Here is a 274,546-nt window from a genome sequence, read left to right as displayed (position 1 = left end):
CTGCGCGCCACCAAAATGTCCTTGAAAAATGTCTCGTTTTCTCTAAGTCTCTCAATTTCGCACACAATTTTCTTCGGTTTCGGTAGAGAGCGGTTGCAAGAAGCGTGCCGTGCTAATATCAGTCTGTCTGTCCATCCCCCCCATGTCTATCCAGATGTCCTCCCATTTCACTAATTATTTTCCAGGCCTCCTACTGCGAATTCGCCGCTAAATACTGTCGTTCCCGTCGTCTCATGTGTGACGTCACGTGCTCGTTCGTCGACCACGTCCTCTCGCAAGCTCGTCCCACCCTCTCACCAATTCCACAAAATTAAAAGACGAAAATTGACTTTTTTTTCTCATTTGCTCCTCAATTCATTTTTTATTTCTCGTAAAAGAGAAACATTTTAGAGAGATAATAAAAAAAGTTGGTGTGATGCTCCTCTGACACTATCGTCTCATTCTTTTCACTCTGCGTATCTTTTCTTTTTTCTTATCTTTTTCTTACTAAAGTTTCTGCCAAACCATCCCTCTTATTTTCTGTCTTCTTCCATTCTTTTCCCCGTCTCCCTGGCCTATATTTGCATGGTGTGATGACCGATAGGGTCGTGTACCTTGGGGGGCCTATTCTTTGCACTTTTTGGGCGGAAGTTTTTGGTTTTCAGGGGTTTTCAATATTAAGTTTTGCCTTTTTCAGTTGAAAACGCCAAAAAAAGGTCCGACTTTGAGACTATGTCATGGTAATACTTATTGTCCCATCAAGTAGAGTTTTAATGGATCGTACAGATCAAAAGTAGAGCTTCTTTTTTGTAGTTGACAGCTTTTTTGTACGGACACTCCCCAGAGAGTTACATTTCGTCGAAGTAATTTCTCCCTCAAATCGACTCTTTTCAGTGCAAAATAGTGCGATTTTTGAGCTGTCCTCTTAAAATGACCATAACTCTCTGGGGAGTGTTCGTACAAAAAAGTTGTCAACTACAAAAATGGAGCTCTACTTTTGATCTGTATGATCCATTAAAAATCTACTTGATGGGACAATAAGTATTACCATGACACAATCTCAAAATCGGACTTTTTCAACTGAAAAAACCAAAATTTAATATACTTTAGAGCGGTACTGTAACTACCTACTGTAGTTAGTTTATGTGCGTTTTGAGAATATTACGGTGTTTTTTGTTGTAATTCTTAAAGTTATTTTGTTTGTTCGGATTTTTGTCCGTTTACAGACTGCGCACAGTCTCCCACACTGCGAAAAAGGACTGCAAGAAACGTGAACCCGATTTTTTCAGGTTTTAACTCGATTATTTTATTTTTTTCGCTGAAAATGCAATATTTTTAGGTTTTCAGACGTTGTAATAGATGAAAAATGTCCAGAATTATACCAAGCTACATTTTGGGCCAGAAAACGTGAATTTTGGTCGGAAAACAACTATTTTGATAGAGAAATATATGATTTTCAACAATTTCAGCCAATAACTAGCGTCCTCGAGGATATTTCCTGCAATTTTTGTTTAAAAATGTTTTCTGCTTAAAAATCTATTCCGACTTTTTCAAAAAGCGGGTTTTCTGTATCAAAAAAGTTCATTTTTGACCAAAATTTACGTTTTTTGGCTTATAAGATAGAGAATTTAATTTTCTACCTAAATCTGACACTTGGGATCTTTTTTCATCCATTGCTACGTCTGAAAACCTGAAAATACGGCAATTAAATTAAAACGTGAAAAAACCGGCAAAAAATCGGCAGTTCTTCTTCGCAGTTTTTTTAAAAACAGTTTTATAGTTCTATTGTTACTTGTGCTAAATGCTCCCTGATGTCTGTCTGTGTGTCCGGGTACCCATATGTCCGTTTGCAAATTTCTTTCATTTTTTCACAGTCAGACATTTTCAGATTGTCTAATTTTTCATTCCTATAATTTTCCCCTTAATTCCAGTGAAAATGTCTATACCTCAAACGGGTCGTCAAATCAACTATCCCGAGTACGAGAACTTCTTGGATCACCTTGAAAAGAAGGGCGGCCCATTCAAGTTCGTCACCGCACACAAACATTTTCCAGTCGGTTCGAAAGTCGGGACAGCTCCGAAAGCAAGATCGTTGGCGGAAATTCGAAAATCTGTGTTGGAATCGCCGAGGGTTAAGGTGAGTGGTACTTTGTGAACCTATTATAAAAACGCGTCTCAGGCGCCCCAGTTTTTTCCTTTGTTAGTTCGTAAGTTACTGCCAATCTTAACATTTCGCATTTTCCTGGAAAAATTTCTGATTTTCCTTATCTTATCATTTTTGTCATTTTGACACGTACTAACTTACATTGTCGGTGTCTTTGTTCAGGTGGTTGGAGAGGGGAGTTAGTTCCAAGACTACAACCGGACGGTCAGTTCTAACACTAGTGTGTGGTCTAGTCGGAACTTTTTTTCCGGGGGAGGGTAGATCAAAGACTTTAATTTTGAATTGTATGATAGTGGAGGTCAAAAATTAGAGGGAAACTGGAAGAATGATGGAGAAATGACTTCACACATCGGGAAATGTGAACTAAGGTGTTGTAGTAACTTTACAAAAATTGTTGTTCAAATCTAGAGCTACATTTTTTTAGTTGACAGTTTTTTTATACCGGCGCTACATAATAAATAGAGCAATTAGAAAAAGAGTTTATATTTTTTGAGATTCTAGTGAAAATTAGTAGATATTGAGAGCCCGTCACAGCTTTCCTAATTATTCCCATTATCTCATTTTATTGAATAGATAAAATCTAGATCTCTATTTTTGTAGTTGACCACTTTTTTGTACGGGCGGTTCCTGGAGAGATATATCAGGCTGGTGCATAAGTTTCTTTCTTTTTTTGGATAATTTTTGTCATGAAATTTCTAGGAGGGTAATAACTCACATAATGAGAAATATAGTTATTTAGTACCTATAACTTATTGTGATTATACCTGTGACATGACGTCTGCCATCTGCTTAATCTCAGCCGTAGACAAGTCAACATACTTGAGGAACCCTTTTTTGGTACCATTCTTCGTCTCCATTTTTTTCTCAGAAAATGTTGACGAAAATGGGTGATCTATTCAAAATTAAAACAAGCTAGAAAAATTATGATAGTCGCTGAAGAACGGCGAGGATCAGCAATTTACGGATGTGTGAGTTTTTTCGATTTTTCTTAAACGTTAGATAAGTAAATTGGTAGAAATGTTTATTATTGAGTAGAGTAGGCATTGACGTTTCTGAATTTATATTGTTTCAGATGATTAAGCAATATGCTTTTTTTCACAGGAAGCACGAACTCAACATCATCAAAATCACGTGATTTTTAAGTTTGATGAAGCCTGCTACTCGTGCTTCTGAATCAATCCACTAGATCTTTTGCACATTTTTAGAGCAATGTATCTACTGTTGATTACTTGTAAAGAGATGGTTCTGACTTGCTTGAAAGCGTTGAGAAGAGACCTAGACTCCACTCAGGTCTACTACACAAAATTTCTCAACAGCGCAAAAATCATAGCAAGAACGCGACCCACGTTTTGTCACTTAATTAAATGGATTTCTTATCATTTTTTTCTGGAATTACTTACTCATGTTGCCTTCTAACTTTTACACATAGTTTAACATAAATGCTCTCTCAGATGTTTCTGTAATATGCTTGAACGTAGCTGAATAATGATTTCTAGTTGCTCTCAGTCGTCTGATCATAATTTTTTCGCCTTTAACGTTCTGACCGAAAACTAAAATGTGACAACAAGATAAAGTATTTTTCTATAATTTTCATTTAGTTTCCCATTAAGATCGTCAAATTTTAATACCAATGCGACTAGAACCAAAAAACTTTCCAAAATAGGCGTTTGGTTGACCACAGAAAAAACCATCGTTTTAACGAGCGGAATGTCTAGACACCAACTTAAAACTTTATTTTTTAGTCACTGAGAAGGTCATTAGAATGCAAAAAAGTTTGGGTCGATAAACAATCACAGTATCTAGAAACCGTGAGTCAAAGTTCAACCTCAAAAAAAGAAAGAAACTTATGCACCAGCCTAATAACATTCCTAACCTCCAGAGGCGCCAGGTGGTCTGTAACTTCGGTGAGCTACAACTCTCTAGTGACTATAACTCTGCAAGGAGTGTCCGTACAAAAAAGTTGTCAACTACAAAAATGGAGATCTAGGTTTGTTCTACACAATAAATATAAAATTCCAAAAGTTTTGAGGTACTAGCAAACCCAAGACGGGATCTCAAATCAACTAGTTTTCACTAGAATTTCAAAAAATGAAAATCCTTTGTTCTTTCAAATGTCTGTAACTCTTTAAGGACCGCCCGTACAAAAAAATGGTCAACTAAAAAATGGAAATCTAGATTTAATCTACACATTGAATATAAATAGAGATAATTGGAAGAATTAGGAAAGCAGTGACGGGCTCTCAAATTTGATAAAAATTTTGAAATTAACAAAACATATTATATACCTTTGGAAAGTGGAAAATTTGCTGATTCCAAGTTCAAGTTAGATGAGATAATTGGAGTAATTAGGGCTCCCAAATTAAGGTGTTTTTTCTAGAGCGTGATCAGCGAAGAGACGCTCCGTCGAAAATGTGCTCCAGAAGACGTCCGGAAAGAAGCCGAGGAGATTCTAGACGAAATGTCGCACACCTTCAACCTCTACAATGTCAGATCCTTTGGCTATGCTGTCTGCAAAGCCATGGAAAAATTGTACGACGGAATTTATGTCAACGAGCAGAAGCTTCTGGAAATTCGAGAGAGGAGTAAGAGGGATTGTGTCATTTTTATGCCGTCTCACAAGACTTATTTCGATTTTTTGCTGTTGTCATTGATTTGTTTTCAATATGTAAGTTTTTGGCAAAAAATGAAATAAAAAAAGGAAAATTAAGTTTTACAGGACATTCAGCTACCAGCAATTGCAGCTGGACAGGATTTCATGAGTATGAAGTTTATGGCGGGGGTGCTGAGACGGTCGGGCGCGTTTTTTATGAGAAGGTCGTTTGGAACGGTGAGTGGACATCGGGATAGACAGACTGACATCCGGACACTGGGACACACAGACAGAGAGGCAGACAAATAGGAGACACTAACTCAACATTCAAAAGTTCTTTGTAACACCGCCCTAAGCTTAGATATTGTCCAAAATTGAAAATTCTACAATTTTTCTGTAGATCAAAAACAGGGCTACATTTTTGTAGTTGACAACTTTTTGATAGCTCCGCCCATTTTAGAGATACGCGTCTTGAAAGATGGGTAGGTTAGGGGAGAGTAGGAAGAGACGCAGAGAAGCGAGTGGCTGTTGGGGTGACAATCTTTAAAAGCGCATATCTCAAAAGTGGGCGGGGCTATCAAAAAATTGTCAACTACAAAAATGTAGAGCTAGAATTGATCTACACGACAGTTGAAAAAATTTTCAATTTTGGTCAAAATCGGAGCCCAAGACGAACGGTCAAAGTTGGTAGATTTTAACCTTTTTTTTTATCTACAACATTTTTCTTCAGACGACAAACTCGTGAAATGGAAGTTCGTTTTGTACGGCACCAACCGGGAAACCGGAGATTCCTGACATATTGATACACAGACAAACCATATTTTTTCAGGACCAACTCTACTGGGCGGTCTTCTCCGAGTACGTGCAAACGCACGTTGTCAATAATGACCGTACCGTGGAGTTTTTCGTCGAGGCGACACGTTCCCGAGTCGGAAAATCACTTCACCCCAAGTACGGAATGCTCCAGATGATCCTGGAACCCTACCTGCGTGGATCTGTTTATGACATCGTCATCGTTCCGGTTTCCATGAATTACGACAAGATTTTGGAAGAGAAATTGTACGCCTACGAGCTTCTGGGCTTCCCGAAACCCAAAGAATCGACTGGCGGGCTTCTGAAGGCTCGCGAGATTCTGAATAACACGCATGGAAGTTGCTTTTTGACGTTTGGTGACCCGATTTCCGTTCGAGACCATTTCGGGGTCAGCTTGCACCGAAATACGTTTGTATGCCAGCCAGATTCTCAATTCGTGTTGGATAACCAGGCGAAGGTGGAGATCAAAAAGTTCGCGCATCACGTTGTGGAGATTCACAATAAGAATGCAGTGATTACGGTGTGGAGTGTGGCGTGTATGGTTATTTTGCAGGTGAGGGGGGCCAAAGTATCCATAGTACCCTATGTACTCATAACACCCATTGTTCCCATAACGCCCATAGTGCCCCAGTCCCAATAATACCTATGTACCCATTGTACCCATTGTACTCGTAATACCCATTTTACCCATTGTACTCATTGTACCCATTGTACCCATAGTACCCATAGTACCCTTAGTCCCCAAAAACCCATAGTACCCAAGTACCATTAGTACCCAGGTACCCTATGTGCCCATTTTACCCATTTTACCCATTTTACCCATTGTACCCATTTTACCCATATTACCCATTTTACCTATTTTACCCATTTTACCCATTTTACCCATTTTCCAGACTTTCGACCGTGACGACCAGGCGACCCTCACCTACTCTACCGTCTACTCTGGCGTAGAGGACTTAATTACCCTACTTAACCAATTAGGCACTGTCGTCAACATTCAAGGGAACCTCGATAAGAACTTAAGGTAACCAAGAGACGTTTCGAAACCGTTGCGAAACGTCTCAGCTCTTTTCAGATACTATCTCTCGATGCATGCCGACCTATTCGAGCCATTTGACGGGACCGCCCAAGATTTCCAACTCAAATTTATCGATTTTCCGGTTGCACATCAGAAACAAGGCGTACCCATTAAAGTGATGGAACGGGCGGTTAGCAGGCTGATACTCACCACCTATTCGAATGGGGTACGGTAGTTTTGTAGATCAAAATGTTTTTCCAACAAAAAATTATGGTTCCAGATGATCCATGCGGTTGACAGTGAAGGAATAATCTGTGCCATTTTAAGGAATAATGGGGTAACCAGTCTAGCGAAGGTTCGAGAAGAATTCTGGTATGTCGTGGTGGACATCCGGACACCACAGACACACAGACAGACATTCTATTCATTTTCATTTCCAGCTGGCTCCACAACCTAATGAAACGAGAATTCGTCACCGTCCCCGGCGAGCTTCCGCAGTTGTTCGAAAAAACGTTGAGAATCCTGACGTCTTCTGAGATTCTAGTCACAGATTCTGATGACGTCATCAGAATCCTTGACGAGAAAAATGTGGAGATTCTGAGCAAGTTGGTGCTCCCATACTTTTATAATATCGAGATGGCGTTCGCCGTTTTTTCACCCAAGAAACCAATGGTGTCGGATTTGGGCGAGATGGTGGGAACTGTGCAGAAGGTTAGTCGTGGCCGTGGAAAAGCTAGGCCACGTTCTTGTTTTTGCAGAACATAAGCGACGCTTACCAAAACCGTCTACCCAACACTCGACTATCCTTTTTGTCAACGGAGCCTATCAAAAATGCATTCGCAGCTCTGTCGGATTTAGGGATTTTTGAGAAATCGGTGAGTTTTTTGTCTTTTTTCCAACAAAAAAGTCTTTCTTTTGAGACAAACTGCAAAAAAAGTAGGAAAACAATAAAAAAGTCGTAAAAACGACGGAAACCGCAAAACCCTGACTTGGTTGAAATGGAGTTACAGGTCAAAATACAGTACTGGCCATAAAGAATGCAACACTTGCAGTTTTTAGTTGAAAATGGTTTGTGAGTGTGACACGGCCTTCCTGATAGTCTTACAATATTGATTGTTTTTGGAGTGTGTAGATCACAAATAGAGCTTCATTTTTGTAGTTGACAACTTTTTTGTACGGACACATCCGAAGAAGTTATGTATCATTAAAGAAATTTCTCGCAATTGTTGCCATTTTTCAGTGCTAAAAAGAGAGATTTTTGAGCTGTTTACTTTTAACGATTGATAACTTCTTAGGATGTGCCTGTACAAAAAAGTTGTCAACTACAAAAATGAAGTTCTACTTGTGATCTACACACACCATAAATCATCAATATTGTGAGACTATCAGGGAGGCCGTGTCACAGTCACAAAGTTGACCATTTTCTACTAAAAACTGCAAGTGTCGCATTTTTTATGCCCAGTACTGTAATATAAAAGAAACGTTAATATTGTGGGACTTGAAAATGACCATTTTTGCAATAACTTTTTTCATGAGATCGTTCTGCAAAAACAGAATATAGATTTGAAATCAGCGCCAAGTTTTCGTTCTAGTGCTATATAACTTCACTTTCCCTAGTGAGTAAAGCGCCAAAAACCGATAAATACGCCAAAAAACGGTAAAACCCCGAAAAAACTCACTAAAATTAGCCAAAAACCTTCATTTTCAAAATTACACTAATTTCATTTCTTTCAGAGCTCCGGAATGCGTACCAACTTTGCCAAACTCCACGAAATCAAGGCTCGTCTAGCAAACTTTACAAAATCTACAATTTCTTCTAAATTGTAGAAGAATCCAGCTTTATTTTAGTATTTTTTGAAATTAAGATATGAGGCTTAATGAATTTGAATAAACAAAAAAAAATTAGTCACTATCCGGATATTGAACATTTGGTTGGTGTGGCTCGAAGACAGCGTCCTCATCATCAGAATCCGAAGGCTCCTGAGCCGCTCCCTCAGCACCGTCGTCGTCGTCAGAATCAGAATCTTTAGAATCATCTGAGGAATCCTCAGAAGATGAGGACACATCAGAAGAATCTGAAGCAATGGATGAGCTACTGGAGTCATCAGATGAACTATCGGAGACGTCAGAGGAGTCACTGACATCAGAAGAATCATCAGAGACGTCAGATGAGTCGTCATCGTCGGAATCAGAATCAGAATCAGAATCCTCAGAATTCTCAGAAGCATCAGAAACTTCCTCCACCACTCCTTCTTCCTCGACTTCTCCATTATGACCAAGTATCTCCAGAATCGCAAAGTTTTTAGTGAGATTCTCGACGCCATCTGCAAAAAAAAAGGAAAAAAGTACAAGACGCGTCAAACGTACGCCAGATTTTACTCACCTGACAAATCAGTAATCCTCCTGTCGAATGGACAACGTATTTTCCTATGTTTGGCCAGTTTCCCAACACATTCCTGACACATTGTATGCCCACAGGTGGTTAGAAGACGTGGAGTGAGTCTGACGGAGTCTGGGTTGTACCGACGGAGGCAGATCTTGCAGTCCATCTGGAAAAACAAGTGGAATTGAGGATTTTGGAAAAATTGAAAAGTTAAAACCGCCCGTTTTGAAACTCGGAACCGGTTTCAAAACGGGAAATTTCAAAATGAAAATTTTCAAGTTGGGCGGTATTAACCAAAAACAAAACTATAGCAATAATGGTTATAAGAGTGAGCAATGAATTGGAGGGTCAAGAAATTGCTATTTGTAAAAATGACTTGTTTGAACCGGTGTATCTCAAAAACTAGAAAAGACACAAATAAAAATTTAACTTTGAAAATGTAGGAAATTTGAAAATAAATAAATTGTTGTTAAAAAATTTTCAAATAAATTTGAATTAGGTACTACAATTTTTCAAGATAATAAAATGTAGAAAATTTTGAAGAAACTCATTAGGAAAATAGAGAGAATTAGTCCCGATGTCTTTATCTGTCCCATGAAAACTTTTGTATGGTGTTTAGATCACATGTAGGACTTTCATGATAGAATAAACCGACTCTTGGAGTCTTTTCTAAATTAAAATCCATTATTGATCATTAATGTACCTGAAAACTTAAGAAAACAAGATTAACTTCTGAAATTTACAAAAAATTCCAAAAAAATTCAGTCTCAAAAGCAAAAACTGAAGGAGGGACGCCTATTAAGGAAACTACGGTAATATTATGTACGCATAGACAACAGTGTACCTACAGTACCGTGCAACAAGATATACAATTTTGGTATTTCCAGTTGAAATCATCCAACTTTGAGAGGGTTTTACGATAATCAGTGATTGTTCCACCAAGAAAATTTTAAATGGATCATACAGAACAAAAGTAATGCTTCATTTTTGTAGTTGACAACTTTTTTGTACGGACGATCTCTAGAGAGTTATGGTCATTTTAAGACGGCAGCTCAAAAATCGTACTGAATTTGGTAATTTGCGAGAATAATTACTTTGTCGATATGTAACTCTCTAGGGTGTGACCGTATAAATAAATTGTCAATTACAAAAATGGAGTTCTATTTTTGAACTGTATAATCCATTAAAAACTTACTTTGATGGACAATCAGGGATACCATGATACACTCTTATACATTTTCAACTGAAAATACCAAAATGGTACTGCAACAGTATACCTACAAGAAAACTGTGAAACTATGAAGTTTAAACTCTAACGAAAAAGAAAAGAAATGAAAATGACATTTTCTTATCATTCACCCCTTTCTCACTTTCTGAACCCCTGGTAAACAACCTCTCCCCTTTTTTCTTGCTAATTCTTAGTCATTGTGTACATACTCTCTCGTTTTGCAGTGAGAAATTATTTTATTGCGAAACAAAGAAACAATCAGAGAAAAAAGAATAAGAGTGAGCGATAAAATGTCAATTATCGTTTAATTATTATTTATCGAGTATAGACAGGGCGATCGCTGTTTGTAAAAGCTCAGCATCGGCGTCGGAGTCGTGCTCTGTGAGAGCAGGATATAGATTCAAGCGAGTTGGAGTCTCTGCTGCTAGATTTTCATTAGGGACATCTGACACCAAATCATCTCGAGTCCAGTATAATAGAACTGTTGGATCTTGGTAAGCTTCCTGATCTGAGACATCTGAAACCACCTCATCTCTGAGCTCATCTTCTTCAACAAAATCATAATCAGAATCTCCATCACGATAACTATTTTGATTAAAGACTTCTATAACTGCTTCTGGGACACTTGGAGCCTCCTCGTCTGTGACATCTTCATGAGAATCTTGATCACAATAACGACTTGCTCCATTTTCATCATCCACGCCACCTTCCAGACTATTCTCCCCGGTTGAAACGTTGTCCATTATCTCCAAAACGGCAAAGTTCTTGGGCAGCGATTCGACAAGATCTAAAAACAAGATATGTGGACATCCGGACAAACTGGAACACTTGCTTCCAACAACGGTCACTTTCCGATCGAATGGACATACTATTTTCCCATTTCTCATCTGCTGAACAATACAGTATTGGCACATGGTATGCCCGCATTTTGTTAATACTCGAGGGATTAGAGTTGGAATTGAAGAATTGTATTTTTGGAAGCAGATATTGCAAGTCATTTGGCTTGGGGAGATTTTGAAAAATAGATGTGAACTAAACGCCCTTTTCAATTAAGTTCGGATGTTTGCATCTGAGAAACATCTTTGGAATTGTTTGCTTGTCGGTTGACAACTTAGAAAAGAGATAGTGTAAATAGAAAAAATGAGGTACAATAATGATAGGCGGACTTCAAGATTTGTCTGCAAAATGGACCGATGCCGCATAACTCGCTTAAAACTCAATGTTATGAGTTGAAAAATACACCAAAATGTAGATCTCGGAGAGTTCTATGTCTTTGACCTATTGCGGTTTCTGTTTCTGAACCCCTGGTTCTTGCTAACTCTTAGTCACTGTGTACATACTTTTTTATTGATGATACAAATTGCAAAAAAAGAAGAAAGAAAATGAATAAAGATGAGCAATAAAACATCAATTATTAATCTGGTTGGTTTTGTTCATGTCAAGGATAGACAGGGTGATCGCTATTTCTAGAAGCTCAGCATCGACGTCGGTTGGTCTGCGAACAGTTGGCCTGCGGACTGCTCGGTCCACTCTGTCCGTGTTAGCGGGATCGACATCTGTGCTAGCTGATGGAACTTCCTCCGGGAGAGCTGCAACTATTTCTGGGAGAGCTGGAACCTGATTCACACCAGTTGGATTCCGTGCCGCTAGATTTCGGTTGGTGACATTTGAAACCAAATCATTGTGGATCTCCTCTGATCTAGCTGCTAGGGCTCCGTGATCTGGAACCCGATTTGAAGGGGCTGGAGATTCTTCTGGGAGAGCTGGAACTTCCTCTGGGAGAGCTGGAACTTCCACTGGCATTGTTGGAGAGTCGTCTGACGCAGCGGTTTCCTGATTTGAGACACCTGTAGTTTCTTCTGTGACAGCTGAAGCCTCCTCGTCTGTGACAACATCATGAGAATCTTGATCAGAAGAATCACTTGATCCATCTTCATCATCCACGTCACCTTTCTGACCATCCTCCACGGCTGAAGAGTTTTCCAGAATATCCAAAACGGCAAAGTTCTTGGGCAGTAACTCGACACTAGCTAAAACAAATGCGTGCCACATTCGGACAAACTGGAAACACTTACTTCCAACAACTGTCACTTTCCGATCGAATGGACATACTATTTTTCTATTTTTCGTTTGCTGACCAATACAGTATTGGCACATGGTATGACCGCATTTTCTTAACATTCGGGGGATAAGGGTTGGAATAGAAGAATTGTATTTTCGGAGACAGATATTGCAATTCATTTAGGGAGATTTTGAAAAATAGATGTGAACTAAACGCTCTTTTCAATTAAGCTCGGATGTTTACATCTAAGGAACGTCTTTGGAATTGTTTGCTTGTCGGTTGACTTAGAAAAGAGATAATGTAAATAGAGAAAATGAGGTACAATAATGATAGGCGGACTTTTTGCCGCATAACTCGCTTAAAACTCAATGAGTTGAAAAATACACCAAAATGTAGATCTCGGCGAGTTTTATGTCTTTGACCTATTGCGGTTTCTGTTTCTGAACCCCTGGTTTTTGCTAACTCTTAGTCACTGTGTACATACTTTTTTATTGATGATACAAATTGCGGAACAAAGAAAGAAAATGAATGAAGATGAGCAACAAAATTTCAATTATTAATCTGGTTGGTTTTGTTCATGTCAAGGATAGACAGGGTGATCGCTATTTCTAGAAGCTCAGCATCGGCGTCGGAGTCGGAGGATTCTTCGTCATCCGAACCTTCATCTGAATATTCGGATTCTGTACCAACCGGAAATTCAAGTGATTCCACCTCAGTTGGATTTCGGACTGCTCGGTCCACACCAACCGTGTGAGAGGGAGCCGTATCTGTGCTAGCCACTGGGACATCCTCTGAAGGAGCTGGAGTTTCCTCTGGGAGAGCTGGAACCTGATTCAAGACAGTTGTAGTCCCTGCTGCTAGATTTTCATTGAGGGGAACACCATCAGAATGACTAACCAGAGTCTCTTCTGATGTGCTTGTTTGAGCTTCGTGAGCTGGGACCCTATTTGAGGGAGCTGAAGTTTCTTCTGGAAGAGCTGGAGCTGGAACTTCCACTGGGAGATCTGGAGCATCTTCTGGCAAAGACTGAGCTTCTTCTCGCATACTTGGAGCATCATCTGTGCGAGTCACTGGAACATCCGCTGGGAGAGCTCGAGCTTCCACTGGAAGAGCTGGAACTTGATTTCGGACTGTTCGGTCCAAACCATCTGTGTTAGCGGGAGCCTCATCTGTGTTAGCTTCTGGAACTGCTTCTGGCATAGCTGGAGCCTCCTCTGGTAGAGCTGGAACATCAACAGGCATAGATGAAGCTTCCTCGTCTAACACAGCGGTTTCCTGATTTGAGACACCTGTACCTTCTTCTGGAACAGCTGGAACCTCCCCGCCAGTGACATCTAAATCTTCAACGGAAGAACTAGTTGGCCCATGCTTATTGTCCACGACGCCACTTTTCTGACTATTCTCCCAGGTTGAAACGTTTTCCATAATCTCCAAAACGGCATAGTTCTTGGGCAGCAAATCGGCTCTATCTAAAAACCAACATGTGTGAAGATCCGGAAAAAAAGAACACTTACTTCCAACAACAGTCACTTTTCGATCGAATGGGCAAACAATTGTTCGATTTCTCATCAGCTGACTAATACAGTATTGGCAAATGGTATGCCCGCAATTTGTTAATATTCGGGGGATGAGAGTTGGATTAGAGTAACTGTATTTTCCGTAACAGATATTGCAACTCATTTGGGTGAGATTTGAAGAATAGATGTGAACTAAACGTCCCTTTTCAATTAAGCTCGGATGTTTACATATGAGGAATATCTTAGGAATTGTTTGCTTGTCGGTAGGCTGAGAAAAGAGATAATCTAAATAGAAAAGTGAGGGATAATAACGAAGAGTTTGTTGGTCAAACTTTCTGGTACAGATAAATCGGTTTAAAACTCAATATTATGAGCTGAAAAATATACCAAAATGTAGATCTCGACGAGTTCTATGTTTGTGACTCATTACAAGATGACTATTTGCTAATATGCCGTGGGTCCGGAAAAAAATGTAGAAATGATTGGGAGACTAACTTCCCAAGATTTGAGTTCCTAGGCTACTAGTAAGAGCGCATGGCCTAGGAAACACATGGCTGGCTACTCAAGAAAAAGTGTTTGAGCAATTTTCAAAAATTAAGAGTGGTAGCAGGTTATTTAATAAAACGAGTGGCTTGAATTTCCGAGCCGTTAATTTGGAGAAAAGCCTAAAACTTGAAATCCGCATTTTCAGCTCTTCAAAATTGTCAAATGGCTTAAGATTGAGAGGACACAGACATAGAACTCGTCGAGATCTACATTTTGGTATATTTTTCACCTCATATTGTTGAGTTTTACGCGTCGGTACGGTTTGCAAGTCTGAAAGTAAGTCAAATGTGTAAAAAAATGTGGACATATCATGTATGCTTGTCGAGACGTCCACAATTTCCTTTTTAAACTGATTGAATAGTTTTAAGATGCTGAATTGAAGTTCAGATATCAATGATTTACATTCGAACAACACAAAACCAGAAATAACCAAATATTAAACAAATCCCTTGAAGTACTACTATCAGAAATCCCTTCAATTCTCCCTGAAATTTAAAAATTGTTCTTTCTTCAAATTTCTCTTGCAAAATCCCTACTGCAATTCCCTCCATTATACGTCACATTTGTTCTCGTAGTATACTGAAAAAGCATACATTCCTTGGTTGACTTGAACACATTGTTTCCTTCAATTATAGCAGTTGGGAAGCCTTTCGAAATTGTTCCCTGTGAATTAATAGTAGTAATTGCGCTCTACCGTACACCCTAGCTCACCTTAATTTTCAAGTGCTCTATTGTCTTTAAGTTCCGATTATTGATTAGTTGAATCACTGGAATTTGATCTTGAAAATTTCTCAATTAAGATTCGCAATTAATTAATTAACCTACCATTCAAGTTAGCGATCTTTCTTAACTTTCCCAAAAACTTAAAATCCACCAAATTAGTATTCTGTATCGTCAATGACCCGAAAATAACTGTCAGGTTTTTCAACTTTTCTACATATCCCTCATCACCACTATCAATCAGTAAATCACCGATAATATATACACAATCAGACTCCAAACTGCTCAATTCGTGGAATTGACACGTTTTCGGAGTATCTGATTGGCTGATATCGCATAATTTGGCATCTAGATATCGGAATATGACAAAAGAGTTGAGGAATACAACCATCTCAGGGATAGAAATACAGAAATCTGGGTGAAGAGATTCCAAATTCATTGTGAAGGTGTTGTAGGTGGTGAGTTTCTGAAATTGGCCATAGGGACGTTTGGTAACTAGGACACTTTAAAACTGAGACATTTCAAAACCGTTTGATTGAAATTTCAGTCGTATTTAAGCAAAAAACAGCGCCCGTCATGAATTTAAATTAATTTTTGAAAGTAGGTCTGTTAGAGGGAATACGGTAGTCTAGTAACTAGTTACAGAGCATTTTATATTAGTTTTCCATGTTCGTTTTCAAAAAATGTGAATTCTGACTGGTTTCGAGACGTCCCGGTTTCAAAATTTTCAAATTTAAACGTGTTTTCGTTTCAAAACTGCCCGACTTTGCAACAGGACGTTTTGGAACCGGAGAAAAAGTGTCAGTTTCAAAACCGTCCCAGTTTCTGAGAGTCCCATTTCCTTAGTGCCTCAGTTTCAAAGTGCCCCATTTCTAGGTGTCTTGGTTTGGTGTCGAAATATCCTTATTTTAAAGTTCAACAGTTTTAAAGTGTCCCAGTTTTAAAACGTCCTGGTTTCAAAGTGCCTCACCTTAACCGCTTTTAATCCCAAATATTTCATCTCCGGATTATGATGAATATTAACATTAATCCCTGTCTTATCCATAATATCTTCAAACTTCACTTCCTTCACACTCCTCAAAAATTCCAAATTATCCAGATTAGTATACGATATCTCAATTCCTCCGATAATGGTTTTGACATTTGATAAATTATTAATTTCAGCAGACACCGATGTGTTCACAAGTCTCAAACCACCTGTCAATATAGTGCAGGTGTTATAAAATTGTAATCCAAGCGCGTTCATTTTGAAACTGGGGCATCCTTTTATTGTAATTAATTTAATAATTAATTAATTGGTCAGTACATACCCCATCCGCCTCCATAAAATTCCACTAGGGTGAAAAACGCATCGAATAACGAAAGATAGTTATCGCGTACTAATTTAGGATGGTTGTCATGGACAACAACGTATAATTGGCTTCTGGTGATGATGTGCTGAAAATTTTAAATACATTTTTACATGGTTAAAAAGCTGAAGTCACGAGGATTCTGAATCTGTGTTCAGATTTTTCCTAGCGTCAATGAGCTGAGATACAAACGAGGTTGTCAATGCCCGCGATCAGAAGGAGGGAACAACGGTGCGCACGCTTGGATGGTCGTGAAAGCTTACGTTCTCTAATTAAATTAGTTTTACATGGTTATAAAGCAGACACCGTGGGGATTCTGAATCTCTGCTTAAAATTTTTCTAGGGTTAAAGGGAGCCGAGATAACCCACGCTACAAATATCGTATACCTGTATCCCCGGAAAATAAGCATTTGTTAAATTTTTGTTAGAAATCAGTTGAATTATTGGAGCGTCTTCTGAAACATGATATATTTACTTAATTACCTTATTAATTACCTTGTAAATCCGCCATATAACTTAAGTCCGATAAAAAGTTCAAATTCTTGAGGTTAGTCCCTCTTATAACCAGTGTACCAAATATATGAGTCACTGTTCTCAACTTGATAAGATATTCTTCATCACCACCTTTAATTATAACATTTCCGAATATATGGATACAATTTTGACTCAAATTTTCCATAGTTTCGAAATGGCATAATTTTGTTGTGTTATAGTTGCAAAATGATGCGTGAAGATTTACGAATGATAGTTTAAACTTCAAAAAGATAATGACTTCTTCGAAAGTTAGACAAAACTCTGGATTTAAATTTTCCAGATTCCCATATATCATGTCACTCTCCCAGATGTTTGATATAGTCTGGAATCCTCCTACAATTTAATAAAAATTAGAAATGTCGCTTACCTTCACCGATGAAATACCAAGCCTTGTCATCTCATAGTTATTCTTGATATTTATCGCAATATGATTCGTGTAACCATCGTCACTGATTTTCAAAATTTCCCAATTTTTCATGAAGGATAAATTCTGCAAGTTTGTGTCTTGAATCAAAATGTCTCCTCTGGTTTCTCTGATACTGGCTAATGATGGGGAGGCTGCAGTGGTGTTAACGAGTGTAAGTCCGCCAAGAAGAACTTGACAGGAATGTTCAGCACAGCCTGGAAAACGTGTAGTTTGTAGTTGACAACTTTTCTGTACGAGTAGTTCTTTGAGAGTCTTGACACGAGATTACGGTATGCAACTTTGAGATTTTTTCAGACTACTGTAGTGTAGTGGTTTGAAAGACATACGGGCGGTCTCTTATAGACAAGAGATGTGAATGCAGCGTTGGTTACGGTATGCGCCTTTGAGCTCTGAACAGACTGAGCTTGTATTCCAAGCTACTGTAGTTCACGTGGTGCGACCCAACTTAGTTTCGTAACAAGATTACGGTAAGCAGGATGCTGTAGTATACGTGGTGGGACCTAACGTGAAGTACGGGACGTTTTGAAACAAGACATTTCAAAACCATAACCTTGCACCACTAAACGTTATAAAATAAAAAAATACGCGGTTTCGAAACGTCACTTCTCCAAACGAAATTGACGGGACTACGGTTTGCGTCTTTAAATGGGCTACGGTAGTTTACGTAACGAGACCCAACGTGTTCAAAATGTCGCTATGATTTTACTTGTTTGAACAGGTCCGAGGCCCAATTAACAAGATTACGGTACGCGTTTTTCCGTAAGCTACTGTAACTCTAGTGGTGGGACCTTTAGTTCAGAATTCAACTAGAACACGTTGGGTCTCATCACGTATTCTACAGTACCCAGGCTACTGTAATCTCATTCTCTGATATTTCTGACCTACCACAATCCCTCCAATTCCCATTCACTTGTATCCCAAATATACTCCACATAAATCCAAAATCACAAAGCAAACTTGCGTCCAATTTCACATTATTCTCAATTCTCATCTCACACTCATCACTACTACTTTGAAAATAAAAGAATTTCCAAAGCATCCGAACATCGGTTAGCAGTGAGTTGTTTCTGATAAGCAGTTTTCCTGAAAACTCTTCAATTTTCAGATTTTTTAAATCACTAACCTGTATAACAATCCAGCCCAAACAACTGTTGCTCCTTATTCACTGTGAAAAAATTCAAATTTTTCAGCTTCGTATTCTCAATCCGAACGCCTCCATTCAACACATGCATCTTCTTGAACGCCACTTTCAGCTGCTCCTCTGACAAATCTAAATTCGAATTGAAATTCAAAATCCCACAAATCTCTTCGCATTCTGGAAAAAAACCGATAGTTTTCGATGTGACCTCAGCGTGTTTGAATATACATTCAGGTGCTGAAAATGTAGATTTAATTAGATATTTAATTATTGATTGGTACCGCATCGATAAAATTTAATAGTTTTCCTCAAATCGGCCATAAAATCTGACTGGGAATATGGGAAGAGCAGGAATAGTGAAAATAAAAGTGCCAACATTGTTCTTATCTGAAAAACTATTTCACTGAGTATCGACGCAATGACGATACGCAGCTAAATCAAAATTTCGTAAAGCTTCGTATCTCATAATACTGGTTTGAGTCGCTACGCAGTAAATTTGTTATTTTTGAAATTTTCACAGCCATGATCAAAAAACTTCTAAGAGTCGATACGCAGCTAATATTTCAAGCGAAGCTTATCTGGATTTCTAGATTCGCTGCGTAGCGACTCACAATCAGCGTAATACGGAGTGCAATAAGAATTTTGTATGTAAAACCAAAGACATTTGACAGTTTTTCTTGAGAATCTATAGATGCAAATTGGCTTCGTGCGCTCTACCGATAAAGAATGGGACAATCAGGGTTACTGTATAGTTTATTGGCTGCGTAGCGACTCAGCGAGATGTTTTGAGATACGAAGCCACCGTCACCAGCTACGCGAGAGTGAGCTCTACTGATAAACGCGATTACGAGGGTTTGGCTGCGTTGGCTGCGTAGCGACTCAGATTACTGTTCAAAGATACTGAGCGAACGTCAGTCACCTAATGTACACTGAACAGTGCGTTTACACCGGATTCAGAAAATGTTGATAACTCAAAATGACGCAGTTGTGAAACTACAACAGATATGAAACATAGCGGTTTCAAAATGTCCGTCTTACCTGCTCGAAGATTTAAATACATACATATGCTTACACCATGTGCCGTTATTCGAATCATCAAAAAACTAGACGAAATTTTATAAACCAGAGCAAGGACTAATTGCTAGTTTCCCTGCTCTTTGAATTGTTGACTATTTACTCAAGTGCGTACATTACACAGCATACATCATATTCTTTATATTGCCAACATGAAATGTATGAAATATATTCTAGTTTTGATATGTTTAACATTTTGTTCCGCGGACTTCCATGAAGACTTACAGAGAGTTATAAATCATTTCTCTTGTGACCCTGAATGCACCTTCAGTCACCCTGAGATCTCTTCGAAAACTATCGATTCTTTCCCGATTTGTTCTGAAATTTGTGGAATTCTTGTGCTGAATTCCAACACTGATTTGTCTTCATGGCAACTGAAGGTTTTATTCGAACATGTGCAAACGTTATACGGTGGAATTGTGATAGAGAACACCCGGTTGACTGATTTATCCTTCTTTACCACGGACACCACCGTATTTCGGGAATTTGATTTCTTTTGTGAGATGTGTAAGTTTAAATTTTTGATTTACAAAATCACCGTCTTTTTTCAGACGGATTCTACATTCGAAACAACTCACTGCTAACCGATATTTCTACTCTCTACAAATTCTATCTATGGGGAGACGAAAATTATAAAGAGTGCGATTTTCGTGTGGAGAATAACGCGAAACTGGACGTACAAAAGTTATACGAGGATAATGTTGGCCTTCATTATTTGGAAATGAGAAGTTCCGGGAATCTAAGAGATTTTGGTGAGTCAAGTGAGACGGGAAGTTATGAAACCAGTAAAGTATCTCCGAGCAATGCTTTGAGTCGCTACGCAGCCGATGCAGCCAAACCTTTAGGATCGCGTTTATCGGTAATGCGCACTATCTCAACAGCGTGACTTGTGACGGTTGCTTCGTATTTCAAAGCAGCGGGCGCTGAGTCGCTACGCAACTAAAAAGACTGTGGCGACACAGTAACCCTGATAGTCCCGTTCATCAGTAGAGCGCACCCAATTCGCATCTATAGATCCTTAATGAAATCCATCAATTTTTGTTTTTACTTTCGAAAAAATAAAGTTTCGACAAGGATTTTCAAAAAAAAAAGTTCGCGGGCTGGAACACGCAAGCGCATGAAGTTGTGGGCGGAGCTTAAACTGCAAGCGGCGTGGTTCCTAATTTGGAAAAAAACAACTGGAATTAGAACCGCGCCGCTAATTTTGACGTGAATATACATACAGTCATCATCTTTTTGCTGCAAAGTTGTGGGCGGAGCTTCCTGGTATTTCCCCGAGACGTTTCAAAACCATGGCAGTTTCGTCAATGTTGCATAATGGCTCAGTTTCCAACTGTCTGGTTTCAAAACGCCCCAAAGCCTTCAGAAATACAACGAGAGCAAGCTCCGCCAACTATTTCATCCTAGACAATTGTTCTGTCTCATTTCCAGATTAGCTGCGTAGCGACTCAATGCGCGGATCTAAGATTTGACACAAAAAATCGTTTCGAAACGACTCAGTTGCTAAACGTCCTATGTTCTAAATTTCCAGGTTGTCGAGGCGATGAAATCACATCTTCCAATCTCCCATTTTATCAAAACTGCACATTTTTCTTCGGTGGCCTCAAACTTCACAATCTCACCGACCAATTCGATATCTCTTATCTCTCAAACGTCCGGACAATTATAGGATCAATCGATATTCAAAACACTTCTCTCAAAGATTTATCTTTCATGAAAAACATAGAATTAGTGCAGATCAATAATGTTGGATTAGAGGAGCGGGTTGCTTTCAATATCCAGAATAACGCCCGGATGACTCGGTTTGCCCTATTCAATCTAGACATTGCTCATGTCTGGCCAGGCAGCACAATTGCAAATATCGAGAATCTTCACCCAGATTTCTGTTTTACTATTGAAGAGATTCTCAAAATTTCATATTTGAAGTTTGTCAACCTCCATGCAAAGTTCTGTGAGGAAACCGGAAATTTAGCAGGCTCGATATTATGTCGCTTTGATAAATTAAGCAATTTAGACGATAATTGCAACAAAATACTGGGGGATGTGTTAATTGAAGGTGGTGATGAGGAATATGTTTCAAAATTAGGCGATGTGTGGAATATATTTGGTTCAGTGACTATTCGGAATACCAAGTTGAAGAATTTCGACTTTTTTCATTATTTGAGTTATATCATTTCGCTGGATGAGGATCAACCGTTGATTGAAATTAGTGGCAATGGAGAACTGGAGAAAGCGTATTTTCCTGCTATTGTGGTAAGTGCAACTTTATTGTATGGGCGGTTGCTTGAGATTACTGTAGGGAGAAGCATACTGTGGTATTGGTGACGAGACCCAATGTAGCTACTAAATTCATAGTAAATTACCGTAACCCATTTAAAGGCGCACACTGAAGTCTTGCCAAGTTTGAGTTTAGAGTTTAGAAAAGTAACGCGGGAAAATTCGAAACCGCACATTTGGGATCTTTGCCATTTAACGTCTAGTTTGGGCCCCATCACGTATACTACAGTACCCATCTTGCCGTAATCTTTTTTCAAGACCAGATAAAAACATGATTATAATTGTTTTTCTAAATTGGCTGTTCGGAGGTCAAAAGCGCATACTGTAACCAACACTGTTTCACAGATATCAATAGACCGCCCGTACGTCTTTCAGACCATTTCACTACAGTAGTCACATACCGTAATCTTGTATCTATAAGATACCATCCATATGTCTTTCAGACCACTGTATCCCGCAGCCCAACCCCAATTATCATTGAGAACAACCACCCAAAAATGTTCAATTCTTCCAAATTTTATCTCCTGTTTCCTCAAGTTCCAGCTAAATCAATATATCCGACAACTGAATATAAGACTCCGCCCAAGTGATTTCATATTTAATATAAAGTTTGTTTTCAAAAAAGAGCACCTGACCAAAATTACTGGTTACTCGCACATAGAATTTCAACGACTAAAGATCCCCCATTTCCAAATGTACATTTTCGAAACTACCACCGCTACTCCGGGCGCCACTACCCTAAGGTGGTTTGGCAAGGAGCCCGGGGACTACTACTATTACGAGGGTGGTCCGGACGTTAATTGGAAAACCCGTCCCGATTATTTCTTCAATCAAGATACAGAGACAGCAGTGATAACGAAGTCCGAGGTGGTGGATCATGCTGTGTCGTTTGTTGGTTTATTTTTAAATCTGTTTCATTTTATCGTTTTGATTAGAAAAGAATTAAGAACAAGTGTCGTGTTTATAATTATCCTTGGAATATGCTTCTGTGATATTCTAGTATTCTTATCAAGCATCACTCAAAGATACTTTAGCAATAGTGAAGAACGAGGAATGTACGGTGGTTACTGTGGAACTGATAAACAGTATTGGATGGTTTTTCTGGAGACGTTATCTAGAGCGATTCAGAAGTTTGGGAGACTCTCTTCAACTTTGTTGGCTTTTCTGGTTGCGTTGATTCGAGCGGTTACTGTAGTTTTTCCGATGAGTTCTATAGTGGATCGATTGATGAAAGTGAGAACTGGAATATTTATTGTGTTGATTTCACTGGCTCTGTGTGGAGCTCGATATGTACAATATTATTGGGAGTATAGTATTTTCAAGGCTGGCACGTTTGCATCGTGAGTTTTTTTTTACTTGCACAGAGATATGAGGACATACCGACCATTCAGTATACATACAGACATCTAAAAAATTGAGACAACGATTCAGACACTTCGATGAACGTACAGCAGATCTGTGCGGAAGTAAAATGATCAAATAAGGAAGTCGAAAGTAGAAAGTAGGAAGTAAAACCTTTGAAGAGGACGTCGGAAGACGGAAGTGGAAGGAAGGAATTCCGCACACCTCTGACGTCCAGATATCCCAATTTCCAAACTGCCAGACCTGAGCGGGATTCAGCCTTCCGCTTTCCGCCGAACTGTTTTTATTCACCCTTCCGCCATTCCAAAACCGCTTTCCGCTCAACACTGATTCTGATATCAAAAAAGTTGTTCTTTAAAACCAGTTCCGCATTCTTGAGTCGCTGCACAGCCACACCTTTTTCTAGAAGCTGCTACGTATCGTCCGAAAGTGCGAATGAAGACTCTCTCCGCAACCAAGAAGGCTATATAGTTTTGGTGTCTACAGTACTCTATCTAATTGTTACGTGTATTCTGTTGATTGCTTTATTTTTGGTAAGAAAGAAACGGAAGCAGTTGAAAAGTGACAAGTAAGACTTTGCTAAGTTTTTTGAGACGCAAACTATTTCATCAGGTCTGACGGAACATCATTGTTAATTGTGATGATGGCCGTTTCATTTTTACTATCTGAAATTATTTACAGCTTTGTATTTTTGATGGATAACCGGAAGTCATTCACCTCCAATCGAGTTATTATGTGAGTTGAGTCGCTACGCAGCCAATACAGGTTTTGACATATTTTCAGACAACTAGTGGACATTTTCACTTATATCTCTAGAATATCCCTCTCGTTCAACTCAATATTTCATGTATTTTTTTGCTTTTTCTTATCATCTCAGTATCGAGCGGTTGTTTGGCGGATGTTACGCATGGATAAGCAAAAATCGGTGAGTTTGAAGTGTGGAAGGAATATTTACATAATTGTTATTCAGACAAGAGTCGTGGAGCAATCTATAATTTCATCTGCTGCTCGAAAAACCGAAACATCGCATCAGTTTGGTTACTAACATTTATCGTTTTTCTTATTATAATAAACATCAAGTGTTAGATTTTAATTTTGAAAAAAGTTTTTATTTGTCACTTGACATATGCACATTGAGATTAACAGAAGAACATTTTTGGCGCGCTCTTACCAATTATAAGTAGCAGAAACCCATACTTGTCAACCGGGCCGGCTCGTAACTCGCTTCAAACTCAATATTATAATCTGAAAAATATACCGAAATGTAGATCTCGACGAGTTCCATGACCGGGACCTACTACGGGCCGGATGTTTATTCGTTAATATGCTGCGAGCCCGGCTAGAATGGCTTTTTCGGCACTTTTTCCCGGCCCGCGGCACATTTGTTGACAAGTATGCAGAAACCATAGAAAAATTCATTTATTTACGATAATTACTTAATAATTTTTATCCATAAACGTTGTTCCATTACCTACGACGATTTCGGTGACCATTTGCTCGACGGAAAAACCTAGAATGTGCATAGACGCCATCGGATTCCGAACTATCCGATTCCGAACTATCCGATTCTGATGAGGTTTCCCAAGAGCTTGATGATTCTGCATCTGGAGCATTCTCCTCCTCTTCTACGTTGTCTACGACGTTGCCTGGGTTCTCCTCCACCATCTCCTCTACGACATTGTCTAAGGGGTCTTCCACGTCATCCTCTTCATTTCCAAACATTTCTATTACTTCAAGAAGTGCATAGTTTTTGGGAAGATTTCTGGCAGCACCGTCTGAAAATGGATCTGTGGGGTGGAATCCTTTTTTCGAAAACTTTGTACCAAAAAAATCAAAAAAATTCTAGAAATTTGTCTGAAAAAAGAGTTTTTCGAAGGCACCAAGTTATTTGAGGAAAGTCTCCGAAAACTTGTTTTTGAGTACAAAATTAGAAAAAACTTCAAGAAAAAATCGTAGAAACACTATTTTTGTTATTAGCAGAGATTTTTCACAAGTTTTAATTAAAAATTTGCCAATTTCCGAGAGAAAATTATGCAAAAATAGATCAAAAATGGTGAAATTCTGTTTCGCGCCAGAAAAAAACTCTGCGTCTCTCGCCGATACTCTCTCGTTTGCGGTGGGGCGCAGTTGTAAGAAGGCGTGGGCTGCTAATACTTAATTTTTTTAATTTCGGAAGAAATTTGCTAATTTTTTCGCCGTAAAATTTTTCGAAAACCATCGAAAACCCCGAAAAACTCTTATTATCGAGAAACCTGTTCAAAAAATTTTTTTTTTTTCGATTTTTCTGAATTTTTTTCTAATTTTGTGCTCAAAAACATGTTTCCGGAGTCTTCACTTGAAAATATTTACAGTTTTCATAAAATTTCGGGATTTTCGCCTCCGAAAAACTTTTTTTCAAACAATTTTCATGAAATTTTTTTTCTCGAATTTTTCGGTTTTTTTCGGTCAAATCCGGACAAACAGACACAAAAACTCACTTGTAACTTCGGTCACTTCTCTGTCGAATGGACAAACTATTTTCTCATCGTCAGCTTGCTGTTGGATACAGTAATGGCACATGGTATGACCGCATTTTGTTAGAATTCGAGGCGTACGATTTGGGACGGTGACATTGTATTTTCGGAGGCATATTTTGCAATCCATAGCTGGAAAACAGCGGAATTTTCAAGTGATCGGTACTTAAAAAACGGAGAAGTAGCGAAAAAGTAATAATCAATTTTTTGAAGCTCAAAACGGTCGCCGAAACGTAAAAACTGAGATAAACTCCATTCCAAAAAAGAGAAAGTGGAAAAAAAAAGTGAAAGAATGCAAAAAAAGGTCAAATTTGAGCGATTTTTATTACATTTTAACGAAAATTCTCAAAAAATAAAACAAATTTGAATGTCCGCATTTTTGCGTAACGGTGTTTGCGTCGTGACGTCACAATGTCTTATATCCGACGACAATTTTTCTTTTTTTGTCAGTTTTTCACGCTTTTTCGGGTAATATGCGATATTATAGGTTCAAAATAGTTTTAAGAAAAAAATTCAGTTTAGAAAACACTATTTCCACGAAATTTTTTCATTTTTTTAATTTCGTAACAACTGCGCCCCATCGCAAACGAGATAGTATCGGCGAGAGACGTAGAGTTTTTTCTGACGCGAAACAGATTTTCACCATTTTTGATCTATTTTCACAAGTTTTAATTCAAAACTTGCCAATTTCCGAGAGAACATTATGCAAAAATAGGTCAAAAATGATGAAAATGTGCTTCGCGCCAGAAAAAACTCTGCGTCTCTCACCCATACTCTCTCGTTTGCGGTGGGGCGCAGTTGTAAGAAAGCGTGGGCCGCTAATAGAAAAACGTGAATAACTTTTTTCAGAGACTCTCTTGGCAAAAACTAGTTACAGATTCGGAATCACCGCAAAAATTGAAATCAGATAGTTCTAGAAAGGGATAGTTCTGGAACGGCTCACCACGTGGAAACTAATGGAAAAAGGGTAAAAAGTAGAAAAAAAACAACAACATGCTATCCGTGTCATGACAAATAAACATGTTTCGTAATACATATAACGGTCAGTTTTGTGTACACATTTTGAGAGATAGAGAGAAATAGAACGCGACACACACATTTTCTCCAGCACAGATATCAATCTATGAGAAGAGAGAGAAGGAGACACAGGTGGAGAAAGCGAAAAAATATAAGAGTGAGGAATGGAGTTTCGTAACATGCCAAAAAAACGTCCTAGCACCTGCATCAGAAATTGAATAAAAAATACAATTTCTCAACTCTTCATTCAATTAAAACGAATATTAACATTCCCCCCGCAATTGATTGTCATACTAAACCCAGGTGTACGAACGTTGTGCTGTGTCACCGAATCGTCGGAATCTGAAGATTCGTCTGGATAGATGTCGGAATCTTCTGAATCTTCAGAAAAATCCTCTGAATCGTCAGAATCTTCTTCAATATCCTCGGAATCTTCTGAGTCTTCTTCCTCATCATCTTCCAAATCATCGTCTCCCGAATCCTCCACATCTTCCTCCACTCCTCCATTTTCAGTTTTCGACTCCTCCATCATTTCCAGAACCGCATAATTCTTAGGTAGCTGATCCACGCCATCTGAACAACTGGGCTTGTGGACATTCGGACAAACAGACACACTCACTTCTAACCTCCGTCACTTTTCGATCATACGGACACACGATTCTTTGATTCCTTGTCTGCTTTCGAATACAGCTTTGACACATGGTATGACCGCATTTGGTCAGCATTCGAGGAGTAAGCTTTCGGATGTTACCATTGTATTTTTGGAGACAGATCTTGCAATCCATGTTCGAATAGAATTAGAAATGAACTGTTGTTGGTAGATCCTTGTTTTGAAAAAAAGATGAGATATATTCAAGTACACGTAAGAAGATTAATTATAGGGAAGTACATAAAAAATGATTTATTTTTATTCTAACTCCTTCAATAAATTATTGTATCTTAAAGGGGGACTGCGCTATTCGAATTGACAATTTTTTTTTACATGAATCGACGCAGAATTTCGGCTGGACAATAAAATTCTCTTGAAGGTAGGTCATGAAATTTGATTCAAAAAAGTTATGAGCTGTCAATGTTGTAAAATCGCACCTTTATGGTACACTTTTTCGTTGAATTTTTCATTGAAATTTCCCATGGTGCACGTGAAAGTATAATAAATTTCTAAAAAAAAACGTCATTCTTTTTTATAAAAATTGTTTTATTGGCGAAACTGAGAAATCTAAATAAGTTTACTCGATATTTGACCTGAATGTCACCTTCTGAAAAACGCTTATCAGTTTGATAGTAAATAATTTATTCATATTCTAGCTCGTTCAATAAATTATTGCATTTTTAGGAACATCGCTAACCTCTGACCGAAAAAAAGAAAAGTAAGTACAATTATAATCATGTGCATGACCGATATCAAGTACTTGTTTTGTGTCCGGAATTCGGTAATACCAATGTTTCTCTCGATATCCGTCAATTACAAATCGTCCAAGGACTGCGATTAACCGGTCTATGTTGTCTTGCAAATCGTCATAACAAATTGTGTAATTCTCGAAAACTGGAGAAGTGAGTAGTCTCTGGAACTAACAAAAATTAAACTTCGAATAACACTTTACTCCTTACCATCTTCAGGAATAGGACATCTTCCATGGAAATTGTTGGAATTCGAATATTCAATTGTGATTTGTGTAGAAATCTTTCCAGGGGAATAGTGACATTGAAATTTGTAATTGTCAATTCTTGAATGCACTCCCAGCCATCCAACTCTACGATTTCATCGAGACACTGCTTCTTATCATCGCAACAAAATACACGATTTATATACAGGCATTTCATGTGTTTTATATCAATGAAACGAGCGATATCCATAAAATGGTAGGCTTCCATAACTTGAATATCCAATTCTTTTATTTGAATGGGGCTGCCTCTTGATTTCAGAATTGTTTTAAGACAATCATAGAACTGGTCGACAGATGGTTTCATGAAAGGTATCCCGTTGACATCACGCCAATGTTCCGCAAATTCACATGGAGATTTCAATCTATTCCGACAGCAACACAACCACCCATATTTCTTATTGCTGATAGATGTGAAGTTTCTGTTCAAAAATTCCTTGTAAAACAGAAAACCAACAACGTCAAAGTCGTTTTCCTTTATTTCCAATTTCATTGAAGACAGTCTTTGGTTTCTCAAGATTGCTCTGAGATCTCTCGAAAACACATCCAAAAAATGTTCCTTTTCCAGAATCTTTACGTTATCCCATCCATTTACTTTCACCAAACTGCTCGTCACGTATTTAGCATAATTTAATACGATGAGATCGGCTGAGGACCAAAAAATTATCGCACTGATTAAAGATGGTCGAACAACGATACATACTTGAGTCAACCCATAATTCAGTTTTGTATTGTCAATGAAGTTTCGGAATGGGTGACACACTTTTCGGAGTTTCATACTGTAAATATTACAGACAATAAGCAGTCAGCTATAGAAGACACTCACATGGATAAGAAACCGACATAGCCCAAAATCTTTCTCATGACTAAATCTGGCATATCCATTATTGATACTTTGTTATCTGACGTGGAGACTTCTTCCAGTGGTGGTGATTTGAACCATTTCAAGCACAACATTTGAGAGCAAATCGATTGATACATTACTTTGAAATAGAAATAATGGAATTGATCTTGGAGATATTTTTCTTGGTAAAATGACACGCGTAAGGCCAAAATGTGTTTTTTTAAACAACACTAACTAGGGAAGGTCACGGAGTGGAGTTAGGAGATGTGAAACGTGAAACGTATCATTGGTAAGCTGAGAAAACGATTTTGCAGTTTTTTTTTGTTTTTTTCCTCGAGCTCTGGTGTTCGAGAAAAACAAGGTCAAAATTGGTGAAAATATAGAATTATTACCGTTTTAAAACACAATAATTTCAAAAAATTTCAAAAAAGTTTAGCGTGTCAGAAAAGTTATAATTTCTCATTTTTCAGAACTTTGACCTTGTTTCTCTCAAATACCAGGCCTCGAGGGCACAAACTGAATATATATTTGGAATCAAACATTTTTCAGATTTTCAATTTTATAAGTCAGGTTTCATATCTCCAAACAAACTCCGTGACCTTCCCTAGTTAGTGTTATTAAAAAAAAACACGTTATGGCAATACGCGTGGCATTTTACCAAGAAAAATATCTCCAAGGTCAATTCCATTATTTCCATTTCTGAGTAATGTATCGATCGATTTGCTCTCAAATGTTGTGCTTGAAATGGTTCAAATCACCACCGGAAGAAGTTTCGATAATGGATATGCCAGATTTAGTGATGAGAAAGATTTTGGGCAATGTCGACTTTTTAACCATGTAAGTGTCTTCTTTAGCTGACTGCTTATTGTCTGTAATATTTACAGCATGAAACTCCGAAAAGTGTGTCACGCATTCCGAAACTTTATCGACGATACAAAACTGGATTATGGGTTTAATCGAGTGTGTTTCGTGTTTCGACCATCTTTAATCCGTGTGGTAATTTATCGGTCCAATCCAATGGTATCAAGTAATACCGATCCCATCACATTAAACTATGCCAATCGCATCATTTTAAATTACGCGAAATACGCGACGAGTAGTTTGGTGAATATAACTGGATGGGATAGAGTAAAGTTTCTAGAAGAGGAAGATTTTTTGGATGTGTTTTCAAGAGATTTCAAAGTAATCTTGAGAAACCAACGACTGGGTTCGATGAAATTGGAAATAGAGGAGAACCAAGACTACGACCTTCTTGATTCACTGTTTTACAAGGAGTTTTTGAAAGGAAACTTCACATTTATCAGTAATAAGAAATATGGGTGGTGGTCTTGTCGTCGGAACAGATTAAAATCTCAATGGGAATTTGTGGATCATTTGCGTGATGTCAACGGCGAACCTCTTTTGAAACCATCTGTCGACCAGTTCTATGATTGTTTCAAAACTGTTCTGAAATCAAGAGGCAACCTCATTCGAATAGAAGAATTGTATATAGAAATTATGGAATCCTATCATTTTATGGATATCGCTCGTTTCATTGATATGAAACACATGAAATGCCTAGATATAGTCCGTCTGGATCAATCTGGTTTCAAAAAAGAACAGCAGTTTCTCGACGAAATTGTAGAATTGGATGGCTGGGAGTGCATTCAAGAATTGACAATCAGTAATTTCCATGTCACTATACCGCTTGAAAGATTTCTACACAAATCACACTTGAACATTCAAATTCCAACAATTTCCATGGAAGATGTCCTTCTCCTGAAGATGGTAAGGAATAAAGTGTTTTTTACAGTTTTAGTTGTGTTTTTTTTTGTTTCAGAGACTACTCACTTCTCCAGTTTTCGAGGATTACACAATTTATTCTGACGATCTGAAAGACATGGACCGGTTAATCTCTGTTCTAGGACGTTTTCAAGTTGACGACGATCAAGAGAAACATTGGTATTACCGTATTCCGGACACAAAACAAGTACTCGATATCGGCCATGCACATGATTATAATCATACTTACTTTTCTTTTTTCCGGTCGGAAATTAGCGATGTTCCTAAAAATGCAATAATTTATTGAATGAGCTAGAATAAAAATAAACCGGTCAATTTTCACATTCAGTGTACATATTTTGAGAGATAGAGAGAAATAGACCGACATACACACATTTTCTCCACTACAGATATCAATCTATAAAGAGGAAGACGAAAACACAGTCGGCAAAGGTTTTATTTGTTTATTTATTGAGTACGATCACAAGTATTGTGAGAAAAAGAAAAAAATTCCAGCTGAAATTCATCATCTGAATCTCGAATGCTAACGTAGGTGTTGACATCAGCTGGGTCATCTGAATCGCGATGGCCATAACGAGATAGACGAATCCTAACGCGGGTACTGCCAGGAGGCTCATAACTGTTACTGGCGTAATTATCACCATTATCGGCTGGGTCATACGAATTTTCTTGGTTGTATATTCCACGAGAAGGTTCTTCATTTCTGTTTCATCATCATTTTCTTCTAAATCAGGTTCATTATTAGTAACAGGAGCGATTCGATTCTCATCGGCATCATCGGAATCCTCTTGGTTACCATTATCTTCTCCACCCCCTCTCATCAGATCCCTCGTCACTGCTTTCATTCTCATCTTCTGAATCCAAACAATTAGTATTGGAAATTCGAGCAGTGTAACCTTTACCTGGATTTGAATCCTCCTGGTTATTGCCGTGGTGCCCTTCTCCATCACTGTCATCTGAATGCTATTGACGATGGTGGCTAGAATCCTCCTCTTCTTCCTCTGACCCAACACGACGCGGATGAACAATGCGGTGCTCATCTGAATCATTCGAATTCTCTGGATTGTCACCGTTATCTCCAACCCACCTTCGTTATCATCATCATCATTTTCCGATTCATTCCTGCGGTCTTGCCAATCTATATCCACATGTCTTTGATAATCATTCTCATCATCATCATCATCATCATCATCCGAAGACTCTTCCCCGAGCTCTAACTCTTCGTCGCTATCTGGGTCATCCGGAACCTCTGGTATATTTATATTGAAGTTACCATTCATCTCTTGCACACGTTGGTTCATTTTCTGACGTTCAGCAATAGGAATTTTGCGAGGAAATCTGAATAGATTTGGCGGGATAGGTAACATAGGTTGCTGAGAAGAAGTCACTCTCTCTTCCTCATCTGATGTTTCATCTCCGGAATCTGAATCTCTCGGGTATTTAAACATCGCATACTGTTTATTCCAAGCTATCTAACTCACCACTAACAACTGTCACCACTCTATCAAATGGACACACAACCTGCCGATTCTGTAATTGTTTTCGAATACACGCCTGACATACTGTTTGTCCGCACTTTGTCAAAACTCTTGGTGCTAATTTTTTCAAGTGGCAATTGTATTCACGTAGACATATTTTGCACTCTATTCTGCTGAAAACCCGGGATACGGGTATCTCCCTGTCACCTCGTTTTCTGGTCCTCCACTATTTCGAGAAGCGCGAAATTTTTTCTCAAGACATCGATCCCTTCTGAAAAATTCAATTATATCAAATAATTAATCAAAAACTCGCCATTAGCGAACGTGGGTGGGAGATAACGATGACAGTCCAGAGAATTCAAATGATTCATATGAGCATCATATTGTTGATTCACATACTGATGGATCAGAAGAAAAATATGAGTATGACCGTGATGAAGAGGAGAATAATAACTGCCATCGTCAAGATGATTCAGATAACAATGACGATGATGAAGATCAGCACACCGATGACCAGCAGGACTTTAATGACCCTGGTAAGAATCACAATGTTCTGGTTTTTCTTATATCAGATACGTTTCAGAAGATGAGAATGAAAGCAGTGACGAGGTATTTAGTGGCAATCCATGTGAAAGGTCTCGAAATTTCCGATGCTCCAGAGTCGAAATTCGAACTGCGCTCTCTTTGGCGCAGTCTTTGAATCATCTCTCAGTTTCTATCCGAAAATTTCTCGAGAAATCTCTCGAGAGATTTTCGGGAAAAAAATCGAAGAAGTAAACAGTACATCGAGTACAACGCAATTGTGAAGTTTTGCAATCGCTTGATTTTTTGTAAATTTTTTGGACCAAGCAAATTAAAAAACACGTTTAGCCCTTGCGCGTGGAATTTTACCAAGAAAATATCTCCAAGGTCGTTCCCATTATTTCTATTTCAAAGTAATGTATCGAATTTGTTCTCAAATGCTGTGTCTGAAATGGTTCAAATCACCCTTTATGTCAGATAACAAAGTATCAATAATGGATATGCCAGATTTAGTAATGAGGAAGATTATGGGCCATGTCGGCTTTATAACCATGTGAGTGTTTTCTATAGCTGACAAGAGAAGTCTTTGAAGACGCGGATTTCAGACGATCTATAAATTTGGTTGGTCGCAAGTAGTTTCGACTACGGGGAGTCCATTTCTGCAGCCAAAACCTGCTAAATGTCTCTCCGAGCCGAGCTATGAGCTTTCAATCTTTTCGTATATTTTAGATTTTTCACATATAATTCCAAATCGGCCGCATATATATATACGCCACCGCGCGGCTCCATTTGTTTTCTCTAGTGGTTCACCTATTTACGTTGAAAAAATAAGAACGTATACTTTTTGCCGATTCGGGATTCAATGTGAAATGCTTAACCATAGTAGAAAGTTTCCATAACCAAATTTATAGATCGTTTGAAAGCGGCGTCTCCAAAAACTTCCCTTGTGAGACGCTGCTTATCGCCGGTAATAAATTCAGTATGAAACTCCGAAAAGTGTGTCACGCATTCCGAAACTTCATCGACGATTCAAAAGTGAATTATGGGTTGACTCGAGTGAATTTCATAGTTCGACCATCGTTAATCAGTGTGATGATTTATTGGTCCTCTGCCGATCGCATCCTATTACATTATGTTAAATACGTGACGAGCAGTTTGGTGAAAGTGAATGGATCGGCTAGAGTAACGATTCTAAAAAACGAAGATTTTTTGGATGTGTTTTCAAGAGATCTCAGAGCAATCTTGAGAAACCAAAGACTGCCTTCAATGATCTTGGAAATAAAAGAAGAAAACTTCGAAATTGTTGGTGCAATGTTTTACAAGAAGTCTTTGAACAAAATCTTCACATCTATCAGTAATAAGAATAATGGGTGGTGTTGTCGTCGGAATCTATTCAACTCCCCATGTGAATTTGCGGATCATTTACGTGATGTCAACGGCGAACCTTTTTTGAAACCATTTGTCGATAAGTTCTATGATTGTTTCAAGAATGTTCTGAAATCAAGAGGCAGCCCTATTCAAATAGAAGAATTGGATATTGAAGTTATGGAATCTTCCCATTTTATGGATATTCCTTGTTTTATTGATATAAAATACATGAAAAGCCTAGAAATATATCGTTACAAAGATGAAGAGCAGTCTCTCGATGAAATCGTAGAATTGGATGGCTGGGAGTGCATTCAGGAACTGTCAATTAAAAATTTCAAAGTCACTATTCCCCTTGAAAGATTTCTACACAAATCACAATTGAACATTCGGATTCCAACGATTTCCATGGAAGATGTCCTATTCTTAAAGATGGTAAGGAAGAAAGTGTTTTTCACAGTTTTAATTGTGTTTTTTTCTTTCAGAGACTACTCACTTCTCCAGTTTTCGAGGATTACACAATTTTTTATGACAATCTGAAAGACATGGACCGGTTAATCTCAGTTCTAGGACGTTTTCAAGTTGACGACGATCAAGAGAAACATTGGTATTACCGAATTCCGGACACAAAACAAGTACTCGATATCGGGCATGCACATTATAATAGTTATACTTACTTTTCTTTTTGGCGGTCGGAGATTAGCGATGTTCCTAAAAATGCAATAATTTATTGAATGAAAGTTAATCATTTTTTGATCTATTTTCTCGTATTAGTTATTGCGTTATGGGCCTATATACCAGCAGACAGCTCCCAGCTCCCACACGCTTTTTATATATAATGATGGACTGACCTCCTTAATACGTGGTATGCCCGCAATTAGTCAACATTCAAAGGGTAAGCTTCCGGATGTTACCATTGTATTTTTGAAGACATGTTTTGCAATCAGAAAGGTTATAATTTCTCATTTTTCAGAACTTTGACCTAATTCATCTTAAATAGCTGGCCTCTAGGGCAAAAACTGAATATATATATATTTTCAACGATTTTTCAGCTTTTCAATTTTATAAGTCACGTTTCATATCTCCAAACTAACTCCGTGACCTTCCCTAGTTAGTGTTATTAGAAAAACACGTTTTGGTCTTACTCGTGGCATTTTACCACAAATAATATCACCAAGGTCAATTCCATTATTTCCATTTTTAAGTATAATGTATCGATCGATTTGCTCTCAAATATTGTGCTTGAAATGGTTCAAATCGCCACCGGAAGAAGTCACAGATAACGAAGTATCAATAATGGATATGCCAGATTTAGTGATGAGGAAGATTATGGGCCATGCCGGCTTTTTATCCATGTGAGTGTCTTCTATAGCTGACAAGAGAAGTCTTTGAAGACGCGGCGTCAAACAGTGTTTAAGATAGATAATTTGACTACGGGGAGTCCATTTCTGCAGTCAAAACCTGCCTTATCTCTCTGCGAGCCGAGTGAGGAGATCTCAAACTTTTCATATCGTTAACATGTTTCACATGAAATTCCGCATCGATGAATAGTATACGCAAGGATGTTTTCATTACACATACATTTAGCCGATTTTGATGGCAAAAATGGACTCCCCGTAATTAAAAGTATCCATAACCGAATTTATAGATCATTGAAAGCCAAAGAGTTGTCTTGTGAGCTTATTGTCTGTAATAATTACAGTATACAACTCCGAAAAGTGTGTCACGCATTCCGAAACTTCATCGACGATACAAAACTGGATTATGGATTTACTCGAGTGAATGTTGTGGTTCGACCATTTTTAATCCGTGTGATAATTGTTCTTTCCTCTTCCGATCTCATCGATTTAATTTATGCTAAATACGGAACGGACAGTTTGGTAAATTGGAAAGTGAATGGATTGGATAGGGTACAGTTTTTGAAAGAAGAAGGTTCTTTGGATGTGTTTTCAAGAGATCTCAGAGTAATCTTGAGAAACCAACGACTGTCTTCGATGAAATTGGAAATAGAGGGAAACAACTCCTATTTTGTTGGCTCCCTGTTTTACAAGGAGTTTTTGAACACCAACTTTACATCTATCACCAATAAGAAATATGGGTGGTGGTGTTGTTGTAGGAATCAATTCAAATCGTTTTCTGAATTTGTGGATCATTTGCGTGATGTCAACGGCGCTCCTCCTTTGAAACCATTTGTCCACCAGTTCTATGATAGTTTAAAAAATGTTCTCAATTCCAAAGGCTACCCCATTCAAATACAGGAGTTGTATATTGAAGTTATGGAATCCCGCCATTTCATGGATATCGCTCGTTTCATTGATATAAAACACATGAAATGCCTAGATGTAGTTTGTCTGAATCAACCTGGTTTCAAAAAAGAACAGCAGTTTCTTGATGAAATCGTAGAATTGGATGACTGGGAGTGCATTCAAGAATTGACAATTAGAAATTTCAATATCAATATACCACTTGAAAGATTTCTACACAAATCACACTTGAATATTCGAATTCCAACAATTTCCATGGAAGATGTCCTATTCCTGAAGATGGTAAGGAAGAAAGCGTTATTCAAAATTTAATTTTCTTTCATTTCAGAGACTTCTCACTTCTCCAGTTTTCGAGGATTACACAATTTATTATGACGATCTGAAAGACATGGACCGGTTAAGCTCAGTTCTTGGACGTTTTGAAATTGACGCAGTGAAAACGAAACATTGGTATTTTCGAATTCCGGGCACAAAACAAGTACTCGATATCGGCCATCAACGTTGTTATGATTATTTTAGATTTTTTTTCTTGCGTAAGGAGATTAGCTATGTTCCTAAATATGCAATTGTTTAATGAATTAGCGGAATAAAAAAGTAAACAATTTGTCGATCAATTTTCACGTTTTTAAAATTTTGTTATGAACCTATTCAGAAGGTAGCGAAAAAAAAGCTGTAAAACATACAAAAAAAAGCACTTTTGGAAAATAAGAATTTCAGTCCTGCTTCCACTTCTGTTGCAAAACACACAAACTCTCTTCTAAATGACTTGATAAAACCATTTTGAAACTAAACTGCCTTGGTGGCAAAACTTGGAGTTCTATAGCCAACGCACTTCTAAATAATGTTCACGTGTTTTATGTAAATTTGACTTTTGTTCAGTACCACAAAACCCACAGCAGACTCAGCCATCAATATTCATAAACAAAAAAATCAACTAAATCTGTAAAAAGAAAATAACAAAAACAAAGTATGAATACAACAGCATAGGATAATGAATGGAAAAATATTCATACAGCAAGTACCGACTTATCTATAGCAACGTTCCATTAATTTTTCTCCTTCTCGATTCTCAATTATTCTCATTTGAGAAACAGATTGACGTTTTTATTCTGCTTGTTATATTTTTTCACGCGCACCATTAGAATTTTCCCCCTTGAACTGGGTAGAATTGAGCACCACGAAACCCTTCCTTTTCATCCCTTTTTTGCGAATAACTTCTTTTAGACCGATTTTGGACCTACCTCCAAGAGGATTTTCGATTGGCCCATCCATGCTGCGTCGAACCATATAAAAAGTCAAACATTTTGGAAACAGTTTCATCCCCCTTTAAGGAGCTTGAGTATCAATCGGTTAACTCTGGTTCGATTCTCACCGGCAGCTTCTCTGGATTTTGTCTAACAAGTCCTAAGACAGCTATGCTGCTTTGAGTTGGCGAAAGCATGGGACCTTGTGCATCTTGCCAGGGACCTAATGCAACATACTCGGGAAATACGAGGACCCTTACATATCCAAGTTCGACCCGGGGAGTGAGTCTTGTTGTGGAATTTTGATGTGCGCCGGCTCTCTACCGTAATTTTGAAACTTTTTTTAAATGGATTATAATAAACATTTATTGATGCTATTAATACAATTTTCCAAAAATACATCAGGATAATGGGAGAGACGTTCAGAAAAACCGGCACACTGTCCGGACTATGGACTTTGAGATTCACATAAAAAACTGTGTTAGCGGTTAAAGAGGTGTGTATTTTGAAGTGACGGTGTATGCACACAATGCACAACAAATGACGACAGAAACGACACAGTGATGCCTGAAGTAAAGTTATATCTAGAAATCAGTCTTTACATAGAGACAACTTGCAACTAATCATTACGCAACTTTGACGTTTAGCAACCGCGGGATTTTATGTGTTGATTTTTCAGACCAAGCAAATAAAACACAACTTGAGTGTTTTTTCAACACGTTTTGACCTTGCGCGTGAAATTTTACAAATAAAACTATCACCAAGGTCAATTCCATTATTTCTATTTCAAAGTAATGCATCAATCGATTTGTTCTCAAATGCTGTGTCTGAAATGGTTCAAATCACTACCGGAAGAAGTCTCCACGATAGAAAACGAAGTATCAATAATGGATATGCCAGATTTAGTGATGAGGGAGATTATGGGCAATGTCGGCTGTATAACCATGTGAGTGTCTTATATAGCTGACTGTTTATCGTCCGTAATAATTACAGTATGAAACTCCGAAAAGTGTGTCACGCAATCCGAAACTTTATCGACGATTCAAAACTGAATTATGTGGAGAAGGCAAGTAAGAGCGGTCGGAGACTATTGCCTAATCCGTTATTATCACGCACTCTAATATGAATAATGGCTATTTTTGTGTAAGATAAGCTATGCAACCGGAAATAACAGTACACATGTATTCAATGACCCATTTATTACGCTCTCTATCACGGAATCCCTTGATAAAGCACCAAAAAAGGTAAAAGGAAGATAAAAATGATAAAGTTGACGGTATGACGAGCAGGTGACTGCGAGGAGTGCGTGCGGGTGTTGTCATTGATGGCGAAGGTAAAAAGAGTGACAATGCACCCAAAAACCTTCGGAAAAGATGGAAATTCCATTCAATGCACTCACAACAAATACGCGCGCTCCTCCTTGCACCCGTTCGCATATACGAAACTATTCGCAACTGAATGAGTGGGTGTGGGAATCTCTCAGTGAGAGAGTGGAGGATTAGAGAAGTGCAGGGGAGCGCGTTTGCATATTTACTTTGCGAGGGTATTTGAATTATAATTAATTGTTAATCAATATAAAATAAGCCTGATAACAGGAAATAAAGGAGAATAATAACAAGGTGAGTAGAACAGAGAGTAACGAAGGTTCTGAAGGTCCTAGTTTTGTGGGCAAAACCTTAGGGGGCCTTCAGATGACCTTCAAGTTGGCAACTGAGAACATTCTCTGGTAAAGTTGACAACACTCCCGGGGGGGAGGGGGCGACGGATTCTTAGCGTCTGCGCTAGCGTCAGTGATATGCACGTAGTTGATGGGCATGCTCTTGGCTTTGCGAGAGAGGTATTCTCTGACGCGTCCCGTCGGCAACTCGGCAAAATCATCTTCTGCAGCTTCAGCTGGTATGATCCTTTGGGGATCTTGGTAGATACTCTCGTCTTCTACTCCATTCCCGAGGAGTTCGAAGTCCTCGTAGTCTGGCTCACCAGGTTCTCCGATACTTTCAAGTTTATCGGTTATTGGGTTCAGTGGTAGATTTGATTCTGGTAAGTTGTACTCAGCTTCAGCAATATTTGGCAAGTCGTTTTTAGGGAATAGCACGGGGGCGTATCTCATGTCGGGATCTTCGAGAATTGCGGGTGTTGGCAGCTCAAATGAGTTGTTGTCCTCTGCTAGATCAGCTTGCTTAACCGCCTGTGTAGATAGATGGTTCAGTGGATTTAGTTCAAGCGGGATCAGCTGACAGACTGCACGTGAGTACAACTTGCCTTTCACCTTGACAATCGCTGAGCGAATTTGTCCATCTCTTTCAGATCTTTCGACTTTAGTGATAATGCCTAGTGGCCATTTATGCCTTTTAACCAACTTGGTAACAACGATGACCACCTGACCCACTTCAGGTTTGATGAGCGAACAACGCTTCTTTTTGTGCATGTTTTCTCTCAGATGGAGCAAGTATCCTGTCGACCATAATTTCCACATTCGTTCCGTAGCTGCTTCCATCTTATCTAGATGTGCTCGAACTGTTGCCTCAGTACTTCTTGGAAGTACATTTGGGTCTTCAGATTCGGCTGGAATTTCAGTTAGGACTCCTGGGTTTATGAAATCGAAGGGTCTCAGTGCGACCATGTCTCCTGGAGATCTGGCGTGTGGGATCAGAGGGCGGTTATTGACCATTGACTGAGCTCTTGACACGACATATTGAAGCGAATAGTAGTCATACATTCGTGCCCCACACTCTTTGGTGATCTGGGTTTTCACGAGTTTCACCACTCTTTCGTAGATACCTCCTTGCCATGGAGCGAGAGGTGTGATGAACTTAAAGTTGATCAGTTCTCTGGCGAGGTACTCGACAAGTGATTGACTATAATCTGCATTCTTAATGTCTTTGTTGATGATCTCACCGCTCAACTTAAACGTGGATGCGTTGTCCGAATAGATACTCTTTGGCACTCCGACTTCTCCGAAGATCATTTTGAGTGTTTGGATGTATCTGAAGGCTGTTCCATCTGGAACGACTTTGAGGACTGCTCCGCGGGTGTTGAGACAAGTGTAGATGAGGACGTACGCTTTTTTGGCTGATCTGCCATCGTCTGCTCGGTACATGATTGGTCCTAGGTAGTCTAGTGCTACATTTGAGAACGGTTTAGATGGAGTAGTACGGCATTTAGGGAGATTTTTAGTGTATGGATAGTCGAAAGGGAAATTGTTCACTTTCTGACACTCGACACATTCTCTGATGATATTTTTTAGGATGCCTCCAAGTTTGGGAATCCAATACTTGGTCCGGATTGCGGATACTGTATACGTCTCTGGTAGATGACCATTTATTTCATGTGTCTCTCGAGCGATTAGCTGAGCAAGCGGATGTCGATTGTGGATGAAGATTGGCTCGCTGGCTTCCTGTGGAAGTACTGGAGATTCAATTCTTCTGTGCACTCGACGTATTCCTTGTGTGTCAATGTTGAACTCAATGTCGGTTGGGTATTTGTAGTCAAGAGCTTCACAGTCCTTGTAATGCTCGGTGATAATGAGCAATCGAGCTACCTTTGCTCTGTGGAGCGGGCAGTCCGATTTGGTGAACTCTTTCATCACTTGACTTTCCCATGACTTGTTTTTGAGCGAGATGCTTAATGAGTACAGAATCTGTACGACTATTCTAGTCAATTTGGTTAGAGATTTTGTTGCGTAGAACGGAATGAACGATCCTTTTCGAGTGACTCTGATGTCAGTAGTCATCACTGTATCGGATGGAGTCTGAGCTTCATTGTTGGCCGCGGGTGTTGTCACTTTCTTTTTTCTTTCCATAAGCGGCTTTCTTGCCTTTTTGGTCTCTGGATCAATGATCTCTGAGTAGACCAATTCTCTGAATTCAGCTGGGCAAGTGACTGTCCCTTGGATCATACATGGCCAATCTCCCGGATCCTGTTTGAGGAAATCCGGGCCTTCGAACCACATCTTGCTGTTCTGGAGTTCAGTGGTGCTCATTCCCCTTGTGGCAAAGTCAGCCGGGTTCTCTTTGGTTGGACAATGATGAATTGTGGTATCAATGCCACATTCCTTCATCTTGTTCCGATTCTCTTGGATAGTTTTTATCCGATTTCCGACCCATGGGCGGGTGTTCTTTTCTGAGAGAATCCAATAGAGAGCACAAGCACTGTCTGTGAACAGCTTGATGGACGCGATGTTTACACGGAGCTCTGCGATAATTGCACAGGCTAGATTTGACGCACATTGAATGCCAAGAAGCTCAAGTTTCGGAATAGTCCAATTCTCGTTCTTTGACGGTCGGATTTTGTTCTTACTGGCGAGTAATGACACAATTGGTGGTCTCCCATCCACGATGTAGTAGGCGTAACAGACTGAAGCATAGATGTCATGCGAGGCATCGCTAAACATAAGCAGGTGGATATCAGAATGTCCCGATTCTGCCGTAAGCTGTCTAGGTAAGCTGATCGCTCTGTCTATGTAGTTGTTACATAGAGCTCCCCATTCATGGAGTAGCTCTTTTGGAATGGGATCCTTCCAATTCGTGTCATCATTCCAGATACGTTGCATCAACCTTTTAAAAGGTACTAGAATCGGTGAAACTAGACCTAAGGGGTCGAACGTCTCCGCCATTTTGGACGCAACATCTCTTTTAGTTGGATGATCAATATTCAGCTGGGCTATTTTTACAGAGAGTGTATCCTCAATCGAATTCCACGTATATCCGAGCAGCTTGATGGTGGACTGTTGAGCTCTATCTGCTGGTGATAGTGACTGCATGGTCTCCGGATGATTTACAATATATTCTCTCAAGTTCATTCCCATTTTTTGGAAAATTTCTTTCGAGTCTTTGATTATTGCGGAGATTTCCGATGCGTCATTCACGCAGAAGAGACAGTTGTCAACGTAAATGTTGTCCTTGATCTCTTTGTTGAGATCATGCGGATTGTTGTCCAGATTGAAGGTGATATATGCTGCAAGTTGGAAGGGGCTGCTAGCAACTCCGAATGGAATACGTGTGAATCGATATACTTGGATATTGTCGGCTGTTGCGGGTGCTGTTACGTCTTTCAGCCAAAGAAACATTGTCACATTACGGAATTCAGGTTGAAGTCTGACTTGATGAAAAGCCTTTTCGATATCAGCTACCACGATGATTGGTGGGAACCTTACTCTGACTAGAATTCCGAATATAGGAGTGATCATGTTAGTCCCGGCGTATAAGCATTCATTCAATGAGAGTTCGCCGGCAGCGTGGCTGGAGGCGTCCAAGACAATGCGTAGCTTGGTTGTCATTGAATCTTCTTTTACTACGCAACGATGCGGGATGTTGTACTTTGGACCTTTGACTTTCAGCATCTCCGGTGTAACCTTCTCAATATAGCCAGCGATTTCTTGATCTATGATAATCTTCGCGTACTTTTCGAGAAGATCTTTGCCTCTCTTCAAAGTCAGAAGAAGACTTACTAATCTTTTGAACGCTACTGCATAATTGTCAGCTAGACGTACTTGGTTGCCATTGTAGGGAAGTGCTACTTCCAGTTGTCCGTCTTTGTTGAATTTGACGGTTTTGTTGAATTCAACAAGTAGATCGAGAGTGGTCTTCTTGAGATCATCGGATACCGTTATGTTCTCGATTCCCAGATTCTCAACTCTGTACATTTGGGCAACAAGATACGTTAGCTTTGTCATGGCGTCTTCAGGTTCACAGCTGTTCAGAATTGTGTTGGCCATGTTGATTGTTGATTGATACTCGTCAGACGGTAGCGGATGGTGTCCAGGTGACCATAGGTCTAGCCTCGGCACAGGGTGGATCAACATTCCGAGCTGAGTTTGCTCCAGTGCTCTTCCGGATGGAAGAATGTGTTTGCGGTATTGGCGTTGAGCTGAGATCCAGGATAACAGATCGTTTCCCAGAATCATGTCAATTTTTCGACCGTTGTATTTTGCACTGGTTCTGACTCTTTGAGTATCAATTCTATGGCTTTTAATATACTGTGAATCTTCTGACGAACATTTTGGAGCAGCGAACTTTGTATTAGGAAGTGTTGGGGTACCTACAATCATAATAGAAAGTGGTTTATCGGTACCATATAAGGATAAGTTTAGAGCAAAAATCTTCGTTCTGGCGAAAGTGGTGGAACTGAATCCTTGAACTGTAAGTTGTGTTTCTTTCAAGATTGGTAGTGACAATGCTTTGGCTTTAGCCTCGTGTATGAGAGACAACGATGCGCCCGAATCCGACAGAGCCAGCAGATGTTGACCATCCGAGGTCTCCAGACATAGAAACGTTAAGCGGTTGTTGTCACAATCGGCAATCGCCGCAGTCACTTGATGAGGTGGTGATCTTGCCAGAAATCTGGTAAACAACAACATAGCCAGTTCGTTAGGATCTTTGTCCTCCGAACAATCTTCAGAAACGAGATTTTTGAAATAGGTGATATTGGTAGGGTCAGCAACAAAGTACCTCGGTGGTACTGCAGAGAAAGAAACATTATTATTAGAAACAAGGTTAGTAGAACAAACAGGTGAAATCTCAGAACAATAGTTATTGTAATATGCTGTTGGCAAGTCAGCGTGTGACACGGGATTCGGTACTTTTGACCCCGTGTCTGCCGGAATGCCTTTATTGAGACTTGTTGGTGTTACGGGCACGAAAAAATGTTTCGACCTTCTTGGCACCTTTTGGATAGTTCTTTGGGTTTCTGTAATGTTCTTTCCTGGGACAACCACCCATGTTGTGGAGCCCATCGCAGTAACCGCAGCGGTACGCCGCGACGCATTTGGTGATCTCATGTTTACGAGCACAGATTGTGCAAAGCCCTTTCTGTTTGATCTTGTTGCGGAATTCTGTACTTGGCAGTGGGCATCTGATGATATGATGTTTTCCACCGCAGACAGCGCATTTCGAGTCTTCCTCGTTGGTGTATGGAAACGTCCGATGAATCAATTTCAGATTAACGCCTTTAGCTCCTGGGGCATAATAGCCTTCCAGTTTGGCGTTGGTGGCAGGATCTGTGTATTCATGCGGATGTTGTGATGCAACGTAAACTGGATCCCTATTATTTGCGTTTGCGGTCTTGTAGCTTTGTTGACCTGCGGATGCTGTCCGACTCTGATTGGAATTCGTATAGTGTATAGCAGCGTATGACTCTGGTAGTTCATTCATTGGAGGCTGATTCATCTGGCTAGTGAATGTATGTTCGATAGTTATGACTTCGATTTCACTGTGGATGTGATCGAGGATTTGATCGTGAGTGATGTTGTCCTCTCCGATCTCCACCGTATATCTGGCTAGACTTTTCTTGAAGTCTGCTGGAAGTTTTGCTCCAATGGCTCCGCTGACCATGTGGTCGGTTGCTGGAACACCTTTGTCTTTTAGCTGTTGAAGAATTCCGGCTATTTTCACGACGTCCAAACGCATTGCATCTGGGTCTGTTTGATGGAAGGGCATTTTCTGCAGCTTCGAAATGAGGCTGTGTCGATTGTTGATCTTTCCATAGACCTTCTTCAATGAGCAGAATGTTGTCATGATAGCGATTTGCGAGTCTTTGGCAAGCGAGATGCAATTCTTTGCTGGACCAGTAATATGATTCAGAAGAATGGCATACTTCGCCTCCGCGTTGAAGTGACTGTTCGATAGAACGAACTTTGAATATACATGTTCGAAAAAGTCCAAATCCGTTGTACCATCAAATTTCGGCAAGTATTTCAGCATAAAGTCTGCTGGTACCCCGGTGTTTTGCGGGCCAGCAGCTGAGGGCTCAGTGATTTTGGGTTTCGGAACTTCCTTTTTGCGATTTCTTGTAGTCTGGGGACGTGGCGCCTGCGCTTCTTGTGGGCGATCTGTTTCATCGCCGGAGTCTGCGGAAGCTAGTCCTTGTTCGTATCTGCTCGCATAGTCAGACTCGGAACCCTCTGAGTTCTGTTGCTGTTGTCTCTTGCTTCTCTTTGAGATGATAGATTCGGCTCTTTCTTGGAAACGGGCATCCATTCGCTGCTCCAGTTCATGAATCATGCTGGTATTATGATGCACTATCTGCTTTTGATGCTCAGCAACTGAATGTATCGCTTGCATGATATCATGCATGTTTGGAGTATTGTTTGCGATTGGTGTCTCGTTATGTTGTGGCACAACTAGAGGGCTTCTGAAGGGTACTGGTGCGCTCAAGATTGGCGTTTCAATGTGTTTTTCAACATTAGTGATGACTGAGGCTCGTGTGCCCGCCGACGTCGAAACCATTTGCATCGTGGCTAGGGCTCTTGTTGCCATAGTGGCTGGAGCCGTGGCTACATTATTATTCGGAGTCGACGCTGCTATTGGCGATGGTTGAGCAGTGATACGTTGGGGTCTATCTGCGTGGAGAGCAAGCGCCTGATTCGGCATTGGTGAATGTTCAACATGTGGTTGAGCCAATGTCATAATGTCTCGCGGCTGTTGTGCAAGCTCATTCTGCAGAGAGTAGACACGATCAATGTTTTCAGTCTCTTGAGCAGTTCTCCTTCTGACGTCCTCATCGTGGGCTCGACGATGTTTATCTGCATTGATCCTTAGGATACGGTTCTCTTCTTGGAGTCTCAAGTTCATGAACTTGTGACCGTTGGCCAGCTGGTCAAACGCTTCGTAGTCGTAGTCCATTTGAGAGATGTTTCGTGCTGCGGATGATGTGATTGGTCCGGAGCTAGATTGAGACTCAGTGCGGATAGCTGATGGTTGTTCTACCGTTGTAGACTGCATGTTGTTCTCGCGGACAGTGTCCGAGATGCCGCTACCGACTTCGTTAGCTTCTACCAATCTGTCATCGTCCTGAGCACCCGTTCCATAAGGATCGAATTCAGTTGGGCGACGACCACAAGATGCCAGGACATACTCCAAATTGTTGACGCCGTTGTTGAGGTCCAGTAAGACTTCGTTGGCACCACTGTCATGGAGAGCGTCCGTGACTTCCTTGAGGAATGCGTCTCTTTCCGGGGATGCACGCATCTCCGGTTTGTTGAATTGTCTCTCAATAAAGTCACTGAGTTCCGTGATCTTTTGGATCGCAGTCTTCATTTTGAGGACTAGCTTATCCGTGGATTCGAGTGTCTCAGCGTCAATATTTTCGAGGGTCTTGTTCTGTGGATCATCGAAAAACGTCAGCTTCGCTTTCGAGGCTGCAATGAGCTCCTTGGCTTTGCCGATGGATTTTTTGATCACAGTTTTGGTTGGACCTACGATCGACTGTGTGAGAGTCGGTCGAGATCGTGAGCGGGACTTGGCTCCTGTACGTGGCACCTCACGCTCTGGGAGCGAAAGAGCCTTGCGGCTTCTTGGTACCGGGGATTGTGAGCGGCTAGTGAGGCTAGACATCCTGTTGGGCGATCGATTGTCGATGACAATGAAGAATCCAGTTAACTGAAAAAAGATGTTGTATACCTAGAAGTTGCAAATGCAACCATCATCGGTGGATACTGGAGCCTTGAAGATGATAACTAGCTAAGATCTTGTGAGAGATAGCTGCTCTTTTGAACACATTTGGGCTACATGATGTTGTGTATGTGTAAACTGTGTGTATGGATGTTACAGATTATTTCCAGACAGCGGTAAAAACTGCTGGATGTTTGTATATTGTACAGCAGTGCAATATACTGAATGACTGGGGTGGGATTGACACTCTACAGTAACCGAGAGCTGCGCAACTCTTGGTGGAAAGTCACCGCGCACCCGTCCGATTCCAGTAAAACGTCGGAATCATCTGGGCAACATAGCTTCATAGGACCCGCCCATTCCGGCTCCGACAGACTGTCGAAGCGTCGAGCATTGTAACCGTAGGTTCGCAAATGCTAGGGTGCCTACTTATAGTGGTTTCCTCAGCCTCCTTTCAGAAACTGATACTGACGACGAGCAGCTCTTACAATCACCGGATTCAGCGCGACCACAGGTCCGCAATATATGCTCCTCATGCAGTGGCTGTTCAGAGTAAAACCTTAATGTCGGTGTCCGATACATAAATGTGTCTTCCGCCTAATTTCAGGTAATATTTTAAATACCCGGTCCGGTTAGGAATATTGATTCTATTAGACCTAGTTGCAGCAGTCAGCGCTAAAGCGCGAAGTTATGTCTATATTAGATCTTTTGTGAGTCGAATATTATCGATTGTATAGCTTTTGTCTTCTTTATTTAAGAACAGGAACACGGATTTAATCTCAATTCAAATTTATTTGATTGGATTCAAGAAGACAAGTAAGACGAGTAAAAACATATGGTACAGGATCGGTTTGCGGGTTGTTGTATGAAAGAATGGAAAGATTAGCGGATGTTGTTGACTTCGAGCTATAGCTCTTGAGGAATCTCCTCGAAGTTGGTCGACTGACATCCGCAATCCTCCGTATCCTCCTCCAGTTGAGTCATGAGCTGTTCCCAAGTATACTGGAGCCAAACTCTCCAACGTCGTGCTGGAAATTTGGAGAACAGCTCTATCGTGGGCATGACCAAACGATGTCCAAATGCTCCAGCTGCGGCCAATTCGTCCGGGCAGTCGTAGAGAGTAACTTCGACTGTGTTGACCGGATTCTGCCGGACTTCGACCATCACCTGCATGGCAGCTCTGACTAATGGGTAGTAGTGAATCATCGCGAAGTTGTCACTTTCGATGTCTGGTTGGATCTTCTGAGTCAGAAAGCTGAGCATCCACTGGGTGTGTACGGCGAGTGTTGGCATTGACCTGGGTACTGCGGAGTTGAGGGCTTGCTCGAGGTCCTGGGATCTTAAGACGCCGAACCACATATCTTCAGCGAAGAGTTGTGCGGCCAGTTGTTCTTCCGCCATTTCCTCTTGCTCGTTTCCGTCCCTGAACCGTGGGATTTCGTCGCGGAACCAGCGGTTGTTGTCCTGGTTTTCGAAGCGATCGAAATCTCGTACAGGTCCGAACTGATCGTCACCGAGCATTGATTGGAATGCATTTTGTACCGTCTCCTGCTGCCATAAATCGATCGTTGGGACCAAGACGAAGTCAGCTCCGATTGTTGCTTTGGCACACACATTGATGGCGTTGTTCTTCTCCAGCATCACGATCAGAATACGTTCGTGAGACAGCGCATGTCCCAGCTTGACTAACCAACGATAGTATTTGCGGATGTTGGCCAAATCGTACTGATTCCACACGTCCATACGTTGGTCCTCTTGAGCTGTGAGGATGTGAGTCAACGCTTGAGAACGGCAGATGTATGCTGGTTTCCCGTCTGGAGGTGGGATACGCATCAGCTTATTGAAGGCGCGATGTTGGAACGCATGTCTCGCTGGTTGGTCCAAGATTCTGAGTGGTTCGTGGCACCAGGGAAGAACTTTCGAGCTCATCTCTCTATCAAGGTTGGCTTCGCGAATGTCTCTTTGCTCAGAACCATTGCTGGCCTGTGAACCTTGAGAGGGACTTGATGTGTGTGTTGAAGCGGCGGATGTTGGTCTTTCAGCAGTCTGAAACAAGAATGTCTTCCAGTTATGTCTTGATTTATTTCGAGACAAACCGTGTCGGAAGTGATTCCATTCTGTTGTGGAGACTGTGACTGTGACGCTTGCTGGCTCGCCTGAGGTTCAGGAGTTTCCTGAATATTTACGATTTGATTAGTTACTCTATCTTAATCTTGTTTACCTCGCGGGTGTTGGCTTCCGATGAGAGTTGACTATGATTGTCGAGAGTTTCGACAACTTGCATAGCGGATTGTGCTCGAATCTCCATCTCAAGTTTTCTTTCCATATGTAAAGCCCAGTCGCTGATAGATTCGGATGGTCTTACACACAGATTTGGTTGATTGGATGTCGATTCTGATGCACTCGGAGTCTGCAAAAAGCATATTTATCCTCCGTATTGTCTCAAAAGTAGCTTACCGTTGAGTTCTGATGAACCGCGGATGTTGGCCTTGCACTTGTGCTCGGCTGTGAATCCGAGTGATCGTATGTCGGCAATTGAGGAGTGCCATACTGTGGTCTTTCCACAAATCTCGGCGGTTGTCTCAATCCTGGAGGGTCTGCTCTCAAGATTGGAGTTTCCACGAGATTCCGATCAACTGGTCTTTGGACGGCTGGACGTTCAAGTGGACGTTGAACAGGTGGCGAATATTGTCTCTGGACCTGATGCGGATGGTGTCGTGGATAGACTAGACGTCTATTGGCAGTTGGCGGTGGTGGCATTTGCATCTGTAAATACAAATGTCTTTTGGAATTCCTCGATGAGTTTTTATCATTAGAATAGATTAAAACTCTTACCGATTGTATGCGATCTGGATACATTCTGGCCTCTGTGACCATTTGTCCGATTCTCTCCAAGTATGCGATGGATTCTTCGTCGAAGAGTGGAATCGGAGCCTGCGCCTGATTGAAGAATTCCGGTGGAACCATGGATCGATAGTCGGCTCTCCGGTTTTCCCTGGCGCGGATGTAGGCACGGATTTCCGGAAAGGGAAACTCGTTGTTCCAATCTTCGAAGAAGTGAAGTCCTCGATGTACCTGTTGTCGATTGGCTGGCATTCGACGCAAGAGTAGGTGATATGGGTTGTCCACATGTGAACGATACAATAGCATATGTTGTCCGGATTGCAGCATCTGACGCATTCTAGTATAGTGTTGGCGGCGGATGTTGTTGACGAAAGCTCGGAGCTCGTTCACATTTTCGGGATGTCCAAATCGATGATGACAGAGGTCAGTTGCGGTTGTGTGTCCAGGTCTTCTGCACAGTTGGCACAGCAGTGGGGTACAGTTGATGTGGGTTGCCGACCTCGAATTGCACCAGTTGCAGTATGACACGAGATTGATGCTCATGAACTCGATGCGGGTGGTGTCTCTGAGGTCCGCGAATGGACATTCGGTCGCCGCGTGGTCCCACATCGGGAATCCCAACAATTGGCTGGCACAGATAGGACAGCGTCTCGAAACTCCGTTGACCATTGGCTCATGCACTGATCTTGCGTAGCGTAAGAAGAATTGTTGTGCTCTCGGGGCCTGCTGGATGACGGGGAGTCGAATCACCGATTGTTCCCAGTGCACTGCGGGTGTTGGTCTCTCTTGTCTCCAAACGAATAGACGTAACGATTCACCGTCGAAGATTGAGTTGGGCAACAGGTTGATTGTCCAAGTCTCCTCGAATCTCGCGAAAAGACGAATATCTGTCAACGTGAAAGGTGTTCTTCTATCGAAGAACTGCTCGAATGTCATTTGCATTGTGACGACGTCTTCTTCTCTAGGCTGTGGATGTCTTGGCGGATGTTGTACGTATGGTCCGCGGATGTTGGGCGGACGCTCGTGACCTTCCGGCGGGACGTGTTCCAGCGGGAGAAGATTCGGACGTTGGTTGGCCATCTGAATTATGGAATTGTTTTCTCTTTCAGGGCTTTTGGTTTCATCACGACAAGTTTGGAGAGGAGACTTACAACAAGGCGCAGATTTTTGAAGACTGCTATCAGAATTGTTCTGGTTATGTACAATCTTTTGTTTTCGATCTCTTATATAATGCGCGAATCTAGAGCAATAGGTTAACGTGTCAGTGCAACGTGTCGCTATGTCTGTAGTTCACGTAAAATATTTAACTTTTTGCTGCTTACAGTTCAGACTAATGTCCTCAATATCAATCGATATAGATTTGATGCAAGAATATCATAAAAACAGCCTCCCTGACTGAGTCTTGTCTGCATTATATCTCTTTTATAGTACGATCTTTCTTGTAATCTTTTGTTCAAATTCCTGGGTGCCAGCCCAGTCTTTTGATGTGTGAAATCTCGCTACCAACATCATTACTCATGCAATCCTTTGCGTACCGGGTTATAACTCCGATACAGACAACATTCTTTCTGCTACAATCTGTAACTGCCACTTATAGACCTTATTCAGTCGACAAAGTCATATGCATTGGCTTTATGAGTATTCTGTTGGGTCCTCAGGAGTTGGCGACTCCTTTGGATACTACAATGTCCTGGATACTACGCAGATTTAACTATCGTCAGTGCCATAGTTTATGGATTCTAGTAACATCTCCATACTTCAATTATAGCCGAAACTATAACCTAACTTTCGGAATAACAATCCCAAATGGGTGAAGTTTCCCTGAACCTAGCCGAAGCTTATGGTCACGTGGGGGATACCTCGATTGAAGTGGGTGAGTTCAATGCAAGTCGCATCTTACTCGAGATGTTTTGACTTCTAGTTCTGGAAAGATATTTCACTTCCTTTACTGTCTGTCGTTGTTGTTTTGGCTCTGGATACAAAGCAGTAGCTTTGAAGAACCGAGGTGGATGTTGCCTATACTCGTTTGTGTAGGTCTTCTTATGTAGACGTTTGTCCGAGGACTAACGTTTGAAGTGTTGATGATGTGTCATCTGTAGTGTTGTGCAAAATATGTCTTGCATTGTTGAAAATTTATGTGGGTTTGTCATCCCCCTGTATCTGATACTCTTTGAGTAATCAGTGAATGTGTACCTATACGGTGTTGTTGTAGCTAAATGTGTTGCTTTAAAGTTTGTGTTCAAAAGAGCACCTTGTTGCTAGTCATCATCTCATTCTCTCCAAAATCTCCGTGATGTCGCCTATAAATAGATATTCGACAGAGTATGTGTACTCAAGAGTTACAGAAGAGGAGATAAGAAATATGATTGATAACTTTTAATGCTTTATTCAATGAGCAAATGCTCCAAAGCTTTTTATGCAACAATTGTCCATAAATGGAACAAAAACAAGGGTGTCTCCAGTGAGATAACAAGGTTAACAACAACAAAAATAATAGAAAAAAGCAACAATTTGATTGAGGATCAGCGGATGTTGTAGTTCGACAGCAGATGTTGGCGACTTCTGTGACCGGCTCAATGTCCACGTCTCGAAGTGCCGCGTGCTAGCGGATGTTGCTGAAAATATCAACGATTGCTTACTATCAGGCTGTGTTATAGGTTATACCTTGATGACCGGAGTTTTTGGCTTGTTTGGTGGCTCGTGACTCGCTCCCGAACCGTTGTTCTGCGCTTTGAAGACGCAGAAGACCGGGTGATGATACGAGGCCTCTTCGTAGTCGACGTAGCGGAAGCATTTGCGGCACTTAACGCCGACTCTCGTGCATTCCTCATGCAATCCTTTGTCGTTGGCTCGGAAAGGCTCCAGACATTGGATGCAGACGTTCAACTTGTGTGCCTGTTGAATCCTGTCGATCGATTTTGGATACGAACGACAGTTTTCGGTGTTGTGGGCGTCGGAGTCACAGAGAATGCAACCTCGCTGAAATATATCAGTTATGGTTCTCTTTCAAATGAATCAAAAGATAACTCACGTTGACTTTTGCAGATGTTGTCCCTGGTTTTTCACTTTTAGTGTTCTCCAGTTTGTAAGGATTGCGAGTGACTGACGTGACGACGGGTGTTGTCGCTGTCAAGAGACCTTCGATGCGTCCGGTGGCCGCTGCTAGCGAGCCCACTAGTTTGCGAGTCTCATCAGTGCGTCCGACGACATCAGCCATGCCTTTGAGCCAGTCCTCTTGGTGATGCGTGTTGATGAGTGATGCGACAAGGTCTTGGAGACCGCGGATGATGTCACATGCATTCTGTAGAGTGTCAACGGTCTTGTTGTTTGACTTCACAAGTTCTTTCATGTTCTTATCAATGCAGGACATCATTGTGGCTATCTGATCGGTTGATCTGATCCACGTTGGAGCCACGTCATCTGCTGATTTGAACGTTTCCAACTTGTTCTTGACAAACTTGATCGCTTCACGCAGTTCCTTGTACTCTGGAAAAACGGGACGTTAAAGGTTATAGGCTTATAGAAGCGTATTGTTACCCTTTGACGCTACGAAGGCGGATGTTGGCTCCATTGGTTTGGAGGCGATCGAGCGAACTTCAAGATCTTCTTTTCGAGTTTCAGCGGATGTTGGCTCCGAGATTCTTCCCTTCTTGGGAATGACCTGCGGCTCCGAAGCATGAATCCCAGAAGTCTTGGCTCCCCTCTTCTTCGCCGAAGACGATGGCCCGTTGTCCTGGTCCTCCTCTTGGCGTCTCGGGCTTGCCGAACGACGAGAAGTACGTTTGGATGTCGCGGGTGTTGTCTTCAACTCCTCGTTGATCGCTCTCACGACTCTTGAAGTGTCGTCGTCGCTTTGAATTTCCTCAATGTCACTCATTCTGCAATAAATATTACATGGAGACACTATGAGAGTATAGCGAAAGATAACAATAGTCGTATAATACGAGAAGTGATCTGAAATATCAGTAAGAAAGTGAATTTTATTCAACTTTTTATTCTTTTTTCCTGATAAAAACAGAGAAGGTAAAACAATGGTTTCAACAAAACAAAGGTTAACAATGCCTCAAAGGCGTTCTTCGGCTATCAGCCATTTTCACACGACTTCAGTGTCTGCGGGTGTTGGCGCCATTATCCAATGGGTTCCATCCGAGTTTGAGAGACTTCAGCTCGCTAAGCGAGTGAGAGGTCATCTGGTGATGTACTTCGAGAATTGCCTCTTGGAGGACTCTTCTGGCTTCGCATTGAATGTTGGCGTCGTGTGCTGCATAGTGGTGCATCATCGTTTTGATGCATGGACACTTTCTGCGACCGAAGGTGTGTGGCCTGAAGGTGTGGACGGGCGGATGTTGTACCAACTCCGTCACTACAAGTGCGGAAGTTGTCTCCTTGGCCCAGTCCTCCTCCTTCTTGTCGGCGATACGCTTCTTCTCCTTGAATTGCGGGTGTTGGTCATCCAAGTACAGCAGCTGCTTAGCATACGCTCCATGAACGGAGTAGTATGCAATTTGGGTGGAGCTCTTCGTGTGGATGCGGATGTTGAAGCGAGTTCCAAGGAACTCGCGGGCCTCCGACCATTTTGAGAGTCCATTGATGATTGTCTTCGCGTCCCTTGGCATCGGCTTCAACGAAACTCTTTGCAGAATTTCAGTGAGCTTTTGCTCGTTGTCACTGCAGCTTCGGACGAGTTGACGAATGCCTTCCGAGATCCCCGCACAGCATACGGCTCTTTGGACTAACCCTGCAAGGAAGAATTTCGTTATATTTTCGACGTTTTGCTATAATTGTACCTCCGATTCTGTCCATGATTGGAGCAGATGCGGTTGGTGGCGTTGGACGCGGGTTGTTGGCCTGAGGTGGAGTTGTGCGGCTGTTGTAAACAGATGTGTCCGCAGAGAGTCTTGGTGGGAACGGATGCGGGATTATAGAGCTTGTCCCGTCAGCGTTGATGACTCGGCACTGGTTGAAGTGTCCTCCTCCCAAGTTGACCCATCCTTTGGCCATAGAGGCTTTGACTCGCTCGTTGAATGCTGTAACTATATAGTTATACAACAATTCTTCTCTCAATTACTCTATACCCTTGTGGAGATCGGCTTCTAGCAGATGTTGATGACGTGGAGCACCCGATGCTCGAGGTGGCATGCGGGTGTTGTTGTCGGTGTCGGAATCACCAGACTCCTTGTCGACGTCGTTGTCTGAAGCGCCGGAAGCCTTGTTGACGTCGTTGTCCGATTGATTGCTGCGGCTGTCGACATCGTGCTGTAATAAAAACAGTACAATTGTGGGTTATTATAGGTAAAGAGAGTTGAGTTTGAGTTCATTTGCCTTAAATTAGCAATTTTTTAGCTGTAAATCAGTGTTTTTCAGTATATTTCTGTTAAATTTCAATGAAATAGTGACCGAAATTGTGAGCTAATGAGCAATAATCAATTTTTATTGGTGGGAATTCGGAATATTTTCGAAAGTAGCGCTGTAACCGCTGCGCGGCCGCGTCGCCTCCATCGGAATTCAAAAATTGCATCATTAAGTGAGGTTTTGGCTGAAAATCTCTCGGAAGTCCTTAAAATCAAATAGAAACTGGGCGGAAATGGTGTTAGCTTTGATGCTTTTACCGAATTTCAGCAGTTTGACTACTAGTTCGTCGGCGTTCACTGAGTTTTAGCTTAAACATGCTCAAAATCACTGATTTTTAGCGTTTTTTGTCGAAATTTCACGAAATTTTAGCGAATGCGACTAAAATTTTGCCGAAAGCCTGGCCTTTGGCCTTTTTATCCACAAAAGAGTGAATTTTATCTGGATTTGACACAAAATTTTAAGCTTTTAGCTACTTTTCGATGATTTTCAGTCGAAAATTATCGATTTTTTGCGTTTTTGGTCGAAAATTCTCAGATATTTTCAGATTTTTTGGGTATTTTTTCTATTCATGACAAGAAAATACCAACCTCACTCTTATTAGAGCTTGAGTCCGCGGACGTTGGCGTTGGAATTGCGGCGGAAGTTGTCACAGACTTTTCCTCCACATTTTCGTTGGCCTGTTGGGCGGATGGTGGTGATTTGTCGTCGAGTGCCATCGATAAGTCTGAAATAAACCCTTTAATTAATTATTATCACGGAAAATACGGATAAAATCAACGGAAATTGCGGAGAAACGGCAAGAGAGACGATAAAAATTTTAGGAGAAGAAAAATTTTTCGTTCGCGCTCGTTAGGTCCGCAGTCGTACGCAATGTCGGTGAACATTAGACAGTACGACTTTTTGGCGGGAAATTCAAACTTGTGTCGATTTACGGCATTGTTGCTCATGTTAAAAGCAAAATTGCTCATAATGACGCAAATTTGTGCGAAATTCATAGAATTTCGACTTGGGTGAATAGAAAAAATCGAACAGAGTTTCGCCATGACTTGACACAGAGTTTTTCGGCATTCTAATGAGAACGACAATCGAAAAAGGGTCTCTAGTGCGGGTCTGAGGCTAGTTCCGTCGTTTTTCAGAAGATGTCAGCTTCAACGGCGATTTTCGAGCGGATGTTGGCCAACGTAGACTTCGTAGAATAATGCAGACTTCGTAGAGTGACCGTGACATCGTAGAAAAACGCAGACATCGTAGAAAACTTGACGTAGACCTCGTAGAATAACGCAGACTTCGTAGACTGAATTGTGCTTCTTTCTTCAACGATTTTCGAGCGGAATGTTGGCCAACCACGACTTCTTCGATCCATTTGGCCTTCTTTCTTCTGCCTACACACTGTGGTGTAGGACTTTTCAGCTCGATTCGCGTCGTTGTCTGCCAAAATTCTTCTTTTGACCAGGAATGGACTCGCGGACAATGCCGGGAGCCGTCGACTGGTGACGTTGACTGCCAAAAATTCTCCTTTGACCAGGAATGGACTAGCGGACTATGCCCTGAGCCGTCGACTGGTGACAAAGGAAAAATCTGAAAAGGAGAGAACGGAAAAACGACGAAAGCGCGGAAAATCAAAGAAAAACGAAACAAAGAGGGTAAAGGGTAACATGTTGCTATTTTTTAGCTACAATTGCTCACTTTTACACGTTTTTAGCCAAATATTCAGAAAATCAGAATTGTGCGAGCCGACTCGGTTCATATACAGCGGGAAAGAAGTCCTCGATAAATTAACGATTTGTGTAGAGACATAAGAGCCGTTTTCGAGTGGGAAATAATGTCGAAATCGATGAATTTACGATTTATGTAGAGACATCAGAGCCACTATACAACGGAAATGCCGAAATCGATAAATTAACGATTCGCCGCTGGCCATCAATTAAAAAATTGAACGGTCGTTATGCACCATGTGGAGAAGGCAAGTAAGAGCGGTCGGAGACTATTGCCTAATCCGTTATTATCACGCACTCTAATATGAATAATGGCTATTTTTGTGTAAGATAAGCTATGCAACCGGAAATAACAGTACACATGTATTCAATGACCCATTTATTACGCTCTCTATCACGGAATCCCTTGATAAAGCACCAAAAAAGGTAAAAGGAAGATAAAAATGATAAAGTTGACGGTATGACGAGCAGGTGACTGCGAGGAGTGCGTGCGGGTGTTGTCATTGATGGCGAAGGTAAAAAGAGTGACAATGCACCCAAAAACCTTCGGAAAAGATGGAAATTCCATTCAATGCACTCACAACAAATACGCGCGCTCCTCCTTGCACCCGTTCGCATATACGAAACTATTCGCAACTGAATGAGTGGGTGTGGGAATCTCTCAGTGAGAGAGTGGAGGATTAGAGAAGTGCAGGGGAGCGCGTTTGCATATTTACTTTGCGAGGGTATTTGAATTATAATTAATTGTTAATCAATATAAAATAAGCCTGATAACAGGAAATAAAGGAGAATAATAACAAGGTGAGTAGAACAGAGAGTAACGAAGGTTCTGAAGGTCCTAGTTTTGTGGGCAAAACCTTAGGGGGCCTTCAGATGACCTTCAAGTTGGCAACTGAGAACATTCTCTGGTAAAGTTGACAACAAATTATGGGTTGACTCGAGTGGTTTTTTTTGTTAGTTCTTCTTTAATCCGTATGATGATTTATCGGTCCTCTGCCGATCCCATCATATTAAATTATGCTAAATACGCGACGAGCAGTTTGGTGAATATAACTGGATCGGATAGAGTAACATTTCTAAAAGAGGAAGATTTTTTGGATGTGTTTTCAAGAGATCTCAGAGCAATCTTGAGAAACCAACGACTGTCTTCGATGAAATTGAAAATTAAGGAATCCGGCTTCGAAACTGCTGGTTCACTGTTTTACAATGAGTTTTTGAACAGAAACTTTACAACTATCAGTAATAAAGATAATGGATGGTGGTGTTGTCGTCAGAATAGATTCAAATCTCGATGGGAATTTGTGGATCATTTGCGTGATGTCAACGGGGAACCTTTGTTGAAATCATTTGTCGACCAGTTCTATGATTGTTTCAAAAATGTTCTGAATTCAAGAGGCAGCCTCATTCGAATAAAAGAATTGGATATTGAAGTTACGGAGTCCTATCATTTTATGGATATCGCTCGTTTCATTGATATGAAGCACATGAAATGCTTAGATATATCTCGTGTATATCGTTACGAGGAGCAATTTCACGATGAAATCGTAGATACGAGGACCCTTACATATCCAAGTTCGACCCGGGGAGTGAGTCTTGTTGTGGAATTTTGATGTGCGCCGGCTCTCTACCGTAATTTTGAAACTTTTTTTAAATGGATTATAATAAACATTTATTGATGCTATTAATACAATTTTCCAAAAATACATCAGGATAATGGGAGAGACGTTCAGAAAAACCGGCACACTGTCCGGACTATGGACTTTGAGATTCACATAAAAAACTGTGTTAGCGGTTAAAGAGGTGTGTATTTTGAAGTGACGGTGTATGCACACAATGCACAACAAATGACGACAGAAACGACACAGTGATGCCTGAAGTAAAGTTATATCTAGAAATCAGTCTTTACATAGAGACAACTTGCAACTAATCATTACGCAACTTTGACGTTTAGCAACCGCGGGATTTTATGTGTTGATTTTTCAGACCAAGCAAATAAAACACAACTTGAGTGTTTTTTCAACACGTTTTGACCTTGCGCGTGAAATTTTACAAATAAAACTATCACCAAGGTCAATTCCATTATTTCTATTTCAAAGTAATGCATCAATCGATTTGTTCTCAAATGCTGTGTCTGAAATGGTTCAAATCACTACCGGAAGAAGTCTCCACGATAGAAAACGAAGTATCAATAATGGATATGCCAGATTTAGTGATGAGGGAGATTATGGGCAATGTCGGCTGTATAACCATGTGAGTGTCTTATATAGCTGACTGTTTATCGTCCGTAATAATTACAGTATGAAACTCCGAAAAGTGTGTCACGCAATCCGAAACTTTATCGACGATTCAAAACTGAATTATGGGTTGACTCGAGTGGTTTTTTTTGTTAGTTCTTCTTTAATCCGTATGATGATTTATCGGTCCTCTGCCGATCCCATCATATTAAATTATGCTAAATACGCGACGAGCAGTTTGGTGAATATAACTGGATCGGATAGAGTAACATTTCTAAAAGAGGAAGATTTTTTGGATGTGTTTTCAAGAGATCTCAGAGCAATCTTGAGAAACCAACGACTGTCTTCGATGAAATTGAAAATTAAGGAATCCGGCTTCGAAACTGCTGGTGCACTGTTTTACAATGAGTTTTTGAACAGAAACTTTACAACTATCAGTAATAAAGATAATGGATGGTGGTGTTGTCGTCAGAATAGATTCAAATCTCGATGGGAATTTGTGGATCATTTGCGTGATGTCAACGGGGAACCTTTGTTGAAATCATTTGTCGACCAGTTCTATGATTGTTTGAAAACTGTTCTGAATTCAAGAGGCAACCTCATTCGAATAGAAGAATTGGATATTGAAGTTATGGAGTCCTACCATTTAATGAACATCGCTCGTTTCATTGATATGAAGCACATGAAATGCTTAGATATATCTCGTGTATATCGTTACGAGGAGCAATTTCACGATGAAATCGTAGAATTGGATGGCTGTGAGTGTATTCAACAATTGGCAATTAGAAATTTCAAAGTCACTATACCGCTTGAAAGATTTCTACACAAATCACAATTGCACATTCGGATTCCAACAATTTCCATGGAAGATGTCCTACTCTTAAAGATGGTAAGGAATAAAACGTGATTCAATGTTTTAGTTGTGTTTCGTTTATTTCAGAGACTACTCACTTCTCCAGTTTTCCAGTATTACACAATTTTTTATGACAATCTGAAAGACATGGACCGGTTAATCTCAGTTCTCGGACGATTTGAAATCAACGCAAATAGAGTGAAACATTGGTATTACCGAATTCCGGACACAAAACAAGTACTCGATATCGGTCATGCACATTATAATTATTATCCTTACTTTTCGTTTTTGCGGTCAGAGACTAGCAATGTACCTAAAAATGCAATAATTTATTGAATGGGCTAGAATAAAAATAAATTAATTTTTGATCGATTTTCACATATTATTTATTGTGTTATGAGGCTGTTCACAAAATAGCGTAATGAAACAAAAACTGTTTTTCGGTGGTCGTATTCAGCAAACTTATTTGAAAGTCTACCTCTCTAAAAAGAATTTTTATAGCTGTAAGCACATTTGTTTTCTTTTCTAGTGAATGAGGAATAAACATGCTTATGATGACATAAACAAACATTCATAACGACTGATAACAGTCTGTCAACCTTCTCACTTTTGTCTTATTTTCTTCATTTTCATACCAATGGATTGCAAAATATGCCAACAAAAGTATCAACCTGACTTGGAACCCCGCACACCCAGAATCCTCGCAGCATGCGGGCATACAATGTGTCAAGAATGTCTACAAAAGAAACTGGAGAATGGGAAAGTGGTGTGTCCGGTAGATGGAACAGTTACGGATGTTAATGGTGAGTGTTCAATTGACTATTTCTTATAATTGAATCTTTCCACACTTGTCAACCGGGCCGGCGCGTAACTCGCTTCAAACTCAATATTATGAACTGAAAAATAAACCACATTGTAGATGTCGACGAGATCTGTCTCTGACCCACTACAGGGCAGATGACTAATAGTTAATGTGCCGGACTAGAATTGCTTTCTGGTCATTTTTCTGTTTTTCGCTACTTTATCCCTGATTGCGGTACACTTACACCCCGTAATTGGTCAGAGACATAGATCTCGCTGAGATTTACAGTATATTTGGTATATTTTTAGCTCATAAAACTTAGTTTGAAGCAAGTTATGCACCGGCCCGTCCCCAAGTATGTATTTTTCAGGCGGGATCAATGACTTGGTGAAAAACTTTGCGCTTTTTGAAATACTGGAGGAGCAGAAAACTCAAGGAGGGAAAACGAGGTGAAAGGGAGATACCGATGCATACCTTCATGTATTCTTGGTTTTCAGCAAAATAGAGTGCAAAATATGTCTACGTGAATACAATTGCCACTTGAAAAAATTGACACCAAGAGTTTTGACAAAGTGTGGGCATACAGTATGCCAGGCGTGTATTCGGAAACAAGTGCAGAATCGACAGATTGTGTGTCCATTCGATAGAGTTGTCACTTTAGTTAGTGGTGAGTTAGATAGTAGCGTTCGATGTTTTGTTTTGTTTTTATTCAGGTGGTGTCAAAGAGCTCGCTAAGAATCATTCGGTTCTAGAACTAGTTGGTGACCGTCCCCCGAGAGATTCAGATTCCGGAGATGAATCATCTGATGTGGAGGAGAGAGTGGTTCCTCCTCAGCAAAATTTGTTACCTATCCCACCAAATCTATTTGGATTTCCTCAGGAAATTCCTGAAATTCCAGAAATTTGGATGGAAGACAATGTTTTCCGCAACGATCAAGTAGAGTTTGGTGCAATTTTCCGTCATATCCCTATTCCTGAACATCGTAACCCAATCCAACGTCCTGTTCCTGAATATCGTAACCAGATCGAACGTGTGGACGTTCCTATTCCTGAACGTCAGAACGTGAACCAACGTGCGCAAGAGATACAGTACCTCATAATTAAAATATAAATATTACAGCGGTTCCGGACGACTTTCCAGATGACTTTCCAGATGACATCCCTGATGGTGACAACGAATTGGATATTGAGGAAGAGTCTTCGGATGACGATGATGATTATGATTATAATGACAATGATAATCAAAGAGAGGAGGATATAGATTGGCAGGAGCGGAGGAATGAGGAATATGTTGAGGAGGCAGCTTGGCTAGAGCGTAACTTAGAATTGGAAGATGACGAAGATGATGATGATAATAACGAAAATGATAGCGACGGTGGGGGAGAAAACGGTGACGATCCAGAGAATTCAAATGATTCAGATTCAGATTCACGTCGTGATGGGTCAGAGGAAGAAGAAGATGATAATGACAGTAATGAAGAGGAGGATGCTAACCACCATCGCCAAGAGGATTCAGATGTCAATGATGACGATGATGATGACAACGATGAAGAGCATCTCTACAATGACAACCAGGAGGACTTGAATGATCCAGGTAAAGGTTAAATTTACCGAATTTTTGATACTAATTGTTTTGATTCAGAAGAAGACAATGAAAGCAGTGACGAGGGATCTGATGGCAATCGACGTGAAAGCTGGAACCGAGATGATTCGGAGAATGAAGAAGATGATGATCACCAAGAGGATTCAGATGACTCTGATGAGAATCACGTCTCGCCTTTTCTTTATAATGGATCTGATTCGGAAGAAGAAGATGATGAAAGCAGTGATGAGGAACCGACGCATAACCAAAGAGATTCTGATGACCAAGACGGTGATAGCTCAGTTAGCGATCGTCACGAACCTCCTGGGTATCAAGGGGATTCAGATGACCCAGACGATGATAACTACGTCAGCAATCGTTTTGTGCCGCATGGTTATGAAGGAGATTCGGATGACGACGACAACAGTTCAGACCAGCAACAAAATTATAGCTATAACCAAGAGGATTCTGATGACCCAGCTGATCATGATCATGATGATTATAGCTACGCCAACAATAGTTACGACTCTCGTGGGAATCAAGGTGATTCAGATGCCGATGATGACGATAACTACGTTAGCAATCGTATCATGTCTTATAGTTATGAAGGGGATTCAGATGACGATGAGGACGACGACGATTCAGACCAGGAACAAGATTATGGAGCTGATTCTGACTAAGATTCATTTTCACGTTTATTCTAATAAAAAATGAAGAGTATATACAAAACAAGCAGAATAAAAAATAGTTAAAACAGAAAAAAAGTAGATTTTTAGAACAAGCAAATAAAAACACATTCGATAAAACCAAGATCAAAGTTCGGTAGAAATATTACCTTTTGTAACAAGCGAAAGTGGCAAAAAAATTTTGGGTCAGAGGGCAAAAGCTGTACAAAAATAGTCACGCAATAAACTGACTCCGTGACCTTCCCTAGTTAGTGTTGTTTGAAAAAACACGTTTTGGTCTTACTCGTGGCATTTTACCAAAAATAATATCACCAAGGTCAATTCCATTATTTCCATTTCTAAGTATAATGCATCGATCGATCTGCTCACAAATATTGTGCTTGAAATGGTTCAAATCACCGCAGGAAGAAGTCTTCACGTCAGATAGCAAAGTATCAATAATGGATATGCCAGATTTAGTGATGAGAAAGATTTTGGGCAATGTCGGCTTTACAACCATGTGAGTGTTTTCTATAGCTGACTGTTTATTGTCTGTAATATTTACAGTATGAAACTCCGAAAAGTGTGTCACGCATTCCGAAACTTCATTGACGATTCAAAACTGAATTATGGGTTGACTCAAGTGAATGTCTGGGTTCAACCATCTTTAATCCGTGTGGTAATGTTTCGGTCATCTGCCAATACCATCATATTGAATTACGCGAAATACGCGACGAGCAGTTTGGTGAATATAACTGAATCGGATAGAGTAACGTTTCTAAAAAACGAAAATTTATTGGATGTGTTTTCAAGAGATCTCAGAGCAATCTTGAGACACCAACGACTGATTTCGATGAGAGTGGAACTAGAGAGAGTCAACTGGAAAGTCTTATCTTCACTGCTTTACACTGAGTTTTTGAACAGAAACTTCACGTCTATCAGTAATAAGATATATGGATGGTGGCGTTGTCGTCGAAATAGATTCAAATCTTTTTCTGAATTTGTGGATCATTTGCGTGATGTCAACAGGATACCTTTTATGAAACCATTTGTCGATCAGTTCTTTGATTGCTTCAAAAATGTTCTGAAATCAAGAGGCAGCCCTATTCAAATAGAAGAATTGTATATAGAAGTTATGGAATCCTACCATTTTATGAATATCGCTTGTTTCATTGACATAAAGCACATGAAACGTCTCGATATATATCCTGGATATTATTACGAAGGTGAAGACCAGTTTCTTGATGAAATCGTAGAATCGGATGGCTGGGAGTGCATTCAAGAATTGTCAATTAGACATTTTAATATCAGTATACCGCTTGAAAGATTTCTACACAAATCAAAATTGAACATTCAAATTCCAACAATTTCCATGGAAAATGTCCTATTCCTGAAGATGGTAAGGAAGAAAAAGTTATTCAAAGTTTAATTTTTGTTTGTTCCAGAGACTTCTCACTTCTCCAGTTTTCGAGGATTACACAATTTATTATGACAATCTGAAAGACATGGACCGGTTATGCTCAGTTCTTGGACGTTTCGAAATTGACGATGATCAAGAGAAACATTGGTATTACCGAATTCCGGACACAAATCAAGTACTCGATATCGGTCATGGACATTTTTATGGTCATCTTAAGTTTTCTTTTTTGCGGACGGAGATTAGCGATGTTCCTAAAAATGCAATAATTTATTGAATGAGCAAGAATAAAACTAAATTATTTTTTGATCGATTTTCACTTATTTTTATTGTGTCATGAGCCTATTCAAAAGGTAATGAAAAAAACAAAAGCTGTTCTTTAATTGCGTTAAGGTACGTTCTGATTTTTTCTATTGTATTGTATTACATATCCGAGTTCGGCCTGGGGAGTGAGTCTCGTTGTGGAATTTTGATGTGCGCCGGCTCTCTACCGTACTTTGGAAAGTTTTTAAGGATTATAATAGAAACATATCGATGTTATTAATACAATTTTCCACAAGTACATCAGGATACTGGGAGAGACCTCGGCAGTCACCGGCAACTTTAGCGCGGAAGTTGGTCGGCTTCAGCTCGGAGGTTGGTCGGATTCTGGACAAGACCGCTGCTAAAGCCGACCAAGATACGACCAACTTCCGACCAACTTCTGACACGGACCGCATGGAACCCCTCGATCGCTTCATTGATTTATTTTTCGCGCACAAAAACAGCTGAAATATCATATATTACAATTTATTCACTAAAAGGACTATACATAAAAAAGTATAAGTTTTAAAAAATACAAAAAAAAAACAACTAAATACAATTATTTTTCGAAGTATTCCTGGTGTGCTCGATTTGTTGTCAACGTGTAGACTTCGTCAGAAAATTTCTGTAAAACACATTATTTAATTATGTTTTTTCACTTTCATATGATTTATTTATTTATTTGAAGGACTTTCACCACTTATACAAATAAGAAAAAAAGAAACAGTTATAATTTAAAAATTAGAGTGTTTAAGTATTAAAAAGGGTTCCACAAAATTAAAAGAAATATTACATCGAAATACATCGGATCATATGTTACCTTCTGTCGATATATTCAAGCTGGGAAGTTCGTATTGTTTGCTGTTTAGTGAGAACCTGAAAAAAACTTGGAGATTTTCGGTTATGAGATAAAAAATCACTTACAATAACTTTTCCACTGAACTTGAGCACCTCAACTAACGAAATTCGTTTATCTCTATGAAATTTCGGAATCTGAATGAAAAATAATTTAAGTTTTGATAAAAATAAGCTAAATTGAATCAAAAAACGTTCATCAGTAAGACGAAATGATAAGTAAAACTTTGAAAAATTATTGAAAAAAGCAAAAAGCACGCGTTGCGAGACACGCGACGCTCTTAAAATCCGACCAAGGTTCGATCAACTTCCGACGGCGGACAGTCAGATCGAAACTTGTGATCAGAAGCCGACCAATGTCCGAGCTAAAGCCGACATTCTCTTAACTTCTGACCAGAAGGTGAGCAAGATCCGATCTAAAGCCGACGTTCCTTTAACTTGCGGGTGAAAGTACCGAAATTGCTTCAACTTCCGCCCAAAAGCTGACCAAGATCCGACCTAAATTCTGAAATCGTTAAACTTCCGGCCAGAAGGTGAGCAAGATCCGATCTAAAGCCGCCGTTCCTTTAACTTGCGTGTGAAAGTACCGAAATTGCTTCAACTTCCGCCCAAAAGCTGACCAAGATCCGACCTAAATTCTGAAATCGTTAAACTTCTGACCAGAAGGCGACCAAGATCCGATCTAAAGCCGCCGTTCCTTTAACTTGCGGGTGAAAGTACCGAAATTGCTTCAACTTCCGCCCAAAAGCTGACCAAGATCCGACCTAAATTCTGAAATCGTTAAACTTCCGGCCAGAAGGTGAGCAAGATCCGATCTAAAGCCGAATCGACCTCAACTTCCGCCCAAAAGTTGCCACACGACTGCCGAGACGTTCGGACAAACCGGCGCACTGTCAGGACTATGGACTTTGAGATTCACAGAAAAACAGTGTTTGCGCTTAAAGAGGTGTGTATTCTGACGTGACGGTGTTTGTACACAATGCATCACAAATGACGACAGAAACGACGCTGTGAAGTTATGTCTACAAATCAATCTCTAGAGACAACTCGCAACTAATCATCACGCAACTGTGACGTTTTGCAACCGCGAGATTTTGTGGGGGTTCTTAATTTTAGAACTCGGAAAAATAGAACTGTGACAAAATAAAACTGTGAAATTATAGAACAGACAAAAATAGAACTGCTACAAAATAGAACTGCTACAAAATAGAACTGCTACAAAATAGAACTCTTGTTTGAATGGAGCGCGTTTGCATTCGTGATAAACAAAAAACACACAACTTGAGGGATTTTTTAACACGTTTAGACCTTGCACGTGGCATTTTTCCATGAAAAATATCTCTGAGGTCAGTTCCATTATTTCTATTTCGAAGTAATGTATCGATCGATTTGCTCACAAATTTTGTGCTTGAAATGGTTCAAATCACCAGCGGAAGAAGTCTCCACGACAGATAACGAAGTATCAATAATGGATATGCCAGATTTAGTAATGAGGAAGATTTTAGGCTATGTCGACTTCATAACCATGTGAGTGTCTTTTATAGCAGCCTGTTTATTGTCTATAATAATTTCAGTATGAATCTTCGAAAAGTGTGTCACGCATTCCGAAACTTCATCGACGATACAAAACTGGACTATGGGTTGACTCGAGTGTGTTTCGTGGTTCGACCATCTTTAATCCGTGTGATAATTTATCGGTCCAATCCCATGGTATCAAGTTATACCGATCTCATCACATTAAATCATGTCGATCCCATCATATTAAATTACGCGAAATACGCGACGAGCAGTTTGGTGAATATAAATGGATCGGATAGAGTAACATTTCTAAAAGAGGAAGATTTTTTGGATGTGTTTTCAAGAGATCTCAGAGTAATCTTGAGAAACCAACGACTGTCTTCGATGAGATTAGAAATAAAGGAAAAAGACTACGACCTTGTTGGTTCAATGTTTTACAAGGAGTTTTTGAACAGAAACTTTACATCTATCACCAATAAGAAATATGGGTGGTGGTCTTGTTGTCGAAATAGATTCAAATCTCAATGGGAATTTGTGAACCATTTGCATGCTGTCAACGATGTACATTTTTTGAAACCATCTGTCGACCAGTTCTATGATTGTTTCAAAACTGTCCTAAAATCAAGAAGCAGCACCCCCATTCAAATAAAAAAATTGGAGATTCAAGTTATGGAATCCTACCATTTAATGGATATCGCTCGTTTCATTGATATAAAACACATGAAATGCCTAGATATAGATCGTTTAAGACTTGACGAAGATAAAGAGCAGTTTCTTGATGAAATTGTAGAATTGAATGGCTGGGAGTGCATTCAAGAATTGACAATCAGAAATTTCAATATCAATATACCACTTGAAAGATTTCTACACAAATCACAATTGAACATTCAAATTCCAGCAATTTCCATGGAAGATGTCCTATTTCTGAAGATGGTAAGGAAGGAAAAGTTATTCAAAATTTTAGTTGTGTATTCGTTCGTTTCAGAAACTACTCACTTCTCCAGTTTTCGAGAATTACACAATTTATTATGACGATCCGAAAGACAACATGGACCAGTTATTCTCAATTCTTGGACGTTCCGAAACTGAGAGAGTGAAACATTGGTATTTCCGAATCGCGGACACAAAACAAGTACTCAATATCGGTCATAGACCTTATAATGATTATTTTAAATTTTCCTTTTTGCGGGCTGTAATTTGCGATGTACCTAAAAATGCAATTATTTATTGAATAATAGTAAATCATTTTTCAAAATCAATTTTCACATATGGGGGTGGGGGCACGATGATTCAATCGTAACCTATGCAAACGCGCTTTGTTGAGACTACATTTTGGTAATATTATTTGACGCCTAAATTGGAATTTTTAAATATTTTTTGTTCTTTCAAAAAATTGGCCTTTCTCGATTATATTTCCCCTTAAAACTATTTTTTGTCAAAGTTTTTCAGTTATCGTGGGGGGGGGGGTCTCGTTGCGGAATTCCGATTTACGGATATCACGGGAATTCAGATGACGACGACGACCAGGAACAAGATTATGGAGATGATTCCGATTAAGATTAATTGTGACTTTTCTCTAGTAAAAAATGTCTAATATAGACAAACTCAGAAAAAAAATTAGTTTACCAAGGGGACTATGATCAACATTGGAGATTCCATTGATGTCTCCTGAAAATTCAGCACTTCAGAATGCAAAATGAAACCATGAATCTTACTACAACTCCCTCCGTTATACGTCACATTAGTCTTGGTATTATATTGAAAAATCATGCAGTCTTTAGTGGTCTCAAAAGTATCATCCCCTTCTATTATAGCTCTTGGGAAGCCTTTAGAGATGGTGCCCTGGAAATCTAGTAGTAAGTAATTCCGCTCTAGCAAAACTTACTTGAACAATAGGAAAATTAAGATGTAGATTCTTCAGATCTTTGTTATTGACTATTTTTATAATAGGAATTGACTCTGAAACTATAAACTACAAACTGGACATCACATCTGACATACATACCATTAAAGTTGGCAATTTTCCTTAGCCTCTCTAGAAACTCTAAATTGTCTAGATCCGTATCTTGAATAGCCAAAGACCCGAAAATAATTGCGACACTTTTCAATTGTTCCGTATAATCTTCATCTCCTTGACTTATCACCAAGTCCCCAATAATATAGTTGCATTTGGGCTCCAAACTGAGCATATCCTTGAATAGACACACTGCTTTCGAGTTTTTAGTTTCGGAATCCATATTACAAATTCTCGCGTCAATATTCAAAAAATCCACTTGAAAATCTAGGAACACTATCATCTCTTGAATTGTAAGGCAGAAATCCGGGTGTAACTTTTCGAGGTTAATGGTGAAGGTTACGATGGAGAAGAGTTTCTGAAACGAATGCGCTACAATAATGATAAGACTAAATTTGCTTCAAACTTGATGTTACAGTACCGGACAAAATGCTATCAATTTTGGCCGTTTTCAGTTAAAAATGACCAACTTTGACAGTGTACTTTGGTGTCACCTGATTGTCCGATAAACTCAATTTTGTACGGGCTGAATAGAGCAAAAATAGCACATCATTTTTTTAGTTGACCATTGTTTTGTAGGGACACTACCATGAAAGTTATAGGTTGTCAAAGTCAAAATCTCCAAAGTTTCGCTAATTTGCATTGAAAATAGTCGATTTCCGGGAGTAATGGCTTTCTTTACCTGTAACTTTCATGGTAGTGTTCATACAAAAAAACGGTCAACCACAAAAATGATGTACTATTTTTGCTCTGTCCAACACATATAAACTACAGTTTGTCGAACAATCAGGTAACACCGAAATACACTCTCAAAGTTGGTCATTTTCCACTGAAAACAGCCAAAATTGATACCTTTTTGTCCGGTACTGTATGAGCTGAAAAATATACAAATGTGGATGCGGAAGGTAAGAGGCCGTGCGCTGCTGTGACATACGAAACCACCGTTACGCTGTTGAGATATTGCACTTTACTGATAACATCACGTTCTGCTGGAAGATTGGAAAAATTCTTACATCATGTGTCGTTATTTGAATCATCAAAAAACTAGACAAAGTATCAGAGACTAATTGCTTGTTGTACTGATCTTTGAATTGTTGACTACTCAAGTGCATACATTACAATTTTTTTCCAAACATTGGTCTGGCTCGCGAACTATTAATTATTTTTTAGCTGGGTTTTGTCAGCGACGTAGAACTCGCCGAGATCTACATTTTGGTATATTTTTCAGCTCATAATATTCCGTTTTAAGCAAGCTAGAATTATTTAACCTACTTTCAAAGACCTCAATCCAAGACGCTTCATATTCGGGTTATGATGAATATTGATCATAATATCCCCGTAATTTAGATAATCCATAACTTCAATATTCTTCACATTCTCCAAAAATGACAAGTCTTCCAAATCGGTATAAGCGATTTCAATTTGTCCAATTATAGTTTTAATATTGTTCAAACTATTGATGTCCTCCGGGGGAACCGTGACATTAACTAAATTAAGCCCACGACTGAGTACGGTACATGTCTCATAGATCTTCCAGCCAAGAGAACTTATCTTATCACTCGGGCAACCTGTAAGAAAAACATTTTTGATGGGGTGAGAAAAGTAAGTTACAGTACCTAGTCGCCCGCCAAAATATTCTGGAGAAGAGGTATAAATTGAGTGGTACAACTCAAAGCCTTCGTAAATAAGAGATGGGTGGTTGTTGTGGATGATCGCGTAGTTTTCCGTCTTCGTAATGATGTTCTGAATAGGAAGGATCAGGAATTTGTTGTCAGATTCTGGCTAGTGTCAAAGTAAGCCTTGTTACTTAATTCCCACAGTGGTCAAATATTAGCGTTTCACGTCTCAGCAACCGCGACAAGTTGGTCCCCTCCCTCTGACCGCGGACATTGGCAAAATCGTTCGTATCTCGCTTCATTTGGACACTAGCCAAGTTTTAAAAACAGATTCTGAATCCTCTCGATTTCAGCTTTAATTCACCTTCATTGACGGAAGATATGCAGTCTTCAAGTTCTTATTGGAAATTAGTTGTATGATAGGTGCGGATTCTGAAAGATTAGTATTTTTGGTTAGTTAGTTAAGGGGCGGAGCCGGAAATTTCAAACTCAATTCTATATAACGAAAAATATACCGAAATGTAGATCTCGATAAGTTCTGTGTCCCTGACATACTCGGGTTACAACTTGTTAATGTACATTAAGCACAAGGTTGAGCGAAGTTCCGTTTTCCGCCTTCCACCTTCCTCCAAATTTTCCGGCGGAAGGCAGAAGACGGAACTAAAAATTTTTAGGTGGAAAGCGGCAGGCGGAAGGCGGGATTCCGCTTAACCCTGATCTTCAATTCGGTTTAAATTATGTCAGGAACATAGAATTCGCCGAGATCTACATTTTGGTATATTTTTCAGCTCATAACGTTAATTTTGAACCGATTTGCAGGACCAATTAGCTTTATTACGACTTACCACTCATTGATGCCATATAACTCAACCCTGCCAGAAAATCCAAATCCTTCAAAGTCGTATTCGTTATCTCCAACGTCCCCAATATCACTGTGACGTCACTCAGCTTCTCCACATGCTTCTCATCACCGGATTCTATTTTCACGTCACCAACAATATAATTACAGTGCTTCTCTAGGGCTTTCATAGTAGAGAACTTGCATAACTTGGCTCCGTTAATATTTCCTGGGTTGGCACAATACTTAGCGTGGAGATTCACAAATAACACCTCAGATTTTAGAAACAGTGTCATTTCTTCTATTGTTAGACAGAAATCCGGGTGTAAGTTCTCCAGATTCATGAATAGATAGCCTTGCCAGATGTTTGGGAACTCCTTCAATAACGGGATTCCAAATCTTGTCATTTGTGGGTTATCTTTTATATCTATGGCTATAGTCTCGTGGAGTCCCGGTGTGCTAATTTTCAGCGTTTCCAGATTTTTGAAAAACGATAAATTCTGGAAATTGGTATGTTGAATTAGGAGGTTTCCTCGGATTTGGGTGATGTTGGATAGCGGCGAGGTGTCGGAGATATTGATTAGTTTTAGACCAGATAGGATAAGATCGCAGCCAGCTACAGTAGTAAAGTTACCACCACGACATCCTAAAAACTAAAAAAGTTACAGTATCCTCTCTGTCCTACATACCACAATCCTTAAGGTTCCCTGTGACTTTCATATTAATAGAAATATAAAAATAACCGTAGTAGCATAGCTTCCCAGCATCCAACATAATGTTATCCTTAATTTCCATCTTACATTCCCGATGGTCATGGTCTAGCCAATACTGGAATTTCCATAGGATAGTAACATCGGTTAGCTTTGAGTTGTTTTGTATGGTTAGGCCATCTGGAAGGTCCTAGGGGTGACAGTGGATTTTCAGAGTTGGAGCACACTTACATGTCAAACAATCAAACTGGAAATACTTCTCCTCTACACCAATTGTAAAAAACGAGAGATTTGTCAAGTGGGAATTCTCCACTCGAACACCGCCATTCAGTTTATACATAGTTTTGAATACATCTTTTAACTGAGCTTCAGATACATCCGTGTTCTCATCGAATATGAGTAGTCCACACACTTCTCCACATTTCGGGAAGAATGGGATGGTTTTTGAAGAGATTGAGGAGTGGTTGAAGGTGCAGAGAGGGTCTGGAAGGTGGACACTGGAGGAAAATGGTGTTGGAATCACAATGTGAATATGCACCTGTCTGCTCAAGGAATTACTGCTATAGTGACGCACGCGACGCAGCCGCAGCGCTTCCTAGCGCAAAACATCGGATGTAAGATCCTGTAGAGCACAGTTGCATTAACATTTTTCGTGGAAAATGGGCGGAGCCTGTTTTGCAACCCTGTCAGGCAAAGAAATTTTGCTATAATTATTCTAAGATTCCAGCAAAATTATGAAAAGCATACGCATTTCATGAGAACTAGCTAACGTCTCGGAATAAACTGTGCGGCGATGTTGCAAAACAGACTCCGCCCATTTTCCACGGGAAATTTCTTCCATAGAGTTTACAGGGCCTCATTGTGTTTACCTAACGATGCATTCAGTTAAAATGTCTATAATACGGCTAATTCCAAAGTTACCAAAAACTTGAAAACTAATTCAGAATCTTCAGAGTTTAACTTTCTAGGTAGCGACGTTTTGAAACCGGACGTTTCGAAACCGATACATTTCGAAACAATGGCATTTTGACAGGTTTAGTGTCTAAATGTCATGATTTAATAAAACAAAACACTCACCACACTGATGATACTTAATTATCTTTTTCAAATCCCCTAAGAAACTTGCTGAGCAATATGAAATAGTGATAATGAATAGAAGAATCGAGAGCTTCATCATATATGAAATCATGTGAAAGTTTGAAAATGAAAGTTTATTGACAAGAATTTTGGGCTCCTACAACATAGCAATTTAAAATTTATTGAAATTTCAAAGTCTCTCAGCAACCCTGCAATTATAGTTGTTTTCTCCCTCGAATTTTTCTTATTTCACTCTATTTACCATGTACGTCTTCTCCACTACCACCCTTATCCCGCTATCGACCACCAAACGCTGGCATGGCCGGGACCCCACCGATTACTATTTCTATGAGGGGGGACCGGAAGAAGGTTGGCAATATAAGGACCAATATTTATTTGACGACGAAACAGAGGGTAAAACTATGGATATAACGAATTCTGTTGATCTTGTTATGTCGGTTATTGGTTTGGTACTCAATCTGATACATTTTTTGATTTTAACCAGGAAAGAGATGAGATCAAATGTTGTGTTTATAATTATGACTGGAATTTGTGTATCTGATATCTTAATGTGCTCTGCTAGCATAACAGAAAGATATTTTGGAAATAGCTTTGGTATGAGGAAGATTTGTGGGACTAGAAAGCAGTGGTGGATGACTTTCATAGAAGTTTTATCCGCGGCTATACAAAAGTTTGGAAAGCTGTCTGCAGCGGTTTTAGCACTGTTCATGGCTTGTATCCGAACGGTGTCTGTTATTTTTCCGATGAGTGGAATAGTGGGGACCCTTATGAAGGTACGGACTGGCCTAATTATCATAAGTGGTACATTCCTTATATGTATCTTTTGGTATCTGGATTATTATAAAAATTTTGAGATTTATAAACCGGAAAAGGATGAGGAGTGAGTGGCGGCGGCTCGTGCATTTACAAATTTTTATATGAATTCCAGAGCCTGCTACGCATTTGAAGACATTCTTAACAATGAAACAATGCATATATTTTTGGAGGGATGCGTTGTTATCCTGCTAACTATTTGCTATCTTTTGGTGACCCTCACATTACTGATCGCCTTGCATATGGTACGGAGGAAACGGAAGACTTTGGCGGCTGGGAAGTGAGTTTTTATAAATGTTTTTAAGATGGGATTAGTATGACTGGAAAGCTCAAATAATCGGGATTTTTGGTACGTTTTTAGATTTTGAATATCTTTGAAACTAACGGAGGTACATGGGGGGGGGGGGTGTTTAGTCAGAAGAGTTGAGGCCTTAAATCGTTTTATGCTCGTATCTCGTTTTATTTTGACGCTAGGAAAATTTTGAATGCAGATTCAAAATTCTTGTGACTTCAGCTATTTAACAATATGCAACATTTCATTTAAAATATAGACACTCCTCGTCTAGGCACCCATCTAAGCACCCACAACAAGTCAACCACGCGCCCCGTAGTCCCACTCCCTCTGACCGAGAATATTCACAAACTCGCTCGTATTTCGGTTCATTTTGACGCTAGGAAAAATCTGAACTCAGATTCAGAATCCTCGGGATTTCCGCTTTCCAGCAGTATGCAACACTTTATTTAAAATATAAGCGCTTCCCATCTAAGCGCCCTTAACCAGTCAACCGCGCGCCCTGCTGTTCCCATCCTTCTGATCGCGGACATTGACAAACTCGTTAGTATCTCGGTTCATTTTGATCGTGTCAAAGTTTTAAAAACAGATTCCAAATCCTCGTAACATCAGCTTTCCAGCCATATAGAACACGCCTACAGTAATCCACAAACCTATTTAGATCCGACAACACCTCATTTCTAGTTATCATGATGGCTGTCTCTTTCTTCATCTCCGAACTCCTATACTCCACACTTTTTATTCTTGGCAACCGTGACGACCCGATTTCGAGTTCTAAGTTATTGTAAGACACTTCCCATAACCTTTGGGAACGAAATTTATAATTTCAGCCAACTAGGAATCATGCTGGAATACGTGGCAAAAATACTGTTGACATTCAACTCAATATTTCATTGTTTCATCTGTTTCTTCTTATCCACTCAGTATCGAACAGTGGTTCAGAGGATGTTGTGTTTGGAGAAGAAGAATAAGGTTAGAGAAATTAAAATTTGAAAAAAAGGAAAAATTTTCAGACGACGGAAATGGTGGAGCCCGTTACGCATACGCATTCAGCGGCTGGAAGAACTACTAAGAGGGATTCTGGATATTGATATAAATATAGATGCAATAAAGAAAAAACTTGAATGAATACTTTTCAATCTTTTATTTTCTGCCCGATTGCTTGTGCGCGTAGCGGTTGCGTCGCGTGTGGTTTTTGTATGTTTATTCATTGTAAATTGTTTTTTGTTTTCTGATTAAACAGATTACTTGTGTTCCAAAATTAGTAATGTTGCTTATGAGCCGCCGCGCTTTTCCAAGTTCATTCTGTGGTCGATGTGGTTAACTTTAACATTTCTTCATTTTCTAATCAACTCAGATCTCTTGTTGATATCTTTTCTCCTTCCATTCTCTCATTCCAATCGGTGATTCCACGACTCCACGGATTTTCAAACTGGTCGTGATCAAACTTGAATTTTCACTGTGAAGGGAGAGAATAAAGTTAAATTTGAAAAGAACTGGAATAGTTCTATATTTCTAAAGGTTCTCCAAAGAGACAAGTCTCAACGCCGGAGTTAGTAAGGAAATGATAATTCCCCTCTGACCACTGTAAAAACCTCGTCCTACTCTCGCTAGTTTCAAATGTAATTTTTCAGGACTTTTCTCATTAGGGCGCATTTGCAAATTACACAAATGATAAAATTATTTTTTGCACTGAAAATTCTGTTGTGCTTTTGTTTCCAATTTTTCTCAATTTCTGTTACAACAGGCTCTATTGAGTGGCTGAATACCTATCATTTGAGCACAAAATGAAACATTTATGTCGTCGCAATGATTTTATCGGGCTCTTTTTATGGTTTGGACAAAAATCAGGGTTTTCATTTAAAAAATCGCAAATTTATAGTTTCCCTTGATAAAACTAGATTACTGAGCACTGAAAATTTAGGAATAGTTCGGCTTTTGCTCTGAAAACACATTCTGAGCCCTGCCGGCATTTTCAGACTACCAAAATTAACATATGATAGTTCAAAATGAAGCAAACAGCATTTCCTATCAGATGGTCGTTTTGGATTTTCGGTGAAAACTTTTTTTTTATCCATAAAAGCTCAAAACGTGCTTCACGTTAAAAACAAGCGGTCCCACCAGAATTTTAGATCAAAAGTTTTTTGAGATCATAATAATTATTGAGGCGGGAAAATTCGCCGGCTATCCTCCTCTCTCTCTCTCTCCCCATTAATGCGAGGCCAGTCATTCTATTCAGTCCTTTCCTCCCTCATAATCCAATCTGTTTTTCTCCCTGATCCCATCTCAATTCATCTGCTATCCCAACTATTTTCAGATGAGCTTCGACAATTCTGTCACAATCTCCGGCTACCTACTCGAGTACAATCGTACTCAATTCGTGGTATTCGACACGGAACAACATCGATTGAAGCGAGGCCGTATCTCCTATGATGGGGATATTCAATTGACACTTGGAAAGTTCTACTCATTCAATCATGGAAAGGTGAGCACTTTTTCAATTAGTTTTTTTTTCTTTTTAACTGAATTTCAGACTCCCGAGACATGTCAAAGAGCGTCTGACACAAATATTGAGTTCTGGTCTAGCCGCCGCAATCAGGGGCAAATGTGTGCGCGGACATGGGCGGTGGCTCCTGGAGATGACGTGCCACTAGAGACTCGAGATGAGTATAAGGGAAAGGTGTGGTCCCCGTGGCTAGGACTTCTTAACGATCCAAATGGAATGTTCGAGAAGAAATTCGGAAAAGGAGGATATGGAACGGTAAGATACAAAACTCAGGAGCATATTTCAGTTAAAGTTGCATTTCAGATCTTTGTCCGTTACGTAAATCGAGAGAATGAAGTTTTTGAGATTGATCACGTCAATGACAGGAAATACGATTTTGTTTTTGAAAAACCAGCGGTAAGGAATGATAAAGTAATTTCAACAACAAAAAGTGTTTCAGCCTTGGAGCAAATCGAGTGGTACAGAAATGGAAACAATCATCCCATCAGGTCGCAATGTAAGTTTTTCAATCTCTCTTTTTTTCTTACTTTCTTTTTTTTTCTCATTCCTTTTCATTTGAAACTTATTAGTTTTCCAGATGTACATCGACGCTCCAGGACATCTTTCTGGCTTTTTAATGGAGTATAATGCCACTCACGCCATGGTAGTGCTCTTTTTCTTTTCTAGAACTAGAAAATCTTTTTTCAGGTATTCAGTACAAAAGACCGACTTTTAAAACGCGGTCTTATTACTCATGACCCGACGATTCGTCTGGAACTTGCAGCTCGTTATTATTTCGACCATCTTAAGGTTTGTGTAATCTTTTAACATTTATTTTAGTTTGATTCCTCTAATTTCAGCCGCCCAACAGAAGGGAACTACCGTACAATGCACGTTTCCAGTTTTTCGCAGCAGGGCGCCCAAACCCAACAGTGTACGCACGCTCATGGGCTGTTAGTCCGGGGGAGAATCTTCCAGTGGAGGTCCGTGAGAAGTACAAAGGAAAAGTGTGGGCTCCTTACCTTGGACTGATCAACGACAAAAATGGAATGTTCGAAAGGAGATTCGGAAAAGGTGGAAGGGGTTCGGTAAGTTGTTAATCAGAATTAAGATTATTTGTACCGAACTTTTTCCAGATCCGGGTACTCTATGTCAACCGCCCTGATGAAGTATTTGAGCTCGACCACGTCGACAACGTTGAATACGATTACTGGGCGCCTGACCGACCAGCGGTAATAATAATTCAGAACTAAGCTCATGTTACCTACATATATACTAATTTTCAGCCATGGAACCAACCCAATGTCTCTATGTATTACGATGAGTTTCCAAGTCGAGATACTTTAGCTAGCAATGGCGATTGTGCCAGATTCGCCCTTTGCGTCCGTGAAGTGGCAGACAACTTGGCCTACGATGGGAGCACAGATGGCTCCACAGCGACATGTTCCCTATTGGTCAGCTCACGATATGGAGTGATTCGGAGTCTGTATGTTGCAGAGGTTTGTCTTGAATAGGGAGTTGAAATAATTATATTATTATTCAGATGGGATGTTGGTACCAGCACTCAATTCGAAAACGCACACGTCGCAGTAACGACCCAGATGAGAATCCGAATTATAATGTTCATATGAACTTTACTGCTTCCAAAATAATGAAAATCCAACCTCCGCTACCCACTGAAGTGGTTGATGGTGGGAAAGATGTGGAGGTCACCACGAAGTTTGTCTTTGAACATGATCACTTCGAAAAAGAATGGAGTCGTGGACTCAGTGATTGGAAGGAAAGAATGGAAGGTGTCCCACCCAAGGTGTTCTTTTATAATGTCTACTTGGAAAAAGTCAGAATTTCACACTACTCGGCTATTCATATCATTAAGGTCAGACTTTTTATTTAAATCTACTTCCATACCTTAAAAAGCTCATTTTCAGCTTGTGGAGAACCTGCGAAAGGATTGTTATGAAAGAATGAAGACGGACCCGATCAATGTAATTGTCAAGGTTCGACTCCTCAAAAACTTCTTGGAGATGTGCATGAAGCATCCAGACAACGAGCTCTATGTGGTTAAAACGGTGGTCGATGTGGAGTACGTGGATTGACGGGAATAACAAATTGGTTCTGATGTTTTTCGTTGTGGAGAATGTGTATTTATGATGTTTTATGAAATTGTCGAATATGTAAACTATTTTTATTGAAGCATATTTCCGAAATCTCTTTTAACAATCAAAACAACAAAAATTTAACAAAAAAATATTTGTCAAATGACGGGCCGGCCCGTCAGGCCCGTCTTGTCAGGGATTTTGGATTTTTGAGAAACATTTTCAGTTTTTTTTTCAATTTTTATTTTTTCATGCGGAAAAATTGACAAAAAGACACTCATATTATTATATGAGAAAATTCAGAGTTCATCTTAATCAAATTTGGAAAAAAATTGAAAAAAATTGAAAAAAAAATCCCTTCAAAAAGGCCTCACGGGAGGGCGGAAGTTTTGAAAAAAAAAGCCCAGCCCTTGACAAGTCTGAGACAAACACAAATCGAAAACAAACGAATAATTATTAAGAATTTGCTTGAACATGGGCCAAACATTTTTGCAAAAATTTTCTATCATAGCTATTCAGGTTTTCTCACAAAACATAAGCTAAATAGAACCAGTAATTTTGCCCAATAATTCACTAAACCTTAACATTTTTTCAATCTTTCTTTATATTTCTTCTCTTTTCATTCTATCCTCACCTAATTATTGCCGTTCCTTCTATCACAAGTCGTTGCCGCTCTATTCCTCTCTCTTAATTGCATCCGCTTATTCATTTTTCACATTTTCGACCTTTAGCGGTGTTTTAGGGATAAAGCCCCTTTGTACCAATGTTTAGCCTCATTTTGTTGTAAAAAGCTCCTAAAAATGGTTATATTTTAGTTAAATTTCGTTTTTATTCGGTAAAAACGGATTGCGCTACTGCGAAAAACCTCAAAAATACTAGTAAATTCGAGTAGACGAAACAAATTTTTCAAGCTGATATCATCTAACTTAGCAATCCTAAAATCTCCAAATCTGTAATTACCTAAAATCTTCTAAGACCTACACCGTTTATACCCCTTATTAGTGACAGCCAGGTGTCCCCCTCTCTCCCAGATTCATAAGCTTCCCCTTTCCGGAAAACAAAAATAATCCCCTTCTCATTATCTTATACCCTCCGCCCTTTTCGCTTCTCTGCACCATCTGCCCTTGTTACCTATGAGCTTTTGATTTCTAATCTTTTCCTCTATTTCGTCTCCCGTCGGTCGCTAATTCTAGAAGATATCATTTTGATGAAATGTGAGTTGTTCTTATAGAATATTTAATTTTTGCGCTAAAAACATGCAATTTTTGCAATTAGTGAAATTTTCTCCAACTATTTTAGAAATAGACAGTGAAAATATCATAAAACAAAGAAAAAAACGTAGATAGAAGTTGAAAAACCGCGAAAAAATCCGAGGTTCACTTTTGATGCGGCCTAAAAAGTGAAAAAAAACTTTTATTGTCACCAAGAGCAGTAAAAAGAACAAAAAAACAGTAAATCAATTTTAAAATACGTAGAAATCCAAAAAAAAAAAAAAAACTATTTTTGCAAAATTTTCCGCCATGAACGACTTTCTTTATCATAAATTTGTCATAAGGTTTCAAATTATTTGAAAAATGTTTGGTCAAATAATTTGCTTGAAGCAATTTATTTGACTTTTACCCCAAATTTCAAATGCTTCAAATAATCAAACAAATAATTTGCCCAGTCCTGGTTTTGAACCAAGTTAAAGGGGGACTGCATTCCAAAAATCGAGATTTTGATATGGAACGATTCAGAATTTTGTAGAAAAAAGAAAAGTCTCTTGGAGTCAGGTCGAAAATTCGTCTGAAACGAGTTATGAGGCCTCAAAGTGTCAAAACAGAGACCTCTCGCTGTGAAGATTTGCCTTATATTTCAAAATGTTTTCATGTTCACAGGAAGAGAATTTAACTTTGAAATATAAGGCAAATCTTCACGGCGAGAGGTCCCTTTTTTGACACTTTGAGGCCTCATAACTCGTTTTAGAGGAATTTTCGGACCTGGCTCCAAGAGACTTTTCTCTTTTCTACAAAATTCTGAGTCGATCCATATCAAAAAATGTTAATTTTTGGAACACCGCAGTCCCCCTTTAATAAGGAAATGATAATTCCAATGACTGTTCTTGTCTTTTTTTTATTCTTACCACTGTATTAACGTCACTCTCCTTCACTTTCTCTCCCCTCCTCTTTATCCTCCACTCCTTACACCCTCCTAGCACCAATCGGCTTTATACATAGTTGTCAAGGCCCGGCTTCAAAAAAAAGACCCTTTTTTCCAAATTTTCATCGAAAATGTGACCATTTTTGACTTTTTTTCAGAATTTCTTCTAATTCTGAATGGTAGTCAAAAATTTAACTTTTACGCAAAAAAAATTCAAAAAATTTGAATATTTGACTTTCGCGCCAATTTGCCAGGGCCGGGCCTTGACAACTATGGGAATTATCATTTCCATATTAACTTTATTCCAAACCAAGGCTGGACAAATTATTTGTTTGATTATTTGAATAATTTGAAAAAAAGTAAAATAAAGTAAAATAACTGTTTCTATCTTGAGAGGTTCTTGTCTTTTTTTAAACTCTTACCACTGTATTAACGTCATTCTCCTTCACTTTCTCTCCCTTCCTCTTTATCCTCTACCCTTTACACCCTCCTAGCACCTATCGGTTTCATATACAGTACCGCCCAAAAGGTTATCAACTTTGGCTGTTTTCAGTAGAAATTGACCCACTTTGAGAGTGTGTCATAGTAATTCTGATTGTCACACCAAGTAGATTTTTAATGAACTATACAGAACAAAGGTAGATCTTCATTTTTGTAGTTGACAACTTTTTTGTACGAGCACTCCCTAGAGAGTTATGGTCATTTTAAGACGACATCAAATCGCACTATTTTGCACTGAAATGGGTCGATTTGAGGGAGAAATTACTTTGTCGATATGTAACTTGCTAGGGAGTGTCCGTACAAAAAAGTTATCAACTACAAAAATGAGGCTCTACCTTTGTTCTGTATAGTTCATTGAAAATCTATTTTTTGGAACAATCAATATTACCATGACACACTCTCAAAGTTGGTCATTTTCAACTGAAAACAGCCAAAGTTAATAACCTTTTGGGCGGTACAGTATGCTTGCATAACAGTGTGTCTCATTAATTTTTGTTCCTCTATGCTTTTACTTCCTTTCTCAATTTTGATTTGCCCTTTGCCATTGTTTTTTTTAAACTTATTAATTATTACTTTTCCAGATGTACATCGACACTCCTGATAGACTTACTGGTTACCTAATGGAGTATAACAATACTCACGTTATGGTAAGCACTCTTTTTTGTTTTTCTAAAACTAGAAAATCTTTTTTTCAGGTATTCAATTCAAAAGACCGACTTTTAAAACGAGGTCTAATTACTCACGACACAAGTTTACCTTTGGAACTTGCAGCTCGTTATCACTTCTACCATTTCAAAGTTTGTATAACCTTTTTAATTTATTTTAGTTCATTTTATCTAATTTCAGCCGCCCAAAAGAGTCGAACTACCGAACACAGCACATTTCCAGTGTTTTGCAGCAGGGCGTCCAAACCGAAGAGTGTTCGCCCGGTCATGGGCGGTTAGTCCGGGGGAGGATCTTCCAGTGGAGGTCCGTGAGAAGTACAAAGGAAAAGTGTGGGCTCCTTACCTAGGACTGCTCAACGACACAGATGGAATGTTCGAAAGGAGATTCGGAAAAGGTGGAAGGGGCTCGGTAAGTTTTTAATCATAATTAAGATTATTTGTACCAAACTTTTTCCAGATCCGGGTACTCTATGTCAACCGCCCTGATGAAGTATTTGAGCTCGATCACGTCGACAACGTTGAATACGATTTCTGGGCGCCTGACCGACCAGCGGTAATAATAAAACAAAACTAAGCTCTTGTTACCTTTATACTAATTTTCAGCCATGGAACCATCCCACCGTCTCTATGTATTACGATGAGTTTCCAAGTCGTGAAATTAAAGTTCACAATAGCGCATGTGCGCGATTCGCCCTTTGCGTCCGGGACGTGGTAGACAACGTGGTCTACGATGAGAAAAGACATGGCTCCACCAAGACATGTTCCCTATTGGTCAGCTCACCATATGGAGTGATTCGGAGTCTCTATCGTGTAGAGGTTTGTCATGATTAGAAGCTTTAAAAAAGTGAAATTCTTATTCAGATGGGATGCTGGTACCAGCACGCAATAAGAAGTGCCCAGCGTAGCAGGAAGCTGCTCATTGAGAATCCGGGTTCTACACTTTACACAAAGTTCACAGCGTCTGACGTTGTGCCAATCGAAGCACCGCTACCCACTGAAGTCGTGGATGATGGACATGATGTGGAGGTCACTACGAAGTTCGTCTTTGAACATGATCACTTCGAAAAAGAATGGAGTCGTGGACTCAGTGATTGGGAGGAAAGGATGGAAGGAGTACAAACTAATGTTTTCTTTTATAATGTCTACTTGGGAAAAGTGAGAATTCCCAGTGACTTGGTTATTGTTATCATAAAGGTGAGACTTTTTATTTACCTCAGTAACTCAAACTGGTTATTTTCAGCTCGTGGAGAACCTGCGAATGGATTGTTATGAAAGAATGAAGACGGACCCGATCAGCGTAATTGTCAAGGTTCGCCAACTGAAAAACTTCGTGGAGATGTGCATGAAGCATCCGGACAACGAGCTCTATGTTGTTCAATCGATAGTGGACGTAGAGTATGTGGAGTGAAAATAATTTATTTTTTTGGCTCTAATGATTTTTTGATAATGTAAACTATTCTTATTAAAATAAACTATTCTTATTAAATCCCGTCGATTTTCTGATTTTCGGATACACATGGTGGGGTTATTAAGATAGAGCTCTAGGTATTCTTGATGGCTGCCAAGTCCAAGTAAGTCAAAAGGGCATAACGGGTATCGACGCCAGAGACAAACGTGCAAGTGGCGGAGGTATCAGTCCCTCCACCCATCTGAGTGTCTTCAAGTCGGGTAGACACATAGCCTGAAGGTGTTCAGAAATGCACATGTAGACTCTACATCATTGATGGAAACAATTCTCTGATCAGAGTGACTATATGTCTGTCAGACACACATCCTCAAGGTCACTCTCTCTTTCTCTAACCTCTCGTCAGAAGTACCTCTCCCTCTTCATAGTCCACTCATTTGACCTTTGCTTCTTTTCCCTCTCTCTAACTGTCTGGACAGTTAGTCGTGACATTTATACACCCCATGCACACGACGCCCCCTTCTCTCAAATTTCATTGATTGTTACTATTAGCACCCTGCTTCTTTTCACAACTTCGATAGAGACGCAGAATTAGAAAAAACAGTATTTTGTTAATTTTCGGTGTTTTGTTGTATCACTGCATGTCATTCCACTAATCCTCTAATCTTCTCTGCCACTTACTGATTGAGAAACGCGTCAGTGCGTGGCTTGGCACACTTCACGTTTTTTCATATCTCCTTTTGAGGTAGTGGGGTTTGAAAAATGATTTTTCAACGTTCATTTTTTAAAGCGTAACATGTGGCTTCATTTCAAGTACAAAACCCTTAGGGGAGGAGAAAGTGTGGTCAGAGAAGAACGTGCTCATATGGGCGATGGGAACGGGGGTATTTTATGTTTTTGATTTTATGGGGATGGGAATTGGGGAAAAAAAATGAATGATCAACACCATAAACTGATCAGGAATCATATAAAAGATCAAGAGATGAAATCCATGATTTGACAGATTTGACGTTTTCAGTATGACGGGATTTTTAAATATAAGTTAGCTTGAGGAAATGTCTATTTCTCTGATGCCATTTTTCTGCCACTAGAGTTTTTTGTCTATAGTTGCTCCTCTCGGTGTACCTTTCTCTCTCTCTCTCTCTCTCTCTCTCTCTCTTTTTTTTTTTCTTTTGTTTCTCAACCCTCTGCATTCGAAACTTATTAGTTTTCCAGATGTACATCGACGCTCCTGGTGAACTTTCTGGCTTTTTAATGGAGCATACTGCTACTCATGTCGTGGTAAGCACTCTCTCTTTTTGTAATTCTAGAACAGCTTTTTTTTTAAATTTCAGGTATTCGATACAAGAGACCGACTTTTAAAACGTGGTCTTATAACTCATGACGAAAGGATTCGTTTGGAACTTGCAACTTGGTATCAGTTCATGCATGTGCAGGTCTGTATACAACCTTTTAAATGTATTTAAATACATTCTTTCCAATTTCAGCCACCCAAGCAGAGAAGAGAACAAGGACAGAATAGAAATTTCGAGTTTTTCACAGCAGGGCGCCGGAACCCACAAGTGTTCGCCCGCACATGGGCGGTTAGTCCGGGGGAGGATCTTCCAGTGGAGATGCGGGAGAAATACAAGGGCAAAGTGTGGGCTCCTTACCTAGGACTGCTCAACGACACAGATGGAATGTTCGAAAGGACATTCGCAAAAGGTGAAATGGGCTCGGTGAGTTGTGAAAAATAATTAAGATCCTTTTTATCAAATCTTTTCTTGATCCTGGTACGCTATGTCAACCGTCCTGAAGAAGTTTTTGAGCTCGAACAAGTCGCCGAACGTGGAAACGATTTCCTGTTGCCTGACAGACCAGCGGTAATAGTAACATACACTTGTAACCTATATATTAATTTTCAGCCATGGAACCAACCCACCTTTTCAATTTACTATGACGCGTTTCCAAGTAGAAAGATTACAGTCAACGGACAAGCATGTGCCCGATTTTCCCTATGCGTCCGTGACGTGGCAGACAACTTGGCTTACAATGAAAAGCATCACGGCTCCACAGCGACATGCTCCCAACTGGTTAGCTCAATATATGGTGTGGTTCGGAGTTTGTATCTTGCAGAGGTTTGTTTTTGATAGGGAATTAAAAATAGTTATATTCTTATTCAGATGGGATGTTGGTACCAGCACTCGATAAAAATCAACAACATGCCTAGCAGTGAAGACACAAAGCAAGAGGATTCTAGCACTAAGCATCTGGATTTTATTCATGCGTACTGCACTGCCTCCAAAATAATGAAAATCCCACCTCCGCTACCCACTGAAGTCGTGGATGATGGACATGATGTGGAGGTCACTACGAAGTTTGTCTTTGAACATGATCACTTCGAAAAAGAATGGAGTCGTGGACTCAGTAATTGGAAGGAAAGGAAAGAAGGTGTTCAAACAAATATCTTCTTTTATGATGTTTATTTGGGAAAGGTCAGAATTCCAATAGACTCGGCTATTGATATCATAAAGGTGAGATTTTTTTATTTACTTCAGTAACTTGTGGTTAAACAGTGGTTATTTTCAGCTGGCCGAGAACCTTCAAAAAGATTGCTATGAAAGGATGATGACAGACAAAATCTCTGTAACTGTGAAAGTTCAACTACTCAAAGACTTCTTGAGGAGAAACAACCGCCACCCTGATAATCAGCTATATGTTGTTAAATCTGTCGTCGACGTAGAACATTCAGAATGAACAACTTTCTATTGGTACTGATTATCAATTTTAAAATGATTGTTTTGTTTGAATAAACTATTCCTATGTTAAGAGAGTATGGGTTTGTTTAGGAAATATCCTCATTTTCACTGTTTGTGAAGTCAGTTGTGTTTTTTTGCTTTCAGATGATAAAAACTGTAAAAGAGTATTGGGTGAACATATCCGCGTATTGCCGTGAGGGAGTTCAAGAAGCTTACAAGTATTTGAGCTCCAAATTTTTCGGAAATCGAATCCACTTTGTCACTCTCAACAAAATGAGTTTTGAACCAACTATTATTCGTTTTCCACCAAACTTGAGAATCAGAATTCAAGAATTATATACTTGCGCCGACATGAATATATTTTCTGTTTGAATTAATAATTGCTTGTGATTCTCATAATCAGATAAATAAAATTATATTTGAACAGTCTCGATGTTGATTCACAGTCAATGTGATTTGGAGTTAACCGAATGTACCGGAGAAGATCACAAACTTCAAAACGGTTTTTAATCAATTATTGAAATTAAAAGCTGAATCTTCATATTATTCTTTTCTGTTGTTTTCCGTAAACATTTTGAAAATTCATTCATTTCAACCCATAATCCCGGAAGGACTTTGAAATCGTCCCTCTGATAGTCAGAGGTACCATCTCAAAGTTCATTATAAATTGAATAACTTCCGGACACGAGGCTATGAGTTGAGATGAATGGTAAACTTCAAATCACATTGATTGTGGTTCAACTTCGACACTGTTCAAATAAAAATTTTTATTCTGACTAGTGACAACCAATTATTAATTCAAACAGAAAAAACAAAGATAAGCAAAAACATGAAAAAATGTGTTCACTGGGGTTCCAGCTCTGGTGAAACGATTGTTAGCTGAAACTTCCATCCATATTCATCCTCGCTATCAAACAGTTCCACTTTCAGTTGGTTTTCAAACTTTGTTGGAATAGTTAATCTTCTAAAAACAGTATAATGCAGTAGTTCTTGAGCTATTTAGAAATGTTACCTGTCTCCTGTCAGCTCGTCTGTAAACTTTCCCGTAATTTAACAATAAATCCTCTCGTAGTAGCTAGGCAAGTGATACTTGTGATCGATGGAAAAGCTCAAGCAAGTTCCCACTGGTTTCTCGTCCACAATCCATTTTTTGATGAGTTCATTGCACTCTGTCGTTGTTATATCCCTATGAGATAGACAGTTGTGAATTTTCTGGTTCTCGAGGTTGATATACACTTGAGCCCAATCCACTTGCTCACCGCATCCATAAATTTTTAAATACTTCGCGCTTTTGATATGCTTGTGATAGAAATTTTTCTCTTTTTTCGGGTATAATCCAACAATTTTTTCAAGTGGATAACTCGCCAGGTCAGCACATGCTTCCATTGCATCCAATACAACATTCATGTCGGCGCAAGTATATAATCCTCGAATTCTGATTTTCAATTCTGGTGGAAAACGAATAATCGTTGGTTCAAAACTCATTTTCTTGAATGTGACAGGGTGGAGACGATTTCCGAAAAATTTGCAGCTCAAATACTTATAAGCTTCTTGAATTTTCTTACGGTACAAGACAAATTCCACTCGTTTTTCTTCCTTCTGCTCATGTTTAACTGTTAACATAAGGAAACACTCAAACGGGACTTTGAGACCATTCCTGAATCAGCAAGGCGTGCTTGCAGATCTTTCAACTTATTTTCTTCTTGCTCCACAAAACCATCAGGTTTCTCCGGGTACTCTTCTTCTTGTTCTTCAGGGTTCCTTACATCGACGTCTCCCTCTGTCACTGCATTTGCATCTCCCCAATAATCGAATCCAAACTCATCAACATCCCTCGATGAGCCGTCCGTGTTGTTTGCCACGAGGACTCTTGAAGGACATTCACCCTCCGGATATTTCTTATAAACTCCGAAATGATAGATTGTGTCATCAATGAACATACAGTTTCTTATTGGTTGGAAGAATTTGATTTTCAGGGGAGCCGCTTTTTCCGCTGAACGAATAGAAGGGCACTGTGTGGCAAGGCGAAGTCTAGAAATAACTATTGTGAATAATTAATTTTTAAAAGATTCTCACCTCAAGTTTGCGTTCATGTAGATCAACACTTTTTTGAAACTGTCATAGGAAAGAGGTCGATTGGAATTCATTCTGAAATCAATAAGAATCAAGGAAACGTTGCAATAAAAGGAAAAAGGGAATGAGAAAAATGGAGATGGCAGGGACTAGGACTCCTCTCTTAATTACACAATCTCAACGAGGCTCATCTCATATAATTATCCATTCACCTGTCTATTCTCATTAGCACTCGCACCATCTGCTCATGTTGTAGAGCAGTCCCCAGTATTATAAGAAAAAAATGAAAAAGATGGAGAAAACTTGAGAATGAATGACAAATAACAATTCATCAGGCATAGCCGGTATAAAATGTCTCTTTTAGAAGACGATTTTGCCCTTATTTTGTTGTAAAAAGTTATTTTATGTTAAATTTGGTTTTTTGGTAAAAAATGATAGCTTTGCTGCAAAAAAACCTTGAAAAATATCCGTAATTTCGAGTAGACAAACAAATTTTTAAAGTTGATCCTCTAGGCAAAAGGAGTGAAAAATCTTGAAATGGCGGAAAGAAGATCCGAAACAGTGAAAGCCGAATTCCGCTCAACCCTGGTTCTCGCTAAGCTATCCAGTGGTGATAGAGAAGAAATCGTTGGTTGGATATCATTGAAAAGTGTTGGCTGAAACAGAACAGTTCTGCTTGACGGGAAACTGAATAAGACAATAGCTGAAGGGCAATGACTTTGCACGATATGTTAATAGGATTGAAAGGAGGAAAGGTTTTCTGACTAATGATGTGGCAACGGACTATGTGTGTCTTTCCCACGGATATCTTACGTTGCATCAGTGAACGTCTCTCTTTTGCGAGAATAGACAGGATGCGGGGTTAGTCATCCTTATTCTCAATCTGTGTGTGCCTTGTCACAATTGGCAGGATAATTGTTGTTCACACTCATCTCGTCAGAAATTATGTTACATGTGACATGTGAAGTGTCGTATAGCGAGAATGGGGTTTTGGAATTTGTGAAAATCTTCTGAAATATGTATCATTCCACAAAACTAAAAACTTTGTATTTAAAAAAAAGTTTATTGGGTTTATCACACAAAGACATCCTACAAGTGTAGCCTTATCCTATCGATAAATGCAATGCACGGCATCTTCCAGTCCTCATCTCCAGTTGTTAATTCAAGGACACGTAATGCAATTGGATAGAATTGTTTGAAGCTTGTTGGAAGTGTGGCATCCATCAGTAATTGTTGATCTCCAATTGCTTCAAAAATATACTCGAATTTTGGGAAGAACTTGTCAAAGTAATTGTTGTCCAAAAAGAAGTTGCAGATATAATGGAGGCAATTAAGGATTTTGGTTTTGTTGGAGCAACGGTTTCTGAAAATTAATTAGATATAGTTATAATTAAATTATTACCGATGGGAAACTTACTTTAAGAGAAAAGAGAGTGTTGGGGCAGACTTATGATGTATCGGGTAGTCCGATTGGTAGATATCATTGATTCTGCAGACGATCTCGCTGCACGATTGTAAGTCTTCTATAGTCAATGGAATTTCGTCTTCAAATGCATCCTCCAAAATCTCCGTTGCCATATCGAGTAGTTCCAAGATCATGGGTCGATTATCCGTAGCCATATAGTGTTTCAACGCCTGGTTGACAGCTTTTAAGTTGTGTGCACTGATAACTTCGATTCCTTGGATCCATACTGGAATTCCACCGATAATGGCTACCTGCTTGATCTTCGGACATCTTTCCATAACTTTTGAAAACCAGTGATTTGGCAAAATGTTGAATGAGACATCAAGGGACAGCAGCTCAGGCATCAGACGGTTGCACTCCAAGAATTGTAGTAATTGCACACGATTGCAGCAGTTTTCCCGGCGACAGCTCGTTTCACAGGACATGTTGAGCACCTTCAGCTTTGGTAGATTGAAGATATCAATAAGATCCATAGACGACTGGAATTTCAGATTCCCGATGGAGAGTACTTCCAGATCTTGAAGTTGGGAGATTCCCGACAGGTTGTTGAGTCGAGTGCCACTGATGTTGAGGCTTCGGAGATTTGGAAAGCCGGTGCAAATACTTTGGAAATCCTCCGCTGTCAGAATCCTGTTGTAGATGCTCAATGATTGGAGTTGAGGGAGCATATTGATGATCGGTGTAACCCATTTCCGGCAGAACATCCTTCTTGTCTCATAAACCTCCGTATCGATGTTGAGGAGCATCAATTCCTTCTGCGAATCGTCATTCAAGACGTGCTCTAACACTTTCACGATATTTGTTGGTCGTTGCATGACTGAAAATAATTAAGTTTGATATGTTAAGCCGAAATCTTGATTCTACTTACTCATCTCCTTATGATAAAGATCTTCAAACTTCGTCTCCCCATAAGTGTTCCGTCCCATGTGACTCTCCAACCAATCGAATCGGCCGAGCGTCAGCGATCTCAGGTTTTGGGCACGGAAGAGTCGGATCGAGTTGTCGCACAGCCAGAATCCTTTGTGATCTACTTTGGACACTTTGATCATGGCGCAGAGTCGAGTGTAGAGTTCAGGGGAATAGTTGGTGAAGGTTAGTCTGAAGAGATCTTTCAAAATCTTTGAACTAGAAGACTCGGAGAGTGGGAAGTTGGTTGGATGGATGGACCCTGAAAATAAGGTAAGTATGGTACGGGAATGGCATGGAATTGATAGATTTTGGTCGGTCTTATTGTATGCGTGACTATCTTATTGTATGCGACTGTCCTACTGTAGGCTACTGAGAGATTGCATGTGAAGTATGTGTCTACTGTTTTTGAAATGTAACCCACTTTTTAAGCGCACACCCATTAACAACCCTTAACATACCTTCGGCTAATCCATTGGCAACTGAAGCAGCAGCGATGACTTGAAGAGTTGGAACTTCCATTTCGGCTGGTTGACTAGGCGGTGAGTACGTAGAGATTTGATCTGGAATACAATGAATTGGGGATCTATGTAGAGAAGGGAAAGGAGAAAGGGGGACAAGGAAGAAGGAAAGACTGCTCACAGATTACTGTGACTACTACAGTAAGAACGTTGCGTATTGATTCTTGTAAAGTCTGCAGTGCACACTTGTTGGCGTCCTGCGTCCTGGCTTGTGGGAAGTCTACATTATGCTCTTATATGTACAGTAACTTCAAGAAGGGCTCACAGATTACTGTGACTTCTACAGTTTGAACGCTGACTCCGCACTGCGTCTTGATTGATTCCTGGAAAGTCTCCAGTAACAAAAAATCAATATTAATAAGATAAGGACAGTATTTCTTACAATAAGGAACCACTACGTATCCTAGATACGGGAATCCTAAAGGAAGAATGAGAATGAGATGACTGCTCGCAGGTTACTGTGACTACTATGTATATAGCCCGCCCATATTAGGACGCACTGCGTCCTGCGTAAATGCTCCTGGCAATTCTGGAGGACTATATCTAGTCAGCTCCCTGCGTCAGTTATCCCGATGAACCCCCCTACCACCACCTTCCAAGGAGCACCAGTGCCTGAGGGTACCCTCTTGTTTCCTATTGATTTTGCCAGAAAATACATAGAAGGACTGAAGGCGGACAAAAAAGTCGGCCAGATTCCAGGCGGATACCTTCCTGTTACCACTTCATATGCATAAGGACTTTCTGGATTCGTAGAAGAGATGGGAGTATCAGTTGAAGAAGGTAATTATAGTTATTGTATGACTTATTCAGTTGGATGAAGCTGAAAACCGGCTAGCCGAGCTCAAAGAGCAGCGGAAGAGAAGGAGATGGTGCGTCTGGAATTCAATAAGAAAGATTTGAAAGTTTTCTAAGCAGCACAGCAGACAAAGAAGACTGTTAGTAGAAAACGCAAGGCACTTGGATCAAGAAATAGTTAATTGTATTTTGTAATTATTTATTCAATCAATAAATCGTATTACAAAAAATTATTCTGCACAAATCTCATCATTGGCCTCGCCGCGTTCCTGTACGCTGTCAAACATCTCTTACTCTTCCCGAATTTTCTGAGGCTCCCAACAACTGTTCTCCAATCGATACCTTGCCTTTCCGCCTCCGTCGTCTCCACGGCATTCAGAATATTGTGCAAGAATCCAATGCATGGAACCTTCCAGGACTCCTCCTCAATCGATAATCCAATGACTCGGAAGGCAACTAGATAGAATTTCTGGATGTTGAAATCCAAGTTTTTGGTTATGCTCGGGTTATCCACAACTTGAAAAATCGATTCGAATTTTGGATAGAAGGCGTTGAAGTAGGAGTTGTCGAGGAAGAAATTGCAGGTGTAGAATAGGCAATTAAGGATATCGATTTTGTGTGGAGGCTCGAGAAGTTGGTGGTGTCTGAAGATGAAATCATGTTTAAGAGGCCAAAAAATAGATCTCACATCATCAGCATCACAAGAATTGGGGCACTTTCATCTAGTATCGTGTAGTCCCCTTGATACTTTTGGTGGATTTCGCAGAGGACTTCTGAGCAGTCTTGGAGCTCTCTCTTAGCAGTCAAATCCATTACATTATCCAAAACTTCCATCAAAATCTTGAAGAGCTCCATGAGCATTGGGCGGTTGTGGAGGAGCATGTAGTGGCGAAGAGCTTTGGTGATAGATGGCAAGTTGTGGCTAGAGATTATCTCGATGGCACTGGTCAGGTCCGTCTCGGTGATTGGACCTAGATCAACATCTTTTGGAACTCGGACAATATTGACGCCGCAGTTTCCCAGTTATATCAAATTTAGTTAAACTTATTATGATTTAAAAACTGAAGACGTGGGGATTCTAAAACTCCGTTTTCAGAATATTTATTGCGTCAAATTGAGCCGAGATATGACGCATTGAAACGGGAAATTTCGAAACCAAGTTTTTTGAAACCATCACATTTTGACTGTGCAAAAAAAGACATACTTGCAAACCGGGCCTAAACGGGCCGACACGGGCCGGCTCGTAACTCGCGTCAAACTCAATATTATGGGATGAAAAATATACCAAAATGTAGATCTCGACGAGTTCTATGTCCGTGACCTACTAAGGGCCGGATGGCTATTTGTTTATGGCCGTGAAAATAGGCCAAAAAAGCCATTCTAGCCCGGCCCGCGGCACATTAACGAATAGCCATCCGGCACGGAGTAGGTCACGGACAGAGAACTCGTCGAGATCTACATTTTGGTATATTTTTCATCCCATAATATTCAAGACATTTTTTCGCTAATAAAGTTAATTCACGGTTTCCGAATGTCTGGTTTTGAAACGTCCCTGAAAGCAGATTTTGAATCCCCCCGCATCCCCTCTAAAACTCCAAATCTACTCACCAATAACCGACAAAACCTCCAACTTTGGACATCTATTCATCACTTTTCCCATCCAGTGAGTCGGCAATCCATTGAAGGAGACATCCAAGTACACCAGCTCCGGCATAACCCTGTCACATTCCAAAAATTGGAATAGTAGGTCTCTAGGGCAACACGGCTCGCGACAGCTCCTGAAAAGCCATGACACAACATTGAAGGCTTTATGTATAACTTACCCCTCACACGACAAACTCAAAACTTTCAAGTTCGGAAGGTTGAAAATGTTCACCAAATCGTGAGCCGAGCCGAGTTTCAGATTACCAATCGACAAGACCTCTAGATTTCGGAGGTGAGAAATTCCAGACAAATTTTTAATTCGAGTCCCACTGATGTTCAGCTTCTGGAGGTGTGGAAATCCGGAGCAGAGAGCTTGGAAGTCGTTTTGCTCAAGAACTCGACCAGAGATGCTAAGGGATTGGAGTTTCGGAAGCATTTCGGCGAGCGGCGCGATCCAATTGGGAAGGAACATCTTAGTGGTCTCGTGGACCTCAGTGTCGATCGATAAGCTTAGGAGATCCTTCTGCGAGTCATTATTCAGACAGTCCCCCACAATGGCTACGATGTTGATGGGGTTAGAGAGGTCTGAACAATTTTTTATCTGGGGATCTTCTAGAATGTCCAAACTTACCCATAGCCTTATGCTCCAAGTCTTCAAATACTGCAGCGCAATTGCTACGAGAGCGTTTCCTCATATAAGCCTGACACCAGCTGAACCTTCCCAACGCCAGGGATGTCAAATTTTGGTTTTGAAAGAGTTGAATCATGTTTCGACAGATCCAAAAACCCTGGTGGTTAGCAGTGGAGAAGTTGAAGGTGTGGAGGAGCTTCGTGTAGATCTCAGGCTCGTAGGTGGGCAGGGTGAGACGGTTGAGCTCAGTGAGCACGTGGCAATTTGGATTGAAAGGGAAGCGGGTGGGGTGAAGAGTTCCTGGAAATAGAATATAAGTCAGGATCTTGGGCTTCCACGTTTGGAGTTTTGAAAGTACTCACCATCGATAATTCCCTTGGCAATAGACTTTGAGACAAGGACGTGGAGAGGCAGAATTTGCATATTTTGGTACTTTGGTATCGATTGATAATTATCCTGTAATAAAACCATGCTTATAGGGAAACTTTAATATCGCGTTAGTATGCAGTTATTATGGTAAGAAAAAAAGGAGTCGATAAGTTTAGACGATTCAAAAATAGTTCGGTTGCAGAACCTCCCACTTACAGTACCCTCATAAAACTACAGTACCCCTACAAGGGAAGTCTTTGGAGATGTAGCTTTCAAACTATCTATAAATTTGGTCTTAGGAACTTTCGACACCGTGGGGCCCATTTCTACAATTGGAACCGGGTAAATGTCTCTGCAAGCGGAGTTATGAGCTCTCAAACTTTTCATATGGATAAAAAGAAGGATTCGCCGATTTGACCATGTGAAAAGTTTGAGAGCTTATTACTCTGCTCACAGAGACATTTAGCAAGTTTTGAGTGCAGAAATGGATTTCCCGTAGTCGAAAGTACCTATAACCAAATTTATAGATTGTTTGAAAGCCGTATCTTCAATGACCCCCCTCTTCAAATCCTATGTTTCGAATTCCCTACCCAAAAGTTGAGTAATCCGACAAAAATGTGTCATACAGAAAGTTAAGAGTGGCGCGCGGCGGTTCATTATAAAGGCGGTGATCTTTTCAACTTTTATGATGTAAGACTTACGACACACGAAGAAAGGAGAGAGAGAGAGAGGAGAACAGGAATTCAAAAAAAAACTATGGCGCCAACATTTTCTATTTCCGTTTTTTTTTTCAATTCCTAATGCAGAAATTAAAAACTTTAAATCATATTTAGCGCCTATCATGACTAGGTTGAGAATTGAATACAAAATACTGTACTTATGGAGGAAACGCGCTCTACTGATAACCTAAATAACTAGGAGATGAATGCAAAAATTTCTAATACTCATCCTCCGTCAACTGCGGGTTACCAAATCGATACTGCTATAAAAAGAGACCTGATGGGAAAACAAACAAACAATCCACGTAGTCAATTAGAATAGACGTATTCTCATTAGGCGGTTACCCCCCTCCTATATGTAGTTTGCTCATCCCTCCTGGGATATTTAGTGACAATATGCAGGACTATATGGCTCTGGGAATTTAGATATTAGAGATCTGAGATTTTTGGGCGTCAGGGTACTAACACTCTGAGGAAGTTGAATATTTTGAATATCGCTGAATTACAAGGACGTCCTATGTTTAGCTTCCCGCCTTCCTCGTCCCTGGGCCGCAGCGGGGCAGGTGGTGTATGTTATGAAAACATATTTGTGTATAAGGTGACCTTTAGCAGTAAGTCGCTTGTCCCTCCACAGAGTAAGGGGTAGACTTACTGGCCTAGATGGGTACCAGATATAAATAAGAAGCATTTGCTTTTTCTTTACTGTTTTGTATGTTCACCTAACGAAAACTTGGCAGGACCAAATAAGGGGAAACAAAAAAGTTGGTTGGCGAGGATTTCTAGGTCAGCACCTTCAAAGTCACTAGGGATTTTTAAGCGATGATTTTCCATTTTCGTAGTTGACGACTTCTTGTGGTCCCCCGGGGTAAAAAAAAGTTCTCAATTAAAAAAATAGAGCTCTAGGTGTGATTTATCTACTAGATCTTATCCAATTGTTACCCTTCTCCTGCTTATACTCCCTTTGAGCCCGTCTAACTTGGGAAGGCCTCCAGGTGACCGTGGAGTTATGGGTCGTGACCTATATCATTGGAAAGCTGAGAAAAAGGCAACCTTATGACTTGTCAGGGGTCCAAACTTTGACCTCGTTTTTCTCGAATACCAGACCTCGAGGGCAAAAACTGAATATATATTTGGAATCAGCGTTTTCTCAGCTTTCCAATGATATAGATCACGTCCCGTAACTCCACGGTCATCTGGAAGCCTTCCCTAGTAAGTGTAAGTACTTAATAACCCGCTCGGTCTCCTCTTGACACTCCGCCTCATGACTGATAAAACTAAGCTGATATACGTATTAATGCCACTGTTACATCTTTCATGTTATAAAGTTAATCTTTATCTTTTTTCAGAAAACTTTCAAAGATGAGTCAGTCTTCTGGAAACCGCATCCCCCGTCATACCGCTACCAGGAAGCCACCAGCACCTGTAAGCTTTGTACGTTTTTTTTTCAAAAAATTTTCATTATTTTTAAGGTACTGATGCGGGAGGACGCTGTGAAGCAGTACATCAATGGGAAGCTAGGACGTGGAGCTCCTGTCAAGATTCCAGGGATGCCGGAGAACACGGTATGAGTACTCCATGGATAATCTAATTCTGAAATTATTTTTTCAGCTATACGTGCCAATCGACCAGCTCGGTCGACTTCAGGAAGTTTTAAGAGGAAATAAGGAGTATCAAGAGAAGATGGTAAGTTGGTCAACGTAACAATTAATTAGTAGCAATTAATTAATTTTAGAAGATTCTGACATCCCAGCTGGCTCTCCTCGAAGCGATGAGGATGGAAAAGAAGAGATTGGATGAGCTCAACCTGAGAGAAAAAGCGAAGCTGATTGCGGACACTGTAAGTTTAGAGAAATTTCTGAAATTTGAGATTTCTAATATGATATATGTACTTTCAGATTGCTTACAACCATCGCAAGCGAGTTTTTGAGAGTGTTGTGGAGGATGAGAAGAAAAAGGAAGCAAAAGTTGTCAACGTGGACAACAGAAAACCGTTTGCCAGCAGAAACAAGAAATATTGTTAAATTTTTGATTTTGACTCTGTTTTGAAACTTTTCTTAATAAACCGTGTGCTTTGATTTTGAGGCTAGCTGAGAATGGAAATGCGCTCCATTGAGAAATTGTGTTTCGGGAGAAAGCAAGTGCGCTCTACTGATAATTTGAACTTGATTATGGTAATCTCCTGGGGGTATTCCTACGGACCTTCATATTCTCCTGTGACCGTATCCCAAGTAGTCCTTTCCTATTTCTTAAGTACTCCCCATTTCTATCCTACAGTACGTTCACCTGAACCTACAGTACTCCGTTTCTACCGTACTCTTTTCCAACGCCTACAGTAGTCTCTCCCTATTCCTACAGTACCCTCAGCCCTACTGCCCATACTTGTCAACCGGGCCGAAACGGGCCGACACGGGCCGGCGCGTAACTCGCGTCAAACTCAATATTATGGGATGAAAAATATACCAAAACGTAGATCTCGACGAGTTCTATGTCCGTGACCTACTACGGGCCGAATGACTATTCGTTAATGTGCCGCGGGCCGGGCTAGAATGGCTTTTTTAGTCATTTTCGCGTTTTTCGGCACTTTTTGCCGGCCCGCGGCACATTAACGAATAGCCATCCGGCCCGTTGTCAATCACGGGCATAGAACTCGTCGAGATCTACATTTTGGTATATTTTTCAGCTCATAATATTCATTTTGACGCAAGTTACGAGCCGGCCGTGTCGGCCCGTTTCGGCACGGTTGACAAGTATGCTACTGCCCGTTCCCGTTTCCTACAGTACCCCCTCCCTTCTGTTTCTACAGTACTCTTATTCCAATTTCTACTTTACCTTCCCTCACTCCTAATTATCTTCTATTTCCTCTCCCTTCTCCCACGTCATCACTGTCCATCTCATCCATCATTCTTTACCTTCTATTTGCTCTCCCTCTTCTCCACCTACACCTCCCTTCTTTCCACGTCATCACTGTCCAAAACCATCTGCTCTTTTATTAGCGTCCCTATTCTATTGTTCTCCACAAGGCCGTACGAGAGGATTAGAGAATTGTAGTAGATAAGATCTACTTTGTTCTAAAACACTGTGTGTATGTGAGTGTATTTACCCAGACTCTTCTTATTCTTTTAGGTCAAATCCACCTATCTTCCCTTACTAGTCAGTGACAGTGTCCAACGCTCTAGAGCCTTCAAAAAAGTTTGAAGGAATTCTGACCACTATTAGTAGATAGCTCTCAAGAACACATGATACACTTTTAGCCTTCCTTGACTTTAAAGATTGAATGCTTGAAATCAAACTTTTGCGCAACAATCATATCAGAATAACGGTTATCAGTAGAGTGCGTTTTCAACAAAAGTTCTATCGCAGTTAGTTTCTACCAATCCTACTGTAGCTCAGTTTTCACAGGTTCCACAGTAGTCAGGTGTTCATAGGAGTCTTACAGTATGCCAGTTCTTGCATTAGCCCAGATTTCACGGATCCTACAGTAGCCTAGTTTTTGTGGATTCAACAGTTGATCACTTTCCACGAATCCTACTGTAGTTTAGTTTCTACTAATCCTAAAATAGTTATTCACTCTATTTCTACAGTACCCTAACCTCCCCCACATTCCTCTTTTTCCCATGGCCGCTGGCCCTCTCCTCCTACACCTCCTCCCCATTAAGCACAGTGCACTCTGTCCATAACGCCCCTCAGCATCTGTCCAACGTGCAGATAGTTTTTCCCAAAACTCCCTCTCGGAGAGAGAGGACATCTCATTTCCACTTTCACACACTCAATACCGTTCAGTCCCTACATTCTCCCTTCTTTCTTATTACGCTTCCCTTAGGGCCTCCTTATTCAATGGAACCCTTATAAACCCTTCACCAACTAATAGTGAGCTGATTATCAGTAGAGCGGTTTAGGATTCCACAGTAACCCAGTCACTACAGTCACCCGGTTTTTACAGTCTCCAAGTCCTTACAGTAACCCGATATCTACCGTAGAACTCCTTCCCCATTTCTACAGTACCCCTCCCCCAGTTTTACAGTACTCTCAATTTCCATTCTTACAGTACTCTCTTTTCTCTTTCCTACCGTACTCCCTTTCCTCATTTCTACAGTATTGCTCAAGCGAATTCCCCAAATCGTCACCAGAGCTCATTTCCTAGACATACTTCCCTCCATTTTTTTTCTTCAAAATTCAAAAATTGTTTTTGAGTACGGTAGGTCAAACTACAAAAACTTTCCCAGAACCCGCGGCGCGCGAACTATTGATTCCTCCTCATTCTTTCCATCCACACTCCTCATTTTTTGGTCATTTCGCCTCCTGGGCTTCCCAGGACCTCGTATGTGGTGCGCGCTCCGGCGCACTCACGCCATCTGTCCGCGCGCGACTCCTCTGCTGCGTACACACACAACGTTCACCTTTCCCCTCCATTTTCATTCAGTCTTCCCCTCATCGGCCCTACCGACCACTCCTCTCCTCATTTCCTCTCTCGTCTTCTATTTCTCTTCTCTCCTCTCATCTCCTCAATCCCCCTTACCCAATCATCGCTTATTCCAGGTACCCTCAACGCAACCGACTCTCGATTCAAAGCGAGAATAATGGACGCCGATATGCCGGAAGTGGATTTGGAGCTAGTTTGGGCGAAACTTTGTCCTGGACTCGACATCATCTTTCGACGTGAGAACATGTCCGCCAAGTACTACATGGGACTGTACTCGTGAGTTATTCATTTTGATTTAGGAGGTTATTGAAGGGAAGCTAGGTCACGCATTGGTAACTTTGGTCATAAGTTGGGCCATGTATGGGGAAGTTAGGTTATGTTTTGGGAAGCTAGGCCATTTATAGAAAAACTAGGCCACGTATTGCAAAGCTAGGTCATGGATGAGGGAACTTAGGTTATGTATGGGCGAGCTAGGTCACATAGTCAACAGCTAGGCTACGTACAGAAAAACTAGGCCACGTACAGGGAAGTTAGGCCATGTAGAGAGTAGCTAGACCGTAAATGACATGGCTGAACCAATTTTTTGATTTTAAGCTTCTTTTTGGGATCCTAGGTTACCTTTTAGTATCTTAAGCCACTCTTTAGAAAACTAGGCCACCTTTTTCGTTTTCTAAATTACCATTTCGGAACCTAGTCCATCTTTCAGGATCCCAGGCCACTTTTCTCAGCTATCTCTTTCATTTCCTAGGTTACCATTTAGGATCCTAGGCCACTATCAATTTCTAACTACATCCAGAATCTCCCCTTATTTCAGAACCGTCTACAACTACTGTACCAACCTCACCGCCGCCCACGTGCCAGCCACCGCGGACGCCCAACTAAACAACAACTTCATCGGGAGTGACCTTTACTCGCATGTGGAGAACTACGTGACCGCCTACACGACGGCACTCTGCAAACGTTGTGAAAACTTGGACGGCGAGGCGCTTCTCGACTTTTACACCAAAGAATGGGACAGCTATCGATTCTCGGCGAAAGTCTTGGACGGCGTATTCTCGTACTTGAATCGTCACTGGATTCGTCGTGAGATTGATGAGGGTCGCAAGGAGAGATATATGGTTTATATGCTGAGTATGGTGCTCTGGAAGCGTGATATGTTCGATACACTCGAGCACAAGATTATTCCGGCGATGTTGGAGCTGATTCGGTTGGAGCGTACCGGTCACACAATCAATAAGCGGTTCATCTCGGCGGTCGTGGAGAATCTGGTGGAGCTTGGCATGGATGATACGGTATCCGCGAAGGAGGAGGATGCGAAGAGACTCGATATCTACAAGAACTCGTTTGAGAAGAAGTTCATCGAGGCGACACGCGACTTCTATACCAATGAGGTCAGCGTGTTCCACATGGAGAATGGGTCTTGCACGGATTACCTGATCAAGGTGGAGACGAGAATCCAACAGGAGGATAATCGAGTGACACTCTGCCTCCACTCGTCGACGGGGACACCACTATCCGGGTGTTGCAACGATGTGATGATCACGAAGCAGCTGGAATTTATTCAAGCGCATTTCGGAAGACTTCTTATGGATAAGATGGACGATCACCTCGCGAGAATGTACAGAATGTGTCTTCGTGTCGAGAATGGGTTGCCAGCTCTCCGTAAAGCGCTCAAAGAGCACGTCCAAAAAGAGGGATTGGAGGCGTTGGAACGTGTGGCTACTGAGGCGTTCAACGACCCGAAGCTCTATATGAGCACCCTGTTGGAAGTGCACGAGAGATATCAAGGACTGGTCGATCGCTCGTTTAGCAAAGAGCCCGGATTCATGAAGTCGTTGGATAGTGCGGCGATCGAGTTTGTTAATAAGAACGCGGTGACGTTGCGCGCGCCACCACAGTTGCAACCGTTGAAGTCGTCGGAGCTGTTGTCCAGATATTGTGATCAGTTGTTCAGGAAGAGTGCGAAGATGCCGGATGAGAATGAGATGGATGATATTCAGAAGAAAGTGGTGAGTTGGGTTGGGATTTGGGGTAAAGGGGAAATGCGCTCTATTGAGAATGCTGGAAGTGCGCTCTACCGAGAACGAGTGCGAGAGAATCCGCGCGTTATTGTAAAAATGCGTTCTGAGAATGTTGTAAGTGCGCTCTAGTGAAATTCTACCATCCGTTGTCTTGGTTTTGGGAGAATGCAAGTGCGCTCTACTGTAAATCCTAGCTAAACTGAAATTCGAGAGAATGAAAATGCGCTCCATTGAAAACCTGAATTTGCGACCTACCGAGAATCTAGTAAATGCGCTCTACTAAGAATTTGGCTTTATTGCGAATCGAGAAGCTCTGAAAGCGGTGTTTTTGAGAATTTTGTAAATGCGCCCCACTGAAAATGTTGCAACCGCTCCTATTAACCCTCCCCATTTCTTCCAGGTAACCATCTTCAAATATCTCGAGGACAAGGACGTCTTCCTCAAATTCTACACAAAAATGTTCTGCAAACGACTGATCGGCGAGCTTTCCGCCTCTGACGAAGCCGAGTCGACGTTCATCCAAAAGCTCACCGACACATGCGGATACGAGTTCACGACACGTCTCACAAAAATGTTCCAAGACATTCAAGTCTCGAGGGATTTGACGTCGGCATTCAAGGAGAAGTCGGCTGACGACAAGAAGTGTGCCGAGTTCCAAGCGATGGTGCTGAGCTCGGGCTCATGGCCGAACTTCCCGACGTCGGGATTGAAGCTTCCACAACAGTTGGTGGTGACGATTGAGAACTTTGCCGCACACTACCAGACCAAGTACACCGGACGCCGTCTCAATTGGCTCTACTCGCAGTGCCGTGGCGAGGTGACGACGACTGCTTTCAAGGGAAAGAAGTACGTGTTCGGAGTGACAACACCACAAATGTGTACGCTTTTGTTGTTCAACGAGCAGACGACGTTCACAGCTGAAAACATTATGGAGGCGACTGGTATGGATGGAAAGTCGACGAAGGCCGTCGTCGGATCGCTCGTCAAGAATCAGGTGCTCAAGTCGGATAAGGCGTTGGAAGGAGACGAGGTGCCACTCAATGCGACGATCACTCTGAATGATGGCTATACGAATAAGAAGGTGCGCGTCGACTTGTCGAAAATGACGATGAAGGCGGAGCCGGTGAAGGAAACGGATAATGTGCAGAAGGGTCTGGATGAGGATAGAAAGAATATGATTGCGGTGAGTTTATGGACTTTAGAGAGTGAAAGAGTTTTGAATTCATTTCAATTTTTTGAAAAAGTGGAAAAATAACCGATTTACAAGATCTGTTGTAACTCACGTCATATTGATGCTAGAAACGTTTTGAAAACGGATTCAGAATCCTCACGCCCTTTGTTTTTTAGTTATATCAAATTACTTCAAATCTGGTACTTCTCAAAACCTGAAAATGTGTGGATTCTGAATCTGGTTTGAAAATGTTGCTAGCTTCAAAATGATTCGAGATACGAGGTATCTTGTAACTCTCGTCATATTGACGCTAGAACAGTTTTGAAAATAGGTTCTGAATCCTCATGTCCTCAGCTTTTTATTTATATCAAATTTATTCAAATCTGGTATTTCTCAAAAGCTGAAAATGTGAGGATTCTGAATCCGTTTTAATTTTTTGAAAAAGTGGAAAAATAACCGGTTTACAAGATCTGTTGTAACTCACGTCATATTGATGCTAGAAACGTTTTCAAAACGGATTCAGAATTCTCACGTCTTCAGTTTCTGAGTCATACCAAATTTGTTTTTACTAAATGTACTTAGAAAGCTGAAGATTTCAGAATTCTAAATCTATTTTCAGAAATTTTCTAGCGTCAAAATGAGCCGAAATACAAGACATTTTGTAACTCGCGTCACATAGACCCTAGAAAAGTTTTGCAAATGGATTCAGAATCCTCACGTCGTCAGCTTTTCAGTTATGTTGAATTCAATTATATTTGCTACGGTTAAAAACTGAATACGTAAGGATTCTGAAACTGTTTTTGAAATTTTTGTAGCGTCAAAATGAGCCGAGATATGCAGCTTTGAGTTTGATGGTTTTTTTTTTGAAGATTTGCCGAAAATCACCAAAACTTTGAGATTATGTAACTCGGTTCATTTTCAACTTTTCAAAAAATTTAAAAACAGATTCAGAATCCCTACATTTTAAGCTTTCTAACCACATGACTTTTAATTTTGCAAAATTTCAATTCCCCTACTTTTTCAGGCCTCCATCGTGCGCATCATGAAAGCCCGCAAGTCGCTGACTCACACGAATCTGGTGACCGAAGTGATCTCTCAATTGTCGGGACGTTTCAAGCCAAAGATTGAAATGATCAAGCGGACCGTTGGATCGCTCATCGAGAAGGACTACTTGAAGCGTTCCGAGCAACAACGCGACTTGTACGAGTACGTCGCCTAAGCTGGCTGGCTACAGTACCCTCCATTTGGCTACAGTACACCTCCCAACGGATTGTTTTCTTTCTTTCTCTCTAATTTATTTTTTGTGTAACAGTCTTCTTTTTGCTTTTTTGTAAATTTTTTTGGTTCATTTTTCTCGTTTTTTTCCCACCGCCTAACTTTTGAAGTAAAAATAAAATTTTGAGAACCAATTTATTGAGTTTTAAGCAAAATCAGTAACTAGATAGGTTGCAACTGCGCTCCACTGATACTTTGAGAGTATAAAAAAGAAAGTATAAGATTGATTTTTGAGAGTATAAAAGAACAGAAAATAGCCACGTGGCGTGTACTCCTCGTGGACAACGCGATTTTTGGAGACGTTTAGCTGTATTTTGAACCAATTTTGGGACTTTTTCGCAAATATTAAATTTCTATCTGTTCTTACTGTAGCATTTGTGTACTCTTGGTGGACAATATGGGTGTTTTTTGTTTGAATAGGAGCTAAGGCAGCTGTGAATATCATAATGTTTTATTGAAAGTTTTAAGGGGCAAAAAAATATAGAAAAAAATGAGATAGAGGGAAGGGTAGGGTACCAAAAATTTAGCCTATGGGGGATAACTGTAGTCAACTTGTGTGTAATTATTGCGGTTAACTTGCGAGGGATTACTGCGGTTAACTAGTGGATGATTATTGCGGTTAACTTGCGAGGGATTACTGCGGTTAACTAGTGGGCGATTATTGTTGATTTGTGGGGGATTACTGTAGTTCATTTGTGGGGGATTATTGTAGTTCATTTGTGAGGGGATACTGTAGTTAAGTAGTGGTTGCTGACTATTGTTAACTTGTGATGGGTTCCTGTAGCTTCCTTGCGGTGCCTGACGATTGTTGATTTGCGGGGGATTACTGTAGTGAATTGGTGCGCCAACATAGAATAACGGTGGTGGATTACTGTAGTTGTTTTGTGGGCGCTGACTATCGTTAACTTGTGATGGGTTACTGTAGCTACTCAGCGGGTGACTGACAACTTGTGAAGGATTCCTGCGATTAGCTAGTGGCCGATTACTGTAGTTAACCTGTGAGGGATTACTGAGAGGGGAATTGATGTAGTTACCTCCTGGTTGCTGACTACTACTAACTTGTAATGGGTTACTGTAGTTCATTTGTGGGGCTGGAGCATAGAACACTTGTGGGGGATTACTGTAGTTGTTTTGTGATGGCTGACTATCAACGAGTCCCATGAGATTACTGTTGCCATTCGGTGGAACAAGACAATATATAATTTGCAGGGGATTACTGTAACTACCTGGTGGGGGGAGGCCGTAGTGAATTGGTGCGCCAGCATAGAATACCGGTGGTGGATTACTGTAGTTGATTGGCGGAGGCAGACTGTTGTTGACTAGTGGAGGATTACTGTAGTTAACATGTGGGTTATTCTGTGGTCTGAGAGGATATTGTTGGCTATTACGATACGGGTAATTAGTCCAACGACCGCTATACGATAGATTACTATTCTGAAGATTACGGCGTTGAGGGGTAACATCATCCACGTCATCTGGATGACCTTCAGATTGCTGATCTCCATCATCTGAAGATTCGAACACTGTAGGGTTCGAGTCTTGACCATCAGAATATTCATCTTCTGGATCAGCGTACGCATAGTCATCATAGAGACCATCATAGTAATCTTCTAAATCGTCTTCTTGATAATCCTCCTCCATGTCATCTGAATGACCTTCAGATTGCTGATCTACATTATCTGCATCTTCCTCCACATTGGCTGGTTGGTCTTCTGAATCTTGAAAAAAAAATCAAAGTACGCGAAAACCTTTTCAGATATGTAGAACTTACCATCAGAATCCAATTGATCGCCAGCAACTGCTTTCTGTACCACAGCAGATTCCTCATCTGACTCCACAATTAAGAACTTTTTCAATTCTTCCATAATCTCCAGAACGGCAAAGTTTTTGGCTAGCTGTTCGACATCACCTAGAAAATAGTTATGATCGGGGGAAGTGGAAATGCGCTCTACTGATCTAAAATATGTGTACGTGCACAACTACTTTAGAGCAAGTGCGCCCTACCTCTCTACAGTGAATGCGTTTTAATAACGCTGTAGTGTACCAAAGCTGTCGTATTGTGAATTCCAGCGTGCACAGGGGGCAAACGTGCTCAACGGCTCTGCAGTAAACACCGCTGTACAGCAATTGTGCTCTACCGCTCTAAACCAAATTGCGCCCTAAACTAACCTCTAACAGTTGTAACCTTCCTATCGAACGGACACATAATTTTTCCATCCGCCATTTGCCGTCCAACACAATCCTCACACATTGTATGCCCACAATTTGTCAAAATTCTCGGGGTCAGCTTCTTCATAATTGAGCTATATCTATGGAAGCATATCTTGCAGTCCATAATTTGAAAAAAGGGTAGAAATCGTATAGAGAGAAGAAGACAGTGGTAATGAATGAATTTATGGCTAGCAATTGAAATGAGAGATAGAGCGTGCAACGAGAGTTTTAGAGAAAACAATTTTTAGGTCTGAGCAAAAGAGAGGTGATAAGAGTGATGGTTTCGAAATGTTTCAAAAAATCAGAAAATAGATTTTCCCTCCTAAAGTTTTAAAATAAAAAACTTCTAAAGCGATTTTTTTTCAAGTTTTCAAAAAAAAATTGATCAATCATAAATTATAAGTAGATTGCAACTGCGCTCCACTGATAATCAGATGTGTTCTCTTCGTGGATATAGTGGATTTTTGGGGACATATAATTTTTTTTAAAGGTTTTCAAACTATTTTTCGTAAATTTCACATTTCTATCGGATTTTAATGTAGATTTTGTGCATTCCTCGCGGGCGAGACAGTTTTCGAACGGCGAGTGTGTTTTGGGATGTTTTACCGGTTTTTTGGGGGATTTTAAGTATTTTCTGTTCTTCAAGTGAAAAAACTGTCCTAAATTCGTAAAAGCGAATTCGGTAATTTGTCAGGTGTTTTTCAGAATACGACTTCTTTACTAGAAAAAAGAAAAGAACGTTTCAAAACGTTCAAAAACCAAACAAATAATTAAAATCGTCCATTGCTTTTCGCCAGTCCTTCTGCAAAAAAAGTCGATTGAATTCCGTTTCAAAACAAATCATTTTTCTTACCAGGTCTCATTGTGACTCATTATAGTAATCCTCATCCTCATCACCATAATCGTCATTATCATTGTACAAAAAGTCTCGATCATCTTGATAATTGTCATTATCACTGTTGTGATAGTATTGATTGTAAGGATTATAACTGTCCACCGAATCCGACTGATTATCCTCGTACTGGTCCACGTCATCTGGCCAGCCTTCTGGATTCTGACGGACATTGTCCTCTTCTTCCACATTATCCGTTGAGCTTTCTGAATCATGTGCGTCATCTGGATACCCTTCTTCTGAATCCCCTTCATAATCTTCAGGATTATAATCCGGCCAATTCTGATCATCATCCACGTTCTCTGCGTCGTTATCATCTTCCAAATTTTGATTATCGTTTTCTGAATCTGAATCCCCGTCGTCTTCATCTTCATTAGGGTACCCATCATAATCATAATCATAATCATTTTCCCATGGATCTTCTCCGTTAAATTCTCCTTGCTCATCTTCTCCGAAATTGTTGACCGAGCCATCATCGTCATTGTTATCATTGTACTCATCAGATAGCTCATTCTCATCAGAATCAGCTGCATGATCTTCTTCTTCATCTTCTTCATACCGGGCGGTCCAGTCATCATCGTCATTGTTATCAGTGTACCCGTTTTCAGAAGTTCCGTTAGCTTCAGAATCCTCAAGGTCAGAATCCACAATGCTCCCGTAATATCCTGAAAAAGCAATTGGGCAAAATAAGAGTAATGATGTACAAAGAAGTGGTAAACTACAAAAATGAAGATATATTTTTGATCTTTCAAGTCACACTTACTTCCGACTTCTTGACGGACAACTTCTTGGACCACAGGCTCACTAACAGGTAACACCGGCACAGAATCCCGCTGAGTTTTCAATTCTTCCAGAATTTCCAGAATAGCAAAGTTTTTGGGGAGTTTTTCGACATTACCTGGAAAAGAGATACGTTGTGTCGGTGTAAAGGCGCTCTACTGATCCAGAACTGTTGGATTGTAGGTGCAAATGAGCTCTACCGTAGTATAGTTATCGAGCCCCATAAGTCTAGAGCAAATGCGCTACATCGCTCTATAGTAAACGCGTTTTACCGTTCTAAACCGAGTGTGCTCTTCTGCTCTACAGAAAACGCGCTCCACAGTTCCACAGCAAACGCGCTATACAGAAATTACGCTTTATCGCTTTACAGAGAACACGCTCTCCGTTCTACAGTAAATGTGCTCCGCCGCTCTACAGCAAGTGCGCTCCACCGCTTTACAGCAGATGACCCCTTATCTAACCTCCTACAAAAGTCATAACTAACCTCCTACAGCTGATGTTATCTACAGTTCCTACGTGCTCAGCTACTTTTCAGCAAATGCGCCTCATTGTTCCACAGTAAAAGATCCCTATCGCTTTGCAGTATAGTGTACCATAGCCATCGTGCTTTATTACTCAACAGCTAATGCGCTCTACCGCTCTAAACCAAAAACTAACCTCCAACAAAAGTGACCTTCCTATCAAACGGACACATAATTTCTCCATTTGCCACTTGCCGTCCAATACAATCCTCACACATTGTATGCCCACAATTGGTCAAAATCCTCGGGGTCAGCTTCTTCACATTTGCATCATACCTATGGAAGCATATCTTGCAGTCCATAGTTTGGAAAATAATAAGAAAGGTAGAAATCGTATAGGGGGAAGGAAAAAAATGTGAAAATGAATGACATTTTAGTGTTAGCAAGGGAATTGAAAGAGAGGGGAGAGAGATCGCAGAGCGATCGCGGAGTTTTAGAGAAAGAGAAAAAGTGGCGATCGAGAAGAGAGAGAAGGGGGGGGGGGTTCTTATCAGTGTCTTTCAAGAAAACAGATAGGGAAATGATAAATTGACCTTTGCGGAGAAACGGCGGGGCGATGTGGAAGGGGAACAAGGAATTCAATTAAATATATTACACATGATGAACAATTACCGTAAAAACTGTAATAGAAGCACCCCTTTATTAGAGGCGCCCCTCTAATAGAGGCGCACCCAAAATAAGTTTGAAATATTTTTCCGGTTTTCAATCATTATTTTACAAAGTTCGTGAAAAAACAAAGAAAAACCACATTTTTCGTTCAAAGTACTGAATATTTTTGGGTTTTCGTGTAATTTTGCCCGAGAAAATCTTGGTTTGGTTGAAAATTGATGACTTGAGGGCTCGAAAAATAGCCAACGGACAGGTTGAAAAATAGAGGCGCACCCTTTATTAGAGGCGCCCCTGTAATGGAGGCGCACTTTCGCAAGGGGGTTGAAAAATAGAAGCGCATGCGCCTATAATACAGTTTTTACGGTATGTTTTGATAAAGATATTGTGATGAATGAAACTGTTGGGAGCTGATCAAATTGCGAATCTGGATGATTCAGCACACGGGGAGGAGAAGGGAGGGGGAGGGATCGTGACCTAGAAAACGAAAATAAATTCGAGATCCTCCAAACAGAAGTTTGCAATCGCGCTCTACCGAACAGTTGGATAATACGTCTCAGAAGGGCCACTTGGTTTCAATTCAAATTTTGCCACCTTCCCCCAAAACAGGCCTCGGGACACATTTTCCCCGCAGGCCTAACAAAACACAGGCCTAACAAACCGTAAGCTCAATCGTCGGATAGTTTGCAGCTGCTTCTTACAACCGCGCTCTACCGAAAACGAAAAAATTGTGTGCAAAGTTGAGAGACTCAGTTGTGCGCATTTAAGTGTCTGCCTGTGTGTTCCCGCTAGATTGGCCTATTATTGAAGGTGCATATATATGACGTGGCAATCCGTAGGTCTCGCAACGATATTCCCTTTTCCCTCCTGCTCCTAGCCGTACACACACCACACACTCTAAATCAATATTCAATTTTCTTTCAGAATGACTATCCCATTCCTCAAATTACCGTATCTGATCCAACTGGAAGTGTTCAAACAACTCCGATACCAAGAAATATTCCTGCTGAGTTTATGCTCGAAAAATTTTAATTTAAGAATCCAACGACTCCAATTATCACCCCAAATAGTGTCATATGTACTGGGCACTAATGAATATCAAGTATTTGTGAGAAATAATGATATGATACCTCATTTATTGGTACATATGAAAAATGTCTCGGAGCATATTGATGTGGATCGGCATGTTTTGAGAAATTTGGGAGGGAAGTCGCTGAAATGCAGGTAAAATTTTGTGTTTCGCCAGATTTACCCAAAAAAAATTAACTTTCAGACATGACATCTCTACAAGAACATCCTACTCTTTGGATTATTTTGATTCCGATGGCGCACTTGAATCCTTACAAAATCATGTCAACATATTGTTCCGCAACAAACCAAGAGTCCAACTTGACACTCATTTCTTTCACAACTCTGTCATCAATGACGTCAGAGATGCTATCATCCAGTACGAAATGTTAGGTAGACGAGAACTAGACGCTTTCATGACCGCTCATCCAAATCTACAAAATCTGAAAATCTTGTCGACACTTCTTATGTGGGACATTCCCCCTGAAATATTAAATATCGAGGGGCTGTCAGTGGATCAACCCAATATAACAGTCCCGATGATTATAGAACGATTCAATGGGAAATATTTGATTTTAAACAATGCTCAACTTGAAAGATTAACCTTGATGACACTTGTTATGGGATGGAGAAAAAAGATGACACACCATAATCTGCGTGCAGTGATTGTGAAAACTTATGATCCTATACGCGATATTCGAGGACTCTTGAGATCACTCGGCGTCAGACGTTTTGATGGATTGAGAAGGCCGAGAACATTTCGATTCGATTCAAAGTGAGTCGCTTTTCTTAAAGTATTAGCATAGCACAGTTCTTACAACTGCGCTCCACCGAAATGCCGTTGAAAAATGTCTCTCTCAATTACGCACTCAAGGCTTCGGTAGAGCGCGGTTGTTAAATGCGTACCGTGCTAATAAAGCTGTTATGTACATATTTTCAGACTGATCACACTCGAGTCTAACCTATCCGAAGAAATCGATTGCTCCAACTATTACGATATACAACAGGATGATGGGGGAAAATGGGCATCGATCAGGCTCACGACTAACAAAGTTCGATTTTTTGTTTGGGACTAGAGAATATTCAAAAGTATATTTTTGTTGTTTTGTGTACAATTATATATATTTTCAAAGTTTGATCAAACCTAATAAATTTTGAGTTTTTCACCCAATTTTTATGCATTTTTTCCATCTGCAGACATCCGGACGCGCATATACACAGACAGACAGACAGACTGTGGGTTTCCGCAGCTTGATAACTCGGGTTTTTGGGTTTTTTGAGTTTGACTTATTGAATGGCCTAGATTTCGATGGGTGGCCTAGGTTGTTTAGAAATCGAATTTTGGCGGAGCGCAGTTGTATAAAACCTAACTAATATTCCGTCTCAGATTGTCCAATAGAGCGCAATTATAAACTGTCTTGGTTGCATCCTCACGTATGCACCTGTTTCTTCTTGTATTGAGGATTTAGAGAAGTAAGAGAAGAGGATTATCAATTTCATATATGAATAAGAATTTCATTTGTATAAAATAAAAAACAAGTACATGTATTAAACATTTGTGAATTAATTAAAAAGTAAGATTCAGATAAGAAATTTTTTAAAAAAAGGTGAAGAATCACTGAGAAGTCTGTTTCATTGGAAGAACCTCAAACTTCACAACCCATTGATTTAATCCCTGGTGCTCCTCAATTGACTGTATTCCGTGCCTTCAGTGGAGCATCCAACAACGGAGCCAATGATCTCTGCAGAAAATGAATATACGCGTCTCGATCAATCTCCTTAATCTTCAACCGCAATCCCACGGGAAGTCTCATTATCCCATTCAAGCAAGGAATAGTAGTAAGCAACTTGATATGGACTGGGTGACGCCGATTTCCAAACAAGCGAGTGCTAAGGTACTTCGCGGATTCATGAAGCTTCTTAGTGTATTGAACTCGCTCGATATGTTTCTGACGTTGCGAAGATACAGTTAATTGGATGAAGCTCTCGAATGGAACTGGTGCACCATCCCGTCTGGAGTAGAACGGTTGGAGTTTTGCCATAATATTCTTGATTTTTCCGCATAGCTTGTCATGAGCCATTTTTCGTGCTCTCTCGAATACCGGAGGGCGCTCGGTGGTGGCCTGTACAGTCCCCTCTAGAAATTCTTGAAACAGTTCTCGAAGCTCGAAGTCATCATGATCCATATCATCCTCAAGAACCTCTGAAATTGGTCCAAAGCTCTCCACAAATTCAATTTTTCTTTTCGTTTTCTTCAACCTTTTTTCTAGATCTCGCTGTTGATATGGTTCACCAGTTGGTAACCATTCCCGCAAATCCACATCTCCAGGAGTCAACATATTCCTTCCAGAATGATCTACAAACCCATGCTGATCTAGATCAGTCTGTAGCCCACCATAATTGTTGATTTCCTGGACTTTTGGAGGTGTCATGCCAGGTGGGTACTTTTTATAGATTCCAACTTGATATTCGGTATTGTTGATTTTGAATTCGTAATTGCGAGCCGAAAACGTTTGAATCCAAAGTGGAACTACTTTCTCGGTAGGGCGGATCGAGGGGATTCTGGAGAATAGGCGGAATCTAAAAATGTTTTTTTTTTGGGAAAGTTATTGGCTTCTAAATCTTACCTTGTATTCGCATCGATTTGTCCGAGAACACTTTTTAAACTCTCATAGGATAACGGAGGAGGGCGATTCATTGTTGTAGTGGAAGAGGTAGAAGAAGGAAGACGTGAGAGGGGTGAGAGGATGGCTCTGTCTGTGAATAAATAAGAATGAAGGACTGGCCTAGATGTGGGGGGACGTAGAGGAGGCGGGGAAAAGAGGCAGGTGCATAGCCCTGGGAAACCACTAAATAGGAGACAGATGGCAGGGGAAAGAGATAAGACTCCTCCCATTTATTGAGTTGCGTAACGGAACAGGAGTGACGTAAATTTTTTGACTGTGAGTGTGCAAAAAGCATCTTCAATTGCCTTCAATTGGATTTGACGGAGTGCAGTTGCCGGTTTTTGTAAATATTAGCGTTTTGATAACTCAAATAGTAACCTCCTTCAAAACTTATGAGCCGAACTAATAACACGACAAGAGTGTCCAACAGAGCACAATTACAGACACTCTTTTCCATCCTCACCACATTTGAATCCTCACCGTCCCAAAAAGCTAGGCCTACCCTTGCAAACATAGGCCACCTGTTTTTTTTTTCGTTTTTTTTTCGTTGCGCAACTCAATAAAGGAGAGGAGTCGTCTTTTTTCTGCCACCTGACACCTAATTTGTGGTTTCCCAGAGCTATGCACCTGTCCCCTTCTCCTCCTCTACGTCTCCTCCCCATATCTAGCCAGTCCTCCTTTCTCCCCCATTTCCCTCTTCACCTATTTCCCGTCCTTTTACCACTATTACGCCTCCTTTCTCATATTTACATTGACAGAGCCCCCTCCAACACCCCTTCTCACGTCTTCCTTCTTCTATCACTACTACTACTACAATGAACCGTTCTCCCCCGTTATCCTATGAAAGTTTGAAAAGTGTGCTTGGACAAATAGATGCGAATACAAGGTAAGATTTAGAAGCCAATAACTTTCTCCCAAAATAAAACATTTACAGATTCCGCCTATTCTCCAGAATACCCTCGATCCGCCCTACCGACAAGGTAGTTCCACTTCGGATTCAATCGTTTTCGGCTCAAAATAACACATTCAAAATCAACGATACGAAATATGAGGTGGAAATCTATAAGAAGCACCCAGATGTCAACAATTCTGGTTGCGCACTCACTGATCTAGATCAACATGGATTTAAAGATGATTCTGGAAAGAATGTGTTGGCTCCTGGAGATGTGGATTTGCGCGACGAATCGGTAACAGCTGGTGAGCCAAGGTTCTTTCAGCAAGATGAAAGGATTCCGGATCTAGAAAAAGACTTGGAGGAATTGAGGAGAAAAATTCAATTTGTGGAGAGCTTTGGACCAATTCCAAAGGCTCTTGAGAGGAACAAGGATTACAAACCGTTCGAGCATCAAAAACTGCTTAAAGTATTTATGAAAGGAACTGGAAATATCACCACCGAGCGCCGTCAGGAATTCGAGGGAGCACGAAGAATGGCTCACCGCAAGCTAAGCGCGGATATCAAGAATCTGTTGGCAAAACTCCAACCGTTCTACTCCCGACGGGATGGTGTACCCCTTCCATACGAGATGTTCATCCAATTAACTGTATCTTCGCGGCGTCAGGAACACATCGAGCGAGTTCGATACAGTAAGAAGCTTCATGAGTCCGTAAAATACCTTAGCACTCGTTTGTTCGGAAATCGGAGTCACCCTGTCCATATTCAGTTGCTTAAACTTTGCTGGAATAGGATAATGAGGCTCCCCGTGGGATTGCGGTTGAAGATTGAGGAGATCCAGCAGGTAACAAAGATCCATATCCTCCAGAAATCATTGGTTCCGTTGTTGGATGCTCCATTCAAGCGGCTGAATGCAATCATCAATAACGATGCAGATTTCGAATGTTCAATTCTGAAGGAAGCACGACATCTTCAGGTTTTCGAAAACCTCCCATACCAAATTCGACCACCAGTTGTCTTGAATCTTCAAAACTTGAATTTCTACAAAATATCTCGAATTGAGGACAGCTGGTCTGTTGACGACTTCTTGGTAGTCATCAAAAATTGGGTTGAATCTGGAAAAAGAGTTGGTAGCTGCTACAGTTTCGGCACTAGCGAGCATGTCAAAAACACTATTTTGGGAAAGATCACTGAGGAATATAAGGATGCGGAGACTGGTGATGCGTAAGTTTATGATTTAGGAGGTATCAATCAAAAAAAATTTGTTTTTCAGATTCATCTCGATTCCGACAAGATTCAATACTCAAGTGAAGGTGTCAATTGAGGAGGGTCAGGGATTAAATCAATGGGTTGTGAAGTTTGAGGTTCTTCCGATCGAACGGGCGTCTCAGTGATTCTATCAATGTGTTTTCTTTTTTTATTCTGAATTTGTTATTAATTTTGATACCTATAATATCTATAATGCATGCGCTTGTTTTTTAATTTTATATATGAAATTTCTTTTTAACCTAAAATATGAAATGGATAATCCTTCCTATTTCTTCTTCTCATGATTAGTCCACCAGCAGCTGAATACAATACAAAGAAGTTCATTTCCCTGTCTGTCGGTGTTTCCGAAGTGAGCTGCCTAGGCTTCCAATGGGTGGCCTAGGTTTATAGATCGAGCGCAATTACAGACTGTCACATTTTCATCCTCTCCTGTGCACCTGTTTCATCTTTTATTGATGGTTTAGAAAGGTAAAGGAAGAGGATTACCAATTTTTCATTTGAGGTAAAACAAAATAAAATTGCGAATGTAAAATTTACAACAAGCACGTGCATTATAGATGAAAGCATCAATTAGAAATTCAGATTCAGACAAAACATTTTGAAAAAGGTGAAAAATCACTGAGTTGCTCTTTCGATCGAAAGAACCTCAAACTTCACAACCCATCGATTCAATCCCTGGTGCTCCTCAATTGACACCTTCACTTGATTATTGAATCTTGACGGAATTGAGATGAATCTGAAAAACAAACTTTTTTGATTGATGCCTCTTAAATCACTAACTTACGCATCACCAGTTTCCGCATCCTTATATTCCTCAGTGATAGTTCCCAAAATAGTGTTTTTGACAAGCTCGCTAGTGCCGAAACTGTAGCAGCTACCGACTTTCTTTCCAGATTCAACCCAATTCTTGATGACTAGCAGGAAGTCTTCTACAGACCAGTTGTTCTCAATTCGAGATATCTTGTGGAAATTTAAGTTTTGAAGATTCAAGAGAACTGGTGGCCGGATTTGGTATGGCTGGTATTCGAAAACCTCGAGATACCGTGCCTCCTTGAGAATTGAACATTCGAAATCTTCATCGTTATTGACAATTGTATTCAGCCGCATCAGTGGAGCATCCAACAACGGACCCAATGATCTCTGCAGAAGATGAATATTCATACCTCGTTCAATCTCCTCAATTTTCAACCGCAATCCAACGGGAAGTCTCATTATCCTATTCCAGCAAAGATTAAGCAACTTGATATGGACTGGGTGCCGTCGATTTCCAAACAATCGAATGCTAAGGTACTTTGCAGCTTCATGAAGCTTCTTAGTGTATCGAATTTGCTCGATATGCTTCTGACGCGGTGAAGTTACAGTTAATTGGAGAAAGGTCTCATATGGAACTGGTACGCCATCCCGTCGGGAGTAGAAAGGTTGGAGTTTTGCCATCAGATTCTTGATTTCCCTGCTTAGCTGGTCATGAGTCATTTTTCGTGCTTCCTCGAATTCCGCAAAGTGCTCGGTGGTGGCTTGTCCAATGCCGTTCATAAATCCTTCTATCAGATTTCGAAACATGAACACATTGTAACTTGTGGTCTTCCTAAGAACCTCTGGAATTGGTCCAAAGCTTTCCACAAATTCAATTTTTCTCCTCAATTTCTCCAAGTTATTCTCTAGATCCGGAATCCTTTCATCCTGCTGTTGATATGGCTCACCAAGTAGTACCAGCAACCTTCCATCCCGCAAATCCACATCTCCAGGAGTCAACACATTCTTTCCAGAATCATCTACAAATCCATGCTGATCTAAATCACTGCCTAGTCCACCAGCATTGTTGACTTCCTGGACTCTTGAAGGTGTCATACCAGGTGGGTACTTCTTATAGATTCCCACTTCATATTCGGTATCGTTGATTTTGAATTTGTTGTTGTCGGCCGAAAACTTTTGGATCCGCAGTGGAACTACCTTGTCTGTAGGGCGAATCGAGGGGATTCTGGAGAATAGGCGGAATCTAAAAATGTTTTTTTGGGGGGAAAGTTATTGGCTTCTAACTCTTACCTTGTATTTGCATCTATTTGTCCGAGAACACTTTTTAAACTCTCATAAGATAACGGGGGAGAACGGTTCATTGCTGTAGTAGTCAAGGTAGAAGAAGGAAGACGTGAGAGGGGGTGTGAGGAGGTTCTGTCTGTGAATAAATATGAATGAAAGACTGGCCTAGATGTGGGGGGACGTAGAGGAGGCGGGGGAAGGAGGCCCTGGGCAACCACTAATTAGGAATCAGATGGCGGGAAGGAGATAAGACTCCTCCCCTTGTTTTTTTTTGGCTGTGCGCCTACGTCTCCTCATCCTCTACGTCCACATCTTGGCCAGTCCTTCATTCTTATTTATTCACAGACAGAGCCTTCCTCACACCCCCTCTCCCGTCTTCCTTCTTCTACCTCTACCACTACAACAATGAACCGTTCTCCCCCGTTATCCTATGAAAGTTTGAAAAGTGTGCTTGGACAAATAGATGCGAATACAAGGTAAGATTTAGAAGCCAATAACTTTCTCCCAAAATAAAACATTTACAGATTCCGCCTATTCTCCAGAATACCCTCGATCCGCCCTACCGAGAAAGTAGTTCCACTTCGGATTCAAACGTTTTCGGCTCACAACAACACATTCCAAATCTACGATACGAAATATGAGGTGGCAATCTACAAGAAGTACCCACATGGCATGACACCTCCAAGAGTCCAGGAAGTCAACAATGCTGGTGGGGCACTCAGTGATCTAGATCAGTATGGATTTGAAGATGATTCTGGAAAGAATGTGTTGACTCCTGGAGATGTGGATTTGCGGGACGTAAGGTTGGTAACAAATGGTGAGCCGGGGTTTCATCAGCAAGATGAAAGGATTCCGGATCTAGAGAAAAAGTTGAAGGAATCAAGGAGAAAAATTGAATTTGTGAAAGGCTTTGGACCAATAAGATTGGTTCTTGAGATGAACCCGGATCACAATGGGTTCCCGCTTCGAGAACTGGTTGAAAGATTTCTAGACGAGACTGTAAATGCTACCACCGAGCGCTCTCCTTACTTCGAGAAAGCACGAAAAATGGCTTACGACGAGCTAAACAGGGAAATCAAGAATTATATTGCCAAGCTACAACCGTTCTATTCCCGACGGGATGGTCTACCAGTTCCATATGAGAGCTTTATCCAACTAACTGTATCTTCGTGGCGTCAGGAACACATCGAGCGAGTTCGATACAGTAAGAAGCTTCATGAAACCGCCAAGTACCTTACCACTCGCCTGTTCGGAAATCGTCGGCACCCAGTCCATATCAAGTTGCTTAATCCTTGCTGGAATGGAATAATGAGACTCCCTGTGGGATTGCGGTTCAAGATTGAGGAGATTGCGCAGGGAATGAATATTCATCTTCTGCAGAAATCATTGGCTCCGTTGTTGGATGCTCCATTGATGCGGCTGAATACAATTGTCAATAACGATGAAGATTTCGAATGTTCAATTCTGAAGGAGGCACGGTATCTCGAGGTTATCGAGAGCGTCCCATACGATATTCGCCCACCAGTTGTTTTGAATCTTCAAAATTTGAACTTCCACAAGATAACTCGTATTGAAAACAACTGGTCTGTAGAAGACTTCCTGTTAGTCATCAAGAATTGGGTTGAATCTGGAAAGAAAGTTGGTAGCTGCTACAGTTTCGGCACTAGCGAGCATGTCAAAAACACTATTTTGGGAAAGATCGCGGAGTCATATAAGGATGCGGAGGCTGGTGATGCGTGAGTTTGTGATTCAAGTGGCACCAATCGAAAAAGTTTTTTTCAGATTCATCTCGATTCCGACAAGATTCAATAATCAAGTGAAAGTGTCAATTGGGGAGGGCAATATCTTAAATCGATGGGTTGTGAAGTTTGAGGTTCTTCCGATCGAACGGGCGTCGCAGTGATTCTTCACCTTTAAAAAATATTTTATCTGAATAAAAATTTGAATATCTGTAATCGCATTTCAAATCGTATTCCAAAATAAGTCCGGATTTCTGTGTACGTACTGACTTAGTTGCACAGTTTGGTTGATTTGCAAATGTGCTCCACAGAAACCCTTTCGAATGTTTTTTAGTTTTGGAAGAGCGCGGCTGTCATAAGTGTTCTGTGGGGCAGGGTCTCAAAATTAACGGCGGAGCATTGAATTTGAATTACATTTGGTCACGCTTAGACAATATAAACTCAACACAATCCAGAATTTTGTTCATCCAGACAGACAGACACCCCGGACGTCCGAACGTCCGGATCGAAGATCAAGTAATTTTGGTGCTTGAGGTTTTGCACTTCCGGACATTCGGACACACCGACAGACAGGAAAATGAGGGAACAGAAGCCTAATCTCCTCCTCCATTGGCCATGCACCTATTTCTTTCTCTCGTCTAGAGAAGTAAAGAAAAAAATTATCCAATCTTACACAAATTTTTTTAAAGCACAAGTACTGTTTCATTTATTTTGTTTATTTATTTTGAACAACAATTTGAAATGAGATTAAAGATATTAAAATTAATAACAAATTCAGATTCGGATAACACATTTTGAAAAAGGTGAAGAATCACTGAGAAGTCTGTTCGATCGGAAGAACCTCAAACTTCACATCCCAACGATTTAGTACCTTGCCCTTTTCAATTGACACCTTCACTTGATTATTGAATCTTGTCGGAATCGAGATAAATCTGAAAAAACAACATTTCCGATTGATGCATCATAAACCACGAACTCACGCATTCCCAGTCTCCGTGTCCTTATACACCTCCCTGATTTTTCCCAAAATATTGTTTTTGACAAGCTCGCTAGTGCCGAAAATGTAGCAGCTACCAACTTTTTTTCCAGATTCAACCCAATTCTTGATGACTAGCAGGAAGTCTTCCACAGACCAGCTGTTTTCAATACGAGATATTTTATAGAAATTCAAGTTTTGAAGATTCAAGACAACTGGTGGTCGAATTTGGTAAGGGAGGTTTTCGAAAACCCGAAGATGTCGTGCTTCCTTCAGAATTGGAGATTCAAAATCATCATCGTTATTGATGATTGCATTCAGCCGCTTGAATGGAGCATCCAACAACGAAATCAATGATTTCTGCAGGATATGGATATTCGTTACCTGCTGAATCTCCTCAATCTTCAGCTGCAATCCCACGGGAAGCCTCATTATCCCATTCCAACAAGGAAAAGTAGTAAGCAACTGAATATGGACAGGGTGACTCCGATTTCCAAACAAGCGAGTGCTAAGGTACTTTGCGGATTCATGAAGCTTCTAACTGTATTGAACTCGCTCGATATGTTCCTGACGCCGCGAAGATACAGTTAATTGGATGAAGCTCTCATATGGAACTGGTACACCATCCCGTCTGGAGTAGAACGGTTGAAGTTTTGCCATAATATTCTTGATTTTTCCGCTTAGCTTGTCATGAGCCATTTTTCGTGTTCCCTCGAATTCCTTAGGGCGCTTGGTGGTGGGCTTTAAAGTCCCGTCTCGAATTTCTTGAACCAGTCTTCGAAGCTCGAAGTCATCATGATCCATATCATCCTCAAGAACCTCTGGTATTGGTCCAAAGCTCTCCACAAATTCAATTTTTCTTCTCGTTTTCTCCAACTTTTTTTCTAGATCTTGCTGTTGATATGGCCCACCAAATAGTACCAGCAACCCTAAGTCCCGCAAATCCACATCTCCAGGAGTCAACACATTCCTTCCAGAATCATCTACAAATCCATGCTGATCTAAATCATCGATTAGTCCACCAGCATTGTTGACTTCCTGGACTTTTGGAGGTGTCATACCAGGTGGGTACTTCTTATAGATTCCCACTTCATATTCGGTATTGTTGATTTTGAATTTGTAGTTGTGAGCCGAAAACGTTTGAATCCGAAGTGGAACTACCTTGTCGGTAATGCGGATCGAAGGGATTCTAGAGAACAGGCGGAATCTGAAAATATTTTATTAAGGGAAAGTTACTGGCTTCTAAATCTTACCTTGTATTCGCATCCATTTGTCCGAGAACACTTTTTAAACTCTCATAGGATAGAGGGGGAAAGCGGTTCATTGTTGCAGTAATAGTGGTAGAAGAAGGAAGACAACAGAAGGGGTGTTGGAGGGGGCTCTGTGAGTGTATAAATGAGAAAGGAATACTGGAGGGATAGTAGTGATATAAGAACGTGAAATAGGTGAAGAGGGACGTGAGAGGAGGTGTAAGAGCGAAGGGGGACTCTGTTAGTGGATGAATGAGTAGGACTGACCTAGATGGTGGGGAACGTAGAGGAGGAGAAGGAGGAGGAGACAGGTGTATAGCCCTGGGAAACCACTAATTTGGAGTCAGATGGTAAGAAAGAGATAGGACTCCTCCCCTTGTTTTTTTAGGCTATGTGCACCTACGTCTCCTCCTTTTCTAGGTCCCCCCCCCACATCTAGGTCAATCCTACTCATTCATACACTAACAGAGGATTCTTCCCTCTTACACCTCCTCTCACGTTTTCCATCTTCTACCTCTGCTACTACAACAATGAACCGCTCTCCCCCTCTATCTTATGAGAGTTTGAAAAGTGTTCTCGGACAAATGGATGCAAATACAAGGTAAGATTTAGAAGCCAATAACTTTCCCCAAATTATATCATTTTTAGATTCCGCCTATTCTCCAGAATACCCTCGATCCGCTCTACCGACAAAGTAGTTCCACTTCGGATTCAAACGTTTTCGGCTCACAACAACAAATTCAAAATCAACGATACGAAATATGAGGTGGCAATCTACAAGAAGTACCCACATGGCATGACACCTCCAAGAGTTCAGGAAATTAATAATTCTGGTGGGACACTCAGTGATCTAGATCGATACGGATTTGAAGATGATTCTGGAAAAAATGTGTTGACTCCTGGAGATGTAGATTTGCGGGATGGAAGGTTAACTGTAACAGCTGGTGAGCCGGGGTATCATCAGCAAAATGGAAGGATTCCGGATCTGGAAAAAAACTTGGAGGAATCGAGGAGAAAAATTGAATTTGTGAAAAGCTTTGGACCGATAAGATTGGTTCTTGAGATGAACCCGGATCACAATGGGTTTCAGCTTCGAAAACTGGTTGAAAGATTTCTAGACGGGACTGTAAAGGCCACCACCGAGCGCTCTCCTTACTTTGAGAAAGCACGAAAAATGGCTTATGACGAGCTAAACAGGGAAATCAATACTTATATTGCCAAGCTACAACCGTTCTATTCCCGACGGGATGGTCTACCAGTTCCATATGAGACCTTTCTCCAACTAACTGTATCTTCGTGGCGTCAGGAATACATCGAGCGAGTTCGATACAGTAAGAAACTTCATGAATCCGTAAAGTACCTTACCACTCGCCTGTTCGGAAGTCGTCGGCACCCTGTCCATATCAAGTTGCTCAATCCTTGCTGGAATGAGATAATGAGGCTCCCTATGGGATTGAGGCTGAAGATTGAGGAGATTGCGCAGGGGATGAATATTCATCTTCTGCAGAAACCATTGGCTCTGTTGTTGGATGCCCCATTGAAGCGGCTGAATACAATTATCAATAACGATGCTGATTTCGAATGTTCAATTCTCCAGGAGGCTCGGTATCTCGAGGTTTTAGAAAGCTATCCATACCACATCCGGCCACCAGTTGTCTTGAATCTTCAAAATTTGAACTTCCACAAGATATCTCGAATTGAGAACAACTGGTCTGTAGAAGACTTCCTGCTGGTCATCAAGAATTGGGTTGAATCTGGAAAGACAGTTGGTAGCTGCTACAGTTTCGGCACTAGCGAGCATGTCAAAAACACTATTTTAGGAAAGATAACTGAGGAATATAAGGATGCGGAGGCTGGGGATGCGTGAGTTTGTGATTCAAAAGGCATCAATCAAAAAAGATTATTTCAGATTCATCTCGATTCCGACAAGATCCAATAATCAAGTGAAGGTGTCAATTGAGGAGGGCAACATATTAAACCGATGGGTTGTGAAGTTTGAGGTTCTTATAATCGAGCGGGCGCCGCATTGATTCTTCAACTTTTAAAAAATTTCTTCTCTGAATAAAAATTTTAATATCTGTAATCGCATTTCAAATCGTATTCCAAAATAAGTAAACAAGTCAGAAAGTTAGACGTGACAACGGTGTCACGCTAGCTTCTGGTAAACAGACAATAAGCGGAAAGACGAGAAAATCAATAAACACAATTGTCTAGATAGTTACGAATTTATTCTAGTAACAATCAATCGATTATCTTCTCGATAATCGATTACAAAAGAGCGAGAAAGTAATAATGAGTCTAACAGCTACCCTAAGCTAGAAAGACAAACAAAAGCTAATTAAAACAATAGAAAAAAGGTGACAAAAACCACCCAAAACTATAAACGGGCGAAACTTGACTGAAACGGGTAAAAATCACCTAACTCTAGGTGACCCCAAGCTCAAGAATGATTACCAATCTCTTTTTCTCTTCACTTTGACATGTTCGCGCCGGAGAATAGATACAATGCGCTAGAGCGCAATTGCATCGAACCCGCGAGTTATGAAGGCAAGTCTAAGACTTGGAGTGACTTTATGGACTTTTTAGAGATAAAACCGGTAGGTACCGGACATCTCGGGGTCCTTTCGAGTCCCTTCTCCCGTGGCTCTAATGAATGACACGGAACACTCGTGAAGATACCAGGAGATACAAAAGATGGAGCTTTTTGGGTTTAACTTAAACACTATAGAGATATAGAAAATGATAAAAAGTAGATAAAGAGTTATAGAAAATGATAAGGACGTGGGGGGTAGTATCGTCGGTGGACAGGGGGGAATAGAACAATATACTAAAAGTAACTATAAAATAAGATAAAAAGAATAGTATTAGTAAACTCCGGTGGTAACGAGAATCTAGCTGCTGACCGTAGACATCGGAGTCGGCAAGAACTGCGTATACTGAAGACATCCGAGCAGGTTTCTATGGCCATGTTGACAATATGGGCTCGGCGGGTCCTTTCGAGGTCGATACTCCTGCTGCATGCGTCTCCACTTGACATCCTCCATCCATGAATCCGGTGGATCCTTGAGTGGACGAGGTGACTCCTTGGCAGGTTCGAATTGGGTGTCACTCCAAGTCGATTGATTTGTAGAAACTGGTGGATCCTTCAGAGGACGAGGCACCACTTGCGATTTAAACATCTTTGGAACAGACTTCTTCCATGCTTGATAGGAATCGAGTTGATTGTCATTATCAGAATCCATTGATCCCGGTGAGGTATCACTCAACCATAGATCCGAATCAAAACAAAACACAGAATTATAGTCATAATCTGATGTTTCTGGCGAAGAAACTGGTGGATCCGTTCTCGGACGGGTTTCCTCCTTGTTACGCCGTTTGGTTTTCTTTGGAAAATCAACACCGCAGGTGTCATCTCCCGTTTTTTGTAGTCCAGGCTTTGTGAGGCACTTTTGATTGAGAAACTTTGATTTTGATGTGTTTATCTTCACAATATCCGTTACTTCGCTAGCATCCACATTATCATTTTGATTGAGACTTGAAGAATCTTCTATGGAATTCAGTGGGGGACCTTGACACATAACATTGTCGACAGCTTTCTGGTCCACTGTATTCCTCTTTTTCTTTCCATCTCCATCTTCTGAATACATGTAAGACTGTATCGAATCACAGTTCACTATATTTTTCTGAACATTATGTTCTTTCTGATCTCTCTTCAGATCTTCAAAACTTGAAATCACATCAGAAACTTTCTTCTGTTGGACACTTTGCTTCTTGGTTTTCGTCAATGAAATACTACATAATCTCTGATCCCTTTCAGATTTCTGCTCTTCATCACAATTTCCGTTTTTCTGACTATTGGCTTCTGTGAACTCCCTGTTCACACCAACATTATTGTCCTTTGTATGTGCGTGTTTTGTGCAGGAGGTCTGAAGTCCATCATCCTTTGTATCCCCACTACGCAACATCTCATCGGAACTCATAACAGAAAATTCTATGGAATTGATGCTTTTAATTGGCACTCTGTCCACACCAATAACCATATCTTTCTTGAAAACACTAGCAGCAACACTCTGCCCTTCACGCAGATCTTTCGTTTCCATTTCTTGATCAATCAGTTTCCTTTCTGATTCCTTATCACTTGAACACTTTGTATCAGACTTCATTTTGCACTTCTGATCTTCAACTTTCGACTGAACATCCGGAGCCACTCGAACTTCTTGTATCGAAGCATTCCGTATCGGACACTTCGAAGCGATATGTCCTTGCTGATCGCATCTGAAACAAACAATTGTTGAATTAATTTTCACTTTTGATGTATTTGACCCAGGCGCTTTCGAACAAGTAGGTGCATGACAACCTGTCAGACTACACTCACTACATTTGTGAAATCCCAACGCATTACTCGACGCGTTATTAGCAGAATCTGAACTGTGGACTAAATTCTTCCAACATTCCGGACTTTTCTCATTGTACATGTAACCTTTCGGAGCACATTGATTATTCAAATCATTGCTTGTACTGAAATTTTGTTGTTGATCAGTAGTTGATGTGCATTGATTGCTATTGGACTCAGATCCCGAATTAGTTTGATAACTATTCGATTGTCTGTTCGGAGTGTATCTGTTGAATCTGGAGGACTGTTGTGGTACGGATGCATTGTTCTGTGTAAAACCTGTGCGCGGCACGTTATTAGAGTATTGATCCGACTGCTCTCGGTTCATTCTCTTCTCATGTTGCTCCGCTTTCCTTTTCCCACTTCTCCATTCTTCATCAAACATTGTTGCTTCTACTCGACACAACTCATATTGTTCCTCAACAGGACAATTTCTCAGCTGAGAACCCAGAATTTGAAGCAAAACTTCAAAGACAGTGTGCTCCCTCATTTCATCAAGCAACTTTGTTGTTTTCATTGAAGAAATTTGGTATTCAGGCACTCCTTTGTAACCAATGCGAACAACTTCGTCCATAATAAGGCAAAAGTCTTGAACAGTTTGCTCTTTGTGCAATTTCAACGCTTGAAATTTGCTTTTCGCCCGGCGCGACTCTTCTGGTTCCGACTGACTCAAACGACGTTTGACAGCATCGAGAATACGCGAAACCGAATTTTTATCCGACTCCGGTAACCCTTTATACACTGTCAACGCGTTTCCCGCCAGGAATCTTGTTTCCAGAAAGTTTTTCTGAGCCTCAATATCAAAGAATCTGTACTTCATGTAGAATGCCCTCTCAAAAGTTTCCGCATTAACAGAATTTTTTCCTGCAGAGAATACTGGAGGGTCTGGCAGAGCTTGTGCCATTCTCCATTGAGCATTCATGTTTGACATTCCATGTTCATTATGAACAATAATGTTTCTTTGAGCATTTTGTTCAACGATCCTTTGATTCCAATTTCTCCCAGAATCAAGCGATTCTTGCAGAGGAATCGTATCAATGATTTCGGATGTTTCTGCATTATAGTAACGCGTACTTTCTTTTCGCTCTCCCGTTTGCTGGTTACACTCACCGGCACGAGTCGACGAATTTGCACGAAGATTAGGATACTTCACTTTCAACTCTTCCGACATCTTCTTTACTTTTTCCTCTTCGGCGAGAAGCTTCTGTTGTTGTTGATCGCACTTCAACTTCAATCGACAAAGTTCCGAGCGAAGCGAGTCCGTTTGACGTTGAGAACGCTGCAAATATTCCACTTTCACACTCAATTCATACTCCAGTTGTTCGTATTTCTCAAACAACTTGTTCAATTCTGCTTCGGTATGAATCTCATTTGCTTCTAGCAAACTCACCATCTTCGTTCTTTCCTCATTTCCTTGTATCGATTGACCAGACACCACACATGCTGTTGCTGGCTCTTCGATTGACGTCGGCGGCTGTTGTTGGCTTTTTGTCTCCAATTCGTTCTGCAATGACAAAACAGTTTTATTTAGTTTGACATTCGTATTTTCCCAGAATTCACTTTCTTTCTTTTTCCCACGGAATTGTTCTTCTACTTCTAGAATTTTACCAATGAGTGGCGATAACAACACTCTGCACTGTTTCGTGCTGAATTTTGTCTGGTTTTTGATGTCAGTGCAGGTTTCATTGATGGCCTTTTCAATTTCCGCTAATCTCACCTCCTGGACTCGTTTCTCTTCGTCTTCTTCCTCCATTGGTTCTTCTGCCAACAACTCATTTTCTTGCCGAATCCTTTCTTCTTCAGCCAATCGATTCGCTTCTTCTTCTTCGATGTCCGCCATCTTCTCGCAATGATAGAGTTTACCCTGGAAAATTATACTTGATTGTTCACTTTCGCAAGGATATATTGACGAAAAGAAGTAAAATCACGATGAAATGACGATTATTTCGAAGAAATGGAACAGCTTCTCAGAAAATTCACACACAGCTATTCTCCGCAATAATTTTAAATTTTCCGACAAGAAAATACTTGAATTTTAGAAATTCGCAATGTTTTTGCCAAATTCTAATTCAAATATTAGCCTTTTCGAAAGATTTGACAGAAATTTTGTCACTTTCCTGTGTTTTGACCCGAAAACCCTATCGGAAATTTGTTTTCCAACAGAATTAACGTAAATTTATCGAAAATTTGTAATTTTCTCGATAAATTCTGTCAAAAACTACAAAATCAACACGAAAATTTCACCGAAAATAGTTTTTCCCGATGAAAAATTCAATAATTTGCCACAAAAATCACTTTTTCGTGGAAATTATGTGCTGACTTTGCAGAAATTCACACAGCGAAAAATTGAATGTGCTTTCCGGATCACGTTTAAGCAACACACAACTTTCGAGGCAGAGAAACTGCGTTTTGCTTTCCGGATCACGTTTAAGCAATACACAATTTGAAACTAGAGGCAGCGAAAAACTGTTTGCTTTCCGGATCACGTTTAAGCAGAACAGATTTCAAATGTTAGTCTTTCTTTCCGGCTCACGTTTAAGAAAGAACTAACAACTACACAATTCTCTCTTCCGAAGAAGATTTCGGAAACGAGAGGTCAAACAACGGGGTTCGGCCCCCAAGTCAGAAAGTTAGACGTGACAACGGTGTCACGCTAGCTTCTGGTAAACAGACAATAAGCGGAAAGACGAGAAAATCAATAAACACAATTGTCTAGATAGTTACGAATTTATTCTAGTAACAATCAATCGATTATCTTCTCGATAATCGATTACAAAAGAGCGAGAAAGTAATAATGAGTCTAACAGCTACCCTAAGCTAGAAAGACAAACAAAAGCTAATTAAAACAATAGAAAAAAGGTGACAAAAACCACCCAAAACTATAAACGGGCGAAACTTGACTGAAACGGGTAAAAATCACCTAACTCTAGGTGACCCCAAGCTCAAGAATGATTACCAATCTCTTTTTCTCTTCACTTTGACATGTTCGCGCCGGAGAATAGATACAATGCGCTAGAGCGCAATTGCATCGAACCCGCGAGTTATGAAGGCAAGTCTAAGACTTGGAGTGACTTTATGGACTTTTTAGAGATAAAACCGGTAGGTACCGGACAAACAAACTAAATTAAATAATACATGTACTTGTTTTAACTTTCACACATATGAAATTCTCATTTATTTCACCTCAAGTTGAAAAGTGATAATCCTTTTCCCCTTGTTTTTCTAAATCTTCAAATAAAGAATGAAACAGTTGCATAGCCGAGAGAGGGAGGCCAGGAATTAGTATGCGTTTGGCGGAGGAGGAGATTAGTCTTTTCTTCCCCCCTTTCCCTGTCTGTCGGTGTGTCCGGATGTCCGGAAGTGCAAATTCTCAATTACTTGATTTCCAGGTGTTCTGCTGTCCCGATGTCTGTCTTTCCGGGAGTCCACAATCTCAATCTGTCTGTCTGGATGAACAGAAGTCCGGATGTCTGTCCAGATTTCCGGATGTCCAGAACCCAATTTCCGGGGGTGCCCGTCTTTTCAGATGACCTTCAATTCTAGATTTTTGTCTATTTGATGTTCTGTCTCGATAACCGAATGGAAACCTAGGCCCCACATTAGAAATCAAGGCCACGTATAGAGGATCCTAGGCCACACAAAATATTGTAGAGTGGAGGAGATTAAGCTTCTCTTGTTTACCTGAATAATCCCTACAACGGAAATTGAAAAAGTATTATTATTAGCTGTTTGGTTCAATGGAGTGGAAATTTACTTTATTTTTGTTAAATAGAGATATTCGGAAAAAAAACAAAGAACGTATTAAAAAAAACAAAAAATCATGAGAATCATCTCGGAAGAATCTCGAATTTCAGCACCCACGGCGCCATTCTGTAGCTATCCTCCACAGTAGACACCTTGATTTGAGTACCCCATTTAGTTGGGATGTAGATGCATCTGGAATGTCATATACTTGTCAAAAATTCAACCATTGCAGTTCTTACAACTGCACTCCACCGGAATGTCCTTTCTCAATTTCGCAGTTTTCTTTGGTTTCGGTAGAGTGCGGTTGTAAGACACGTGCCGTACTAATGAAACAACTCACAAATTTCTGCCGCCTTTTGTTCCCTTAAACTTCTTGCGGAATTTCTCCAGAATCGTGTCCTCCATCATGACATCAACGATACCGAAGCTCCGACACGTCCCGACTGGCTTTTTCACATCCAACCATCGCTTCACAATAAACAGGAAATCCGTCCAGTTATTTGGCTGGACTAGTGACTTATGAACATATTGGTTTTTAAGATTCAGATAAGTCTCGGTACTGACATCGTACCCAAATTGCTCCCTAAACGATAGGATTCTGGCTTCTCGAAGGATCTGGCACTGGAAGTCTGCGTCGCTACTGACCAGTAGGGTGAGACGATTGACTGGGGTGACCAAAAGCGGTGCCATGTGTTTTTGCACAACTTGAATATCGGATCCTTTTATCATTTCCTGGATTTGAAGGCGTAGCTCAGGAGGGAACCTGATAATTCCATTGAGCGAAATGTCAAACTCCTTGATGATCACAGGGTGCTCACGACCTCCAAAGAACCGGGCGCTCAAGTACTTCAAGGCTTCATGTAGCTTCTTACTGTACTTTACTCGCTCCACGTGGCTCTGCGCACCAGTGGTTACAGTAACCTGTATATAACTCTCATATGGTGGCGGCTCCCCATCCTGACGAGAATAAAACGGCTGTAGCTTAGCCTCCAGATTCTTGATGTCATTGTCCAACTTGTCATAACTGATTTGTCGAGCCATCTCGAATTCTGGACACGTGGTAGCATGGAAGGAAACAGTGTCATCGAGGAAATAAGTGATACACTTTTCAAGTCGCTTTGGATCGAGTTTTGGAGCACGGTGGTCGTGATTACGAACGATTGGGCCGAATCCTTGAGCCTGGTCCAGTAGGCGATAGAATTTTTCCAGTTTTTCCTCGTGATCAGGGATCGAGATCTGCTCACTGTTTCCCACACTCTTGGCATCATCTTCAACAACCTTAGGATCCCTCAAATCCACGTCTCCCGGTGTCAACTTATTCCTGCCTGACTTGTCTTCAAATCCATATTCATCCAGGTCATCCGGTAGTCCGCCGTCATCATTCATTTTTTGAACAATCGGAGGTAATGTATCCGGTGAGTATTTCCGATAGACGCCTAGTTTATACTCGGTATTGTTGATTTTCAAGGAGTTGTTGTTGGCAGAGAATGATTGGATTTTGAGTGGGGTTGCTTGGTCGATAGTGTGGATCGAGGGACATTTGGAGGAGAGGAGGAATCTGGAAATACGGCGAACTTTTCAAATTTCAACATTTTTGCAACTTTGAGAGCCCGTCACAGCTTTCCTAATTACCCCAATTATCCCAAATTTATAATTATTGTGTACATAAAATCTAGATCTCCATTTTTGTAGTTGACCACTTTTTTGTACGGGCGGTCCTTAGACAGTTACAGTAAGAATCAGTAATACTTAGAGGTGCATTTTGCAACCAAGACATTTTGCCACCTTGGTATTTGACTACTTTTAAAATTTTGGTTTCAAAAAAGACGGTTTTAAGACGTCCGGTTTCGAAACGTCCGTGAATAAGACAAAAATTGTAAAATTGCAACCAGATGTTTCTGGCGTTCCTTAGACGCGTTTCTCAAAAAACATCGAATTTGTTTGATTTTGAAAGTTTTTGCACTGAAAATGTGTATTTTTAAAGTTTTATTGCCTAAATCATGACATTTTCGGTTTCCAAACATTCGGTTTCAAAATTTCCAGTTTCAAAACGTCTGGTTCTAAAATTTTCGATTTTAAAACAACCAGTTTTGGAATGGTTTGACAAAGATTCAGAATTTTGAATTAATTTTGCTAATGGACGTTTCGAAACCAGACATTTTGAAACCGATAAACACGTTCAGCCAAGAGTTTCTTGTCAATGCCCGGGTAATTGGCGCCAAAATTCAATTTTTTCGAATTTTTAGAAAAATCATCAGAAATGTTCACAATTTGATGAAAAATTGAAACAAAAGGTTTCCCGACCTTCAAAATTTTCGCTTGGCCTGGCCTGAGCCTTCGGGCCATACTCTTGAGGGGGTCCCCGTGAGAATTAGAAAAGCGAAACCCTATTTTTGATCTACATACCCTACACTATAGTTAGTTTCCAGGTGTTCACCAAACCCTCACCTCTTATTCGCCTCCATATGTTTCAGGACACTTTCCACACTTTTGTTGGACATCCGTTGAGGGGAATTCATTGTGTAGGTGAGAAAGATAATAGAAACAGCAAGAAGAATGAGCAGATAGCGGTGACGGGTACTCCTCTCCTCCTCGGGCTCTCACGGCGTTGCTCAGGGCAACGTGCTCTAAGAGGACGGACTTTTGCTCTGCTTTCTCTAAGTCCATCATTTCGGTTTATTCGTGTGGAAAAGATTATCACATGTGTATGAGAATGAGTATGAGAATTTCGAAAAACACAAAAAAAATGTAGGGGATTAAGCAGGAGTGTATAAATGGGGGATGATAAAAGAAACAAATGGGGAATAATTATTAGACGACTGGCAAATCTGACTCCTTCGGCACCACTTCGAAAATTATATCATATGGCTGTTTGTTGTAATAAGACTTAACTTCTTTCTTTGACACATTGACATATGAACCATATTTTGTTGGAATAGCCATAGATCTGCAAATAAAATTTGTATATTTCGGCTGAAATCATGTATAATATACATACAATTCTCCAATCTCCTTAGCTTCCTCGTACTGCCTCTTGATACTTTCAATAAGATCCTTGATGATATTCTTGTCCCAGAAACCAACAAATTTGTAAGAGGTACCGACTTCCTTCTCGACATCTTCTACCCACCATCTTACAATTGTCATGAAATCTTCAACAGTCCAGCCCAATTTAACGATGTTTGCTTTCAAATTGGTGAGATTCAAAACCATCGGAGGGCGAATAATACCAGAACCACCACCTTGTAAACTCAAGATTTCTGCGTTCTTCAGCATTGCACATTCAAAATCTCCAGCACTTTTCACCTCGACATTTAGCTTTTTCACAGTGTTAGTCAGCAGTGGCCCCAATGATTCTTGTACAATTTGAATGTTGCTCACCGACAAACTTTGAACATCCAGTCGCAATCCAACGGGAAAACGCATAACTTCATCATAGACACGAAATCGTCCAATAACTACTGGATGGAGACGATTCCCAAAAAAATTTGCAGTCAGATACTTGACAGCTTCATGGAGTTTCTTAGTATACTCCAGCCGCTCAATATATGGTTTTCCATTGCCAGATGTAATAGTAAGTTGGATATAACTTTTAAATGGAACAGGAAGACCATCCCGTCGAGAGTAGAATGGTTGCAGTCTAGCCATCTGGCTTTTGATTTTAGTGTGCAGTCTGTCCTCCTGTTCTTTTTCATCGTAAAATGGATGTACATTTACGGAACATTTGAGCGATGTCAATCTACTTTTAGTATTCGCTAATTCGTGCTCATACTCAGCAATCCGTTCATCATCATCCATATTTTCAGGTCTCCATCCTTCATCGTTTGGTTTTCTCAAATCAACGTCTCCTGGTGTCAGTGTATTCTCACCGGACAGATCTTCGAAGCCATACTGGTCAAGATCTTTAGACATCCCGCCTAGAGCATTGTATCGTCGAGCTTCTTGTGGAGTTTCAGCATCAATCAGATAGTTTTTATAAATCCCAATTTTGTATACGGTTCTGTTCACTTCAAAGGAATTCTCGTTGTAGTGAAAGGTGTCGATAATTAGCGGAGTGGCTTTGTCGGCAGAGCGGATCGATGGACATCTGGAGGCGAGGAGGAATCTGGAAGAGACAAAAAATTATGGGATAAGATGCATGGACTTCTTACCGTTTATTTGGATCCATATATTTCAGCACAGTTTTCAAACTTTCATAAGACAGAGGACGGGAATTCATCGTGGTTTCAGAAGGAAAGCACCGGAATTCAAAAAAAAGAGCAACTGAGGGAGAGAGAGGGGACGGGCTCTCTTTTTCTTTCGCCCGGCAGCGTTGCTCAGGGCAACCATCGATAAAAAGATGGCGGAGAGTGCTCTTTTCCTCTCTGCGTCTCCAATAGACAACACGAGGAAAATTATAAAGTTGGTTGGGAATCTTTATAAAGATTGAGTATTTTGAGAAGCATAAAATGTAGAAATGACAAATTCAAGAAACGCAAAAAGAGAAAACATAATATATATTACAGGGGGAACGCTTATTCGGACAATTTTATGAATTTTGGCGCGATTGTCTTGGGAATCTAAAGAGTGTTAAAGATAAGGTAGAAATGATTAGACTGGCAAATCTGGGTCAACAGTGAACTTTATATTATATGCGTCTTTGTTGAAAGAAGACTCAAGTTCGGACATCGACACATTGATAGAAGAACCATATTTTGTTGGAATGGCCAAAGATCTGCAAGTTTATTTTAGACTAAAAACAATACTATAAATTACATACAACTCTCCAATCTCCTTAGCTTCCTCGTATTGCTCCTTGATACTTTCAATAAGATGGATGATACTCTTGTCCTGCATAGCAATGAATTTGTAAGAGGTACCGACTTCCTTCTTGACAACTTCTACCCACCATCTTACAACTGTCATGAAATCTTCAATAGTCCAACGCACTATAATAATGTTTGCTTTCAAATTTGTGAGATTCAAAACCATCGGAGGACGAATGAAACCAGAACCCGCGTCTTCTAAATTCAAGATTTCTGCATTCTTCAGCATTGCACATTCAAAATCTCCAGCACTTTTCACCTCGACATTAAGAGTTTTCACAGTTCTAGTCAGCAGTGGTGTCAGTGATTCTTGTACAATTTGAATGTTGCTCACCGACAAACTTTGAACATCCAGTCGCAATCCAACGGGAAAACGCATAACTTCATCATAGACACGAAATCGTCCAATAGCTACTGGATGGAGACGATTCCCGAGGAGCTTTCCAGTCAGATACTTGACAGCTTCATGGAGTTTCTTAGTATACTCCAGCCGCTCAATATATGGTTCTCCCTTGCCTATGATAGTCAATTGTATGTAACGTTCAAATGGAACAGGAAGACCATCCCGTCGAGAGTAGAATGGTTGCAGTCTGGCCATCTGGTTTTTGATTATAGTGTTTAGTCGGGCCTCTCCTTCAGCATCTGTCGATTTGGAACATTTGAGCAATGCCAACCTACTTCTAGTATCCGCCAATGCCTGCTCATACTCAGCAATTTGGTTATCCTCTCGCATATTTCTAGTCCTCCATGCTTCATCATTTGGTTTTCTCAAATCAACGTCTCCCGGTGTCAGTGTATTCTCCCCGGAGAGATCTTTGAAGCCATACTGGTCAAGATCATAAGATAAACCGCCTTGAGCATTGTGATTTCGAGCTTTCGGTGGAATTTCAGCACCATTCAAATATTTTTTACAAATCCCAATTTTGTATACGGTTCTGTTCACTTCAAAGCAGTTCTCGTCATAGTCGAAGGTGTCGATAATTAGCGGAGTGGCTTTGTCGGCAGAGCGGATGGATGGACATCTAGCGGAGAGGAGAAATCTGGAAAACAGAAAAGAAATTAATGAGATAAGTATTGTATAGTCTTCTTACCGTTTATTTGGATCCATATATTTCAGCACAGTTTTCAAACTATCATACGACAGAGGACGGGAATTCATCATGGTTTCAGAAAGAAAGCACTAAAATTCAAAAAATGAGCAACTGAAAAAGAGAGGGGACGGGCTCTCTTTTTCTTTCGCCCGGCAGCGTTGCTCAGGGCAACCATCGATAAAAAGATGGCGGAGAGTGCTCTTTTCCTCTCTGCGTCTCCAATAGACAACACGAGGAAAATTATAAAGTTGGTTGGGAATCTTTATAAAGATTGAGTATTTTGAGAAGCATAAAATGTAGAAATGACAAATTCAAGAAACGCAAAAAGAGAAAACATAATATGTGTTACAGGGGGAAGGCTTATTCGGACAATTTTACGAATTTTGGCGCGATTGTTTTGGGAATCTGAAGAGTGTTAAATATAAGGTAGAAATGTCAATTAGTATAAAACAATCAGCCATGAAAATGATTAGACCGGCAAATCTAACTCCTTCGGCACCACTGTGAACTTTATTTCATATGTGTATTCATTGTAAGAATAATCAAGTATGGTGATTGACACATTGATAGAAGAGCCATATTTTGTCGGAATGGTCATAGATCTGCAATTTTATATACTTTGGCTGAAAACATGCATAAAACATACAGGTCTCCAATCTCCTTTGCTTCTCCATACTGTTCATTGATACTTTCAATAAGATGTTGGGTGATATTCTCCTCCAGGATTAAAGTGAATTTGTAAGAGGTACCGACTTTTTTCTTGACAACTTCTACCCAGTTCCTGACAACTTTCATGAAATCTTCAACTGTCCAATTCACTACATCTATATTTGCTTTCAAATTTGTTAGATTTATAATCATCGGAGGACGAATAAAACCAGTACCACCGTCATGAACTTTCAAGATTTCTGCGTCCTTCAGCATTGCACATTCGAAATCTCCAGCGCTTTCCACCAAGACATGAATACGTTGCACAGTGTTAGTAAGCAGTGGTCGCAGTATTTCTTGTTCAATTTGAATGTTGCTCACCACCAGACTTTTAACATTCAGTCGCAATCCAATGGGGAAACGCATAATTCCAGGAAAACCACAAAAATGTCCGATAGCGACTTTGCAGTCAGATACTTGACAGCTTCATGGAGTTTTTCAGTATAGACGTTCAATGTAAGATTCTCCATTGCGAGATGTGATAGTCAATTGTATGAAACGTTCAAATGGAACAGGGAGACCATCCCGTCGAGAGTAGAATGGTTGCAGTCTGGCCATCTGGTTTTTGATTATAGTGTCCACATCTTCTTTTATAGCTTTTGTCGGCTCTTTGAATAATTCCAAACTACTTCTTAATTCCGCCAATTGCTCCTCAAATTCAGAAATTTGGTCATCATCTTGCATATTTATTGAGCTCCATCCTCTGTCATTTGGTCGTCTTAAATCAACGTCTCCTGGTGTCAGTGTATTTTCTCCGGACAGATCATCGAAGCCATACTGATCCAGATCATAATACGTCCCGCCTCTAGCATTGTCTCGTCGAGCTTCCCGCGGAGTTTCAGCACCATTCAGGTATTTCTTATATATCCCAATTTTGTATTCGGTGTGGTTTACTTGAAAGGCGTTTTCACTATAGTCGAATATGTCAATATTTAGTGGAGTAGCTCTGTCGGCAGTGCGGATGGATGGACATCTGGAGGCCAGGAGGAATCTGAAAATGGAAAAATAATTGAGGGATGAGATTTATAAATTCTTTACCGTTTATTCGGATCCATATGTTTTAGTACACTTTTCGAACTGTAATAAGATAGAGGACGGGAGTTCATCATGGTTGCAGTAGGAAAGCACTGAAGTTTGAAACGATGTGATAATGAGCAAAAGCATTCTTTTCAAATAGCGTTGTTGCCATGGACAACCATCGGTAAATAGGTGGCAGAGAGCAGATAGAGTGCAATTTCTGTTTTCTCTATGTCTCTAACAAATGAAGAGAGTTTTCAAAGTTGTTTGATTGAAGTTTATCACATGAGGTTGTGAATTTTGAAAAATCCGCGCTCTATTGACAACAATGGTAAATATTTCGCGTCACGGTGAACATTCGAATTTATATAGCCGGTATCAGAGTTGCGCGGAATTCCGACTTCCGACTTCCGTCATTCCATAATTGGGGGATTTCCGAAAAGTATATTTTGCAGAAATACTAGGAAAAATGGTCTAAAAGGACAGAAAATAGGCTTTTCTTCAGCCAAAAATTAATTTTCCACTGATTTTCGCGAATTTTATGAACTTTTTCTTGGAGTTTTTGAATCTTTGCGAAAAAATCAACTTCCGACTTCCGACTTCCGACTTCCAACTTCCGCCTTCCGGGCGTTTTTTTCATTTCCGACTTCCGACGTCCGTTTTCAAAATTTTACTTCCGACTTCCAACTTCCGACTTCCGTTTTTGAAAATATCACTTCCGCGCAACTCTGGCCGGTATAGTATGCACTATATTCATCGTAACGCAAGAAATGTATCATTCTTATCAATAGAGCGCGGTTGAAAAGGTAGCCCTGGCCTCATCGTGGGGGTGATGCACATCTTTAGAGAAATAGAGTATTGTAAGAAACACAATAGTATGGGGAATAAATGCAGATCAAAATAAACCCCACAAAACTACTCCTTAACCCATGAAAAAATACGAGTTTTCCGAAAGAGAATGAATTATCGTATAACAAATCAGAATCCTCCGGTACCACTTGGAACACCACCTCCCATCGTTTCTTGCCAAATACGTAAAATTCTCTAACTGATACATTGATAAACATCTCGTACTTTGTAGGAACGCTCAAGAATCTGCAATATCTTTTTTAATACTGAAAAGCATACTTGTCAACCGGGCCGAGAAAAATGTTACATCCTCACTAAACCAAGACAACCGTAAAACTTATAATTCACCAAAATCCACAGTTCCCTTATACTCCTTTTGGATTTTTCCAACAATAGTAGTCTTGATGTTTTCCTCATTCCCTCCCTGTTTTTGGGCAGGAAATTCGTGTTTTGATAAGGATTTTTGGGTATTTTCATTGAAATGCTTTCATTTTTATAACACATTCTCTATCATGTTGTCGTATTCTGTAAACTCTTCCCGTTAATTCGATTTGTTATGTTGCAGCACTCTTTTCACGCTATCATAAAACAGAGACGTGAGAATACAATCGAGTTGGTCAACAGAATTAGGCATGTGTAAAAAAGAGTGAAAACGAAATGAGAGAGTAAGAGACTCCGTTTTTCTAATCCCCTAGTCCCCATCCGAAATCAAGAAGTAGAGCCGAGGGAATGAAAAGAAAAAAAGGGGCGAATTCATTCTCCAGAGGCAGAAAGCCGAGGGGATAAGGATTATGACGTAATACACCTGGGGCAATGTGAAGCAGGACTACATTTTTTTTGCTTATTTCTAATTTCATTTTGCTAATAATAATGAATGAAATCGAAGAAGAATATACTACAAGAAGATTCAAGATGACGCATGTGATAGAAAGTATGAAGGAGATGGAAGTGGGGGATACTCATCATGGAGAGATGGAGAACCATTTTGGAGTTGATTGGTGAGTGGGGTGAAAAACTTATTTTCCAGGTAAAAACCAGGAGAGTTTGGTGAAAATTGGTTTAGGAGAACGGTTTTTTTTAACTTTCTTATAATACTACTTACTAGGTAGTTAGACAAGACACACAAGTTATTGGTCTCAAAACTTTGAGACAGTATCACGGTGTCTTCAGTTCTCCCATAATTCCAATTTTTGTAGAAAAGGTCCATCAAATATAGAGCTCCATTTTTGTAGTTGACTACTTTTTTCTACGGGCAGTTCCTAGGGAACTATGGCTTGCCGGAGTTATGCTCCTCGTCTCAAGATCACCTTACTCCAACCTACCGTAACTCCTTAAGGACCGGCCGCACAAAAAAGTAGTCAACTACAAAGATGAAGGTTGAAATGTTATCTACATACCTACATGAGATAATTAGGGCTATAGCGGCACGTTTTCAAAACTTAGTTATTTTTTTAATAGAAAATTTTATAGACCTCAGTTTTAATTATTGGTGTTTGCCTATTTTAGAACGTTATTTGCATTTAAGGCCCCGCCCCTAAAATAGAAAAAAAGTTGAACCCCGTACTTATTTTGCATGATTCACGGTGCAAGCAGTCCAGTCAAAATTTGGAGAGACGCTGAGAAGCTAGAGCGTCTGACTGTCTGCGCGCGCTCTCTCTCTTTTTTTCTCTTGGAAACACTAAAATGAAGTTATCTCCGCAATATTTGAGTTTTTTTTAATTTAAAAATTGTAAATTATAGAGCATTAAATTTTGCATATTTTTACTTCACAACTTTTTGATTACTTTGACAGATGCTGAGATACAGGCTGTCAAACTTACAGAGAGACGCAGAGAAGCTAAAGCGTCTGCCTCTCTACGCTCTCCTTCTCTCTCACCTGTATATCTCAACAAGGTTGTAAGCTAGCAATAAAGTTATAACTGAGAAAATATTCAGTTTAAATTCTTGCACATTTTTTAAGTTGGCCACACTTTTTTGTAGCGGAAGTGGTTTTGTAGTTATAAGCTTTATTTTTACTTTTCAGGACCACCTATATGCATAGAGACGAGTCTAACCTACACATCGGTCTAAAATGTCACGCTCCCCACGAATCCAAGTCGCCATGGTCTATGATCACAAACATCTCTCTGAAATCCAACCAGGTCCTTGGTTTCTCTTTTTTTGAGTTGGATCATTGTTTTCATACTGAAAACTATCAGAAATCCGAAAACTTTGATGATCTCAAGAGATATTGGGAGATATGCAAGGAGAAACCGCTGAAATTCAATTTTTTCGTAGAGGTCACTGATGTTAGTGGGGTTCCAGGATATGATGAGCCCATGGTAACGCTGATAGTCAATAAGCAGAAAATACAAGTGGCGAGGAAGGTAGGCGCCAAACTTTTTGTGAAAAAAAGTTCAATGGAGTGCACTTACAGACTCTTGTCAGAGAATCTCTCCATTTCCGTCAATTACTGGTAAGGAAACCGCCTGGAAGTTGTGAGATTCCGGTCGGGCGCCCTTTTTATAATTTGCAACTACTTTTACCAGTTCTGGAGGAAACCTCGGTTATAAATGGTAGGCGTACTTCAAATAATTACATTTTTAAATAAGAAAAACGTATTTCAGATAAAACGGTCCTTCGAATTTTGCAAACAGCATACAAATTCATGTTCCCTGTAGTTGTGAAGCGGTGCGAGTATTTTTTGATGGAGCGCTCTCGGAAGTGTGCAGAAATATTGAAGGGGATCGCAGAGAGATATGGTTTGGAGAAGTTGAAGGTGAGTCTTTAAGAATCTCGAACCACTTAGAGAGCCTCAAAGGTTAGAAGCTGGTAAGAGACGCAGAGAATTAGAGCGTCTGACTGTCTATACGCTCTCTCTCTTAGTAATACTAAAATAAGGCTATCTCTCGAACGGTTTGAGTTTTTGAAAATTTTAAAGTAGTAAGATAAAGAACACAAAGTTTTGCACATTTTGTTAGTTGGCAACTTTTTGATAGCACTGAAGGTTAGGGAGATACAGGCTGTCAAACCAACAAAGAGACGCAGAGAAGCTAGAGTGTCTGACTGTCTGCGCTCTCCTCTCTCACTGTAAAGTTTATAAAGCTCATATCTCTCCGGCTAATTGAGCGATTAAAATGATACAAACTAATAATATGTGCAAAATGTTATGCTCTGCGTTTTTGTAGTTTGTAATTTTTGATATAGTCAAAACCTGAAGAGATATGAGCTGTCAAAGTTTGGAGAGACGCAGAGAAGCTAGAGCGTCTGACTGTCCATGCGCTCTCTCATTTTGAAACACTGAAATGGAGTTATCTCAGCAACGGTTCGAATTTTTGGAAAATTAAAAAAACGGAAAATATAGAGCATGAAATTTTGCACATTTTATTAGTTCGCAACTTTTTTGGTACGGGCGGTCCTTTGCTAGTTTAGCTAAAATTGTTTCAGCTGCATCTCCTCGACTGGGAAGACTATGACAATATGGCCTACCTAACTTGTGACATCTGCAAAAAGATATTCCCTGAAATACCGGATACCCTGGACTGTGGTCACTCATTTTGCCGTCCGTGTATTCTAAACAGTAAGAGAGAACGGGAGATGAAGGGGCAGGTGAGTCAGAGGTATAAAAACCTGAAAAATGATTCAGAATCAGTTTCAGAATCTCATCTGTGCCAGATGTGGAGCAGTGGATGTGTCTGGACAAGTTATGCCGAATTTCGCGGTGGCTAATATACTGTACATGATGAAAGAAGGGGAATCTGTAATGGCAGAAAAGAAGAAGAAAAAGAAGAAGAAAAGATTTTATGGTTTAAAAAAACAGAAATCATTAGATGAAATTTAAATGAAAATGACATTTTTTAATTGCAGATTCCGCTACTTCAGAAAAAATTCAAATTTTTTTATATTATTATTGACGGATATGCCTTAAAATCGCTACAATTCCCGTTCTACTGACTCAAAAAGAGCTTTGGTGGAAGAGTTTTTCCACGAGGCCGTGTAGTCCTCTCGGACAAGATTTTTTTCAATTGCTCGTTTCCTCACTTTTTCCAACAAACTATCGAGTTTTTCTGATTCAAATCGCTGAAGGAATATAAAAAAACTAAGAAAATTTCAGACTTGTCGAAAAAAAATTTCGAAAAATTTTTGAAATTTTTCGAAATTTTAGAGTAAAAGTGCTCAAATTACCATGCATAATCACCGTTCGACTGAATTTCGAATTTTAGTCAAGAACAATTTTCACAAAAAAAAAACAAAAACTTTCGGAAAAATTCAAATTTTGGTACAAAACGGGCCGAGCCGAAAATAATTTTGATATTTTGATTTGAAATAATTCTGATTTCGGCCCGCTCCCGCCTGTGACAAGTCTGGAAGTGAATCGCCCAAAAAATCTTGTCCGAGAGGACTACACGACCGTTAGGAATAATTCTTCCACCGAAGCTCAAATTGGGTCAGAAGAACGCGGTTTTAAGTCATATGCGTCAATAATAAAAGTTTCTTAGAATTGTCTGAAGTATCAGAATCTTTAAGCATTTTTATTTTTAGAAAGTATAACATTTTTCCAGAATTAAAAATAAAGGAATTATTGTCATTATAACAGATAGTTGATAGATGAATCATTCCTCTCTAAAAACCCATACATCGTGCTCGGTTCCCTCGACGACATGATCCATAAGAATTTTGCGTCTATGCTCGACATAACGACACTTGTCCTGCACATTCTGAATCAGCGTCTTCATTTTTTCCTGTCCGGATTGTGACAACAAATCTTGCTCCAAGAACCCGGAGAGTTGCTCCGTTGCCATTTCGAGATCTCTTTGATTTGCTTCGAACATCTCTGCGTGGTTATTATGTTCCAAGTAGAAAGCAAAGATATAAGTGTTCATCATGGTGCGACGGCATGTGGAGAGAGTCTCCACTGCTTTTGGCAGGTATTGAACGTCAGCCCAGGAGATTTGAGAGTGATGTTGCAACACTTCCATTTTGGTTTCGACGGCTTTGACGAGCTGGAATTGGATTTATGGAAGTTGATTCAAAATTTTTACTTTGAAGCGATGTATCTCGGTTTATTGTGACGTTAGATAAGTGTAAAAACTAGATTCAGAATTCTCACGTCTTCAACTTTTCATTCATTCTAATTTCATCTAAATTTGGTATTGTTAGAAAGCGGAAAACGTGTTTTTGAATCAGCTCTCCGGTGATATTAATTTCATTTAAATTTCGTAAAATTGAGAAAATAAAAGCGCGTGGATTCTGAAACAGTTTTGAATTTTCAAAAGTCTTTACAATGGGTCGAAATACAAGAATTTGAAGCGAAGTATCTCGGTTCATTTTGACGCTAGACAAATATTAAAACTAGATTCTGAATTCTCACGTCTTCAGCTTTTTATTCATTCTAGTTATATCTAAATTTGGTATCGCTAAAAGGCGGAGGACGTGAGAGTTCTGAATCAGTTTCAAATTTTTGAAAATCGTTACAATGGGCCAAAATTCACGACTTTGAAGTCTGATACCGCGGCTCATTTAAATGGTTGTAACTCTGTTCAACTTGAAATTAGTCAAACATTGAAAACTGATTCAGAATCTCCATGTTTTCAGCTTTTTAGCAATACTACTTTCATTCAAATTTTAAATGACTGGAAAGCTGACGACGTAAGGATTCTGAATCTGTGTTCAGAACTTGTATGGCATCAAAAAGAGCCGAGATACGAGATTTTCAAGCAATGTATCTCGGTTCATTCTGACGCTAGAAAAGTTCTGAAACAAGAGTTTGAATTCTCATGTCTTCAGCATTAGAGTCGTATAAAATTAATTTAAATCTAACATGAATAAAAAGTTGAAAACGTGACAATTCTGGAATCTATATTGAATTTTTGAAAATATTCAAAATTAACAAAGTTACACGGTTTTAAAGCCTTATAACTCTGCTCATCTTGAAACAAATCAATGTTCTGAAACTAATTCTGAATTATCACGGCGTCAGCTTTCCTATCGTCTTTATTTTATCTAAATTCAGTATGGTTAGAAAGCTGACAACGTGAGAATTCTGAATCACCTTAAACTTTTCCAAGTTTTTTATAATGAGTCGAAATAAAAGGCTTTAAATCAGAGAGATTGAAAACCAATAGAGCGCACTAACCTTTTTCTCCAACTTCAAACTATCGCCATGTCCCTTATACCGATTATAATAGAACAGGTAGCGATCCAAGTTCGCACGATTCTTCACACGATCCTTCTCCTTCTTTGGGTCATAGCTTTATAAAAATTACAGATTCATATACGCTCTACTGACAGTTTTTTTCAACAAACCTATTACACGGCGAGTATCCATGCACATCCCAATCTCTCATACACATCCAGCAGAACTGGAACTTACAAGACGGGTTTCTGCAAAGCATCCGGTTGCATCCACTGATTTTCTCAATCGGTGCCAAGCACTTCGGACAGTCTTTGGTGTGTACACTGATCCAGTTCGCTGTCTCACTATCATCAAGACACTTTTTCTCCCACAGTTTCAGCAAACGGCAGCTGACGGGCTCGTGGCCGTCGTTACCGCAGAAGAAGCAGAATTGAGTGCCGCAGGAGCATTGGACGAGGTGCGGCTCGCTGTGGGCGGCCTGGAAAAGGAGAAAATGAAGTTGGATAATTTCAATTTCAGAAAAAAGACAGTTACCTTGATAATCTTCCCGCAGTTCTTCCCAGGGCACCATCTAAGACATTTGTTGATTTCCACGTAGCTGTTGACAATGAGTTGACGGCGTTTTTCTAGGATTATGGGGTCGGTGATGTAGAAATTGACCTGAAAGATACGTAGGTGAGTTTGAAGGCAAAATCTGAAAAACTGGTGCTTTGATAGGCCAGTTTTGGAAAGGACAGTTCAACTTCGTAATAGTTTTAATTCGCCCCAGTTCTAATACGATAGCTTCTACAACAGTTAGTTCAAATTAGGGCGGTTCTAATAGGGTAAGTTCTCAAACAGTCAGTTTTGATTCGTACCAGTTCTGATACGTCCAAAGTTTCAATACGGACAGTTCTAATACGGATGGTTTCTATATGTACCAGTTCTGAAACAATCGGTTCTTATACGTCCAAAGTTCTAATGCAGTCAGTTCTAATACACACAGTTCTAATTGGGACAGTTTTAATACGATCGTTTCTGTTTAGGGTGATTCTAATTAGGGATGCGCGGAACTGAAAATTTCGGAATTTGGCAGAAAAAGGTTCCAAAAGAAGTCGGAAGTTTCAGCATTTCCGATTTCCGTTCCGCCTGTCCTTTGTTCTAATACAGACGGTTCTGATTCGTCCGAAATTCTAATATTGACAGTTCTAATAAGTGACAGTTCTGATTTGTACCAGTTCTATTTTGTCCGAGTTCTAATACGTCGCAGTTCTGATACGGACAGCTCTAATTCGTACCAGAAACAATCGGTTCTATTGGCTCTGGGACGTTTCAAAACCATGACATTTCGAAACCAAAAAAAAATCACTGTAGTGTCAAAATGACAAGGTTACCGTCTTTGTTCAGCTGATAAACGGGCTTGCATCTAATTATCAATGGAGCGTCATCACACCTTCCTAGGAACATAATAATCCCGTCCTTATTCTGTTCTTATCCACGTGGAGTACACAGTGTCCGCTAATCATCTCCCTTACCTTCTCATCCTCCATCAACAGCATACACTCCCCAGTCATACACTCGACCTCACACTTCCCATCGTTGATCCTATCCGAGATGTAGGCCCTCCAACAATCGATACACGCCAGATGACCGCAAGCGAGGCCAGTGAGCTCTCCTGGCATACAACAAATATCGCAGTCCGTGGGAACGGGTAGCTCTGGGAAAGTTTCGGACTCCTCGGGGATCACATTAGCGGCTTTCAGGAATTCATTGGTATCGGGGTGCTCGTAGAATCGTTCCAGAAGAGAGTTCTTATCCCATTTGTGCTTCTGAAGCAGGATTCTGCACACTCCTGGTTTTACTTCTAGAATGTCTTGGATCTCTGAGATGGCATCTTTCATCTTGGTCTCCAAGTCGGCGAAGGAGAGGATCTGGAACAAAAATTGATATTAAAAAACTGAAAGTGTGTGGGGCGGGGTTTAGAAGCACTAACCTGAGTACCCTTCTCCTCGGATTCGCCATCAGAATCGGAGTCGTTCAGCTGAATATCGTCGTCAGAATCCATAACTGAAAATAATGGGATGAAGAGAGGGAGAGAGAGAGAGAGATAGAAAAACAATTGATTTTTTGGGTTCGGGAGGTAAGATGACAGTCAGATCGATGTGTATGCCTAGTCACGCACACAGAGAAAGATGGCGTGACCCTTCTAGGCCAAAGTAGCTCTGGGAAAATCGATAAATACCTACAGGGACTCGCGTAGAGTAGCTGTGGGAATCTTATTTTGTATCTCCTCCCTGCCCTTGAAACGATGGCCCCCTCTCCTGAGGGTCATAGTAGTTCTGGGAAAAAAGATTTACACCTACATGAACTTACAAAGAGTGCCTATGGGAATCTCATTGTGTACACAAGTATGGCCCACTCTCCCGAGGGTAGCTCTGGGAAGGTTTTTGTGTGACAATAAATGTGATAGCGATTCAACTTGATATCATGTTGCCTTACCTTTCAAACATGGCTTTTTTTTCGATGTCAGTGGCAGTGGCACCTAGAGTCACTTAGAGTTTAAACTGGGAGCCTAGAATTTTAGCTGGTAGCCTAGGATTCCGTCTGACTACCTAGAAGCATAACTGAAGCCCTAGAACACCTGCTGGGGACCCAGACTTCAAACCTGTCGTCTAGAATTACAAGTAGTGGCCTAGAAATCTGACTGGTGACCTAAAACCTTAACTAGTGGATAAAATCCCAATTACTAATCTGTGAATTTCGTGATCTAACCTAAGATTTAACTTGACATTGATGTTTGCTTTCAAAATGTCAATCCCCTGAAATTATGAAGTGCCAAGGTTTTGAAATGTCTCAGTTTCAGATTGTCCAAAAATCATGAATACTTGCAGAATAAACTTTTGTAATTTAAATCATCGTCTTCCGATGTCTGTCTGTATATCAGTATGTTCCGATGTCCCCTTTCTCAACAGAGCGCGTTTACCCAATGCGTTTGCGCGTAGACCCGAGGACACATTCATTATTCAGTGCGCACACTGTCATCAGGCCCTGTACCACCCCCTTGCACACTGCGGATCTATCTCAATGTGATGTGTGCACCCGTCCTTCGGGGTGGTGGACCTCATTCTTCCCCGTACCGTCCCCACACGTGCACACCGCTCTTTTCATCCTCCTACCTGTATGGCTATTGATTTGTCTCCATATCTCCTTCCCCCGTTGTAATTTCCCCTTCTCAATAGAGCGCGTTTCACATTGAAATAGAACATTTCAGAAAAATGACAACTCGTCGTCCTCAACCATTGTTCTATGATACTTTGAAGTGTGTGGGTTTGTACTTGGAGCCTAATTTGAGGTAAGCAATAGTAAACAAGCAACATTACCGTAATATGCAAATTCCAATTTTCTAGATTCCAACTATCACTACGATGCCTCGGATTCCGTTCTGTACACAAGACCCAACCTGTTAGAATCCATAACTTGAAAATGCGTCCGAACAATTTTGAAGTCAACGGCACCGTCTTCAGTGTAGGAATCATCAGGAAATACGCAAGAACGACACCGACTCCAAAACCAGTGAAAGTGTCGAATGCCGGCGGTGGAATCCAGTATGACGTGGATAGGTATGGCATAAGAAGTGATGGACGTGAGGAGGAGAATCAAGAGATGGAGGCTGCAATGCGTGACGCCACCCAAGTCACCCGTTTGGAAGAGCGGTTGCAGTGGCTGGTGAGAAGTCGTGAGAGACAGAGATGGGATGTGGTGCCTGACTTGGATCTTGCGATAGAGTCGAAAAGATTGGAGATTCTCTCCTATCGAATGCGAATGACTAACCAGGAGCCACCGTTCACTCAATATCTCCAATTGACGATTACCAATGGCACTGTGCAGAACGTGGAGCGTGTGGAGTATGACAAGAATCTCAAGTACACGAGTGACTACATTCTTGGGCGGATCTTTGGTGTGGTCAAAGTTCAAGTCGGAAGCCTACAAATCGGAGAAGACAACTTCCACCACCGTTTTAGGTTCTTCTTTCATCAATTCGCTGATGAGCAGCAGTTCGCCGAGCAACAAGAAGGACCGGGCAACGCGTTTCATGTTAACACACTCAATGGTCAAATAGAGTCATTGTTGCCAGTTCAGGATGGGAATTTGGAAGTTGCGGAGATGCGAGTCACCGGGAATTTGAAAAACGCACTGGCTAGTATCCAAACAAAACTAACCGAGACACACACTCCCTTGAAGAAGTTAACATGTGCCTATCAACCACTTCCGGATGAGCCAGTGCTTCAAAACGCTGAGTTTTTGTGTGTCGCTAGAACTGGATGTCTGAAAGTGTTCAGTGGTAACCTCAACAATCGAATCCATCTTGCGGAGTGTGTTGTCGTGGAAACGGACTTTATGAATCTTGTCAACAAATGGGCGATGGAAAAAAGCGAGGTTGGCAGATTCTACTCCATCGGATTCAGAAAAGTCAAGGAAATAGAGGAGTTCTTCACCCTGTTCATAAACATTCCAGGTGCTGAAAGGGGAGATAACGAGGAGACAAGGTAAGACTAGCCCCTTCTAAATTGACATGTCGTGCTAATTTCTACGATATCTATTTTCAGATGGTCCCAGTTTCCAGAATGTATCATCATCCCGATGAGATACGAGACCGAGTTGAATGTGTGGTTTGAGGAAACAAATGAGGAGGATAAGGTGTACTGTGACACTAAGTTCATAGTGAAGATCAAAGTGCAGAACAGCGGATATGCACAAGTTCATGGATCGTTCTAATCTGCCATTACTCTAAATGCACGGACTGTATAAGTGTTCCTACTGGAATATGAAATTGTATAACTTTAATTCTAATAAATCCTTTATTACTGTCTCTGCTTTTTTGTTAGTTTGCAGTTTAGAAATGTTTCAGACGCAGCATCCCCTTTTCTGTATGCGTTCTGTCTTTGCGCGCGGGAACGAAGCCTTCAGAGAGGACACATCCACATTGCACACCGTCAGTACACCTCGTCTCACACCCTCAGTACACACCGTCTGTATAGTGTAAACGATTTGAAAACGGTGTGACGTCATCAAGGTCTGCAGAGAGGGCACATCCATCACTCAGTATGCATAACCGTCATCAAGTCTTGTATCGCCCCCCTTGCACACTGTGGATCTCTCTCAATTTGACGTGTGCACCCGTCCTGCGGGGCGGTTGACCTAATTGCTATCCATTGGGCATTGTACCGTCCCCCTGTGCACATTGCTCCTACTCTTTCTTCCTACCCGCCCTCTCCCGGTCTCTTATACATTGAAAACAGAAATTTCAGAAGTATGACAACTGCGCGTCCCCAACCTCTGTTCTATGAAACATTGAAGTGTGTGGGTTTGTACTTGGAGCCTAATTTGAGGTAAGCAATAGAAAATCAATATCATAACCTATGTGATATGCATTTCCAGATTCCAACTATCACTACGATGTCCCGGATTCCGTTCTGTACACAAGACTCAACCGGTTAGAATCCATGACTTGAAAATGCGTCCGAACAATTTTGAAGTCAACGGCACCGTCTTCAGTGTGGGAATTATCAGGAAATACGCAAGAACGACACCGACTCCAAAACCAGTGAAAGTGTCGAATGCCGGCGGTGGAGTCCAGTATGACGTGGATAGGTATGGCATAAGAAGTGATGGACGTGAGGAGGAGAATCAAGAGATGGAGGCTGCAATGCGTGACGCCACCCGAATCTACCGCTTGAAAGAGGACATACAGGGGATGGTGAGAGATCGTGAGAGAAAGAGATGGGCTGTGGTCCCAGAATTGGACCTTCGGATTAAGGCGAAAGGATTGGAGATTCGCTCTTATAGAATGCGGATGACTAACCAGGAACCACCGTTCACTCAATATCTACAATTGACGATCACCAACGGCACTGTGCAGAACGTGGAACGTGTGGATTATGACAAGAATCTCAAGTACACCAGTGACTACATTCTTGGAAGGATCTTTGGATTGGTTAAAGTTCAAGTCGGAAGACTACAAATCGGAGAAGACAGATTCAACTCACGTTTTGAATTCTTCTTAAATCAATTCGCTGATGAGTACATGTTTGCCGAGCAACAAGACGGACCGGGCAACGCGTTTCATGTTAATACACTCAATGGTCAAATAGAGTCATTGTTGCCAGTTCAGGATGGGAATTTGGAAGTTGCGGAGATGCGAGTCACTAGGAATTTGAAAAACGCGCTGGCTAGTATCAAAACAAAACTGACTAACGCCCCCTTGAAGAAATTAACATGTGCCTATCAACTATTTCCTGATGACCCTATTGTTCAAAACGCTGAGTTTTTGTGTGTCGCGGGAATTGGAAGTCTGAAATTGTTCAATGGAAGACTCAACAATCGAATCCACCTTGCGGAGTGTTTTGTCGTGGGAATGGATTTTATGAATCTTGTCAACCAATGGGCGATGGAAAAGAGCGAGGTTGGCAGATTCTACTCCATCGGATTCAGTGAAGTCAAGGAAATAGAGGAGTTCTTCTCTCTGTTCATAAACATTCCAGGTGCTGAAAGGAGATATAACGAGGAGACAAGGTAAGACTAGCCCCTTCTAAATTGACAAGACGTGCTAATTTCTACGATATCAATTTTCAGATGGTCCCAGTTTCCAGAATGTATCATCATCCCGATGAGATACGAGACCGAGTTGAATGTGTGGTTTGAGGAAACAAATGAGGAGGATAAGGTGTACTGTAACACTAAGTTCATAGTGAAGATCAAAGTGCAGAACAGCGGATATGCACAAGTTCATGGATCGTTCTAATCTACCATTACACTAAATGCACGGACTGTATAAGTGTCCCTACTGGAATCTGAAATTGTATAACTGTAATTCTAATAAATCCTTTATTACTGTCTCTGCTTTTTTGTTAGTTTGCAGTTTAGCAATGTTTCAGACGCAGCATCTCCTTTTCTGTATGCCATCTGTCTTTGCGCGCGGAAACGAAGGCTTCAGAGAGGACACATCCATTGTTGCACACCGTCAGTACACCTCGTCTCACACCCTCAGTACACACCGTCTGTATAGTGTAAACGATTTGAAAATGATGTGACGTCATCAAGGTCTTCAGAGAGGACACTTCCATCACTCTGTATGCATAACCGTCATCAAGTCCTGTATCGCCCCCCTTGCACACTGTGGATCTCTCTCAATTTGACGTGTGCACCCGTCCTGCGGGGCGGTTGACCTAATTGCTATCCATTGGGCATTGTACCGTCCCCCTGTGCACATTGCTCCTACTCTTTCTTCCTACCCGCCCTCTCCCGGTCTCTTAAACATTGAAAACAGAAATTTCAGAAGTATGACAACTGCGCGTCCCCAACCTCTGTTCTATGAAACATTGAAGTGTGTGGGTTTGTACTTGGAGCCTAATTTGAGGTAAGCAATAGTAAACCACTTCCATTACCTAAGTAATATACATTTCCAGATTTCAACTATACCTTCGATGCCCTGGATTTGGTTCTGTACACAAGACTCAACCTGTTAGAATCCATGAATTGAAAGTGCGTCCGAACAATTTTGAGGTCAACGGAACCGTCTTCAGTGTAGGAATCATCAGGAAATACGCAAGAACGACACCGACTCCAAAACCAGTGAAAGTGTCGAATGCCGGCGGTGGAGTCCAGCATGACGTGGATAGGTATGGCATACGAAATTATGGACAAGAGGAGATTCAACCGATGGAAGCTGCACAGCGTGACTCCACCCGAATCACCCATTTGGAAGAGCATTTGCAGCTGATGTTGAAAGATCGTGAGAGACTGAGATGGGATGTGGTGCCTGACTTGGATCTACGGATTGAGGCCAAACGATTGGAGATTCTCTCCTATCGAAAGCGAATGACTAACCAGCAACCGTCGTTCATTCAATATCTCCAATTGACAATTACCAACGGCACTGTACAGTATGTGGAACGTTTGGAGTATGACAAGAATCTAAAGTGCACCAGGAATTACATTCTTGGGAAGATCTTTGCCGGTGTAAAATTTCAAGTCGGAAGCCTTCAAATCGGAGAAGACAAATTCAACTCATTTTTGGGGCGCTTCCTTCATATGCAGCAAGGTCTAGTTATTGAGGAACCGGGCAACGCGTTTGAACCTAATACACTCGGTGGTCAAACGGAACCATTGTTGCCAGTTCCAGAAGGAACATTGAAAATCGGAGAGATGATTGTCACTGGGAATTTGAAAAACGCTTTGGCTAGTATCAAAACATGTCTATCCGAGAACAATCCCCCCTTTAAAAAGTTAACAAGCGCCTATCAACCATTTCCGGATGATCCAATTGTTCAAAACGCTGAACTTATATGTATTGCCCGTACAGCAAGTCTTAGGGTGTTCAATGGGAAAATCAACAATAAACGAATCCATCTCGGAAGATGTAACATTCAGGAAACGGATTTTATGATTCTTGTCAACAAATGGTCAATGGAAAAGAGCGAGGTTGGCAGATTCTACTCCATCGGATTCAAAAAAGTCAAGAAAATTGAGGAGTTCTTCTCTCTGTTCATAAACATTCCAGGCGCTGAAAGAGGAGATAACGAGGAGACAAGGTAAAACTAGTCATGCTTTACTAAATTATACAATATCAATTTTCAGATGGTCCGAATTCCCAGAATGTATCATTATCCCAATGAGAGACGAGACCGAGTTGAATGTGTGGTTTGAAAAAACAAACGAGGAGGACAAGGTGTACTGTAACACTAGATTCATAGTGAAGATCAAAGTGCAGAATAGCGGATATGCACAAGTTCATGGATCATTCTAATCTACCATCACATTAAATGCACCGACTGTATAAGTGTTCCTACTATTTCGATTACTATGATTTCAATTCGAATAAATTCTTTTTACTATCTTCGTTGCCCCTTGCCTACCGCTCGTCTGTCTGTGTAAACGGTTAAAATCGGTGTGACGTCATCGAAAACTTCAGGGAGGACCCATCCATCATTCAGTATGCATAACCGTCATCATCACTATGTACCGCCCCCCGTGTACACTGCGGATCTGTCTCAATATGATGTTTGCACCCGTCCTTTGGGGTCGTTGACCTAATTTCTGTTTATTCTTTCCCGTACCGTCCCCCGTTTTCGTTTTTACCTATCCTTCTGCCTGTATGGGTACCGGTTCGTCCCGATGCCGTCCTGCGGGGCGGTGGACCTAATTGCTGTCCATTTCCTTTTGTACCGTCCCCACTGAGCACTCTGCTCTTTCTTACCTTCTTTCTCTCATTTCCCCTGCATGCATTGATTTTACGAAAGGCATTTTCAGAAGAATGACTACTAGTAGTCCCCAACCTCTGTTCTACCAATCGTCGAAGTGTGTGGCTCTGTACTTGGATGCTAATAAAAGGTGAGCCATAGAAAGTCAATACCAATCCATCATTGACTGAGCATTTTCAGATTCCAACTATCCCTACGATGCCCTGAATTCCAAAGAGTTCACCAGACCGCAACTCTAAGAGTCCATGATCTCAAAATGCGTCCGAATGACTTCGTAGTCAACGACACCACTTTCACTATGGGTGTTATTCAGAAATACACTAACACACAAACTCCTGAATTCGTCAAAGTCCAGAATGCCAGCGGTGGAATCAAGCATGACGTGGATAGGTATGGGTTAAGAAGTAATGGACAAGAGGGGAATCAAGACGCTCTCATACTCATCTTTTTGGATAAGCAATTGCGGCAGATGGTGGCAGATCGTGAGAGACGAGGATTGGATGTAGTGTCTGACTTGGATCTTGAGGCGAAACAATTGGAGATTCTCTCCTATGTTATGCGAATGACTAACCAGGAGCCACCGTTCACTCAATATTTTCAATTGACATTTTCCAATGGCACTGTGCAAAACGTGGAGCGTGTGGAGTATAACAAGAATCTCAAAATCACCAGGAATTACATTCTTGAAAAAATCTTTGCCGGTATGAAAGTTCAAATCGGAAGACTACAAATCGGAGGAGACAAATTCGACTCACTTTTGGGGCGATTGCTTCGATTTACTGCAGAGCAAGTGATAGTTCCCGAGCAACAAGGCAACGCGTTTCATGGTAATACACTCAATGGTCAAAACGAAAAATTGTTGCCAATTCAAGATGGGAATTTGAAAGTTTCGGAATTGATTGTCACTGATGAAAGTTTGAATAACGCTATAGCTGGTATCAAAACAAGTCTATCCAAAACTAACGTCTCTTTGAAGAAATTAACATGTGCCTATCAATCATTTCCTGATGACCCAATTGTTCAAAACGCCGAGTTTTTGTGTGTCGCTGGATATGGAACTCTGGAAGTGTTTAATGAAAGACACAACAATCGAATCCATCTTGGGGAGTGTGATGTCATGGAAACGGATTTTATGAATCTTCTCAACAAATGGGCGATGGAAAAGAGCGAGGTTGGCAGATTCTACTCGATTGGTTTCAAACAAGTCAAGAAAATAGAGGAACTCTTCACTCTTTTCAAAAACTTTCCAGGTGCTGAAAGAGGGCATAACGAGGAAACGAGGTAAGACTAGGCCCTTCTAAATTTTACAAAACTTATTTTCAGATTGTCCCAATTTCCAGAATGTATCATTATCCCAATGAGAGATAATACTGAGTTGAATGTGTGGTTTGAGGAAACAAATGAGGAGGATAAAGAGTACTGTGACACTAAATATATAGTGAAGATCAAAGTGCAGAATAGCGGATATGCACTAGTTCATGGATCGTTCTAATCTACCATTACATTAAATTCACTATAAGTGTTCCTACTGGAATTTCAATTACTATAACTTTAATCTGAATAAATCCTTCACTGTCTCTGCTTTTTTTGTTAGTTTGCAGTTTAGCAATGTTTCAGACGCAGCATCCCCTTTTCTCTATGCCATCTGTCTTTGCGCGCGGAAACGAAGCCTTCAGAGAGGACACATCCACCGTCTCACACCGTCAGTACACCTCGTCTCACACCCTCAGTACACACCGTCTGCATAGTGTAAACGATTTGAAAACGGTGTGACGTCATCGAAGTCTTCAGAGAGGACACATCCATCACTCACTACCGTCATCATGCCTTGCCCCACCCACCCGTCCTGCGGGGTGGTTGGCCTAATTGCTGTCTGTTACCTATTGTACCGTCCCCACTGTGGACACTGCTCCTTCTTACCTTCTTTCTCTCATTTCACCTACATGCATTGATTTTAAGACAGACTTTTTCAGAAGTATGACAACTCGCAATCCTCTGTTCTACCAATCGTCGAAGTGTGTCGCCCGGTACTTGGAGGCTAATATAAGGTAAATCATATCAAACCTATCCAAACTATTATCTACTCCCCATTTTCAGATTTCAATTGTTCCTACGATGCCCCGGATTCTGTTCTGTGCACAAGACCCAACCTGTCAGAATCCATGAATTGAAAGTGCGTCCGAACAATTTTGAGGTCAACGGCACCGTCTTTAGTGTAGGAATCATAAGGAAATACCCAGCAACTACACCGACTCCAAAATCTGTTAAAATCTCAAATGCCGGCGGTGGAATCCAGTATGACGTGGATAGGTATGGAATAAGAAGAGATGGACAAGAGGAGACTCGAGAAATGACGGGTGCAATGCGTGACGCCGCTCAACTCAACTTTTTTGAAGATCTGTTGGAATGGATGGCGAGGGATCGTGAGAGACAGAGATGGGATGTGGACTGGGGTCTTCTGATTGAGGCGAGACAATTGGAGATTCTCTCCTATCGTATGCGAATGACTAACCAGGAGCCACCATTCACTCAATATCTACAATTGACGATTACCAATGGCACTGCGCAAAAAGTAGAACTTGTGGAGTATGACAAGAATCTAAAGTTCACCAGGAATTACATTCTCGGGAAGATCTTTGGAGTGGTTAAAGTTCAAGTAGGAAGCCTTCAAATCGGAGAAGACAAATTCAACTCACGTTTGGGCTTTTATCGTGCTGAAGATGAAGAGATAGTTCTCGAGCAACCGGGCAACGCGTTTCATATGAGTCCACGCGATGGTCAAATTGAACCATTGTTGCCAGTTCCAGAAGAAACATTGAAAATCGGAGAGATGATTGTCACTGGGAATTTGAAAAACGCTTTGGCTAGTATTAAAACATGTCTATCCGAGAACAATCCCCCCTTTAAAAAGTTAACATGCGCATATCAATCATTTCCGGATGATCCACTCGTTCAAACCGCTAAACTTATATGTATTGCCCGTACAGCAAGTCTTAGGGTGTTCAATGGGAAAATCAACAATAATCGAATTCATCTCAGAAGTTGTAACATTCAGCAAAAGAGCTTTAGGAATCTTGTCAACAAATGGGCGATGGAGAAAAGCGAGATTGGGAGATTCTACTCCATTGGATTCAACAAAGTCAAGGAAATTGAGGAGTTCTTCTCTCTGTTCATAAACATTCCAGGCGCTGAAAGAGGAGATAACGAGGAGACTAGGTAAAACTAGTCATGCTTTACAAAATTATACAATATCAATTTTCAGATGGTCTGAATTCCCAGAATGTATCATTATCCCAATGAGAGACGAGACCGAGTTGAATGTGTGGTTTGAAAAAACAAACGAGGAGGATAAGGTGTACTGTAACACTAAATATATAGTGAAGATCAAAGTGCAGAACAGCGGATATGCACAAGTTCATGGATCGTTCTAATCTACCATTACATTAAATGCACCGACTGTATAAGGGTTCTTACTGAAATTTCGATTACTATAACTTTAATCCGAATAAATCCTTTATTACTGTCTCTGGTTTTTTGTTAGTTTGCAGTTTATAAATGTTTCAGACGCAGGATTACCTATTCTGTATGCCATCTGTCTTTGCGCGCGGAAACGAAGCCTTCAGAGAGGACACATCCACCATTGCACATCGTCAGCATACCTCGTCTCGTTGCAATTGCATACCGTGCATCTGTCTGTGTGAACGGTTGGAAAACGATGTGACGTCATCAATGTCTTCAGAGAGGACACATCCACCACTCACTAATCAGTGCGCACACCGTCATCATGCCTTGCCCCACCCACCCGTCCTGCGGGGTGGTGGACCTCATTTTTGACCATTGCACTGTGTACCGTCCCCCTTGTGCACACTGCTCCTTCTTACCATCTTTTTATCATTTCCCCTGCATACATTGATTTTATGACATACTTTTCAGAAGAATGACAACTCGCAATCCTCTGTTCTACCAATCGTCGAAGTGTGTCGCCCTGTACTTGGATGCGAATATAAGGTAAGCCATATCAAACCTATCCAAACTATTATCTATTCCCCATTTTCAGATTCCAATTGTTCCTACAATGCCCCGGAATCCGTTCTGTTTACAATACTCAACCGGTTAGAATCCATGAGTTGAAAGTGCGCCCCAACAACTTTCAAATCAATGGTACCGTCTTCAGTGTTGGAATCATTAGAAAATACTCAACAACCACACCAACTCCTGAATCCGTAAAACTCCGGAATGCCGACGGTGGAATCCATCATGACGTGGATAGGTATGGGATAAGAAGTGATGGACGTGAGGAGGGGAATCAAGAGATGGCGGGTGCAATGCGTGACGCCACCCAACTTAACTTTTTGGAAGCGCTGTTGGAATTTATGGTGAGAGATGGTGAGAGACAGAGATGTGATATGGAGCATGACTGGGATCTTTGGATAGAGGCGAGACAATTGGAGATTCTCTCCTATCGTATGCGAATCAGTAACCAGGAGCCACCATTCACTCAATATCTCCAATTGACGATTACAACTGGCACTGTGCAAAAAGTGGAACGTGTGGAGTATGACAAGAATCTCAAGTTCACCAGAGATTACATTCTCGGGAAGATCTTTGGTGTAGTAAAAGTTCAAGTCGGAAGTCTACAAATCGGAGAAGACAAATTCAACTCACGTTTGGGCCTTCATCATGCTGAAGATGAAGAGATAGTACTCGCGCGACCGGGCAACGCTTTCGATGTTTATACACTCAGTGGTCAAATTGAACCATTGTTGCCAGTTCCAGAAGGAAAATTGGAAATTGCCGAGATGCGAGTTACTGGAAATCTGAAGAACGCACTGACTAGTATCAAGACAAGTCTATCCGAGAACCCATTGAAGAAGTTAACATGTGCTTATCAGCCATTTCCGGATGGCCCAGTGCTTCAAAACGCTGAAATTCTATGTATTGCTGGTCCCGTAAGTCTCAAGGTGTTCAATGGGAATCTCAACAACAATCGAATTCATCTCAGAAGTTGTAACATTATGCAGACGGACTTTATGAATCTTGTTAATAAATGGACAACGGAAAAGAACGAGGTTGGCAGATTCTACTCCATTGAATTCAGACAAGAAAAGGGAATTAAGCGATTCATCAAAATGTTCAGAAACCTTCCAGTGGCGGAGAGAGGAGAAAACGATGAGTCAAGGTAGGACTACATGAGCCTTACCAAATTTATTAGTATATTTTCAGATTGTCCCAGTACCGAGAGTGCATCATTATCCCGATGAGAGATGAGACCGAGTTAAATGTGTGGTGTGAGAGAACAAACGAGAATGATAAGGCGTACTGTGACAATAAATTCATAGCGAAGATCAAAGTGCAGCATAGTGGATATGCACGAGTTCATTGATCATTCTAATTTACAATTTTATTAATTGCACGGGCTGTATAATGGTTTATATTGGAATCTGAATTCCAAAAACTTTAATTCGAATGAATATTTTGTTTTTGTCTCTGGTTTTTGTTAGTTCGCAGTTTAAAAATGTGTCATCCCCTTTGCTATTTGTCTGTGGTTCAATTTGTCCAGATGTCTCCTTTTTCCTAAGTCTTCCGATGGCCTCGACCGCTCTAGGCTAAAGTATCTCTAGGAAAACCGATTAACACCTATACGGACTTGCGTACCATGGGAAACTCATTCCGTATGCTAGTGGGGGATGGGGAGTGAACGAACTCCGAACGATGTCAAATCGTTCTCGCACACAATTCCGTTGAGCAAGCGTGCTAAGTTAAGAAGAGAAGACAACGGGACAGATGTCACACGCAGCGAAGAGAGGTTTATTCGAGTTTTAAAATCGATTTTAACAGAGATAAAACTAGAGCAATCCAAATCCAAGAAAATCACTTATACACACCGGACGATTTATGAAATGGGACATAATAACAATTAATTGACTCGTGCGTGTCCCTTTTTTTAGTACTTTAATCTTCATGAGGTCTTCCTTATGGGAGTGACGGCCTACACGGTTTTCGCTCGCAAACTTATTAAGCAAACGCAATCTGTAGAGTAGACCATAGAGAAAGAGACATCAACCGATAAGCAGACCGACGCGCGGTGTGCTGGGGGAAGAATACAAGGCAGTCATAATGAAGGTGTGAATTCTGAATGATGAATGTGTCCTTGCTGAAGGCCCACAGGGTTTTCACACTCTAAGTTACAGAGAAAATGCGCTCTGTAGGGAAAGAAAAAAGACAATGAGAGAAGAAGGTATACTGAACTACACAAAAGAGTTATATCTGTTCAAACCGCTTCTGATCAACAACGAACGAACAAACAGTAAAAATAAAATTATTCGAGTTTCCAAACAGAGATAAACAGGAAAATCAATGATGAAGTCAGAACAATCCAAATTCAGGGGAACACGTACATGCATTATATAAAATGGTAGATTAGAACAATTAATTGATTTGTGCGTCACCTCTTTTTTGTATTTCGATCTTCACTATGAATCTAGTGTCACAGTACTCTTTATCCTCATCGTTTGTTTCGTCAACCCACACATTCAACTCGGTCTCGTCTCCCATCGGGATAATGATACATTCTGGGAATTGGGACAATCTGAAAATATACTAATGGGTATAATTGGGAATCATCTAGTCATACCTTGACTCATCGCTTACTCCTCTCTCCACGCCTGGAAGGTTTCTGAACATCCCGAAGAATTCCTCTATACTTGTTTGATCTTGGAACCCGATGGAGTAGAATTGTCCAACCTTCGTACATACATTAAGAAGATCCATAAAATCCGTTTGCACTACATCACATTCCGTGAGATGAATTCGATTGTTGAGTCTACCATTGAACACTTTCAGACTACAAATTCCATCGACAAACAAAAATTCAGCGTTTTGAAGCACTGGGTCATCCGGAAGTGGTTGATAGGCACATGTTACCTTCTTCAACGGTGGATTGCTCACTGATAGACTTGTCTTTATACTAGCCAGCGCGTTGATTAGATTCCCAGTGACTCGCATCTCTCCGATTCCCAATTTTCCTTCTGGAACTGGCAACAATGGTTCCATTTGATCTTCACAACGGCTCAATTGGAATGCGTTGTACGGCCCGCGTTCCTGAAACGTATCTTGCACTGGATCTTCTGCAGCAATTCGGAGGTAGAACATATCGTGTAAGTCGAAATCGTCATGTCCAACATGTAGGTTTTTGATTATAACATTTCTCTGAGCTACTCCAAAGATCCTTTTAAGAATGTAATCCCTGGTAAAATTGAGATTCTTGTCATACGCCACATGCTCCATTTTCTGTATTGCTCCATTTGTCAACGTCAGTTGCAGATCATGGGTAAATGGTGGTACTTGATTACTCATTCGCAGACGATATGCAGAAATTTTTAACTTTTTCTCTTCAATCGCAAGATCCAGACTGCGCACCACATCACATCTCCATCTCAGAGTCTCACGATGGCTCACCATCGATTGTAATTGATTTTCCAATTCATTAACTTTTGCGGCGTCTCGATATATTCCCTCTTCACGGAGACCATACTTATCCACGTCATGCTTGATTCCACCTCTAGCATTATTGAGTTTGACGGATTCAGGAGTTGGTGTGTTAGTGTATCTCTGGATGATACTGACATAATAGACGGTGCCATTGATCTCAAAGTCATTCGGACGCATTTTGAGATCATTAATTCTCAATGTTTGGGTATTATGGATAGTTTGGAATCCCGGGCAGCGTAGGTACAATTGTAATCTGAAAATCGAGAGTAAATATGGTTGGGATTGGTTTGATACGACTCAACTTATATTAGCATCCAAGTACATAGCGACACACTTCGACGATTGGTAGAACAGAGGTTGGGGACGACTAGTTGTCATTTTTCTGTAAATTTCTGTTTTGAATGGGACAGGGAGGGGTGAGTAGGAAGGAAGCGAAAAAGAAGTGTGCACAGTGGGGACGGTACAATGCGCAATGGAGAGAAATTAGGTTCACCACCCCGCAGGACGGGGGCGGTACAAGGCATGATGCTCCAATGTGTTTGCGCGCGGAAACGAGGTCTTCAGAGCGGACACATCCACCATTCCACACCGTCAGTATGCCTCGTCTCGTTGCCCTTGCCTACCGCGCATCTCTCTATGTAAACGATTTGAAAACGTTGTGACGTCATCGAGGTCTTCAGAGAGGACACATCCATCACTCAGTATGCATAACCGTCATCAAGCCCTGTATCGCTCCCCTTGCACACTGTGGATCTCTCTCAATTTGACGTGTGCACCCGTCCTGCGGGGTGTTGGACCTCATTTTTGGCCATTGCACAGTGTACCGTCCCCACTGGGCACACTGCTCCTTCTTACCTTCTTTTTCTCATTTTCCCTTCATACATCGATTTTAAGACATACTTTTTCAGAGAAAATGGCAACTAGTCGTCCCCGACCTCTGTTCTACCAATCGTCGAAGTGTGTCGCCCTGTACTTGGAGGTTAATATAAGGTAAGTCATATCAAACCTATTCAAAATTATATCCACTCCTGATTTTCAGATTCGAATTGTACCTACGATGCCCTAGATTCCGTTCTGTACACAAGACTGAACCTGTAAGAATCCATGACTTGAAAGTGCGCCCCAACGACTTTGAAATCAATGGCACCGTCTTCAGTGTTGAAACCATCAGTTTGCGAATGAGTAACCAGGAGCCACCATTCACTTATATCCAGTTGGCAATGACAACTGGCACGGCGCAAAAAGTGGAACGTGTGGAGTATGACAAGAATCTCAAGATCGCCAGGGATTACATTCTTGGAAGAATTTTTGGTGTAAAAAAAGTTCAAGTCGGAAGTCTACAAATCGGAGAAGACAAATGCTCACATGTGGTGTACATCTCTCAAGGTGCTGAAGAGCATCGTATATATGCCGGGCGACCGGGCAACGCGTTTCATATGCGTACACTCAGTGGTCAAATTTTACCATTGTTGCCAGTTCCAGAAGGAAAATTGGAAATTGCTGAGATGCGAGTCACTGGGAATCTGAAAAACGCACTGGCTAGTATCAAGACTAGTTTATCCAAGAGCAATCCACCCTTGAAGAAGTTGACATATGCCTATCAACCGCTTCCGGATGACCCAGTGCTTCAAAACGCTGAAGTTTTATGTATTGTCGGTAATGCAAGTCTCAAGGTGTTCAATGGAAATCGCAACAGCAATCGAATTCATCTCAGAAGTTGTAATATTGTGCAGGCAGACTTTATGAATCTAATCAACAAATGGGAATGGGAGATGGAAAAGAGCGATGTTGGCAGATTCTACTCCATTGGATTCAAACAAGAAAAGTTAATGCACCGATTTTTCAGAATGTTCAGAAACCTTCCAGGGGCGGAGAGAGGAGAGAACGATGAGTCAAGGTAGGACTACATGAGCCTTACCAAACCTATTAGTATATTTTCAGATTGTCCAAGTACCGGGAGTGCGTTATTATTCCGATGAGAGACGAGACCGAGTTAAATGTGTGGTGTGAGAGAACAAGCGAGGAGGATAAAGCGTACTGTGACAATATACTCATAGTGAAAATCAAAGTGCAGAATAGTGGATATGCACAAGTTCATGGATTGTTCTAATTTGTATGTGTTACTACTGGAATTGAGATTTCTAAGACTTTAATTCTAATAAATCTTTTATTACAGTCCCCGTTTTTTGTCTCTTTCATTGCGGGTTTACTGTGTGTCCATCTTCAACTAGTAATAATGGATCAATTTGACCTTAGCATGAGATATACCGTAAAAACTGTATTTGAGGTGCTACTTTATTTGAAGTGCCCCTTTAATAGTGGTGCCCTCGACGGAGCCTTTGAACAATAGAGTTGCATGCACCTCAAATACAGTTTTTACGGTACCTAACAGCTCTCCCGTACAAAATCCTTCGGATACTCTTCAGCTGCATTGGGATGAGCAGAAAAGAGGTCCCCCTGATGAGAGCGTCCTCGCTGACAGCCTATTACAGACAAACGCGCGGTGTGCAGGAGGAAAAACACAGGACAGTGAAGATGTGAATGGTATATGATGGATGTGTCCTTGCTGAAGGGCCACAAGTTTTTCACACTCTGAATCATTTAGCAAATCCGCTCTGTAGGGAAAGAAAAAAGACAATGAGAGAAGAACGAATACTGAAATGCTTATTAAAAACAACAAAGAAACAGTAAAAAGAGATTTATTCGAGTTTTCAAAAAGTTTTCAAAAATAAAGTCAGAATATATAATTATTAGAACAATTAGAAAAATTGTTTGACTTGTGCGTGTCCTCTTTTTTGTACTATGACCTTCACGATGAATCTAGTGTCGCAGTACTCCTTGTCCTCATCGTTTGTTTTATCGACCCACGTATTTAACTCGATCTCATCAGTCATCGGGACAATTAAACACTCCCGGTACATGGACAATCTGAAAAAAGATTAATGGGTTTCGTAAGGCTTATCTATTCTTACCTTGACTCATCGCTTTCTCCTGTCTCCACGCCTGGAAGGTTTCTGAACATTTCGAAGAATTCCTCAATAGGTGTTTGAAATTGGAACCCAATGGAGTAGAATTGTCCAACCTTCGTACATATATTAAGAAGATCCGTGACACCCGCTGCCATGACATCACATTCCGCCAGATGAATTCGATTATTGAGTCTTCCATTGAACACTTTCAGACTTCCAATTCCAGCGACACACAAAAATTCAGTGTTTTGAAGCACCGGGTCATCCGGAAGTGGTTGATAGGGACATGTTATCTTTTTCAAAGGGGGATTGCTCACTGATAGACTTGCCTTGATACTAGCCAACGCGTTTTTCAAATTTCCAGTGACTCGCATCTCTCCGATTTCCAATTTTCCTTTTGGAACAGGCAACAATGGTTCCATTTGATCTTCGCAACGTTTAATTTGGAATGCATTGTACGGTCCGTCTTCCTGCGGCACATCTCGGTCTTCTTCATCAGCAGCCATTCGGAGGTAGAACATCTGGTGTAAGTCAAAATCGTCATGTCCAATATGTAAATCCTTGATTTGAACTTTTCTTTTAGCTACTCCAAAAATCCTTCCAAGAATGTAATCCCTGGTGAACTTGAGATTTTTGTCATACGCAACATGCTCCACTTTCTGTACTGTTCCATTTCTCAATGCCAGTTGCAGATCGTGGGTAAATGGCGGTTCTTGATTACTCATTCGAAGACGATATGCCGAAATCTCCAACTTTTTTTGTTCAATCGCAAGATCCAAACCACGATCGCCCACCATCAACTTCAATTTCTCTTCCAACTCTTTAACTTTTGTGGCGTCTTGTATCCTCCCCTCTTCACGGAGGCCATACTTATCTACGTCATGTGGAAAACCACCGCTGGCATTCCGGAGTTTGACGGATTCGGGAGTTGGTGTGTCAGTGTATCTCTGGATGACACTGACACAATAGACGGTGCCATTGATCTCAAAGTCATTCGGTCGCATTTTGAGATCATTAATTCTCAATGTTTGGTTATTGTGGATAGTTTGGAACCCAGGGCATCGTAGCGATAGTTGGAATCTGAAAATGTTTGATAAATGATGGTTCAGTATCGGCTTTCGTTGGCTCACCTTATGTTAGCATCCAAGTACAGAGCCACACACTTCGACGATTGGTAGAACAGAGGTTGAGGACGACTAGTTGCCATTTTTCTGAAAATTTCTATTTTGAATGGGACAGGGAGGGGTGGGTAGGAAGGAAGAGAAAGAGAAATGTGCACTGGGGGATTGTACTGGGCCTGATGACGGCTATGCATACTCAGTGATGAATGTGTCCTCTCTGAAGACCTTGATGACGTCACACCATTTTCCAACCGTTCACACAGACAGATGGGCGGTATGCAAGGGCAACGAGACGAGGTAGACTGACGGTGGGCAATGGTGGATATGTCCTCTCTGAAGGCTTCGGTTCTGTGCGCAAATACAGGTGGGATGTAGACCTTGCACGCCGCGCGTCTGTCTGTGGAAACGGTTTAAAAACGGTGTGACGTCATCGAGGTCTTGAGAGAGGACACACCGATCACTCAGTATGCATAACCGTCATCAAGCCCTGCCCCGCCTCCCTGCACACACCATTGCGCCTCGTACCGTCCCCCCTGTGCATACTGCTCCTTCTTACCTTCTTTCTCTTATTTCTCCTTCATACATTGATTTTAAGACAGACATTTTCAGGAGTATGACAACTAGTCGTCCCCAACCTCTGTTCTACCAATCGTCAAAATGTGTTGCTATGTACTTGAAGGCCAATATAAGGTGAGCCATAGAAAGTCAATACCACACCATTATCTACTGTACATTTTTAGATTCCAATTATTCGTTCGATGCCCGGGCTTCCGAACAATTCACCAGACCGCAACTTTCAGAATCCCAGATCTCAAAATGCGTCCGCATGACTTCAAAATCAATGACACCACTTTCACTCTGGGTGTCATCCAGAAATATACTACCACACCAACTCCTGAAACCGTCAAACTCCAGAATGCCAGCGGTGGAATTCAGTATGACGTGGATAAGTATGGGTTAAAAAGTGAAGATGGACTAGAGGAGAATCGAGACGCCAACATACTCGCCTATTTGAAAAGGCATTTGCTGTGGATGGTGGCAGATCGTGAGAGACGTGGATTGGATGTGGATCCTGACTTGGATCTTAGAATTGAGGAGAGACAATTGGAAGTTTTAGCATATCAAATGCGAATGACTAACCAGGAGCCACCGTTCACTCAATACCTTCAATTGACGATTACAACTGGCACTGTGCAGAAAGTGGAGCGTGTGGAGTATAACAAAAATCTCAAGTCCACCAGGGACTACATTCTTGGAAAGATCTTTGGAGTGGATAAAGTTCAAGTAGGAAACCTACAAATCGGGGAGGACAAATTCGACTCACATTTTATGTTCTTCCTTCAATTTGCTGAAGAGGGAGGGCTAATTGTCAAGCGACAATCGGGAAATGCGTTTTATGTTTATACACTCAATGGGCAAGTGGAACCATTGTTGCCAATTCAAGATCGAAAATTGGAAATAGGAGAGATGCGGGTCACCGGGAATCTAAAAAACGCGCTGGCCAGTATCAAGTCATGCCTATCTGAGAGAAATCCCCCCATAAAGAAGTTAGCATGTGTCTATCAACCATTTCCGAATGATCCAATTGTTCAAGCCGCCAAATTTCTATGTATTGTTGGTAAAGCAAGTCTGAAGGTGTTCGAAGGAAATTTCAGCAATAACCGAATTCATCTCGAAAGATGCGACATTTTGGAGACAGACTTTATGAATCTCGTCAGCAAATGGGAGACGGAAAAGAACGAGGTTAGCAGATTCTACTCCATTGGATTCAATAAAGTCAAGGAAATCGAGCGATTCTTTGAAATTTTAAGAAATGTTCCAGGGGCGGAGACAGGAAAAAGCTATGTGTCAAGGTGAGACTAGATGAGTTTTACCAAACCCATTAATATATTTCCAGATTGTCCAAGTATCGGGATTGCGTCATTATCCCATTGAGAAATAATACTGAGTTGAATGTGTGGTTTGAGAAGAAAAAATTGGAGGACAAGGTGTACTGTAACACTAGATTCATAGTGAAGATCAAAGTGCAGAATATTGGAAATGCACAAGTTCATGGATCACTCTAATTTACCATTTCATTAATTGCACGGGCTGTATAATTGTTCTTACCGAAATCTGGATTTCAATTACTTTAATTGAAATGAATATTTTAAGATTGTCTCTGGTTTTTTGTTAGTCACAGTTTAGAAATGTTTCAGACTCATCCTCTCTGCCATCTGTAAGAAGAAAAACAAAAGAAGGACAGAAATATCGATGTGTTTGTCTGGTCACGTACACAGATATGGCCTCGGCCCTTTTAGGCCAAAGTAGCTCTAGATAGAGAAGGGGACATCGATCCGATAAGCAGGCAGACGCTGGTGCGTCCTTGCTGGATGTGTCCTTGGTGAAGGCCCACAACGTTGGCACACTCTAACTCATTTAGAAAATGCGCTCTGTAGAGAAAGGAAGGAGACAATGATAGAAGGAAGAATACTGAACTACAGAAAAGAGTTAAATCTGTTTGAACCACTTCTAATCAACGATGAACCAACAAACAGTAAAAAGAGATTTATTCGAGTTTTCATAAAAAGGTAAATAGGAAAAGCAATGATAAAGTCAGAACAATCCGAAACAGTCCTTGGATTATATAAAACCTATTCTCTGTAAGACTCGGGCATGGCCACAGTAGGTAGGTTTGATGTTAACGGTAAATGCTCAAATGTCAAAAAAAAATTTTTTTTTTGATTTTTGAAAGCTGATTTTTTCTAAAGAGAATAATCACATTTAGTAGACACTTTGACCCAAACATATAAGTTCGAGTCTGATGTTTGGCTCAAAGTGTCTACTGAATGTGTTTATTCTCTTTGGAAAAAATCAACTTTCAAAAATCAAAAACAAAATTTTTTTTCGACCTTTGAACACCTACCGTGCTACCGTAACCCGGTGGCGGGGCCCAAAAATTATGGTATGCGTCACGAGAATAAGTTATAAATGATAAGTTAGAACAATTGTTTGACTTGTGCGTGCCCTCTGCTTTGTACTTGGATGTTCACTATGAATCTAGTGTCACAGTACACATTTATCTCGATCTCATCTGCCATCGGGATAATGATACACTCTGGGATCTGGGACAATCTGAAAATAGATTATTTTGTTTGGTAAAGCTTATCTATTCTTACCTTGACTTATCGCTTTCTCCTGTATCCGCCCCTGGAAGGTTTCGGAACATCTCGAAGAATTCCTCAACAGTTGTTTGATGTTGGAACCCGATGGAGTAGAATTGTCCAACCTTTGTGCATATATTAAGTAGATCCGTAAAATCCCTTGGCATGACATCACATTCCGCCAGATGGATTCTATTATTCTCCCTGCCACTGAACACTTTCAGAGTTCCATATCCAACGACACACAAAAACTCAGCGTTTTGAACCACTGGGTCATCCGGAAGTGGTTGATAGACGCATGTTATCTTCTTAAACGGCGCGTTAGTCTCGGATAGACTTGTCTTGATACTAGCCAGCCCGTTTTTCAAATTTCCAGTGACTAGCATCTCTCCAATTTCCAATTTCCCTTCTGGAACTGGCAACAATGGTTCCATTTGATCGTCGCAACGATTCATTTGGAATGCGTTGTACGGTCCGTCTTTCTGCGAGATATCTTGGTATAGGCCATTTGCAACACGCTGAAGGTGAACCATCAGGTGTGGGTCAAAATCGTCTTGACCAATTTGTAAGTTTCTGATTCGAACTCTTCTTTCAGCTACACCAAACATCTTCCTGAGAATGTAGTCCCTGGCGATTTTTTGACTCTTGTCATACTGAAAACGTTCCACTTTCTGCACAGTGCCAGTTGTAATTGCCAATTGAAGGTATTGAGTGAATGGCGGTTCTAGATTACTTATTCGCAGACGATATGCCGAAATCTCCCACTGTTTCTCTTCAATCGCAAGATCCAAACCACGATCGCCCACCATCAACTTCAATTCCTCTTCCAACTGTTTAACTTTTCCGGCGCCTCGATACATCCACTCTTCACGAATACCATACCTATCCAAGTCATGTGGAATACCACCGCTGGCATTCCGGACTTTGACGAATTCAGGAGTTGGTGTGTAAGTGTATTTCTGGATGACACCGATAATATAGACGGTGCCATTGATCTCAAAGTCATTCGGACGCATTTTGAGATCATGAATTTTTAGAGTTGCGGTCTGGTGAACTGCTCGGAATCCAGGGCATCGTAGGGATAGTTGGAATCTGAAAATTTTCAATAGGTGTTGGTTTGGTATCGACTTCCTATAGCTCACCTTATATTAGCTTCCAAGTACTGAGCCACACATTTCGACGATTGGTAGAACAGGGGTTGGGGACGACAAGTTGTCATTTTTCTGAAAATTTCTGTTTGGTGGGGACGGTACAATACGCAATGAACAGAAATTGGGTCCACCACCCCGCAGGACGGTTGCACAAATCACATTGAGAGAGATCCGCAGTGTAAACGGGGGGCGGTACAGGGCCTGATGACGGTTCAATTCGTCCAAATGTCATTTTTTAACATAGGCTTTAGTCTCCTCAATAGAGAGCGTTCATCCTCTTCGCGCAATCAAAGCCTTTTGAGAGGACACACCCAACATTGCATACCGTCAGTGTGCCTCGTCTCGTTGCCCTTGCATACCGCGCATCTCTCTATGTAAACGGTTGAAAACGGTTGAAAACGGCGTGACGTCATCGAGGTCTTCAGAGAGGGCACATTTATCACTCAGTATGCGTAACCCTCATCAAGATTTGTAGCGCGATTTGTAATTGTACCGTCCCTCCTGTGCACACTGCTCCTTTTTACTTTCTTTCTCTCATTTCCTCTTTATTGAAATGAAGGCAGACATTTTCAGAAAAATGGCAACTAGTCGTCCCCAACCTCTGTTCTACCAATCGTCGAAATGTGTGGATCTGTACTTGGATGCTAATATAAGGTAAGCCATAGAAAGTCTATACCAAACCATCACCAATTGAGCATTTTCAGATTTCAACTATCCCTACGCTGCCCGACATTCCAAACAGTTCACCAGGCGGCAACTCTCAGAATCCATGATCTCAAAATGCGACCGAATGACTTCGTAGTCAACGACACCACTTTCACTCTGGGTGTCATCCAGAAATATACTACCACGCCAACTCCTGAATCCGTCAAACTTCTGAATGCCAGCGGTGGAATTCAGTATGACGTAGATAGGTATGGTCTCAGTGAGGAAGACTGCATCAGAGTAAGCAAATTGAATGACTCAACATTGAAAGAAGAACTTTACATTGCACATAGAGTTTTCGAGAGACGGATATACGATAATAAATATGAAGCGATACAATTAGAGTGTCTTGCACATCATATGCGCTTGAATAATCAGGAGCCTCCGTATACTCACTATCTCCAATTGACTATGACAACTGGCACTGTGCAAAAAGTGGAACGTTTGGAGTATGACAATAATTTCAAGATCAGCAGTGACTACATTATTGAGAAAATGTTTGGAGTAGCTCGGAAAAAAGTTCAGATCAAAAATCTACAAATTGATCGAGAAGCTTTGGACTTACAACTGATGCGTCACATTCAAAACGCTGAGTTTTTGTGTGTCGCTGGAACTGGAAGTTTGAAAGTGTTTAATGTTAATCAGAACAATCGAATCCATTTCGCAAAGTGTAATGACGTGGAAACGGATTTTGCGGATTTTGTTAATATATGTTCGAAGGTTGGACAATTCTACTCCATCGGATTCCAACATCAAACAACTGTTGAGGAATTTTTCGAGATGTTCAGAAACCTTCCAGGGGCGGAGACAGGAAAAAGCGATGAGTCAAGGTAAGACAAGATGAGCTTTACCAAACACAATAATATATTTTCAGATTGTCCCAATTCCCAGAATGTATCATTATCTCAATGAGCGATGAGACCGAGTTAAATGTGTGGTTTGAGAAAACAAACGAGGAGGATAAAGTGTACTGCAACACGGAATTCACAGTGAAGATCAAAGTACAAAACAGAGGACACGCACATGTCATCTGATTGTTCTAAAATATCATTTTATTAATTGAATGGACACGTTCCGCCTGGATTTTGATTGTTCTGACTTTACAATTGCTTTTTCTGTTTATCTCTGTCTGAAAACTCGAATAAATCCCTTATACCGTCGTGTTTTTGTTTGTGAGAAACATTTCAGAAGTACCATGCTGAAAATTCTTACGCAAGATGGGTATGTTGAGTACTGTAAACAAAATGTTTTTCAAATCGCGCCGAATTCTGATTTCGGACTTGTGGAGCTTTTCGCTTCCGACTTCCGACCCTCGGCTCCGGACTCAAGCACTGGCTTCTAGGAAAATAAATAGCCCACCCACAGCTACGTCATCACGGTCAGCAGGCCCCTCAGCAAACACGCAAAGAGGCCAGTCCCCTCTCTCTCCCTGTCTAATGTGTATCTATCCTTCTCAGTCCATTCCATTTCCCTCTCTACGATTCTATTGATGAAGAATGCCTACTTCTCCCCAACCGCTGTTCTATGAAACGTCTAAATGTGTTGCGTTGTATTTGGATCAGAGCATACGGTAACTTTTTTTTAATTGGGGGTTTAATTGGAGACAAATTGCAGCTTACAACTCTTCCTTCGCTGCCCATCATTTCGTTGTATCCACAAAAATCAAGTGCTAAGGATTCGAAACCTGAAATTGTGTCCTGACAACTTTGAGATCAATGAAACCACCTACAAACTGGGCATACTGAGAAGATATACAAATGGTGAAGCACCAGAGGAAATAAGGCATTCAAATAATGCAGGAGGCTTTCAACATGACATGGATAGGTACGGTATCCCGATTTCAAATGAGGTGGTGAATGAGACGGATGCTGAAATAGTGGAACGGTTGGAACAAAGATTGCAATTACCGGGAGTGTACCATCCTAGACGTTTTATTGAAATAATAGAAATTCTAGAAGAAATACAGCCTATAATTCTCCAATACCATATGCGAATGAATAATGAGGTACCTCCATTCACTCACTACCTGCAATTGACAACGACAACTGCCACTGCGCAGAAAGTGGAGCGTGTGGAGCATAGGCTAACTTTGAATGAGGTCAGGGACTATATTCTAAACAAGATATTCGGTTTAAACTCCCGAAAAGTGCAAATTCAAACCCTGAAAATCGGTCCGAATGGCTTCGAAGATATGGAAGAACCAATATCTGATCTAGCTCTCCAAGTTTTCTCTCACATTGGTAAAGAGTTCTTAGAAATGAGCAGATTGGCAGTAAGCGGAAATGTGGTCAACGTGCTGGCTAATCTTAAAGAAGTTATTGATATGGCTCCTCCTTTGCTGGAATTTAAATTGGCCTACCAACCGATTCCTGATGACGCAATTGTTGAAAGTGCAGACTTACTTAATATCGCAAAAAGGTCAACGCTCAGAATTTTAAGTGGACGTTCGAACTATCATATTCATCTCCATGCATGTTTCATCGATAATGAAGACTTGATGTTTATGATGAATGAATGGAATAATAACAAGAGCAGAGCTATCAGATATTATTCTATTGGATTTTCTCAAAAATTAGAATTAAAACGATTTTTGAACATGTTCAAAAGCATTCCCGGAGCAGAGAGAGGAGAAATTGAGGAGATCAGGTGAGCATACCTAAAAGGAAAATTCTAGCCGCTTTAATTTCAGACCGACCGAATTCCCAGATTGCATCGTCATCCCACTGAAAAACGACACCGAGCTGAACGTGTTCTGCCAGGAAACGGAAGATGAATACTGTAAGAAACAGTATTCGTGGCTACAGACGTATTGGAAAGTTGTCAAAATCAAGGTCCAGCCGCGAGGATTCGCAGATGTTCTTGGGGCGTTTTAAAGCGATTTTTACAATGTTTTGTTAAATCTCTTTTGCATTCAGGTTATAATAAATAAATGTATATTGTATTATCTATCTGCCACTTGGTATATCATGATGTCTCCCCGCACCTCGATGAAAGACAATGCCAAATCCATTTCAAGATATGTAGGGTACACACCAGAGCTGTGCGGAAGTCGGAATTTGGAAGGAAGGATTTCCGCACAGGACATTGTGGACATTCTGTGATTCCAAATGCGTAATCTCTACGCTTTCAGTTGTCGAATGACATCAAACAAGACAAGGCCGTTTTGCTCTTATCAGGTAGCTAGGCCTGCTGACATTATCTTGACGAGGGTATCTGAGAATGTATTCTTTCCCAACCCGTCGTATTACCCTATTTGACCAGTCTGTCGTATTACCCCTTGTAGATCCTCGGAGACAACGGGTGTGGGAAGGGGTGTTTGCTACGTCATCAAGTCCCTATCTCGGACTGAAGGTCTCTAGCCCATCCATAGCAAACACTCATTGAGAGGGGGTAGTCACCCGACGTAGTTTATTATTTGTACAGTTTCCTAACCTTTTAGTTCTACTTATTTCTGTTGGTTTCGAGTGATCCGGTTTCAGGCCTATGACAACTCCTTCCAAACCACTTTTCTACGAAACTTCAAAATGTGTAACTCTTTACTTGGATCCTAACAAACGGCGAGTCTCGACACGTGGAGTCTAAAAACCTCTGAAAATTTCCAGACTGCAACTCAACCTACGCTGCCCAACATTCCGTTCAATCCACAAAACTCAACCGCTGAGAATCAGGGATCTCAAACTTCGAAAGAGAAGTATTGAAATTGATGGCACCAGCTATAAAGTGGGTATCATCACAAAATATCTACAAGAAGTGACGCCTCCCGGATTGATAGTTTTTGAAAACGCGACAGGAAGTCTTCAATTCGATGTGGACAGATACGGTTTTCCCAAGGAATCAGATGAGGAGAACAGCGGTAAAGAGGAAGCGGAAATTGAATTGTTGGAGCAAAATTTCCGAATTATGCGTTTTACGAAAGATTGGCTGGAAATGACACATCTAGCGGAGGATATGCAAAAGAACAATGAGGAGCCACCATTCACTCACTATCTACAATTGACAATTAGAATTGGAGACGACCTCGAAAAAGTGGAACGTATGGAGTATAATCAAGCAATCAAAGTGGCCAAAGAATATCTTCTTAAGAAAGTGTTTAGTCTGGAGGACATTCAGAAAACCCCTATTGTACAAAGTATACACATAAGACCTTATCTACTTTCTATGAATCTGATGTTTGAGCTACAAAATGGAAACTTTCTCTGTGTTACTGGTAGATCAAGCCTAAGAGCATTCATTGGCCGGCACAGTAATCGAATTCATTTGGAGAGATGTGAGTTGGAAGAAGAGGATTTCAAGATTATGATGGAAGAGTTGAATGAGGCGGAGAGCCGAGTGAGAATATACTATTCACTTGGGTTTCGAAGCGGGCCAGATGTCGCACCGCTCTTGCAATTGTTTAGAAACTTTCCAGGTGCAGAGAGAGGAGAAATTGAGGATAGAACGTGAGAGTTATCTTATTTTTAAAACGGAACTTTTGAATAATTGATTTCAGATGGTCTCAAACCTCGGAGAGTATCGTTATTCCACTAAAAAACGATACGGAATTGGTTTTCAGTTGTGATGAGCCAAGTGGGGAAGAGCTGGACTACTGTAGCTCAAAGTTTGTCGTGAAGATGAAAGTGGAGCCGAGAGGGAGAACAAACGTGTTGGGATTGTGTTTCCCTAATTAATTTTACTATTTTTATATTCATAACTATTTTCTGCTACAGTAACTTATTATGTTTCATTTCTTTGAAAAAAGTCATGTATTCGTACTGCATTGGATAGCCCGTTCTCTATTTGCCACCCACACTTATCTTGATGACTCCAATTTGCGCCCCATAAAAACGGTACACATTGTTACATCACACATCAATTAGGGGGATAGATAATGCGCAAATAATGTGTTGTCCGTTGCCACGTCATCAAGTCCTCTATCTCGGACAGAAGGTCTCTAGCCCATCTATCGCAAATATACATTGAGAAGAAATCCTCTTTACCCGACTTTTTCCTTTATTGTGGTACCCCAAGTGAGAACTATGTATAATACGAATAAGGACTACCAGATTGGTGTCAATGTCAGGTTTTAAAACAAAGGCGTTTCATTTTTTTCACTTGTACCAGTATATGTCACGTCACATGTAGATTTTTGAGAGGGTTGCTATGTAACAAGTCAAATTGAAAGATAGATAATGCGCAAATAATGGGTAGTCCGTTGCCACGTCATCATCGGCTGTACAGACTTCGGCTTGTTGCGCGGACAGAAGGTCTTAGGTCTTCCCATAGCTAATAAGGACGGAGGAAAAAACAGTCTCGGGCACTTTGTTGCCACGTCATCAAGGGATTTTGCTTGGACAAATGGTCTCAGGTCTTCCGATAGAGAAGGCAACATTTTTCGACATTTATTGTATACTCAATTTTCGGAGGTGTCTCAAGTTCTCGTGCTGCTTTTTGTCTTTCTCCATCCGATTTTTTCTCATTCATAGTTTTCAAGGTTTTTTTAGAAGCATGACCACTCCTTCCCAGCCGTTATCTTACTTGACATCAAAATGCGTTGCACTCTACATGGATCCAAACAAACGGTAAGCGGCAACAATTCTAGTCCATCAGATCATAGGCATTTTCAGGTTACAACTCTACCTACGCTGCCCATCTTTCGCTAGTGCCCACAAAAATCAAGCCATGAGAATCAAGAATCTGAAAGTGCGACCAGAACACTTTGAGATCGATGGAACTATCTACAGTCTAGGAGTGATTACCCAATACACGGACAGACCGAATCCGAGATCTGTTGTTTTGGACAACGCTAAAGGAGGAATCCAAGAACACGTTGACATCTACGGTCTCCCGCCGAGACGGACAGAAGATGAGGAGGAAAATGTTGAATTAGATAACGATGAAATTGCCAGTTTAAGGGAATTGATCGCCAGTATGGAGCAAGATCATGCGAGACGAGGAATACCTGGAAAGCCTGGAAGTCGTATTAAAATTCAGAGAATGAATTTAAAAGCGGAAGCATATAACATGCGAATCAATAACACTCCGCCGCCATACCGTCATTATCTTCAATTGACTATTTCTACAGGAAAATTAGTCAAAATGGAGCGTGTGGTTTATGACAAACAATTTGGAATTGGCAAAGAATACATTGAAAAAATGGTGTTTGGCATCAGCAAAATTCAAGTGGAACACCTTCAAATTGGCGCTGACAAATATCTTAATGATTCGGATAACAGACTCGGTATCGAGTACGGCCCTCCTCGTCACGAACCACTTTTCGCCTACACACCACAAACAGATAGTGTGAAACCATTACTTTCAATTCAAAGTATAGAAGTAGGCGTGCTGAAAGTCACTGGAATTCTGACGAATGCGTTGGCTAGTCTCAGACCTATTTTGTCTCAGGTCCCATTAAGAACACTAATAGCGGCTCCTTATCAAAAGACTTTTCCCGAGGACCCAATTGTAAACAGAGCACAATTCCTTCAAATCGATGGGGTCTCGCCAATAAATGTACTAAGTAACCGTCCACACGACCGAATTCATCTCGGTTTAACTTTTAAACAAACTGACGATGATTTAATCAACTTGGTAAACGAATGGAAGAAAAGGAAGATCCGAATTGGAACCTATTACTCGATAAGAGATCGCTTTGATGGCTTGATTTTGACTATTTTCCAAACGTTTAGAAACATTCCAGGTGCGAAGTTTGGAGAGAACGAAGAAACCAGGTGAGCTTCTAGTTTTTTTAAACAACTTTTTTTCTCAATAAGTTATTTTGAATTGCAGACTGACAGCATTTCCGGAGTGCATCATTGTCCCGATGGGAAACGATACGGAGCTGAATGTCTACCGCACCGAGCCGATTGAAGTAGAGAGGGACTCCTACAGTAGTATTGTGAAAATAAAATGGCAGCCAAGAGGATATGCTACAGCTAACGAGGATATGTAATGTGTTTCTACGATAACCGCTCTATTCACAGACTTCTATGTACCTTATTCATTGTTTTAACAATCTCAATATTGCAATCTTTAATTGAATAAAAGAACTTCCAACTGACGTCTACAGTACCTCGCTAACCATTCTTAATTCCTCCAACCCGTTTCATTATTCCATAAGAAAGACGCACCTCCTCACCCATCAAATTATGATGAGGTGTTTTCGATTGTCTATTTGTCATTATCGTGAAGACGACATCTTAATTTCTAAAAATGTATTGCCACGTCACATATAGATTCTTGCGGATAACACGCATACGACTGAGAGGCGGAGGACACTCCTTGGACAGATGGTCTTAACCTTCCCATAGAGAAGCAACCTCTTTCGATATTTATTGTTTTCTCAGTATCTCTAGGCGTCTTATGTTCTTGTGCTGCGTTCTGTCTTTCTACCTCCAATTTTTCTCACTTTCATAGTTTTTAATATTTTTCAGAAGTATGACCACTCGACCCAAGCCGTTATTTTACGAAACATCAAAATGTGTACATGGATCCTAACATACGGTAAGCAATACTAGGTCTAGCTCACCAGTATCATGAACATTTCCAGGTTACAACTCTACCTACGCTGCCCATCTTTCGGAACTGCCCACAATAATGAAGCAATGAGAATCAGGGATCTAAAAGTGCGACCAGACAACTTTGAGATCAATGGGACTATCTACAGCCTAGGAGTGATTACCCAATACACGGACACACCGAATCCAAGATCTGTAGTTTTGGACAACGCTAAAGGTGGAATCCAAGAAGACGTTGATGTCTACGGTCTCCCGCCAAGACAGACACAAGATGAGGCAAAAAATGTGGAATTGGATAACGGTGAAATTGTCAGTTTAAGAGAAACGATAGAAAGAATGGAGCAAGATGATGCGAGACGAGGAATTCCTGGAAAGCCTGGAAATCGCATTAGGATTCAGCGGCTCAATTTGAAGGCTGAAGCATATAACATGAGAATCAACGATACTCCGCCGCCATACCGTCATTATCTGCAATTGAGCATTTCAGCAGGAGAACTAGTGAAAACGGAGCGTGTGGTTTTTGACAAGAATTTTGGAATTGCCCGCGAATATATTGAGAAGATGGTGTTTGGCATCAGCAAAGTTCGAGTAGAAAACCTTCAAATTGGTGGTGACAAGTATCTAACTGATTGGGATAACAACATCGGTTTCCAGCACGGTCCTCCTTGCCAGGATCCACTTTTCCAGTACACACCACAAACAGATAGTGTGAAACCATTACTGTCGATTCGAAGTGTAGAAATAGGCGTGCTGAAAGTCACTGGAATACTGACGAATGCGTTGGCTAGTCTCAGACCCATCTTGTCTCAGGTCCCATTAAAAACACTAAAGGCAGTTTGTCATCGACGAACTTTTCCCGAGGACCCAATTGTTAACACAACAGAGTTCCTTAAAATCGATGGGGTCTCGCCAATAAATGTACTAAGTAACCGTCCAAACGACCGAATTCATATCCGTTTTTCCTTTTGTCAAAATGACGAAGATTTGATCAACTTGGTAAACGAATGGAAACAAAGGGAGATCCGAATTGGAACTTATTACTCGATAAAAGATCGCTATGATGACTCGATTACGGTTATCTTCAGAACGTTAAAAAACATTCCAGGTGCAAAGTTTGGCGAGAACGAAGAAACAAGGTTCTAGTTTTTTTTTCAATTTATTGTTATAATTAAAGTAATTAGAAATTGCAGATTGACTGCATTTCCGGAGTGCATCATTGTCCCGATGGGAAACGATACGGAGCTGAATGTCTACCGCACCGAGCCGATTGAAGTAGAGAGGGACTCCTACAGTAGTATTGTGAAAATAAATTGGCAACCGAGAGGATATGCTACAGCTAACGAGGATATGTAGTGTGTTTCTACTTTAGCCACTCCATTCACATACTTCTATGTACCAGAGCTATGCGGAATTCCTTCCTTCGACTTCCTTCTTCCTTCTTCCCTCTTCCCTTTTAAAAATTTCACTTCCGCACAGCTCTGCTATGTACCTTATTCATTGTTTTAATAATCTCAATATTGCAATCTTTAATTGAATAAAAGAACTTCCAACTGACGTCTACAGTACCTCTCTAACCCTTCTTAATTCCTCCAACCCGTTTTATTATCCCATGAGGAAAACGCACCTTGCCTTCTCACCCATCAAATTATAATGAGGCGTTCTCGATTGTCTATCTGTCATTATCTTGAAGGTGACATATTAACTCCTAATATGTATTGTCACGTCACATATAGATTCATGCGGATAACGTGTGGGAGAGGAAGAGGGCACTCTTGTCGTGGAAATAACACCCCATCATTATTTTCACAATTGGCATCGTCTATCGTCTAACAAGGGAACCTTTTAAGTGGGACCTAATGTCAGCAAAAACGACCTATACAGGGTGAAAGAGGATGTTTGAAAACTTATAAATCAACTTTCAAAAGTTGCTTACGTGACCTGTAAGTGGGTGAAATCTCGACCTGAAAATTGAGCAATTTTACCATTGATTCGCTGTTTCTCCTACCACGTTTGTAAAGACTACGGCGGCAGTATAAAAACGTGTTCGAGTGGCGCAGGTGGTTAGCGTTTAGTACGAGGAAATTTTGCGCTGGTTCGACCCCTGCACCATTTTTTTGTTGATTTTTTCATTTTTTTTCAATGTTTTTTTGGAAGCTATCATAGAATTTTTTTGTACCACCATCAACGTGATTTCCTTCTGAATCCATTTCAACTGATGATTATAAAAAAGATCTGCCGGTTGACAGATGGAAGTGGCTCCAGGTGGAAATCTATGATTTATGACAGCTTCCAAAAAAACATTGAAAAAAAATGAAAAAATCAACAAAAAATGGTGCAGAGGTCGAACCAGCGCAAATTTTCCTCGTACTAAACGCTAACCACCTGCGCCACTCGAACACGTTTTTATACTGCCGCCGTAGTCTTTACAAACGTGGTAGGAGAAACAGCGAATCAATGGTAAAATTGCTCAATTTTCAGGTCGAGATTTCACCCACTTACAGGTCACGTAAGCAACTTTTGAAAGTTGATTTATAGGTTTTCAAACATCCTCTTTCACCCTGTATAGGTCGTTTTTGCTGACATTAAGGACCACTTAAAAGGTTCCCTTGTAAGACACGGATAACACTTTAAGAGTACAAAAATAAACCGTTTGTACTAAATGTTGTCTAGTTTCCTAAGTTTTTGTCTGTCTCTCTCATTCATTGAGGTGATTTGGGTGTACCTTGTTGCCACGTCATTAAGACATTTTGCGTGGACAGATAGCCCAGAAGCAAATAAGGACGGATGACCTTAACATTTATTACTTTTCAGTTTGTCAAGGTATTACATGTTCTTGTGCTGCGGCGAGGCTGCCGTCTTCTTAACGTGTATTTATTCTGCAGAGGGCCCTACTGTTGGCCTTGGTGATGTGGCGACGGAGGACTGACCTCTCCTTCTCCATCTCGCACACGGTATCCGCAGGATGATACATATAAGTGTCGTGGCGATGTGTGTCGTTGTCGACTGGAAGAATTTGTTTGCTCTGTATAGGTTTATTTCATATGTATATGTGTTAACACAAAAATAGTCGTGATTACAGTAATAAAAAAGAAATGGAATGAAAAGTTAGTCAGGGACGTTAGTCCCATTCAACTGCTCTCGCATATCCTCTCGGCTGCCATTTCATTTTCACAATGAACTCTGATCTACAGTACTCCTTCTCTTCTTCATTTGGCTTGTTGCAGAAGACATTCAGCTCCGTGTCGTTTCTCATTGGGATAATGATGCATTCCGGGAATTCGGTCAATCTGCAAACAATAAATATTCAAATAAGAATTACAGATTAAAAACTAGAAGCTCACCTTGTTTCTTCGTTCTCTCCTAACTTTGCACCTGGTATATTTCTAACCATAGTGAAGGTATATGAGACCGAATCCTCAGTTTCTCCCACCGAGTAATGAGTTCCAATTCGGATCTCCCTTTTTTTCCATTCGTATACCAAATTGATTAAATCGTCTTTTAGATCAAAAGCTAAACCAAGATGAATTCGGTAGTTTGGACGGTTACTTAGTACGTTTATTGGCGAGCCCTGAGCAATTTGAAGAAATTCGATTGTATTTACAATGGGGTCCTTAGTAAATGTTCGTTGATGACAAACCGCTTTTAATTTTTTTAAGGGGGTTTGAGACAAAATAGGTCTGAGACTAGCCAATGCATTTATCAGAATTCCAGTGACTCTCAGCACGCCTACTTCTAAACTTCGAATTGAAAGTAATGGTTTCACACTATCTGTTTGTGGCGTGTAGGCGAAAAGTGGTTCCTGGCGAGGAGGACCAAATGTGATGCCGATGCGGTTATCCAAATCATGTAGATACGTGTCACCGCCAATTTGAAGATGTTCCACTTGAATTGTTTTGTTGCCAAACACCATCTTCTCAATGTATTCTCGGGCAAACTTGAATTGTTTGTCATAAACAACACTCTCAATTTTGACTAATTTTCCTGTTGAAATAGTCAATTGCAGATAATGACGGTATGGCGGCGGAATGTTGTTGATTCTCATGTTATATGCTTCCGCTTTCAAATTGAGTCGCTGAATCTTAATACGATTTCCAGGCTTCAAGTCTTGCTTCATTATGGTTATCGAATCTCTTAAATGGGCCATTTGTACATTATCTGTTCGCACATTTTCCGCATCATCTTGTGTCCGTCTCGGCGGGAGACCGTAGATGTCAACGTGTTCTTGGATTCCACCTTCAGCGTTATCGAAAACTACCGATCTGGGATTCGGTCTGTCCGTGTATTGGGTAATAACTCCTAGGCTATAGATAGTTCCATTGATCTCAAAGTTGTCTGGTCGCAATTTCAGATCCCTGATTCTCATGGGTTCACTTTTGTGGGCACTAGCAAAAAATGGGCAGCGTAGGTAGAGTTGTAACCTGGAAATGTTCTTGATATTGATGGGCTAAGCGTGTTGTTGTTAACCGTATGTTTGCATCCATGTAGTGTGCAACACATTTTGATGTTAAGTAAGATAACTGCTTGGAAAGAGTGGTCATACTTCTGAAAAACCTAAAAACTGTGAATGACATTTGTGGAGGGAAAATAGGAGGGAGGAAGGTAAAACTGAAAATGTTATAAACGTTGAGAGAGACTGTACTCTCCTCTGTCGTTTGGGAAAGAAGGCGTGTACCGTCTGCTCAGGCCAACAACTCGATTGGTGGGGCAACGGACCGCCCTTTTTTGTGTATGTGTGGTTGACCTCCTTGCAATGTGTATTTACTTTGCGAGGGCCTTACAGTTGGCCTTGATGACGTGGCAACGGAGGACTGGCCTTTCCCTCTCCCACACGCAGTCCACAAAAATATACATGTGACGTGGCAATGTGTGCCGTTGTCATAGGGGAAATTAGATCGACTGGAGGAATTTGGTTGCTCTGTATAAGTTTATTCATTCAGTTCATAAAAGTGATAACACATAAAGAGTAGTGATTACAGTAGTGAAGAAAATTTGGAACGAAAATTAATTAATCGATAACAATTTCCATTCATTTTCACGATGAACTCCGAGTTACAGTACTCCTACCTTTCTTTAGTAGGCTCATTTCAGGATAAGGAAAGTTCTTTCTTGGGGCTTCCAACTTCCGGATAAGGGATTTTACTTCCGATTTCCGATTTTTGACTTCCGGATAGAAAATGACAGATTTATTCAAATTCAAAAAACACATATACATAAAAAGGGCAAAAATTAAACACATCGTTAAACTTTAATCTTGACAATCAACGGCTTGTCACAATATTTTGTGTCCTCTATGCTTGTCTCCTCCACGTAGATGTTCAGTTCCTTCTGGTTGTTCAGTGGGATAGTAATACGCTTCGGAACGCTGAAATACGCGAAATTAACTATCTGTTCCTAGCAGAGTTGAGAGGAAGGCGGAACTCCGCTCGCTCTGAATTCCAGAATTTCAAGTTAATCTTAATGTATACCTGATCTCCGTGAAATCTTCGTGCTCTGCTCCGGGGAAACTTCTGAATCGTTCCAACGACTTCTTAACATCCTCCAATTCACTGAATCCGAAAGAGTAGTATCTCATGGTTTCAGCCTCCTCCATCATTCTCACAAAAGCGTGAAATTCCTGCTCATCATCCACCAACTGATCAAAATGAACTCGAGAGTTCTGGAGATGTTGGATTTCGGTAACTCGTGGAGAACCAACGATGCTGAGAAATTGAGCGGTTCTTACAACTGGATCATCCGGAAACGGTTGCGCGGAAACTTTCAATTCCTTTAATGGAATCTCACACAGAATTGGTTTGAGACTAGCAAGAGTGTTTTCAAGGTTCCCTGTCACATTCAACCGATGTAGTTCTACAGATTCAGCTCGAAGTTTAAGCAGAGGCTCCACATCCGCTACCTGTGGTCGCAGTTGGAATACCGGTGGTACAGGGCCTGGCAGAGGAAAATTCTGTGAAGCCAATTGAGCTTGCACCACGGGATTAATTTGGATGATTGGCTGTGGATTTTGTATAATCCATGTTAAGCTTTGAGTCATCCTTGCCGAGTCATCCTTGCCGATTTGCAAGTTTCCAAAAAGAATTTTGGCGTCGATTCCGAATATCTTAAGTAAGATGTAGTCCTTGATTTCCTGGAGAGTCTTTTCATATGTTACATACTCGCACTTCTTCTCGTCTCTAGAACTTATAGCTAATTCGACAAAATGATGAAATGGTGGCTTCTGATTTCTCATTCTGAGTTCATAGGATCGGACTCTCAAGCGTTTTTCCTCAATTTCCAGTCTATGCAATTTAACATCATCTTCTGTAAGTTCACGGCGGTTAGATGCTATCGGCCCATCCCTTTCCATCCGAAACGCGTGTTGTTCCAATTGTTCTATGTATTGAGCATCAGTTGGAAATTGTTGCCCAAATTGATCTTGAACCGGTTGAATCGGTAGACCATATCTATCGATATCATGTCGATCTCCACCTGATGCATTTTTCAAAGTCGTATATTCCGGAACATTCCCGAATAAGTAATGACGAAGGATGCCAAATTGAAAGAGTGTCCCATCAATTTCAAAGTCTTCAGGTCGTATTTTGAGGTTGGCAACTCGAAAGTTCTGTGCTCTATGGATGGTTTGGAAAGTGGGGCAACGGAGATAAAGTTGAATCCTACAAGAAATTGAAATGGACTGAATAAGGAGTACTGCACTTACCTAATAATAGGGCTCAAATAAAGAGCGACACATTTAGAGGTTTCGTAGAAAAGTGGTTTGGAAGGAGGCTGGGTCATCCGTTCTGAAATTCTTATCGGTGGAATATGAAGAAATCAATTGTAGGGTAAAGAGGTCCTTATGCGTCGTGAATGACTGTCTCCCCTTACGATGAAACAAATAGAGCTAACCTTAACGAAGCGCCTCTTGGGAAAAAAGAAGATGTGGCTAATCGCCTCCACATCTTATAGTGTCTAACATGCGGTGCTAATAGCAAGACCCCCTCCCCCCTCCGCTCTAGAGACAGCGATTATCACTTTCTGGTTCGACATGTCAACCCAATCGCTCTTCCAAATTTCTTATACTGTAGGAATACACAAATAACGTCCGAATGAGTGGTACATTTACAATTGGAGGAAATGGGGACTTTGAGCAAGAGGAGAAAAGGGGGGCTTTGGAGATTTTTGACTGTCTACATTGTACAAAAACGGACTACACTGTTCTAAGTGAGGGGCCCTGCTCGGGCCAGGTTGCCCTCTTCTTAATGTGTATTCACTTTACGAGGGCATTATTGTCGGCCTTGATGACGTGCCCTCTCACCCACACTATCCACAGGAATCTGTGAAATGTGTGTCGTTGTGATAAGGGAAATCAGATCGACAGTAGGAATTTGGCTGCTCTGTACAAGTTTATTCATTCAGTTCATAAATGTGAGAACATAAAAAGAGAAGTGATTACAGTAATAAAGAAAACTTCAAACAAAACGTTAGTCAAAGACGATCACCATTCAATAACTTTCGCATATCCTATCGGTTGCCATTTCATTTTCACAATGTACTCATTTTGTTTTTCATTCGGCTTGCTGCAGTAGACATTCAGCTCCGTATCGTTTCCCATCGGGATAATAATGCATTCCGGATATCTGGTCAATCTGGAAGCAAGAAGTAACAAGAATTACATATTGAAAAGTAGAAACTTACATTGATTCTTCGTTCTCTCCTAGCTTTGCACCTGGAATGGTTTTAAACAAAGTGAAGATTTGGGTGACCAAATTCTCAGGTTCTACCATCGAGTAATAAGTTCCAATTCGGATCTCCCTTTTCTTCCATTCGTTTACCAAATTGATTATGTCATAGTCAGTTTGTTTAAAAGCGAAACCAAAATGAATTCGGTCGTTTGGACGGTTACTTAGTACGTTTATTGGCGAGTTTTTAGCGATTTGAAGGTATCCTGTTGCGTTTACAATGGGGTCCTCGGGAAATGTTTTTTGATGACAAACCGCTTTTAATTCCTTTAACGGAGTCTGAGACAAAATAGGTCTAAGACTAGCCAATGCATTTGTCAGAATTCCAGTGACTTTCAACACGCCTACATCTAAACTTCGAATTGAAAGTAATGGTTTCACATTATCTACTTGTGGCGTGTAGGCAAAAAGTGGTTCGTGACGAGGAGGGCCGTGCTGGATGCCGTAGCCGTTATCCCAATCATCTAGATACCAGTCAGTGCCAATTTGAAGATGTTCCACTCGAATCGTTTTGTTGCCAAACACTATATTCTCAATGTATTCTTTGCCAATTCCAAATTGTTTGTCATAAACCACACGCTCTATTTTTACTGATTCTCCTGTTGAAATAGTCAACTGCAGATAATGACGGTATGGCGGCGGTGTGTTGTTGATTCTCATGTTATATGCTTCAGCTGTCAACTTGTCTCGCTGAATAATAACACGATTTCCAAGTGTGTCCGTTCTGAACAGGAGTCGCTCCATTTCTGCTATCATTTTTCTTAAACGGGTCATTTCTGCATTATCTGTTTGCACATTCTGCGTCTCATCTTGTGTTCGTCTCGGCGGCAGACCGTAGATGTCAACATCATCTTGAATTCTACCATCAGCGTTGTCCCAAACAACAGATCTCGGATTCGGCGTATCCGTGTATTGGGTAATAACTGCTAGCCTGTAGATAGTTCCATTGATCTCAAAGTTGTCAGGTCGCACTTTTAGATCCCTGATTCTCATGGCTTGATTTTTGTGGGCAATTTCAAAAGATGGGCAGCGTAGGTAGAGTTGTAACCTGGAAATGCTCATGATACTGGTGAGCTAGACCTAGTATTGCTTACCGTTTGTTTGGTTCCATGTAGAGTGCTACACATTTCGATGTTAAGTAAGATAACGGCATGGAAGGAGTGGTCATACTTCTGAAAAACATTGAAAACTATGAATGAAATTGATGGTGGGAAAATCGGAGAGAGGAGTAATGAACTGAAAAAGAAATAAAAAAATTAACGATGAGATCCTCTGTCATTATTTACTCAGAGATTTTTGAGCGTCTGGTCTACGACATTCCGTCTGCCGTCTGGGAATTGAGGCGTAAACCGTCTGCTCAGGCCAACGCCAACGACACGATTGCTGTGGCAACAGACTGCCCTTTTTGCGCATGAGAGGTTGTCCTCTTCGCAATTTTTATTTACTTTGCGAGGGTCTTGATGACGTGGCGACGGAGGACTGACCTCTTCTCCCTCTCCCACACAGTGTCCACAGGAATATACCACTTAATTCTACTTGTCTGCTCGGGCCAGGCTGCCCTCTTCCTAATCTGTATTCACTTTCCCAGGGCTTTGCCTTGATGACGTGGCGAGGGTCTCTAGCACACAATATTCGGAGGAATATATGAGTAACGTGGCAATGTGTGCCGTTGTCATAGAGGAAATTAGATCGACAGTAAGAATTTGGTTGCTCTGAATAAGTTTATTCATTCAAAAAAAGAAAAAATGAGAACACAAGAAGAGTCGTGATTATAGTAGTGAAGAAAATGAAAAGGTAAACTGTGATGATCACCATTCAATAGCTCTGGCATGTCCTCTCGGTTGCCACTTCAGCTTCATAATGAACTTCGACGTACAGTACTCCCTCTCTTCTTCATCCGGCTCGTACAGTAGGAATTTGGCTGCTCTGTACAAGTTTATTCATTCAGTTCATAAATGTGAGAACATAAAAAGAGAAGTGATTACAGTAATAAAGAAAACTTCAAACAAAACGTTAGTCAAAGACGATCACCATTCAATAACTTTCGCATATCCTATCGGTTGCCATTTCATTTTCACAATGTACTCATTTTGTTTTTCATTCGGCTTGCTGCAGTAGACATTCAGCTCCGTATCGTTTCCCATCGGGATAATAATGCATTCCGGATATCTGGTCAATCTGGAAGCAAGAAGTAACAAGAATTACATATTGAAAAGTAGAAACTTACATTGATTCTTCGTTCTCTCCTAGCTTTGCACCTGGAATGGTTTTAAACACAGTGAAGATTTGGGTGACCGAACTCTCAGGTTCTCCCATCGAGTAATAAGTTCCAATTCGGATCTCCCTTTTCTTCCATTCGTTTACCAAGTTGATTAAATCATCATCAGTTTGTTTAAAAGCGAAACCAAAATGAATTCGGTCGTTTGGACGGTTACTTAGTACGTTTATTGGCGAGTTCTTAGCGATTTGAAGGTATCCTGTTGCGTTTACAATGGGGTCCTCGGGAAATGTTTTTTGATGACAAACGGCTTTTAATTCTTTTAATGGGGTCTGAGACAAAATAGGTCTAAGACTAGCCAATACATTTGTCAGAATTCCAGTGACTTTCAGCACGCCTACTTCTAAACTTCGAATTGAAAGTAATGGTTTCACATTATCTGCTTGTGGCGTGTAGGCGAAAAGTGGTTCCTGGCGAGGAGGACCAAATGTGATGCCGATGCGGTTATCCAAATCATGTAGATACGTGTCACCGCCAATTTGAAGATGTTCCACTTGAATTGTTTTGTTGCCAAACACCATCTTCTCAATGTATTCTCGGGCAAACTTGAATTGTTTGTCATAAACAACACTCTCAATTTTGACTAATTTTCCTGTTGAAATAGTCAATTGCAGATAATGACGGTATGGCGGCGGAGTGTTGTTGATTTTCATGTTATATGCTTCCGCTTTCAAATTGAGTCGCTGAATCTTAATCCAATTTCCAGGCTTGAGTTCTTGCTTCATTCTGGTTATCGTTTCTCTTAAACTGGTTTTTTTCCGCATTATCTAATTCCACATTTTCCACTTCATCTTGTGTCCGTCTCGGCGGGAGACCGTAGATGTCAACGTGCTCTTGGATTCCACCTTTAGCGTTGTCCAAAACAAGGAATCTGGGATTTGGATAATTTGTGTATTGGGTAATCACTCCTAGGCTGTAGACTGTCCCATCCATTTCGAAGTTGTTTGGTCGCACTTTTAGATCCCTGATTCTCACGGCTTCATTTTTGTGGGCACTAGCACGAGATGGACAGCGTAGGTAGAGTTGTAACCTGGAAATGTTCATGATACTGATGGGCTAGGCTTGTTTTTGTTAACCGTTTGTTAGGATCTATGTAGAGTGCCACACATTCCGATGTTAAGTAAGATAACGGCTTGGAAGGAGTCGTCATACTTCTGAAAAATCCTTGAAAACTATGAACAAAATTGATAGTGGAAAATAAGAGAGAAGAAGGCGAAACTGAAAATGTATTAAATGTTGAGAGAAACAGTTTTCTCCTCGGTTCTTATTTGCTCAGAGATTTTTGAGCGTCTGGTCTACGAATTGTATAAAAACGGCAACCCTTGTTCTTAGTGTAGACTGAGTTTGACGGGGGAAAGGAACCGCATGCCGTCTGCTCAGACCAACGACTCGATTGCTGTGGCAACGGACTGCCTCTTTTTGCGCATGAGAGGTCTTAACGTCGGCCTTGATGGCGTGGTGACGTAGGACGGACCTCTTCTCCCTCTCGCATACGGTATCTGCAGGAATATATAAGTGACGTGGCAATGTGTGCCGTTGTTATTGGGGAAATTAGATGGACTGTAAGAATTCGGTTGTTCTGTATAAGTTTATTCATACAGTTCAGGAAACTTAGAACACAAGAACACAAGAAAAGTCGTGATTATAGTAGTGAAGAAAACGAAAAGTTAATCAGAAATTATCACCATTCAACAGCTCTGGCATATCCTCTCGGCTGCCATTTCATTTTCACAATGAGCTCCAAACCACAGTACTCCTTCTCTTCTTCATCCGGCTTGCTGCAGTAGACATTCAGCTCTGTATCGTTTCCCATCGGGATAATGATGCACTCCGGAAATGCAGTTAATCTGCAGATTAGAACTACTTTAATTTGAACTAAAAGTTGGAAAAAAAAACTAGAAGCTTACATTGATTCTTCGTTCTCTCCTAACTTTGCACCTGGAATGTTTCTAAACAAAGTGAAGATTTGGGTGACAAAATGCTCAGGTTCTCCCATCGAGTAATAAGTTCCAATTCGGATCTCCCTTTTCTTCCACTCGTTTACCAACTTGATTATGTAATACTCAGTTGGTTTAAAAGCGTGGCCAAAATGAATTCGGTAGTTTGGACGGTTACTTAGAACGTTTATTGGCGTGCCATAAGCAGTTTGAAGGAATTCGGCTGTATTTACAATTGGGTCTTCCGGAAATGTGTCTTCATGGCAAACGGCTTTTAATTCTTTTAATAGGGTCTGAGACAAAATAGGTCTGAGACTAGCCAAAGCATTAGTCAGAATTTCAGTGACTTTCAGCACGCCTACTTCTATACTTTGAATTGAAAGTAATGGTTTCACACTATCTGTTTGTGGCGTGTAGGCGAAAAGAGGTTCGTGACGAGGAGGGCCGTACTGAATGCCGTTGCTGTTACCCAAATCACATCGATAATGGTCACCACCAATTTGAAGATCTTCCACTTGAATTGTTTTGTTGCCAAACACCATTTTCTCAATGTACTCTTTGCCAATTCCAAATTGTTTGTCATAAACCACACGCTCTGTTTTCACTAATTTTCCTGTTGAAATAGTCAATTGCAGATAAAGACGGAATGGCGGCGGAGTGTTGTTGATTCTCATGTTGTATGCTTCCGCTTTCAAATTGAGTCGCTCAATCCTAGTACGATTTCCAGGCTTCAGCTCTTGCTTCATGCTGGTTATCGATTCTCTTAAACTGGTTATCATTGTGTTATCTACTTTCACATTCTTTGCCTCATCTTGTGTCTGTCTTGGCGGGAGACCGTAGATGTCTACGTGATCTTGAATTCCACCATCAGCGTTATCGAAAACTACCGATCTGGGATTCGGTGTGTCCGTGTATTGGGTAATGATTCCTAGGCTGTAGATAGTTCCATTAATCTCAAAGTTGTTGTGTCGTACTTTTAGATCCTTGATTCTCATTGCTTGAATATTGTGGGCAACTTCAAAAGATGGGCAGCGTAGGTAGAGTTGCACACTGGAAATGTTCATGATACTGGTGAGCTAGACCTAATATTGCTTACCGTTTGTTTGGTTCCATGTAGAGTGCTACACATTTCAATGTTAAGTAAGATAACGGCATGGAAGGAGTGGTCATACTGCTGAAAAACCTCGAAAACTATCAATGAGTTGGTGGTGGGAAAAACGGAGAGGGGAAGGCAAAACTGAAAAAGAAATAAACGCTGAGAGAGACAGTTTTCTCACCAGTTCTTATTCGCTCAGAGATTTTTGAGCGTCTGGTCTACCAATTGTATAAAAACGGCTCTCCCTGTTCATAGTGTAGATTGAGTGAATTTGACGGGGAAAGGAGGCGTATACCGTCCCCCCAGGCAACAGACTGCCCTTTTTTTGGGCATGAGAGGTTGTCCTCTTCGCAATGTGTATTTGTTATGCGAGGGCCTCACTGTTGGCCTCGATGACGTGGCAACCGGCCTCCCCTACACGATATCTGGATGAATATATAAGTGACGTGGCAATGTGTGCCATCGTTATAAGGAAAATTAGATCGATTGCAAGAATTTCGTTGCTTTGTATAAGTTGATTCATTCAGTTCAAGAAAACACAAAAAAGTGGTGATTACAGTAGTGAAGAAAATTTAAGACAAAAAGTTAGTCAGGGACATTCATTAAACTTTAATCTTGACAATATACGGCTTGTTACAATATTTTGTGTCCTCCATGCTTGTCTCCTCAACGTAGATGGTCAGTTCCTTCTGATTGTTCAGTGGGATCACAATACGTTTCGGGAAGTTGGTAGATCTGAAATTCACATAATTAACATTCAGATTCAAGTTAATTTTATTGTTTACCTGATCTCTGTGAAATCTTCTCTCTCTGCTCCGGGGATTGTACTGAATCGTTTCAACGAAAAATTCAAATCCTTCAGTTCACTGAATCCGAAAGAGTAGTATCTCATGGTTTCAGCCTCCTCCATCATTCTCACAAAAGCGTAAAACTCTTGCTCATTACCCACCAAGTGATCAAAATGAACTCGATAGTTCTGGAGATGCTGAATTTCGTTCACTCGTGAAGAACCAACGATGTTAAAGAACTCAGCGGTTCTTACAACTGGATCATCCGGAAACGGTTGTGCGGAAACTTTCAATTCCCTCAATGGAGTCTCAGCCAGAATTGGTTTGAGACTAGCCAGAGCATTTTCAAGGTTTCCTGTCACAACCAATCGATGTACTTCTACAGATTCAGCTCGAAGTTTAAGCAGAGGCACCACATCAGCTACTCGTGTCTGCAGTTGGAATACCGGTGGTACTTCCGGCATAAAGCCTGTCAGAAGAATCGGATTATCCATTTCAGCCAGTTGAGCTCCTAACAAGGGATCATTTGGGAATAATTGCGGTGGATTTTGAATAACCCATGCTAAGCCGGAAACGAAGCCATCTTTTCCAATTTGCAAGTTTCCAAAAATAACTTTGCCATCTATTCGGAATATTTTATGAAGGACATAGGTGTTGATCTCTTGGAGAGGTTTTTCATATGATACATACTCGCACTTCTTCTCTTCTCCACAAGTCATAGCCAACTCAACAAATTGTTGAAATGGTGGCTTTTGATTTCTCATTCTGAGTTCATAAGATCGGACTTTCAAGCGTTTTCTCTCAATTGCCAGTCTATGCGATTTAACATCATCTTCTGTTAACATATAACGGTTTGATGCTATCGGCCCATCCCTTTCCATCTGAAACGCTTGTCGCTCCAACAGTTCTATGTATTGCTCATCAGTTAGAAATTGTTGTCCAAATTGACCTTGAGCCGGTAGAATCGGTAGACCATACCTATCAATATCATGCCGATCTCCACCTGATGCATTCTTCAATTTTGTGGATTCCGGAACATTCCCGAAAAGGTAATGACGAAGGATGCCAAGTTGAAAGACTGTCCCATCGATTTCAAAGTCTTCAGGTCGTATTTTGAGGTCGGCAACTCGAAAATTCTGTGCTCTATGGATGGTTTGGAAAGCGGGGCAACGGAGGTAGAGTTGAATCCTACAAGAAATTAAAATGTACTGTATAAGGAATACTGTACTTACCTAATAATAGGCTTCAAATAAAGCGCCACACATTTGGAAGTCTCGTAGAAAAGTTGTTTGGAAGGAGGACGGGTCATCCGTTCTGAAATTCTTATAGTTGACAAAATGAAGAAATCAATATGAAGTAGGGTAAGGAAGTCCTAATGCGGCGTAAATGCATGTCTCCCCCTACTGTGTGCCCATGGAACAAATACAGCGGAGGTACCATCAAATCTCTCTGGGAAAAAAGATGAGGGGTGTGGCTAATCGCCTCCACATCTTATACCCCTTTTCTTAATGTGTATTTACTTTCCCAGAGCCTTGTCTTGATGACGTGGCGTAAATTGTACAAAACCGGACTGCCTTGTTCTTTGTGTAGAGTGAGCGACGTTGGCGGGGAAGGGGCCATACACCGTCTGCTCTGCCCAGGTTGCCCTCTTCTTAGTGTGTATTTATTTTGCGAGACCCTCACGACGGGCTTGATGACGTGGCGACGGATTGACCTCTCCCTCTCGCACACACTATTCGCCTTGATGACGTTGCGACGGGTTTCTCGCACACAGTATCCACAAGAATCTACATGTGACGTGGCAATGTATGTCGTTGTCATAGGGACACTTTGATCGATTGGAAGAATATGGTTGCTCTGTATAAGTTGATTCATTCAGTTTAGAAAAGTGAAAACACAAAAAGATTCGTGATTACAGTTATAAAGAAGACTTCGAACGAAAATATAGAAAGACACAATTATTAAACACATCATTAAACTTTAATCTTGACAATAAACGGCGTGTCACAATATTTTGTGTCCTCCATGCTTGTCTCTTCAACGTAGATGTTCAGTTCCTTCTGATTGATTAGTGGGATCACAATACGTTTCGGCAAGTTGGTAGATCTGAAATTCATCATTAACACTCACTTCCAATATGAGCTTAATGATTACCTGATCTCCGCGAAATCATCTCTCTCTGCTCCTGGGAGATTTCTGAATCGTTTCACCAAAAAATTCAAATCCTTCAGTTCACTGAATTCGAAAGAGTAGTATCTCATGGTTTCAGCCTCCTCCATCATTCTCACAAAAGCGTTAAACTCTTGCTCATCGCACACCAACTGGTCAAAATGTATTCGAGAATTCTGGAGATTTCGGATTTGGATCATTCGTGAGGCACTAACGATGTTGAGAAGTTGAGCGGTTCTTAAAACTGGATCATCCGGATACGGTTGCGCGGAAACTTTCAATTCTTTTAATGGAGTTTCACAACGGAACGGTTTGAGACTAGCCAAAGCATTTTCAATGTTTCCAGTCACAACCAATCGATGTACTTCTACAGATTCAGCTCGAAGTTTTAGCAGAGGCACAACATCAGCTACTCGTGGTTGCTCCTGGAATACCGGTGGGACATCCGGCACAAGGCCTGGCAGAGGCATTAAAAAATTCTGCGCAGCAATTTGAGCTTGAAACACGGGATTAATTTGGAACAATTGTGGTGGATTTTGAAGATGCCGTGCTAAGTACCGATTGAAGGCATCATCGCCGATTTGCAAGTTTCCAATAAAACCTTTGGCATCGATTGCGAATATCTTATGGAGGACATAGTCTTTGATTTCCTGGAGAGTCTTTTCATATGATACATACTCGCACTTCTTCTCTTCTCCACAAGTCATAGCCAACTCAACAAAATGTTGAAATGGTGGCTTTTGATTTCCCATTCTGAGTTCATAGGACTGGATTTTCAAGCGTTTTCTCTCAATATCCATTCTGTGCGATTTAACATCATCTTCTGTAAGTGCACGCGATGATCTGGGACCATTCCTTTCCAACATTAACGCTTGTTGCTCCAATTGTTCTATATATTGAGCATCAGTTGGAACTTGTTGTCCATTTTGAGCAAGAATCGGTAGACCATACCTATCGATATCTTGTCGATCTCCTCCTGCTGCATTTTTCCAAGCCGTAGATTCCGGAACATTCCCGGATAAGTAATGGCGAAGTATACCAAGTTGAAAGACTGTCCCATCGATTTCAAAGTCTTCTGGTCGTATTTTGAGGTCGGCAACTCGAAAATTCTGTGTTCTATGGATGGTTTGGAAAGCGGGGCATCGGAGATAGAGTTGAATCCTGCAAGACATTGAAATGTATACTGTACTAAAGATAAGGACTACTTACCTAATAGTAGACTTCAAATAAAGCGCGACACATCTGGAGGTCTCGTAGAAAAGTGGTTTGGAAAGAGGACGGGTCATACGTTCTGAAATTCTTATTGTTGACAAAACGAAAAAATCAATATGAAGCAGGGTAAGGAGGTTTTTATGCGTCGGGAATGACTGTACCCCCTTACTGTGTGATCATGGAACAAATACAACGGAGAGGCCATCAAATCTCTCTGGGTAAAAGATGAGGGGTGTGGCTAATCGCCTCCACATCTTATAACCCTTTTCTTAATGTGTATTTACTTTACCAGAGCCTTGTCTTGATGACGTGGCGACGGATTGACCTCTCTCTCTCGCACACACTATCCGCCTTGATGACGTTGCGACGGGTCTCTCGCACACAGTATCCGCAAGAATCTACATGTGACGTGGCAATGTGTGTCGTTGTCTTAGGAAAAATTTGATCGATTGGAAGAATATGGTTGCTCTGTATAAGTTTATTCATTCAGCTTAGAAAAATAAGAAGTCGTGATCACAGTAGTAAAAAACGTGGGACGAAAAGTTAGTTAATCGGTGACAATCATCATTAAACAGCTCTCGCATATCCTCTTGGCTGCCATTTCATTTTCACAATGAACCGAGTTCTACAGTACTCCCTTTCTTCTTTATTTGGCCCATTGAAGTAGATATTCAGCTCCGTATCGTTTATCATAGGAATAATGATGGATTCCGGGAATCTGGTTAATCTGTAATTAAGAAATAGTACGAATAAGAATTCTTGTTCAAGCTCACCTGGTTTCTTTGTTCTCGCCGCTCTGAGCCCCTGGGAGTTTTCTAAACTTAGCGAACAGTTCCTCGACAAAACAAACTTCGTGAAATCCGATCGAATAATATGTTCCAACGATTATATTTGATTCCATCCATTTTTTCACTACATTAGTGAATTGATTATTAAAAACATAAGTTCCTTCAAAATGAGTTCGATTGTTCGGACAACTGCTGAGCACAGTGAACGGCCAGCATCCAACGATTAAAACCAATTGTGAGGTTTTGATGATTGGATCATCAGGAAATTGTTGATTCACAGTTCTCAATTGTTTTAATGGCACAGCAGTTGAGAGAACTTTTTGAAGACTGATCACTGCATTTGTTACATTTCCAGTAACTTTCAACTCCCCAACCTCTAAACATCCTTCTCGAATTGACAGTAATGGTTTCACTTTATCTCCTTGTGGTGCGTACCGGAAGAGAGGTTCTACATCCGGTTGCACAGAACCATTTTCAATAAGGTCAACTAAATCGTTTGTATACCTATCTCCACCAATTTGGAGATTTCTCGCTTGGATGTTCCCATTGCTAAAAATCCGTTTCTCAATGTACTCTCTGGTGAGTTTGAGTTGTTTCTCGTAAACCACACGCTCCAATTGAATATCTTCTCCTGTTCTAACAGTCATTTGAAGATAATTACGATACGGCGGCGGTGATTTGCTAATACGCGTTTGGAGCCTCTCGATTTCCCACCGAGCAACTTCGATCTTTATCTTGATGCGTTTAATGTCATCGGGTTGGAGTTCTTTATTTCGTAACTTTTCCTCCAAAATCTTGATTTGTCGCTGCAAAATCGCCACTTGTTCATTGTCGTCCGGCATATTCCTGGTCTCGTTTCGTGTTTCAATTGGTAAACCATAGACATCAAGATCCCATTGCAACCCTCCTCCAGAGTTGCTCAAAGTTACTAGGCTGCGATTTGGCTTATTTGTATACTGGGTAATCACTCCCAGTTTGTAGATAGTACCATCGATTTCAAAGTTTTCTGGTCGCACTTTTAGATCCTTGATTCTCAGAGTCTGACTTCTGTGAACAGTCCGGAACTGTGGGCAGCGGAAGTAGAGTTGTAGTCTGGAATTTGAGATTTCAGTCTTTGACTTATCAAGAGTTAACTTACCGCACGTTGGGATCCATGTAAAGAGCAACGCATTTTGCTGTTTCATAGAACAACGGCTTGGGACGGGCTGGCATAGTTCTGAAAATTGTATCTTTGTCGATTTTTGAGTCTGAGCAACCGGAGAAAAAGAAGGCTATGGAGATTTTTGGGTGTCTGCTGTATAAATTGTAAAAAAACGGACAGGCCTGTCCGCTCAGACCGATTTCTTTGACAATGGACTGTTCCCTATGAGGGATCGTCCTCTTATTAATGTGTATTTATTTTGCGAGGCGGGCCTTACTGTTGGCCTTGACGACGTGGATGCAGAAAACGTGTGGGAGAGGCCCGTTGCCACGTCATCAAGGCCAACAGTAAGGCCCTCGCAAAGTAAATACACATTAAGAAAAGGACAATCTCTCATAGCTGGCAGTCCATTGTCAAAGAAATCGGTCTGAGCGGACGGGCCTGTCCGTTTTTTTACAATTTATACAGCAGACGTCCAAAAATCTCCATAGCCTTCTTTTTCTCCGGTTGCTCAAACTCAAAAATCGACAAAGATACAATTTTCAGAATTATGACAACGCGTCCTAAGCCGGTGTTCTACGAAACTGCAAAATGCGTCGCTCTTTACATGGATCCCAACGTGCGGTAAGTTAACTCTTGATAAGTCAAAGACTGAAATTTCAAATTCCAGACTACAACTCTACCTTCGCTGCCCACAATTCCGGACTGTTCACAGAAGTCAGACGTTTAGAATCAGGGATCTAAAAGTGCGACCAGAAAACTTTGAAATCGATGGAACTATCTACAAACTGGGAGTGATTACCCAGTACACAAATAAGCCAAATCCCGGCTTGGTAACTTTTAGAAACTCTGGAGGAGGATTGCAATGGGATGTTGATGTCTACGGTCTACCAATTGTGACAGTAAACGAGACCGGGAATATACTGGACGACAATGAAAAGGTAGAGATTTTGCAACGACAAATCAAAAGATTAGACGAAATTTTACAAAATAAAGAGCACGGATCCGATTACATCCAGGGCATCCGACGGGGGATCGAAGCCGATCAGTGGGAAATCGAGATGCTCCAAATGCGAATAAACAGATCACCACCGCCGTATCATAATTATCTTCAATTGGTTGTTAGAACAGGAGAAGATGTTAAATTGGAGCATGTGGCTTACGAAAAACCATTCAAACTAACCAGAGAGTACATTGAGAAACGGATTTTTAGCAATGGGAACATCCAAGTGGGAAATCTCCAAATTGGTGGAGATTGGTATCAAAATGATTTAGTTGACTTTATTAGAAGAGGTTCTGTGCAACCGGATGTAGAACCTCTCTTCCAGTACGCACCACAAGGAGATAAAGTGAAACCATTACTGTCAATTCGAGAAGGATGTTTAGAAGTTGGAGTGTTGAAAGTTACTGGAAATGTGGCAAATGCAGTGACCAGTCTTCAAAAAGTCCTCTCAACTGTGCCATTAAAACAATTGAGAACTGTGCATCAACCATTTCCTAATGACCCAATCATCAAAATTTCACAGTTTGTTTTAATCGTTGGATGCTTGCCGTTCAATGTGCTCAGCAGTTGTCCGAACAATCGAACTCATATTGAAGGAACTACGTGTATTTCCAATAATCAATTCACTAATGTAGTGAACAAATGGATGGAATCGGATGTGAGCGTTGGAAAATATTACTCGATCGGATTTTGCGAAGTCTATTTTGTCGAGGAACTGTTCGCTAAGTTTAGAAAACTCCCAGGTGCTCAGAGCGGCGAGAACAAAGAAACCAGGTGAGCTTGAACAAGAATTCTTATTCGAAATATATCTTAATTGCAGGTTGACTGCATTCCCGGAATGCATCATTATCCCAATGAAAAACGATACGGAGCTGAATGTCTACTACAGCGAGCCGAACAAAGAAGAGAAGGAGTACTGTAACAAGGAGTTCATTGTGAAAATGAAATGGCAGCCGAGAGGATATGCGAGAGTTTTTGAATGATACTTGTAAGCGGGTTATTGATTTTTTGTTCAAAGTTTTTTTTTCACTACTGTAATCACTACTCTTTTTGTGTTCTCACTTTTTTGAACTGAAGGAATAAACTTATACAGAGCTACCAAATTCTTCCAGTCGATCTAATTTCCCCTATGACAACGACACCCCGTCACATGTAGATTCTTGCGGATAGTGTGGGTGAGAGGGCACGTCATCAAGGCCGACAGTAAGGCCCTGGGAAAGTAAATACACATTATGGAAAGGGGAACCTGGCCCGAGCAGACGGTCAGAATGTGATAAATTATGTGGTAATCGCTGTCACTATTGAAAGGAAAGTCTTGCTAATAGCCCAGGAGGCCCCTCATTAAGGTCCGCTCTATTTGTTTCATCGTAAGGGGAAACAGTCATTCACGACTCATAAGGACTACCCCATATTGATTCCTTCATTTTCCCACCGATAAGAATTTCAGAGCGTATGACTCATCCTCCTTTCAAACCACTTTTCTACGAGACCTCCAAATGTGTGGCGCTTTATTTGAAGCCTATTATTAGGTAAGTAGTCCTTATCTTTAGTACAGTATACATATCAATCTCTTGTAGGATTCAACTCTATCTCCGTTGCCCCGCTTTTCAAACCATTCATAGAGCACAGAATTTTCGAGTTGCCGACCTCAAAATACGACCTGAAGACTTTGAAATTGATGGGACACTCTTTCAATTTGGCATCCTTCGTCATTACCTATTCGGGAATGTTCCGGAATCCACGAAATTGAAAAATGCAGCAGGTGGAGATCGGCATGACATTGATAGGTATGGTCTACAGATTCAATCGGCTCAAGATCAATTTGGACAACAAGTTCCAACTGATGCTCAATACATAGAACAATTGGAGCAACAAGCGTTTCGGATGGAGAGGAATGGACCGATAGCACCACCACGTCGCGAATTAACAGAAGATGATGTTAAATCGCATAGACTGGAAATTGAGAGAAAACGCTTAAAAGTTCGTTCCTATGAGTTCAGAATCAGAAATCAGAAGCCACCATTTCAACATTTTGTTGAGTTAGCTATAAGTTCTGGAGAAGAGAAGAAGTGCGAGTATGTATCTTATGAAAAGACTCTCCAAGAGATCAAGGACTATGTCCTACAAAAGATATTCCGAATCGACGCCAAAGTTCTTATGGGAAACTTGCAAATCGGCAGGGATCACTTCATTCGGCATTTAGCATTGTTTCTTCAAAATCCACCACACATGTTCGTGGCATTTCCTCCTCGAGATTTGGTGCCGCCAGTATTCCATACGCAGCCACGAGTAGCTGATGTGGTGCCTCTGCTAAAACTTCGAGCTGAATCTGTAGAAGTACATCGATTGATTGTGACAGGAAACCTTGAAAATGCTCTGGCTAGTCTGAAACCATTCCGTTGTGAGACTCCATTAAAAGAATTGAATGTTTCCGCGCAACCGTATCCGGATGATCCAGTTGTAAGAACCGCTCAATTTCTCAACATCGTTGGTGCCTCACAAGTGGCCGAAATCCAACATCTCCAGAACTCTCGAATTCATTTTGATCAGTTGGTGGGTAATGAGCAGGAGTTTCACGCTCTTGTGAGAAAAATGGAAGAGGCCGAAACCATGAGATACTATTCAATTGGATTCCGCGAATTGAAGGATGCGAAGAAGTTGATAAAACGGTTCAGAAGTCTCCCGGGAGCAGTGAGAGAAGATTTTGCGGAGATCCGGTAAAAATTAGAATTAACTTGAATCTGAATGTTAATTATGTGAATTTCAGATCTACCAACCTGCCGAAACACATTGTAATCCCACTTAACAATCAGAAAGAACTAAAGATCTACGTGGAAGAGACAGGCATGGAGGACACAAAATATTGTGACAAGCCGTTGATTGTCAAGATTAAAGTTTAATGATGTGTTTAATTTTTGCTGTATGCGTGTTTTTTAATTTGTATAAATCTGAAATTAACCCTTGGTTCCTACGCAGTTTGCTTTAATGGCTACCCAAACGTATCTTCCCTTTTTTCCAATGTTGACAGGTCATAACTCGGTTCACAAGAGCCGTTTAAAAAAGTATGCTTTGAGGACTTCCCTTCATAAGCATTCATGTACTTTGGCCCAGTGCCGTCAAGGTCTTCCCCAGGGGATACGTTATCTAGGAAGACCCCTCTATTTGCGCGGAATATGGCGGTCCATTATACCGTCATTGGGCCTTGACTCAATCAGTAGGCTCTCTCTTCAATTTTTCCCGCAGCACGTACAAATAAAAGAAGAGGTCTCCCAGAACGTCTTTACTTAGATTTGTAGGTGCGATTAGCCACGTTACCTATTGAATTAGAATCGCACCCCATTAGTGCGACGTCATCGAGACCTTCATTGTTGGTACATTCATTGACGTAGACCACCTCCAGCCTTCAGCCACCTCCAGTGGCCCACACAATTCGGTCTTCCCCTCTATATCTTCTTTCCTATATTCTTTCTCTTCCAACTCTCAAAAATTTCAGCAAAATGTCTCGACCGCTGTTCTATGAGACGGCAAAGTGTGTAGCCATCTACCTTGACCCTAATTTGAGGTGAGTACCAGTCGTTATCGATTCTTTTACTGAAATTTTTTCCAGACTCGAGCTCAACCAAAGATGTCCGTCATTCCGATGCATTCACGAAGCAGCACAATCTATCAGAATCAGGAATCTTAAGATAAATTCCGCAAGTTTTACTATAAATGAGACCACCTACCGACTTGGTGTTCTTCGGAAGTACCTATTCGAGAACGCTCCGCAATCGATAACTGATGCAAACGCTGAAGGTGGGATACAATATGATGTGGACAAGTACGGTATCCCAGTGATCCCGGATGGAGCTCAAACTAGGGGAGAAGGACCCGGAAATGAGGAAATCCTAAGGAGATTGAAAGGAGATGTGTTGAAAATGGAACGATGGGGAGGTGAGGGACGCCCAGACTATGCCATTGAACTGGAGAAAAGGAAACTTGAAATCCTGTCATACGAGATGAGAATGGGGAATCAATTCCCACCATTTGATCAGTTTCTTCACTTAACTGTAACATCTGACGGTAATGGTGAAAAACTGGAAATTTTGAATTATAATCAAACCTTGACGAAGGCTAGAAATTACTTGCTGAAGAAGATTCTTTGTGTCCATGGAAAAGTTATCATCGAAAATATTGACATTGAACAATATGTTAATTACTGTACCTCCTTACCCCTAGATTTTTCCTCAGATTTTTATTTTACACCATGGAAACCGTATCAACGACAAATCGTACGTAGTGGGGGCATAAGAACACTGCTCCAGTATCCGTTGTCCATTCAAGCGGATAAGCTGGAGGTTGGTAGCTTGACAACACCATTTCGGACCCTTTCGGAAGTCTTGAGCATTCTCAATGGTTTTTTATCAAAGGACGTTTTTCCGGCAAGAATCATGAAGAAGCTTTTACCACCAATCCCTAATTATAGGATGAGAGAAATACATAACCGGACAACTGAGTTCTTGTGCATCAATGAGGTTTTGCCTTTGAGTGTATTGCTCTCAATCACCAACGATCGTGTTCATCTGGACTATTGCAGTTTTGTTGAAGAAGATTTCGCCGCTCTTGTAAGGAGTCTCAATGATGTTAGAAGCCCAGTAGGAACCTATTATTCTATTGGATTCTTTAACGCTGAAAAGATTCCCGACTTCTTCAATGGGTTCGGAGCTCTCCCAGGTGCTCGAAGGGTCCCAGAGACAAGGTAAGATAGAGCGCGTTTACAGCGTTCAAAGGAGTTATTTTCAGACTGGCACAGCACCGGGAGTCTATTGTTATCCCGATGGTTGACGATAAGGAGTTGAATGTGTGTTGTATGAATACTGGAGAAGAAGACGAGTGGTATTGTGGACTATCGCTGATCGTGAAAATTAAAGTTCAAATGAGAGGGACCACGCAAGTTAATTGATTTTGATCGTTTTGTTATTTCTTTGTTCTGGAATCATATATTCTCTTATTTTCTCTTTTAAATAAATGTCTGAATCAGAGAAGAATACGCTTCCTAGGACCCGATGTGACTACAGTAGGTCTTTCATTCCTCCAAAACGTGTAAAAGAGAGCTTAGTGCCTTCTGTTGGCCAGCACACACCCGAGATGTGGGTGTGGTCACTCATCCTATGCTATGTTCCCCACAGAATGTACAAAAAGAAGGAGAGGTCTTCCAGAACGTCTTTACATAGATTTGTAGGTGCGATTAGCCACGTCACCTGTCTTATTTGCACTCCATCAGAACGACATCATCGAGAACACACTCATTTTGGTAGGTCACCTACAGCGGATCATCTCCCCTATTTTCTCCCTCTTCCAACTCTCAAAAATTTCGAGGAAATGTCAAAACCTCGCACTCAACCGCCGCTGTTCTACGAGACTGCAAAGTGTGTAGCTCTTTATCTGGATCCTAATTTGAGGTAGTCTGTTAAACGCTCGATTTATGCAAAATTTTCATTTCCAGATTCCATCTTAACCAAAGATGTCCTTCTTTCCGAGCCATCCACAGGACGCAAAACATGAAAATCGGAAAGCTCCGGATCAACCATGCAGACTTCATAATGGATGAGATCCACTACCGAGTTGGAATCGTCCGCAAGTACCACTCCGGAACGACACCACAGTCGGTAGCTATTGAGAATGAAAGAGGTGGAATTCAATATGATGTGGATAGATACGGTATTCCTACGATACCGGAAGGAGCACAGACTAGAGAAGAAATACCGCAGGATGAGATGATAAGAGCGAGTTTGGAAAGGAAGTTGATGCAGCTGGAGAGGTATGAGGCGGGGAGGCATTCACCGAGATATGAAATAGAACTAGAGAGAAGAAACCTTGAACTGAATTCGTATGGTAGGAGAATATGGAACCAAGAGCCGCTTTTTGAGCAATACCTCAAACTCACAGTTAGTTCTGGAAGCAAGCTCTTGAAAGAGGAATTTTTGAGTTATAATCGAAACTTGAAGCAAGCTAACCACTATCTTTTGAAGAAGATCCTCGGTGTCGACGGGAAACTTTTAATTTGGGTTCTCGACTATCGTGGGGACAGTACTACTTTTACATCATCACTTGCTGATGACCCACAATTATATTATTGGAAACCGTTTCGGCCAGCAATCTTAAAGCCACGAAACACCAGAGTAATATTCGATGTACCAATACGAGTTATAGGAGGGAGACTGGAAATCAAAAAGTTGGTTACTATACAGGTTCTTCCTATAGTCATGTCAATCCTCAAAGATATTGCACCCGCGGATTTCTTTCCGTTGAAATTATTGGTAGTCCCTAACAAGTTACAACCCAATGATCCGATTCGAGATACCGCCGAGTTCTTAAATGTAAATGGTGCGTCAAGGATCAGAGTACTGCTTAAACTACCTAACATGCGAGTACATCTTATAGAGTGTTTATTGGTAAAAAAGGATGTAGAGCGGCTTATGAGGAAATGGAAGGAGGAGGATAACAGCATGGTCGGACGATGTTATTCTATGGGATTTCAATATTACTGGGATCCAAAGAAGTTATTGGATTGCTTCAAAGCTTTTCGAGAAGCAAGGTAAGCTTCAGGCTTTTAGTTTTTCTACGTCACTAATTTCAGGCTGACCGAAAATCCAGAATCCGTTTACGTCCCATTGAGTGACACCACTGAAGTGAAAGTTTGGTGGAAGGAGACCACGGATGAGGAATATTGCTACCGACCGTTTATTGCATTTATCAAAGTTCAGGAAAGAGATCCAGCTCTATTTTTTAAGAGAGGTTCTCTATGAGGGATGTGGTATATCGAATTTTCAAGATCTTCCTAAAATTGTTGAATCTTATTTTATTACAATGTAACCAGCAGTCACTTTTTCTTCCTTTCATTATCTTATATTCCCCTGTTCTGTTTCAAATAAATGTCTGATGTGTTTAATTGGTTCAAATAGGGAAGAAAACACCCCCATTCGACTACAGTAGGTCTGTGATCCCTAAAAGCTTGTAGGGGAGAGCTTGTTAGCAGTCTGTTGGCCAGCGCATCCCTGAGATGTGGGTGAGGTCTCCCATCCTCTTCTATTTTTCCCGCAGAACGTCAGTTAGACCTTCTCCACGTAGATTTATAGGTGCGATTAGCCAAGTCACCCATCAAATCCTATTTGCACTACTTTAGGGTGACGTCACCGACTGTTGACTCGCTCATAAGGGCGGACCCTCTATTGGACACAACGGTTGGGTATTTCCTCTAGCTGTCACTATTGAGCGTTGAGCCGTTCTCTTTGCGTTTATTTTACACTTTTTTCTTCCAACTTTATACACTTTCAGCAATATGTCAAACCCTCCACTGTTCTACGAGACTGCCAAATGTGTGGCTCTGTATCTCGAACCTAACATTAGGTAAGTAATAATGATCCAACCTCCTTTTCCATACGAAATTCTAGATTCCAACTCTATCAACGATGTCCATCATTCCGAACTGTCCACAAAGTCCAAGCTATAAGAATCAGACAACTCTGGATCAACTACGCAAATTTTGAGATGAACGGAACCGTTTATAGACTTGGAGTCCTTCGGAAGTACCCATCCGGGAACACTCCGCAATCAATAGATATGAAAAATAAGGAGGGTGGGATCCAATATGAAGTGGATAAGTACGGTATCCCTACGATTCCTGAAGGAACACAAATCGATGGAGAAGTACTAACAGATGCTGAAATAAAAGCAAGATTAGAACATAATGCAATTCAATTGGAGAAAACCGCGGGATCCAGAATTACACGGACCATTCAATTAGAGAAAAGAAAATTGGAAATCCGTTCGTATGAGATGAGAATGGCGAATGAAAACCCGCCATTTGACCAGTTTATTCAGTTTACTAACGATGGTGAGAGAGTTGAGATTTTGGATTATCAGCAAACTTTGACGGAGGCTAGAAATTACTTGTTGAAAAAGATTATTGGTACTGCTGGCCGAGTTCTCATCGAGTCTCTTAACATTGAAGATCATTCCTATTTCTTTACGTCATCACTTGCTGCTCAAGAGTCTCCTCTCGCCCATAACTGAAGACCGTATCGACCATCGATTACTACACTTGATGACTTCAGAGCAGCTTTGAAAGGATCAGTATCACTACAAACAGATAGATTGGTAATCGACAAGATGTTTGCTCATTACCAAACGTTTACTGAATCTATGGAAATGCTCAAAAGAGTTGTATCCGAGGATATTGTGCCGTTGAAATGTTTAAAAATTGCCCCGCAACTGATTGCTAATGATCCAGTTAGAGATACTGCAGAACTTTTGTGTATCCGTTGGAGACCTTCAATAGGAATATTGATCACACTGCCCAATAAGCGAGTACATCTTGAAAACAGCAGTTTTTTAAAAGAAGAGAGCATCAGAGATCTTATGATAAAATGGAGACAGGATGGAATTCCGAATGAATGTTATTATTCTATCGGATTTTTGAATCCATGTCATGTGGAGAACCTTTTGAATGAATTCAGGAGCATTTCGGGAGCAAGGTGAGTTATACCCTGTTCACGAGCATTACTACTTCGGATGCTTTCAGATCCACTACAAAACCAGAACGTGTGCTAATTCCATTGAGTGACAAAACAGAATTGAAAGTCTACTGGGAGGAGACAAGTGAGGAAGAAGGGAAATATTGCGACAAGCCGTTGATTGTCAAAATCAAAGCTCAGGCGAGACAACGTGCAAATTTTTGTTAGGACTACATCGTGAACACACTATTATAAATTAACGATCTGCTGCCAGAGGGTGTTAAAGGTGCATCTGATTTGTTCGGAATAGTCACGAAGCAGAAAACATAATTTGCAGTTCTTTTCAGAAATCCAAAGCTCGAAAATGTGGCACTTGATTTTTTCAATTACGAGACCATTCCGCGAAACCTCCAATAAATTTGATGCGCCTTTAAAACCCTTCGACAGCAGAGCGTGAATACATAATACCTGACTTCTCTTTAACATTTCTCCAACCTCTCATAATATAATTGCCCCCCCCCCCCAATGAGTAAGGGGCTTGATGCCTACGTGCTCAATTGTGTATTTCCGTTTGGAGCCCATTTTTTCTAATCCGTTTCCGACGGACTTTGGCATCCTATATAGCAGACTGAATTCCTCATCCACTAAGCTCCACTTTTGTCCCTCTGCTTTCAAATAAACCATAAAACGCGTCTATTTTCCTAGATTGGGCCTCTAAACTCAATTTTTTTCAAACTTGATAAAGCCAGGTTTTTCCATAAAAAGTCGAGCACTCAACAAATATTTTATTACTGTCAATTGTGTGAACAAGCTCAAGAAGAATCAGAAGGCTCCAAAAAAAATCAGACAGTCGACGGGCAACAATGAAGACGAACGAATTCTGGAGAGCACTGCTTTCCACAACACTCCGTCGCAATGTCTTTTCCGTTTTCTGAAATGGTTTTGCGATTTTTTTTCAAATTTAAAAAAAAACCACTCACTTGAATCACAAGTCTTCTCACAAATGCTGAAAATATAGGTCAACATTCGCTTTCTGCAATACCGAGTCTCTTCTGGTGCTGGCACACGACGAGGTCTTGAAAGAGCCTTGGTGTCCTGCCCGAGCGCATACTCAAGCTGATCGAAGTTTCGGTTGTGGTGAGCAGAGCAAAGGCAGATGGATGCCAGAAGGCAGAGAAGAATGGGAAAACGCAGCATGATGCGGCATTTCAATTTAAAAAATTGGCATATTTATACTCAAGGAAGCCATGAAAATCTTGTTATACGCCACGCCCCTTGTTTTTAACGAGGTGGATTAGCTTAAAAGGTTTTTTGTTGGTGTTGATTGTTGTGCTAATCTTGTTTCGGATGACATTAGCAATAAGCTCCACCGACATTGACATTAAGAAACAAGACGGATTACTAATCTCCATAAATGGATATGTTGGATTAGTTAATAAGGTCAACTGAAAGGGGGCGGCGACAGTGATAAACAAATGGATTATTAGTCCGTTACATCAGAAGAATGGTTTTTCGGCTCAAAAATATTTACAGAAGAAGAAAACTGAAATTCTTAAGTACAATCATTTTCACAAAGCTGGAATGCGGGGGATGAGGAATTATAATACAACATACAATAATAAAATATACAAAGTAGAAAAGTCAAATTAAATCCAATAGACGATCGAGAACTTTTGCTTTTGTGCTATCCGACAAACTCCCATACTTCCCCGATTGCTTCAATTTCTTTGCCTTTTCGGTTGTATCCAGTCCACGAATACACTTTTCGAGAAGTTTTGGCATCACATACTCGTCAGCCATCCACAACATCTTCTCACTATTGATTTTCGAGTTGTTTAGAAGATGATATTCGATGATGTTGATAACTGAAGAAACCAGAAAACGACGAGCCAATTCCAGAAGTTTCTCGACAGTTCGGTCATTCGGGAACACTGGATTTGGGTAGAAAGTGCTGAGGAGAAGAGCGAAATCGTCGAATGAAACGTCTCCGATCGGAATTTCATCCATTTGTCCTTCTTTGAAATTCGATGAGAAAAGTGCGCGGAAGTATTCGGAATGGTACGACAGAAACTGAAAAATTTGAAAACTAATCGATTTTTTCTCGAGAAAATTGGGCTCCGGGACATTTCGCAGAAGTTTTGCAGCCATGAGCTCCACAGCCTTAATTTTAACGTTTTTCAGTGACAACTGGTTTTTTCAGATGATTAATTGTTTGAGAAGTCAAAAAGAACTTTTTTTTTTAATTTTGATAACGTGGACTACAAGAAATTTTGTCTAAAAACAACTTTTATTTTTGAAAAAGCTGAAAACAGTTTTTCTCGTAGAATTAGTGGTCTTTTTCATTCTCTGAACCTTCTCAGGAGTACGACTAGTTCTACGAGTAAAACAGTTGTCACTTTTTCAAAAAAAAAACTTTTTTGTTGCTTTGAACAAAGTTTCTTGTAGTCCCCTTCATCAAAATGACAAAAATGTTCTTTTTGACTTTTCAAACAATTAAATACAGGAAAAAGTCAAGTTATTACTGAAAAAACGGGAATATTAAGGCTGTGGGGCTCATGGCTGCGAAACGTCTAGCTGCTGAATGCCCCCGGAGCCAAAAATTGATTTAGCCTTTCAAACATTTCACGAATTTACTCACTGTTTTGTTGACATGAAGCCTTTTTCCATCAACAACCAGAATCGTATCATTCTGATCGGACGGTGCAAACATCTCTTCGTATGACGGTTTCTCAAGAACTGGAGCATAACGAGGAATGAGGGAATACTCGTAGCTGGCAGTATCAAGATAACCTCGAGCTTGAACTTGCTTTGTGATTTCTTGATTATCATCTGTCAGTTTCACATCGATCTTCGTTGTAGTGAACCAATCGTCCTTTGCCGTAACAATAATGTGTCCACTGAGCTCATCGACTCCTTGACTTCTGAGCTCATCCCAATCGAATTTCCATGCGAAATCGATTCGATAAGTGTTCATTTTTCCGCTCCAGACACTATAAGATGAATTTCAATATAATTTAATTCCATACTTGTCACGGGCCGGGCCGTCAAAATATTGAAATTTTTTTTTTCGTTTTCCCATTGTTTGGTCGTTTACTACTTTATGGCAAACATATTATTGATTAGAAATTATAAAAAGACAACAAGTGAAAACGGATTTTTAAAGATTAAATTAAAAGTTTTGATCAATTTTCTATGACTAAAATTGAGATTTTCAACATTTTCTGCATTTTTCAGATATTTTTTAATTTAATCTTTAAAGAAATTGTGCGCGGTAATTCAAAAAGTAATTTCCGAGACTTTCAATTATTTTTTTTTCAAAAATTTTCAAAAATAATTTTTTGCTCCGGGCCCTGCGGGCCGGCCCGTGATTTGACAAGTGTGTTTAATTCCAATTATTTTTTCCTAGCAAAAAGTTTGACTTACCATCTAATTCCACTATTTGCATTTGTCTCCAAAACATTGGTGCTGACCAGATAAGTACCACTTTTGTACTCGATCGCTCCACTCGGCATTTTCGATGAATTTTCTGAAAGTTTATCGATTAAAATTGATAGAACTCAAAGAAATTTCGAGGAAATGCTAATCCGAAAGATGGAAAAAAGTGAAAATCTGATTAAAAGCACAGCCACAGGGTCAAATTTTGTCCATATGAATTCAAATAATTTTCCCGCGAAACCGGAAGCTCAGCGAAGCGCGTTTGCACACGACTTGGCAGATTGCCAATTGAGTCGCCGATCAGCAGAATGCCGCCCGCATGCGGGACTTTTAACGTGGCACAGTAAGACGAACGATAGGGAGTGAAATTTTTCGAATGAAGCTGACTTTTTTTCCATTTTTCTCGATATTTTCGAGAAAACTTCGCACAAAACATATCGAATTCACTAAAAAAGAGAAAAATACAAATTTTAATACACAAAAACATTTTTTTTTGGATAAATTTTTTGAATTTCGCGCTAATTTTTTTGGAGCGCAGTTGCTTCATATGGACATTCTATGACCCTGTGACAGCGTTTCGTTGGAATTTCAATTGAAAAAAGTGAAAAATTCCACGTATTTTTTAATGCAACTACGGTAAATGGGAAAGTACGCAGAGTGTTTGCGGACTTGCGCACCGTACTCACTTCAATATTTTGTCATCATTTTCAAAAGTTGCACACATTTTTGAAATATCATTCGAGGTAATTTCTACTCATTTTTCCAGAAAATGAAGAGTAAACTGGTAAAAAACAACATTTATATTTCAACAACAATTTGGCTTCGCATGAAAGCAAAATCATAACGAGAAACAACAAGAACAATAAGTAATCAAAATAAAAAATTCAAAGTCGAGTCAAATTAAATCCAATAGACGACAGAGTAAGATCGATTTGGTTTTATCCGACAGTTTCTCAAATTCTTCCGATTGCTTCATTTTTTTCGTCTTGTCCGTATCCAGTCTACGAATACACTTCTCGAGAAGTGTCGGCATTCCATACTCGTCAGCCATCCACAACATCTTCTCATTTTTGATTCTGGAAACGTTCAGCAGATGATACTCGGCGCTTCTTTTCGCAGAAGAAACGAGAAAACGACGCGCCAATTCCAGAAGTTTCTCGACAGTTCCGTCAGTTGGAAAAACTTGAATTGGGTAGAAATTGCTGAGGAGAAGAGCGAAATCTTCGAATGAAACTTCTCCGATCGGAATCTCATCCATTTGTCCTTCCTTGAAATTCGATGAGAAGAGAGCGCGGAAGTATTCGGAGTGGTAGGAGAGAAACTGAAAATTTCAAAAATTGATTCTAGTTTTGATTCTAGAAAAATCGATTGAAACTTTCAAATTTCACGAATTCACTCACTGTTTTGTTGACATGAAGCTTCTTTCCTTCAACCACCAGAATCGCATCATTCTGATCGGATGGTGCAAACATCTCTTCGTATGATGGTTTCTCAAGAACTGGAGCGTAGTGGGGAGTGAGGGAATATTCGAAGTAAACATTATAAGAATTATAATCGCCTTCGACTTCTTTTGTGATTTCTTGGTTATCTTCCGTAATTTTCACATTAATGGTCGTTGCAGTGAACCGATTGTTAGTTGATGAGACTGTGATGTATCCAGTGATGTCATCGACTCCTAGACTTCTGAGCTCATTCCAATAGAACTTCCACGTGAAATCGATGTGTCCGGAGGTGTCCACTCTTCCCATCCAATCCCTATAAGATAAATGTCGAATATAATTTAATTCTGATCGTTTTTTTTTCTTCAAATAATTTGGCTTACCATGCAATTCCAATTTTCGCTCTTTTCTCTAAAACATCGGAGTAGCTACTGACTTGACGAGCACCACTTTTGTACCAGATTGTTTCACTTGACATTTTCGATGAATTTTCTGCAAATTTTATCGATTAAAATTGATAGAAATAAAAGAAATTTCAAGAATATGCTAGTCCGAAAGAATAAACATTGAAAAACTGAATAAAAACATAGCTTTTCGCTGAAATTTCTATTGAAAATAAAGTGAGCAATATGCGAAAAAATCCACGCATTTTTCATGCAACTACGGTAGACGAGAAGGTACGCAGAGTGTTTGCGGACTTGCGTACCGTACTCACTTCAATATTTTTTCATAATTTTCAGAATTTGCACTCATTTTCGAAGTATCATTTGAGGTAATTTCTACTCATTTTTAAGAACAATAATGAGAGAGTAAACTGTTAAATAAAAAACAAAATTTAATTCAACAATATAACAACAATTGAGCTTCACATGAAAGCAAAACCATAACAAGAAAAAAACAGGAAACGTGAAAATTCGAGGAGAGATCTGAAACTCTTAAGATTCTTTTTAGTAACTAGCTGGAATGCGGAGGATAACAAAAAGTAATAAAAATAAAACAAATTCAAAGTTTAAAAAACGAAATCGATTCAAATGAAATCCATAATTCGATCGAGAACTTTTGCTTTTGTGCCATCCGACAAATTCTCATACTCATCCGATTGCTTCAACTTCCTCGCTTTCTCCACGGTATTCAGTTCACGAATACAATTCTCGAGAAGTTTTGGCATCACATACTCGTCCGCCATCCATAACATCTTCTCACTATTGATTTTTGAATTGTTCATCAAATGGTACTCGATAATGTTGATAACTGAAGAAACCTCGAAACAACTGGCCATTTCTAGAAGTGTTTCGACAGTACTATCATTCGGGAACACTGGATTCGGATAAAAAGTGCTGAGAAGAAGAGCGAAATCTTCGAAAAAAACGCCGTCGATCGGAATTTCATTCACTTGTCCTTTTGATGAAAAAAGTGCGCGGAAGTACTCGGAGTGATAAGAGAGGAACTGAAAACACATATTTAATCGAGTTTTTAACAAGGGAAGTATGATGACGGACCGAGTTGAACTTTTTCTATAAATTTGACCGTAGGTAATTTGGACCTTGAGGATTCAAAAACCGCAATAAAAATCTGCTAAATGCTCACGTGGACCGAGTTATGACCTGTCAAACTTTAAGTACGGAAATAGTTTTTTTAGTAAAAGTTTGATGGGTCATAACCAGGCTTGGTCGAGGTCGGGAAATCGGGATACTCGATTTCTCGGTTTTCCCGACTTTTTTCGGGAAAATTTCCCGACGAGAATTTTCCCGAAAAATTTTTTCGAGAATTTTTCCCGACCGGGAATTTTCTCGAAAAATTTCGAGAAAATCGGGAAATTTTTTGTAACAGTAATATTCAAAAGTTCGAAATTTTCCATTTATTTTTACAGGGTTTCAACCGATTTTTTGTTGTTTTTGAAAAAAATACTTCTCAATTTTCACCTATGGTGCTCCAAAATAGAAAACTATTAAGTGCTGAAAGTTTTTCGAAACTGATGTTTCTCCAGCAAAACGTTTAATTGATGGGGTACCAATCTCGAACTGTGAAACCAAGTATACATTGATGAATAAAAATAAAATCTATCGAAAAATAGTTATTTTTAAGTCATTTGAAGTCAGTTTGACAAAATTCTCGAATTTCTCGAAAATTCTCGATTTTCCCGAAAAAAAGTTTCGAGAAAAATTTCGAGTACTCGATTTTCCCGAAAAAAAGTTTCGAGAAAAAATTTCGAGTACTCGATTTCCCGAAAAAAAATTTCGAGAAATTTTTTCGTTCTCGATTTTCCCGAAAAGTTTTTCTCGACCAAGCCTGGTCTTAAAGAAAAAGTTCAACTCGGTCCGTCAAATACATCCCTTGTAAGAGAAAATTGATTGACCTTTCAAATTTCACAAATTTACTCACTGTTTTGTTGACATGAAGCTTCTGTCCGTCAACAACCAAAATCGTATCATTTTGATCGGATGGTGCAAACATCTTGTCGTAATCTAGCTTCTCAAGAATTGGAGCATAATGGGGAGTGAGGGAATACTCGTAGCTGACATTATTGTAATTATTGTGGCATTCAAATTGCGCTATGAATACTAGATTATGTTCTGTCAGTTTCACATCGATTTTCATTGTATTGAATAAATTGCTGACAGTAATGTGTCCAGTGAACTTGTCGATTCCTTGATTTTTGAGTTTATCCCAATCGAATTTCCATTTGAAATGCATTACTGCACATTTATCCATTGTTCCTCCCCAGGCACTGCAAAGAAGAAGAAATTTCTTTTTTCCTTTTTGTCTTTTTTTCTGAAATTTCTTCAATTACCATGTCATCCATTTATTCACGCTTATCTCTAAAACAGTAGTGTAAATATTGACTTGATGAGTACCACTTTTGTACTCGATTGCTTCACCCGACATTTTCGATGAGTTTTCTGAAATATTATCGATTAAAATTGATAAAACTTGAAGAGGTTTTGAGAATATGCCAGACCGAAAGATTAAAAAGAGTAAATCTGAAAAAAAAACTGCTTTTCGCTGAAATTTCTATTTTAAAAAATCCACGTATTTTTCATTCAACTATTTTGAATTCACCTTCTGCAAAATCTCTGATGGATTATATGAAGGATGCACACATTTCGGAAGTATTATTTGAGGTAATTTATACTCAGTTTTTTGAGAAAAATGATGTGGAAAAAACTATTTTTTAAAAAAACAACATTTAATTCAACAACTTAACAACAATTAAGCTTTGCATGAAAGCAAAATCATAACAAGACAAAACAAAAAATTTTCGAAATAAAACAAACGAAATCGAGTTAAATTAACTCCATAATGCGATCGAGAATTTTGAACTTGATTTTATCCGACAATTTCTCAAATTCGCTCGATTGCTTCAATTGCTTCGCTTTCTCTGCGGTATTCACTTCACGAATACATTTCTCCACGAGTTGCGCCATTCCGTACTCGTCCGCCAACAACAACTTCTTTTCATTTTTGATTCTCGAAACATTCATGAGATGATATTCAGTGATGCTTATAGCAGAGGAAACCAGAAAACGACGAGCCATTTCCAGAAGTTTCTCGACAGTTTTGTCACATGGGAAAACTGGATTCGGATAGAAAGTGCTTAGAAGGAAAGCGAAATCGTCGAATGAGACGTCTCCGATTGGAATTTCATCCATTTGTCCTTCTTTGAAATTCGTTGAGAAAAGTGCGCGGAAATATTCGGAATGGTAGGAGAGAAACTGAAAAGTTCAAAAATTAATCGATATCATTCTTATATATAAAAGACAAGTGGTGTTTGTCTGTTTGTCTGAGGCACTGTCCGCAACGGTTTTTGAAAGAGAAGAGAAACTGAACAGAGCTGTGCGTAAGTAAAATTTTCAAAAAAGCAAGTCGGAAGAAGGAAGTGAAAAATGCCCGGAAGCTCCGCGGAAGAAGGAATTCCGCACAGCTCTGAAACTGAACCAAAAAAATGAACTCACCGCTTTGCTAACATGAAGCTTCTTTCCTTCAACAATCAGAATCGCATCGTTTTGATCGGATGATGCCAACATCTTGTTGTAATCCGGTTTCACAGGAGCTGGATCGTAATGGGGAGTGAGGAAATACTCGAAGCAAACATCATGGAAAAGAAAATTTAGAGCTTGAACTTGCTTTGTAATGACTTGAATATTTTGAGTCAATCTAACGTTAACTTTCGTTGAAGTGAACGAATTGTCTTTTGACGAGACTTTAATGTGTCCAGTGATCTCATAGACTCCTTCACTTTTAAGTTCTTTCCAATTGAATTTCCAGGTGAAATCGATTTGATAAGAGTTGTTTACTTTTCCGCTCCAGACACTATAAAATAAATATCGACTATATATTAATTCCAATTGTGTTTTCCTAGCAAAACCTTTGACTTACCATTTAATTCCACTAATCTCTTCTGTATCCAAAACATTGGTCTCGCGACTGACTTCTAGAACGTCACTCGTGTACCTGATTGATCCACTCGCCATTTTCGATAATTTTTCTGAAAATTTATCAGTAACATTGATTAAATTTAAACACATTTCAAGAATATGCTAGTCCGAACGCAGCTTTTCGCTTGAATTTCTATCATTCTTATATATAAAAGACAATTGGGCGTTGTCTGAGGCGCTGTCCGCAACGGTTTTGGAAAGAGAAGAGAAACTGAGCCAGCGGGCAAAACCGAACTAGCGCGCTTTAGACACGACCGCCGCTTTAGACCACTCGGCCAAGCGCGCACATTTGAAAAAGGGTTGCCACGTAAATGAGAAGAGGACAGCCGGCTTAACCGCCGAAGGCGGGGAAGACAGGCTGGTTGAAAATAAAGTAAGAAATAATTCCAAAATCCACGTAATTTTCATGAAACTACGGTAAACGAGAAAGTACGCAGAGTGTTTGCGGACTTGCCTACCGTACTCGCTTCGATATTTTGTCATTATTTTCAAAAGTTGCTCACATTTTGAAGTAATATTTGAGGTAATTTCTACTCATTTTCTGGGAAAAATGATGGGAAGTGAACTGTTAAATAAAAAACAACATTTAATTCAACAACAATTTCAACAACTTAACAACGCTTTGCACAGAAGCAAAGTCATAACAAGAAACGAACAAAAATTAGAGAATTAGAACAATTTGATGAGACGGTCGAGTGCTTTCGCTTTGGCACTATCCGACAGCTTCTTGTATTCCGGAGATTGATCCAATTTCTTCGCTTTCTCCACTGTGTTCAGTCCACGAATACACTTTTCGAGAAGTTTTGGCATCAAATACTCGTCAGCCATCCACAACATCTTTTCACTATTGATTTTGGAGTTGTTTAGAAGATGATACTCGATAATGTTAATAACTGAAGAAACCACAAAGCGGCGAGCCAATTTGAGAAGTTTCTCAACAGTTGCGTCGGTTGGGAACACTGGATTCGGATAGAAAGTGCTGAGAAGAAGAGCGAAATCTTTGAATGAGATATCTTTGATCGGAATCTGTTCAATTTGTCCGTCTTTGTTATCAGGAATTTGCTTACGCTGGCGCTTTGGCGGCTGAAATAAGTGAGGTGTGTTTAAACGCAAAGAAGATAGTTTTCTTTTTGAGCACCGCTGCGCACAAATCAAAATTTTTGAAACTTCGGTTTGCCGTGCTTCTGATGAAACGAAAACCGCTTAACGCTACCTTGGCATCGCCCTGTTTGTAGTCCGAAGAGAAGAGTTTGCGGAAGTATTCGGAGTGGTACGAGAGGAACTGAAATTAACAAAATTTATATTGAATTTACTGCAATAAATTTGAATATATTTAACTACCGACTGATTGAAAGGTGAAATCATAACAACTTGGGCATATAAACTCACAGATTTGTTGACATGAAGCTTTTTTCCTCCAACAACCAGAATCGTGTCATTCTGATCGGATGGTGCAAACATCTTGTCGTAACCTGGCTTCTCAGAAATCAGAGCGTAGTGGGGAGTGAGAGAATACTCGTAGTAAACAGTATAAGTAGTATAACCGCTTCCGACTACTTTTGTGATTTCTTGATTATCTTCCGTAATTTTTACATCAATTCTCGTTGGAGTGAACGAATTGTTATTTGACGAAACAGTAATGTGTCCAGTGATCTCGGCGACTCCTTGATTTTTGAGTTCATTCCAATCGAATTTCCAGGTGAAATCGATTTGATAATCGTTATTAACTTTTCCGCTCCAGACACTATAAAATAAATATCGACTATTATTTAATTCCAATTGTGTTTTCCTAGCAAAAACTTTGACTCACCATTTAATTCTACAGTTCTCTTCTGTATCCAGAACATTGGTGTCGCGACTGACTACTCGATAGTCACTTGTGTACCTGATCGCTCCACTTGCCATTTTCGATAATTTTTCTGAAAGTTTATCGTTAAGAATTGATAGAACTGAAAGAAATTTCGAGAATATGCTAGTCCGAAAGATTTAAAAAGTGAAAAACTAATTAAAACGCAGCTTTCCGTTGCAATTTCAATTGAAAATGAAGAGAGCTATGTGAAAAACTTCTATATTTTTCATGCAACTACGGTGGACGAGAAGGTACGCAGTGTGTTTGCGGACTTGCATACCGTACTGGCTACGAAATTTCGTCATCCTCAGCGTTTTGAAACGGAGAAACAGCGGTGAAAGCGAGGTTTTGATGAAACAGGGGAGGAACGCTGTTTCAACGAAGAAAATTCGTTACGAGACCAATGACAGAGCTACTCGGGTGAAACGGGGGCTCACCTTTTTTGAAGTAAAATTTGAGGTAATTCTACTCGTTTTTTGAGAAAAATGATGGGGAATAAACTGTTAAATAAAAAACAACATTTAATTCAACAACATAACAACAATTAGGCTTGGCATAAAAGCAAAATCATAACAAGAAAAAACAAAACTTTTTCAACAAGAATCAGAAAATTAGAACAATTTGATGAGACGGTCGAGAGCTTTCGCTTTGGCACTATCCGACAACTTCTCATATTCCGGAGATTGATCCAATTTCTTCGCTTTCTCCACGGTATTCAGTCCACGAATACACTTTTCGAGAAGTTTTGGCATCACATACTCATCAGCCATCCACAACGTCTTCTCACTATTGATTCTCGAATTGTTCAGTAGATGATACTCGATGATGTTAATAACTGAAGAAATCACAAAGCGGCGAGCCAATTCGAGAAGTTTCTCGACAGTTGCGTCAGTTGGGAACACTGGATTTGGGTAGAAAGTGCTGAGGAGAAGAGCGAAATCTTTGAATGAGACATCTTTGATCGGAAACTCTTGGGTTTGTACTTCTTTGTTATCAGGAACTTGCTTACGCTGACGCTTTGGCGGCTGAAATAATTAAAGTGTGTTTAAACGCAAAGAAGATTCTTTTTGAGAACCGCTGCGCACAAATCACAATTTTTGTAACTTTGGTTTGCCGTGCTTCTGATGAAGCGAAAACCGATTAACGCTACCTTGGCATCGCCCTGTTTGTAATCCGAAGAGAAGAGTTTGCGGAAGTATTCGGAGTGGTACGAGAGAAACTGAAATTAACACAATTTCTATTGAATTACAGCAATAAATATAAATATATTTAACTACCGATTGAATGAAAGGTGTAGTCAATAACAACTCCCGCATATAAACTCACAGACTTGTTGACATGAAGCTTCTTTTTGTCGACAACCAGAATAGTATCATTCTGATCGGATGGCGCGAACATCTTGTCGTAACCTGGCTTCTCAGAAATCAGAGCGTAGTGGGGAGTGAGAGAATACTCGTAGTAAACATTATAAGAATAATAAATGCCCCAGACTTCTTTTGTGATTTCTTGATTATCCTCCGTAATTTTCACATTAATGGTCTTTGCAGTGAACCGATCGTTAGTTAATGAGACAGTAATGTGTCCAGTGAGCTCATCGACTCCTTGTTTTTTGAGTTCATTCCAATCGAATTTCCATTTGAAATCGATTTGATATGAGTTGACGCGCATGAATTTTCCGCTCCAGATACTATAAGATGATTGTAGAATACAATTTAATTCCGATTGTTTTTGCCTAACAAAAAATTTAACCTACCATGTAATGCCACTATTCGTTTTTGTCTCCAAAAGATTGGTGTAGTTACTGACTTGAAGAGTACCGCTTTTGTACTCGATCGCTCCACTCGCCATTTTCGATAATTTTTCTGAAAGTTTATCGATTAAAATTGATAGAACTCAAAGAAATTTCGAGAATGTGCTAGACTGAAAGATGAACAAAGTGAAATCTGATTAAAACACAGTTTTCCGCTGGAATTTCTATTGAAAATAAAGTAAGAAATAATTCCAAAATCCACGTATTTTGTCATGCAACTACGGTGGACGAGAAAGTACGCAGAGTGTTTGCGGACTTGTGTATCGTACTCACGGTGATTTTCTCGGAACCAGCTAGTAGGTAGCGCCAAAAAAAGTTCGGCCGCAGTGGAAAATGAAATGGGCGGAGTCTTGATGCAAGCTTGGCACGCGGTTTTTGCAACTGCGGCACTCGTTTGGCTCTGCGTCTCTCTTCTCTCGCACGTGCAGGTAGAGCGCGTTCGAAAATGGAATAATTTTTTACACTGTATTGAATGTCAAGAAAAGTAACTGGCGGATTAAACTATGAAACTGACGGCCATATGGTATGAAACTTATTGTTAAAAATTCTCCATAATTTTTTTAAGAGGCATTATAAATAACCTGCTGGTTGTTATAATCAAATTTTTAGAAAATTAAAGCCAAAGTTGAGGGTATAGAAATTTCAACGGCGCATTGGAGCGGGTTTGCTCGGGGCCGCCAATGTGATGGCCTAGAAATCAAACCAAGTGGTTCCGAGAAAATCACCGTGTACTCGCTACGAAATTTTGTCATTATTTTCAAAAGTTGCCCATATTTTTGAAGTATCGTTTGAGGTAATTACTACTCATTTTTTCAAAAACTGATGGAGATAATATAATAAAAACAAAATTTAATTCAACAACAATTTCAACAACTTAACAACGCTTTGAAGCAAAGTCATAACAAGAAAAAACGAAATAATTGAGAATTAGAACAATTTGATGAGACGGTCGAGAGCTTTGGCTTTTGCGCTGTCCGACAACTTCTTATATTCCGGAGATTGATCCAATTTCTTCGCTTTCTCCGCTGTATTCAGTCCACGAATACACTTTTCGAGGAGTTTTGGCATTCCATACTCATCAGCCATCCACAACATTTTCTCATCGGTGATTCTTGAATTGTTCAACAGATGATACTCGATGATGTTGATAACTGAAGATACCATGAAACGACTGGCCATTTCTAGAAGTTTCTCGACAGTTTTGTCAGTTGGGAACACTGGATTTGGGTAAAAAGTGCTGAGGAGAAGAGCGAAATCTTTGAATGAGACATCTTTGATCGGAATCTCTTCGATTTGTCCTTCTTTGTCGTCAGGAATTTGCTTACGCTGACGCTTTGGCGGCTGAAATGATTAAAGTGTGTTTAAACGCAAAGAAGATAGTTTTTAAAAGTGAGAGACAAAATCTGGGGAGCGGTAATAGTTTTCTTTTTGAGCACCGCTGCGCAAAAATGGAAACTATTGTAACTTTGGTTTGCCGTGCTTCTGATGAAACAAAAACCGATTAACGCTACCTTGGCATCGCCCTGTTTGTCGTTCGATGAGAAGAGTTTGCGGAAGTATTCGGAATGGTAGGAGAGAAACTGAAATTAACAAAATTTCTATTGAATTTACAGCAATAAATATAAATATATTCAACTACCGATTGATTAAAAGTTGAAATCATAACAACTTGCGCATATAAACTCACAGACTTATTGACATGAAGCTTCTTTCCTCCGACAACAAGAATCGTGTCATTCTGATCGGACGGCGAAAACATCTTGTCGTAATCTGGCTTCTCAGGAATCGGAGCGTAATGGGGAATGAGAGAATAGTGATAGTTGACCTCATCGTATTCATATTCACTTTCAATTGGAACTTGCTTCGTGTATACCTGATTATTTTCTGTCAGTCTCACATCGATCTTCGTTGCACTGAAGTAATTGTTAGTTGAAGTGACAGTAATGTGTCCAGTGATCTCATAGACTGCTTCACTTTGGAGTTCACTCCAATCGAATTTCCACGTGAAATCGATTTGAGAGGAGTTGAAATTGATCGTTCCGCTCCAGTCACTGAAAATATCGAATTCAATCATTCCCTGGGTTTGATTCAGAAGAAAATGAAGGGATTCAAGTTTTTGAAATATGATCATAACTCACCATTTAATTCCATTTTGAGAGTTTGTCTCCAAAGCACCTGTGCTATCATCGACTTCATAAGTACCACTTTCGTACTCGATCGCGTCGCCCATCATTTTCGATAATTTTTCTGCAAATTTCTCGATTAATGCGGATTTGATGCGCTCAAAACAGCTACAAACTGTAAAAACTTTAAATTTCTTTGTAATATCAGCAGATTTTTCAGTTTTCGCAATCGAAAAAAGAATGAGCAAGATGAATTGCGAAAACTGAGAAATCTGTGAAAGCGACAAAAAAAATTGGGTAGTTCTCCACGTTTGTAATAAGATTAAGCGTAGTAAAAAGTTATTAAAGGCAAAATGAATGAAAAAGCTGAAAAGAAACTGTTTTTTTTGCTGAAATTTCTATTGAAAATAAAGTAAGAAATAATTCCAAAATCCACGTATTTTGTCATGCAACTACGGTGGACGAGAAAGTACGCAGAGTGTTTGCGGACTTGCCTACCGTACTCACTTCAATATTTTGTCACTATTTTCAGAATTTGCACTCATTTTTGAAGTAACATTTGAGGTAAATCTACTCATTTTTTAAGAAAAATGATGGGAAGTAAACTGTTAAATAAAAAAACAAAATTTAATTCAACAACAATTTCAACAACTTAACAACGCTTTGCACAGAAGCAAAGTCATAACAAGAAAAAACGAAATAATTGAGAGTTAGAACAATTTGATGAGGCGGTCGAGAGCTCTCGCTTTGGCACTATCCGACAACTTCTTATATTCAGGAGATTGATCCAATTTCTTCGCTTTTTCCGCTGTATTCAGTCCACGAATACACTTTTCGAGAAGTTTTGGCATCACATACTCATCAGCCATCCACAACATTTTCTCATCGGTGATTCTTGAATTGTTCAACAGATGATACTCGATGATGTTGATAACTGAAGATACCATGAAACGACTGGCCATTTCTAGAAGTTTCTCGACAGTTTTGTCAGTTGGAAACACTGGATTTGGGTAGAAGCTGCTGAGAAGTAAGGCGAAATCTTCGTAAGAAACTTCTCCGATTGGAATTTCATCCATCTGTCCTTCCTTGTAGTTCGACGAGAAGAGAGCACGGAAATATTCGGAATGGTACGAGAGAAACTGAAATGAGCAATATTGATTCTAGAAAATTCGATAGGAGCTTTCAAACTTCTACGAATTTACTCACTGTTTTGTTGACATGAAGCTTCTTTCCTTCGACAACAAGAATCGTATCATTCTGATCGGATGGTGCAAACATTTTGTTGTATTTGCGCATTTCGGGAATGTAATGGGGAGTGAGAGAATACTCGTAGCTGACAGTATCGTAACCATGTGGAGCTTGAAATTGCTGTGTGATCACTTGTTTATCCTCCATAATTTTTACATCGATTTTCGTGAAAGGGAACCGATTGTTAGTTGACGAGACAGTAATGTGTCCAGTAATCTCATCGACTCCTTGATTTTTGAGTTCACTCCAGTCGAATTTCCATGTGAAATCGAATCGCCAAGAGGTGACTCTTCCCATCCAAACACTATAAAATAAATGTAGAATAGAATTCAATCCCGATCGTTTATCTAAGTTTTTGAAATATGATCATAACTAACCATTTAATTCCATTTTGAGATTTCGTCTCCAAAACATTAGTTTTGCCATCCACGCGAAGATCACCACTTTTGTACTCGATCGCGTCGTCCAACATTTTCGTTAATTTTTCTGCAAATTTCATAGTTAAAATGGTTTTTTTTGAACTATCACAATAGTCACGAACTAGAAAAACGCTGAATTTTTTTGTAACATTAGCAAATATTTCAGTTTTCGCAATCGAAAAAAGAATGAGCAATATGAATTGCGAAAACTGAGAAATCTGTGAAAGCGACAAAACATCGGTCGTTTTTTTTTGTTTGTGATGAAATTAAGTGCATTGAACAGTTTTAAACGAAAAAAGGATAAAAAGCTGAAAAGCTACTGCTTTTCACTGGAAGTTCTAATGCAAATAAATTGAGCAATATGTGAAAAATCCACGTATTTTTCATGGAACTGCGGTAGGCGCGAAAGTATGCATAGTGTTTGCGGACTTGCCTACCGTACTCACTTCGATATTTTGTCATTATTCTCAAAAGTTGCACACATTTTTGAAGTAACATTTGAGGTTATTTCTACTCATTTTTTGGGAAAAATCATGGGGATTAAACTGTTAAATAAAAAACAAAATTTATTTCAACAACATAACAACAATAAGACTTTGCATGAAAGTAAAATCATAACAAGAAAAAAACAAAAAATTAGAGAATTAAAACAATTGGATAAGACGGTCGAGAACTTTCGCTTTGGCACTGTCCGACAATTTTTTATATTCCTCAGATCGCTTCAACTTCTTTGCTTTCTTGTCGGTATCCAGTCCATAAATACACTTTTCGAGAAGTTTCGGCATCACATACTGGTCAGCCATCCACAACATCTTCTCATTTTTGATTTTCGAATTGTTCATCAGATGGTACTCGATGATGTTAATAACTGAAGATACCATAAAACGACGACCCATTTCCAACAGTTTCTTGACATTTCTGTCAGTTGGAAACACTGGATTCGGGTAAAAAGTGCTGAGGAGAAGAGCGAAATCTTCATAAGAGACGTCTCCGATCGGAATTTCATCCCTTTGTCCTTCTTTGTTGTCAGGGATTTGCTTACGCTGACGCTTTGGGCGCTGAAAAAAATAAGTGTGTTTGAACGTAAATAATATAGTTTTTTTCAACTGACAGACAAAATCTGGGGAGCGGGAAAAGTTTTCTTTTCGAGCACCGCTACTCATGAATAGAAACATTTGGAAACTTCGGTTTGCCGTGATCCTGATGAAACAAAAACCGCTTAGCTCTACCTTGGCATCGCCCTGTTTGTTGTTCGATGAGAAGAGTTTGCGGAAGTATTCGGAGTGATGAGAGAGGAACTGAAAAAAAACAAACGTCAATAACAACTTGCGCATATAAACTCACAGATTTGTTAACATGAATCTTCTTTTTGTCGACAACCAGAATAGTATCATTCTGATCGGATGGTGCAAACATCTTGTCGTAATCTGGCTTCTCAAGAACTGGAGCTTTCTCCTCGGTATTCAGTCCACGACTACACTTTTCGAGAAGTTTTGGCATCACATATTCTTCAGCCATCCACAACATCTTCTCACTATTGATTTTCGAATTGTTTAGAAGATGATACTCGATGATGTTGACAACTGACGAAACCATGAAACGACTGGCCATTTCCAAAAGTTTTTCGACAATACTGTCACATGGGAAGACTGGATTCGGGTAGAATGCGCTTAGAAGAAGAGCAAAATCTTCAAATGAAACTTCTCCGATCGGAATTTCATCCATTTGTCCTTCTTTGAAATTCGATGAAAAGAGTGCGCGGAAATATTCGGAGTGGTAGGAGAGGAACTGAAAAAAACCTATTTAATCGAGTTTTGTTGAGAAAGTAGATCTCGAATTCCACGAATTTACTCACCGTTTTGTTGACGTGAAGCTTCTTTCCTTCAACAACCAGAATCGTATCATTCTGATCGGAGGGTTCGAACATCTTGTCATAATCTGGCATCTCAAGAACTGGAGCGTAATGGGGAATGAGAGTATACTCGTAGCGGACAGTATCGCCTTCATAGTATCGTTCGCTTCGAACTTCTTTTGTGATTTCTTGGTTATCTTCCGTAATTTTCACATAAATTCTCGTTGCAGAGAAAACATCTTCTCTTGAATCGAGAGTAACGTGTCCGGTGATCTCATCGACTTCTTGATTTTTGAGTTCACTCCAATCGAATTTCCATTTGAAATCGATTTTATAGGAGAAGGAATACACCGTTCCGCTCCAATCACTGAAAAAGGTCTCATTCGATCATACTTTGACGCTGTTAAATATCGAAAAAAACGAAGGAAATTTAATTTTTGAAATATGAAAATAACTTGCCATTTAATTCCATTTTGAGATTTCGTATCGAAAATTTCTTCGTCATTACAAAGATCGTAATCACCACTTTTGTACTCGATTGCGTCGCCCAACATTTACGATAATTGTTCTGCAATTTTTTTTAATTAATGCTGATTTAATGCGCTCAAAATGAATGAAAAAGCTGAAGAGAAACTTGTTTTTGCTGAAATTTCTATTGAAAAGGAAGTGAGCAATATGCGAAAAATCCACGTATTTTTCATGGAACTACGGTAGGCGCAAAAGTACGCAGAGTGTTTGCGGACTTGCTTACCGTAACCTCTTCGAAAAAATATTCAAAGACCGTACAAATCGGGAAGAAATGAAACCAGGAGAATAGTTCTTCACAAGTTTAACTGACTTTAGCTAAAGAAATGTCTGCGCAAAATGCTCTAAATCAATTTTTAGTTTTGTAGCTTTATTTTCGACACAAATTTCAGCGCAAAAGCCTGGAAAATCTTTTCGTAATTCCGAGAAACTTTGCAACTTGACGAGAAGGTGTTTGCAAAATTTCTCTCTCGTTTTTGTTTCTTCCCGATTTGTATACGGTTTTTTGTCATCATTTTCAGAATGTTCAGTCTTTCATAGAGATTTTCTGTTCATTTCTGACGAATTTTCTTCTGAAAAATACTGAAATGGCTGGGAAAAACGATGAAATATTAAAGATTTCTTCGCTTTGAAGAATACTGACAAGTTGGAAAAAGAAAAGAAAAAAGAAGAGTAACAACGTTTATCTCAACAAAAAAACAACAAATTATAACAATTATATTTCAAATATGGAACATTTTAAAATTTCGGGCGATAATTTTCACTTTAGTCTCATCCGACAACTTCTCAAATTCTTCCGATTGGTTTATTTGTTTCACCTTTTCCAATGTATTCAGTCCACGAAACGACCTCTCTAGAAGTCTTGGCATTCCATACTCGTCAGCCAAATACAACATCTTCTGACATCCGAATTTCGAATTGTACAAGAGATGATGTTCAGCACTACTTATGGCAGACGGCAACAGAAAACGACGACCCAATTCCAGAAGTTTCTCGACAGTACTATCATTCGAGAACACTGGATTTGGGTAGAAAGTGCTGAGAAGAAGAGCGAAATCTTCGTAAGAGACTTCTCCAATCGGAATTTCATCCATTTGTCCTTCTTTGAAATTCGAAGAGAAGAGAGCACGGAAGAACTCGGAATGGTAGGAGAGAAACTGAAATGAACAGAATTGATTCCAGTTTTGATTCTTGAAAAAAAAGAAACTTTCACATTTCACGAATTCACTCACTGTTTTGTTGACATGAAGCTTTTTTCCTCCAACAACCAGAATTGCATCGTTCTGATCAGATGGTGCAAACATCTCTTCGTAATCTGGCTTCTCAGGAATTCGGGCGTAATGAGGAATGAGAGAATATTGATAATAATAATTATTGAAACAATTCCAAAATGGAATTTGCTTTGTGATTGCTTGATTATTTTCTGTCAGTTTTACATCGATCTTCGTTCGAGGGAACCAATCGTTTTGTGACGCGATAGTAATGTGTCCAGTGATCTCATCGACTCCTTCGCTTTTGAGTTTACTCCAATCGAACTCCCATATGAAATCGATACGATAAAAATTGATATAATAGTAATAATTAATCGTTCCTCTCCAGACACTGGAAAATATCTCTTTAGATCATGCTTTAGCGCAAATATGAAAACAACTAACCATTTAATTCCATTTTGATAGTTTGTTCCCAATACATTGGTGTCCCTAGAGACGTAACAATAATGACTTCTGTACTCGACCGCGTCGCCCGTCATTTCCGATAGTTTTTCTGCAAATTTCTTAGTTGAAACAACTTTTAGGAGCTTAAAATAGTTAAAACGGAGAAAACTTTAATTTTTCTTTGTAACGTTAGCAGATTTTTTAGTTTTCGCAATCGAAATAAGAATGAGCAAGACGAATTGCGAAAACGGAGAAATCTGTGAAAGCGACAAAAAGCTTCGGCCGTTTTTCTTGTTTGTAATGAGAATAAGCGTATTAAAAAGTTATTAAAGGCAAAATGATTTTAAAAAAGATGAAGAAACTGCTTTTCTGTTGGAAGTTCTATTGAAAATAAAGCGAGCAATGTGTGAAAATCCACGTATTTTTCTTGCAACTACGGTAGACAAGAAAGTACGCAGTGTGTTTGCGGACTCGCATACCGTACTCATTTCAAACATTTCTTCATTGTTTTCAGAATATTCAGTAATTTAAAGAGATTCTCAGCTCATTTCTGACAAATTTTCTTCTGAAAGATAATGAAATGGCAAGGCAGAACTATAAAATATTAAAGATTTCTTCGCAATGAAGAATACTGACAAATTGGGACACTATGAAATAAGAAAAACAGTAACTACGTTTATTTCAACAACACAACAAAAAATTATATATCAAATGTGGGACAATTTAGAAATTTGTTCGGTAACTCTCAACTTGGTCTCATCCGACAATTTCTCATATTCTTCCGATTGCTTGAGATTCTCTACCTTGTACGTTGTATCCAATCCGTGAATACACTTCTCGAGAAGTTTCGGCATTCCGTACTCATCTGCCAACCACAACATTCTTTCTCTAGAGATTCTGGAAATGTACATGAGATGATGTTCGGCACTACTTATGGCAGCAGACACAAGAAAACGACGAGCCATTTCCAGAATTTTCTCGACAGTACTATCATTCGGGAACACTGGATTTGGGTAAAAAGTGCTGAGAAGTAGAGCAAAATCTTCGTAAGAGACGTCTCCGATAGGAATTTCATCCATTTGTCCTTCTTTGAAATTCGAAGAGAAAAGTGCGCGGAAATATTCGGAGTGGTAAGAGAGAAACTGAAAAAGTTTAAAAAAAATTAATCGATATTTGCCGAGAAAATGAACTCACCGCTTTGCTGACATGAAGCTTCTTTCCTTCGACAAGCAGAATAGTATCATTTTGATCAGATGGCAAAAACATCTCTTCGTATGGTGGTTTCTCAGAAATGGAGGTGTAATGTGGAGTGAGAGAATATTCGTAGTGGACAAAAGGGAGACAACCGTTGAATTCTTTTGTGATTTCTTGGTTATTTTCAGTCAGTTGTACATCAATTTTCACCGAAGTGGTGGACGAAGTGAAAACTGGAAAGGCATTAATGTGTCCAGTAAGCTCATAGACTCCTTGACTTTTGAGTTCGCTCCAATCGAATTTCCACGTCAAACTCATTCGGTCACCGAATGCTGCTCCTTTCCAGATACTATAAAATAAAATTAGAATATAAATTATTTCCAATTGTTTTTTCCTCAAATGTTTAACTTACCATGTAATTCCGCTATTCGTTTTTGTCTCCAAAACATTGATGTCGCGACTGACTTCATCAGGGATGTGCCTCTGGAAGCGCTTTGGGAGCTGAAAGAATTCAACGTGAGCGAAATGAGAGAGTGTGTAAAATCGAGAGACGATATCTGGCGAGGGGGTTCAAACGGCCAATCAGTGTTCAGCCTGAGACTCCGCCCCTTTCAATCAGCCAATCAACGTGAAAATGGACAGATCTCGTCACTCATTTTTACACACACTCTCTTTTCACATTTTCAAGTTTTTTCATCACCCTTTGAAGAAATGCGAGGCGCTCAACGCCACCCACGCACATACCTGGACTTCATATGTCTCACTTGTGTACTTTATTGACATTTTCGAAAAATTTTCTGCAAAAATTATTGAAAATCAATTAAAACTTCTAAATAGAAGACAAGTAAAAAACGTAAATATAATTGCAGTAAAGAATACTGATATAAAGGAACAAAGTGAGAAGGAGAGAGAAAAAAGGAATACAATTTAATTCAACATATAACAACAATCGAGCGAATTCAATTTGAAACTTAGAAAAATTGAGATAAAATGCGATCGAGAACTTTCACTTTGGCACTATCCGACAACTTTTTATATTCTTCAGATTGCTTCAACTTTTTTATCTTCTCCTCAGTATTCAGTCCTCGAATACACTTCTCCAAAAGTGTCGGCAAACCATACTCGTCCGCCAACCACAACATCTTCTCATTATTGATTTTCGAGTTTTTCATCAGATGATACTCGGCGCTTCTCGTGGCACAAGAAACGAGAAAACGACGAGCCATCTCCAGAAGTTTCTCGACAGTTTTGTCAGTTGGAAACGCTTGAGTTGGATAAAAAGTGCTGAGAAAAAAAGCGAAATCTTCGTAAGAGACGTCTTCGATTGGAATTTCATCCATTTGTCCTTCTTTGAAATTCGATGAGAAGAGTGCGCGGAAATATTCGGAATGGTAGGAGAGAAACTGAAATGAATGAAACTGATTCTAGATTTTATTCTAGAGAATTGACAGAAACTTTCAACTTCTGCGGGTTCACTCACCGCTTTGCTAACATGAAGCTTCTTTCCTTCAACTACCAGAATAGTGTCATTCTGTTCGGAGGGTGCAAACATCTCGTCGTATGAGGGTTTCTCAAGAAGTGGACTGTAGTGGGGAATAAGTGAATACTCGTAGTAAACATAATAAGAACTATAACCGCTTCCTACTATTTTTGTGATTTCTTGATTATCTTCCGTAATTTTTACATCAATTTTCATTGCAGTGAACAAATTGTTATTTGACGTAACAATTATGTGTCCACTGATCTCATCGACTCCTTGACTTTTGAGCTCGTCCCAATCGAATATCCATTTGAAATCGATATGATGAGAGTAGTTAACTTTTCCGCTCCAGACACTATAAAATAAATGTCGAATATAATTCAATCCCAATTGATTTTTCCCTCAAATATTTAACTAACCATGTAATTCCATTATTCGTTCTTGTCTCCAAAACATTGGTGGCGGTATTGGCGTATTTCCGATCACTTTTATACTCGATCGCTCCACTCGCCATTTGCGACAATTTTTCTGAAAGTTTATCGTTAAAAATTGATAAAGCTTAAAGTAATTTGGAGATATGCAAACCGAAAGATTCAAGAAGTGAAAAACATGATTAAAACTAGAGTAACGTGTCGATCGCTGTGATCATCGATAGAGTCGACGATAATCGGGAAAATCATGTCGATTTGATCAAACTTTAGTTTAGTCGATGACCAAAAAATGAGTCGAGACTCGACGATAATCAAAAAGTCATGATTATCATCTCTAAATTATCGATGACTATCGACGATCATGATCACTCATGATTATCGATAATTTTTCGATCGGCGATTATCGATAGTCGGTCGACGATTATCGATAATCGTCGATCGTCGCGGCGATCGGCGATTATCGACGATTATCGACGATAATGAGCAAAAATAAAAGACTCCGGAAACGGTTTTAAATGGCTCAAACTGGTCAAAAATGGTGTTTTGATAGTCTTGTAAGAGTCCTCTATTGATTCCATCAAAAAACATTTAAAAATGAAAGAAATTTTTTTTTCCAATTTTTCAAAAAAAAAATGAAAAAAATAATTTTGTTTAAAAATGTTTTTCTTGGTGTAAATTGATAGAGTAGCTTCAGAAATCTATCAAAACACCATTTTTGACCAGTTTGAGCCATTTAAAACCGTTTCCGGAGTCTTTTATTTTTGCTCATTATCGTCGATAATCGTCGACCGACTATCGATAATCGCCGGTCGATAAATTATCGATAATCACCAGTGATCATGATCGTCGATAGTCATCGATAATTTTGAGGCGATAATCATGACTTTTTGTTTATCGTCGAGTCGCGATTCATTTTCTAGTCATCGACTCGACCACCTATCGACTGTGATCTATCAATTTTCGATTCAAAAATCATCGAACATTTGGTCGACACGTTACTCTAATTAAAACACAGCTTTTCGATGAAAACTCTTTTGAAAAAAAAATCCACGTATTTTTCAGTCAACTACGGTAGGCGCGAAAGTACGCAGAGTGTTTGCGGGCTTGCGTACCGTACTCACTTCAATATTTCGTTATCAATCCCAGAATATTCAGCATTATGAATACAATTTTTTCTGTGCAAGAAAACCTCGCCCCGCTCCCACTCTCACGTTAGCGCTGAAACTGAAAATTTTAATAATTAATCGATATTTTACGAGAAAATGAACTGACTGCTTTATTAACATGAAGCTTCTTTCCATCAACAACCAGAATAACATCATTTTTATCGGAGGGCGCAAAAATAACATCATATGGTGGTTCTTCTGGTGGAACAAGATGTGGAGTGAGTGAATATTCGTAGGTGACAAAGTAATGAGTATAACAGCCTCCTAAATGTTTAGTGATTGTTCGGTTATCTTCTGTCAGTTTCACATCGATTTTCACCGGAGCGAATGCATTTTTCGATGATTTTATAGAAATGTGTCCAGTGATTTCAAAGACTCCTTGATTTCCGAGTTCATTCCAATCGAATTCCCACGAGAAACTGATTTTATAGGAGTTGTTCATTGTTCCTTTGAAGATGCTGAGAAAATTTTGAAAATTTTCATTTCATATTTGAATATTTCGACTTACCATTTAATATTATTTTTGATACTCGTCTTTAGAACACTACTGTCCCTACTGACTTCATACTCCTCACTGATATACTCGATTGCTCCACCCGACATTTTCGATGTGTCTTCTGCAATTTTTCTTACGTGAACTGATTAGAAATAGAAGAATTGAATAAATAAATTGTCGCAAAAGAATTTGAAAACGGTTAATCACTGGTTCGAAACTGAAAACATCATTGCATTCTCGGGAATTTCAATTAAAAACGAAAAAAATCCACGTATTTTTCAGTCAACTACGGTAGACGAGAAAATACGCAGAGTGTTTGCGGAATTGCATACCGTACCCACTTCGAAATTTTGTCATTATTTTCAAGTTGCAAACATTTCTTTTTCAGAGCTTTGCAAAGTAGTATTTAAGGTTATTTCTAACCGATTATTTTCTAAAATTGATGGGGAATAAACTGTCAAACAAAAACAAAACTTAATTCAACAATTCAACAACAATTAGGTTTTGCATAAAAGCAAAATAATAACAAGAGGAAACAACAAAAATTAGAGAATTATATCAATTTCATGACACGATCGAGAGTTTTCGCTTTGGCACTATCCGACAACTTCTTATATTCCGGAGATTGATCCAATTTCTTCGCTTTCTCCACTGTATTCAGTCCACGAATACACTTTTCGAGAAGTTTCGGCATCACATACTCATCAGCCATCCACAACATCTCCTCACTATTGATTCTCGAATTGTTCATCAAATGGTACTCGATGATGTTGATAACTGAAGAAACCATGAAACGACTGGCCATTTCTAGAAGTTTCTCAACATTTCTGTCATTTGGGAACACTGGATTTGGGTAGAAACTGCTGAGAAGAAGAGCGAAATCTTCGTAAGAAACTTCTTCGATCGGAATTTCATCCATTTGTCCTTCTTTGAAATTCGATGAAAAGAGTCCGGAGAAGAAGTCCGAGTGGTACGAGAGAAACTGGAAAATGCAATTTTAGAACATTTTTTACAACAGCTTATGAAAAATCGTGTTTTTCATTGATTTTAAAAACAATATGCAAATATAAACTCACCGCTTTGCTAACATGAAGCTTTTTTCCGTCAACAACCAGAATAACATCGTTCTTATCGGAAGGCTGAAACATCTTGTCGTAATCTGGCTTCTCAGGAGCTGGAGCGTAGTGAGGAGCAAGAGAATATTGATAGTAACAATCGGAGCTATAATTGTGTGCAAATTGACATGTGATCACTTGGTTGTCTTCTGTGATTTTAACATCAATTTTCTTTGGGGTGAAGTAATTATTCGCAGAGTAAATTGTGATGTGTCCAGTGATCTCATCGACTCCTTCACTTTTGAAATTATTCCAATCGAATTTCCAGGTGAAATTCATTTGATTGTTGTTCCACGTCCCGCTCCAGACACTTAAAAAAGACACCTTCCGATCATTCTTTGGTTTTATTCTCTTTGTTTTTTGATGAAAAATATGACTTACCATGTGATTCCATTATGGGACTTCGTCACCAAAACATTCGAGTTGCCATTGACAGAAAAATTGACGCTTTTGTACTCGATTGGTTCACCCAACATTTTCGATATTTTTCCTGCAATTGTTGCTATTGAAATACATTGAAATTGGAAAAATTTGTATGTAAATTGTCGCAAAAGCTTTGTAACGGGGAAAAACTAAATGGAGGCCAAAAAATCAAGAATTTTCGAAAAAATCCACGTATTTTCTCATGAAACTACGGTACGCGAAAAAGTACGCAGAGTGTTTGCGGACTTGCGTACCGTCCTTGCTTTGATATTTTCACGGTGATTTTCTCGAAACCACTTGGTTTGATTTCTATGCCATCACATTGGCGGCCGCGAGCAAACCCGCTCTACTGCACCGTTGAAATTTCTAGACCCTCAACTTTGGCTTCAATTTTCTAAAAATTTAATTAAATTTCCCCCAAATCGAATTAAAATTACCCTGAAGAAAGGAATGGAGAATTTTTGAAAATAAGTCTCGTGCTATTCTGTCCTCAGTTTCACAGTTTAATCGGCCATTCACTTTTCTTGACATTCAATACAGTGTAAAAAATTATTCCATTTTCGAACGCGCTCTACCTGCACGTGCGAGAGAAGAGAGACGCAGAGCCAAACGAGTGCCGCAGTTGCAAAAACCGCGTGCCAAGCTTGCATCAAGACTCCGCCCATTTTATTTTCCACTGCGGCCGAACTTTTTGAGCGCTACCTACTAGCTGGTTCCGAAAAAATCACCGTGTATTTTGTCATCATTTTCAGAATGTTCAGTGATTTATAGAGAATTTCAGCTAGTTTCTGACAAATTTTCTTCTGAAAAACACTGAAATGGCTGGGAAGAACTATGAAATATTAAAGATTTCTTCGCCTAGAAGAATACTGAGAAGTTGGGACACTATGAAATAAGAAAAACAGTAACAACATTTAATTTAACAACAAAACAACAAATCATAACAGAAAAAAAATTATATTTCAAATATGGCACAATTTGAAAATTCGTTCGACAATTTTTGCTTTCGTCTCATCCGACAACTTCTTAAATTCCTCAGATTGCTTCAATTTCTCGTCCTTCGCCATTGTATTCAATCCAAAAATACACTTTTCGAGAAGTTTCGGCATTCTATACTCATCTGCCATCCACAACATCTTTTTACTTTTGATTCTGGAAATGTACATGAGATGATGCTCTGCGCTGCTTATGGCAGAAGACACCAGAAAACGGCGAGCCATTTCCAGAATTTTCTCGACAGTACTATCATTTGGGAACACTGGATTCGGGTAGAAAGTGCTGAGGAGCAGAGCGAAATCCTCGTAAGAAACTTCTCCGATTGGAATCTCATCCATTTGTCCTTCTTTGAAATTCGATGAGAAGAGAGCGCGGAAGTATTCGGAGTGGCAGGAGAGAAACTGAAATAAATAAATTGATTCTAGTTTCAATTCTAGAAAATTGATAGAAACTTTCAAATTTCACGAATTCACTCACTGTTTTGTTGACATGAAGCTTCTTTCCTTCAACAACCAGAATCACATCATTCTGATCGGATGGTGCAAACATCTCTTCGTAATCTGGCTTTTCATGAATTGGAGCATAATGAGGAATAAGATAATAGCTGAAGCGGGAAGGATTGTAAGCATACATACTTTGAACTTGCTTCGTGATTTCTTGGTTACTTTCTCTCAGATTCACATCGATCATTGTTTCAGTGAACCTATTGTACACTGACGAGACAGTAATGTGTCCAGTGATTTCTTCGATTCCTTGACTTTTGAGCTCATCCCAATCGAATTTCCATTTGAAATCGATATGAGAGGCATAGAATTTTCATGTTCCGCTCCAGACACTGAAAACATCTCATGGGATCTAAGTTATTGAAATACGAATATAACTAGCCATTTAATTCCATTTTGAGATTTCGTCTCCAAAACATTGGTGTTGCTAGATACTTGATGAAAAATACTTTGGTACACGATTGCGTCATCCATCTTTTCGTCAATTTTTCTGCAAATTTTCTAGTTAAATCGGTTTTTATGAGCTTAAAATAGTTGAAAACTGGGAACACGAGACGAAATGCGAAAACTGAAATCTGCGAAATCGAGAAAAGAACATTATTGAAACAATTCAAGACTTGGAAATATCGAAGATTTCTTCGAATAATGAAGAATACTGAGAAGTTGGGAAACAATGACAAAAGAAGAAAAGTAGCAAAGTTTAATTCAATAACAAAACAACGAAGCGATGAAAGTTGAAAAAAAACAGAAAATGTATCAAATTAAATCATTTTGATGAGACGATTGAGCACTTTCGCTTTGGCACTGTCCGACAATTTCTCATATTCCGGAGATTTTTCCAATTTCTTTGCTTTCTCCATAGAATTTAGTTCACGAATACACTTCTCCAGAAGTTTTGGCATCACATACTCATCAGCCATCCACAACATCTTCTCACTATTGATTTTCGAATTGTTTAGAAGATGATATTCGATGATGTTGATAACTGAAGAAACCAGAAAACGACGCGCCAATTCCAGAAGTTTCTCGACAGTCTTGTCAGTTGGGAACACTGGATTTGGGTAGAAAGTGCTGAGAAGAAGAACGAAATCTTCGTAAGAAACTTCTCCGATTGGAATTTCATCCATTTGTCCTTCTTTGAAATTCGATGAAAATAGAGCGCGGAAGTACTCGGAGTGGTAGGAGAGGAACTGAAAAATTTCAAAAAATAATTGATTTTTTTAAAAGAACTCACCGCTTTACTAACATGAAGCTTCTTTCATTCAACAACCAGAATCGTATCATTCTGATCGGATGGCAGAAACATCTCATCGTAATCTCGCTTTTCAGTAACCGGAGCATAATGGGAAGTGAGTGAATACACGTAACGGACCTCGTCATAATTATGTGGAGATGGAATTTGATGTGTAATGAGTTGATTATTTTCAGACAGTTCAACATAGATTCTCACTGCAGTGAACCAATTGTTTTTTGACAAGACAGTGATGTGTCCAGTGATCTCATCGACTCCTTGACTTTTGAGTTCATTCCAATCGAATTTCCATGTGAAATTCATTTGACTGTTGGCAACTGTTCCGCTCCAATCACTGTAAGGTAAATGTTGAATGCAATTAAATTTCAATTACTAGTTCTTTTTCATACACAAAAAGTTCGACTTACCATGTAATTCCCTTCTTGGTACTCGTCTCTAAAAGGCTGCTGTTTGATTGAACTCGAAAACAACCACTTTCGTGTTCAAAACCCTCTTCAGTCATTTTCGACGAGTTTTCTGCAATTTTTCTTATTAAACGACTAGCATTTGGAGAATTCATTAAACAAATTTCTGCGAAACTTTACTAGCGGCTGGAAACAATATGGGAAGCAGCAAGTATGTGTGCGTTCGTTTCGCTGGAATTACCATTTACAAACCAAACATAAATTTCACGTGTTTTTTCATGCAACTACGGTAGACACTAAAGTACGCAGAGTGTTTGCGGACTTGTGTACCGTACTCACTTCAAAAATTTCATCATTGTTTTCAGAATATTCAGTAATTTAAAGAGAAATTCCGCTAAGTTCAGACAAATTTTCTTCTGAAAAATACTGAAATAGCTGCGAAGAAATATGAAATATTAAAGATTTCTTCACAATGAAGAATACTGACAAGTTGGGAAACAATGACAAAAGAAAGTAACAACATTTAATTTAACAACAAAACAACAAATCATAAAAAAATAACAGAACAATTATATTTCAAATATGGGACAATTTTAAAATTCGGTCGACAATTTTCAATTTGGTCTTGTCCGACAATTGTTCATATGCCTCCGATTTCTTCAATTTATTTGCTTTCTCCACGGTATTCAGTACACGAATACACTTCTCGAGAAGATTCGGCATTCCATACTCGTCTGCCAACCATATCAGCTTCTCACTATTGAATTTTGAACTGTTCAAAAGATGATTTTCAGAAATGCCTATGACTGAAGACAGCAGAAAACGACGAGCTAGTTCCAGAAGTTTTTCGACAGTCTTGTCAGTTGGGAATGATGGATTTGGGTAGAAAGTGCTGAGAAGAAGAGCGAAATCTTCGTAAGAGACGTCTCCAATCGGAATTTCATCCATTTGTCCTTCTTTGAAATTCGATGAGAAAAGAGCGCTGAAGTATTCGGAGTGGTAGGAAAGAAACTGAAAATTTCGATGATTAATCGATATTTTTCGAGAAAATAAACTCACCGTTTTGCAGACATGAAGCTTCTTTCCGTCGACAATCAGAATTGCATCATTTTGGTCAGATGGAGCAAACATCTCATCGTATGACGGTTTCTCAATCGGAGTGTAATGTGGAGTGAGAGAATATTCGTAGTTGACAATATCTGAAGTGTAACAACCTCCAACTTGTTTTGCGATCATTTGGTTATCTTTTGTCAAATTCACTTCGATTTTAACCGGAGCGAACGAATTCTTCTCTGATTTGAGAATGATGTGACCAGTTATTTTATCAGTTTTGAGCTCATCCTCTTCTTGATATTCGAGCTCATTACAATCGAATTCCCATGTGAAAGCGGATTTGTAGGAGTTGTTCATTGTTCCTCTCCACACACTGAAAAGTAATTAACGGACACAATTGATAGAAATTTCTAAAGAACAGACCGACTTACCATTCGATACCATATTTGAGACTTGGGTCAACAAAAGCATTGCCTTTTGTGAGTTCATAGGTAAAACTTCGGCGCTCGATCGGTCCGCCCGACATTTTCGCCAAATTTTCTGAAAAGTTATCACATAAGTACTAAAAGTTGGAAAATTTAATAAATACGGTGTTTCGAAGATAGAAAAAAGTGAAAACGAACGAGAGTAAGATCACAACTGTTTTCCGCTCAGATCTCGTTAAACTTTAAAAACAAGAAAATATTAAGGATTTTGACACCATGAAGTATGTTCAAAACAAGAGTAACAAAAAATTCATTTCTCAACCAAACTTTAACAAAATTTTTAACCAACAAAGTGATAAGAAACAAAACTGTGAAATTTTTTAAATCAAATGGAATCCAAGAGACAATCGAACACTTTCGCCTTTGTCTTATCCGATAATTGGTCATAATTCTCCGATTTCTTCAATTTCTTCGCGTTTTCTACTGTAGTTATTTTACGAATCGACTTCTCGAGAAGTTTCGACATTCCATATTCGTCAGCCAACCACAACATCTTTTCATTTTCAATATTGGACCAGTTTATAAGATAATATTCGGTGACTTTTATGACGGAAGGAACCAGAAAGCGGCGAGCCAATTCCAGAAGTTTCTCGACAATTGCATCGGTTACGAACACTGGATCCGGGTGGAAAGTGCTGAGGAGAAGAGCGAAATCTTCGTAAGAGACGTCTCCGATAGGAATTTCATCCATTTGTCCTTCTTTGAAATTCGATGAGAAAAGAGCGCGGAAATACTCGGAGTGGTACGAGAGAAACTGAAATTTTCGAAAAATGATCTATATTTTACGAGAAAATGAGCTTACCGCTTTACTAACATGGAGTTTCTTTCCATCGACAATGAGAATAGTATCGTTTTGATCGGACGGTGCAAACATCTCTTCGTATGATGGGTTTTCGTAGTGAGGGACGAGAGAATACTCGTAGAAAACATCATCGAAAACATATTCGCTTTCGACTTGTTTTGTGATTTCTTGGTTATTTTCCGTAATTTTTACATCGATTTTCGTTGCAGCGAAGTGATTGTACAGTGAAAAAACATAAATGTGTCCAGTGATCTCATCGACTCCCTCGTTTTTGAGCTTAACCCAATCGAATTTCCATGTGAAATTGATATAACAGTAATTGTCCAGTGTTCCACTCCAAACACTATAAAATATATAACTGACTTTAAATCAAATGTTTTTTGTGGCAAATATTTATGATTGCTTACCATGTAACACCATTTTTGACACTAGTCTCTGAAACATTGGTGTCGCATCCATTGAATTCATGTGTACCACTTTTGTACTCGATTGCGCCATTCGACATTTTCGATGAATTTTCTGCAATTTTTCTCACTAAAACTATTTGAAATCAAATAATCGCGAACATTTTTTAAACGGTTGAAAACAAATTGAAAGATCGAAAATCTGTGCGTTTTGCTGGAATTACTTTCACAAAACAAGAAAGGAATCCACGTATTTTTCATTCAACTACGGTAGGCGAGAAAATACGCAGAGTGTTTGCGGACTTGCATAGCGTAATCGCGGAAATAAATATTTTTGAGACCGTACAAATCGGGAAGAAACGACAGCGGAAGAAACGAAACGGGAAGATCAGTTTTTCGCAAGTTTTCCTGACTTTAGCTATAGTAATGGCTGTGCACAATGCTCTAAATCGATTTTTTAGTTCCGTAGCTTTATTTTTGACACAAATTTTAGCGCATGAGCCAGTAAAATCTTTTCTTAATTTTGGATTACGGTAAACTCTGCAATTTGACGTGAAGACGTTTGCAGAAATTTAGCTTGTTCTTCCCGATTCGTTTCTTCCCGATTTGTACGGTCTCATATTTATGTGCGTTAGTTAACAGTTCGCATTTTTGCAAGAAAAAACTTGAAAATAGTATTAAAATTTATGATTTTTTACTGGAAACTCGGCCGGGTTGACTTAATCCTTTGCAATTGTCACGAAAATAAGAAAATATTGAGGATTTCATCACCATGAAGAATGTTGAACATAACAAAAATAACAAGAAATTTATTTCTCAACCGAACTTTTGTACAATTTTTAAGAAGTAAAGCAGTTAAAACGAAAGAAGGGGGTATTCTAAGATTAAATCATTTTGATAAGAATATCGAGCACTTTCACTTTGGTATTATCCGACAACATTTCATATTCCGGTGACTGATGTAATTTCTTCACCTTCTCCACGGTATCCAATTCGCGAATACACTTCTCCAGAAGACTCGGCAGCACATATTCATCAGCCATCCATAGCATCTTCTCACTATTGATTTTCGAATTGTTCATCAAATGATAATCGGAAATTCTTATGGCAGAAGAAACGAGAAAACGACGACCCATTTCTAGAAGTTTCTCGACAGTTTCGTCATTCGGAAACACTGGATTCCGGTAGAAGCTTCCCAGAAGTAAAGAGAAATCTTCGTAAGAAACTTCTCCGATCGGAATTTCATCCATTTGTCCTTCTTTGAAATTTGAAGAGAATAGTGCGCGAAAGTATTCGGAGTGGTAGGAGAGAAACTGGAAAAGTTTGAAAAATTAATCGATATTTTTGGAGAAAATGAACTCACCGCTTTGTTAACATGAAGCTTCTTTCCGTCGACAATCAGAATTGTGTCATTTTGATCGGAGGAAGTAAACATATAATATTGAGGAGTGAGAAAATATTCATAGCAGACAGTATAATTATTATAAATGCATTCGAATTCTATTGCAAATACTTGGTAATTTTCAGTCAGTTCCACATCGATTTTCATTGGAGGGAACGAATTGTTTAACGAAAGGAGCTTGATGTGTCCAGTGAGTTTCTCGACTCTTCGCCTTTTCAGTTCATCCCAATCGAATTTCCATTTGAAATTGAATCGATAAGGGGTTAGATTAACGCATTTTCCGGTCCAGGTACTGAAAAATGTTTCGGTTTTGTTTCCGTAAAACAATTAGACACCATTATTTCAAATAGCTTAACTCACCATTTGATTCCATGATGAGACGCCGTCTCCTTGATATGATTGCTGCTATCGATGTAATAAATATCACTTTTGTAGTCGATTGCGTTCCTCGCCATTTTCCTGCAATTTTTGTAATTAACACAATAGAAATTGAATGAATTTATTGAGCAATTTGACAACATTTTAACATGAAAAAAACAATTAGGACACCAAAACTGTTTTTCCCAGGAAATATTTCAAAAAGTTCGCGTATTTTCTGTCAACTACGGTAGACGAGAAAGTACGCAGAGTGTTTGCGGACTTGTATACCGTACTCGTGGCAAAGGTTTGCTCGGCAGGGCCAATTATCTTTTACTTTGAAGTTTTTGCGAAAAAACTTGGCCTGCTAAACAAATGTTAAAGACCTGACAATATTAATGATTTCATCACCATTAAGAATGTTGAACAAGAATAACAGAACAAGACATTTATTTCTCAATTAAACGTTTGCAAAATGTTTAACCATCAATGTGATAAAAAATAAAATTGTGAGATTTTTCAAATCACATCGAATCCATCAGACGCTCGTACACTTTCACCTTGGTCTTATCAGATAAGTGTTCATACTTTTCCGATTTCTTCAACTTCTTCGCGTTTTCTACTGTATTTATTTGACGAATGCACTTCTCGAGAAGCGTCGGCATTCCATACTCGTCAGCCAACCACAACATCTTCTCGTTTTCGATTGTTGAATTGGTTATCAAATGATGTTCAGCGCTACTTATGGCAGACGATACCAGAAAACGACGACCCATTTCCAGAAGTTTCTCGACAGTACTATCATTTGGAAACGCCGGTTTTGGGTAGAAAGTGCTGAGAAGAAGAGCGAAATCTTCGTAAGAGACTTCTCCAATCGGAATTTCATCCATTTGTCCTTCTTTGTAGTTTGATGAGAAGAGTGCGCGGAAATAATCGGAATGGTAGGAGAGGAACTGAAAAATAGCAAAAATTAATAGATTTCCTAATAGGAAATGAGCAGAGATGAGCGGAAGAGTTGGCGGAAGAAATCCTTAAATAGGCGGAGTAGCTTTTCTTTGGGACGGTAGCAAAAAGTGTTCAATAGATGAAATTTGCAGCATAAATTTGTCTATCGATTGGAAAAACCAGGAAATTAAAATATTATAAACTAAACGAGTTACAGTCAATTTAAGTCTTTATTCCGCCTTCCGCCCTGAGACCATTTGGCGGAAGGCGGAATACAAGCCTTGATGACTGTAACTCGTTTAGTTTATAATATTTTAATGTCTTGTTTTTCCCATTAGATTGAAAAATTTATGCTGCAAATTTTATCTATTGAACACGTTTTGTTACCGTCCCAAAGAAAAGCTACTCAGCCAAGGATTTCTTCCGCCAACTCTTCCGCTCATCTCTGGAAATGAACTCACCGCTTTACTAACATGAAGCTTCTTTCCTTCGACAACCAGAATAGTATCATTCTGATCGGACGGTGCAAACATCTCTTCGTATGATGGTTTCTCAGAAATGGAGGTGTAATGTGGAGTGAGAGAATATTGATAGTAGACATTTTCGGCAAAATTAGTGATTACCATATCTGTTCTGAGTTCTTGGTTATTTTCAGTCAGTTTCACATCAATTTTCGTTCCATTAAATGCTGATCTGACAGTGATGTATCCAGTAACCTTGTCGACTCCTTGATTTCTGAGTTTGTTCCAATCGAATTTCCACGTGAAGTTGATTTTGTGAGAGGAGAAAACACTAACACTAGTGCTATAAATTTTTCCGCTCCAGATACTGGAAAAAGATATATTTCAATATTACCCATCCGCCGGTGGCTAACCGCTTGCTCAAAGTTCGGCCCGGGGACGCGGACTGGGTCTCGTTTCGGAATTTCGAATTACGGCGGCTCTTGACCGTACTTTAGTCATTAAAAGTTTTATACTACGGTAGTCGCGTCGAGACAAACTTCGCGACCCCAAGCCGAACATCTCACCATTCAATTCCCTCATGAGATTTTGTCTCCAAAACATTGGTGTTTCCATTGATGTGATAAGTACCACTTTTATACTCGATTGCGGCACCCCACATTTTCGTTAATTTTTTCTGAAATTTTTGTAATGAAAACGGTTAGAAATTGAAAAAGGTATTGAAGAAACTGTCGCGAAACCATTTAAACAGAAAAAAATCACCGTTTTTCCCAAAAGAGTGACCAACATTTCATGAAATTTTTCATGTAACTACGGTAGGCGAGAAAGTACGCAGAGTGTTTGCGGACTTGCGTACCGTACTCGCATTGATGAAAAATGATGTCCGGCGGCGTTAAGGAAACGGGGGTACTCGATTTTAGAACTCGGAAAGATAGAACTGCGACAAAATAAAACTGTGAAAATATAGAACAGACAAAAATAGAACTGAACAAAATGGAACTGCGACGAAATGGAACTGTTACAAGATAGAACTGTTACAAAATAGAACTCTAGTTCGCTTTCGAGGAGAAAAGTCGATTAAAAACACTTATTTTATGGAGATAAAGTCTTTGTCTATTTAATAGTCTACAAAAACTATATAAAATTATATTAGATAAGCCCAATAAGCATTTTCAAAACCAGTGGTACAGTTCTATTTTGTAGCAGTTCTATTTCGTTCAGTTCTATTTCGTGGAGTTCTATTTTGTGACAGTTCCATTGTGTTCAGTTCCACTTTGTAGCAGTTCTATTTTAGTCAGTTCTATATTGTCGCAGTTCTATTCTTCCGAGTTCTAAACTCAAATACCCCCTTGAAGTAAATTGAACAACAGTAACAGAAGAAGACATTTATTTCTCAACCAAATTTCTGTTTTTTTAAATTATTAAAATAACAACGTGTCAAGAAATAAAACGACGAGTTTTCGTTAAAATCAAATGAAATCCATGAGACGATCGAACACTTTCAACTTGGTCTTATCTGATAAGTGTACACACTTCTCCGATTGCTTCATTTGTTTCGCCTTTGCCAATGTATCCAATCCACGAATACACTTTTTGAGAAGTTTTGGCATTCCATACTCGTCAGCCATCCACAACATCTTTTCATTATTGATTTTCGACATTTTAAGAAGATGATGTTCGGCGACTTTTATGACTGAAGAAACCAGAAAACGACGACCCATTTCTAGAAGCTTCTCTACAGTTCTGTCAGTTGGTAACACTGGATTTGGGTAGAAACTGCTGAGGAGCAGAGCGAAATCTTCGTAAGAGACGTCTCCGATCGGAATTTCATCCATTTGCCCTTCTTTGTAGTTTGATGAGAAGAGTGCGCGGAAAAATTCAGAGTGATAGGAGAGGAACTGAAAAAAATTGGAAAATTAATCGATATTTTACGAGAAAATGAACTCACCGCTTTGCTAACATGAAGCTTCTTTCCGTCGACAACCAGAATAACATCGTTTTGGTCAGATGGCAAAAACATCTCTTCGTATGATGGTTTCTTAGAAGTGTAATGAGGAGTGAGAGAATACTCGTAATAGACAGTATCATAGGGAGAAAAATCGTATCCGAATTCATTTGTGAATTCTTGATTATTTTCAGTCAGTTCCACATTCATTTTCTTTGCAGTGAACGCATTGTCTACTGAAATGAGAGTAATGTATCCAGTCAGCTTATCGACTCTTTCATTTTTCAGTTTGCTCCAATCGAATTTCCATTTAAAAATGATTCGAAAAGGGGAGTAATATAAGATTCTTTTGCTCCAGATACTGAAAAATGATTTGGTTTTGTTTCCGTACAATTGGATATCATCAGTGTGCTCCACCGGAATAAAAATAAAAAAATAAAATTTTTTGGCGAAAAAAACCGGTGTTTCCCCGGTTTTCACCGGTTTTCGCCGGATTTATTTGAAATTGGTAACACACAACCAGACATTTCGAAGCCGGAAATTTCGCAACCGAACGTTTCCAAGCCGGTTGTTTCGCAACCGAACGCCTTGAAACCGGACGTTTCGCAGCCGGGCACTTTGAAACGGGACACTTCGCAACTGGACGTTTCGCAACCGAATGACACTTGGAAACAAAATAATTCCCGTTGCGAAACGTCCGGTTTCAAAATGTCCGGTTGCGAAACGTTCGGTTTCAAAGTGTCCGGTTTCGAAATGTCCTGTTTCAAAACTTCCGACTGCAAAATGGCCGGTTGCTGTCACGTTCGCTCACGTTGAAGTGTTTGCATCATTAAAAAAACCGGTGAAAACCGGGCACCGGTGAAAAATGAAAACCGGGGAAAACCGGTTTTTCAATATTGAACACCGGGGAATTTCGGTGAACACCGGTTTTCGCCAAACTTGACTCCGGTTTTTATTTTTATAAAACCGGGAAATAAACGGGGTTTCGCCGGTTTCTTCACCGGTGGAGCACACTGGACATCATTATTTCAAAAAACGCTTAACTCACCATTTAATTTCCTTATTTGATTTCGATTCCAAAACCAATCCATTAGTATTGCCATTCACCGAAAGATTACCACTTCTGTACTCGATTGGGTCACCCAACATTTTCGTTAATTTTCCTGCAATTTTTGTTATTAATACAACTAGAAATTACAGAATTTATTGGAGAAACTGTCGCGAAAAAGTTTTAAGACGGGTAAAGACCGATTAAAAATAGAAAACTTGTTTTTTGCTGAAATTAAATTTAAAATAAATGTGAGAAACAGTTCAAGGAATCCACGTGTTTTTGATATTACTACGGTAGACGAGAAAGTGCGCAGAGTGTTTGCGGACTTGCACACCGTACTCGTGGAATTAAATATTTTTCTCCGTTAGTTAAAAGTTCAATTTTACGCAAAAAAACTTGAAATAGTATTAAAACGTTTGATTTTTTTACTGAAAACACGGTCTGATCGACCTTATCCGTTGCAAATGTTACCAAAGCCAGAAAATATTAAGGATTTCATCACCAAAAAAGCATTTTGAACAAGAATAACAAAAATAACAAGAAATTTATTTCTCAACAAAATGTTTGTACAATTTTTAGTATTAAAATAACAACGTGTCAAGAAATAAACCGGTGAGTTTTCGTTAAAATCAAATGAAATCCATGAGACGATCGTACACTTTCACCTTGGTCTTATCCGATAATTGGTCATACTTCTCAGATTGCTTCGTTTCTTTCACCTTTGCCAAGTTATCCAATCCACGAATACACTTTTTGAGAAGTTTTGGCATTCCATATTCATCAGCCAAAAACAACATCTTTTGATTGTCGATTTTCGACATTTCCAGTAGATGATGTTCGGCGACTTTTATGGCCGAAGACACTAGGAAGCGACGAGCCAATTCTAGAAGTTTCTCGACGGTACTGTCATTCGGGAACACTTGATTTGGGTAAAAAGTGCTGAGAAGTAAAGCGAAATCTTTGAATGAAACGTCTCCAATCGGAATTTCATCCATTTGTCCTTTTTTGAAATTCGATGAGAAAAGTGCGCGGAAGTATTCGGAGTGTGAGGAGAGGAACTGCAAAAATTGGAAAATTAATCGATATTTCACGAGAAAATGAACTCACTGTTTTGTTGACATGGAGCTTCTTTCCTTCAACAACCAGAATAGTATCGTTTTGCTTAGAGGCCGCGAACATCTCTTTGTATAACGGTGCCTTAGAAACGTCAGTGTAATGAGGAGTGAGAGAATATTTGTAGGAGACAGTATAATTGCTATTGAATTCTTTTGTGAATTCTTTGTTATTTTCAGTCAATTCCACATTCATTTTTTTTGCAGTGAACGCATTGTACAGTGAAGAGACAGTAATGTGTCCAGTGAGCTTGTCGACTCCTTCGAGTTCACTCCAATCGAATTTCCATTTATAAATGGTTCGACGAGGGGATAAGAGTGTTTTGCTCCAGATACTGAAAAATGATTTGATTTTGTTTCCGTACAATTGAAAATCATTATTTTAAGGAAACGGTTAACTCACCATTTAATTCCCTTATTTAATAAATTCGGTTCCAAAACCAATTCATCAATATAGTTACACCCGGAATAACGACCACTTCTGTACTCGATTGGATCACCCAACATTTCCGTTAATTTTTCTGTAATTTTTGTTATTAAAATGGTTAGAAGTTGAAGGTTTTGTTGAAAAAATCGTCACGAAACCATTTTAACAGAAAAGAAACAATCAAGAAACTAAAAAATCATTGTTTTTCCAGGAAAAACAGTTTAAACATAAACGTGAGCAACAATTTGAAAAATCCGCATATTTTCGATATTACTACGGTAGATGAGAAAGTACGCAGAGTGTTTGCGGATTTGCGTACCGTACTCGTGACAAACTTCAATTCGGTCTGCTTCGCAGGCCAATTAACTATTAGTTCGAACGAAAAAAACCAGAAAATAATAAGGATTTCATCACCATGAAACATGTTGAACAAGAATAAGAGAACAAGGAATTTATTTCGCAACAAAACTTTTGCAAAATGTTTACTGTTAAAATAACAATGTCAAGAAATAAAACGATGAGACTTTGTTAAGATCAAACGAAATCCATGAGACGATCGAACACTTTCAGCTTAGTCTTATCCGATAATTGCTCATACTTTTGCGATTTCTTCATTTGTTTCGCTTTTGCCAATGTATCCAATCCTCGAATAGACTTATCCAAAAGTGTCTGCATTCCATATTCATCAGCCAACCTCAACATCTTTTCATTATTGATTTTCGACATGTTTAGAAGATGATGTTCGGTGACTTTAATGACTGAAGACACCAGAAAGCGACGAGCCATTTCAAGAATTTTCTCGACAGTTGCATCGGTCACGAACACTGGATCCGGGTAGAAAGTTCTGAGGAGGAGAGCGAAATCTTCATATGAAACTTCTCCGATTGGAATTTCATCCATTTGTCCTTCTTTGAAATTCGATGAGAAGAGTGCGCGGAAGTATTCGGAGTGGTAGGAGAGGAACTGAAAAACAGAAACATTAATCGATATTTTACAAGAAAATGAACTCACCGCTTTGCTGACATGAAGCTTCTTTCCGTCGACAACCAGAATCGTATCATTCTGATCGGATGGTGCAAACATTTTGTCGTAATCTGGCTTTTCAGAAATCGGGTTGTAATGAGGAGTGAGACAGTATGCATAGTAGACCTTATCGTATCCAAATATTGAAGAATCGTATCCGAATTCATTTGTAAATTCTTGGTATGATTTTGTCAGTTCCAAATTCATTTTCATTGCAGTGAACGCATTATTTACTGAAAAAAGAGTAATGTATCCAGTGATCTTATCGACTCCTTGATTTTTGAGTTTGTTCCAATCGAATTTCCATGTGAAAATGATTCGAAAGGGGTTGGGAAGTAAGATTCTTTTTGTCCAGGTACTGAAAAATGTTTCGATTCAATAATGCTTCGGTGTTTTTCTTTTTCGTGCAAAACAATTAAAAATCATTATTTTAAAGAAAAGAACAACTCACCATTTGATTTTATGATGAGATTTCGATTCCAAGATATTTGTAGCGTTATTCACGAGATAAGTACCACTTGTGTACTCAATTGGTTCACCCAACATTTTCGTTAATTTTCCTGCAATTTTTGTTATTAAAATGGTTCGAAACTGAATAAATTTATTGAAAACATCGTCGCGAAATCTTTTTAACAGAGAAAAACCAATTAGGAAGCCAAAAATCATTGGTTTTCTCAGGAAAAGCAGTTTAAAACTTAAGTGAGCAACAATTCAAAGAATCCACGTGTTTTTGATATTACTACGGTATGCGAGAAAGTACGCAGAGTGTTTGCGGACTTGCGTACCGTACTCGTGGAATTAAATATTTTTCTCCGTTAGTTAATGGGGTTATTCACCTCCGAAAAAAAACGTTTTTTCCCTCGATTCATTTACTGGAAAAACTGTTTTTTTCCGGCAAATGAATCGAGGGAAAAAACGTTTTTTCCGAACGTGAATAGCCCTATAAAAGTTCAATTTTTTCGCAAAAAACTTGAAATAGTATTAAAATGTTTGATTATTTACTCAAAACTCGGTCTGGTCGACCTTATCATCCGTAGCAAGTTTTACCAAAGCCAGAAAATATTAAGGATTTCATCACCACGAACAAGAATAACAGAACAAGATATTTATTTCTCAACTACAGTTTTGTACAATTTTTACTATTAAAATAACAACGTGTGAAGAAAAAAAAAGTGATTTTTTGTTAAAATCAAATGAAATCCATGAAACGATCGAACACTTTCAACTTGGTCTTATCCGATAATTGCTCATACTTTTTCGATTTCTTCATTTGTTTCGCCTTTGCCAATGTATCCAATCCACGAATATACTTCTCCAAAAGAGTCGGCATTCCATATTCATCAGCTAAATAGAACATCTTTTGATTGTCGATTTTCGACATGTTTAGAAGATGATGTTCGGCGACTTTTATGACTGAAGACACCAGAAAACGACGGGCCATTTCTAGAAGTTTCTCGACAGTTGCATCGGTCACGAACACTGGATCCGGGTAGAAAGTTCTGAGGAGAAGAGCGAAATCTTCGAATGAAACTTCTCCGATTGGAATTTCATCCATTTGTCCTTCTTTGAAATTCGATGAGAAGAGTGCGCGGAAGTATTCGGAGTGGTAGGAGAGGAACTGAAAAACAGAAACATTAATCGATATTTTACAAGAAAATGATATCTTTTCATCGTTGATCTTGGACATGTTCAGTAGATGATGCTCGGCGCTACTCAAGGCAGATGGTACCAGAAAACGACGGCCCATTTCTAGAAGTTTCTCGACAGTTCTGTCATTTGGGAACACTGGATTTGGGTGGAAAATGCTGAGGAGCAGAGCGAAATCTTTGAATGAGACGTCTCCGATCGGAATTTCATCCATTTGTCCTTCTTTGAAATTCGATGAGAAGAGAGCGCGAAAGTATTCGGAGTGATACGACAGAAACTGAAAAAATTGGAAAATTAATCGATATTTTTGGAGAAAATGAACTCACTGTTTTGTTGACATGAAGCTTCTTTCCTTCGACAATCAGAATCGCATCGTTTTGGTCAGATGGAGCAAACATCTCATCGTCTGACGGTTTTTCAGAAATGGAGGTGTAATGAGGAGTGAGACAATAATCGTAGTAGACATCACCATCACTATGACTGCTACCGAATTCTTTTGTGATTACTTGATTGTTTTCAGTCAACTCCACATCGATTTTCTGTACAGTGTACGAATTGCTGACATAAATGTGTCCAGTGAGCTTGTCGACTCCTTGATTTCTGAGTTTATTCCAATTGAATTTCCAGGTGAAATTGTATTCTTTGAGGAAGTAATAAATAGTTCCGGTCCAGATACTGAAAAATGTTTCGTTTCAATAATTTTTCCGCACAAAACGATTTAAAATCATTATTTTAAAGTAAAGGTTAACTCACCATTTGATTTTATGATGAGATTTTGTCTCCAAAACATTGGTGTCGCCGTTCACCGAATGATAGTCACTACTGTACACGAATACGTCATTCGCCATTTTCGATGAATTTCCTGCAATTTTTGTTAAAAAAACGGTTAAAAATTGAATAATTGATTAAATAAATTGTCGCGTAAGATTTGAAAACGGTTAATCTCTTTTTGACCGTACGAATCGGGAAGAAACGAATCGGGAAGAACAGGCTAAATTTCTGCAAACATCAACGTCAAATTGCGGAGTTTACCGTAATCCAAAATTAAGAAAAGATTTTTCTGGCTTATGCGCTAAAATTTGTGTCAAAAATAAAGCTACGAAACTAAAAAATCGATTTAGAGCATTGTGCGCAGCTATTACTTCAGCCAAAGTCAAGAAAACTTGCGGAAAACTGTTCTTCCCGATTCGTTTCTTCCCAATTTCGTTTCTTCCCGATTCGTACGGTCTCTCCACGCATTTTGTCATGCAACTACGGTAGGTGAAAAAGTACGCAGAGTGTTTGCGGACTTGCGTACCGTACTCGTAGCAAATTTGTTTTCCTTTTGTTCGATTTTTTCGCAAAAAAAAATCTTGAAAATAGTATAAAATGTATTATGTTTTATTGCAAATTCGGTCCGGTCGAGCTGATCTGTTGCAAGTATTACGAAAGCAAGAAAAATTTAAGGATTTCATAACCATGAATCATGTTGAACAGGAATAACAAAACAAGACATTTATTTTCAACAAAACTTTTGTACAACTTTTAACGATTAAAAGTGACGAGAAATATAACGGTCAGTTTTTGTTAGAATGAAATGGGATTCACGAGCCGCTCGAACACTTTCAACTTGGTCTTATCCGATAATTGGTCATATTTCTCAGATCGTCTCAATTTTTTCGCCTTCTCCAATGTATCCAATCCACGAATACACTTCTCCAAAAGTGTCGGCATTCCGTACTCCTCAGCTAAACACAACATCTTCTCATTGTCGATTTTTGAATTGTTCATCAGATGGTTTTCGGCGCTCTTTACGGCAGAGGAAACTAGAAAACGACGAGCCAATTCTAGAATTTTCTCGACAGTTGCATCGGTTACGAACACTGGATTCGGATAGAAAGTACTGAGGAGAAGAGCGAAATCTTCGAATGAAACTTCTCCGATTGGAATTTCATCCATTTGTCCTTCTTTGAAATTCGATGAGAAGAGAGCGCGGAAGTATTCGGAGTGGTACGAGAGAAACTGAAAATTTCAATAATTAATCGATATTTTATGAAAAAAATCACTCACCGCTTTACTAACATGAAGCTTCTTTCCTTCAACATCAAGAATGGTATCGTTTTGGTCTGATGGCGCAAACATCTTGTCGTAATCTGGCTTCTCAGGAATTTGGAGAGCGGATGCCGGTTTCTCCGAAATGGGGGTGTAATGAGGAGTGAGAGTATATTTATAGTAGACAGTATCGGTAACATAATCGCATTCGAATCTTACTCGGGATGATCCCAGATTTTCAGTCATGTTCGCAACAACTTTCATTGGAGGGAACTTATTGTTTACTGAAAAGAGAGTAATATGTCCATTGAGCTTGTCGACTCCTTGACTTTTGAGTTCACTCCAATCGAAACTCCATGTGAAATCGATCTCATTGGGAGAATTGCCATAGACTTGCCCGGAGAAGCCACTCAAAATGTTTCGTTTCAATGAAAAAAAATGGGCATCATTATTTTATGGGGCTATTCACGTCCGGGAAAAAAAGTTGTTTTCCTCGATTCATGTACCGAAAAAAAACGGCGAAAAACGGAAAAAATAACAGTTTTTTCCGGTAAATGAATCGAGGGAAAAAAAGTGTTTTTTTTCGGAGGTGAATAGACCCAGTAAATAAAAGCTCAACTCACCATTCGATTCCTTTATGATATTCCCTTTCCACGGCATAGGTGTGTCGACTGACGAAATGAACGCCACTTTCGTACTCGATTACGTCACCCGGCATTTTCGTTAATTTTCCTGCAATTTTTGTTATTAAGACGATTGATATTGAATGAATTCATTAATAAGTTGTCGTGAAAAGTTTGGAAACGGGTAAACGCCGATTGAAAAATGAAATATAGTTTTTCAGCAAACATGTTTGCTGAAGTTTAATTTTAAAATAAAAGGGGGTATTTGAGTTTAGAACTCGGAAGAATAGAACTGCGACAAAATAAAACTGTGAAAATATAGAACTGACTAAAATAGAACTGAACAAAGTGGAACTACGAAAAAATGGAACTGCTTCAAAACAGAACTCAACAAAATAGAACTGAACACAATGGAACTGCTACAAAATAGAACTGTTACAAAATAGAACTCTAGTTCGAAGGGAGCGCGTTTGCATTTTTTTGCAAAAATTCAATTTATTTTTGACTTTTCTCAAATAAATTCATTTTCTTCATCGACTAATTGTTAAAATTGAAAAAAAACGTCGTTTTAATTCTTCTAAAAAGTCACGAATGCAAACGCGCTCCGTTCGAACTAGAGTTCTATTTTGTAACAGTTCTATTTTGTAGCAGTTCCATTGTGTTCAGTTCTATTTTGTTGAGTTCTATTTTGTAGCAGTTCTAACTTTCACTGTTCCACTTTGTAACAGTTCTATTTTTTCCTGTTCTATATTTTCACAGTTTTATTTTGTCGCAGTTCTATTCTTCCGAGTTCTAAACTCAAATACCCCCAAATAAAATGAGCAATATTTTAAAATATCCACGTGTTTTCGATATTACTACGGTAGATGAGAAAGTACGCAGAGTGTTTGCGGACTTGCGTACCGTACACGTGGCGAAAATTATTTGTGTCCATTAGTTAAAAGTTCGAAATTTTCGCAAAAAAAACTTGAAAATATTATTTTATTTTTGATTTTTTACTGAAAAAAGTATTACGAAAATAAGAAAATATTAAGAATTTTATCACCCTGAATGTGTTGAACAAGAATAACAGAACAAGAAATTTATTTCTCAACAAAAGTTTCGCAAAATTTTTAACAATCAAAGAAAAAAACCGGTAAGATTTGTTAAAATGAATTAGAATCCACGATACACTCGTAAACTTTCAACTTGGTCTTGTCCGATAATCGGTCATATTTCTCAGATCGCTTCAATTCCCTCGCCTTTTCTAATGTATTTATTTTACGAATACACTTCTCCAAAACTGTCGGCATTCCATATTCATCAGCCAAATACAACATCTTCTCATCGTTGATCTTGGACATGTTGAGTAGATGATGCTCGGCGCTACTCAAGGCAGAAGAAACCAGAAAACGACGGCCCATTTCTAGTAGTTTTTCGACGGTTTCATCATTAGGGTACGATGGATTCGGATAGAAAATGCTGAGAAGAAGAGCGAAATCTTCGTAAGAGACGTCTCCGATCGGAATTTCATCCATTTGTCCTTCTTTGAAATTCGATGAAAAGAGTGCGCGGAAATATTCGGAGTGGTAGGAGAGAAACTGAAAATTTCAATAATTAATCGATATTTTATGAGGAAATAGACTTACTGTTTTGTTTACATGAAGCATTTTTCCTTCGACAACCAGAATTGTGTCATTTTGATCGGATGGCGCAAACATCTCGTCGTATGACGGTTTCACAGGAACCGGAGCATAATGAGGAATGAGGGAATATTGATAGTAGACAGAACTGATACTCTTACTGCATCTTAATTCTTTTGTGATTTCTTGGTTATTTTCAGTGAGTTTCACATCAATTTTTGTTGCACGGAACCAATTGTTTCTTGAATGGACAGTAATGTGTCCAGTGATCTCATAGACTCCTTCACTTTTGAGTTCATCCCAATCGAATTTCCATGTGAAAAATATTTGATTGGGGGAATACTTAAAGAAACTTCCGATCCAGATACTGAAAAATGATTTGATTTTGTTTCCGTACAATTGGACATCATTATTTCAAAAAAAGCTCAACACACCATTTAATGTCCTTATTTGATTTCGATTCCAAAACCAATTCATCAAAATAGCCACTCACTCGATGATAGCCACTTTTGTACTCGATTGGTTGACCCAACATTTTCGTTAATTTTCCTGGAATTTTTGTCATTGAAATGGTTAGAAATTAAAGATTTTATTGAAGAAATTGTTGCGAAAAAGTTTGAAAACAACACGGATGGGAAAGTGAAAATAATTGCTTTTTCTGCTATGAATTGCAAAGTGAGCAATATTTCAAAGAATCCACGTGTTTTTGATATTACTAGACGAGAAAGTACGCAGAGTGTTTGCGGACTTGTGTACCGTACTCACTTCAATATTTTGTAATTATTTTTTAAAGTTGCTCACATTTTGAAGTAACATTTGAGGTAATTCTACTCATTTTTTGAGAAAAATGATGGGGAATAAAAGTTAAATAAAAAATAACATTTATTTCAGCAAAATAACAACGATTGAGCTTTACATGAAAGCAAAATCGTAACAAGAAAAAACAGAACTTTTTCAACAAAAATTAGAGAATTAAAACAGTTTGATTAGGCGGTCGAGAGCTTTCGCTTTGGCACTATCCGACAACTTCTTATATTCCGGAGATTGATCCAATTTCTTCGCTTTCTCTACGGTATTCAGTCCACGAATACACTTTTCGAGAAGTTTTGGCATCACATACTCATCAGCCATCCACAACATCTTTTCATTATTGATTTTCGAATTGTTTAGAAGATGATACTCGATGATGTTAATAACTGAAGAAACCACAAAGCGGCGAGCCAACTTGAGAAGTTTCTCGACAGTTTCGTCAGTTGGGAACACTGGATTTGGGTAGAAAGTGCTGAGGAGAAGAGCGAAATCTTTGAATGAGACATCTTTGATCGGAAACTCTTGGATTTGTCCTTCTTTGTTGTCAGAGATTTGCTTACGCTGGCGCTTTGGCGGCTGAAAAGAGTGAAGTGTGTTTAAACGCAAAGAAGATAGTTTTATTTTTGAGAACCGCTGCGCACAAATCACAATTTTTGTAACTTTGGTTTGCCGTGCTTCTGATGAAGCGAAAACCGATTAACGCTACCTTGGCATCGCCCTGTTTGTCGTTCGATGAGAAGAGTTTGCGGAAGTACTCGGAGTGGTACGAGAGAAACTGAAATTAACACAATTTCTATTGAATTACAGCAATAAATATAAATATATTTAACTACCGATTGAATGAAAGGTGTAGTCAATAACAACTCCCGCATATAAACTCACAGATTTGTTGACATGAAGCTTCTTTTTGTCGACAACCAGAATAGTATCATTCTGATCGGATGGTGCAAACATCTTGTCGTAATCTGGCTTCTCAAAACCTGGAGCGTAATGGGGAATGAGAGTATACTCGTAGTAAACAGTATAAGAATAATAAATGCCCCAGACTTCTTTTGTGATTTCTTGATTATCTTCCGTAATTTTTACATCAATTTTCGTTCGGCGGAAGTAATTGTCTCTAGACGAAACTGTAATGTGTCCAGTGATTTCATCGACTCCTTGACTTTTGAGTTCATTCCAATCGAATTTCCATTTGAAATCGATTTGATATGAGTTGACGCGCATGAATTTTCCGCTCCAGATACTATAAGATGATTGTAGAATACAATTTAATTCCGATTGTTTTTGCCTAACAAAAAATTTAACCTACCATGTAATGCCACTATTCGTTTTTGTCTCCAAAAGATTGGTGTAGTTACTGACTTGAAGAGTACCGCTTTTGTACTCAATCGCTCCAGTCGCCATTTTCGATAGTTTTTCTGAAAGTTTATTGATAAGAATTGATAGAACTCGAAGAAATTTCGAGAATATGATAGTCTTAAAGATTCAAGAAGTGAAAAACTAATTAAAACGCAGCGTTTCGCTTGAATTTCAATTGAAAAAGTGAACAATGTGAGAAAATCCACGTATTTTGTCATGCAACTACGGTAGACGAGAAAGTACGCAGAGTGTTTGCGGACTTGCTTACCGTACTCGCTACGAAATTTTGTCATTATTTTCAAAAGTTGCTCACATTTTGAAGTAACATTTGAGGTAATTCTACTCATTTTTACAAAAACTGATGGAGATAATATAATGAAAACAAAATTTAATTCAACAACAATTTCAACAACTTAACAACGCTTTGCACAGAAGCAAAGTCATAACAAGAAAAAACGAAATAATTGAGAGTTAGAACAATTTGATAAGACGATCGAGAGCTTTCGCTTTGGCGCTGTCCGACAACTTCTTGTATTCAGGAGATTGATCCAATTTCTTCGCTTTTTCCGCGGTATTTAGCCCACGAATACACTTTTCGAGAAGTTTTGGCATCACATACTCGTCAGCCATCCACAACATTTTCTCACTATTGATTTTCGAGTTGTTCATCAAATGATATTCGATAATGTTGATAACTGAAGATACCATGAAACGACTGGCCATTTCCAGAAGTTTCTCGACAGTACTATCATTTGGAAACACTGGATTTGGGTAGAAAGTGCTGAGAAGAAGAGCAAAATCGTCGTAGGAGACGTCTCCAATCGGAATTTCATCCATTTGTCCTTCTTTGAAATTCGATGAGAAAAGTGCGCGGAAGAACTCGGAATGGTAGGAGAGGAACTGAAATGAACAATATTGATTCAAGAAAATTGATAGAAACTTTCAAATTTCACGAATTAACTCACCGTTTTGTTGACATGAAGCTTCTTTCCGTCGACAACCAGAATAGTATCGTTTTGATCGGATTGTGCAAACATCTTGTCGTAATCTCGCTTTTCGAGAACTGGTGCGTAATGGGGAATGAGAAAATACTCGTAGCTGACAGTATCGTAAGTATTTTGACCTTGAACTTGCTTTATGATTTCTTGATTATTTTCAGTCAGTTTCACATCAATTTTCGTTGTAGAGAACCAATTGTTTCTTGAATAGACAAAGATGTGTCCAGTGATTTCATCGACTCCCTGACTTTTGAGTACATTCCAGTCGAATTTCCACGTGAAATTGATTTGATAAGAGTTAATTACTTTTCCGCTCCAGGCACTATAAAATAAGAGTAGAATATAGTTCAATCCCAATAGATTTCTTCCTCAAATATTTAACTAACCATTTAATTCCATTTTGAGATTTCGTCTCCAAAACATTTGTGCTACTATCGACTCTGCATTCCACACTTTTGTACTCGACCGTGTCGCCCTTCATTTTCGATAATTTTTCTGCAAATTTCTCATTTAAAACGGCTTTTATGATGTCTAAATAGTTACAAACTAGAAAAACTTTAATTTTCTTTGTAACATTAGCAGATATTTCAGTTTTCGCAATCGAAAAAATAATGAGCAAGATGAATTGCGAAAACTGAAAAATCTGTGAAAGCGACAAAAAACTTGGGTCGTTTTTCTCGTTTGTAATAAAATTAAATTCATTGGCAAGTTAAAAAAAAGGTTAAACGGATGGATAAAAAACTAAAGGGAAACTGTTTTTCGCTGGAATTTCTATCAAAAAATAAAGTGAGCAATGTGGGAAAATCCACGTATTTTTCTTGCAACTACGGTAGACAAGAAAGTACGCAGAGTGTTTGCGGACTTGCGTACCGTACTCATTTCAAATTTTCGTTGTCATTTTCAGAATTTTCAAAGATTTGTAGAGACCCCACAAATCGGGGAGAAACGTGGTGCGGGAAACACGAATCGGGGAGAAACAAATCGGGGAAATACCATTCGGGGAAATACAATTCGGGGAGAAAGGGGCGGAGTCGCCAAAAAACTGTGCGGCAGTTGCAAAAAAATTTGCTCATGGTAATTTTTCCTCTTAAAACTACTGTAAAAAATTTGTTTCGCAACTGCCGCACAGTTTTTTCGCGACTCCGCCCCTTTCTCCCCGAATTGTATTTCCCCGATCGGTATTTCCCCGATTTGTTTCTCCCCGATTCGTGTTTCCCGCACCACGTTTCTCCCCGATTTGTGGGGCCTCGATTTGTAGAGAATTTCAGCTCATTTCTGACAAATTTTCTTCTGAAAGATAATTAAATGACAAGGCAGAACTATTAAGAGACAATCTCTGACTGCCTCGAGCATAGGCCTACAGGCCATGTTACACATAAACCAAAGTGATCCGTTCCGGCTGATTTTTTGATATGTTAGTACCCAAGGAATTCTAAGAATTTTATACTATACCAGATTAGGCTCCGCCCCCTTTGACCTACCGAAACGATCGATTGAAGTTGAAAAATGAAAATTTTTCTTTCGAAAGATAGGATCAAAATCTTTTCAGAAATGAATTACCAGCCTTATTTTGTGCATTTTACAAGATAACAACTTTTCTCTAGCTTTCCTGCTTCATATAGAAAAAATCACTTTTTTGAAAATTTTCTCATTTTTTTCATGTTTTTGGATTTTTCGGGTGATCGAAGTACTGTGGTCCGAAGTAAATTTATGATGATAAGAGACATATTTGTGTTGGCTATCTGAAACTACAAAGACTTGTCCCAGATTCCACTGTCTAGGTGAGTTACGATCAAAAAAGTGACGAAATTTGATGCATTTCAACGTACCCCCCTCCATGGTAAAAAATGGCTAGGTGACAAAAATCAAAAATATATCTGATTCGAGTTATTCAGAGCTAGAATAATGCTCACACAACTTTTCAGACAATTCTGGCCATGTTTCAGTGAGTTACAGACACCTCCTCCATTTTTTCGAATCAAAAAGTTTGAGCTCTCGTAACTTTCCAGATCATAGCTCAAAATCTTAGAAACTTCAGGAAAATGGTGAAACATATTTCAACAACACAAATAATTAGCTGAAAGTCAGTTTCTATGTTTTTGTTCAACTTTCGTTTCATTTTATATCTGCTAGCTTCATGGATCTACGAAAGTCAGCTATTCTGGCACATGAAAAACCAGAATTTTTCTTTGTAATCAACTTTCAGCTAATTATTTGTGTTGTTGAAATATGTTTCACCATTTTCCTGAAGTTTCTAAGATTTTGAGCTATGATCTGGAAAGTTACGAGAGCTCAAACTTTTTGATTCGAAAAAATCAGACTTGCAAGATTCCGGGCCGGCCCGCCGGCCCGGCCCGGCCCGGCCCGGTTTTGGCCCGGCCCGGCCCGGCCCGGTCGGCCCGGATTTGAATTTTTGAACTTTTTTCACTACAATTTTTTGTCCAAAAATTTATTTTCTGAAAATTTTTCATATTTTTCCTCAAGTATATTTTTCAAAAACCTTCGAAGCCTACAAAAAATTGTTTTTTAAAAATATTTTTCAAAAAAAATCGGGAAATTTTCGAAAAAAAAATTTGAATTTTTTTCAGTACTGAACTTCCGGGCCGACCGGGCCGGGCCGGGCCGGGCCGGGCCCTGGAAATTTTCATTCCGGCCCGGCCCGGCCCGGCCCGTTGCAAGTCTGGAAAAAATGGAGGAGGGCCCATAATCCAAGGGTACATCGAAAAAGGGTACATCGTGATCATAGGGTACATTGAATCGAAGGGTACAGTGAATCTTAGGGTACATCGAGGAGCTATGATCATGGGGTACATCTATAGGGTTATCATAGGGTACATCGAGTCAAACATTTTCATAAAATTTCAGAAGACTCAAAGTTTTCACCAATTTTTGGGGAAAGCTTTACAGATGGAGTTCGGAAACATGTTGATTGCTATTTTCAGAGGGATGACACATATAAATTACTCTAACAACCATTTGAGAGATGATCATATTGGAGTTTCTATAATTGATTCAAGAATCTTCTTAAATGCTAAATCTTATGATGTCATCCCTCTGAAAACAGCATAAACACATTCCTTGAACTCCATTTGTAAAGCTTTTCTCAAAAATAGGTAAAAACTTTGAGTCTTCTGAAATTTTATAAAAATTCTGACTCGATGTACCCTATGATAACCCCATGGATGTACCCCGTGATCATAGCTCCTCGATGTACCCTAAGATTGACTGTACCCTTCGATTCAATGTACCCTATGATCAAATTTTTCATAGATGTACCCTTTTTCGATGTACCCTTGGATTATGGGCCATGGAGGAGGTGTCTGTAACTCACTGAAACATGGCCAGAATTGTCTGAAAAGTTGTGTGAGCATTATTCTAGCTCTGAATAACTCGAATCAGAAATATTTTTAATTTTTGTCACCTAGCCATTTTTTACCATGGAGGGGGGGTACGTTGAAATGCATCAAATTTCGTCACTTTTTTGATCGTAACTCACCTAGACAGTGGAATCTGGGACAAGTCTTTGTAGTTTCAGATAGCCAACACAAATATGTCTCTTATCATCATAAATTTACTTCGGACCACAGTACTTCGATCACCCGAAAAATCCAAAAAACATGAAAAAAATGAGAAAATTTTCAAAAAAGTGATTTTTTCTATATGATGCAGGAAAGCTAGAGAAAAGTAGTTATCTTGTAAAATGCACAAAATAAGGCTGGCAATTCATTTCTGAAAGAATTTTGATCCTATCTTTCGAAAGAAAAATTTTCATTTTTCAACTTCAATCGATCGTTTCGGTAGGTCAAAGGGGGCGAAGCCTAATCTGGTATAGTATAAAATTCTTAGAATTCCTTGGGTACTAACATATCAAAAAATCAGCCGGAACGGATCACTTTGGTTTATGTGTAACATGGCCTGTAGGCTTGAGCGAGACATTGTCTCTTAAATATTAAAGATTTCTTCGCAATGAAGAATACTGAGAAGTCGGGAAAGCAAAGACAAAAAAAAAAAGAAAAATAACAACGTTTACATCAACAATAATTCAACAAATTATAACAGAAAAAATATATTTCAAATATGTGACAATTTAGAAATTTGGTCGGCAACTCTCAACTTGGTCTCATCTGACAATTTCTCTAATTCTTCAGATTGCTTGAGATTCTCTGCCTTGTACGTTGTATCCAATCCGTGAATACACTTCTCGAGAAGTTTCGGCATTCCATACTCGTCAGCCAACAACAACATTCTTTCTCTAGTGATTCTGGAAATGTACATGAGATGATGTTCTGCGCTGCTCGTAGCAGAAGACACCAGAAAACGACGAGCCATTTCTAGAATTTTCTCGACAGTACCATCATTCGGGAACACTGGATTTGGGTAAAAAGTGCTGAGAAGTAGAGCAAAATCTTCGTAAGAGACGTCTCCGATAGGAATTTCATCCATTTGTCCTTCTTTGAAATTCGAAGAGAAAAGTGCGCGGAAATATTCGGAGTGGTAGGAGAGGAACTGAAAAAAAAACAAAAATTAATGGCTCCGGGACATTTCGCCACTAGACGTTTCGCCACCGGACATTTCGCCACCGATTTTCGGAAAATTCCAAAGCTTTATGGGGAGAAAAACATATCACTAGCATGCGTTGACTCTGCTGATAAAGGTAATATGTTTTTCTCTCCATAAAGCTTTGGAAATTTTCCGAAAATCGGTGGCGAAACGTCTGGTGGCGAAATGTCTGGTGGCGAAATGTCCGATGGCGAAATGTCCCGGAGCCAAATTAATCGATATTTAACGATAAATTAACTCACCGTTTTGTTAACATGAAGCTTCTTTCCATCAACAACCAGAATAGTATCGTTTTGATCGGATGGCAGAAACATCTCTTTGTATGACGGTTTCTCAAAAATAGGTGTGTAATGCGGAGTGAGAGAATATTCGTAGTTGAATACAGGGACATAACCGTTGAATTGTTTTGTGATTTCTTGGTTATTTTCAGTCAGTTGCACATCAATTTTCATAGGAGTGGACGAAGTGAAATATGAAAGGACATTAATGTGTCCAGTGATCTCATAGACTCCTTGACTTTTGAGTTCACTCCAATCGAATTTCCATGTCAAATTGATTTGATATGAGATGGAATTCATATTTCCGCTCCAGACACTATAAAATAAAAGTAGAATATATGAAACGCAGGGCTGTCCGTAGTCTGCTCGCTCAAGACTAAGATCCTCAAGACCAATCGTTTCCTCAAACTCAAACTTGGGTAATTAAACCTTTTATTTAATAATATAATAAAGAAAAAGAAGTTAAGAATAGATACTAGAAAGAAACTTATTCAATAGGTGTAAGGAGGGTTACAAAAAATAGAAAAGAAACTTCTTAGGAAGTTTCCAGAATGGGAGGAGGAACAAAGAAGGGGAAAAATCTAGAAAACGAAAGAAATGAAAAACTGGAAAAAAGGAAAGAAGCTTCTTGACGCTTCTGTGAAGAATGAGGGATAGAAATGAAAAACTGTCTGGCTCCGGCCCGTGGGGCGGAGCCAGACAGTTTTCTGGCGAGAGACAATGCTCTATAGAAAAAGCAATAGAGGGAAAAACATTTGGAAGGTGAGAAATGTGGAATGTGTCATGTTGCGGGGGAGGAGAGGATGCCCTTTGGCCCGTCTCCCATCCCCGCAACATGACGTCATTGATAATAAAGAAAGAAAAGTACGGATCGAGTACAATATAATTCAATCTCGATTGTTTTTCCCTAACAAAAAATTTAACCTACCATGTAATTCCACTATTCGTTTTTGTCTCCAAAACATTGGTGTCGCGATTGACTTGATACGCCTCACTTGTGTACTTTATTGACATTTTCGATGAATGTTCTGCAAAATTATTAAAAATCAATTAAAACTTATAAATAATTAACAAGTAATAAAAAGTAAATATAATTGCAGTAAAGAATACTGATATAAAAGAACAAAGTGAGAAGGAGAGAGAAAAAAGAAAACAATTTAATTCAACAAATAACAACAATTGAGCGAATTCAATTTAAAACTAGTAAAATTGAGAGAAAATGCGATCGAGAACTTTCGCTTTAGCACTATCCGACAACTTCTTATATTCTTCAGATTGTTTCAGCGTTTTTGTCTTCTCCTCGGTATTCAGTCCTCGAATACACTTCTCCATAAGTGTCGGCAAACCATACTCGTCAGCCAACCACAACATCTTCTCATTATTGATTTTCGAGTTTTTTATCAGATGGAACTCGGCGCTTCTCGTGGCAGAAGAAACGAGAAAACGACGAGCCAATTCGAGAAGTTTCTCGACAGTTTTGTCAGCTGGAAACGCTTGAGTTGGATAAAAAGTGCTGAGAAGAAGAGCGAAATCTTCGTTAGAGACATCTCCGATCGGAATTTCATCCATTTGTCCTTCTTTGAAATTCGATGAGAAAAGAGAGCGGAAATATTCGGAGTGGTACGACAGAAACTGAAATTAACAAAATTGATCCTAGTTTTGATTCTAGAGAATTGACAGAAACTTTCAACATCTGCGGGTTCACTCACCGCTTTACTAACATGAAGCTTCTTTTCTTCAACTACCAGAATCGCGTCATTCTGATCGGAAGGCGCAAACATTTCTTCGTATGAGGGTTTCTCAAGAAGTGGACTGTAGTGGGGAATAAGTGAATACTCGTAGTAAGCATTATAAGCAATATAACCGCTTCCGACTACTTTTGTGATTTCTTGATTATCTTCCGTAATTTTTACATCAATTTTCGTTGGAGTGAACCAATTGTTATTTGACGAAACAGTAATGTGTCCAGTGATCTCATCGACTCCTTGACTTCTGAGTTCATCCCAATCGAATTTCCATGCAAAATCGATTTGCAAAGAGGTGTTTACTTTTCCGCTCCAGACACTATAAAAGAAAAGTAGAATATAAATTAATTCCGATTGTTTTTCCCTAATGCATCTACCCACGAAGAAAACTTGTACCATTTAATGCAATTTAATTCTATTCACGAATGCAATTTAATGCATTTTTTGCATTTTTGTGCCATAAAAATGCATTATTTTGCGTTCGTGGGTAGGCAAGTTTTCTTCGTGGGTAGATGCATAACAAAAAATTTGACTCACCATGTAATTCCACTATTCGTTTTTGTCTCCAAAACATTGGTGGTGGTATTGACATGATGCTGATCACTTTTGTACTCGATCGCTCCACTCGCCATTTTCGAAAATTTCTCTGAAAGTTTATCGATTAAAATTGATAAAACTCGAAGTAATTTCGAGAATATGCATATCGAAAAGTTTCGAGGAGGTAAAAATTGATTAAAACGCGTATTTTCGCTAGAAAGTCTATTGAAAAAGGACGTGAGAAATAAGCGAAATCCACGTATTTTTCATGCCACGGTAGGCGCGAAAGTACGCAGAGTGTTTGCGGACTTGCGTACCGTACTCGTGGCAATATTCGGTGCGGACTTTCCCCGAATTAAACGCTCTCCCCGATTTTCGTGGGGTGCCGAAAATTGCTTGATCATTTCTGATATTGCACAATTCGGAACTTGGAAATACTAAAGATTTCTTCACAATGAAGAATACTGACAAGTTGGGAAACAATGAACAATGAAGGAGAGTAACAACGTTTAATTCAACAACAAAACAACAAATCATAACAGAAAAAGTATATTTCAAATATGGGACAATTTAGAAATTCGGTCGATAATTTTCACTTTAGTATCATCCGACAACTTCTCAACTTCTTCCGATTGGTTTATTTGTTTCACCTTTTCCAATGTATTCAGTCTACGAATACAATTATCCAGTAGTCTTGGCATGTGATACTCGTCAGCCAACCATATTGTCTTTTCAGTATTGAATTTTGAATTTCTCAATAGATGATTTTCGCTGCTTCTCATGACAGACGATACCAGAAAACGACGAGCCAATTCCAGAAGTTTCTCGACAGTCTTGTCGTTTGGGAAGACAGGATTCGGATAGAAAGTGTTGAGAAGTAGAGCAAAATCTTCAAATGAGACATCTCCAATCGGAATTTCATCCATTTTTCCTTCTTTGAAATTCGATGAAAAGAGAGCGCCAAAATATTCGGAGTGGTAGGAGAGAAACTGAAAAATTGTAAATTAATCGATATTTTACGAGAAAACGAACTCACCGCTTTGCTTACATGAAGCTTCTTTCCGTCGACAATCAGAATTGTGTCATTTTTATCAGAGGGCGCAAACATCTCATCGTAATCTAACGGTTTCTCCGGAATTGCGGCATAATGAGGGGTAAAAGAATAAGCATAGCTGACATATTCATAATAAGGTAGACATTCAATTTCCCTTGTAACTACTTGGTCATTTTCCCTCAGTCTAACGCCAATTTTCGTTGTAGGGAACCGATTATTACTTGACGTGACAATGATGTGTCCAGTGAGCTCATCGACTCCTTGACTTTTGAGTTTATCCCAATAGAATTTCCATGTGAAATCGATTTGATTGGAGTCGTTCTTTTTTCCGCTCCAGGCACTAAAATAAGCAAAGCATATCGGTCAGTAGGCGGTGAGAAAGTTAGAAAATTTATATTTTCCATAAAAATTAATTTACTATGTATTTAACACAATGTGGAATTCTGTCTCAGTATGAGATACCTTTTTTTTAAATAATCTGTTTTTTATTAAAAAGTTTTTAATGAATATAATTTGGCTTACCATATAATTCCATTTTTGGCATGCGTCTCAGAAACATTAGTGCCGCGCTCGACAGGATATGAACCACTTTTGTATTCGATTGTGTAATCTGTCGACTTTTCTGCAATTATTTCAAAAAAGTTTCTACATTACTCTATTTTTACGTTTATTTATTTAATTTTTTCTCTCACCCCTTTGAAACTTTCAAATACGGCGTAAAAATTCGTCGACACTCACCTCTGATGCGGGCGAGAACTTTCGCTTTAGTGCTATCCGACATTCTTTTGAATTGCGTAGATCGCTTGAAATTCTTTGGTGTTTCCATGATATTCAGTCTACGAATACACTTCTCCAAAAGAGTCGGCATTCCATATTCGTCAGCCAAATACAACATATACTCATTATTTATTCTCGAATTGTTCAAAAGATGACGTTCGGCAATACTCATGGCAGAAGACACCAAAAAACGGCTAGCTATTTCAAGAAATTGCTCAACAGCTTCGTCAGTTGGGAGCACTGGATTTGGGTAGAAAGTGCTGAGGAGAAGAGCGAAATCATCGTAAGAGACTTCTCCGATAGGAATTTCATCCATTTTACTTTCTTTAAAGTTTGATGAGAATAGTGCGTGGAAGAAGTCGGAGTGATACGAGAGAAACTGAAATATTTTAACAATTAATCGATATTTTACGAGAAAATGAACTGACCGCTTTGCTAACATGAAGCTTCTTCCCGTCGACAACCAGAATAGCATCATTTTTATCGGAAGGCGCAAAAATAACATCATATGGTGGTTCTTCTGGTGGAACGAGGTGTGGAGTGAGAGAATATTCGTATGTGACAAAGTAATGAGTATAACACCCTCCTCCTAAATGTTTAGTGACTGTTCGGTTATCTTCTGTCAATTTCACATCGATTTTAATCGGAGCGAATGCATTTTTCGATGATTTTATAGAAATGTGTCCAGTTATTTCAAAGACTCCTTGACTTTTAGGTTCATTCCAATCGAATTCCCACGTGAAATTGACTTTATAGGAGTTGCTCATTGTTCCTTTGAAGACGCTGAGAACAATTTTGAAAATAATCATTTCATATTTCAATCTTTCGACTTACCATTTAATATTATTTTTGAAACTCGTCTCTAGAACACTACTGTCCCTACTGACTTCATACTCCTCACTGATATACTCGATTGCTCCACCCGACATTTTCGATGTGTCTTCTGCAATTTTTCTTACGTGAACTGATTAGAAGTAGAAGTATTGAATAAATAAATTGTCGCAAAAGAATTTGAAAACGGTTAATCACTGATTCGAAACTGAAAACATCATTGCATTCTCGGGAATTTCAATTGAAATTTTCAATTAAAAACGAAAAACAAATCCACGTATTTTTCAGTCAACTACGGTAGACGAGAAAGTACGCAGAGTGTTTGCGGACTTGCATACCGTACCCACTTCCAAAATTAGTCATTATTTTCAAGTTGTCCATATTTTCAGAGCTCTTTTTCAGAACTTTGCAAAGTAGTATTTGAGGTTATTTCTAACCAATTATTTTCTAAAATTGATGGGGAATAAACTGCCAAACAAAAACAAAACTTAATTCAACAATTTAACAACAATTAGGCTTTGCATAAAAGCAAAATAATAACAAGAGGAAACAAAAAATTAGAGAATTATATCAATTTCATGATACGATCGAGAGCTTTCGCTTTGGCACTATCCGACAACTTCTTGTATTCCGGAGATTGATCCAATTTCTTCGCTTTCTCCACTGTATTAAGTGAACGAATACACTTCTCCAGAAGGTTGGGCATAATATACTCATCAGCCATCCACAACATCTTCTCACTATTAATTTTAGAATTGTTTAGAAGATGATATTCAATGATGTTGATAACTGAAGAAACCATGAAACGACTGGCCATTTCCAGAATTTTCTCGACAGTACTATCATTCGGGAACACTGGATTTGGGTAGAAATTGCTGAGGAGTAGAGCGAAATCTTCGTAAGAGACATCTTCAATCGGAATTTCATCCATTTGTCCTTCTTTGAAATTCGATGAGAAGAGTCCGGAGAAGAAGTCCGAGTGATATGAGAGGAACTGGAAAATGCAATTTTTAGAAAGTTTTTTACAATAGCTGATGAAAAATCGTGTTTTCATTGATTCTAAAAAAGAAGAAATGAATAAAAGCTAATAACAACTTGCAAATATGAACTCACCGCTTTGCTGACATGAAGCTTCTTTCCTTCAGCAACCAGAATAGTATCGTTTTTATCGGAAGGCAGAAACAAGTTGTCGTAATCTGGCTTCTCAGGAGCTGGAGCGTAGTGAGGAACGAGAGAATATGCATAGTAGCAAGTATCGGGAGTATAATCGGGTCCAATCAGCTGTGAGATCACTTGGTTGTCTTCTGTGATTTTGATTGCAATCATCTCTGCGTTGAAGTTAGTATTCACAGAGTAAACTGTGATGTATCCAGTGATCTCATCGACTCCTTGATTTTTGAGCTCGTCCCAATCAAATTTCCATTTGAAATCGAATCGCCAAGAGTCATTTACTTTTCCGCTCCAGACACTATAAAATAAATGTCGAATATAATTCAATCCGAATTGATTTTTTTTTCCTCAAAAAATTTATTTAACTTACCATGTAATTCCACCATTCGTTTTTGTCTCCAAAACATCGGTGTAGGCACTGACATGACGCTCACCACTTTTGTACTCGATCGCTCCACACGCCATTTTCGATAGTTTTTCTGAAAGTTTATCGATTAAAATTGATTAAACTCGAAGTATTTTCGAGAATAAGCAGACCGAAAGATTCAAGAAGTGAAAAACTGAAAAAAACGCGTATTTTCGCTGGAAATTCTGTTGAAAAAGGAAGAGAGAAATAAGCGAAATCCACGTATTTTTAATGCAACTACGGTAGGCGCCAAAGTATGCAGAGTGTTTGCGGACTTGCGTACCGTACTCACGTTGATTTTTTCGGTACCACCTCCTTTCATTCTAGCGAGTTTTTCTCGAAAATTGCTTTAAATTTACCCAAAATGTTCTATAATTATCCGAGGTAACTGGAGGATCTATAGCAGTTAAAAAGAATTTTTCAAAAATTTTCAGCCATTTTCGAGAAAAACTCATTAGAATGAAAGGAGGTGGTACCGAAAAAATCACCGTGCGTACTCACTTCAATATTTTGTCATCATTTTCAAAATGTTCAGCGATTTGTAAATAGCATACTTGGCAGGGGCCGGGCCGAGCCGAGCCGAGCTTTTTTTCAAAACTTCCGGCCCGGCCCCTTATGGGGTTATTCACGTCCGGAAAAAACGTTTTTTCCCTCGATTCATTTGCCGGAAAAAACGAAAAAGAAACTTAACTTGAAAGTATGAAAATTTTATTTTCGCATTTTTTTATTGTTTTCTTCTACGGCTGCAGAAATGCCCAAACTGTTTCGTCGCTCGATCTCAGCGGGGTTTCGACCGAATTTTTATATTCTTTCGATAGGGAAATGAACTCACGAAAACACACAGATTATTCTGGGAAAAAATCAGATTTGACCTTATTATACCTTCAAGTTTTTTATTGCCGAAGGCGTCTCGCTGAAAAATTTAGTCAATCTTTCGAAAAATATACTAAAAAATCATGAAAAAAAGTATAAAAACGAGTAAATTAGAAAATTTTTCCCCCATGAAAAATTGAATTTTTGGAAAAAAATTTGAACATTTTCTCAAAAATCCCATATTCCTAAAAAGAGGGGCCGGGTCCGGCCCCTCATTTGACAAGTATGAATAATTCAAGAAATCCACGTGTTTTTCAGTCAACTACGGTAGATGGAAAATACGCAGAGCGTTGGCTCCGGGACATATCGCCACCAAAAATTGGAGAATTTCCAAAGTAGCGCTCAAAATGGGACGTCCCACTTTTTTCCGGGAATTTTGGAAAACTGTCAGTTTTTGTCGGAAAATAATGGAACTTTCACAGAATCTGAAGACATAGCTGGGGACGCGATTCCCAAAGTTTCAAAAATATACGTTGATTATTAACCGTTTTATGACAATCCGGGACTTCCCAACTCGTCCCATTTCGAGCGCTATTCCAAAGCTTTATAGGGAAAAAAGCACATCATTTTAATTAGCCTAATGAAAGCGTACTAGTGGTATGTTTTTTTCCCTATTAAGTTTTGGAAATTCTCCAATTTTTGGTGCAGGGGTGTGCGGAACGGAATTCGGAATTCCGAAAAATTCCGAAAATCGGCTCATTTTCGGAACGGAATTCCGATCGGAATATTCCGAAAAAATAATTTCGGAATGAAATTCCGATCGGAATATTCCGAAAAAAAAATTTCGGAATGGAATTCCGATCGGAACGTTCCGAAAAAAATTCGGAATGGAAGAGAAAGTACTGTATTAAAGGCGCTTGCGCACTTTTCATGACGGGTCTGGAACAGATTTTTTTCCGCAGTTTTCAAGCGGTTTTTTTTTTTTAAAATTTTCGTCTTTTCGCAGTGTTTTTTTAACAATAAAACGGTTTTCAGCATTCGATATGGGTAAATGGGACAATCTGTTGAAAAAAAATGACGAAAGTCCGAAAATCGGAATATTCCGACATTCCGAAAGTCCGAAAATCCGAAATTCGGACAATTCCGAAATTCCGAAATTCCGAAAATCCGAAAATTTGAAATTCGGACAATTCCGAGATTCCGAAATTCCGAAATTTTGAAACTCGGACATTTTTTAGTGTCCGAAATTCCGAAATTTTCCTGTCCGCACACCCCTGTTTTGGTGGCGAAATGTCCCGGAGCCAGAGCGTTTGCGGGCATGCGTACCTTGTTCACTTTGAGATTCGTCATCTTTTTCAGGGCGTTCAGAGATACAGAATTTCAGCTCATTTCTGACAATTTTTTTCTGAAAAAAATTATTTATCAAGGGAACTGTCGAAAACAAGATTTAATTCCGCGAGTCATAAAAAGTAAAGTATTAGAGAATTAGAACAATTTGATAAGACGATCGAGAGCTTTAGCTTTGGCATTATCTGACAGCTTCTTGTATTCCGGAGATTGATCCAATTTCTTCGCTTTCTCCACGGTATTCAGTCCACGAATACACTTCTCCAGAAGGTTTGGCATCACAAACTGGTCAGCCATCCACAACATCTTCTCACTATTAATTTTAGAATTGTTTAGAAGATGATATTCAATGATGTTGATAACTGAAGAAACCATGAAACGACTGGCCATTTCCAACAGCTTCTCTACAGTTTTGTCACAAGGGAACACTGGATTTGGGTAAAAAGTGCTGAGAAGTTGAGCAAAATCTTCGTAAGAGACTTCTCCGATCGGAATTTCATCCATTTGTCCTTCTTTGAAATTCGATGAGAAGAGAGCGCTGAAGTATTCGGAGTGGTAGGAAAGGAACTGGAAAATGTAATTTTTAGAAAATTCGTCATAATAGCTGATAGAAAAATCGAGTTTTCATAAATTCTACTAAAAATCAAGAAAAATAGCAAAAGTTAAAAACAATATGGAAATATAAACTCACCGCTTTGCTAACATGAAGCTTTTTTCCGTCGACAATCAGAATCGCATCGTTCTTGTCGGAAGGCTGAAACATCTTGTCGTAATTCACAGGAATTGGAGGGTAGTAAGGAATGAGAGAATATTGAAAGTAACAAGTATCGGAGTTATAACTGTGTGCAAATTGATGTGTGATCACTTGGTTGTCTTCTGTGATATTAACATCAATTTGTTTTGCGGTGAAGTAATTATTCACAGAGTAGACTGTGATGTGTCCAGTGATCTCATCGACTCCTTCGTTTTTGAAATTATTCCAATCGAATTTCCATGAGAAATTAATTTGATAGTTGGTGAACTTTCCGCTCCAGACACTGAAAAAAAAAGAGTCCTTCCAATCACTATTTTCAGACTTGTCACGGGCCGGGCCGGCCCGATTTTTTACAAGTCTGATTATTTTGTTCTAATCTTTCCATTGTTGAGGAAAAATATGATTTACCATGTGATTCCATTATGGGTCTTCGTCTCCAAAACATTTGTGCCGGTGCTGACAGAAAAATTGTCGCTTTGATACTCGATTGTGTCGCCCAGCATTTATGATAATTTTCCTGCAATTTTCTTAGTTAAAGTTAGTTTTTTTTATGAGCTTGAATGATTAAAAACTAGAAAAACGTTGATTTTGTTACAATAGCAGTTTTTCAGTTTTTGCGATCGAAAAAAGAATGAGCAAGATCAACTGCGAAAAATGAAAAATCTGTGACAGCGACAACAACTTAGATCGTTTTTCTTGTTTGTAATAAGAAAAAGTAGATTGCCAAGATATAAATATTAAAACGGATGAAAAAGCTGAAAAGAAACTGCTTTTCGCTGAAATTTCTATTAAAAATGAAGTGAGCAATATGTGAAAAAATCCACGTATTTGTCATGCAACTACGGTAGATGTATCCAAATGATCGCAAACCGATGTTAACGAGAGAAAACTATTTGGAAACCAAACAATCAAAACTTTTAGCTGAAAAATGTATTAAAATTAAAGTGAGCATTATCAAGCAACGCAGAGTGTTTGCGAACTTGCGTACCGTACCGTCTTCAAAAATTGTTATCACTACCTTGTTATCAGTACAGGGATGTGCCTATGGAGGCGCTTTGGGCGCTGAAAGAATTCAAAATGGGCGAAAATGCGACGAGAGAGAGTGTGTCTGCGTCTCTCCATTTCGCACACTCTTTCTCGTCGCATTTTCAAATTTCGGCTGAAAATGCGAGGCGCTCAACGCCACCCGGGCACATACCTGTATCAGTATCAAAATTTTCGGAGCTTAATACCTGAATTCGGCTTATTTTTGCAGGAAAATAGTTATTTGCCTTTTTTGCCGTCTAGTGATCACAAAAAATTTAAATTTCTCCAATAAAACAGCTTTCTTAAGGAATTTTTAATTCAATCAAAAGGTGATTATGTATGATAATTTAAGCACTTTTACTAGGAAATTTCGAAAGATCTCAAAAAATAAGCCTAGCCTGATTTTTGACAATGTTATAAATAAAACAAGGACTCGCCATTTAATTCCATTATTCACACTTGTCTCCAAAGCATCACAGGAACGACCGATGTAGAAATGGCCACTTTTGTACTTGATGACGTCCCCCATCACTGCAAAATTTTCTGAAAATTGTTTATCTAGAATAACGAAAAATAAATATTGGAGATTCCTTCGCTATGAAGAATACTGACACGTTCAGAACCAGGAAAAGAAGAAAAGTAACAAAATTTAATTCAACAAAAAAATGTAACGGTAACACATTGCAAGTAAGTTGGATGGACATCATAACAAAAAAAATTGGAAAATTAAATCATTTTAATGAGACGATTGAGCACTTTCGCTTTGGCACTATCCGACAATTTCTCATATTCCGGAGATTTTTCCAGCTTCTGTGCTTTCTCCATAGAATTCAGTTCACGAATACACTTCTCGAGAAGTTTTGGCATCACATACTCATCAGCCATCCACAACATCTTCTCACTATTGATTTTCGAGTTATTCAGAAGATGATATTCGGTGATGTTGATAACTGAAGAAACCAGAAAACGACGCGCCAATTCCAGAAGTTTCTCGACAGTTTCGTCATTTGGGAAAACTGGATTTGGGTAGAAACTGCTGAGAAGAAGAACGAAATCTTCGTAAGAAACTTCTCCGATTGGAATTTCATCCATTTGTCGTTCTTTGAAATTCGATGAGAAAAGAGCGCGGAAATATTCAGAATGGTATGAGAGAAACTGAAAATTTCAAAAATTAATCGATATTTTTTTTTAAAGAACTCACCGCTTTACTAACATGAAGCTTCTTTCCTTCAACAACCAGAATCGTGTCATTCTGATCGGATGGCAGAAACATCTCTTCGTAATCTCTCTTTTCAGTAACAGGAGCATAATGGGAAGTGAGTGAATACACGTAACGGACCTCGTCATAATTATGTGGGGATGGAATTTGATGTGTAATGAGTTGATTATTTTCAGACAGTTCAACATAGATTCTCACTGCATTGAACCAATTGTTTTTTGACAAGACAGTAATGTGTCCACTGAGCTCATCGACTCCTTGACTTTTGAGTTCATTCCAATCGAATTTCCATGTGAAATTCATTTGACTGTTGGCAACTGTTCCGCTCCAGTCACTGTAAGGTAAATGTTGAATACAATTCAATTTCAATTACTAGTTCTTTTTCATACACAAAAAGTTCGACTTACCATGTAATTCCCTTCTTGCTACTCGTCTCTAAAAGGCTGCTGTTTGATTGAACTCGAAAACAACCACTTTCGTGTTCAAAACCCTCTTCAGTCATTTTCGATGAGTTTTCTGCAATTTTTCTTATTAAACGACTAGCATTTGGAGAATTCATTAAACAAATTTCTGCGAAACTTTACTAGCGGCTGGAAACAATACGGGAAGCAGCAAGTATGTGTGCGTTCGTTTCGCTGGAATTACCATTTACAAACCAAATATAAATTTCACGTGTTTTTTCATGCAACTACGGTAGACACTAAAGTACGCAGAGTGTTTGCGGACTTGCGTACCGTACTCACTTCAAAAATTTCTTCATTGTTTTCAGAATATTCAGTAATTTAAAGAGAAATTCCGCTAAGTTCAGACAAATTTTCTTCTGAAAAATACTGAAATA

The 274,546-nt window shown here is 39.8% G+C and overlaps 88 protein-coding genes across 88 annotated transcripts; 42 read left to right on the top strand and 46 right to left on the bottom strand.

Moving 5' to 3' along the window:
- Positions 1 to 1,915: 1,915 nt before the first annotated feature.
- Positions 1,916 to 8,391, top strand: GCK72_004180 (uncharacterized protein; the record flags this gene model as incomplete). The annotated part of the gene is made up of 10 exons (XM_003101814.2): positions 1,916 to 2,116; positions 4,521 to 4,808; positions 4,860 to 4,970; positions 5,563 to 6,099; positions 6,440 to 6,570; positions 6,622 to 6,790; positions 6,845 to 6,936; positions 7,005 to 7,275; positions 7,323 to 7,439; positions 8,299 to 8,391. 10 exons carry the CDS (start codon positions 1,916 to 1,918, stop codon positions 8,389 to 8,391), a joined length of 2,010 nt encoding a protein of 669 aa, XP_003101862.2.
- A 75-nt stretch (positions 8,392 to 8,466) lies between these two features.
- On the bottom strand, positions 8,467 to 9,113 carry GCK72_004179 (uncharacterized protein; the record flags this gene model as incomplete). Its single annotated transcript, XM_003101710.2, has 2 exons — positions 8,467 to 8,888; positions 8,948 to 9,113. The coding sequence occupies 2 exons, from the start codon at positions 9,111 to 9,113 to the stop codon at positions 8,467 to 8,469; spliced, it is 588 nt and encodes a 195-aa protein (XP_003101758.2).
- A 1,373-nt stretch (positions 9,114 to 10,486) lies between these two features.
- GCK72_004178 (uncharacterized protein) lies at positions 10,487 to 11,173 on the bottom strand (the record flags this gene model as incomplete). Its single annotated transcript, XM_053724523.1, has 1 exon — positions 10,487 to 11,173. The coding sequence occupies one exon, from the start codon at positions 11,171 to 11,173 to the stop codon at positions 10,487 to 10,489; it is 687 nt and encodes a 228-aa protein (XP_053588717.1).
- Positions 11,174 to 11,582: 409 nt separating this feature from the next.
- On the bottom strand, positions 11,583 to 12,227 carry GCK72_004177 (uncharacterized protein; the record flags this gene model as incomplete). The annotated part of the gene is made up of 1 exon (XM_053724522.1): positions 11,583 to 12,227. The coding sequence occupies one exon, from the start codon at positions 12,225 to 12,227 to the stop codon at positions 11,583 to 11,585; it is 645 nt and encodes a 214-aa protein (XP_053588716.1).
- A 559-nt stretch (positions 12,228 to 12,786) lies between these two features.
- Positions 12,787 to 18,846, bottom strand: GCK72_004176 (uncharacterized protein; the record flags this gene model as incomplete). The annotated part of the gene is made up of 9 exons (XM_053724521.1): positions 12,787 to 13,706; positions 13,752 to 13,809; positions 15,012 to 15,079; positions 15,126 to 15,486; positions 15,991 to 16,217; positions 16,331 to 16,457; positions 17,271 to 17,524; positions 18,454 to 18,705; positions 18,750 to 18,846. 9 exons carry the CDS (start codon positions 18,844 to 18,846, stop codon positions 12,787 to 12,789), a joined length of 2,364 nt encoding a protein of 787 aa, XP_053588715.1.
- Positions 18,847 to 20,045: 1,199 nt separating this feature from the next.
- On the top strand, positions 20,046 to 22,409 carry GCK72_004175 (uncharacterized protein; the record flags this gene model as incomplete). The annotated part of the gene is made up of 4 exons (XM_053724520.1): positions 20,046 to 20,049; positions 20,094 to 20,294; positions 21,074 to 21,795; positions 22,263 to 22,409. 4 exons carry the CDS (start codon positions 20,046 to 20,048, stop codon positions 22,407 to 22,409), a joined length of 1,074 nt encoding a protein of 357 aa, XP_053588714.1.
- Positions 22,410 to 22,512: 103 nt separating this feature from the next.
- On the top strand, positions 22,513 to 23,163 carry GCK72_004174 (uncharacterized protein; the record flags this gene model as incomplete). The annotated part of the gene is made up of 1 exon (XM_053724519.1): positions 22,513 to 23,163. One exon carries the CDS (start codon positions 22,513 to 22,515, stop codon positions 23,161 to 23,163), a length of 651 nt encoding a protein of 216 aa, XP_053588713.1.
- Positions 23,164 to 24,648: 1,485 nt separating this feature from the next.
- GCK72_004173 (uncharacterized protein) lies at positions 24,649 to 27,496 on the bottom strand (the record flags this gene model as incomplete). The annotated part of the gene is made up of 4 exons (XM_003101736.2): positions 24,649 to 24,956; positions 25,659 to 25,826; positions 27,006 to 27,284; positions 27,331 to 27,496. 4 exons carry the CDS (start codon positions 27,494 to 27,496, stop codon positions 24,649 to 24,651), a joined length of 921 nt encoding a protein of 306 aa, XP_003101784.2.
- A 441-nt stretch (positions 27,497 to 27,937) lies between these two features.
- GCK72_004172 (uncharacterized protein) lies at positions 27,938 to 29,353 on the bottom strand (the record flags this gene model as incomplete). The annotated part of the gene is made up of 4 exons (XM_053724518.1): positions 27,938 to 27,967; positions 28,121 to 28,273; positions 28,320 to 29,151; positions 29,199 to 29,353. The coding sequence occupies 4 exons, from the start codon at positions 29,351 to 29,353 to the stop codon at positions 27,938 to 27,940; spliced, it is 1,170 nt and encodes a 389-aa protein (XP_053588712.1).
- A 569-nt stretch (positions 29,354 to 29,922) lies between these two features.
- On the top strand, positions 29,923 to 31,284 carry GCK72_004171 (uncharacterized protein; the record flags this gene model as incomplete). The annotated part of the gene is made up of 3 exons (XM_003101820.2): positions 29,923 to 30,053; positions 30,101 to 30,983; positions 31,036 to 31,284. The coding sequence occupies 3 exons, from the start codon at positions 29,923 to 29,925 to the stop codon at positions 31,282 to 31,284; spliced, it is 1,263 nt and encodes a 420-aa protein (XP_003101868.2).
- Positions 31,285 to 31,441: 157 nt separating this feature from the next.
- GCK72_004170 (uncharacterized protein) lies at positions 31,442 to 32,299 on the bottom strand (the record flags this gene model as incomplete). The annotated part of the gene is made up of 2 exons (XM_053724517.1): positions 31,442 to 31,852; positions 31,901 to 32,299. The coding sequence occupies 2 exons, from the start codon at positions 32,297 to 32,299 to the stop codon at positions 31,442 to 31,444; spliced, it is 810 nt and encodes a 269-aa protein (XP_053588711.1).
- A 1,115-nt stretch (positions 32,300 to 33,414) lies between these two features.
- On the top strand, positions 33,415 to 37,201 carry GCK72_004169 (uncharacterized protein; the record flags this gene model as incomplete). Its single annotated transcript, XM_053724516.1, has 7 exons — positions 33,415 to 33,551; positions 33,979 to 34,798; positions 34,849 to 34,970; positions 35,569 to 35,718; positions 36,012 to 36,273; positions 36,622 to 36,909; positions 36,956 to 37,201. The coding sequence occupies 7 exons, from the start codon at positions 33,415 to 33,417 to the stop codon at positions 37,199 to 37,201; spliced, it is 2,025 nt and encodes a 674-aa protein (XP_053588710.1).
- Positions 37,202 to 50,834: 13,633 nt separating this feature from the next.
- On the top strand, positions 50,835 to 51,131 carry GCK72_004168 (uncharacterized protein; the record flags this gene model as incomplete). Its single annotated transcript, XM_053724515.1, has 1 exon — positions 50,835 to 51,131. One exon carries the CDS (start codon positions 50,835 to 50,837, stop codon positions 51,129 to 51,131), a length of 297 nt encoding a protein of 98 aa, XP_053588709.1.
- Positions 51,132 to 58,145: 7,014 nt separating this feature from the next.
- Positions 58,146 to 58,781, top strand: GCK72_004167 (uncharacterized protein; the record flags this gene model as incomplete). Its single annotated transcript, XM_053724514.1, has 1 exon — positions 58,146 to 58,781. One exon carries the CDS (start codon positions 58,146 to 58,148, stop codon positions 58,779 to 58,781), a length of 636 nt encoding a protein of 211 aa, XP_053588708.1.
- A 488-nt stretch (positions 58,782 to 59,269) lies between these two features.
- GCK72_004166 (uncharacterized protein) lies at positions 59,270 to 60,312 on the top strand (the record flags this gene model as incomplete). The annotated part of the gene is made up of 2 exons (XM_053724513.1): positions 59,270 to 59,421; positions 59,469 to 60,312. The coding sequence occupies 2 exons, from the start codon at positions 59,270 to 59,272 to the stop codon at positions 60,310 to 60,312; spliced, it is 996 nt and encodes a 331-aa protein (XP_053588707.1).
- Positions 60,313 to 60,895: 583 nt separating this feature from the next.
- On the top strand, positions 60,896 to 63,322 carry GCK72_004165 (uncharacterized protein; the record flags this gene model as incomplete). Its single annotated transcript, XM_053724512.1, has 7 exons — positions 60,896 to 61,061; positions 61,431 to 61,509; positions 61,558 to 61,727; positions 61,774 to 62,133; positions 62,181 to 62,435; positions 62,481 to 62,654; positions 62,703 to 63,322. The coding sequence occupies 7 exons, from the start codon at positions 60,896 to 60,898 to the stop codon at positions 63,320 to 63,322; spliced, it is 1,824 nt and encodes a 607-aa protein (XP_053588706.1).
- Positions 63,323 to 63,675: 353 nt separating this feature from the next.
- On the top strand, positions 63,676 to 64,219 carry GCK72_004164 (uncharacterized protein; the record flags this gene model as incomplete). The annotated part of the gene is made up of 3 exons (XM_053724511.1): positions 63,676 to 63,827; positions 63,875 to 64,076; positions 64,121 to 64,219. The coding sequence occupies 3 exons, from the start codon at positions 63,676 to 63,678 to the stop codon at positions 64,217 to 64,219; spliced, it is 453 nt and encodes a 150-aa protein (XP_053588705.1).
- Positions 64,220 to 64,679: 460 nt separating this feature from the next.
- Positions 64,680 to 65,001, top strand: GCK72_004163 (uncharacterized protein; the record flags this gene model as incomplete). Its single annotated transcript, XM_053724510.1, has 2 exons — positions 64,680 to 64,706; positions 64,753 to 65,001. The coding sequence occupies 2 exons, from the start codon at positions 64,680 to 64,682 to the stop codon at positions 64,999 to 65,001; spliced, it is 276 nt and encodes a 91-aa protein (XP_053588704.1).
- A 2,256-nt stretch (positions 65,002 to 67,257) lies between these two features.
- GCK72_004162 (uncharacterized protein) lies at positions 67,258 to 68,957 on the top strand (the record flags this gene model as incomplete). The annotated part of the gene is made up of 4 exons (XM_053724509.1): positions 67,258 to 67,409; positions 67,457 to 68,333; positions 68,386 to 68,532; positions 68,850 to 68,957. The coding sequence occupies 4 exons, from the start codon at positions 67,258 to 67,260 to the stop codon at positions 68,955 to 68,957; spliced, it is 1,284 nt and encodes a 427-aa protein (XP_053588703.1).
- Positions 68,958 to 69,017: 60 nt separating this feature from the next.
- GCK72_004161 (uncharacterized protein) lies at positions 69,018 to 73,755 on the bottom strand (the record flags this gene model as incomplete). Its single annotated transcript, XM_053724508.1, has 10 exons — positions 69,018 to 69,242; positions 69,286 to 69,359; positions 69,406 to 69,772; positions 70,687 to 70,982; positions 71,031 to 71,157; positions 71,395 to 71,462; positions 71,876 to 72,514; positions 72,558 to 72,758; positions 72,810 to 73,061; positions 73,656 to 73,755. 10 exons carry the CDS (start codon positions 73,753 to 73,755, stop codon positions 69,018 to 69,020), a joined length of 2,349 nt encoding a protein of 782 aa, XP_053588702.1.
- An 838-nt stretch (positions 73,756 to 74,593) lies between these two features.
- Positions 74,594 to 79,362, top strand: GCK72_004160 (uncharacterized protein; the record flags this gene model as incomplete). Its single annotated transcript, XM_053724507.1, has 14 exons — positions 74,594 to 74,769; positions 75,443 to 75,565; positions 75,612 to 75,753; positions 77,099 to 77,266; positions 77,315 to 77,542; positions 77,591 to 77,683; positions 77,727 to 77,783; positions 77,865 to 77,930; positions 77,975 to 78,076; positions 78,127 to 78,354; positions 78,403 to 78,498; positions 78,553 to 78,765; positions 78,810 to 79,142; positions 79,195 to 79,362. 14 exons carry the CDS (start codon positions 74,594 to 74,596, stop codon positions 79,360 to 79,362), a joined length of 2,193 nt encoding a protein of 730 aa, XP_053588701.1.
- A 3,221-nt stretch (positions 79,363 to 82,583) lies between these two features.
- On the top strand, positions 82,584 to 84,075 carry GCK72_004159 (uncharacterized protein; the record flags this gene model as incomplete). The annotated part of the gene is made up of 7 exons (XM_053724506.1): positions 82,584 to 82,649; positions 82,698 to 82,799; positions 82,849 to 83,076; positions 83,125 to 83,220; positions 83,271 to 83,483; positions 83,529 to 83,861; positions 83,908 to 84,075. 7 exons carry the CDS (start codon positions 82,584 to 82,586, stop codon positions 84,073 to 84,075), a joined length of 1,206 nt encoding a protein of 401 aa, XP_053588700.1.
- Positions 84,076 to 85,287: 1,212 nt separating this feature from the next.
- Positions 85,288 to 86,808, top strand: GCK72_004158 (uncharacterized protein; the record flags this gene model as incomplete). Its single annotated transcript, XM_053724505.1, has 7 exons — positions 85,288 to 85,353; positions 85,407 to 85,508; positions 85,560 to 85,776; positions 85,870 to 85,934; positions 85,977 to 86,189; positions 86,235 to 86,585; positions 86,641 to 86,808. 7 exons carry the CDS (start codon positions 85,288 to 85,290, stop codon positions 86,806 to 86,808), a joined length of 1,182 nt encoding a protein of 393 aa, XP_053588699.1.
- Positions 86,809 to 87,860: 1,052 nt separating this feature from the next.
- Positions 87,861 to 88,295, bottom strand: GCK72_004157 (uncharacterized protein; the record flags this gene model as incomplete). The annotated part of the gene is made up of 1 exon (XM_053724504.1): positions 87,861 to 88,295. One exon carries the CDS (start codon positions 88,293 to 88,295, stop codon positions 87,861 to 87,863), a length of 435 nt encoding a protein of 144 aa, XP_053588698.1.
- A 131-nt stretch (positions 88,296 to 88,426) lies between these two features.
- Positions 88,427 to 88,957, bottom strand: GCK72_004156 (uncharacterized protein; the record flags this gene model as incomplete). Its single annotated transcript, XM_053724503.1, has 2 exons — positions 88,427 to 88,841; positions 88,887 to 88,957. The coding sequence occupies 2 exons, from the start codon at positions 88,955 to 88,957 to the stop codon at positions 88,427 to 88,429; spliced, it is 486 nt and encodes a 161-aa protein (XP_053588697.1).
- A 1,015-nt stretch (positions 88,958 to 89,972) lies between these two features.
- On the bottom strand, positions 89,973 to 95,268 carry GCK72_004154 (uncharacterized protein; the record flags this gene model as incomplete). Its single annotated transcript, XM_053724501.1, has 10 exons — positions 89,973 to 90,246; positions 90,301 to 91,165; positions 91,217 to 91,516; positions 91,716 to 91,817; positions 92,913 to 93,214; positions 93,259 to 93,541; positions 94,179 to 94,348; positions 94,394 to 94,799; positions 94,846 to 95,145; positions 95,208 to 95,268. 10 exons carry the CDS (start codon positions 95,266 to 95,268, stop codon positions 89,973 to 89,975), a joined length of 3,063 nt encoding a protein of 1,020 aa, XP_053588695.1.
- Positions 94,832 to 95,155, top strand: GCK72_004155 (uncharacterized protein; the record flags this gene model as incomplete). The annotated part of the gene is made up of 1 exon (XM_053724502.1): positions 94,832 to 95,155. The coding sequence occupies one exon, from the start codon at positions 94,832 to 94,834 to the stop codon at positions 95,153 to 95,155; it is 324 nt and encodes a 107-aa protein (XP_053588696.1).
- A 2,024-nt stretch (positions 95,269 to 97,292) lies between the features above and the next one.
- GCK72_004153 (uncharacterized protein) lies at positions 97,293 to 97,954 on the top strand (the record flags this gene model as incomplete). Its single annotated transcript, XM_053724500.1, has 5 exons — positions 97,293 to 97,355; positions 97,403 to 97,495; positions 97,542 to 97,616; positions 97,666 to 97,770; positions 97,829 to 97,954. The coding sequence occupies 5 exons, from the start codon at positions 97,293 to 97,295 to the stop codon at positions 97,952 to 97,954; spliced, it is 462 nt and encodes a 153-aa protein (XP_053588694.1).
- A 2,556-nt stretch (positions 97,955 to 100,510) lies between these two features.
- On the top strand, positions 100,511 to 104,764 carry GCK72_004152 (uncharacterized protein; the record flags this gene model as incomplete). Its single annotated transcript, XM_053724499.1, has 4 exons — positions 100,511 to 100,629; positions 101,168 to 102,362; positions 102,775 to 103,557; positions 104,570 to 104,764. The coding sequence occupies 4 exons, from the start codon at positions 100,511 to 100,513 to the stop codon at positions 104,762 to 104,764; spliced, it is 2,292 nt and encodes a 763-aa protein (XP_053588693.1).
- A 584-nt stretch (positions 104,765 to 105,348) lies between these two features.
- On the bottom strand, positions 105,349 to 107,155 carry GCK72_004151 (uncharacterized protein; the record flags this gene model as incomplete). Its single annotated transcript, XM_053724498.1, has 3 exons — positions 105,349 to 106,538; positions 106,592 to 106,729; positions 106,990 to 107,155. The coding sequence occupies 3 exons, from the start codon at positions 107,153 to 107,155 to the stop codon at positions 105,349 to 105,351; spliced, it is 1,494 nt and encodes a 497-aa protein (XP_053588692.1).
- A 3,600-nt stretch (positions 107,156 to 110,755) lies between these two features.
- Positions 110,756 to 111,974, top strand: GCK72_004150 (uncharacterized protein; the record flags this gene model as incomplete). The annotated part of the gene is made up of 3 exons (XM_053724497.1): positions 110,756 to 111,054; positions 111,104 to 111,673; positions 111,839 to 111,974. 3 exons carry the CDS (start codon positions 110,756 to 110,758, stop codon positions 111,972 to 111,974), a joined length of 1,005 nt encoding a protein of 334 aa, XP_053588691.1.
- A 609-nt stretch (positions 111,975 to 112,583) lies between these two features.
- On the bottom strand, positions 112,584 to 113,596 carry GCK72_004149 (uncharacterized protein; the record flags this gene model as incomplete). The annotated part of the gene is made up of 2 exons (XM_053724496.1): positions 112,584 to 113,478; positions 113,526 to 113,596. The coding sequence occupies 2 exons, from the start codon at positions 113,594 to 113,596 to the stop codon at positions 112,584 to 112,586; spliced, it is 966 nt and encodes a 321-aa protein (XP_053588690.1).
- A 783-nt stretch (positions 113,597 to 114,379) lies between these two features.
- On the top strand, positions 114,380 to 115,850 carry GCK72_004148 (uncharacterized protein; the record flags this gene model as incomplete). The annotated part of the gene is made up of 3 exons (XM_003101702.2): positions 114,380 to 114,450; positions 114,499 to 115,680; positions 115,730 to 115,850. 3 exons carry the CDS (start codon positions 114,380 to 114,382, stop codon positions 115,848 to 115,850), a joined length of 1,374 nt encoding a protein of 457 aa, XP_003101750.2.
- A 490-nt stretch (positions 115,851 to 116,340) lies between these two features.
- GCK72_004147 (uncharacterized protein) lies at positions 116,341 to 117,839 on the bottom strand (the record flags this gene model as incomplete). The annotated part of the gene is made up of 3 exons (XM_003101751.2): positions 116,341 to 116,461; positions 116,510 to 117,721; positions 117,769 to 117,839. The coding sequence occupies 3 exons, from the start codon at positions 117,837 to 117,839 to the stop codon at positions 116,341 to 116,343; spliced, it is 1,404 nt and encodes a 467-aa protein (XP_003101799.2).
- A 328-nt stretch (positions 117,840 to 118,167) lies between these two features.
- On the top strand, positions 118,168 to 119,665 carry GCK72_004146 (uncharacterized protein; the record flags this gene model as incomplete). The annotated part of the gene is made up of 3 exons (XM_003101740.2): positions 118,168 to 118,238; positions 118,287 to 119,498; positions 119,545 to 119,665. The coding sequence occupies 3 exons, from the start codon at positions 118,168 to 118,170 to the stop codon at positions 119,663 to 119,665; spliced, it is 1,404 nt and encodes a 467-aa protein (XP_003101788.2).
- A 647-nt stretch (positions 119,666 to 120,312) lies between these two features.
- Positions 120,313 to 120,909, bottom strand: GCK72_004145 (uncharacterized protein; the record flags this gene model as incomplete). Its single annotated transcript, XM_053724495.1, has 2 exons — positions 120,313 to 120,433; positions 120,482 to 120,909. 2 exons carry the CDS (start codon positions 120,907 to 120,909, stop codon positions 120,313 to 120,315), a joined length of 549 nt encoding a protein of 182 aa, XP_053588689.1.
- Positions 120,910 to 121,014: 105 nt separating this feature from the next.
- On the bottom strand, positions 121,015 to 121,801 carry GCK72_004144 (uncharacterized protein; the record flags this gene model as incomplete). Its single annotated transcript, XM_003101753.2, has 2 exons — positions 121,015 to 121,684; positions 121,731 to 121,801. The coding sequence occupies 2 exons, from the start codon at positions 121,799 to 121,801 to the stop codon at positions 121,015 to 121,017; spliced, it is 741 nt and encodes a 246-aa protein (XP_003101801.2).
- Positions 121,802 to 122,257: 456 nt separating this feature from the next.
- On the top strand, positions 122,258 to 123,757 carry GCK72_004143 (uncharacterized protein; the record flags this gene model as incomplete). Its single annotated transcript, XM_053724494.1, has 3 exons — positions 122,258 to 122,328; positions 122,376 to 123,590; positions 123,637 to 123,757. The coding sequence occupies 3 exons, from the start codon at positions 122,258 to 122,260 to the stop codon at positions 123,755 to 123,757; spliced, it is 1,407 nt and encodes a 468-aa protein (XP_053588688.1).
- Positions 123,758 to 129,947: 6,190 nt separating this feature from the next.
- GCK72_004142 (uncharacterized protein) lies at positions 129,948 to 132,383 on the bottom strand (the record flags this gene model as incomplete). Its single annotated transcript, XM_003101786.2, has 3 exons — positions 129,948 to 130,056; positions 130,205 to 131,422; positions 132,313 to 132,383. 3 exons carry the CDS (start codon positions 132,381 to 132,383, stop codon positions 129,948 to 129,950), a joined length of 1,398 nt encoding a protein of 465 aa, XP_003101834.2.
- A 292-nt stretch (positions 132,384 to 132,675) lies between these two features.
- GCK72_004141 (uncharacterized protein) lies at positions 132,676 to 134,083 on the bottom strand (the record flags this gene model as incomplete). Its single annotated transcript, XM_003101757.2, has 3 exons — positions 132,676 to 132,811; positions 132,863 to 133,969; positions 134,016 to 134,083. 3 exons carry the CDS (start codon positions 134,081 to 134,083, stop codon positions 132,676 to 132,678), a joined length of 1,311 nt encoding a protein of 436 aa, XP_003101805.2.
- Positions 134,084 to 134,454: 371 nt separating this feature from the next.
- GCK72_004140 (uncharacterized protein) lies at positions 134,455 to 135,831 on the bottom strand (the record flags this gene model as incomplete). The annotated part of the gene is made up of 3 exons (XM_053724493.1): positions 134,455 to 134,578; positions 134,624 to 135,709; positions 135,761 to 135,831. 3 exons carry the CDS (start codon positions 135,829 to 135,831, stop codon positions 134,455 to 134,457), a joined length of 1,281 nt encoding a protein of 426 aa, XP_053588687.1.
- A 398-nt stretch (positions 135,832 to 136,229) lies between these two features.
- Positions 136,230 to 136,834, bottom strand: GCK72_004139 (uncharacterized protein; the record flags this gene model as incomplete). The annotated part of the gene is made up of 2 exons (XM_053724492.1): positions 136,230 to 136,362; positions 136,407 to 136,834. The coding sequence occupies 2 exons, from the start codon at positions 136,832 to 136,834 to the stop codon at positions 136,230 to 136,232; spliced, it is 561 nt and encodes a 186-aa protein (XP_053588686.1).
- Positions 136,835 to 136,906: 72 nt separating this feature from the next.
- Positions 136,907 to 137,577, bottom strand: GCK72_004138 (uncharacterized protein; the record flags this gene model as incomplete). The annotated part of the gene is made up of 2 exons (XM_053724491.1): positions 136,907 to 137,459; positions 137,507 to 137,577. The coding sequence occupies 2 exons, from the start codon at positions 137,575 to 137,577 to the stop codon at positions 136,907 to 136,909; spliced, it is 624 nt and encodes a 207-aa protein (XP_053588685.1).
- A 1,627-nt stretch (positions 137,578 to 139,204) lies between these two features.
- GCK72_004137 (uncharacterized protein) lies at positions 139,205 to 142,154 on the top strand (the record flags this gene model as incomplete). Its single annotated transcript, XM_053724490.1, has 6 exons — positions 139,205 to 139,332; positions 140,358 to 140,700; positions 140,751 to 140,889; positions 140,941 to 141,092; positions 141,761 to 141,922; positions 141,972 to 142,154. 6 exons carry the CDS (start codon positions 139,205 to 139,207, stop codon positions 142,152 to 142,154), a joined length of 1,107 nt encoding a protein of 368 aa, XP_053588684.1.
- Positions 142,155 to 142,926: 772 nt separating this feature from the next.
- Positions 142,927 to 146,493, bottom strand: GCK72_004136 (uncharacterized protein; the record flags this gene model as incomplete). The annotated part of the gene is made up of 6 exons (XM_003101737.2): positions 142,927 to 143,316; positions 144,450 to 144,564; positions 144,620 to 144,927; positions 144,984 to 145,109; positions 145,964 to 146,359; positions 146,422 to 146,493. The coding sequence occupies 6 exons, from the start codon at positions 146,491 to 146,493 to the stop codon at positions 142,927 to 142,929; spliced, it is 1,407 nt and encodes a 468-aa protein (XP_003101785.2).
- Positions 146,494 to 147,703: 1,210 nt separating this feature from the next.
- GCK72_004135 (uncharacterized protein) lies at positions 147,704 to 149,204 on the top strand (the record flags this gene model as incomplete). The annotated part of the gene is made up of 3 exons (XM_053724489.1): positions 147,704 to 147,780; positions 147,836 to 148,975; positions 149,036 to 149,204. The coding sequence occupies 3 exons, from the start codon at positions 147,704 to 147,706 to the stop codon at positions 149,202 to 149,204; spliced, it is 1,386 nt and encodes a 461-aa protein (XP_053588683.1).
- Positions 149,205 to 149,741: 537 nt separating this feature from the next.
- Positions 149,742 to 151,230, top strand: GCK72_004134 (uncharacterized protein; the record flags this gene model as incomplete). Its single annotated transcript, XM_053724488.1, has 3 exons — positions 149,742 to 149,818; positions 149,868 to 151,001; positions 151,062 to 151,230. The coding sequence occupies 3 exons, from the start codon at positions 149,742 to 149,744 to the stop codon at positions 151,228 to 151,230; spliced, it is 1,380 nt and encodes a 459-aa protein (XP_053588682.1).
- Positions 151,231 to 151,768: 538 nt separating this feature from the next.
- Positions 151,769 to 153,234, top strand: GCK72_004133 (uncharacterized protein; the record flags this gene model as incomplete). Its single annotated transcript, XM_053724487.1, has 3 exons — positions 151,769 to 151,845; positions 151,895 to 153,019; positions 153,066 to 153,234. 3 exons carry the CDS (start codon positions 151,769 to 151,771, stop codon positions 153,232 to 153,234), a joined length of 1,371 nt encoding a protein of 456 aa, XP_053588681.1.
- A 507-nt stretch (positions 153,235 to 153,741) lies between these two features.
- On the top strand, positions 153,742 to 155,180 carry GCK72_004132 (uncharacterized protein; the record flags this gene model as incomplete). The annotated part of the gene is made up of 3 exons (XM_053724486.1): positions 153,742 to 153,818; positions 153,869 to 154,969; positions 155,012 to 155,180. 3 exons carry the CDS (start codon positions 153,742 to 153,744, stop codon positions 155,178 to 155,180), a joined length of 1,347 nt encoding a protein of 448 aa, XP_053588680.1.
- Positions 155,181 to 155,665: 485 nt separating this feature from the next.
- Positions 155,666 to 157,119, top strand: GCK72_004131 (uncharacterized protein; the record flags this gene model as incomplete). The annotated part of the gene is made up of 3 exons (XM_053724485.1): positions 155,666 to 155,736; positions 155,786 to 156,904; positions 156,951 to 157,119. 3 exons carry the CDS (start codon positions 155,666 to 155,668, stop codon positions 157,117 to 157,119), a joined length of 1,359 nt encoding a protein of 452 aa, XP_053588679.1.
- Positions 157,120 to 157,625: 506 nt separating this feature from the next.
- GCK72_004130 (uncharacterized protein) lies at positions 157,626 to 159,071 on the top strand (the record flags this gene model as incomplete). The annotated part of the gene is made up of 3 exons (XM_053724484.1): positions 157,626 to 157,696; positions 157,746 to 158,867; positions 158,912 to 159,071. 3 exons carry the CDS (start codon positions 157,626 to 157,628, stop codon positions 159,069 to 159,071), a joined length of 1,353 nt encoding a protein of 450 aa, XP_053588678.1.
- Positions 159,072 to 160,117: 1,046 nt separating this feature from the next.
- On the bottom strand, positions 160,118 to 161,557 carry GCK72_004129 (uncharacterized protein; the record flags this gene model as incomplete). The annotated part of the gene is made up of 3 exons (XM_053724483.1): positions 160,118 to 160,277; positions 160,323 to 161,432; positions 161,514 to 161,557. The coding sequence occupies 3 exons, from the start codon at positions 161,555 to 161,557 to the stop codon at positions 160,118 to 160,120; spliced, it is 1,314 nt and encodes a 437-aa protein (XP_053588677.1).
- Positions 161,558 to 162,092: 535 nt separating this feature from the next.
- On the top strand, positions 162,093 to 163,289 carry GCK72_004128 (uncharacterized protein; the record flags this gene model as incomplete). The annotated part of the gene is made up of 3 exons (XM_053724482.1): positions 162,093 to 162,169; positions 162,219 to 163,076; positions 163,121 to 163,289. 3 exons carry the CDS (start codon positions 162,093 to 162,095, stop codon positions 163,287 to 163,289), a joined length of 1,104 nt encoding a protein of 367 aa, XP_053588676.1.
- A 649-nt stretch (positions 163,290 to 163,938) lies between these two features.
- Positions 163,939 to 165,355, bottom strand: GCK72_004127 (uncharacterized protein; the record flags this gene model as incomplete). The annotated part of the gene is made up of 3 exons (XM_003101713.2): positions 163,939 to 164,107; positions 164,152 to 165,228; positions 165,279 to 165,355. The coding sequence occupies 3 exons, from the start codon at positions 165,353 to 165,355 to the stop codon at positions 163,939 to 163,941; spliced, it is 1,323 nt and encodes a 440-aa protein (XP_003101761.2).
- A 527-nt stretch (positions 165,356 to 165,882) lies between these two features.
- Positions 165,883 to 167,335, top strand: GCK72_004126 (uncharacterized protein; the record flags this gene model as incomplete). Its single annotated transcript, XM_003101767.2, has 3 exons — positions 165,883 to 165,959; positions 166,010 to 167,122; positions 167,167 to 167,335. The coding sequence occupies 3 exons, from the start codon at positions 165,883 to 165,885 to the stop codon at positions 167,333 to 167,335; spliced, it is 1,359 nt and encodes a 452-aa protein (XP_003101815.2).
- Positions 167,336 to 168,247: 912 nt separating this feature from the next.
- GCK72_004125 (uncharacterized protein) lies at positions 168,248 to 169,631 on the bottom strand (the record flags this gene model as incomplete). Its single annotated transcript, XM_053724481.1, has 3 exons — positions 168,248 to 168,383; positions 168,428 to 169,504; positions 169,555 to 169,631. 3 exons carry the CDS (start codon positions 169,629 to 169,631, stop codon positions 168,248 to 168,250), a joined length of 1,290 nt encoding a protein of 429 aa, XP_053588675.1.
- A 509-nt stretch (positions 169,632 to 170,140) lies between these two features.
- Positions 170,141 to 171,302, top strand: GCK72_004124 (uncharacterized protein; the record flags this gene model as incomplete). Its single annotated transcript, XM_003101769.2, has 3 exons — positions 170,141 to 170,217; positions 170,268 to 171,098; positions 171,143 to 171,302. 3 exons carry the CDS (start codon positions 170,141 to 170,143, stop codon positions 171,300 to 171,302), a joined length of 1,068 nt encoding a protein of 355 aa, XP_003101817.2.
- A 462-nt stretch (positions 171,303 to 171,764) lies between these two features.
- Positions 171,765 to 173,141, top strand: GCK72_004123 (uncharacterized protein; the record flags this gene model as incomplete). The annotated part of the gene is made up of 3 exons (XM_003101723.2): positions 171,765 to 171,838; positions 171,883 to 172,914; positions 172,958 to 173,141. The coding sequence occupies 3 exons, from the start codon at positions 171,765 to 171,767 to the stop codon at positions 173,139 to 173,141; spliced, it is 1,290 nt and encodes a 429-aa protein (XP_003101771.2).
- A 93-nt stretch (positions 173,142 to 173,234) lies between these two features.
- GCK72_004122 (uncharacterized protein) lies at positions 173,235 to 174,935 on the top strand (the record flags this gene model as incomplete). The annotated part of the gene is made up of 3 exons (XM_053724480.1): positions 173,235 to 173,293; positions 173,871 to 174,707; positions 174,758 to 174,935. The coding sequence occupies 3 exons, from the start codon at positions 173,235 to 173,237 to the stop codon at positions 174,933 to 174,935; spliced, it is 1,074 nt and encodes a 357-aa protein (XP_053588674.1).
- Positions 174,936 to 175,752: 817 nt separating this feature from the next.
- On the top strand, positions 175,753 to 177,196 carry GCK72_004121 (uncharacterized protein; the record flags this gene model as incomplete). The annotated part of the gene is made up of 3 exons (XM_053724479.1): positions 175,753 to 175,826; positions 175,872 to 176,975; positions 177,034 to 177,196. 3 exons carry the CDS (start codon positions 175,753 to 175,755, stop codon positions 177,194 to 177,196), a joined length of 1,341 nt encoding a protein of 446 aa, XP_053588673.1.
- A 534-nt stretch (positions 177,197 to 177,730) lies between these two features.
- GCK72_004120 (uncharacterized protein) lies at positions 177,731 to 179,114 on the top strand (the record flags this gene model as incomplete). The annotated part of the gene is made up of 3 exons (XM_003101752.2): positions 177,731 to 177,747; positions 177,794 to 178,897; positions 178,952 to 179,114. The coding sequence occupies 3 exons, from the start codon at positions 177,731 to 177,733 to the stop codon at positions 179,112 to 179,114; spliced, it is 1,284 nt and encodes a 427-aa protein (XP_003101800.2).
- A 1,765-nt stretch (positions 179,115 to 180,879) lies between these two features.
- On the bottom strand, positions 180,880 to 182,299 carry GCK72_004119 (uncharacterized protein; the record flags this gene model as incomplete). Its single annotated transcript, XM_003101782.2, has 3 exons — positions 180,880 to 181,048; positions 181,103 to 182,179; positions 182,226 to 182,299. 3 exons carry the CDS (start codon positions 182,297 to 182,299, stop codon positions 180,880 to 180,882), a joined length of 1,320 nt encoding a protein of 439 aa, XP_003101830.2.
- Positions 182,300 to 182,999: 700 nt separating this feature from the next.
- Positions 183,000 to 184,532, bottom strand: GCK72_004118 (uncharacterized protein; the record flags this gene model as incomplete). Its single annotated transcript, XM_003101828.2, has 3 exons — positions 183,000 to 183,123; positions 183,227 to 184,411; positions 184,456 to 184,532. 3 exons carry the CDS (start codon positions 184,530 to 184,532, stop codon positions 183,000 to 183,002), a joined length of 1,386 nt encoding a protein of 461 aa, XP_003101876.2.
- Positions 184,533 to 185,232: 700 nt separating this feature from the next.
- On the bottom strand, positions 185,233 to 186,644 carry GCK72_004117 (uncharacterized protein; the record flags this gene model as incomplete). Its single annotated transcript, XM_053724478.1, has 3 exons — positions 185,233 to 185,383; positions 185,433 to 186,524; positions 186,571 to 186,644. 3 exons carry the CDS (start codon positions 186,642 to 186,644, stop codon positions 185,233 to 185,235), a joined length of 1,317 nt encoding a protein of 438 aa, XP_053588672.1.
- Positions 186,645 to 187,503: 859 nt separating this feature from the next.
- GCK72_004116 (uncharacterized protein) lies at positions 187,504 to 188,407 on the bottom strand (the record flags this gene model as incomplete). The annotated part of the gene is made up of 2 exons (XM_053724477.1): positions 187,504 to 187,654; positions 187,704 to 188,407. 2 exons carry the CDS (start codon positions 188,405 to 188,407, stop codon positions 187,504 to 187,506), a joined length of 855 nt encoding a protein of 284 aa, XP_053588671.1.
- A 37-nt stretch (positions 188,408 to 188,444) lies between these two features.
- On the bottom strand, positions 188,445 to 188,904 carry GCK72_004115 (uncharacterized protein; the record flags this gene model as incomplete). The annotated part of the gene is made up of 2 exons (XM_053724476.1): positions 188,445 to 188,784; positions 188,831 to 188,904. 2 exons carry the CDS (start codon positions 188,902 to 188,904, stop codon positions 188,445 to 188,447), a joined length of 414 nt encoding a protein of 137 aa, XP_053588670.1.
- Positions 188,905 to 189,435: 531 nt separating this feature from the next.
- On the bottom strand, positions 189,436 to 190,861 carry GCK72_004114 (uncharacterized protein; the record flags this gene model as incomplete). The annotated part of the gene is made up of 3 exons (XM_053724475.1): positions 189,436 to 189,601; positions 189,662 to 190,741; positions 190,788 to 190,861. 3 exons carry the CDS (start codon positions 190,859 to 190,861, stop codon positions 189,436 to 189,438), a joined length of 1,320 nt encoding a protein of 439 aa, XP_053588669.1.
- Positions 190,862 to 191,389: 528 nt separating this feature from the next.
- On the bottom strand, positions 191,390 to 195,030 carry GCK72_004113 (uncharacterized protein; the record flags this gene model as incomplete). The annotated part of the gene is made up of 7 exons (XM_053724474.1): positions 191,390 to 191,522; positions 191,573 to 192,763; positions 192,808 to 192,889; positions 193,096 to 193,432; positions 193,555 to 193,681; positions 193,730 to 194,905; positions 194,954 to 195,030. The coding sequence occupies 7 exons, from the start codon at positions 195,028 to 195,030 to the stop codon at positions 191,390 to 191,392; spliced, it is 3,123 nt and encodes a 1,040-aa protein (XP_053588668.1).
- Positions 195,031 to 195,523: 493 nt separating this feature from the next.
- GCK72_004112 (uncharacterized protein) lies at positions 195,524 to 196,956 on the bottom strand (the record flags this gene model as incomplete). The annotated part of the gene is made up of 3 exons (XM_003090812.2): positions 195,524 to 195,683; positions 195,730 to 196,836; positions 196,883 to 196,956. The coding sequence occupies 3 exons, from the start codon at positions 196,954 to 196,956 to the stop codon at positions 195,524 to 195,526; spliced, it is 1,341 nt and encodes a 446-aa protein (XP_003090860.2).
- A 479-nt stretch (positions 196,957 to 197,435) lies between these two features.
- On the top strand, positions 197,436 to 198,871 carry GCK72_004111 (uncharacterized protein; the record flags this gene model as incomplete). The annotated part of the gene is made up of 3 exons (XM_003090810.2): positions 197,436 to 197,509; positions 197,556 to 198,662; positions 198,709 to 198,871. The coding sequence occupies 3 exons, from the start codon at positions 197,436 to 197,438 to the stop codon at positions 198,869 to 198,871; spliced, it is 1,344 nt and encodes a 447-aa protein (XP_003090858.2).
- A 469-nt stretch (positions 198,872 to 199,340) lies between these two features.
- Positions 199,341 to 200,788, top strand: GCK72_004110 (uncharacterized protein; the record flags this gene model as incomplete). Its single annotated transcript, XM_003090811.2, has 3 exons — positions 199,341 to 199,417; positions 199,466 to 200,605; positions 200,656 to 200,788. 3 exons carry the CDS (start codon positions 199,341 to 199,343, stop codon positions 200,786 to 200,788), a joined length of 1,350 nt encoding a protein of 449 aa, XP_003090859.2.
- A 597-nt stretch (positions 200,789 to 201,385) lies between these two features.
- GCK72_004109 (uncharacterized protein) lies at positions 201,386 to 202,830 on the top strand (the record flags this gene model as incomplete). The annotated part of the gene is made up of 3 exons (XM_003090815.1): positions 201,386 to 201,450; positions 201,496 to 202,626; positions 202,671 to 202,830. The coding sequence occupies 3 exons, from the start codon at positions 201,386 to 201,388 to the stop codon at positions 202,828 to 202,830; spliced, it is 1,356 nt and encodes a 451-aa protein (XP_003090863.1).
- Positions 202,831 to 203,249: 419 nt separating this feature from the next.
- Positions 203,250 to 204,676, top strand: GCK72_004108 (uncharacterized protein; the record flags this gene model as incomplete). Its single annotated transcript, XM_053724473.1, has 3 exons — positions 203,250 to 203,329; positions 203,374 to 204,465; positions 204,508 to 204,676. The coding sequence occupies 3 exons, from the start codon at positions 203,250 to 203,252 to the stop codon at positions 204,674 to 204,676; spliced, it is 1,341 nt and encodes a 446-aa protein (XP_053588667.1).
- A 533-nt stretch (positions 204,677 to 205,209) lies between these two features.
- On the top strand, positions 205,210 to 205,943 carry GCK72_004107 (uncharacterized protein; the record flags this gene model as incomplete). Its single annotated transcript, XM_053724472.1, has 2 exons — positions 205,210 to 205,277; positions 205,322 to 205,943. The coding sequence occupies 2 exons, from the start codon at positions 205,210 to 205,212 to the stop codon at positions 205,941 to 205,943; spliced, it is 690 nt and encodes a 229-aa protein (XP_053588666.1).
- A 96-nt stretch (positions 205,944 to 206,039) lies between these two features.
- On the top strand, positions 206,040 to 206,611 carry GCK72_004106 (uncharacterized protein; the record flags this gene model as incomplete). Its single annotated transcript, XM_053724471.1, has 2 exons — positions 206,040 to 206,404; positions 206,452 to 206,611. The coding sequence occupies 2 exons, from the start codon at positions 206,040 to 206,042 to the stop codon at positions 206,609 to 206,611; spliced, it is 525 nt and encodes a 174-aa protein (XP_053588665.1).
- A 614-nt stretch (positions 206,612 to 207,225) lies between these two features.
- GCK72_004105 (uncharacterized protein) lies at positions 207,226 to 207,580 on the bottom strand (the record flags this gene model as incomplete). The annotated part of the gene is made up of 2 exons (XM_003090817.2): positions 207,226 to 207,314; positions 207,364 to 207,580. The coding sequence occupies 2 exons, from the start codon at positions 207,578 to 207,580 to the stop codon at positions 207,226 to 207,228; spliced, it is 306 nt and encodes a 101-aa protein (XP_003090865.2).
- Positions 207,581 to 212,284: 4,704 nt separating this feature from the next.
- On the bottom strand, positions 212,285 to 214,143 carry GCK72_004104 (uncharacterized protein; the record flags this gene model as incomplete). Its single annotated transcript, XM_053724470.1, has 3 exons — positions 212,285 to 212,704; positions 213,640 to 213,985; positions 214,049 to 214,143. 3 exons carry the CDS (start codon positions 214,141 to 214,143, stop codon positions 212,285 to 212,287), a joined length of 861 nt encoding a protein of 286 aa, XP_053588664.1.
- A 2,219-nt stretch (positions 214,144 to 216,362) lies between these two features.
- Positions 216,363 to 217,598, bottom strand: GCK72_004103 (uncharacterized protein; the record flags this gene model as incomplete). The annotated part of the gene is made up of 4 exons (XM_053724469.1): positions 216,363 to 216,776; positions 216,907 to 216,975; positions 217,083 to 217,437; positions 217,504 to 217,598. 4 exons carry the CDS (start codon positions 217,596 to 217,598, stop codon positions 216,363 to 216,365), a joined length of 933 nt encoding a protein of 310 aa, XP_053588663.1.
- Positions 217,599 to 218,153: 555 nt separating this feature from the next.
- Positions 218,154 to 219,390, bottom strand: GCK72_004102 (uncharacterized protein; the record flags this gene model as incomplete). Its single annotated transcript, XM_053724468.1, has 4 exons — positions 218,154 to 218,567; positions 218,693 to 218,761; positions 218,869 to 219,229; positions 219,296 to 219,390. 4 exons carry the CDS (start codon positions 219,388 to 219,390, stop codon positions 218,154 to 218,156), a joined length of 939 nt encoding a protein of 312 aa, XP_053588662.1.
- An 889-nt stretch (positions 219,391 to 220,279) lies between these two features.
- GCK72_004101 (uncharacterized protein) lies at positions 220,280 to 221,585 on the bottom strand (the record flags this gene model as incomplete). The annotated part of the gene is made up of 4 exons (XM_053724467.1): positions 220,280 to 220,693; positions 220,864 to 220,932; positions 221,040 to 221,403; positions 221,491 to 221,585. The coding sequence occupies 4 exons, from the start codon at positions 221,583 to 221,585 to the stop codon at positions 220,280 to 220,282; spliced, it is 942 nt and encodes a 313-aa protein (XP_053588661.1).
- A 9,906-nt stretch (positions 221,586 to 231,491) lies between these two features.
- On the bottom strand, positions 231,492 to 232,048 carry GCK72_004100 (uncharacterized protein; the record flags this gene model as incomplete). The annotated part of the gene is made up of 3 exons (XM_053724466.1): positions 231,492 to 231,497; positions 231,552 to 231,903; positions 231,954 to 232,048. 3 exons carry the CDS (start codon positions 232,046 to 232,048, stop codon positions 231,492 to 231,494), a joined length of 453 nt encoding a protein of 150 aa, XP_053588660.1.
- A 3,691-nt stretch (positions 232,049 to 235,739) lies between these two features.
- On the bottom strand, positions 235,740 to 236,732 carry GCK72_004099 (uncharacterized protein; the record flags this gene model as incomplete). Its single annotated transcript, XM_053724465.1, has 3 exons — positions 235,740 to 236,168; positions 236,249 to 236,564; positions 236,638 to 236,732. The coding sequence occupies 3 exons, from the start codon at positions 236,730 to 236,732 to the stop codon at positions 235,740 to 235,742; spliced, it is 840 nt and encodes a 279-aa protein (XP_053588659.1).
- Positions 236,733 to 237,210: 478 nt separating this feature from the next.
- GCK72_004098 (uncharacterized protein) lies at positions 237,211 to 238,213 on the bottom strand (the record flags this gene model as incomplete). The annotated part of the gene is made up of 3 exons (XM_053724464.1): positions 237,211 to 237,645; positions 237,694 to 238,060; positions 238,119 to 238,213. The coding sequence occupies 3 exons, from the start codon at positions 238,211 to 238,213 to the stop codon at positions 237,211 to 237,213; spliced, it is 897 nt and encodes a 298-aa protein (XP_053588658.1).
- A 15,334-nt stretch (positions 238,214 to 253,547) lies between these two features.
- Positions 253,548 to 254,559, bottom strand: GCK72_004097 (uncharacterized protein; the record flags this gene model as incomplete). Its single annotated transcript, XM_053724463.1, has 3 exons — positions 253,548 to 253,982; positions 254,031 to 254,391; positions 254,459 to 254,559. The coding sequence occupies 3 exons, from the start codon at positions 254,557 to 254,559 to the stop codon at positions 253,548 to 253,550; spliced, it is 897 nt and encodes a 298-aa protein (XP_053588657.1).
- A 437-nt stretch (positions 254,560 to 254,996) lies between these two features.
- On the bottom strand, positions 254,997 to 256,238 carry GCK72_004096 (uncharacterized protein; the record flags this gene model as incomplete). Its single annotated transcript, XM_053724462.1, has 4 exons — positions 254,997 to 255,410; positions 255,541 to 255,609; positions 255,717 to 256,077; positions 256,144 to 256,238. The coding sequence occupies 4 exons, from the start codon at positions 256,236 to 256,238 to the stop codon at positions 254,997 to 254,999; spliced, it is 939 nt and encodes a 312-aa protein (XP_053588656.1).
- Positions 256,239 to 256,664: 426 nt separating this feature from the next.
- On the bottom strand, positions 256,665 to 257,672 carry GCK72_004095 (uncharacterized protein; the record flags this gene model as incomplete). Its single annotated transcript, XM_053724461.1, has 3 exons — positions 256,665 to 257,093; positions 257,159 to 257,513; positions 257,578 to 257,672. 3 exons carry the CDS (start codon positions 257,670 to 257,672, stop codon positions 256,665 to 256,667), a joined length of 879 nt encoding a protein of 292 aa, XP_053588655.1.
- A 9,866-nt stretch (positions 257,673 to 267,538) lies between these two features.
- On the bottom strand, positions 267,539 to 268,608 carry GCK72_004094 (uncharacterized protein; the record flags this gene model as incomplete). The annotated part of the gene is made up of 3 exons (XM_053724460.1): positions 267,539 to 267,967; positions 268,087 to 268,441; positions 268,514 to 268,608. 3 exons carry the CDS (start codon positions 268,606 to 268,608, stop codon positions 267,539 to 267,541), a joined length of 879 nt encoding a protein of 292 aa, XP_053588654.1.
- A 2,239-nt stretch (positions 268,609 to 270,847) lies between these two features.
- Positions 270,848 to 271,966, bottom strand: GCK72_004093 (uncharacterized protein; the record flags this gene model as incomplete). Its single annotated transcript, XM_053724459.1, has 3 exons — positions 270,848 to 271,276; positions 271,401 to 271,746; positions 271,872 to 271,966. The coding sequence occupies 3 exons, from the start codon at positions 271,964 to 271,966 to the stop codon at positions 270,848 to 270,850; spliced, it is 870 nt and encodes a 289-aa protein (XP_053588653.1).
- Positions 271,967 to 274,546: the final 2,580 nt, after the last annotated feature.

This window comes from Caenorhabditis remanei, chromosome II, assembly GCF_010183535.1.
Source record: "Caenorhabditis remanei strain PX506 chromosome II, whole genome shotgun sequence".
Classification (NCBI taxonomy): Eukaryota; Metazoa; Nematoda; class Chromadorea; order Rhabditida; family Rhabditidae; genus Caenorhabditis; species Caenorhabditis remanei.
Note: the sequence above shows the minus strand (reverse complement) of the source record. Positions and strands in the feature narration are given on the sequence as shown.